Genomic DNA, 288358 nt, shown 5'->3' with positions numbered 1-288358 from the left:
CCAATTGTGTTGTACAAGCTGAAACCAGACAAATTGGCCCCATACCTGAGAGCCATGTACGAGGACTCGAGGCAAGCGTGCGTTTTGCTATTAGACCAGCGCACCACCACTATAGTTATGATTGACAAGGAAGGGAAGCCCAGGACTGAATGTGGTTCTTACCGACCGATATCCCTGCTAAACGCGGAGCCCAAGATCCTGGCTAAGCTCCTTGCTACTCGCCTCTTGACAGTGATTGGGACTCTGGTCCACCCGGACCAATCCGGTTTCATACCGCACCGTAACGCAGCATTGAACCTACGCAGGGTCCACGGGGTCTTGGGCAGGGCGGCTTCTATATTGGAACCAGCAGTTATAGTTTTTTTGGACGCAGCCATGGCCTTTGACACCATCGAATGGCCGTACCGGTGGGCGGTTATGGAGAAGCTGGGGTTTGGTCCCAAGTTCATTCAATGGGTGCAGTTACTATATTCCCAACCTATGGCCCAAGTGGTAGTTAATAAAAAAAAATCGCCCGCCTTCGGGCTGTGCAGAAGGTCCCGCCAAGGCTGCCCCTTGCCCCCATTGCTGTTTGCCCTAGCTTTGGAGCAGCTGGCAGCTTGGATACATCAAGATCTAATGATCAGGGGTATGTGCTGGTCTTCAGACTGGGAAGACCGGATTTCCTTTCATGTGGACGATATCCTTCTGTATTTGACCTCTCCTAGGAGATCCTTGATAGTGGTTTTGGATATCTTCACAATCTTTGGACGGTACTCCGGTTATTCCATAAACTGGAGCAAATCCCTCCTGTTCGTAGTGGCGAGCGAGCCTCCGATCCCGCCGCGTGGGTGCTCACTACAAACCTGTACCGAAGGGTTTACATATTTGGGAATCTTTCTTTCTTTGGATCCCTCTCTTCTGTATTCCCGTAACCTCCATCCCCCGCTAATCCAGCTGCACAAGGATATCGCCAGGTGGAAGACGCTTCCCCTCTTCCTGCTCGGTAAGGCCGCTCTTTTTAAAATTATGTCTCTACCCCGGTTCCTGTAAGCCCTTTAGAATTCTATTGATCCGATTCCTGTGTCATATTTCCTAGAGGTCGAAAGTCTCTAACGAGACTGACTATGGAACGGTAAACCTCGCATCGCTCTCGGCAAACTTTCCCTGAACTGGTATGGCGGAGGCATCCTCCTCCTGGATATCAAATTGTATTACTGGGCGTCTCACCTGTCCTCCAGTAACTATTGCACCTATGCCCAGCCTTCCGACCCGGGCTATAACATGGATAGGTGGCTCCTCCCTGGGGGAACCTTCAGTAGAGCCATTTACTCTAGGCCCCGGCGCTATCCCCTTATGGGCCCCACTAAGCACGCAGTACACCTCTGGCATACAGCTACCGCTCGCCCAGGCTGGGGACGGAAACTAGCGCTCGCAACGCCATTATGGGATTCTGAGCAACTGGGTGACCTGTGGAGGAGTAAGGGACTTGACAAATGGATCCTCATAGGTATTGCATGTATAAGGGATATGTGGGACAAATCTGATATTAGGTATTTTGCAGCACTGCAGCAACAAGATAACATGGCCGAATCAGAGTGTTTCGGATACACACAGGTTCGACATGCACTTTGCACACACTAACAGCCCGGGATCACACTGCCGGAATCATCCCCACTAGAGAATAGAGTGCTGGATGGGCATTTCCCTGATAGCACTATTTCCTAATATATAAAAAGTTGGTCCACAATCTCTCGAATCCTCTCCTGGCCCTCCGAGAGAAGTGGACTAGGGATGGCATAGAAATGGATAATGAGGAATGGCAGGAGGCAGTCTCCTCTCCCAGAGTCGTAGCAATACCAGCCCGCCTTCGCCTGGTCTGACTAAAACTTCTCCACCGTATTTATGTAATGGGCCCCAACTGGTACGAATAGGAAGGGTTGAGGAGGGTGCCTGCAGGCAGGGCTGTGGCCAGCAGGGGCCCTTCTTTCACATAGTTTGGGAAAGTGCACAGATTCAGCCCTACTGGCGCGACATCCATGACATCATCCATACGGTCCTGTCAGTGCAGCTCCGTGTGGAGGCCCGTCGGTGTCTCTTCATAATCTGGGTACCAACTGATTTGAATGTTTGCTTGACGCAGTGGGTAACACTGGGGATAATACTGGCCAAGAGGAATATTGCCCAGCGGTGGGAGGCTCAGGTCCCGCCTAGGGTACAGGATTGGGAAAAAGACTTGGACGGGGCAATGTTTCGAGAAAAGACTATATATGTAGCACGTGGATGTCCCAAAAAATGGTCTTGTGTGTGGGGCCCGTGGAACTCCTATTGTGGGGGAATATGTCAGCCTCCCTTGGCCCCTACACTGAATAATCCCCGTCGCCCTAGACCTTCCATCATGTATGATTGTATTTTGTGATATCACCTACTGTACCACTGATGCCTAACATATTGTTCTCTCGATACTGCCATGCTAATGCTGATGTTTGTTTTTTCTTAATAAAAAATGTTTTAAAAAAAACCTTTACCCTTATTCATTTTGTTCAGTCCATGTGTAATTGGCAATGTTGCAAATGTGTCATCAGAATCAGAATAATAATATTCTAATTTACCAGTTTTGTAAATTAAACTAGCTAATGCACCACATGTTATTCCATACATCAAAGGAAGGTGATGGTAAGTCACGCCCTCTGATACAGATGCAGGTAACCCCATACAGACGTAGCAGTCCCTTATATCCATGGTTTCTACATATTCATACAGAAGTTTAGAAAATGCATTCTTTGAAAAATCACTAATAGACTTATTTCTATTCACTTCAGTATTATCAACAATTCCCACATCATTCTTTAAATCATGAATCTACTCACTTTTACTATTATTTTGTGCAACATGTTCAAAATCTGGTCTAATAGGAATCACAATAGCTAAAATAAGCCATACTAACATTAAAAAACATGTACATATCATCCACATTCTACATCATTTACGAAAAATAGCACATTTTGATCTACTCATATCATTAGTAGACATTTTTAAACAACGTTTTTTTTACACAGCTCTTTCCACAATATAGCAAATGTCATCCAGTTCTTTTTCCTTTCTAATGTCTCTTTATTCTCTTGCACATGAAAAATATGTGTCCTTAAAAATCTTTCTTTTCTATGATATCAATTTCCTTTTAGAGTTTGAGACTTCTTTTATTTTGTCGTCTTTCAGTTTCCAGTTTAGCACAATTTGTCTTTATTCAATCTTTTCACTCACCTAGGGTGTCTTGGTTTTCTTGGCTACTTTCTACTTCCTCTATAGTAGGTAGCGATATATACATCCATTCAGGTGATTTATATTTTTGGTTTGGTCTCCTTACTCTTTTCGGCCTCTTTATTTTCTCTTATAAAATCCTTTTGGCTTGAACTTCAGTTCTCCTTTTGCTTTAGGCCAAGAGTCTCCTTTTCCTGGCTTTTTGTTTTCAGGCTCTATGACTCCACGTTCAACTCTCCAAGCTCTTTTTCTGGAGCTTCGCCTTAGCTTTGTTTCTTCTTCCCTGTCATCAGACTTGGTTTCAGACCTTTCTTCAATTCCTCTTATTCTGAACTTTATTATTTCCTATTCATCAACTGAATCTGTGTCTCCTTTTGTCAGTTCAGTTATTTTGCAAGGAACTTCTCCAGAGCTGGTACTTGGAATCTCATCCTTACCGTGAGTTTTTTCCTTTTCACCAGTTTCAAGATTTACGTTCCTGCCTTTAGAATGTTTTGTTTGTCCTTCAGAACTTTTACATTTACCAGTTTCCTTTAGTCCTTTGTCAGTGTCCAAACTGGTACTTGGGTTTTCCAGATGTCGACTTTCAGGTCGATCTTCAGGATCTGGAATTTCAACTATTTCATTCGCTCCTTCAGATGCTGAACTTGTGTCCGATTGTTCCAGATGTCGACTTATAGATCGAGCTTCAAGATGGATTTTGGTCTGTTTCACCTTTGGTGCCAGAGTCTGAACTACTATTTGTTTCTTCAAGATGCTGATTTTCAGGTTCGGGTACTCTGATGGTATGACTGGGATGAACCCATCTCTTTACTCCAGCGCACTTTACTGCTGTGGTGCTGACCAGGATAACTTGTCGTGGTCTATCCCAGCGCGGAACTAAACAGTTTCTTCTTCTGTGCACTTTTATCCAAACCCAGTCTCTGGGCTCTGGGACTCAAATCATGAGCTGGATGTTTTTCTTTTGTACTTGCATCAATCCCAACCTGGTGAAATACAGAAGTCACCACGTCAGACAGGTTCTTGCAGTAATCCAGTATGATATCATAATTTGTAGTCAATAGTTTGTCAACTGGTACAAATGCTTGCTTCATTACTCTTCCCATCAGTATTTCAAGAGGACTCAATCCTGTCTTTCTATCTGGTATGCTCCTTAAGGTCATTAGAACAAGTGGCAAAGCATCAGACCATTTCAGTCCTGTGGCCAAACACATTTTTCCCAGTCTGATTTTGATTGTTCCATTTGTTCAACTACTCTAGAAGCTTCTGGTCTGTAAGCACAATGTAATTTCTGATGAATGTCCCGTCCTTCACATATGAATTCCATCAATTCATTTTGAAAATTGCGCCCTCTATCTGACTCAATGGTCACTGGAAAGCCAAACCGTGGAATGATTTCTCTTAGCAGAAGTTTTGCAACAGTGATTTCATCATTTCTCTTTGTGGGGAAAGTCTCAACCCATTGTGAAAACAAACAAATGATCACAAGGACGTATCTTAATCTATTACATGGTGGCATTTCAATTAAATCTAACAGCATTCTAGTGAAAGGCCCTCCCTCCCATCCTATGGTTCCCAGGCTTACAACAGTTTTCCGTGGGGGGCATGGCTTAGCTAAATGGCCGGCTAGACGTGTCCTAGCCCAGTTCCTGCAGTAACGCTGTTAATCCTACATTATCCTGGCACAGGCGAATCGTTAAAAAAGGTGCTCCTGGGGTGTGACCCGCGCTGTTTTCGGAAGAACAGGTCTGTCGGCGGAGGCTGGGGACCCGGTGGCCTGTCCCAGTCCTGTTCGAGCAAACGGCGGGCAAATGGCGGCCGCCTCACCCTGAGGGCACTGGAGGACTGGAGACCGTTCGGGGTGGCAGAGCGCCTCCGCTGGAAGCCACTGAGCTGCTGAGGGGGACCGGGCAGGACACTCGCCAGTTCCGGAGGTGCTGCGGAGCGGCTGCGAGAGGTGCCACAGCGGACCCTGGAGTCTGACCCCCCGCGAGATCTGGAGGAAGAGGCCTCGTTACCTTCTCGCGCCGCGGGACGCTGCCTGGGAGGCCGGGACTGGGCCTGCAGAATTGGGGAGATCGACTGCAGCGCTTATCCCTCTCCGCCCCCCCCGGCCGGCGGAGAGAGGCCTCGATATTTTCCTGACCCCGGGGGGTCGAGTGCTGGCGAAGCGGTTCGGGGGAGGGCTTCAGCCCCCCAGCTGCCCTTCCGTGCTGCGTGGCCCCGCAGACGTGCGGGGGGACTGTTACGCTCTTCTGGCGGTCTGTGGAGTTGGCGGCAGACGGTGAGGGGCGGATAGCGGTAAGAGTGATAGGACCCTGGCGTGGGAGCTCTGAGTGGGACAGCTTACGGCAGCGCGGCCTACCTGCATTCCTGAGGGCCCTGAGTCACGCTGCAGCCTGCTGCTGGGAGAGCGGTCTCTGGGACTGGACTGCTTGGGGGTAGTTGTTTTCTCCAACCCCTCCTGCACCCCGATTGCGGCCCGCGAGGATTGCGGGCGCCCCGGCTGTGGGGAGGACCGGCGGAGATAAGAGGTGGTCCGGTGAGGCTGGCTGAGACCCCCCCCTGGTTAAGGGGGTGCGAAGACTGGTGGTTGTGGCCGGGTGGAGCACGGTGTCCTGCAGACTGGACGCTTGCAATTGAGGCATCACCCTTCCCCCCGCCTTGCCCTTTGGCGATGCGAGGGCTCGGGTGACCCCGCGGTGGTGCCTGCGTGCCCGGGGGCCGCCAGGACCAAAACCGACTTGGAGCCGGGCCTGCGAGTGCTCAAGGGATAGTCCAGCCGGACCCTGGGTCGTGGCGATTGGAGCCATACCGCAGCTTGTGGAGTGACAACGTCTGGTGCATAGGTCCCCCCTGGGTGGAGCCCGGTGGATCGCCCTCGGTGACCGCAGTATTATGAGAAAGGACCGACCAGCAACGAGGGGTGCTCTGGCAAACAAGATAGTTAAGTACACGGTCCCGGGCCCCTCGGCGACGGAGCGCCCAGGCATGGATCGGATTGTGGAGGCCCAGATGGAGGCGGTAGCCCGGGATAAAGCTGATATCCTTGCGGCGATACGCGACTCCAGGGTGGCACTGGAAACTAAGATGGATGGGATGGCGATGGACATCAACCACCTGCGCCTTGACCTTCGAAAGGTGGCAGACAGGGTCACCACCATGGAGGGGGATGTTGCTTTGTTACAGACTGAGGTCCGGCAGATGAAGGAAACGATTGCGGCCCTCCAGGATCATACCACCCGACCGGAGGAGTGGGCCGAGGATGCGGAAGGGCGGTCCCGAAGGAACAATCTCCTCTTTTTGGGTTTCCCGGAGCGTGAAGAGGGGCCGGTGGCGGACCTGTTACTTGAGGATTGGATCGGCAAGGTCTTCCCGAACCTGCGAGAACAAGATAGGAGTATAGAGGGAAAAGAAAACTAGGACGCCCTCCACTCAGTTAATCGCCAAAATACAAATGTCCTAGGGTTCAAGGCAGTTCTCGTCTAATGATCTACAGACATCTCTAGTTGTACATGAATTACAACAAACCTATCTTCTTACAAAGATTTAGAGTAGGGGATGTCTCAGTCTACTGCCATTATTAAAAAAAGGAAGAGCCCAACTCTGATCAACAAACTTAGACAGACACAAAACCCACATTCACCTAAAATGACAACAGAAAAAGGTGAGAAAGGCGAGATGGCACCTCACGGCCATACCACCAATGGGACCCCTGGCTGGTACTCACCAGGATGGCTACAATCAAAAGAGAGAGTAAGGGAGTTTGTTCACTCAAAAGTGGACTTGAGATCACTCCTATTCCCCTGGGAGGAACGGGTGTGCTTTTTAGGGAGCACACACCCCCTGTCCACCTGTTTTTCTGGTCCTGACGAATACCGGGCAATCGCCCTTAAGGTAGAAACATGTTGACCACTCAACACATATAGAGATCGCTTGGTCGTAACTTCCCTACCAGGATCTCGCCCTCATATTTTTTAAACATTGTTCAGTTGCTCTATAATTAAAACTATACTTTTGGGTACAACCAGGACAATTTTTAACATTTGATTTTTTCACACCCACAGTCACAACCCGCTCCACTGTAGTACAGGTGTCGTAGCACACCCTGGTGTCGCTAGGACGCCAGGGTGGACCCCGATGATGAAGCATGTCACCACTAGGCTGGTGAGTGAGGGGTTTTAAACAAAAGGATGAATATTCTCCTTTTTGCCAAAAAACCTGCCCTCCAGATACGTCTGTCCTTTATCTTCATAGGGGATACTCCTCTCTTTGTTCTGATATAACTCACCAGGATGGCCCTGTTATCATCATTGGTGCCATCAAGCCGTAACGGAAACGTGTCCTAAACCCAAAGAAAAGACAGTGATTCGAGTGCTGAGAAGACGCCGGACAGTTATTCGCCACCGCAACCGAAACGAAGGGAGACTGGACCCAGCTCACCTATGGGGGCTGTATTCCTTTTAAATTCCTCTTGGCTGGTATGAGAGGCAAGGCTAACTGAGGGCACGCAAAGCCCAGTGTCCTTTGCAGTGGCATTTAAATTGGTTTGCTATGAGGAAATTGCCTGATAGAAACCAAGGCAATGAAACATGTCGGCTGTAAGTAGGGTGTGAATCGATTGGTAGTATTCACATCCTTCTTTTTATTATTTATATGTGTACTGTATGCAACAAGAAAGGAACACTAGTAAAGTTTTTGTCCTGGTTGCACAGTGGATTATATGTTAAGTGTTAAAGTGTTGTACGTTTTGTTACATATAATTTGTGTTCACTGCACCACTCACTGTCTTTTCTTTGGGTTTATGACACGTTTCCGTTACGGCTTGATAGCACCAATGATGATAACAGGGCCATCCTGGTGAGTACCAGCCAGGGGTCCCATTGGTGGTGTGCCCGTGAGGTGCCATCTCGCCTTTCTCACCTTTTTCTGTTGTCATTTTAGGTGAATGTGGGTTTTGTGTCTGTCTAAGTTTGTTGATCAGAGTTGGGCTCCTCCTTTTTTTAATAATGGCAGTAGACTGAGACATCCCCTACTCTAAATCTTTGTAAGAAGACTTCCCGAACCTGCGCCTTTCTAAGCTGTTCGCAATCGAGAGGGCCCATAGGACCCTGGGTCCGCCTCCGAAACCGGTGTCTCCACCCAGGGCCATAATAGCCCGGTTCTTCAATTTTAGGGACAGGGATCTGATCCTACAACATATCCGCAGGACCAGCCCACCCAGGTTCGACAACCACGTCATCCATATCTTCCCGGACTACACAAGGAAGGTGCAGGACCTTCGAAACGACTTTCTTCAGGTCAAAAGACGGTTGCGGGCCCAGGATATTAAGTACAGCCTGCTGTTACCGGACAGGCTTCGAGTGCTGCATGGTGAGCGGACCCACTTCTTCGACAGCCCGTCGGCCGCGGAGGATTGGATGGACACGCTAGGCCTGGCGGGCCTGGACCACACGCAGGGCTGGCAAGAACAGCGACGGCGAAGTGCACGATGACGGAGCCGACGACGCGGTGCGGAGAGTCAACCCAGGGGAGATCGTACCACTGTGGAAAGTGAACGCATCACGGTGGGCCCGGATGGCACCCTGCAGACGGACCAGGTGACAATCCCAACTCAAAACCAGTTCTCCCCACTCTGCTTGGTGCAGGAAACCCAGTCGGACTCGGGGGCTGCAGCCAGCCCAATGGTCGAATCTGCGCAGGACGATTGACTGGTAACTCGGGTGGTCCGTATGTAACACAGGGGGTTCCTGGACACTGTGAGTATCTTACTACCTTAAACTTGGGGAATTGCTTCAGCCTGTTGACCTAGAGATCAGACTGTTCTCCGGAGTAATGGGAGTATCATGGTGAGGGGACGGGGGCGATATATCTGTTTCTTACAATGTTAGTACTATTGTGCCAAATTTACCTTAAGTGGCCGATTGTAGTGTGCCGCGGTAGCTGGCTGGGCCTTGGCCGGGCATGGCTGCACGGTACCAGGCAGTCGGCTGAACATTCAACTACGAGGGGAAGTGACTCTTTCGAACTATAACGTACTTTATTGTTGTGCTTGGTTTGTTGATACGCTAATTTCAAGTTGACGGGGGGTTTGAGGGGGGGTGTCACATTGGGGCGGGGGTCGTGGTCTCCTGACCGGCTTCCGATTGGGGGATGCGGTGCTACCGCCTGTGGGTGGGCGATGTTGAGGTTCCTTGTCTTGGTTTGGGGGGGGGGGTGCTGCCGGGTCCTTCTGTAACCTTGTTTTGAAATGTCTGGTTGGTTTACCCTGTTGGGGGTCACGTGCTCTGCAATGTCCAAATGGTCTACCTGCTGAAGGGGCATGTCGCACTGAGGTGGGGTTTCAAGGGCCTTCAGATGGGGGGTGCTAAGTCAGAAACAACGATACTATGTCAGGTGACGCATGTAAATATAAACTGATGACCTGGAATGTTAGGGGGCTCAATAATAGAACTAAGCGGATCAGGGTGGCCACTTATCTCCGCCGGTATGGTGTCAGCTTTGCTTTCCTCCAGGAAACGCACCTCTGGGGAGACTGTCTTAAGTATGTCCAGCGTCGTTGGCGTGGGCAGTTCTTTGCTACGTCCTACTCTGGGTTTGCCAGGGGGGCCCTAATATGGGTGACTCCAGGAGTTCCTTTTAAAGCTGTTCGCTCAAAGTTCGACCCAGAGGGATGGTTCGTAATAGTGGTGGGCACTTTGGATGGTCGCGATGTATGTTTGGTGAATTTGTATGCCCCAAATGTTGATGATGGAGAGTTCTTGAGTCGAATGCTGGGACATCTAGATATAGACCCTGAGACGGAGCTCCTTGTGGCAGGGGATTTTAACTGTGCTCTTGATGGAGATCTAGACAGGAGTCCCCCTAAGTTAGACGCGAAAACCAAAATGATAGAGGCGCTGACCCAGATGCTCCGTGGCTATGACCTGGTGGATGTCTGGAGGCATCGTAACCCTGTTAGCCGGGTGTACTCGTGCTACACGCCTGCTGCCAACACTCATAGTAGGCTGGATTATTTCTTTCTCCAGGGTGGAGTCACTGACCGGGTGGAAGAAACCCACTATTTGGCACGTTACCTGTCTGACCACTCTCCGCTCCTGCTTACATACTTGGTGGGTGGCCCTCGGCCCCGCATCCCGCTCTGGAGGCTCAATATTGAGGCTTTTGGTGATCCCACGTATAGGGAGGCTACTTTGCAAGGGCTCGAGGCGTATCTCGAGGTCAATTGGGGGTCAGCTAGTACGCAGGCGATTGAATGGGACGCCATGAAGGTGGTTATGCGGGGCACTTGCCTGTCCACGGAAGTAGGGGTCAAGCAGGTACTGGAACGGGAACTGCGCCAACACGAAGACAGGTTGGCGGAATTGGAAAGGGACTACCCCACTGACAAAGAACAACGGCCGGAATGGACAGCCACGCGACAACGTCTGGGGATACCTGGGCCTCCCTTGGCAAATTTAACAGGACAGCCAGTAGGAGGCGATGGTACACAGAGGGCGACAAGGCTGGGAGGTGACTGGTGCGTTTGATTAGGGCCGAAACCCAACCCCACCCGATTTTGGCGCTGCAAAACGAAACGGGCCAAACGGTGTACACCCAACAGGCGATTAACGAAGTGTTCCGGTCCCATTTACTCCGAACGTATTCGGAAGCGCGGCCCTTAGCGGATGTCGAGGACATAGACCGGTTTCTGGATGGCTTACAACTGCCCAGCATTGAGGCGGAGAGTCAGGAGGAACTGGGGGGCCCACTTCGGGAGGAAGAACTGCGTGCTGCTATCACCCATCTGTGAACGGCTAAGTCCCCCGGGATGGATGGACTCGCGGCCAAACTTTATAAAGAGTTCAGGGGCGTTTTGGTACCGAAACTCCTTGAAGTGGCTATGGAGGCCTATGATCAAGGCTTGCTCCCGGACTCCATGCGAGCAGCGACTATAGTTATGATTCCCAAGCCTGGGAAGGATCCCCTCCTTCCGGGATCCTACAGACCCATTTCCATGCTGAAAGTGGATTTGAAAATTATCAGCCAGGTGCTAGCCTCCAGACTCCTTCCCTACCTTCTTCGCCTGGTCAATTACGACCAATCGGAGTTTATTCCGGGCCGGAACACCTTGCGGAATGTCCGCCGCTTGGCCCACGTCATGCCAACTTTGGAGGGTCGGGCCGGGCAAAGCACTCTGGTATTTCTGGACATCGAACAAGCGTTCGATTCAATCCACTGGCCCTACCTATGGAGGGTGCTTTTAAAACTAGGCCTGGGGGAAGGGTTTGTGCGGTGGTTTCGACTACTGTATGCTCGACCGTTGGCCAGAATCCGCACGGATAGGTGCATCTCGGGGAAATATTGATATAGAGGGGAACCCGACAGGCTGCCCCCTCTCCCCCCTGCTCTTTGCCCTGGCAATGGAGCCACTGGCTTGCCATCTCCGTACGGTGCTCCAGGACCAGGGTATTCGAGTGGGGGGGGGTGGAGCATGTGGTGTCCCTGTATGCGGACGACGCTCTGATCTACCTAATATATGTAGAGAAACAGGAGTATGAACCCATCAACCTATTGGGATTGGGGTCTCAAGGAGTGTATACAAAACAATATCCCAATTGGTATCATTAAACACGTTAAAGAACAGTATTTGATAAGGATATCTATACAGTATTATCCTAAAGCAAACAAGGAGTCAGTTCTTTGGTTCATGATAGTGCTAGAGCAGCATCTTTTTATATTCAAAGAGAAACGAAGAGCAGGGGCAGATAAACTCAATTGGTTACAGCACTGTGTAAACGAATAAACATATAACAAATATCAACCCATAAGGTAGTACAAGGTGCACGAGTGCAGTGGGTTGTGACACTACGGCAGCGCAAGTGACAAAGAATACAGCCTGAACGGCGCAAGGTGCAAGGTGCAAATATATACAGTGAAGGTACACAATGGTTTCCGGTTCAATAATGGTTTCTTAGTTCAATATTCGTAAGGAGAACCACTGTGGATGGGCGCCTAGAGTCTAGCTGTTTGGTCGACGGCGTTTCGATCCGTACGAATAAGGATCATCTTCAGGACATGATGGGCTGGGTACAGTGCGTGGAACAAGGATAGTTGGACCAGTGTCGAAGGATTCACTAGGAGTCAAGCCTGTGGTGATCCTGATCCGGGTGGCACGTGGAGAACTGAAAATATATATGTATATATGTATATATATCTCTCAGGTTTCAAGGACGATTTAAAAGAGGGAGGTGTATGTGGAGCGAGCCAGAGCACTGGCGCTACTCACCAGCAGAATCCTGGAGTAACGGGTAGTCCAGGAGAGGCAAGGGCCCTCAGGTGGCGTGAAAACGTCCACTTCAGCGGTGAAATGAGATGAATCGAGTAGCAGCGCTCAGTCGCTATGGTGATCACCATAGCGACTGAGCGCTGCTACTCGATTCATCTCATTTCCCGATTCATTGACGATTTATTTCCTTGCCGTGGGATTCAGATGACAGCCTTAAGATAATTGATTTCCTCACTGAGAGATATATATACATATATACATATATATTTTCAGTTCTCCACGTGCCACCCGGATCAGGATCACCACAGGCTTGACTTCTAGTGAATCCTTCGACACTGGTCCAACTATCCTTGTTCCACGCACTGTACCCAGCCCATCAGGTCCTGAAGATGATCCTTATTCGTACGGATCGAAACGCCGTCGACCAAACAGCTAGACTCTAGGCGCCCATCCACAGTGGTTCTCCTTACGAATATTGAACTAAGAAACCATTATTGAACCGGAAACCATTGTGTACCTTCACTGTATATATTTGCACCTTGCACCTTGCGCCGTTCACGCTGTATTCTTTGTCACTTGTGCTGCCGTAGTGTCACAACCCACTGCACTCGTGCACCTTGTACTACCTTATGGGTTGATATTCGTTATATGTTTATTCGTTTACACAGTGCTGTAACCAATTGAGTTTATCTGCCCCTGCTCTTCGTTTCTCTTTGAATATAAAAAGATGCTGCTCTAGCACTATCAAGAACCAAAGAACTGACTCCTTGTTTGCTTTAGGATAATACTGTATAGATATCCTTATCAAATACTGTTCATTAACGTGTTTAATGATACCAATTGGGATATTGTTTTGTATACACTGATCTACCTAAGCCGGCCGACTCAATCATTACCGACCCTGATGGCCGCATTGGCAAGGTTTGCGACTGCCTCTGGCCTGGCTGTAAACAATACGAAATCCCAGTTGTACGCGATCGGAGAGCAGGTAGAATGGGAGGGGACCCTGCGTCCGGAGCTAAGACTCCCGTGGGTGGACGACTCACTCCGCTACTTGGGGATTTGGATCGATCGCAACTCGACCACTTTCTTCCAACACAACATGGGACGGATAATCCAGGGTCTAAAGGGAAGTATCACCTTCTGGAACACTCTTAAGCTTTCCCTGATGGGGAAGATTGCCCTAATGAAGATGGTGATCCTCCCACGCTGTCTGTACACTATGCAGGGGTCCTTCTATGAGATACCGCACCGGGTTTTTCGAGAACTGGACTCTCTCCTAGTCCTTTTACCATGGAATGGGAAGAGATGCAGAGTGAGTCTGGAGGTCCTAAAGCGTAGATGGGGCGCCGGAGGACTGAAGGTCCCCGATCTGGAGTTGTATTACTTTGCCCCACAACTGCAGCACGCAATTGCATGGCTGAGCGCAGAACCCTCATGGGAGAGGTCCCTGCTGGCAGGGACGTATGGGAATGGGCAACTGGGTGCACTGCTTTGGCAGGTGGGGAGACGGCGTGATCTCGCCCCCCCCACTGGTACGGTTTGCGGCCACGGTCTGGGATCTGGTGGTGCGACGCCTCATCCATACCAAGCCCTTTGCCCCTGACTTGGATCTCTGGCTGTTGCCGTCCTTTGCCCGGATTGCGGGGGTCATGTCACTGGACAAGTGGACGGAAGGAGGATGCCTCATGCTGGCTGATTTGTATCCAAATGACAAGTTTATCACCTATCGGGAGGCGGTTGCCACCTTTGAGCTTGCCCCGGGGCAGTTTCTTCAATATGCTAAAATAGCGGCGACAGCGCGGCAACTTTGGCCCACATTCCCGGATGCCCCGGCGCACACTCGTACTCTAGTCACAATGCTGGCAATGGCAGGAGGCCGAAAGTTCGTGACTCACCTATATCTAGCCCTGAGAGAGGATAAACAGCTGCAGCCCTTAGCGATAGAAGATAAATGGCAGCCGGCGTGTCCACAAGAGATCACCCCTCGTGACTGGGAAAAAATTCATGAAAGTGTGAGGAAGGTGTCAGTGAGCAACCGATTTAAACAGATCCAATATAATATCATACATATGGCCTACCTCTCCCCTAAGCGTCTCCAGACCATAGACAATACCAGGGATGCCCATTGCCCGAGGTGCCCTAACCCCATGGCGGACTTTATACATATGGTATAGACGTGCCCAGTCCTCCAACTCTATTGGGCGTCGATACTGGAGGTCATGGGGAAAGTGTCGGGTTGGGTAATAGATTAAGACCCGCGTCCCTGCCTCTTAGGCTTAATCCCCCGGGACCCCAAACGAAGGGTGAGCAGACGGTTTTTAATACTGGGCCTGGTTACGGCCCGACGCCGTATTGCAATCCACTGGTTGTCTCCTCAGGGTCCAATGATGGCAAAATGGAAGGCGGATCTGAGAGAATGGGCGCTGGCAGAGGAAGAGCACATAAGGCGCACGAGGAGGGACGGGAAGCTACCTGAGGTCCTCCAGGCTTGGGGAGCGATGTTTCAGGAGCTGGTGGGACTAGATACCACCTTGACACACACTAACTCAGAACTGGTAGACTCAGGCCAGGAAGAGGAGCAGCCCCAAGACGATGCGCCGCGTGCTGGCTCATTATGAGGTGCACTTGGCAGAGACCCTATGTTTAGTGTTTTGGAATCACTTTTTGACCATACAGGAAGAAACCAGACAGCATGGGAGGGGGGGTTATGGACTCGGCAGCGGGGAGGGGGGGTACGGTTGGGGAATACTGGGGGTGGGGTGGGGGTTGGGGGGTGAAGGGGTGGTGGGAGTTTTGATGGAGTTTTATCTGTGCTGAGAGACATGTAACTACACAGTAGCTGTGCAAGGGGCAGTCGGGGCCCGCAAGGTCCTTGTTCTTGATATACTGTTGACCGATTGCTAGCATTGTTAAGAGGATCTTTCTGTAACTAGAGCAATTATACTGTAATTTTGTACCTTGCTGGACTTACTGTACTGGAGATGAATAACGTCAAATTTAATAAATAAAGTAAAAAAAAAAAAAAATTCCGGCCTGGATTCCATTGTTGACATACTAGACGTCGTTGGCACAAACTTTCGGCAATCATCCTAAACTTTGGATTGTATCAAGTTTGTCTAAAAAGTCGGATCATAGCATCTCGACCAATATGAGCTTGACCATGGTACATTCGGGCCATGTTAGAGATCATGCTATCAGGCATTTCTGGTCTTTCATCTTTATACACCCAAATGTCGTCTTCTTCCTTTTGTCTGCAACCTGCTTTTATCATGTATCTTTTTCCTCATTACTTGCCTCTTCTTGCAACTGTCTCACTTCCTGCCAAGTCTCAACTATGTTAGTAAGCATTAAAGGACTTGAAACTTGTTCTTTTTTCTGATTGATAGAAGCTACATTTCTAGCACAGTACTGAACAATGGCATCAGCAAAGCTGTTGAAAAGAAAAACCAAAGGTGATGATGGACGGAGCGTTGACAATACAAACACTCACCCCCAGTCAACTGATCTGGGTTTAATCCATCACCGTTCTTTAGCTCACTCCTCCACCCCAGTTCAGACATGGCCATATGCAAATCAGTCTGACCCTGTGCCTCATGGGAACAGTCCAGCCCGAACTGCCATGCCATGTCTTCCCTGGACCGGAATCAAGCTTCCCAGGACCGGTTTCTGGCATTACACCCATCTTCAGCCGGGCTTGCTTGACTCCAGTGGCAAAGTGAGCAAGGGACTCACGTCTGAGCATACCCTGCCAACTTAGGGCGAACAAAGAAAAACCAAAGGTGATGATGGACGGAGCATTGACAATACAAACACTCACCCCCAGTCAACTGATCTGGTTTTAATCCATCACCGTTCTTTAGCTCACTCCGCCACCCCAGTTCAGACATGGCCATATGCAAATCAGTCTGACCCTGTTGCCTCATGGGAACAGTCCAGCCCGAACTGCCAAGCCATGTCTTCCCTGGACCGGAATCAAGCTTCTCAGGACCGGTTTCTGGCATTACAGCCGTCTTCAGCCGGGCTTGCTTGACTCCAGTTCAATTTCAATCTTTATTTCGTTGCATTGCAACATAAAAGATAACAATAAAATATACAGTTCATAATATACTATACAACAATGTAACATTCATTCTACGGGCTCCCTTCTACATTTCATCAATTTTAGCACGTTAGCTAGTATTTCATCGATAAAGCACATGATTTATACTCAGTTTGACACAGTATCAGATAAATATTAAAATGTTTTAAAAAAAGTAGAAAAGTTAAAAAAAACATTAAACATTAGATTGAATCTACAACCAGGGTTAAAATACAATGCATTGGCTTTGTTCATGGTTCCGGGGAGTCTAAGTAAAATTTTTCTTAATCTAGAAGGAAAGGGATAGTTTCTTTCTAACAAAGTAAGTGGACAATAGAAATTTGCTAATGCCGAACACGATAACTTGACTGGTGTCCGTGCTTAGGATTCTGCCAGCTTCCCTATGGGAAATAGAGCCAATGTTACGGCACAAGGGGACTATCCACTTTTTCCTAGCTTTATTATAACTAGGACAAAAAAACAATATGTGGAAAATGTCCTCCCTTTGGTTATTGGTGCACAGAGTACAATATTCTTTATCGGTCTTTCCCCATCTTTTCTCAGTTACTTTTATCCTCAACGTTCCATACCTGAATTTTAGATATAAAGATTTTGCCAGTGGAGGTTGAATTTCATCTAGAAATTGTTCGAATAGAGCCTCGTTTTTTGCCATAAGAAATTTTTCAGTAAGGGGGCCATGGGTTCTTGAGTACACAGATTCATAATTCACATATGACCAGAAGCTTAGTTTTACAATTTTTTTGGAATTTAGGTTTAGAGATTCAGGCTCGTTCCAAAAGTGTGATAATCCGAGCTTGGTAAGCCAGTTTTTTACATGCTTAAACCAGAAAATCTTATTATCTCTATCCAGCTCTAATACTTCCTTCAGCCCGTTTCTATAGTCAGATAATTCCAAGGTTGTCCATAATCTGACCCACATCAGCAATGGTCTCAGTACAGCTTGCTGATCAGTGTGTTTAATATTAAGGTCTAAGAATAGGGGTATCAGGGGAGTGTTGTTTGGGACTTTTAATAAACCCCTGAAAATTTGTTTTCCAGTATTTCAAAAGATTTTTTACATACTGGCCCCCAAATTTCTGCCCCATACAAGGAGGCAGATTGAACCTTGTATCTAAAGAGCTCTATCGCGGGAGTAACTGCTTTATTCACACTTTTATTATATCTCTGTGTTATTGGGAAGCAATTTTGTTTAAACACCAGTTTAGATTTTTCCAATTGTGGGCCCCATCCCATTGCAGAATCCATCAAGACCCCCAGGTAGGTAAAACTGTGCACGTAATCTAATCTTTGCCCATTTAACATTAGGTTCTTTTTAAAAGTTTTATGCGGGTTCAGTGCCATATATTTTGTTTTTTTTATATTAATTTCTAATCCTTTATTGATACAGTACTGTTGGAACCTGTCTAATAGGATCTGTAGTCCACGTGGCGTTTGTGATATTAAGATTGTATCATCCGCGAAGAGGAGGGACGCAACTCGTTCCCCTCCCAGTCGAGGAGAGTCATTATCGCAATTTTCCATGTAGGTTGCGATATCATTTACATAAAGGGAGAATAGAGTAGGGGCCAGGACGCAGCCCTGTCGCACTCCCCTTCTTATCGGAATCGGGTCTGTGAGTTCCCCATTTGGGCCCCATCTGACCTTGGCGTAATTCTCCCGATGCAATCCTATTACAAGTTTTAATAAATCGCCAGGCAGCCCTTGCCTATTCAGGGTTTCCCAAAGTAGATCTCATGGAATGAGATCAAATGCTGCTCGCAGGTCAACAAAGGTCACATACAAGTGACCTTTGCGGATGATGACATACTTCCAATACAAGCAGCATAATCTGAGTACTTGATCAATTGTACTTATTTTGCTTCGGAATCCCGCCTGATATTTGGATAAAATTGACTCCTCCTCCAACCATGAATTTATTCTATTTAGAATGTGTCTAGCATATATTTTTTGCGTGATATCTAAAAGACTAATGGGGCGGTAGTTTGCTGGATCACCACGATCCCCTTTTTTAAAAATGGTAATGATTTCTGCGCCATTCCAAGTATCTGGAATGTGTTCACTAGCCGTAACTATGTTAAATAAATGATTTAAATAGGGTGCCCAGACATCAATATTGTACAAATACAGGTCACCGGGGATTCTATCAAGCCCTGGCGCCTTCCCTTTCTTAATTGAGATAATTGCTGCCTCTGTTTCTTTTAAAGTAAACACTACCTGGTGAGTGTTAACTGATGGTGTAAGCGGGGGTACATCATTTGCAAAGTGAGCAAGGGACTCACGTCTGAGCATACCCTGCCAACTTAGGGCGAACAAAGAAAAACCAAAGGTGATGATGGACGGAGCGTTGACAATACAAACACTCACCCCCAGTCAACTGATCTGGGTTTAATCCATCACCGTTCTTTAGCTCACTCCGCCACCCCAGTTCAGACATGGCCATATGCAAATCAGTCTGACCCTGTGCCTCATGGGAACAGTCCAGCCCGAACTGCCAAGCCATGTCTTCCCTGGACCGGAATCAAGCTTCCCAGGACCGGTTTATGGCATTACAGCCGTCTTCAGCCGGGCTTGCTTGACTCCAGTGGCAAAGTGAGCAAGGGACTCACGTCTGAGCATACCCTGCCAACTTAGGGCGAACAAAGAAAAACCAAAGCTGTTACCTTCAGTGACACAGTCATCTCAATTATTGTGAGCTGCACACTTTACTACAGCAATCTTCTTAGGCAGCGGTATCGCCTCAAGTAACATTTTTACAAATTCAGCATTTCTGATAGGTGATTCTGCAGAGGTCATATATCCTCTTTGAGACCACAGTTGTCCATAGTCTTGAACAACCCCAAATCCATACTGACTATCAGTCACTATAGTAATTCGGACATCTTTTCCCAATTTGCATGCTCGAATCAAAGCAACCAGTGCAGCCACTTGAGAGGAACGTATTCCTTTTCAGACTAGATGCTTCCATGACATCTGCCACTGTACATACAGCATATGCAGCACTCAAAACACCTTCATCAGTTCTCAGACATGCACCATCCACACACATCACAAAATCAGATTCTTCCAAAGCTTCATCCATGATGTCAGGTCTTGCTTTTGTGAAGTTCTTAAGCACATTCAAACATTTATGATCAATGTAATTTTTGACTTCTACATCCAAGGTATCAGGTAACAAAGTGGAAGGATTTACATTTACACATCTTGTCACTCACATTATCTGCACTCAGAATTACTTTTTCATACCTGCTCAAACGACTACTTGTCATATATTGTGTTTTTGTCCCAGTGAGGAGAATTTCAACTGAGTGTGGTACATACACCTTCACTGGGTAATCCCATCACTATGCATTCACTTTGCTCCAAACTCACACTTGTAGCAGCAACTGCTTTCAAGCATCCAGGCAATGCTTTAGCCACTGGATCCAAAACTGCAAAGAAATAAGCAATTGGTCTTCTCATTCTTCCGTGTCTCTGAATCAGTACTGATAATGCACACCCTTCTCTTTCACTGCAATACCGTTCAAATTCTTTCTCCTAATCAGGCATGCCTAGTGCTGGTGCTTCACACAAACTAGTTTTCAACTGCTCAAATGCTTCCATCTCTTTTTCATTCAGCACTATAGGATCTTTCACATCTCCGTTTGTCAAGTGCTGTAAAGGTTTTGCAATTAATGCAAACCCACTTATCCACTGACGACGGTAACCAACCATTCCTAGAAACATTCTCATTTGCTTCTGTGTTTTTGGGGGTTTCATTCCTCTGATAATTCTGATTCCTTCTGAGGTCACTTATCTCATCCCTTTTCCAATCTTATGACCTAGATATTGTTCTTCTTGTTGGCAAAACTGTCATTTTGATGGAGATAATTTATGGCCTCCTTCTGCCAAATGATTCAGCAATGCAATGGTGTCAGAAACACGTGCATCTTTGGTCCTTGATGCCACTAATAGGTCATCAATATATTGGACCAAAGCAGACTTTCCAGGCATTTCTAGACTTTCAAATGATTTCTTCAACATTTGATTGAAAATGGAGGGACTCTCAGTATACCCTTGAGGAATTCGGCTCCATGCTAAAATACGCTGACCAAACCTGAACGGGAAAATTGGCTGACTGTCAGGATGTAATGGAACTGTAAAGAACGCATTACACAAATCAATGACTGTGTACCGGTTCATATTCACTGTATTGTTTAAAAACTAAAAGCCATCTTTTATAATAAGCATGTACAGATTATTTAGGTTCTTGTAGAGTTCTTTGACCCTGTCTTCAGGCAGGTCCCCCCCCCCCAGCCGCCACACGGTCCTCCTGTGTCGCGGCCCCGCCTGTGCTGTCGCCTTGCTCCCGCTGCTGATTGCTGCTACGTGAGTCCCCCTGCCCCTGCTCTTGTCCCTCGTTCACTTGTTGCCTTGCTGCATTCTGTTTTGGCGTATTTTGTACCCCCCTTTGTCTTCTGTGCCCCCTTGTTGCCTTGATGCATTCTGTTCTGGTGTATTTTGTACACCCTTTTTGCCTTCTGTGCCCCCCCTCACCCCGTATGGCCTCCGTGTCCTTTCCCCGTGTCCCTCTGTTCCTCCTCTCCCGCCGCTGCGTCCCTGCGGCCCTGCCGGCAATCCCATCTGCGCCCGTCCACGCCTGGACCGCGCCCAGCGCCAGAACCCCTGGCACTCGACGGAGCAAGGGAACTCGAATGAGATACGACTCCTCCGCTCTCAACGCACTCAACACCGGCCGACAACCCGCCTGCTACAGAGCGACCCCGAAGCGAACTCAGAGACCCTTCACCTGTCAAGCCTGCAAATTCACCTGCCTCCAAAGTTGCAGACCACCCACCGGACTTAACATCAACAACAACCACCTCAAGTGCATCCTCCTCAACACACGCTCCGTCCACAAACACGCCGTCGAACTCTGGGACCTCCTCGGCACAACAGCACCAGACATCGCCTTCCTCACAGAGACATGGATGAACGCTTCCTTGGCCCCACGACATCGCCATAGCCATCCCAGACGGCTACAAGATCACCCAGAAGGACCGCATCAACCAAACCGGAGGAGGAATCACCATCATCTACAGGGACACCATCAACATCAACATCACGACCAACGCCGAAGACACACTCCCCACTGCCGAACACCTACACTTCCAGATCCACACCGACCCCAAGACCATCCTCAGAGGAACTCTCATCTACAGACCCCTGGGCCCGCACACACAATTCTGCGAAACCATAGCCGACTTCATCAGCCCACACGCCATGGCCTCACCTGAATACATCCTCCTAGGGGACCCGAACTTCCACCTGGAGAAAAACAACAACAACAACACCACCATCCTGCTCGAAAACCTCGCCACCCCGGACTCATACAACTGGTGAACACCCCCACCCACCTCACTGGCCACACGCACGACCCCATCTTCTCTGCCAGCAACAACGTCTCCTTCAGCCACTCCACCGGACTACACTGGACCGACCACAGATGCATCCACTTCACCTTCAAAAAGAATACATCACACCACCGCACGCAACAAATCCCCTGTAGATGTTGGAACAAAATCACCACAGACCAGCACCTCTCATCACTAAGCCAGAACCCACCAGCCGACACCACTGACACCAACGATGCAGCCCACAACCTCGCACAGTGGATCACCCACTGCGCCAACGACCTGGCTCCACTGAAGAACCCCCCAGGAAAAACCGGCAACAGGAAAACCTCATGGTTCACAGACACCCTCAAAGACTCAAAGAAATTCTGCTGAACCCTTGAAAAAACCTGGAGCCACGAACGGACAACAGAAAACCTGACAGCCCTCAAGAATGCCACGCGCGAACACCACCAGCTGATCCGCACCACCAAAAGGGCATCGTTCAAAGAGCGGCTAGACAACAACACCCACAACAGCAAAGAACTCTTCAGCATCGTCAAAGAGCTCTCCAACCCCAGCGCCAGCAACAATGACATCACCCCATCAAAAGACCTCTGCAACTCCCTCGCCCCGTTCTTCCACCGCAAGATCGCAGATATACACGACAGCTTCAGACCCCAGACTCCACCTCCAGCCACCGAAGCATCGACCCCCACCACCACCATCAGCGCCTGGACCCCCATCAGCACGGAAGACACCACCCACGTCATGAACACTATCCACTCTGGCTCCCCCTCTGACCCTTGCCCCATCATATCTTCAACAAAGCCGACATCATCATCGCATCCCACCTCCGGAACGTCATAAACAACTCCTTCACGTCAGCCACCTTCCCTGAGAGCTGGAAGCATGCAGAAATCAACGCCCTTCTGAAGAAACCCACAGCGGACCCCAAAGACCTCAAGAACCTCCGCCCCATCTCTCGCCTTCCCGGCTAAAGTCATCGAGAAGACCGTCAATAAACAGCTGACAGCTTTCCTCGAGGCAAACAACTTGCTCAACCCGTCCCAGTCCGGATTTCGAGCCAACCACAGCACCGAGACCGCCCTCATCGCAGCCACCGAAGACATCAGGACCCTGATGGACAACAGAGAAACAACCGCCCTCATCCTCCTAGACCTCTCGGCAGCCTTTGACACCATATGCCACTGCACCCTAACAACCCGCCTCCTCAACACTGGAATCCAAGGAAAGGCCCTGGACTGGATCACCTTGTTCCTCTCCTACAGAACCCAGAGAGTCAGCCTCCCTCCCTTCCGCTCAGCGGCCACCGAGATCATCTGCGGAGTGCCCCAAGGCTCCTCGCTCAGCCCTTCCCTCTTCAATATCTACATGAGCCCCCTCGCCGCCATCGCACGCAAACACAACATCAATATCATCTCCTACGCCGACGACACCCAACTGATACTCTCCCTCACCAAAGACCCAGACACCGCCAACACCAACCTCCATGAAGGAATGAAAGACGTCGCAGAATGGATGAAGCTCAGTTGCCTGAAGCTGAACTCAGACAAAACGGAGATCCTCATCCTCGGACAATCCACATGCGCCTGGGACGACTCCTGGTGGTCCACAGCACTGGGCTCCGCGCCAACACCCACGGACCACGCACGCAACCTGGGATTCATCCTGGACTCCTCCCTCATGATGCCCAAGCAAGTCAACGCCATCTCGTCATCTTGCTTCAACACCCTGTGCATGCTCCGAGGAATCTTCCGATGGATCCCCACCAAAACCAGAAAAACCGTCACCCAGGCCCTCGTCACCAGCCGACTGGACTACAGAAACGCCCTATACTCAGGAACCACAGACAAACTTCAGGCACGACTTCAACGCATACAGAACGCCTCCGCACGACTCATCCTCGACATCCCTCGCCACAGCCACATATCCGCCCACCTGAGAAACCTGCACTGGCTCCCCATCTGCAAGAGGATCACGTTCAGTCTCCTCACCCACGCACACAAAGCGCTACACGACAAGGGCCGCGAATACCTCAACAACCGCCTCTCATTCTACATCCCCACCCGCCAGCTCCGCTCCGCCAGCCTCGCCCTCGCCACCGTCCCACGAATTCGCAGAACCACCACCGGAGGAAGATCCTTCTCCTACCTGGCAGCCAAAACATGGAACTCCGTCCTCGCGCACCTACGACTGACCCTAGACCATCTCACCTTCAGAAAACACCTCAAGACCTGGCTATTCGAGCAGTAGCGACACCCCCCTCCCTTCAGCGCCTTGAGACCCTCACGGGTGAGTAGTGCGCTCTATAAATGTATTGATTGATTGATTGATTATCGATTTTATAAAAAGAATGTACAGATTCTTTAGGTTCTTGTAGAGTTCTATCGATTTTTACCCAATCTGTTTCTTTTGGAGGAATTTTATTTTTTTTATTATATTTTCTCATTACCTCCGGACCTGGAGCACCTGTTTTAGCATCTCTTGGATATTTTCTTTAGGCCAATCAACAGTAATTTTACTTTCTGTCCATAAATCTGCAGGTACAACTATGTCAAATAATCCATCTAAATCTTCCCACAACGCTATTGAAACTTTCACAAACCTATCTACTTGTCTATACCATTCCAAAGGTATTTCTCGTAATTTCGGCAAATCATTTGTAAATGACAATACATCGTGTCTTGTCCATGGTACATGTACATAACCTCCTCCTGGTATTTTTCTCATGGGCAATTCAGTCACTACAGATTCCTTTTCTTTGACAGGGAATACTGAGGAGGTTTTATCACTGGTCTCTCCCTTCTTCTTTCTCCACTTGCTTCTCCATCGATCTACATCTCCCCATTTTCCAAGTAAGACAAATAATTAATTTATTTGGGTCAATCTTTCTGAGGTATTACAATTATCTATATCCTTTTCAGTAAAATCTACTATGTAGTGTTTCTGTAACATTTTTATTTTTGCAAATTCTATTCATACTTCGTTTGCTGTTTCTTCTAATTTATTGTGCAGATTTTTAGCTCTCCACGTTATACTTTTACACATAAACATGAGCTTGTCATCCTGATATGTTTTTAGTCTCTCAGTTCCAATAGTTCCAATAATCAATTCTTCCATATCTATTTTTAATCTAACCACCACTAAAAGTTTAGGTTCTAAATCTTTTTGCTGTATGGTTTTAACCCAATCATTTATTTCTTCTTCCATTGGCCCTATCAGAGTTTTCGTCAAATCTATTTTGTCTATACTTCTCTCTGGAGATTCAGGTGCTGTTTCTGCTCCCATAGGAATTCTATATATTGGGCTTTGATTTATAGTTAAATCGGGTGGTGTCGTTTTAATAGTATTTCTGGTTTCATTTAATTCTGGATAAACTTTTTCCTTTACTTTTTGCAAACTTGTATTCAATGGAATTGTTAATGAAGGCTCATTTATTCTTTGGTTTTCAAAAACGGGTATTATAGGACCTATAGTTACTGGTACAGTTACAGCTTCTATATTTCTAGTGAGTTCTTGAATTTTCTCAGCTAATTCATTTGTTGATCGCATTCATTCAGAAGTACTAGGATTTTCAACTAATGTTTGCTCTTGTTTCTCTGAATTACTTCTTATTTGAGAATATTGTTTTGGAGTTCCTGTCCATATAGTCTCCATTGGTGGTGCATTTGGTGTCACCACTGCAGAAATTGGCTGATACAGAGGGGGTCTTCTATTTAGAATCTCCTCCAGCACCTCATCTTCAGTGTCACTGATCCCACAACTTTTTTTTCTAATTCTACGTTTTTCCTCTTCTCTGTACTCTTTCTCCCTACAGTCTCATCAACTCTTCTCATTGGATCCATTCCATTCCACATATCAGCATTTCTTCATCTTCTCATTCTACTCTCATGAGTCGTTCCCCATAAACCCCTCAGACTACTTCGTCTCTCTTTTGCATTATCAAATTTCCCTCGTTATAACTCATGCATCTCGTCTTCCCATTCCAATTGTGTGGGTATAAGTTTTGGTTTAAGTCTCATCATTTTCTCTCTCAAATTGCGTAATACTGCTGTGCTAAATGAACCTACTTCTGGAAATGCCAATACTCCATCGTTTTTTATATACTTCACCCAATTCTCTAGCCAAATGTCAGTATGGTAGCCATATTTCGTCATCATGTATGATGCAGGTGTTTTTGGTGGAGGAAGTATTTTTCCCTCTCTAGTTACTATTTCCTTATCCTTTTTTTAACACGTTTTTAAGTTTCTTAAACCATGAAGGTTTCTCCCTTTCTTGTCCATAATAATAATCCATTTTCCACAGGTTTCTTGTTTCAAAACAACCGTACACTCTGTCTCAAACTGCTCTGATATGCTGACCTATCCCAGCGCGATTCACACTAATACACCAATCAGAATAGAACACGTCACAATCACTTTGACCTATGCTTGCGCAGTTCTTGCTAACGCACCAATCAGCACCCCAAACGTCTTAGTCACGTGGACCTATAACAGCGCGACTCTTGCTGATGTCAGCTCTGCTCCAGCTTCTGCTGACCCCTCCTTTACAAAATTTATCGGCACAATATTTTACACATCTTAAATCAGTTAATTACAACACAAAACATTTCCATTTTCTGTTTCACTAAAACCAAAGTGATAGTTTATTCAAACTCGCAAGAATTCTGTATTTCCAGTAGACAGCGCTTACCGCTTCTCTACCACAGAATTTAGTTTCGCCGATAAAGCAGCACTTCCCTCTACTTTACCCTTCTAACAAGCTTAGGTAACAAACCCGCTACTATCCCAGGACTAAGCTTTAGTCAGAGTACATTTGACTCCTGTTCTTAGAGCCAAGATTTTACAGCTGTCCTTTGCTATACATTCACCACTTTCGCACAGAAAATGTCACTAACAATAACACACGAAGATGTTACCACTTTGAAATCAGACAATGTAATGTGCGACTTTACTTGTCACACATTTCCTCTACCTGCAGATAGAGTAACTGTTAGAAATGGGGTTTCTGATTGGCTGAGCCTTGCGCCAAAGCCAGGCAGAAACCACCACTCTGGTCAGGGCAAGGAAGTCACCCGCCAAGATAACCCCTGCTCACCCCCTTGGTAGCTTGGCACGAGCAGTCAGGCTTATCTCGGAGGCAATGTGTAAAGCATTTGCGCACGCACCCACCAGCAACAACATCCCAGGCCCCCCACAAAAGGAACTCCACACAAGGTTATATATAAAAATATGCAAAACACAAAAGAGCAGAACAGGTCCAGATACTGTGTGCAACTACCACAGCTACTGTGAGGCAGTAAAGGTGGATGCGTGAAATAAGTTGTTGAAAACAGCTACTGTTGAATGACAGATGACTGAAAAACAATTTCCATCAGACCCCCCTGAAGGTGGAGTTCACATCACGTGGAAATTGCTGGTAATATCATACCAGATTCGACCAAAAAATGTCGGTATGGACAGATGTCAAAAGTATGCTTCATGATGTACATCTTGGAATACGAAAAGTGCAGTGCTCAAATAATAAAAGTGAGTAAAAGTGACTACCTAGACTCTAAACATTGTTTTAACAGAGATCTAAGTGTCAACGAATTAAAAACACGCCAGATGGTGAAAGATTAAACCCTGTGGCGCTGTGCAGTACGGTCGACATGTTTCAGCCTGTTGGACATTTAGCCCGGCTTTCTTCAGGACCTTAATTTAGAGTAGCTACTGCAACATCATGTGTTATATTTACGTGACGATTAACAAAAAATGTGTACTACTAAATAGTTACATCTGTATCAGAAAATTTTTAAGATACTTAAGTGTCCACTGGAGGGGAAGAGATGCGTCTTCTTCCTATCAAAAACATAAGCAGATGGACCATATGTAAAACAACACTAAAATACACACATACACCCTTATCTGCACACAGAGACCATATAGTCACACCTACAAGGATAATTTGCATCCTGCATACTAACAAGCATACTAGCTTAATCACCCCGAGGCATTTCCTCAAAGTGATACTGACCCAGCATTGTGTGGGTGACGACCTCACCTCACCCGGCAACCGCTCGGGAATGTGAGGCCCCGCTCTGTAGTGTAGAAAGAGAAGGACACGGTAAGCACAAAACTTTACAGTGACCAAGCCAATGGCTCTACACATAAAACTCAACACACGTGTGATAGTGCCCTCCTGACATGCCACTCATCCACAACTAAAAGACTATTGGTGGCGCCTAGATATTGCACAAGTTGTGATTTAAGTCATGTTACAGAACTGCCTGCTGACTCAACTTTATATCTCTACATGGCTTCTTTAATAATTGCAGAAGATAGATAGGCAGACAGACTTTTATCTCAGACCACATCACTAAGGCAGTGGGTAGGTGTAATGAGAACAGCCTTTGGGTGGCTATCTAGGCCACTCACAATCCCTCTGCTGTTAGGGGATATCCAGACAGATGAAAAACCTCCCAATCATGAAGTTTAGTGGTGATTCAGGATAATCCTGACTGCTTAAGGTTTTACTGCCTATCAAGAAAACATGCTGATCTAGCATCCTGCAGAAAGAACTAGCTGTAGAGAAGGGGAGACACCAGGTGACTCACCTATCCGTCGGTGCCTCCGGTATTTCAAATGAGCGGAAGTGGAGGTGAGCCGAAATCATTCCCTTCGTGTTTAGATAGTCACCGGTAATGGCGTAACGAGATCTCCATGGATAGAGGAATAGATGAAATCACGGAAGGCGACGCTGCTTCTGTTGCGCATGCGCGATGATAAGAAAACACTATTCTCTTGCGCATGTGCAGGCCTTCAATGACAAACGTCAGAGAAGATGCATAATGCCGCTTTTAGCATATGGGACAGGAAAATTCCCTGTCTGGTTATTCTAATTCCTGCGGAGAATAGAATTTAAAGTTTAGTATGGATTCGTCTCGACCCAATTTCCTCTGAAGAATAGTCTGCATGCCATTGTCGGAGACACTACTCCTCTAGCATGCTACCTGTGGAGCTTAACCAGGCAGGCACAACGAAGTTTAAGACTGTAAATTACTAAGAAAACTGAAGTATAGAGGATGTGGAGGGGTCTTAATAAAATTAAATACCCAAGCGCATGTCTCCCGTTCTGGAGAATAGTGATGTCAGTGAGATTAAGGGGTGTAACCCCATCGACTACATGGAGTTAAAGAGGATTATGACATCATAAAATATGGGAACATCTATACTAGATGGAGAATTCCATCAACCTAGGTCCAACAATACGCTATACAGTGGGATCTATTTATTAGAGTGACTGTTCAGCTTCTCTTAAAATAGAGAATAAACAAGGGGGTATCTCAAGCAGAAAAAAACCTGCAACTTAAAGGGGTGTGTGCGCCATCTCTAGTCACTCTATCATGAAGAAGTGACTGGACCCCAAGGGGAATTATTCTATACCCCAGTAATGAAAATGGATGATGTAGTCCTAGAGTGTAGATGAAGGCAGACAGGCGGGTGACACACACAATTGTGTTGAGTGAGCTAAAGGGTGCAAACTGAACTATGTTTGCATGAAATAGGACCCGCAACTAAAAAGTTGCACTTAATAATGAAAAACAAAACTGGTGTGCGGAGGGTCTAGGGGAATATTTAATGACCTGTCTGCTCACTCCCCTGTATCAATATGCAAAAGAGCAGAACAGGTCCAGATACTGTGTGCAACTACCACAGCTACTGTGAGGCAGTAAAGGTGGATGCGTGAAATAAGTTGTTGAAAACAGCTACTGTTGAATGACAGATGACTGAAAAACAATTTCCATCAGACCCCCCTGAAGGTGGAGTTCACATCACGTGGAAATTGCTGGTAATATCATACCAGATTCGACCAAAAAATGTCGGTATGGACAGATGTCAAAAGTATGCTTCATGATGTACATCTTGGAATACGAAAAGTGCAGTGCTCAAATAATAAAAGTGAGTAAAAGTGACTACCTAGACTCTAAACATTGTTTTAACAGAGATCTAAGTGTCAACGAATTAAAAACACGCCAGATGGTGAAAGATTAAACCCTGTGGCGCTGTGCAGTACGGTCGACATGTTTCAGCCTGTTGGACATTTAGCCCGGCTTTCTTCAGGACCTTAATTTAGAGTAGCTACTGCAACATCATGTGTTATATTTACGTGACGATTAACAAAAAATGTGTACTACTAAATAGTTACATCTGTATCATAAAATTTGTAAGATACTTAAGTGTCCACTGGAGGGGAAGAGATGCGTCTTCTTCCTATCAAAAACATAAGCAGATGGACCATATGTAAAACAACACTAAAATACACACATACACCCTTATCTGCACACAGAGACCATATAGTCACACCTACAAGGATAATTTGCATCCTGCATACTAACAAGCATACTAGCTTAATCACCCCGAGGCATTTCCTCAAAGTGATACTCACCCAGCATTGTGTGGGTGATGACCTCACCTCACCCGGCAACCGCTCGGGAATGTAAGGCCCCGCTCTGTAGTGTAGAAAGAGAAGGACACGGTAAGCACAAAACTTTACAGTGACCAAGCCAATGGCTCTACACATAAAACTCAACACACGTGTGATAGTGCCCTCCTGACATGCCACTCATCCACAACTAAAAGACTATTGGTGGCGCCTAGATATTGCACAAGTTGTGATTTAAGTCATGTTACAGAACTGCCTGCTGACTCAACTTTATATCTCTACATGGCTTCTTTAATAATTGCAGAAGATAGATAGGCAGACAGACTTTTATCTCAGACCACATCACTAAGGCAGTGGGTAGGTGTAATGAGAACAGCCTTTGGGTGGCTATCTAGGCCACTCACAATCCCTCGGCTGTTAGGGGATATCCAGACAGATGAAAAACCTCCCAATCATGAAGTTTAGTGGTGATTCAGGATAATCCTGACTGCTTAAGGTTTTACTGCCTATCAAGAAAACATGCTGATCTAGCATCCTGCAGAAAGAACTAGCTGTAGAGAAGGGGAGACACCAGGTGACTCACCTATCCGTCAGTGCCTCCGGTATTTCAAACGAGCGGAAGTGGAGGTGAGCCGAAATCATTCCCTTCCTGTTTAGATAGTCACCGGTAATGGCGTAACAAGACCTCCATGGATAGAGGAATAGATGAAATCACGGAAGGCGACGCTGCTTCTGTTGCGCATGCGCGATGATAAGAAAACACTATTCTCTTGCGCATGTGCAGGCCTTCAATGACAAACGCCAGAGAAGATGCATAATGCCGCTTTTAGCATATGGGACAGGAAAATTCCCTGTCTGGTTATTCTAATTCCTGCGGAGAATAGAATTTAAAGTTTAGTATGGATTCGTCTCGACCCAATTTCCTCTGAAGAATAGTCTGCATGCCATTGTCGGAGACACTACTCCTCTAGCATGCTACCTGTGGAGCTTAACCAGGCAGGCACAACGAAGTTTAAGACTGTAAATTACTAAGAAAACTGAAGTATAGAGGATGTGGAGGGGTCTTAAGAAAATAAAATACCCAAGCGCATGTCTCCCGTTCTGGAGAATAGTGATGTCAGTGAGATTAAGGGGTGTAACCCCATCGACTACATGGAGTTAAAGAGGATTATGACATCATAAAATATGGGAACATCTATACTAGATGGAGAATTCCATCAACCTAGGTCCAACAATACGCTATACAGTGGGATCTATTTATTAGAGTGACTGTTCAGCTTCTCTTAAAATAGAGAATAAACAAGGGGGTATCTCAAGCAGAAAAAAACCTGCAACTTAAAGGGGTGTGTGCGCCATCTCTAGTCACTCTATCATGAAGAAGTGACTGGACCCCAAGGGGAATTATTCTATACCCCAGTAATGAAAATGGATGATGTAGTCCTAGAGTGTAGATGAAGGCAGACAGGCGGGTGACACACACAATTGTGTTGAGTGAGCTAAAGGGTGCAAACTGAACTATGTTTGCATGAAATAGGACCCGCAACTAAAAAGTTGCACTTAATAATGAAAAACAAAACTGGTGTGCGGAGGGTCTAGGGGAATATTTAATGACCTGTCTGCTCACTCCCCTGTATCAATATGCAAAACACAAAAGAGCAGAACAGGTCCAGATACTGTGTGCAACTACCACAGCTACTGTGATGCAGTAAAGGTGGATGCGTGAAATAAGCTGTTGAAAACAGCTACTGTTGAATGACAGATGACTGAAAAACAATTTCCATCAGACCCCCCTGAAGGTGGAGTTCACATCACGTGGAAATTGCTGGTAATATCATACCAGATTCGACCAAAAAATGTCGGTATGGACAGATGTCAAAAGTATGCTTCATGATGTACATCTTGGAATACGAAAAGTGCAGTGCTCAAATAATAAAAGTGAGTAAAAGTGACTACCTAGACTCTAAACATTGTTTTAACAGAGATCTAAGTGTCAACGAATTAAAAACACGCCAGATGGTGAAAGATTAAACCCTGTGGCGCTGTGCAGTACGGTCGACATGTTTCAGCCTGTTGGACATTTAGCCCGGCTTTCTTCAGGACCTTAATTTAGAGTAGCTACTGCAACATCATGTGTTATATTTACGTGACGATTAACAAAAAATGTGTACTACTAAATAGTTACATCTGTATCATAAAATTTTTAAGATACTTAAGTGTCCACTGGAGGGGAAGAGATGCGTCTTCTTCCTATCAAAAACATAAGCAGATGGACCATATGTAAAACAACACTAAAATACACACATACACCCTTATCTGCACACAGAGACCATATAGTCACACCTACAAGGATAATTTGCATCCTGCATACTAACAAGCATACTAGCTTAATCACCCCGAGGCATTTCCTCAAAGTGATACTCACCCAGCATTGTGTGGGTGACGACCTCACCTCACCCGGCAACCGCTCGGGAATGTGAGGCCCCGCTCTGTAGTGTAGAAAGAGAAGGACACGGTAAGCACAAAACTTTACAGTGACCAAGCCAATGGCTCTACACATAAAACTCAACACACGTGTGATAGTGCCCTCCTGACATGCCACTCATCCACAACTAAAAGACTATTGGTGGCGCCTAGATATTGCACAAGTTGTGATTTAAGTCATGTTACAGAACTGCCTGCTGACTCAACTTTATATCTCTACATGGCTTCTTTAATAATTGCAGAAGATAGATAGGCAGACAGACTTTTATCTCAGACCACATCACTAAGGCAGTGGGTAGGTGTAATGAGAACAGCCTTTGGGTGGCTATCTAGGCCACTCACAATCCCTCGGCTGTTAGGGGATATCCAGACAGATGAAAAACCTCCCAATCATGAAGTTTAGTGGTGATTCAGGATAATCCTGACTGCTTAAGGTTTTACTGCCTATCAAGAAAACATGCTGATCTAGCATCCTGCAGAAAGAACTAGCTGTAGAGAAGGGGAGACACCAGGTGACTCACCTATCCGTCGGTGCCTCCGGTATTTCAAACGAGCGGAAGTGGAGGTGAGCCGAAATCATTCCCTTCCTGTTTAGATAGTCACCGGTAATGGCGTAACGAGACCTCCATGGATAGAGGAATAGATGAAATCACGGAAGGCGACGCTGCTTCTGTTGCGCATGCGCGATGATAAGAAAACACTATTCTCTTGCGCATGTGCAGGCCTTCAATGACAAACGTCAGAGAAGATGCATAATGCCGCTTTTAGCATATGGGACAGGAAAAATCCCTGTCTGGTTATTCTAATTCCTGCGGAGAATAGAATTTAAAGTTTAGTATGGATTCGTCTCGACCCAATTTCCTCTGAAGAATAGTCTGCATGCCATTGTCGGAGACACTACTCCTCTAGCATGCTACCTGTGGAGCTTAACCAGGCAGGCACAACGAAGTTTAAGACTGTAAATTACTAAGAAAACTGAAGTATAGAGGATGTGGAGGGGTCTTAATAAAATTAAATACCCAAGCGCATGTCTCCCGTTCTGGAGAATAGTGATGTCAGTGAGATTAAGGGGTGTAACCCCATCGACTACATGGAGTTAAAGAGGATTATGACATCATAAAATATGGGAACATCTATACTAGATGGAGAATTCCATCAACCTAGGTCCAACAATACGCTATACAGTGGGATCTATTTATTAGAGTGACTGTTCAGCTTCTCTTAAAATAGAGAATAAACAAGGGGGTATCTCAAGCAGAAAAAAACCTGCAACTTAAAGGGGTGTGTGCGCCATCTCTAGTCACTCTATCATGAAGAAGTGACTGGACCCCAAGGGGAATTATTCTATACCCCAGTAATGAAAATGGATGATGTAGTCCTAGAGTGTAGATGAAGGCAGACAGGCGGGTGACACACACAATTGTGTTGAGTGAGCTAAAGGGTGCAAACTGAACTATGTTTGCATGAAATAGGACCCGCAACTAAAAAGTTGCACTTAATAATGAAAAACAAAACTGGTGTGCGGAGGGTCTAGGGGAATATTTAATGACCTGTCTGCTCACTCCCCTGTATCAATATGCAAAACACAAAAGAGCAGAACAGGTCCAGATACTGTGTGCAACTACCACAGCTACTGTGAGGCAGTAAAGGTGGATGCGTGAAATAAGTTGTTGAAAACAGCTACTGTTGAATGACAGATGACTGAAAAACAATTTCCATCAGACCCCCCTGAAGGTGGAGTTCACATCACGTGGAAATTGCTGGTGATATCATACCAGATTCGACCAAAAAATGTCGGTATGGACAGATGTCAAAAGTATGCTTCATGATGTACATCTTGGAATACGAAAAGTGCAGTGCTCAAATAATAAAAGTGAGTAAAAGTGACTACCTAGACTCTAAACATTGTTTTAACAGAGATCTAAGTGTCAACGAATTAAAAACACGCCAGATGGTGAAAGATTAAACCCTGTGGCGCTGTGCAGTACGGTCGACATGTTTCAGCCTGTTGGACATTTAGCCCGGCTTTCTTCGGGACCTTAATTTAGAGTAGCTACTGCAACATCATGTGTTATATTTACGTGACGATTAACAAAAAATGTGTACTACTAAATAGTTACATCTGTATCATAAAATTTTTAAGATACTTAAGTGTCCACTGGAGGGGAAGAGATGCGTCTTCTTCCTATCAAAAACATAAGCAGATGGACCATATGTAAAACAACACTAAAATACACACATACACCCTTATCTGCACACAGAGACGATATAGTCACACCTACAAGGATAATTTGCATCCTGCATACTAACAAGCATACTAGCTTAATCACCCCGAGGCATTTCCTCAAAGTGATACTCACCCAGCATTGTGTGGGTGACGACCTCACCTCACCCGGCAACCGCTCGGGAATTTGAGGCCCCGCTCTGTAGTGTAGAAAGAGAAGGACACGGTAAGCACAAAACTTTACAGTGACCAAGCCAATGGCTCTACACATAAAACTCAACACACGTGTGATAGTGCCCTACTGACATGCCACTCATCCACAACTAAAAGACTATTGGTGGCGCCTAGATATTGCACAAGTTGTGATTTAAGTCATGTTACAGAACTGCCTGCTGACTCAACTTTATATCTCTACATGGCTTCCGCGTGGCTGCAATTCCCAGTGGCGCCAGTGGGGCTCTCCCTCACTCCCGGGAGCCACGCCTTCGCAATGCGCCATGTTTCACCTGGTCTTCACTCCTCAGGGACCGGGACTCTGAATGGGAGCCCGCGTGGCTCCGGACATGAAGTAGCGCTGACCCCGCCTCCCTCCTCGTCTTCCGGGTCGCATCAGGCAGCGGCCCGGCAACAGGTTCGCTCTCTCTCGGGTTGCAAATGCGGGGCTGTCCTCTGCTTGGGATCCCCGCTACGTCACACAATGAAGTCACTTCTTTTTCCGCCTGGCGGCCCCGCCCACAACCAGGCAGGCAGCGGACGGCGGCAATCTCAGCGCTCACACAAGGGGTAGGCACCCTCGGAATAAAAAAAAGAAATGTGGACACGGGGTGGGCACCCGCTTGGGATGCCAATAAGCGGGGCGCGCAACCGCAGAAATTATGAACCCTAAAACGAAGATGCAGGGTGGGCACCGGCGCACTGAAGGCCTCATGGGGGAATCCCGCGCGCCGGGATTCCCTCCCACCAGACACGCAGCACCGCACTGCACGGGCCCACGCACTCCTCCTCAGCTGGGCAAGGGAAAGGTAGCGCTTCCAGGCGCTAGAGACAGTCACAGCCCTGGGGCCCAGGCAAGGAGAAGCAAAAGGTCCTGGAGGTCAGGGAGGCAATGTAGGGCCCAGGGGCCAGCACACAGGGCACTCCAGCAAGGATACAGCCCCCATGGCGGTCCCTCCTGGGCCCCACCATTAGCAAGCACCCCTCTGTCAGGAATTAAAGAGTAGAAGGGTCCCAAAGAAATCCTCCAGCATCCGGGGCATCCAGGGGCTGGGCAGGGCCCAGGGAGGCACGCCTTCCCCTGGACCCCAGCAGCAGCACACCCCTGGTAGATTCAAGTCAAGAAACTAGAACATTTAACATGAGTTCACAGCCTCTTTTTATGCACCAAATCCCTTTGTCTCTAGGGTGCAGGGTGGGGAAAACCAGACGCAGCTGGTTCTGGAGCACTCTGTTGTGCTCAGCCCCTCTTCCCATTCACACGACAGGCTAGGGACATCAGTCGCACCACAGGGGGCGAAGCCAGCATTGTGGAGGGAAAGCCCAGCCCTATTCAGGTCCCAGGTGCAACCCCTCCCTTCCATCAACATGCAAATCTCCCCATTCAACACCGGGGCAGACCCATCCTGACTCCTGGAGCCAGGCACACCAGCCAGCTCCAGCCAATCACAAGCCAGACAGCCAAATCACACTAACTGCACAGACATGCCAACTTCTAGAAGTTGTACTTCTACACCAGACACATTAAATCCACACACATCATCGCACAGCATTTAATCTTACGAGTTCGCACATACCAAACTCGAGCCTGCACTCCCCACACATCAGGAACTACCATGGACACACATATTCCCCATGCATTCCTATGGGAGGGCAGGCCAATCTCACCCACGCACTCAGAGAGCGCACGCACTTTACACTGTGCCACAGTGCTAAAGTGTGCAAAGATCGGAAATCACTATAATGATGTAACATTAAAAGGCAAAAAGTTCAGGGGTGAACCTGCCAAAAGGGCCAAGTCCAACAGTAACCGACTTCCTACTTCCCGGAAGCTTCAAAATTCCGACTACACATAACCTAATACAACATCAACATAAAATGTTAGTCATAAATCTTGAACATATATTTTATGTACACTAAACTTGGCAAACTATACATTACTTATCCAAACTAACCTATAGCAATCAGACCTCTGCTACCAAGAAATCTGATCCAGCGCGACTCTCAAACAACCCTCCCAACTCATCCCACTTAACCCAGAAGCTGACTTGTTGTATTCATCAGTGGGGCCCATAGCACTGTGAGTCACACATTCACACACCACACTGCTCCTAGGATCAGTGAAAACCAGAAGGCGAGCTGCTGGATAGCAGAGCACCCCATTAACCAAAATCTAAATGTTATACATTATGTACATATGCATATATAAACGATTTCTCTAGGATTTTTAGGAAATAACATCAAGGCACCCCACTGTTTTGGTCGAAGGACCAGCTAGTAGAAGTTAGTTGATGGCAATTAAGACCAGCTCAATTACAATTTCCCATTAATCTTTATTTTCTACCTTGTCAAGACTGTTATTTAAACTAACACATAACTCATATACTTTTATAGAAAAACCTTTACCTACATTTTAGTCACGAAAGAAATAACATTTTAAATCAACATTTTAGCATTTATTAATATATTCAAGAAATAGAAATTTAGAAATTATATTACCAGACGTCCATAGACGGAAACAGGATTAAAACGACACAGGTTCCCAAGCTGACTGTCCTTCTAACCTCCTCGATGTCTATCTCCATCAGGACTCCGCATTCAATTCTTTGCCCCATCAAAATTTAAAGTCCAAAAATAATTCAAAGTCTTTCCGCACCAAAAATTGTTCAGTCTGACAGCATGTCGTGGTGCGCCATAAAGTTCAGGAACCAACTACTTTTTCTCTCTTTCGTACAGGCTCTTTTATACCCTTTTTCCCTAACTAACTAACTCAAAAATGAAACTTTTAGGGTCCATAATCATTTCCCATTGGTCCATTAGAGGGGTGGTGAAGATAACCTCATGTCCTCTATGTCCAAACCGGTTTTACATTTTCACTATGTCATCTTCGCATATTTCCACACGGTCAAAATTGTCCATTTTGCAATCTGACATCCTGTCCTTGTATCTTTTATACATCGTGTAGTTACAGCACACAGTTTTCCCAGGCTCATAAGTTCAAGCATCCTTTGGCACAAATCCGGTGTCCCAGGCCAAGCTGACCTTGACATTTTTTCACCGAGCACAGGCCGTTCAAGCATCTCTCGCACAGTCCCGCATGCGTAGAGCCATACTTCTCGAAGTCTCGCGTAACAGCCATTGTCGAACTAGGCTGCATGGGCCTCAATTGGAACTGATATCAAAACAAACACAACAGACGTTAGATTTAGAATTTTAGCCCTTCTGTTTACCTTCCACCCTTCTAATTTTCCCTGTTAGAGGTTACCTAGCCATAGCGACATATATGCGTCATTTACTTACCAATTTCTATTTGTTTTGCCACACATATACACAATAAAAGCACAATACATTCCTTTATTTAATTTTAAAATATTACTGCACTATATTAGTATGACTTCTTCACGTTATTATTACATTCGTTTTTGCGAATCAGCAAGTTGGTTTTCCCACGTGTACCTTTTTTCTGTGTATGCTTTTTGTTGATTTATTATCATGCTCCACACGGTTAATACATGTTATTGTTAAGGGATATTGACTTTACAAGGGTTACACAAAAGTTTTTGTCTTTCCCCTGCTCCATCACTAGATAACTGAAGGCTGCGCCCTCGCCCTCCTCTAACCTGTGCCTGAGTGGACTAGGCTTTCATTGTTCTGACCTTCACATGCTGACTTTAAAAGACTCAAGCAGTGAGGCATTGTGCACACCACAATCTACCTAGTGTGGTAATATCTTTAACCCGTTGTGTGCTTATGATGAGCTCAGCTCGTCATGAAACACGGTTGAGCTGCACTCATGACGAACTGAGCTCGTCACAGCCGTTGGAACGTTCACACGTGGGGATAATTTCCCCGCTGTGCTGAACGTTCCAAAACGAGTGTGGCTGTGACGAGCTCAGCTCGTCATGAGTGCAGCTCCACTGTGCCTCATGATGAGCTGAGCTTGTCACAAGCACAGCAGCGCCACGTGCGGCCCCCCTCCCTCCCGCACAGGGGGGGGAAAGACCCCGCAGTGAAGGGGTTAAAGAAGGCTGCAACTGACACAAAGGGATATATTTATGAAGGCCATGCAACACTTTTGCACCACTGTTGCTTCACTTTTCGTGACGTAGCGGCTGCGTAAACAATGTGCCACGTTGTGCCATATTTACAAAGTGACATCTATGTAGATGCATCAACTTGTAAAACCCTGCGCCACATTATACCTGCATCAGGTATAATGTATGCAGTGTGGCATTCCCCCACAAGAAAGCCTCATAGAAGTTTTGCAGAGAAATCTATAAGATTTCACTGCAACACTTCTAGGACTTCGAGGCAGGTGTAAGGGTGACGCAGTGCCATAGGCACAGGCCTACCCATGCATTGCTGGAGTTGCATCATGCTTGCGACACAACTCCAGCAATGTGTGACTCTTGCGCCAACAGATATGTCAGGATTCCTGACATATCTGTCTTTCCTTGCAACATGGAGTGCCGTACATTAAATACGGAGCATCCATCATGTCGCAAGGAGAGCACAGTGAAAACTGTTGCATTGCTGTTTTGTCACAGTGATGCAACCTTTTTCATAAATCAGGCCCAGAACTCCTTTCTAGAGAGACACTAGGACATCAGCATCCCAAGTAACCCATAGGCACTTCGTTCAAAGGTTTCATCATCACTAAGCAGCAGCTTGAACCCTTGAAGGAGACTTGATCGGATATGTAGCCAGTGCTGTAGGTTAACATTTGCTTCACACATCACACTTTTTCTCAAAAGTTTGAGCAGCTGATGCTACCCGTTGATGAATGGGACGAAGGATCTTACGTGGGAGAACAGCCTGGCCATGCAAATAGGTGGGGATTAGGTCAATTATGGGATGCTCTGTACCTCTCAAAGTAAGAGGGTGAAAAAAAGAATCTGAACTTCAAGGACTAGAACTTGCAGCAATGTGTCATTGTTTATTGTGCTGGTGACTATAAGTGCAAACCATGGTGTATGTGATTCAATTTGCAGAATAGTCTCGCTCTAGTTCCCTTTCTCCGGCTTGCTTCTTCAACTACTTCTTACTTACAATAGTTATAGATACGGCTTCCTATGGCCGTGCAAGTAGAAGATGATGTTATATGATGAAGAACCTAGCTATATTCACTATCCTGGGTCATTCGTCCTCCCATTTCATGCACAAAGATGCCTCAATGTGCACTGCTCCATTGCTCTCTACATATAAATAATGTTTTGCTTCTATTTTATTTTTAACACTTACGTAGCACACCTATCTGCGTTTGGGCATGTTACAGTGAAACATTATAAAGTAATAAGGTACATCATTCCATCCTGATCGACCGTGTCTCAACCTTGGGGATCAACCATCTTGCCAAGGATCTGCTTGCCTCATTTCTTACCAACCGCTCCCAAACAGTAAAGCTGGGCACTTTCTACTCGGCCATCTTTACTCTCCCTTGTGGGGTGCCCCAGGGATCATCGCTGAGTCCGACACTATTCAACATCTATGTGTCGGACTTGGCGAGGGTCATCAAAGCTCACGGGCTGAGTTTAACCACTTATGCTGACGACATCCAGCTGGTGTTGACTGTGCATAAGGATGGAGTAGCAGTTGCATCCAGATTCCAGGAGTGTATGCTAGACATCAGCTCCTGGATGTCAAGCAACTGTTTGAAATTAAACTCAGATAAAACTGAGGTTATGACCTTTGGCAACCTTTCTCCCGGATGGTCTTCCATCTGGTGGCAAACGAAATTGGTCCCCCACCAGAACCTGTTGCCAAGGTCAGAAACCTAGGAGTCATCTTCGACGACAGACTGTTATTTGATCACCATGTTAACACAGTGGTCTCTTCCTCTTTCTACATGTTTAGGAAAATTAGGAAGCTACTGCCTTACCTACCAGCATCAGCAGGAAAAACGCTCATTACCACCCTCATCTTCTCCAAGATGGATTATTGTAATGCTCTCTTCCTCAATGCTCAAATAAAGGTCCTGAACAAGCTTCAATCGATCCAAAACGTGGCAGCCAGAGTTCTACTTGACATCCCTAAACACAAATCCATTACCACGGCCATACGTCATCTTCATTGGCTGCGAGTCAGAAGTAGGATCAAATTTAAAGCGCTTTGTATCGCTTACAAAGCCATTCACAACAACTCTGTACCCCGATTCCTAAAGAACGCCTTTCATATCTACATCCCAGGCAGATCCCTCCGCTCATCCTCCACCTGCCTTCTATCAGTCCCAAGGACAAAAACAGCCTCTTGGGGAGACAGAGGTTTCCTAGTTGCCACTCCCAAGCTTTGGAATACCCTCCCTCTCGCCATCAAAACCAGTCCCACCCTCACAGTTTTTAGGAAACAACTTAAAACATGGCTTTTTAATCAATGATCAATCAATGACTCCTTCCAGTGTTTCCTTGTCTGAATTTACAATCCTATGCGCCGAGACACCTCAGGGTATTTGGGCGCAATACAAATCACCTAAACATAAACATAAACATCAAGATGTAGGAAGAGGAAGAACTTCATAGTTGTTTACAAATGGCTTGAACATTAACAAAAGAGCTTTAGAAGAGAGCATTGATCAGATCGGTGCTATACATTAAAGTAAGTATTGTCTGCAGACTTGGGGATTCGGTAGTTTCCAGAATAAAGTGATTGATGTCAAAGTTCTTAACTCTGGCGGAAGAGGGAACATCTTTTACCACAAAGTCTTTACCACGCAATTCCTTTACCACGCACCATTGACCATAAATGCCTTTACCATGCATATGCCTTTATGACCCTACCCTTACCACCCTGTATGACCAGAGTCGGACTTGCTTATAGGGCAATCAGTCAGTGCCCGATGGGCTGGACTGACAAGTCAGTGCTTGGGCCGGCTTTTTAGCAGTTTGTGGTTTGGTTATGGCCAGGTGGGGCAGTCTAACTGCTGATTTCCCTGATATTTTGACAATAATTGCTTACAGCAAACGCAAGTGCACACATCTAAATTGGCCTGGTTTGCAAATGTAGCCCACTTTTTTAGCTATTTACTTTGCTAATGGAGGCCACTTTTATTTTGGTGTCGGGCTTAAATTATAAATATATAGGCATGTGTGGGAAAGGCATAAAGGCATACGTGTGGTGAAGGCATGCACGGTAATGGCATATGTGCTGTAATGGCATATGCATTGTAAAGGCATGCAGGGAAAAGGATGTGTGGTAAAGGCATGTGTGGTAAACACATGAATTCTTAAGTCATAGAACCAGTAGGAGAGAGTTTCAGGCTGCAGCAGGCGCACCAATGAAGGAGAGTTGTGGATGAGTCCATCGTTCCAGTTGGATAATAACATAGGCTAGACAGTATCTTTTAGGAAGCTGGCTTTCTATATAGTGCACTAAAACAAAGTACACTGTGCAGAGAGGCCACTGGGTCCCCAATTGGTTTACCGAGGCAAAAGTAGATAATACTATCACTCTCTTTTGTGGTAATGTGGGTGAGCAGTTAGGCTTATCAGAGGGTAGTGCTAAGTAGTTGTACTCACAAAGGCAATAAATGAGACACACACTCAAAGAATAAATCAGAGACCAAATTTGAAAAATAACTCCTCTTTTTATATATGTTTTAAACTGAAGAATATATTTTAAAGGTAAGTACAGTTTTCGATAGAAATATTCACAGGTAAGTAAAACATTCAAACCTGCGCGCTCTTATGCACAATAAACTCCTATGGGAGGAAAAGTCAAAGATGCATAAATGTATGTACAGTCAGTTTCAGGGGTTCAGCTTCACGGTTCTGAGTTGTAGTGGGCCAAAGTCCCTAGAAATACCAGCATTTCTTTGAGAACAGCCCGGGTTCTACCGGGAGGAGGGTGCTGGTGAGGCTGGTAGTAGGCGTGCCTCAGTGAAAGGGGGCCAGCCAAAAATGGGCTGTATAGGGGGACTTGCAGACACATCAGAGGGCTTCCAAACAGGGGCTTGGGGCACAAGGGGTCTTGGAGCACAGGGGCACAGCTGGTTCATTGGGACACAGGTCGCCCAGCTCGGGTGCAGAGTGGTTCTGTTAGCTGGGCTGGATGCACAATGATGAACCTCAGGGTCAGGGACAAACAGCTGACAGTGGCAAAATCAAAGCAGCTTGGCCACTCTTGAAGTGGGTCTCAGTGATGCTGACATCCCTCGATGGCTGCTTGGTCCCAGTGCAGTGAGAATCTGTATTGGACTCTCACTATTAGTGTTTGGGGCAGGGCAACTGGTACCCAGGGGTTGGTGCTGCATGGCTCCAGTTAGTCCTGGTGTCTTCATACTTGGCAGGGACACAGATCTGACCTTCCAGAGCATGAGTACCTTCTCCTGGTCATCTGGGGCGTTGGTTGGGCCTGGGAGCTGCAAGGCAGTGGACCCCACTCTGCTTGTCGGTACCCGTGGACTGCAGGGGAGTAGCTCCTCAACTCCAAGGGAGACTGGTGGTGGTTTTCAAAGTGCTAGTAGGCTACCCAAGGCTTTGGTAGTTCTCCAGCTCACATACAATCACTCTATTGCGATTTTCAAGAGAGGTCTGTGGACGGCTGGGATTTGTGTAAAAGTAAAAAATTCTGTTGCAATTCTCTCCATGCAGCAACTCTTCTTCTTCCTTCTTTCTGTTGATCCATCGCTTCTGAGTTCTTGGGTTCAGGGATGCCACCTAAGTACTCAATTTCAGAGAGCTTAAGTGGGGGAGTGACAGGCAGTAGCCAATGGGCTTCCTACCTTATGGGTTCCTTCATCCTCTATATGACCACTTCCTGTGGGAAGTGGGCATAACCCTGACCCTAGAATGCTAATTCCATCCAAAACAACATGGAAGAATCTGAAAAGTGGGGTCCACATCACGTGGCCAGACCTAGGGGTGGTGCTGGCTGAATGTGGGTACACCTCCTAATCTTACTAATTTTACTGCCTCTTTTGCCGCCAAAAAGTGGGCTCAGGAAAGGTGGGTGGGAACCTCTGTTATCTGGAGAGGCCTGGGGTCACATAACAAAGGTGCTGGGCCTTGGAAGTATCACTCCCCACAATGCTCATTCTGCTTGGAGGAAGTGTGAACACCTCCACCCAGAGCAGACTTTATTCCTGGCGCCCGAGAGCGAAGGCTCTGACCTCAAGAGGTCAGAAAACTGTCTATGGTGACTGGCTAGTCTAGATCAGTCAGTCAACACCCGGTAGTTTTTCAGGGGGCACCTCATAGATGTCCTCTATGTGCATTTATTAATAAATCCAGCACTGGCATCAGTGTGGGTTTATTAAGATGAGGTGTTTGGTACCAAACACCTTGGGGTACAGTAAAGCCATCATGTAGCTCAGCAACTCGTAATGCTGAGTGTCCAGCTTCCCTGTGCACTGGTAATATCTGAGGGTTAACTTTGATATCACTGGGCAATATCCACTAATGCAGATGTGCCAACACATGTGTATAGTGCACCCTGCCATAGTGCTGTAAGACCTGCCTTAGGGGTGACTTATATATATCACATGTAGCGCTGGCAGGCATGGCACAATGAGAGGTGTGTTATGTCGACTCTTCGGTTTTCTCTGCACCAAGACATGCAGAATGTAATGGCATCCCTATGTCTCATCCCTACTTCTCATACCTCATCCACCATCCCTAGTCCTCATTCCTCATCCCTCAGTCTGAATAAAACACACTTTCAAGTTGCGAAACACACCTTTAAACTGATTGGTTTGCAGTAGCCAATCAGAGTTGAGAGAGAAAAGTACATTCTTTTGGTCTAGCCACTGGGGAAAACCAGCCTTCTCATTGCACACTGTGCAGTTTGTTTATAGTGAATCCAAGTCTGCACAGCATTTCATTATATTTAAGTGTTTTTCTATTTACACAGGCCTTTGCAGAAAGCTCTCATGTGTTGGGGAAGACAAGGTGGCTTGCGCCCTAAATCAACACTTGGAGACAGGGGTATACAGGTCATCAGAAACTTTGTCTGTTTTCAGTTTAATATTGTAACAAAGAAAATGCTTACAATCAACTCTTGGAGACAGGGTAATACAGGTCATCAGAAACCTTTTCTGTGTTTTAGTTTTATTTGTAACAAGGAAAATGTTTTAGTTTGAGGCTTTCTTTAGTTCTGAGAGGTGCATTTTTTACATTGCAGTTTGCCGATTTCTGGGGCTGGAATGGGATAGGAAACCAGGAAGAGCAAGGCCTGGACAGAGTTGTTAGATATGAAACTATAACCACAAAAAGTTTCCAGATGAACTGTATGCCTCTCTCCAAGTGTTGATTTCTAGCCCAGGGAGCGGGCTCTTGTCTTTCCCATACTGTCAGAGCTTTCCACAGAAGCGTGTATAAACAGAAAAACACCTACCTAAATACAATGAAAGGCTGTACAGCCTTAGGATCACTGGAAGCTAACATCAGTTGCATTTCCTCTCCTCTGTCCCCAACCAGCACGTACAATGATAAGGCTGTTTTTTTCAGTGGCTAGTCCAATAGAATGCAGCCTTCTCTATTAACTCTGATTGGCTGTTGCCAACCATGCAGTGTGAAGGGATGTTTCTCAACATTGAAGGTGTCTTGGTATGACTGAAGGATGAGGAATGAGAGGTAGAGATGATGGATGAGAAGTTAGTATGATGGATGAGAATTAAGGATGATGAATGAGAAGTAGGGGTGATGGATGAGAAGCACGAGTGATGGATCAGAAGAGGGATGAGAAGTAAGGATGATGGGTAAGAATTAGGGATTATAAATGAGAGGTAGGGATGAAAAGTAAGAATGATGGATGAGAAATAGGGATTATGGATGACAAGCAGGGATGAGAAGCAGGGACGAGGATAAGTAGGGATGATAGATGAGAAGTAGGGATGATGAATAAGATATTGGGATGATGGATAAGAAGTAAGAATGAGATGAGAAGCAGGGATGCTGGATGAGAAGTGAGGATGACGGATGAGAAGCAGGGATGGGACGTAGGGATGATAGATGAGAAGGAAGAATGATGGTAGAGAACTAGAGAAGAGAAATAGGGGTAATGGTTGAGAAGCAGGGATGAAGGATGAGAAGTAGGGATGATGGATGAAAAGTAGAGCTGAGAGGCAGGAATGATGGATGAGAAGAAGGGATGATGGATGAGCAGTAGGGATAATGGATGTGAAGCAGGTATGGTAAGTAGGGATGATGGATGGGTAGTACAGATGATGGATGAGAAGGAGAAATGATGGAAGAGAACCAGGGAAGAGGAATAGTGGTGTTGGTTGAAAAGTAGGGATGATGGATGAGAATCCGGGATGAGGAGTGAGGAACGAGGATGTCCTAAAAAGGATGCTGTACATCCTCATTCCTCATCCCTATTTCTCACCCATCAGCCATATTTCTCATTCATGATCCCTGCGTCTCATACCTACTTCTGACCCATCAGCCCTACTTCTTCTCCCTTATCCCTGCTTCTCATCCCCTCTTCTCATCCATCATCCCAACATCTCATCCATCATTCATGCTTCTCATCCATCATTCCTATTTCTCATCCATCATCCCTAATTCTCTTCCATCATCCTTACTTCTGATCCCTGCTTCTCATCCCTTCTTCTCATCCATTATTCTTACTTCTCATCCATCATTCTTACTTCTCATCCATAACCCCCTCCTTCTCACCAATCATCCTTATTTCTCATCCCTACAGGGATGAGGGATGAGAAGTAGGGATGATGGATAAGAAGCAAGGATGAGTAGTAGCGATTATGGTTGAGAAATAGGCATTAGAAGTAGGGATGAGAAGTGAGGAAAGAGGGTCTCCTAAAATGGATGCTATAGGAATACAGTATAACAGAAGCGACATTAGACTCAGATGCTCACCCTAGTGGATGATGGACACACTGTGGAATCAGTGCTAGAAGGTATTAGTAGGTGGGTACAGGACTTGAAGCAGGTCTATCTCAACGTGAATTTAAAATGATGCAGCTGTGTGAAAAAATAAGTAGGTGAACTCTAATAACATTGAGAAAAAACACATAGCAAACTTTAACAGAGCCAAACACACATATATGGATATCAAAGTAATGTAAGTAGAAAATTATACACAAAAAAAATTCAAAAAATTTATTTTTCAAAAGTTGATTCTGCTTTGGATATGTAATCATGATTCACTATTTGTCATTATACAATGTGGAGGATTTCTAAGCCTACAATCTAATAAAAATGCTCATTAAATAATAAATGTAAAATTAATTGGTTACGTTTGCAAATTCACGCGCTTCCAAGTGACTAAGCATAATGATAGATCCATCTTGTACACAATAGCGTTACCATTCCCAACTGACTTAATTATTTTTCATGGAGTTGGTCCTTATTAGAATTTCATGGACAAACTGAAAGGTTGAACGGATTGAACCGCTGCATTTATGTAACTGCAAGTATTCTTTATAGGAGGGGCAAAAACATCAGAAAGCTTTGAAACACAGACAGCGTTGCATATATTTCATGTCGTACAATACTTGTATCCTGATATTAAAGAGTTGGATGGAGCAATTTAAAATGGGAAAATCATACCCGAATTTACAAGCCAGAACATCCGGCCACTAAAATCATATGGTTGGGCTGCAAGTCTGACATCTTTCCAGATAAATACAAGGTTTTGGTTGATGAGTGTCAGTATTTAGCTAAAGCTGGGAGCACTCATTGTCCAATCAGGAGGTAATATTAACATAACAAGTAGCCCAGATAAAAGAACACCATCACCGACATTTATATGTGCTTCTTATTTTGGAGTGGAAAGGTCAGAATAAACGGTACAGGAATGGGTTCTCCTGTCAGACAGACATCCCAAGGGTTGGAGCGGTTGGCCTGGCTGCTAGATCAGGGCCTTAACTTGTGCAGAGTGCCAAACTGGATTCAGACAAGCATTCTGGGAGGGTGGATCTCGCTACTTAATTTGAATGGCACACTAGAAAGCAGACAGAGAGGAAAGTGCTATGGGGTTTCCAAGGCGCAAGCCCCTGGGGCTACTCCAAAGGCAGTAATGGTGGTATAGCCTTAATCCTGATTCACAACACCACCATGTCATGTAACCAAAACCAAAACCATACCCCAAAATCTGGACACCCCAAAATGTACCTTAATTGCTTCTCCACACAGTTTCATGAGGAAATGTGTACTCACGTTAATGCACCTCCCCAAACATCAATTAGCAAAGTAAAAAGCTCATTCAGAACTGGGGTCCACTCAATGCCTGAGCTCTAAATCAATGAAAAATTAAAGGGTTTTATTTAAAAAAATCAAAATAAGTAGTACCGAGTCAATGCCATGAAGGCTCTGAGAAGCAAAGTTATACAGAGCATATAAAATCAGAAAATATTCTAGGTCCCAAATGAGCAATAAAACCAGAAAGAATTCGGCCAGCTTCGCTAGTAGAATAGCAAAGTCTTCTGGTTCAAAATCAATGGGTTTTTGTATACAATTCTTGCATGACAAACTTCAGCAAAATCATCATGCTGTGATCAAAAGCATCATTTCTTTAGCAAATCAGAACACAAGAATATTACCCATCATTGCATACCTCATATAAGCACCCTCTATGCTAATGTCATTTGGAGATGTTCCAACAAATATGAAACACTAAGACTTTCTCTCAGTGAATTAACCCATTGAAGAAACAAATTAGATAAATACTTGTTGTAATCGTACATCCTCGCCATAGAAAGTTAATTGTGAGCAAAACAATACAGTAATGGAAATAAACTAATATGACCTCAGTTTGACTGTGTGCTACAGAGCCTGTGGGGAAAGGATTACGCGGGAGAAAGCAGGAGTGTTTTTTTACAGGGAAATGTACCTTTTATAGTCTTCAGCTCTCCCCTGACTGGCGCGGATGCTCCTGAATAGCTTACTCAAACAGCCAGCAAGGCATTATTCTCTGAATCAGCTTACCGCAGCCTCAATTTACACAGACCCCACTCAAGGTTTACAATTCCAATGATCCTTCGAAGCAATATTCAACTGATCCTTCCAAGTGCTATGCACTTGCTCAATGAATTTTTTCTGTCGGATGATGACCCATTTACTTTGCTGGGTTGCAATGCCTTTGAAGTTTTTGACAATTGGATTTGAGTTATACCCTTTGAGACTGAATTATTGCAAGTAGAATGTTATTTTCCATTGTCGCTGAGCACTTTTTTACTGTAATTCTATACTTTGACTATTTTCTGATAGGTAATGCCAATATAACATGCTTTGTTGAAAATTAACAAGTGGTTTCCTTGTCTTGTCCATTTTTGGATTATGATTGTTTGAATAATATAGCTCTTGTTCATTTAGTGATACTTAGACTAGTGATATTACTACGTTTCCCCTCTTGGAACCCTTGTTGCATATTTTTACAGGTAAATGTGGAATAACAAAAACCTAATAATAAACACACTTCTACACATCAAAAGAACATTGTTTTGATTGCCATCATACTAATTCACTCAGTATGTGTAAAATCAAGTGTGAAGAGGCATATTACATCATTATTAATGCACAAAATAAAAACCCGAAAAACTATTCCACACTATCTTTTCTCTTCCAAATGAAACCTTTGCAGATTTCACTCTAACAGTAAATATGGCAACCCAATCTTCCCCAAGGATTGGGTATAATTGATTGCAGATTTCACGACATTTGTGAGGTCAGCCCTGGGTTATCACGATGGACTGTGATTATGTATTTATTTAATTTCGTTTTTCCAGAGTTTTGGCTTGTGATATATTGCTGCTTCTGAGAGATGCCAAAAGCTCTAGAAGATTGCTTAGTCCATCACTTGAGTGAATCATCCTTCAACAAAGGAGAAATCAGATTATTCACAAAGAAGGTTTCAGCTTCAGTCTTCAACTCGAGCTGCATGTCAAGATTCCCTGTCTCTTCTTTGGGTGATCGAATCTGATATGAACAAGCAGATTTGCATTCCTTGATCTCACATAGGTAGGCGATGCAGCACTTTGCATCATGCAAATTGCTGGTGCAAACTCAAATACAAGCAGCAGTCAGGTAGATGGACCTTTAGTTCCAACCGAGGCTAACACAGCAGTCAATATATTTCAATGTTGGGAAGCATATTTGGCCCCACAAGAATGACAGAGTTTTATATTTGCAAACAATGAAGGTTTATTAAAGAAGTAGCAAAGTTACACATTCAAATAATCAACTCGGTTGTAAATCGTAGGTTTAACATAATAATTTACAAAAATATACATAAGGCAGATCAAAAATACTTTGGATTATGTTAGTAAATCACATTTTACCTCAAAGAGTCATCGCCCTCAAAATCATAGTTCCCTCCAACCTATATCAGACAACACACAAAGATATAGGAGGGTATCATTTTAGATAAAACAGGCCTATTGGCTTTATTAAGGGTTCCCCATATTATCAGATCAAAACACATGTTAAAACCCCCACAACTTAAAATGCAATAATCAATAATAACCATGTAATAATAATATAATAATAATAATAATCTTTATTTGGATAAAAAGATATATCCTTAAAAGAGCGCAACCATAATTCAGACAACAGTACACATTATTAAGAAAAAAGCAAACCAATAAAACAACAATGGTTAAAAAAGAATCTTCCAAATAGCGTTGGGCGGGTTCTTGTTGCATGTGGGTGATTAAAAAGCGCAGTCAGCGTAGATTTAAACGAGACATTAAAACAGAAGAGGAATGAGATACCTTCAATTAGCAATGTTGGGCTTATAAAAGCAATCAGATGTTCTGCAAATAGATACAAGTTATGACAAAATAAAATCATATGCAACTCAGCAGCAACACATCAATAGCAGCAGGTTGTGGTAGAATGCGGTCGAAAAAAAAAACGGGTTTAGCAGCTTGAAAATAAAGTGCAATATAATTTAAACTCTTGCTTAAATGGAGGAAACATGCATAAAAGTACGGTATGCAGAGCGTATGTAGGTTGTGAGGCCTATATTTAGAGCTGTGTTTTCAGGATTTAGTGCTGCAATGATTGCCTGTCTACAGGACCGAATACCCAACCTGTTCCACTCCGTTTTCAATTTGCGTCTGCGCTGTGGCATAAGGGCGGGGCAGAGGCAGACCACGTGCTCCAAGGTTTCAGCCATCTTGCCGCACCCTCTACACAATTAAACTTCCGACGTACGACGCCAAGAGGGCAGGTCTTTTAAAAATTGCCAGTCACCCAGTCTAATAGCCATATAGCTAAGTTTTAAATAGAGGGAGTAAGTAAGTGTAGGACAGGTAGATAGCAGGAGATAACCGCCCATAAGACTTCATAACTGCCCATGCATGTCTGCGTTTGGCAAAATGGGCTTTGTCAATGATAACAGAGCTCGTTCTGACACATCTCTTAATGCTGGTTTCAAATGCTGTTGTGCTAGGGTTGAGGGCCCATAGGTCGCCTGCTGACATTTCGCGGATAGAGTCCTTGAAAAGGCGACCGTACAAGCCCCCTGAGTTTTTCTCGGAGATGTCTAGCCAAACCAGTGACTCTAGTGAGCTGTGTGTGCTTGTCTAAGTTTATGGCAGAGGTTTAAATACGAGCCGATGTTAGAGACTTCATAATTTAGTAAGCCCAGTTCTAGTCTGATCTGGGCAGCAGATGCATTTTTTGGCAAATGGAGGACTTTTTTGATAAATTTTAGTCACATGTTGGTTTAGGTTGGTGTTTAAATTACCTTTAAAAATCTCAATGCCATATGACAGGGACGGCCCCATTTTTGCTCTCATGACCTCCAATAAAGGTGATAAACTTGGGCCAGCCAGATTTTTTGAGAGCTTAAGGAGGGTCACCTGTAGGATCATGACTTTTGCTGATATCTCGCTACGCTGTTTGCCAAAGTTACCCCTAGAGTCGAAGTTAACCCCTAATTACTTGTAGGTGGCACCTATCGCAAGGCTCGCATTGTTGTACAACCAGCCAGTGTCGCCTTTAAGTTTTCTTCCAAAAATGACCACTTGGGTTTTCTTTAGGTTAACCTCTAATTTGTTCGCGGTGGTGTAGTTATATAATTTATCCAAGAGCCTTTGCAACCCCACCCGTGTTAGACTAAAGAGAACCAGGTCGTCGGCATACAGGAGATTACTTATTGGCGAACCACCCATCTTGGGTGGATGGCTGTTTATTTCATTTAGAGCAACCGACAAGTCTGCTATGAACAGATTAAAAAGAAGAGGGGCCAGCACAGATCCCTGTTTGACACCTCTAGTTGTCATGATTTTCTGAGAGAGATGTGTGCCGGACCCCAACTTCACTTGAACCCATGTGCCTGAGTGTAATTGATTGATTGCCTCCAAAGGTTTGTCCGGGATCCCCCATTTTGTTTAACTTTTCCAAAGGGCTTCCCTGGGAACCCGGTCGAAAGCGGCTTTAAAATCAATGAAACAACAAAAAACAGCCATGGGTGTAAAACATGCTTTGTCAACAATTGTGGACAATGTCAATACGTTAGTCAGAGTGCCAGATTTGGCTGTGAAACCGGTTTGATTCATTGGAATCAGGTTACTCTGTTCCGCCCATGATCTCAGCTCCATCAAAAGAATGCCTGCGTAATGCTTGGCCTCAATGTCTAAGAGAGCAATTAATCTGTAATTATTTGGGGAAGCGTGAGAGCCTGATTTGTAGATTGGATGGATTATTGCGCCGCGCCAAGAATCCGGAACATTTGAAGTTCTTAATGCAAGTTGAAGAGGTTAGTTAGGTAACCCGACCAGAGAACTATGTTTGATTTAAAAAGGTTCTGTGGTAGCCCATTTGGGCCCGGGGCTCCGTCTGATCTTGCTTTTAACAGTACTTTAGTAACCGTTTCTTGGGTGATCTGCATGACATCGCTGCGGGGGTCTAAACAGCCAATGGACCTACTCCAGCTCTCACTCTGGCATATTTCCATCTGGTCAGGAGCGCATGTATGTAGAGACACTGTACCCTCTGGGGACCTAATGTTAAAATCTAGATTGTGGCGTAAACATTATCGGCGCCATCTTGTCTCTTTTCGGATCCATGCGTGCGCGTAAGCAGCAGCCATTTTGAATGCCATGACCCCTCTGCCTACTGCCGATAGCCAGCGCGTCTCACCCCCTCACACCCCGGCTTCGCAAGCACACACCCCCCCCCTTCGACAGCCCCCGGTCTCTCCTGCTTGGCCCTAAACGCACCTCCAGCGCGACCCTGCCTCCGAGCCACATCCCGGGCAGAACCCCCCCACACCCTTTCATCTCATTCATAAAACAGGCCCTTTGATAACCTCTTCCTCCTTGCCCGATTGTTCGGCCCGACCCCAGGCCATCACTTAGCCCAACAGATGCGGTTTATTGCCTCTACAGTAGGACCTCGCCTCACTTCAAAGAAGCGGGGATTAATCAATGCCCTCACACCCCTAGATCCGATCGATTACCCGCATTTCTGTTCCCAGCGGAATACCCAGCTGCGTGATAGCCATCATGCTGAGATTAGGGGTGGGGACTCCTACTGTAGATATGTGTGGGAGCGGACCTGAACCGGGATTCCAAAGACGCCTTTCTCCGTACTTCAAAGAATTACTAAGAATGTGTTGCATGTAATAAAGTAATAAACCAGTGTATAAGAGGCCAGGCCTCAGAGATGTTGGGAGAGCACCTCGAGAAGATACCCTGTTGTCTGATTTGACGTGTTCCGTTCCATCGGAAATAAACTCCTGTTTCCTGCCTTCCAATCTCCAGCGCCTGCCTCTTTATTTGGTAAATCGTGAGTTGGGTGAGAAGCGGCTAACGCCGGGCAACCTAGAAAAGGGGTAAAACGACCTGATCTGCCTGAACCCTTTTTCATCAATTGGCGTCCCAAACGTGGGGCCCATCAGCGACACGTGGATCCAGTGGGAGAGGTCCCGACGACGGAGTGAACGACTGCAACGATCGGGAAGAGCTCCTGCCCGATAGACCCTCGTCTGGCAGCCGATCATCCGAACTTCACTGGTTCCGAGCAGACCTCTCTCGAGTGATCTACGGTCCTGACTGGGAACCATCAGGAGTGCCACAGCAATTACGGAGAATAGAGGACGATCGGGCGCTGGAAGCGGAAGACGAGAAACTGTCCATACGGTCCGGGTAAGGTCGTGTAACACGACAAACTCGGAAATATTTGATTGTTTGATTGGAAAATACCAGTATTGCTCTCCGAATTGTTGGTTCTCTTGGAGATTCTCTGTCTGCAAACTGAGAGGGATAAAAGTATTCTCTCTTCCTTTGCAGGCAGTGAAGGGTAGGTAACGCAGGCTTTTGCCCCCGTTGTAATCCGTCGTGCCTATCTTTTCTCCCCCACTGATTGATTGTTTGCCCGAACATTGTTTGTTCGAGGATTGTTTTTCTCGAGAATTCTCTGTCTACAAACGGGGAAGGGTAAAAGTATTATGTCCTCCTTTACAGATAGTGAAGAATAGGTAACGCAGGCTTTTGCCCCCATTGTAACCCGTCGTGCCTATTTCTTTCTCGCCACTGATTGTTTGATTGAACGAACATTAATTGTTCGATATTGGTTCTCTCTTTGGGTATTCCCTATTTGCGAATACTGCAGAATAGAAATACTCTGTCCAGTCTTCACAAAGTAGTGAAGGATAGGTAGTGCAGACTTTTGTCCCCGTTGTAACCCGTCATGCCTATCTTCTCCCCATTGGTCAGTAGTTGGTTCAGCCCGGACCGCTTATTAGAGGTGGATCATCCGGCTCCTCTGGAGGGCACCCCTAATAAGGATATGTTTTTAAAATATGGACTAGTCGCCGTAGCTTATAGTAAGTTATGGAATAAATATACTAAAAAGGATCAGGAAAGTCAGTGGCCACTTCCTCTTCCACGGCGATTGAATTGCGGCGGGACATAATCATCGCTGGTATATGGATATATTTTGTCCATTTTTACAAAAAACAAGCAGACAAAAAACAAGCTGAGGAAACTTGCAAAAAACAAATTGAAGACATCAACAAAGACAATGGGGAATTCAAAGAGTCTATACTAACCACAAAAATCGCGAAATTTAAAAAAGATCTAGATAAATTCGCGACGGACAAAATATATCCATATACCAGCGATGATTATGTCCCGCCGTAATTCAATCAGAGAGGTGGAAGATAGGGGTCTAATTATTCAACATCTTCTAGTGAAGACGATCAGACCATGGATGATAACACGACCTATGGAGCCCAAAGTGGCAGACCTTCCAATCGCCGTGGAAGAGGAAGAGGTCTTAGAAGAGGCAATAACTTCGCACAAGGATACAATCCATGGTGGTAACCAACACCATTCGGGTTCCCGCCAGGAAACTATCCACCAAACCAGTTTGCTCCTTATCCACTATACACACAAATGATGCCACCACAACCTTTTTTAGGGTTTGGCCCCAACAATCAAAGAGGCAGAAGAAGAGGTCAAAAGAACAGAGTGAACTGGAACTCACCATTGTCCACAACAACGACAGGCCAATCGTCAGGAACGGCATCGACAAATAATTGCCAATCTGAGTTCATATGAGCCTAATGAAACAGAGTTACAAATCCTAAAGAGAGGGTTGGGGTTTGTACCCACATTTAAAGGAGAAGCTTTTCAAACACGATTGGAATTAGCAGCCTTTTTTAGAAAAATACGTCTCAATGCCTTTTTTAAGGACAAAGATCCAGGTGACAATAACAATACCAATACTGGTTTACGTCCGAAATCCACATTCAATCCTCCGTTGCATTTGACTCCAGCACGAATTGTGGCTTTTGAAGAAGCAGTGCTTTATGAATTTGACACTATTAAAACCAGTAATCAGAATCAGTTTCAGAATCTCTCCAGGATGGAGAAAGCAGCCCTCAACAATTTGGCAACCAACCATGATCTGGTCATAAAACCCGCAGACAAGGGTGGTGCAGTTGTTCTTTTGAATAAAGATACATATAGAGAAGAATGTCTGCGCCAACTAAATGATCCTAAATCATATCAAAAATTAACCTTGGACCCGACAAAACGGTTGATCAAGGAGATTTCAGCCAAAGTAGAAGAGGCTAAGGCTAATAAATGGATTACCGACCATGAGGCTCAGTATCTAATTGTGACCACTCCTATCACTCCTTATTTTTACGTTGTGCCCAAAATACACAAAGCCACTAGACCACCTCCAGGACGACCGATTGTGTCAGGCATCGGCTCAGTTTTAGAACCGCTTTCTACTTTCGTTGATTCATTCCTTCGACCAATGGTGCAATTAATGCCCACTTTTATCCAGGACACCAAGCAATTTCTTACAGAGATTGAGGACCTTCAATTTGATGAAGAACAAGACTGGCTGGTGTCGTTCGACGTGGAATCCTTGTATACATGTATCCCACAAGAACAGACTTTGAACACCATCAAATCAATGCTGCAAAACCAGGACTGGAACAGCATTACACCGATCAATTTCGTGATGTTCTGTGCCAGGAAGGTGCTTAAAGAAAATGTCTTTAAGTTTGAGGAACAGCTGTACCTACAGATCTCTGGCACTTGCATGGGGAGTGTTTGTGCCCCCAGCTTGGCTAACCTATATGTCCATAAAGTCGAGCAAGAGACTATACTAACATCTACTAATCCATTTGTCCATCATCTGTGTACCTGGAAGAGGTACATAGATGATATCTTTGTCATCTGGCGGGGCAATGAAGACACCATCAAACTATTTCATGAATGGCTGAACCAGCAGGATGATTTTCTAAGATTCACATTGGAATGCTCAAGATCAAGTCTTCCATTTTTAGATCTGCTGATTAAACCTAGCAATGGTGGACTAGTAACTGAGTTATACAAAAAACCAACCTTGTGTAACTCTCTCTTACCTTTTCATAGTTACCACCCTAGAGCTCTTCGCGAAAATTTACCTTTCGGTCAATTTTTACGTATCAGACGTAATTGTACAGGAATGGCAGAATATGATAAACATGCAAGGGCTCTGTCACTTGATCTAAAAGAGAAAAAATACCCTACATACCTAATCCGGAATGCTAAGAAAAGAGCAGCCAATAACAATAGAGATGCATTGTTGGAGAAAAGTATTCCTAAGGAAACCAACAAGCGCATCACGTTTGTTAATATGTTCTCCAGCTTTTCTAATTCAGTGAAGAAGAGTATCAATAAACACTGGAGTATCTTGAATTTGACAAATAATACACTTCCACGCCCTTTGTTCGCTTATAAACGTAGTCCTAATCTACGCGATAAGTTGGTCCATACTCGTCCTCTCAACATGAAGCCCAATCAGCCACAGAGCACACTTTGGAATCTACCACCGGTAGTGGGCCATTTCCCATGTGGTTCTTGCTCTGTGTGCCCACAGACAGAAAAAACGCTAGAGATTGACATAGGTACATCCAGACCGTGGATAATACAAAAACACACGAACTGTAACAGTGACCACCTAATCTACTTGGTCTGGTGTCCATGTTTACTCAGGTATGTGGGTATGACCACTAGAAGGGTTAAGATCCGCATCCAAGAACATATGAGCACCATTAGATGTGGGAAACGCTCTACCAAATTGACAAATCACTTTTTAGATAAAGGACACCGGGACACTGACTTACATTGGGTGGTTCTGGATAAACCTTGGATACCCCCCAGTTGACAGACTCTACTAACTTTTTACTGCGAAGAGAGCAAAAATGGGTGTACAATCTGAAAACTGATACCACAGGTTTGAATGATGATATACCATGGGTGGCTCTATAAGTATGTGACATTCTTACAACTGTAGGCTTCCTTTACTCTATTGAGAAGTATATTTCTCAACGAGCAAGCAGGACACACCTCTCCTTTAAATAATACTAAAAGTACATGATAACCATATAGAGAGATAGTTGCCACACCTTCGAGCAATTGGCAACCATGGCCCAGGGTGTTACGCAGTTACATAGTAGACATTTATCAACATTGTGTAGTCTCTAGTTTTACTGGACTCTGGATGGATTGATCTATACCTTCCAGCACTATCATATATAATACAAGTAACTGTCTATCGATGTAGTACATCTGGTATTTTCCAACACATTGTCTAGTAATTACGTATTAATGTATAGTCCCTTGTAATACAGTCATTACAATCCTTTTGGGCTATTTCACGCAGACATAATTTACATAATTACATAATTACATTCATTTCCTCTTGAGTATTTGCACAGCTCTCTCTGCCACGTCGTCTCTTCTTCCTGTTTACTGGTCCTCTATGTTGTACTACAACTCGGCCCAGATACTATGAAACGATTCTGCTGTGTCCCGAATACACTTCACCTGTGTTTCGGGCCTTAAGCATATGTTTAACGATATACTAGCGTTCCTCCACGCATGCGCTATTACTATCAGCATACTTGCCTCAGAGTTTACCTAGGCACATGCGCGGGACTCAGATACTAGGTTTTAGACGCAAGCGCGTTAACCAGTATACAGTTTACATCTAGGTATCGCCAATACGCATGCGCAGCACTTTGTCACCTTTTTCTAGCGCATGCGCGCTTTGAACACTGGCGATTTGATTAGATGCCTACTAGTAACCAGGACCCCGCGTTCGCAGCTGCGTGTGATCACACACACGCTATTTAAACAGGGAGTCTTCCTGCCGATCGGTACCTCCCTGGGCTAGCTCTACCAGAGCAACGAGGTACCGACGGACAGGTAAGACTTCTGGGCACACACAAAAAAACGTATACTAGGAGATATGACTGAGGGTATAGGTTACTCTTTAGTAACCTGGTGGTTTTATTTATTTAATTCCTTTCCAGTAACTTTTCTCCCTTAGTACTCTTCACTTGATGGGTCAGTGTGCCAATCCCTCTTGAGTGTTGTGTACTCCTTTTTCTTATGGTTGAGCCTATTTTTGGAAAATGTATGGTGTACCAGTTTGGACACTACTGGTTTTTGCAGCTAAAAACATAGATACTTGAATATCTATATTTTCTTCCCCATAGCGCGGGGCCTCCTCCCAGAGCAGCTCGCCAGGTAGAGGTGAGGCAGGATTTCCTACTAGTGAGGGTAAGTCCTTATGAGTGTAAATCTAAAATCCTCAGTACACCATTAAATTAATGATATATTATCTAAGGAACATATGTAATCCTGAATAAATGTGTTTATGTTTTTCTTTTGTTTCTCTTTGCTTTGCTACTTACCTTGCAGATACCTGGGTATGACCTGATCATCTAAATAAAGACAGGAATACCGGTGGAGTATATATAAAAATTCAAAAATTCAATTTATTTCATTCTTTGTCACTTATAACTAGCAGCAGCAGTATCACATTTCCAACTGGTCCAGAAGAAAGCCGATGATACCTTTGGATCAATAGGCTGAAACATGTTGACCACCTAGTGACAGTGGTTCTACCTCTATACCACTGTGCTGTTACTTTTTTAATCCTGTCAAGTGGAACACATTAATAAAGTTTGCAGTGTATCCCCTTAGATAGTTTTAATATTCACCTTTTTGACACAGCGCTGCTATCCTCACTACACCTACTTGCTCACATATGGGATTACTATCCCTTTGACCAATAAAACATCTCTGAGCTCCTCCTTTAAGATCCCGGAGTAGTAGCTCCCAGTGTTGACTAGGATTTCAACACTGGTAAGGGGGACCCATATGATGAAGCATGTCACCCTCGGGTGAGTGAGGGTTCTTATCCTTAAGGGATGTCTCCCCAGTCAGGTGTGTAGCTTCACAATGATTATTCAGTCCCTGGTAGAGGCAGGAGTGGTAGAGGAAGTAGTCAGCAATATTTGCAACAGCCCCATCCTACCCATTGTGAAGAAGCAGGGCGAGGGAGATGAGAAAGCGTACCGCTTCATCATCGACCTTCGAGTAGTTGTACCCCAGTACCCTGTAGTCTCAGATATCGCCACCATTCTGACCCTGATTCCTTCCACAGCCACCTCCTTCACTGTAATTGACCTCAAAAACGCTTTCTTCTCCATCCCCATCCACCCGGACAGCCGCTACCTTTTCGGCTTCACGTTAAAATCCCGCTCATATAGATTTTGTAGAGCTCCCCAAGGCTACACAGAAAGTCCCAGCATCTATAGCCAGGCCCTCAAGAGACAGCTGGGCGCCGTTCAGCTACCGGAGGGAGTGGTGTTGATACAGTACATCGATGACATCCTTTTGCCGGCTGACACCACTCCACTTGCAGTCACAGCCACCCTCCAACTCCTGCACTTCCTCGCGGAAAATGGCCACAAGGTCTCCAAAAAGAAGTTGCAATTCTGCCAACCCCAGGTCACCTACCTAGGCCACCTCTTGTCCAAAGACGGGAGAAAGCTTACACCCGATCGGATTCAGGCCATTCTGGGAACCCCCGTCCCAAAGACCCAGAAACAAGTCCGCTCCCTGGTAGGCCTCACCTCCTTCTGCCGGCAGTGGTTGCCAAATTTCAGCCTCATTGTAAAGCCGCTACTTTCCCTACTAGCCAAAGATGTCCCCTTCCCACTCCCTTGGACCCCCGAATGCCAATCGTCCTTCAAAGAACTTCGAGACGCCCTTTGTTCTGCACCGGTCCTAAGAACCCCCGATTACACAAAGCCCTTCTCTCTCTACACTCACGAAAGGGAGGGGTGCGCTTTGTCTGTCCTGACTCAAACCATTGGCCCCAAGCAACGACCATGTGCCTATTTCTCTGCCACCCTTGACCCCGTAGCGAGAGCCTTGCCTGCCTGCCTTCGAGCCGTAGCTGCCGCTGCTGTCTCTATCCGACAAAGTGAGGGGATCGTACTCTCGAATTCCCTCACGGTATTAGTGCCCCATGCTGTTGACACCCTCTTGAACCAGACTAAGACGCAACACCTGACCAGCGCACGACTGACCGGTACGAACTAACCCTGCTTGCACCCCACATCACGCTGAAAAGATGCACCACACTGAACCCAGCCACCTTGTTGCCCCTGCCCGAAAACGACCCGAACGTCCCCCCTATACATGACTGTGTGACCCTCACAGATGAACAGACTAGGAGTAGAGTTGACCTCCGAGACACCGCCTTCACGGACCCTGATGGAGAGCTATGGGTAGACGGTTCTTGCATAAAACTCCCCGACGGCACCACCTCAGCTGCCTATGCAGTTACCACAGCCCAAACCGTAGTTGAAACTGCCCGCATCGCGCAGCGATCCGCACAGGCGGCAGAGCTGATTGCCCTCACACGAGCATGTATTATAGCGACAGGGACTACTGCAAACATTTACACGGACAGCCAGTACGCCTTCGGAGTGGTTCACCACTTTGGACTCTTATGGAGGGAGAGGGGATTCCTGATGTCCCACGGCACGCCCATCCTCCACGGAGATTTAGTCTCCGCCCTGATTGAAGCAGTTCTCCTTCCCAAACGATTAGCGGTAATCAAATGTCAGGCACACAAGAAGGTGACAGACTTAGTCGGACAGGGAAACGCGCTGGCCGACATCACTGCCCGAACCACAGCTGAGAATAGGACAACGACACGTATGTATGTGACCAGGTCACAAGCAGAAAAATGGACTGACGCTAGGGAAACGATTAGGGACATCCAGATGGCCAGCTCACCACACGAATTGACTGAATGGGCACGGGTGGGATTGAAAGACGAGGAAGGCTGCTGGCGGACAAAGGACACCAACAAATGGTTGCTACCCAATTCATACTTGATCCCCATACTGACTATGGCACACTCCCCCGCACACATAGGATCTGCCCCCATGATCGAACTCATCTCCAGGGTCTGGCACAACGACAAGATTCCCGACTCAGCCAGACACCTGGTCCAGCAATGCCTTATCTGTTTGCAACACAACCCTGGGAAAGGAACTGTGGTACCCCGGGGAGGGTTTGGGGTCCCCGACCATCCTTTTGAGGTCCTCCAGATGGACTACATCCAACTAGAAAGATGCCAAAGCCTAAAGTATGTATTAGTCATTGTGTGTGCTTTCAGCAAATGGGTAGAAGCCTATCCAACCCGTGATAACACTGCCATGACCACTGCCAAGGTACTGCTGAAAGAGTTTTTCCCTCGCTACGGTCTTTGTCGAATTCTATGGAGCGACAACGGCCCCCACTTCATAGCTGATGTTATCCAACTAATCTTGAAAGGGTTGGGTGTAAAACAGAGGTTTCATGTAGTTTTTCACCCCCAATCTGCTGGCTTAGTTGAGCGACACAACGCCACACTGAAACTAAAACTGTCAAAGATAGTGGCCACCACAGGACTTAAATGGCCAGATGCCCTCCCACTGGCATTGCTATCGATGCGCTCCACTAAGCACCATTTGACCCCCTACGAGGTTGTATTTGGGCGACCGATGAACCTCTGGACTGCCCCTAAACCGACCTCAATTCACGACGTCCCGGACGTCCTACTGTCTGATTACTTGTGCAAATTGACTAAAACATTGTCTGTCATTCATCAGCAGGTGCAGCAGGCCATCCCCGATGCTTCCAGGGGTCCGGGTCACGATATCCAACCGGGAGATTATGTGCTGATCCGGAATTTCCAACGGACAAAGAGTCTGGAACCCCGGTGGACGGGCCCCTGGCAAGTACTGATTACCACCCGAACGGCTCTTCGAGTGGAGGGGAAGCGACACTGGCTGCACGCACACCACTGTAAGAAGGTCTCCTCGACCCTGACCACAACAGAAAGCGTCAGCACCCAAGAAGAACTGCTGAACAAATACCGGCCATCATTGAACTGTTATCCTGATATCGAGGCACTCGAACTTGCAAAATTCTCTGATCCCACTGTACCATCCAGGGAAGGGTATTTCCTGCGTCGAAAGGAGGGAGCTTCGGCTAAGTAGACCACAGACTAAGTTGAATCTCAGAACGGCAGCCTAAACACAACCAAGGGTTACCCGAAGAGAGGCTAAACGAAGTCAGCGGTTCTGCCCACTACCGAGCACCTTGAAGATGATGGAAGCGCCAGATAAGAAGACGACGGAATCAACAGGAAATACCCGTTATCGAAATCCAAAGACTGACAGTATACACAAATCGAAGACAATTGTTCTTTTCATTGTCCTCCTCTTTTGCCTCCTCCTCATGACTTCCTTCTGGATCATGGAAGAGAGCGCACCCGCTCATCAGATATTGCTGACCACTGCACAGCCAACTACTACGAAGGAACATCACCTGATCTCCCTTTCGCCTCAGCTCCGAGAAAGGCGTAAGGAGTTCTGGAACAATTCCTTCGTGCAACTGTTGCACCAACACAACCTTGCCGCCAACGCCACAAACTGCTGGATCTGCGGGTTGCTCCCGCATGCCACCGGACACTCCATCCCTTTCATCCCTTCCCCTTTCTCAGTTCACGGTTCTTGCCTTGCCTGGTTGACCCTCTTGCAAGAGAGCTACAGGGACAATGCCACTTCTGGTCAAACTGTGTCGCACTTCTACCACGGGTTCTGGCTGAACAAAACCGGAAGGACTTCTGCTCCCTTTTGTCCTTTGACCTCTGGCTCCTCCTTCCAGATGGACATCCCTGCCAAGGAGCGAGTCGAAATGCAGGTGTTCCATAATCCAGCCAGATCCACCTTCTCCTACTTACGGAAACGAACTGCTGCCACTCTGACGGTGGCTCTGTCTGTTATCAATGTCACGGGCCTCGTGTGCCTCGAAGGCTTGGGAACACAGCCGGTGGGTCACAGTTCCTGCCACATCACCAGAACATTGGACGCCATCGATCCCCCCTCCTTTGTTGCTTCTCCGAATATGTACTTTGTTTGCGACACCAAAGCTTACACTTGGCTTCCAAAAAGTTGGGGGGGTACCTGCTACATCGCCTTCGTCCTCCCTCCAACGTACGTGGCCCCAGCAAACCACCACAGACAGAAGCGTGCAAAAGACATTGAACAAGCCGACTCCACTGGAGCACAGTTCCTGGATGCAGTGAAGGGACTGGTTCCTCTGTGGGGCCCAATGGCAAACAGCCGCGCCATCCGCCACCTGACCCAGGCAGTAGAAACGACCATGAACATCACGGCTGGCATCCTCACTAACAATACAGCCGAACTTCAGGCAGTGCGCCTGGTGGCTCTTCAGAACCGCCTTGTTCTAGATGTGGTTCTAGCTGACCGAGGAGGAGCATGCCGCATCATTGGGTCCAGCTGTTGCACCTACGTGCCAGATAACTCGCCCTCAGTCTACAAAGCAATCGAACACCTCCACAGACTTTCCTCAGAGGTTCACCAGGAACAGGAAGGATGGTCGCTTGGAAGCTGGTTTTGGGGCACTTTGAAGGACTGGGGATGGAGGTTATTCACATTTATATTGATACCGGTCGTGATACTGTGTGGGTGTTGCCTAGGTATTCAATGTTTGCCACCTCTGTGTTCGCTCATTGCTAACTGCATGTGCCCTAAGACTTCGGACTTCAAAACTGAACACATGAAAGCATTGTATGACCTCGAAATAAGAAATATAATGGGGATTGACGTAAATTGACAAGCTGGCTAGATATGTTGAAAAGGGAGGACTGTTCAAATCTAGATCGTGGCGTAAACATTATCGGCGCCATCTTGTCTCCTTTCGGATCCATGCGTGCGCGTAAGCAGCAGCCATTTTGAATGCCATGACCCCTCTGCCTACTGCCGATAGCCAGCGCGTCTCACCCCCTCACACCCTGGCTTCGCAAGCACACACCCCCCCCTTCGACAGCCCCCGGTCTCTCCTGCTTGGCCCTAAACGCACCTCCAGCGCGACCCTGCCTCCGAGCCACATCCCGCGCTGAACCCCCCCACACCCTTTCATCTCATTCATAAAACAGGCCCTTTGATAACCTCTTCCTCCTTGCCCGATTGTTCGGCCCGACCCCAGGCCATCACTTAGCCCAACAGATGCGGTTTATTGCCTCTACAGTAGGACCTCGCCTCACTTCAAAGGAGCGGGGATTAATCAATGCCCTCACACCCCTAGATCCGATCGATTACCCGCATTTCTGTTCCCAGCGGAATACCCAGCTGCGCGATAGCCATCATGCTGAGATTAGGGGTGGGGACTCCTACTGTAGATATGTGTGGGAGCGGACCTGAACCGGGGATTCCAAAGACGCCTTTCTCCGTACTTCAAAGCATTACTAAGAATTTGTTGCATGTAATAAAGTAATAAATCAGTGTATAAGATGCAAGGCCTCAGAGATGTTGGGAGAGCACCTCGAGAAGATACCCTGTTGTCTGATTTGACGTGTTCCGTTCCGTCAGAAATAAACTCCTGTTTCCTGCCTTCCAATCTCCAGCGCCTGCCTCTTTATTTGGTAAATCGTGAGTTGGGTGAGAAGCGGCTAACGCCGGGCAACCTAGAAAAGGGGTAAAACGACCTGATCTGCCTGAACCCTTTTTCATCACTAAAGTGGTCTATAAGAAAGAAGGACCACTCAGCTTCTTGAATGTTTACTGACCCAGGGCTAAGTGAGCTGGAGTTGTGACGGTTGATTAAAGCCCAGAATTTTCTTGCCTTTTGGTTTTTACTCTCCCATATAAATTTGCACCAGAATTGACTTTGACGGAGTCGTTTGTCTTTTTGTGTGGCCTGCCTAAATGATTTTTGGGCAGTTTTGTACACATTTAGGTGCTCGTTGTTTCCTGGGGATTTCGTAAGAGCCCGCAAAGCGTTATTTCTGGATTTCTTCAGCACCCTCAATTGGTGTGAGATTGAGAACTGGCGAGTGGAAGATGCCTTGTTTAGATGCTGTTTGGCTGGAAAAAGAGTTATCAGTTGTGAACAAAGCGTCGACCATGCAACAGTTGGTGGAAGCACCGGGTCAATTCCGCCTGTTATGAGAGCCACACTTGCCTTCATAACATTAGGGTTATGTCTTCACTCCATCTTAAGCGCTTCAAGTTTTCAGTGTACGCTCCTGTACATGTTGTTAAGGCTGGTTTATGGTACTCTGGCTTTACATGGAGGGTGACAGTCTGGGGGCGGTGGTCGCTTTCCGTTCGAGGTAGAATAGTGAAGTCGCTCAGATGTTTGAGCAGGGCTAAATTACAGATGGTGTAATATAAGTAAGATTGTTTGCGACCATTTGTCCAGGTCCATTTTGGTGGAGTATCATTCGTTGATCTGCCTTCATTACCAGAAATCCAGCACTATAATGTTGCAGCACGCACTGTTCTCCCAGACCACAGTAGGCTTGTTTTGGTGGACTGGACTGTGCCTCTGCCACGGTGAATATGAATGGAAAAAGCCTTTTGTGGTCTGCTGTGTTGCCCTGAAAGAGGTTGGTGTTAAAGTCCCCTGAGACTATGCAATCAGAATAAGGTTTATCTGCGGCCAGGTCACACACAATTTTCATTAAGCGCGTTAGATGGACCTTTTTTTAAACGCGTACTCAGGTTAATGTAGATGTTAAGGAGTAGAAGTGGACGTTGTTTGCTCCATGAGTCGATTTTGACGCCGAGTAGCCAGTCTTCGCCAAAGTTTAATGGCGTGATCGGGCCTTTTAAGTTGTTTGAGACATAGATCGACAGGCCCCCTTTAAGGTGCCCATAGGGGCAGTCTCGAATTGCTGGTTTCCAGAATTCAATGAAGCCGGTCACAGGCCAATGTCCAGTTGCCCATGTTTCTTGGAGAGCAATTACTGTGTGCCCAAATATGAAGGAGTGCGTCTCTGGGTTGATAATTTTATGTTGGAGACCACTAATGTTCCATGAGCACAATGTGAAGGGAGGATCTGGCTCGGGGTTTGGGGGATTTGCAGGTGGGAGTGCTTGAGAACTTGATTTGCACAGGGCCTTACAGTTTGAGGGTGCAAGAGATGATTCGCTTGGTCAATCTTTTTTCCTACAAGCCAGGGCACCTGGAAGCCATCCCCAGTCTTGGATTATGTCGGAGTTAAGGTCTGCACTCATGGAGTTTGTAGTCATTTCTGTTGTGTCTAAGGCATTTTTTTAAATTGAGTATGGCCTGGATTTGACCCCAGTTCTGTGGGATTCAGCTTTTAGCAGGGTGACTGGCTGGTTTAATAGCGCTGTGGGGTAACCCGGGGTGGTGAAGGGGTAGATTTTGATGCCCCATTCCCGAAAGGTAACTTTGTGTTCTAAAAATGCTCGAGCCCAGGTGTTGGACCTAAATGACACCAGAGTTACCTCAGAGGGTTGTGTGCCTCTTGGTGGGAGAAATTCAATAGACTCTATATCGTCCGATGTAAGGGCCTCAAAACACGGGGAACCATTCGCAAGTTTTATTATATTTGATCTGTTGAGTGTATCATGCCTACCTTTTGATTTGTATTCAGGGGCAAATAGTAATTTGGAGCCCTTTAGGTTGCATTTAACACCGTTGCTGCTTGTGCTTAGGTTGGGCTGAGTTAATTTGTCAGTAGAGGAGCCTGCGGATCAACCCAGTTGGAGTTTGGAGGGATTTCGTGGGCGTAACCTCTGCCTGAATATTTGTAGATAGATTTGATTTCATAGTATAGATTACTTTTGTAAAGTTTAGACCAGTATTTGTTAATCCCAACAAGGGTGGACTTGAGGGAAAAACCGGTTGAGGTTGTGTTGTCGTGACTATGGACATTGATGTGATTGGTGCATTGGATGCAATCCTCAGATTTTCAGTGGCAGGCTGAGGCTCCAGTGTCGCTGCATCAACAGATGTGATATTAGAGTCGTGACTACAGAGAGAAATCCGTTGGCAGGCACCTGAAGTTGAGTCTGCCTTAGGTAGACTTTGGCTGGGGGTTGTTAACGTTGGTGGCGATTGTGGAGCACTTATAACTTTTTTATTGGCTACATTTGCAAACAACAGACATAGTTTGGGGGGGCGACTGTTGGGTTTGATCTTAATTTGGTTCTTTGTTTGCGCTGATGTTTGCGCTCTCTCTTGCTGCGGGGAAGCTGGGGAGCTGGGGGTTTTTCGGGGTTGGGGCCGGCGACAGCGGCAGGGTTGACAGCGTGAGTACTGATAGAGTGTGTTTGCCCGCTTGCTGATAGAGCTTTTGAGGCCGGGGATGCTGTCGGCCCTGCTGGAGTGTGGGGACCTTTTAGGTGGTCAGGGACGTCTTGATGGACAGTCTGAATTGTTAAGGATTCTTGTTTCCCACTCGACTCCATCCCAATTACAGGTGTGGGCGAGGGGTTGGGTAATTCTATGTTCGAAATTGTGAGTTTTGGGGTAACTGGTGGGGACATTCGGATGAACTACCTCCCTTCAATTGCTTAACCTCGCTTATGACGGTGGATAAGAAGGCTGGCAGCGAGGAGAGGGAATCAATGATGGGCGAGCAGCAACAGACCCACTGTACTAATTTTGAAGATGATTGTGCTCCTATAATTAAATTGTTCAGTTTGTCCAATTTGTTATCGATCCCAGCTGTGAAGAGTGCTAAGGTGTTCAATAGGTCAACCTGCGTATCTGATTTGTCTGCATGATAATTTAAAGCAGTGACTGTGGATTGAAGGGTTTGAAGTAGTTGTGACCAGACACTCGCTATTATGGGGCCTTCTTGGTGTGCCTCTGTTTTTGGAGTGGGATTGGGTGAATTTTGAGGGTTTTTAAAGAAAAAGGACAGATCCTCTAGCAGTTGGTCAATTGGATCGGTTTTTTGTAGCGATTTTAGTGAGGTTATTGTTACTGCTGATGGTGAGTGTAGACGTTGTTTGGAATTAGTTAGATCTGGACTCCCCTCTGAAGGACTTTGGGTGTGTAATAAGGGGGGACTAAATATGTCGAAGTTGGGTACAGATTCCCTTTGTGTGTGAATTTGTGGGAAAGTTAAATGGGAGTGAGACACTGGGGTAACCTCCCTGTGCACGACGGAATTTTGAGGTAGAGGTGTCGAAGGGTTCTCCGATTGTAGTGGATGCAGGACTTGGGGGCTTAGGTTATGAGATAGACTCACTGAGGGTAATTGGCTGGGGTGACCTCTTGGTTATACATGTCATGGAAGGGTGGAGGCTGACTTAAGGAAAATTGATAGCTTGATAGGGGGATTTGGGTAACCCTCGCAGGGCCCTACGGGGCGGTGTTCTGATCGGCGGAAACAGACCCAAAGAAGTATACATCCGGGGCTAGGGCAGGCTTGTTGATGGAAGTTGGCAATGTTTGTGGCAAGAGTGTGCTTAGCTCTGCAGATGGGTCAGCGTCGCAGGGCTTAGTTGCCTCTGAGGGTTGGGAGGAAGAGGCGAAGTTGGCACCGCCCGGAGCTTTTTTGAAGTAGTCCAAAAGGGTGAAGGATTTTAAACCGATCAAAGATGGAGTACCATTGGTGTACGTACTCCTATTGTTCGTGTATTGCCGTCCATTTAATGGTGATTTAGAGACCTTCTGAGTGTCCGTCACAGTCGGTGAACTCGTGTGGTTGTCCGGTAAGCACTCCACATCAGTTGTCAACTGTTTGTGTTTCTTCCATTTTAGTGAAGAGGGGACTTTTCTTATTTTCCCAGATCTCATAGCTTCTGTTGTTGGGCGGGGCTATTCAAAGCCAGTAAGTTTGGGAACTAGGACAGATGGACCTTCTTCAGGACGCTCTCTGTGTTGCCGACTATACTGTACTTGGGTTCAAAGAGGCGCAGAGAGGTTGTGCAGGCTCTTGTCAGGGGTCGTGTCAAGGGTCGTGTAGGGCCAGAATAATTCTGGAGCAAGGTTGCTAGTCTTGTCTAATCTTGTCTTATCTTGTCTTGTGGTGTCATAGACTACACGATCAATGGCCAGTGCTGCGCGCGTGGGCAACCCCCACACACTTAGTCCCTACTCAACCCCTCGCCCTAGACCACCTGTCTACCGGCCTCAACTGCACCAGTTGCCTGAGGTCTGTACTTTTACTCCTAGGCACCCCCCCCAAATGCGGCACCACTGCTGCCCAAGTGGGGGCGCACAAAAAAGGGGGGGCCATCACGGCATCAGTTGCAATCAGGGCAGTGGGACCGGCAGTGGTAGCAACGGGCAGAGATGGTTGGAGGGGGCGGGGGGAGCAGAACCAAAGCTTTGGAGGGCCTTACAAACGCACGCCCTAAACGGCTGAGCTGCCGGAGGCGGTGGGAGGCCGGAGAGCAGGGCTGGACGGTGCGGGGGTGCGTGGCTGCCGGGACCGAGACCTGAGGCCTGAGGTGCGGCCACTAAGGGCACTTTGAGGGCGACCCTGCTGGGGACCCACACCAAGCCGAGACCTGGGTGAGGCTGAAGGAGAAGTGGTCCGGGAGCAGACTAGGGCAGATTAGCGGCAGGATTAACAGGAGGGCTCAAATGCACCCCCAGGGGGGAGCAGGGTCTTAGTTATTGAGAGTAGCTACGTCGGAGCTTCGCTTCGCTTCGCTTCGCTTCGCTTCGCTTCGCTTCTCTGTTGTATTTCAACAAAGCACACAAAGCTGACACCACAGCTTGCCCCTTGGCGACTTACTTGGCCTTGTCTTCCCTGTCTCGCCGTGTCCCTGTCCGCTTCCCCCACGGGACACAGCACCTCGCAGCACCTCGCAGCGACAGGTCGCAACCGGGCCACGGCACTAGCACTAGCCCGTAGCGGCCCCGTGCGATCTCAGGCAGCCGCAGCAAACACCACACGCCGCTCAGCGGCTCACCTGACTCCTCCCATCAGCCGTGACTGCGCCAGCGCGTTCTGCACGTTCAGGTCCGCCTTCCGTCAGCGGTGATTCACAGCCAACATCGTTGCGATGTGTAAATGCAGTTATTAATGCCAATAAATCATATCAACTTTGATCAGTAATCACTGTCAACATTATTCAAAAAGCATTTTAAAACAAACATATCATATGCCTGTGTTACATCCAGATCACATGAAATGCATTTATTAAACCAGTACCTAGAGGGCGCTTCCCTCGATATATCTTTTTTATACAATTTTAGGCTACATAGATTGCAGCCCTAGAACCAGACCCTACAGTGATCTGCATTCCCAGCTGGGGAACAAAGACTCCAGCCTTTGGAATGCTTAAAACAATAAGGAAAAGTCTCACCTGACAATGCATTTGAGATCTGGGAGACATAGGATCAATGTTTTCATTTTCTTGGGGAGAGCTGTGTCACTCCTGCAGCCCCAACTCTCTCTTTTACTCCTCGTGGCGATCATGTTAATTTTGGGGCATCCACAGTCCAGGATAATAGGCAAATTGAGAAGCCCAGCAGGGAATTATGGGGAGCCCCTCTGGAGATGTGAATATTGAATGAGCGGTTTTCCTGCTGTGTCGGGGAGAGACATTTCTTTGTGCTATCTGGAATGGACTTGTGTTGTGTGCTTCCTTTTTCTTTTGGATGCCATGTCCCACACAGGTACCCCGCATGCCAAGATGATGGGGACAGCTCGGGGAACCCACCTTCGACTGCCCCTGCTAGCTTTTGCCCAGCCAGCAGTCTCTTGTGCTGCTGCTAAGGGAGCCAGCAGCTCGTCTACGCTGACTGCTGCTGCAGAGGTTGGGCAGGTGTTTGGATGCCCGGGACTCCGGAGCGCTGAAGGGGATCCTATGCAAGCCCCCCTCACAGGGCTTATTAATTACTAAAAAGCCCTTGCGTCGAACCCCAGGCCCTTGCCTATCCTGGACGTGTTTTTTAAAAATACGTCAGAGCCCCTCGCGCTCTGTTACTTGGAAGAGCAAAGGTTGCCGACCATCAAAATGCCATAACTTGGGCCTGTTGGGTCAATCTAGATGATCTTGGGCTTATTTAGTTCTGGTAGTGAGCTCTAGCTACCAGGAACAGTTTAGGCAGACCTCCTCACCTCCAAAGTGGTGTAGTCTACAGTGATCTGGTTCCACTGGCCTCCTTGTTTTAGCTTTCCTCCTGGTCTTTGTCTCTGGGCACAGAAGTCCAGATCTATCCCTCAACTAGTCCTCAGGGGCTACAAGGCAGTCAGCCTCACTGACCCTTGGAGAGACCACTGGCCCTGAGGTCAACTGGGGGCAGGGCCCTTAGTCTTTTTGGGTTTCAGGGGTTTTGCCCTTCCAGTTGTCCATGATTGTTGCAGTCCCATGATCCAGAAGCAAAAGCACCAACAGCCCTTTTGCTCCTTTTTGCAATAGTATTTAAAAGGGGGTTGAAGGTTCTAGAAGCCAGGCCCCCTGGCCAATCCTAGGGTGCTGCATCACCTTTCCACCCAACCTTCCTGCACAACATGCTGGGACAGTTCAAGATGTCATCCAGGGGGGTCCCTAGTCACATGTGCTTTTGGGGTTTCAGCTCTACCCAATGATGACAGCACTACCAGGGCTTTTCCCATCAAAACGTCCAAGATGAGCCCCAGGAAGCAGGAAGCTCCAGTTGTCTGTGCTTCCTGCTTTGTTTGGTGGGCCTGGGCTGTCCCCAACCCTGGTACAGTGTAACATGTAATTAATAGACAAAGATTTACACTCCAACCCCTTCCTCCTCAGGAGCAATGGGAAGCACTCTTAATGCTCCTTTTCTGTAGGGAGACTTTTGTTCCTGGTGCTGGAGAGCAGATTAATTAACTTGGGCCAGCAGCATCACAAAAGGCCTAAAATCTCATACTAAGCTGAACCAGAGAAAATATGACAATTCTGGATAACCAATAAGATGCAAATATATGGTCTTGGGACCTGCGAATATGAACTGGGCATATCTTTTCCACCACAGTATCAAACCTTATGGAACATTGTAGGTCTAAGGGAAAAGAAACTGCACTCTAAGGCAATTTTATCCCTATGAATATAATAAATGGTTACTACAGACAAAACTGTAAATCATGCTGAGTTTACATATAAGTGCCCACTAATTCTATAAGGCCTATCCCAGGTCAGCATCCAACCCTACAGAGTCCCCCTGCAACAGGCTATCTGTGTGCAGTTACAAGGCTGCACACAAAGATAGTATCACACATGAAGCGCACAGACGTGTGCAAACACGTATGCACATGTGTTCACGTGTAACCAGCCAAGAGCCCCATTACCCTAGCTGCATTTCAGTGACCTTATCTTAAAAGGCAAATGCTGGCAGTAAACATGCACGGTCCATCTGCCATGTGATTACCGTGGGTGAGACACATGAGTTGAGAATCACCAACAGTAAAAAGTTCAAAACTGAGTGATCCAAAAAAATGAGAAAATCTGGGAGTATTAAATGGGTGTAACCCATTTTGCAAAATACATAATTTAACATCTGCGGGTACAGCCCTTCTCCTGTAACAATAAGAAAAAAGTACACAAAAAGAAAAGAATATGGCAACTGCACATCTGGCAGTTTAAATTGAGGCCTACATTAGCTATAGTTAAATTGAACATGAATATCACATTGTAAAAACCTTTGAGTGTAGCAAATTAATTCTAATGCATGTGCAAAACATTTAATCATCAAAAATGTCTTCCATAGCTGGGGATATTCTCACAAGAATCCTTGTTATTACCCACATCAATATGTAGTTGTAAATCTTCTGTATGCAGTTGGCATTTCAGTTAGCATTGAGAGGTCAACTGGGTCAGTGGGCTTATCGATATGGGTTTATTTATATAATTTGTTGACGGGACAAGGCAGAATTCTGAGGGAACCCGTAGGAAATAGTTTCACTGTTAACAAAGATGTTACAAACTTGGTCTGTTGATTTTGAATTCATAAAAATATTTAGCACCATTGAAGGGCCATTCCTAGCGTCCTGGCCCTTTTCTCTAGTTGCTTCAGCATAGTTTTGTGGACCACAATAGCATAAACTGGAGAAAAATCATGAATGAGTATTTCTGAGCAACCCACATCCAATCTGGATAGTAGGTCTTCACTGACAAATGTGACAGTGGTTTTCTTTCTACTCCACTGTCTGAAGCAGATTGGGCATCAATCACATAATCAAGATAGATTCTATGAATGAAACCTCTCTTTCCATGATCTTTCTAATGAAAGGGAAAATAAAGCTATGTCTAGACTTCAGAGGTTCCAGTGGTTTGGCCAAAGGTTTCTTCAATAATTGAGTGAGTATTTGCTATTTTGCTAAAGGTGAACCACTCATGGCTATTTTGTCAGAGTATCTTGCTTTCTTAAGTTATAGAAAAGTCCAGATTCTGGCAAATTTTGATGTAAGAAGTAACTCAAAATGCCATTTCCGCTACACTGTGCTAGTGGACAAAGGTGATCCTGTACAGAAAAGCGTCTAGCCTGAGATGGAAATTGTCAGGGTAAGCGTCACCTCCATGCACAAAATGCTCTCAACAGTTCCAGTCTTCTAGATTCCACAGTTGTGAGCATGGGGAGAAAGCAGGAGCTACACATGCAGTTCTAGCATGAGATACCTATACTCAACACATACTTATAGAGATTCATGATAAGAATAGTAATGTAAATACTACTCCCACCATTACAAAGGAAACATTTATCTGATACTTTAAGAAGTTCTATACTTCAGAGTTGAACATTTAAAGAAATTAAGTTCATTTCCACATCAATCTCAGTTGCGAAAAAGTGAGCTGATTGTTCCTGTTACACTAGACAAGCTCTCAATAGCTGTTGACAATGCACCCACAGGTAAAGCTATGTTCACTGACGCTCTAAAGGACAGGCCTACAAATAGCTAGGAGCTGAATTCCCTCCATCCAAACCTTCCCCCACCCACCCTCCCTTTAAAGGTAGTTTTGGACGTTATGATAGGAGCTTCAATTTCAATAATATGTTTTCAAAAAGATACAACACATTTACTACCAGCCTTGTATAGACCCATCTCATTGATGTGTTCTGATTTTAAAATCTATGCCCATTTAGTCACTAATGAGACAGCCAGTCATTGCTTCTCTGGTCTCTTTTTGTCAGTATGTGTTCATCCATGAAAGAGATTCCACCGGCCATGCACATTTGGCTGCTACAATAATAGATCGAGAACAGCAGGGACAGCAATCACTGGCATTTGTTGCATTAAATGGACAATAAGCCTTTGACCAGGTAGAAAGGTTTATTTGTCTGGTAAATGGTGCATTTCTGTGAATTCCCCAACCAGTGTAATGGCTAAATCCAAGCTCTTTACCAGATGCCACGGGCTACTGTGTATATCAATTACCATTATTCTGCCCCGACTTAAATCACTCAGGGTATCTGAAAAGGTTTTCCACTCTCTCAAATTCATTATGGTCTTTATATGGATACATTTCTGTTATTGCTACAAAGGTCTACTGATAGCTTGCTAGTATGCTGTCATGTGGCAAATCTAAACAATATACACCAACAATAAACTTGGTCACCACTTCAGACACATCAAGTGCAATGCCTCTGACAGAAGCAATTGCTTCAGAATTTGGCCCATTTTCGGGTTACAAATTAAACAGCAAAACACATTATATTCTCATTGGCAATCTTGTAGCTCTTGAATGAAGACGATGAGTAGTTTTCTGAATACATTACAGGGCACCAAAATGTCTTTGATATAAAGGAAAAGGAAGGAGGGAAGCAGGAATATCTATAAGTTAATCCTGTAGACGGTTCTAGGAAAAGGTCTGAATTGTGAATTGTCTGAATTGCGAGGGGATTTGAGCCCACAAAACAGTTTCAGCTTCAGTGGTAGCTACCATGGAATGGAGGTGTGGAAAACCTTATGGGTAATACATGTCGTCTTGCAGAGTGCTCTGGCTTCAATTGGGAGCCATTGGAGTGTTCACAACACTAGTGCAACATGGTCACATTTTGTAGGTCCAGAGATGAAGCATGCCACTGCATGTAACTCTGCCTTCAAATAGGCACCTTTAGGACTAATGGTCAGAAAATAATTAATATAGTCAATCTTTGACAATACAAACGATTGAGCAAAAGTCTAGAGGTCTTGTACTGAGATAAATTGGTGAATACCCCTAAAGAAGAGGCAGTGGAAATGCACACTCCTTGTGTAGAACCACTAACCTTATATCCAAACGTGTAGCTGCAGAGATGACATTGAGACCTCCAATCACTTGGCTCTACAGTAGCACCATTCTAAATAGAAGTGAACCACACTAGTGGCATTAAGAGGGAAAGGAGAATCGGGTGGAGAAAGAAAAGACAACCGATGAGTTGAGATCTTTGCTCACCTGTGTCTTTCCAAATGTAACACCCTCAACAGGTTTTCGGAAGTGGAATGGGCTTTCCAGATTTATTCAAAATATTCTGATTTTGATCAACAAGTGAAAGAAACAGTGGTCACTAAGCATTAGATATACATACAATATTGAGAGAAACATAATAGTTCCCAGTGTTTGTACAATTGACAATGAACTATTAATAGTATTGAAAGGTTTTGGTTTTTTTTTAAACAACAAAGGGAGGGAATGTACCCCTGCTGGGGTAGTTCCAGAACAAGTGTTGAAAAGGACAAACAGACAAACAAAGTAGGTGTGACCAGTAATTATATACAGAATAAGGGTTAATTATTTTAGAAACAAAAGCACTTCTGCACCAAAAAGGAAAGTTTAAACAGAGTCTAGTGGGTCAGAGTGTAGGTCGATGGCATTTCAATCACTTTAACAATCTGGGATCATCACCAGGATATGTAATTTGCCTGAGTCCTAACGTAATAGTTCAATCAGAATTAATGCCTGCTGAGGTAAAGAGGAATGGAGGAAAAATATTAAAATACATATTTTAAGAATATTATTCGTATCAGTTCTTGAAGTGTTAAATCATAGCAGTTTACAGGGCAAGCAGATCTGCGGACTATGTGAAGCATGTCTTATATTCATCATCTCTGTATTTTTGCACAACTATTGTTTGTTTGTGGTGTATTACTTAGCGTTCTCTGGCTTTGACCATTGTTTTTTTACTTGTTCCATCTTGAGACCCTGTGCGGTAGAGCCTGTATTGTTCTCCTTTTAATGCTCCACCACAACACCATACTTATTCACATTGAGTACCTGAGAACATATTATCAAGGAATGGCTTTAAAATTATCGCCGCTTTAGCGGCAGGAAACTGCTGCTGAAACGGCGATAATGGGCTTGATAATATGCCGTAGAGAATTCCAATAGAAGCCCATGTTCTGGTGTTAACATGGGCTTCTATTGGAATTCTCCTCGGCATATTATCAAGCCCATTATTGCCATTTTAGCAGCAGTTTCCTGCTGCTAAAGCGGCAATAATTTTAAAGCCATTCCTTGATATATGCCCCCTGGTTTCTTCTTGTTTCCTGTAAATCACTAAGTCGAGTTGATAGTGATACGTAGGTTATATAGATCCATTAGCCAAGCAGTGTTTGTTTACCCCTTAAAGATATTTGTTCAGCTAGAGAAAAAAACACAATCTCGCAAAATCCCAAGGCTAGCTTCTAAAGCGCCCTGGCTTTTGTACTTTACTTTCATTTCCAAGAAGAAAAATGTTTTATCACTAAAAATAAACAGCGGCACCTCTCGCCGCCTCCGGGGAGCTCAATCCGCTCCCGCGCAGGCTGCAGCCGCCGGCAGGATCGGGCAGACACAGGACGAGGGGCAGAGCGAGGCTGCGGAGGAGAAAATGTCAGTCCTACTCAGACAAAAGCAATCTCCCTCCTCGCGGAGAAACAACAGCAAAAAAAGATCGTCTCCGCGCGCGAATATCGGGGTGCTGCTTCTTAATGCAGCGCGAGCAGAACCCCCCCTGGAAATCCAAGATGGGAGCGCCTGACATGCACATTACGGCCGGCTCACTGTCCGCTGCGGGGGTGTTCTGAAAGAGGTTCTGTGGAGGGGGGTTGAGTTATGTAACCTCGCTGGACTACATTATGCAGTAGGGTTAATCATACAGCAAGGAAAGGCAATCTTTGCAGCATTATTTACATCTAAAAAACTGCACATTCCATATTTATGTCTCTCTCTCTCACTAAGAGGTACTTTAGGATTCAAGCCTCGGAACATCAAAAAAAGGAGATGCAACAGAATTCAGATTCTTAGAATCTACATTTGCCTAATTGAGATGCATGATTTTGGGAACATTGTGGATGATGTTAAAATGAATTTGGGTTAATTGTGAAAAAAACACAGGTCAAACAAAGAAGGAATCATTCTACCCAGACTGTTTGTATTACATTTACATATTTAAGGCTTTTATTTTTTCTGCTGTATATCAAAGCCTTTTTTCCCTAGTGTTGCAATCAAGGATGTAGTCTCGTAGGTTATAAAAGATGAAGGTTTATTCTGACTGTGTTACAGTCAGTTCCAGTTAACTGGTGAGATGGTAAGATATTTACCCCATTGGAAGGAGCATCCTGCTTAGTGCCACTCATTCCATCTCACACTCACACAAACAGGCACTCATGAACATTCTATTACATCACATACACACTGGCTGAGCAGCAGAGGACTAAGAGATAACAGGATACAACACCTAGTCTATCAAACGGGGATGTTTACACTCGCGTGGCAAAGTTCTTGCATCTTTCAATGGGTGATTACAACAAACAACTGAAGGTGTCCAGCGAATTTAAGTGGTATAAAACCCACTATTTGAATCCATTTTTTTAAAAAGATTCTTGCGGGGGGAATCCCCCCGCACCCTCCTTTTGCAGGTCGGGCTCGCTCGCTTCGCTCGCTTCTTACACCACAGTATCGTTTTTCGCCTCACCACTTTCAAAATCCACCAGCCGCCCCTGTCCATTACATGTACTTTACAGGCTTTGACTATTGAGTCAACATTGGACAATAGTTGGACACCATTAATAGATGGAGGATTAAGTATAGGCCTCCCCTTTTGGATTGCAGTGGGTACAATTTGGTTGTCCTTCTCTTGAATACAATCAATATTCTAGAGTCACTTATCTTAGGTCTTCCTCTCACAGGTACTCCCATGCAATTCAGCTATGCTGGGTCTCTATAGATCCATTGAGCAATTCATATCCAGTTAAGCTGTCGTTGTTAAAAACTTATAGATAGCATGGAGACACACGTGCACTAATTTGTGCGCTATTACAAATCACGTCTTCACAGTGACAAAAAACTTGTTTTCCGCATGGTCTGTGGGCAATCTTGTATACAGCATGCTACTGTACGAGTATTGTCTATGTATCACAATTCCCTCACTACTGTGTCGACCTACCTGACAATTTATAAAGGGACCACTTCCATAGGCAATAGATGAATGACCTCCTCGAGGCTTATGAATATGAGACTGGCTTCACATGCTCTGCAGTTCTGCATGGCCTTTAAACTGCTATGATTTAATACATTAAGTACTTGATACGAATAATTTCCTTAAAATATTTAATTTTTCTCTTTTTCCTCAATTCCTCATTACCTCAACAGGTGTCCTTGAATGAGACTCAAATGAGTGAAATGTTGTTATTCATATATTTGAGTATTATATGCTACCAAACTTTTTTGCTCATTACAGTGTCCTGTATGACTGTCAAATTGATGTCAATGATGATGATACTAGATTTTTAAGGGATCGAAACGCCGTCGACCTACACTCTGACCCACTAGACTCTGTAAAAACCTTTCGTTTCAGTGCAGAAATGCTTTTGTTTCTGAAATAAGTGACCCTTATTCTATATATAATTACTGGTCACACCTTCTTTCTATACCTGTATGTTGATAGTTTTGTCCGGCGGAGGTACATTCCAAACTTTTTTTTAAAATGTATTTTTAATACTAAAAAATTTAATTGTCAGTTGAACAAACATAACTATTACGTTTCTATGAATATTGTATGTGGGCCTCATTTATAAAAAGTGATGCATCACTGTGTGAAAACAGCGATTCGTCACTTTTCATTACACCGACCCTGCGACATGCTGGATGCGTCATATTTACAGTGTGACGCATCATGTCGCACAAAGTTACAGATATGTCAGTATTTCTGACGTATCTGTAGGTGCAAAAATGACACATGGCTGGAGTGTGTCACAAAAGTGACGCAACTCCAGCAATGGGTCTTTTGAAATGGGCAAGTCCCATTTCAAAAGTGCCTGTGTCAGTCCTATGCTTCCTGTGATGCAGGCGTAAGATATTGACGCATTTGCGTCCTAGAAGTGGTGCAGTGAAATCTCATAGATTTCACTGCGTCACTTCTACGATGCTTACTTGCTTCGGAACGCCTCCCCTGCATACATCATACCTGGAGCAGGTATAATATGGTGCAGGGGTTTACAAAGTGACGCATGTTCCTAAATGCTTCACTTTGTAAATATGACACAACATGGCGCATTTTTTACGCTGCTGGTGCGTCATAAAAAGTGACACACCGGTGGCGCAAAAGTGACACAAAGGCTCATTAATAAGCCCCTGTACGTGTATCTAATGCTCAGGGACCATTGTTCTTCTCACTACGTAATACCCTTGGTCGCTAACGTTATCAAGTGGTTTAAAAAATGTACATGTGCATATTAGTACTATTTAAGTCAGACAATGCGCACCAAGATTGTGGAATTGCTGACTTCAAAACTTCCTTTTTCTTAATTTAAGGTGAAATGACTTTTAATAATGTGCAGTGCTAGGTTTTGCCAAGGGTTCCCAGGTTCAGTCAGTTGTTCACTATCACAAGTTAGTCCGTCTGTTGCAAAAACATCTGTGTGATCCTTTTATAGTTCAGCTCCGTGTTTTGTGTTGAACTGCATACAGGTATGTCAATCCTATGATGCTCAATTGTTTTGCTCAGTTTCTTTGGGATTTGGATCTTGAGCGCCAGTTTTAACACAAGTGTTAGTTCAGTAGGCTTGCATAAACTGTAGTCTTGCAGTTTATGAGATATCACAGCACTTCAGGATGTTCCAGAGCAGCAGGCAGTAGGCACCAACTGTGAATCCAGGATGAATGGTTTGTCGGTTCGAGGAAGTAAATCGTATGGAAGAGATGTGGCTGATACTTTTGAGATAAAATTTCCGGTATAAAAGCCTTCCCCTCCAATCTACATTTTTTAGATCAGAAGACTTGGAACACTACTTTCTAGGTGACTTCCGACAAGAATTCACAAAAATACAAATAACTGGTACTACCCACTGGCCAGGATGGAAGTGCAACCGGCGCGGAGATCAGTTTTGTGCTCTTAGGCCATGTCTTGAAACCGTATTTATTGGTTTCAAATGGATATCTTTCACCATTTTCACTTCACAGCTTACAAGGGATATTTTGCCTCAAGACAGTTAGACCTACAATTGCGCCAGGCCATTTAAATTAGGCAATGTTGTGAGTCACGCACTCTCACTGTGAGAGAATATCGATAAGTATGCAGTTTTTCCCACTGCTCCTTTATACAAGTAATTCTGTGCACAAAATTTGCACTTTCAATGATATGGATAGGTGGACCACGTCCCATTATTTGATACTATCATGACGTTTGGAGTTTCCCGCTGTACACCAACTTGTGTGAATACATCAGGCATGAGATGTTGCAACATGAAGTTTAACAGACTTTGGGTGTCATAGATAGACATGGAACTTTAGGTCTTCACAATATTGTACATCTCTGATAAATCCTTGTACCTACACATTGCAAGTGTTTGTCATTCAATTGTTTTTCCAGCCCTGAGGAAGTTGTGGGTGTACATCACCCGACCGAAGAAACACGTGTTGACCGGACCATCGAAGAAGAGAATAAAAGCACAAGCAAACTAATATTGTTATGAGCATCTATACTGCATACCATTAATTATTACTTGCATATGTGTGCCCTGGCATTGAGTTGTTCTAAGGCAGATCCCTTGGGATCATACTTGGGGGATTGAGGTGGTTTCCCACTCCCCGGAGCACCATATTAATTATCATTAGAGGTAAAACAATCGTCAAGAGTGAGCGCTAACACCACTTAGTGCCATAACACCCATCCTGTAGTTACTATCATTATAGTGTTGATTGAGTTATTGAGTAGCTCTCTAAAAGGTTTGATGTGAATATTAAAAAGAGATGGGGCAATTATGGAGTCGTGTTAAATCCCCTGCATCAAAGTAACTGAACTGGAAAAGCAATTGCCAATTTTAATCTGCTGACACCAATTAATCACAAAAGAAGGCTGTGGCTGCCAGCATGACTTCTGGGTGGTGAGTCGGGAGGGGCTGAAGGGGTGAACGGGGTGCGAGATTGTGCAATGTAAACCAAAAAAATAAATTATACTCCTACTTTGCCGCCGGGTCCCGTGCTTTTCCCCGCGCAGTCTGTAATGCAGCCGGCATGGAGAACAGGAAAAGTGCGCTTGACTGGTTTGGGCGACCCGAGGGGGAAAACCAAACAGTCATTGCGCACTTAGGAGTGGGCAAACCACTCCTTCCGTGCCCTGCTCTGTGAGAAGAGCAGACGCCCGCACCCCCCCCACCCCCCCCACCCCCCCCTGGCCGTAAAAGAAACAAAATGATAATAACAAAGTTATTATCATTTTACATTTCCTTTCCTGTACACTGCTCAAAAGCAGTGAGGCGATGCTCCTTCGCCATAGCGGAGTGCCACTGTAAGAACGGAAGCATTTGAGGAATATTCCATCAACATCCAAGTCTTATATGACAATCCCAATAAATGTGAAATGGTTCACTGTTTCAAATGCAATATATACATCAAAAAGAACATGTCCACACCTGTGCCGTTCTGCCGCCGCCCGATTTGCCTGCCGTCAGCCAGTGAGCCCGTGAGCTGCGAGAGAGCCCCGTCCACCCTGAATCGCGGAACGCGAGCAGCATGTTGTGCTGCTCTTTGCTACGCCGCGCCAAAACCCACTGGGAAACAGCGACCTAAGGCCCCTTTATAAATCAAGTTAGGAGCCAGGAGAGCAGCCCCCAGACGTGGGTGAATAGCGGCACCATATTACCGCGAACAGGTTGCAGGGAACCACTGAAGGTGCCACAGTAAAAACCTCCAAAAGCCCCAGCAAATAAGGGGCTGGTCAAAGGAGTAAGGAGAACCGGGCACTGCATAACTAAAATCCGGGGGGGGGGGGGCAGGGCACATAAAGACTGTAAAAAAGCTGGTGGCAGACCAGAGGAACCCTCGCCCCCCTTCCCCCTTTTCCCCCCTCCAGAAGACAGGAGGTAAGGGGGTGATCTTCAAGATATAAAATACAGGAGTACAACGTAAACAGGCGGACACGGCAGTACAAAGGCACAACCGAGGTAAGTGGACGTGGAATTGCAGTAACTGAGTTGTTAAATGAAATTGCTCAGGGGGTCAGCAAAAGTGGTGTAATCGGAACAAGGAAATTTTCAAAGTAAAAGTACACTCGTTATAGTTCCGGGCTAGAGTAATGGCACCAAAAAGGAAGCAAAAAAGTTGTAAAGCAAACACGGAGCTCAGCCCTGGGATAAGGGAACTCTCTAGATAATCAAGAACCCAAGAAGAAAGCCAGGTGAGCCAGATGAACCAGGCCAGTGCTATGGAAAATATGAGAGTGGTACCTCAAAAGAGGAAGAAAAAAGTGACAGAGCTAGAAAGTAAAGAATGCCTGTCAGCCTCAAAATCTGTAAAAGATTTTGTAGATAAATACTGCAAAAAAGCAGACCCATCCAGGAGAGACCTTGAAACAGAAGTAACCCAGGATGGGAATGGCTCTGTAGAAATTGTAGAAGAGCTACTGGAGGTATCACTACTGCTAAACCAGTCGATCCCTGGTCAAAATGAACCACTGGCAGTGCCGCATCTTTCCTCATCCCCTAAATTATTCTCACAACTGATACAGACACAAGTGACCCCAAGCCAAATGGGAAGCATTATGGAAATGTCGAGGAATGATTGGGGTGAAGAAACAAGTACACCAGCCCAACGGTCAAATGAACTTCAACGTTAGACACAGAGAAGTGTAAGAGCAGAAGACCCAGAGAAGGACAGCGAACAGGACTTAGATATCTCTGCCATATCCTCCTCTTCAATGATGGACTTATTGTTGATGCTTCAGAAAACCCTACAGGGGATACTAGAAGCTACAGTGTTAAACAATGGGGTCTTAAAAAACGCCAAAAACATATCTGCCACATTTGATGAGACCAATAGAAGACCAACAGCCCCTAGAACAGAAAGTGAGCAAAGTACAGAAAAGGAGTGTAGAAAGAATAGAAACCGCTAATACAGTATATATTTCAAAACGCCCAGTGCTGATAAGAAGAATAGGAGATAACTTTAGATATAGCACAAGGTATAACTGCAGACAATATAGAAGAGGGATAGACAGCAAAAGGGAAACTAAAGTAGAAACAAAAGAAAACCAACGGGAAAAAGAGTTCAAGACTAAGACAAGTCCTGCATCCACACAGGTATTCAATAAGTCAGCAAGACCAGAGGGTAAGAGGGTAGCTCCAAAGTACCAAGAAAAGAAAATGTTTAACAAGGGGCTAAGTAAAAAGCAATTAGAAATAAATCCCCAAATAAAACCAGTAATTGAGGGATGTAATAGATTTGCTCAGAAGAACAGCAATTTAGGAAAAGTAGCCCCACGATCAGGTCAAATAGGAGAAAAAAGCCACCCAGGGATGGATAGAAGGAAAGTTAACAGACAGCAAGGTGTAACAAACCAGCTGACTGGCACCGTGATAGGAAGTAATAAATAGTTGTACTTTGAGCCAGTCCAACCAGGAAAAAAGGGGAAGAAATCATGGAAGATACAACCCTTAAATAGGTCCCAAATTCTATTCTCATTTTCGAAATGCCCAAGCCTGAGAGGAATAGGCACAAAAGATCTGAGACAAGTGGGTTTTCTAGAGAATATAAACGGGGAAGAAATCACAAGAGTTTTAGTCTACTCAGATCTGGTAAAACTGGCAATTTGGAAAGCAGAAGCTGAGATAGAACAAGAAGGGATACGGTTAGTTGTAGAGAGTGTCGTGCAGGTTTTGGGAGGTGACAGATGAGGATTATGGAGAATAATGAAGAAGGGGGAGGTATGCTAAATATAGTAGTAAATACTCCAGTGACTGATAAATCATGGGATAACTGGAGTCAAAGTAGCAGCCGAGCAGGGCCCTCCCAGTGGTATGAAGAATGTTTGGGGGAAGATGGAGGTCTATGTGAGGTAGAATAGGACGAGGGGGTGTCGCATAGCCTACATTTCTTATCCTGGAACATAAATGGCCTGGGTAATAGAGCAAAACAGGAATGTATAAACGAACTAGGGAAGAATATAGGAATTCTGTGTGTACAGGAAACTTGGCTATGCGACGAAACCCCAACATTTGATGGCTTTCTCCAGCTCCACCGCCCGGCCAGGAAACAGCGGTTCGGACGCCCGGCGGGGGGGATTTTGACCTTGGTGTCAACGAAAATAGCAAAGAATGTGATCCTGCTAAATGTAAAATGTAAATGGATTTTGGTGTGTAGAGTTTCCCTGATGACCTTAGATAAAAAGTATGAAAATATAATCATTATAAATGTGTACATGCAACGGGAGATATGAGTATGAAAGTGAGCTGGAGATTTTTTTAAACGATATAGACTTTCTATGCGGAAAGTATGAGTTGGAAATATTTGCCATAATGGGGGATTTTAACCATAAACTGAACCCAAAGATGGTAGACCTCTGGTTTAGGGACATACAGGACGCTTATGAGATAAAGAAGGCAACCTTTCCAGATTGTGAATCCCAAAGACGGGATGAAATGCTGGGAAATTACCTAGGGATGAAGGGTCTGTTCTGTTTGAATAGTAGATTGGAATCAGATTGCCCAGCAAAGAAAACATTTAAAAAGGGCACACAAAACTGCCCATTTGATTATATGTTCATGTTTGCATGGAATTTTCCTCTTATAACCGAATTCAAGATACTCGAATTAGAAGAGAGTGATCATAATCCTTTGCAGTTGATGATCCAGGGAGGCAGGCAGAATCGTGTGAGAAAGTTATCGCACAACATATTGAATACCCCAAAAGAGTGACCACCAGATTATCAGAAGAGTACATAGAAAAACTAGGAAAACTCCAACAGAAGATACCCTTGGGGGAGATAGAGGCCAGAAACCTGGATTGGTTTGAGGGAAAAATAGAGCAAGTGGTGCAATGTCTCCGAATTGAATTAAAAAAAGCTAAAATATATGAACATATAATCCCGGCAATACGGCCAAAATGGTTTTCTGCAGACTGCCAGAAGAAAAAAAGAGAAATTAGGAAAGTAGCAAGAATGATTAGAAGGAAAAAAGATCAGAAGAGTCAAAGGCACCTGGAAAAATTAAAAAGAGAATATAAAAGGTTACTTGCAAACGCTAAAAGAACGTATAAGGATAAATGCTGGGAAAATCTACTGCAAACTATCGAATCAAAAAATCTAAGACAATTTTGGAAACTAGTAAAAACAGCAGCAGACCACCAAGTAGGGGTAATGAATTGCGTGGTAGGTGAGGCAGCCTGGGAGAAGTACTTGAGGAAATTGTACGGCCCACAGAGAGATCTAGCAGAAGGAAGGCCTGCACCATGGCAAGGGCTAGTAGCAGACATAAAACCAGATTTTACAGAATTAAATGTAAAGAATAAAATAGCTAACCTAATGCTAACACGAGCTGCAGGTCCAGACAACCTTCCAGCAATAATAATAAAAACAGAGGTGAAGTGGTGGGCGAAATTCTTATCTCAAATGTTCATGGCAATCCTAGAAGGAGGGAAAATACCAAAGAATTGGAAGGGTTCAGTAATAAGGCCAGTACACAAAAAAGGGGACGTGAATGCACCACAAAATTATAGATTAATCAACCTACTAGACATAGGGGAAAAAGTGTTTTCAAAAATAATTTTAAATAGATTAAAGAATTGGGTAGAGGAGTTCGCAATAGTACCAACTGAACAGGGGGGCTTCAAGGAAGGCCATTCTACGGCCGACCATTGTTTTGCCCTGTGGGCCGTGGCACGCAAGTCAATGGAACAAAATGGTAAGTTGTGCTGCTGTTTCGTAGACTTCCGAGCCGCGTTCGATTCAGTTGATCGGAACTGCCTCTGGGAAACCCTAGAAAATAAAAAGGTCCCTGCTGGTTTGTTGAGGATAATAAAAGAGCTGCACAGCGGCAACTGGGCCCACGTAATTAGGGACACAGAGGGGTCACTAACTTCAAAACTAGCAATAGAGAATGGCCTCAGACAGGGCTATGTGTTAGCCCCCCTGCTTTTTGCCATATTTCTGGCAGACTTACCAGCGACTCTCGAGGTTGAAAGAAGTGCGAGCCCGAGAATGGCTGGTAAGAAAATATCTTGCCTGCTGTATGCAGATGATTTGGTGATTTTAGATCATACAGAAACTGGCCTACAAAGAAAACTAAATGTTTTTAGAGATTATTGTAAGAAGAAATGTGTAACTGTAAATATGGAGAAAACTAAGATTTAAGTTTTTTGGAAGAAAAGAGACTAGCTTCAGTTGGGTGTTAGGAGATCTCAAATTGGAAGTGGTGAATGAATATCGTTACCTGGAGTGTGGTTTGACAAGTGGTTAAAATGGAGTTCCCACTTAGAAGCTCAGAAAGCAAAGGCCTTTACCTCGATCTGTGGCCTAAAGAAATTAAATCGAGATTATAGTGATATGTCGCACAGACCGGTGCTGAAGGCCTTTAATGCAATGATTCCCCCGCAAATATTATATGGAGCGGAGGTCCTTTACCTTAGCGGGAAACAAGGTTGGGACGTAGAGGAAGGAAGGTGCCTGAAAACACTGTTGAAATTACCACCCTCATCAATGATACAAGCAATAAGAACAGAGATAGACACAACTGCTTGGAGCATACAGGTACAAATGATTTTAGTTCGATTTTGGAAGCGGTTGGACATAGATATATACCAGAAGGTGTCCCAATGGTGTAAGAAAGAGATCCTACTAAGTAGCCTTAAATGGTCTAAAGATGGTAGAAAGAAAATATCACAGGTTTGTGAAAATTTAAAGGTGAAAATATCCCATGATTCCCTCAAGGTAGAATTCACTAAAAGTGAACTCACGAAATATGGGCAAGAAACATCAAGAATAGCAGATAAGGTATACCTAGAGAAGAACAAATCGGTGGAGCACATGAAGGCATCATGGCAAAAAGAAAATTGGTTCCCTTACTTGGATATGTTACCAAATTATTGGTATAGACAGGATATTTTAAGACTGAGAGTAGGAATAAACCCCTGGCTAGTAAATGAAGAACTAAAAAGAAAAATGCTACACTGGGAGGGTTATTGTAAATGTAGTCTGGGTACCAAAGGAGATATATTGCACAATCTGTTAGACTGTTTAATATTGCTAGAACAGCGTAAACGTTGTCTCCACCCGTTATTTCTAAAATATGACATAAGGCAACGGAACAAAGCAGTAGATTTGCTAACAGAAATGCCAAACCTTGACATAGCGGTAGCAGTGGGGAACTATATAAAAGAAATTAAATGTTTCCTTAGGGAGAATTAGCTGAATATGCAATGATTTTAAATAATTTTAACCTGTATTAGTTATTGTAAAGAATATTTTATTACATAAATTTAAAATGAGATGTGATCCATTGGACGAGATTTGAATTTTGTACCACTCATTGAATACGTATTCCCTTTTTTACCTATGAGTATGTACAATAGTGATTTTTTTAATGTAAACATTGGTTTTCCATCTGTTTAAAGACTAAGGGCTAAATAAACATGGTTTTGACAATGACAATGACAAAACAGTGAGAATGGACAGAGTGAAGAATGCAAAGGGAGTTGTCAACTACCTGCAGCACGGCTACTTTAGTATTGCAGTTCTGTCTAAAATCCAATTGAAATTCATCGAAATCCTCATTGTCAGAGACAAGTTGTGCGAGATGCGGGAAAAAAACATTAAATTGTTTTAGCAAGTCAAAAGAATGGTTTGAGACAGGGTGAAAACTGTTGTGATCCCCAGCATCTGCAGAAAGTTTCTTCAGTAGAGAAATAACTTGGCTGAATTTCAGACACACTCCTTTTGCAAGAGAGAGATTCCCCAATTTTGTATATGAAGGAAGAAACAAGTAGACCAGGTCCTTGGATAAAACTCAGCAAAATACATCAATAAATTGGCTATACGGTCTAATTGGTGCAGTGATTTGTAAATTGTCATCTTCCAATATTATGTGATAGTGAAGCCAGTTCACCTTTAGATAGTAATTTTATGTTCATCTGTGAGTCCAGAAGATGAGGCACCCATAGCCTGATAGTTCAAGAACTTAGTAAAGTATTCTGATTTAGCAGAAGGGTCGCCGGCTTTCATGGAGGAGAGCAGAATATCTGTCATCCTATACTTGTTTTGGTTGATTCTTGTCAATATTAATGAGAGGTTTGATGTGAGTAACCTTATCATTGAAAATAATTCTCTTGTAGAATCTTTCACCCACCCCAGGGGAGTCAAAATTACAGAGGGAGTCTTTTGTTTCTACTTGTTCTCCAAAATCATTAGCAATTTTCTTTCTTCCACTATAGGTGGTTGTACCCACCTGGCCAGAAAAACCTTATGGTTTTGCAGTAAACCATTGAAAAACATGAATCACCCACCAAGGATTTGCAGGTTGTCATGCACTCTAAAGTACAAGCATCAGTATAGCCAATAGTCTTCGTATTCGAGAGGTATTCGTTTTGCCAATGTTTTTCTAGCAATGTTGTACAGCAACACAGTGCAGCATGGCTGGAGAGCTGGGCGCATTATAAACCTTTTTTTCTTATTTTTCGCTGGAGGAAGTGTGGACATAAGGGAACATGGAGGAATGCAACACAGAGGGCAAGTGGGGGGAAATAACATTACCACACAGCCAACAGTGTCCCCCTGAAAATGTTCTTTTGTTATGCCAGTGGGGGAAAATAAGGACAACGGAGGGAGGGCGGACAGGGGGAGGGACAACACAGATAAGGAGGGCGGGAGAGTGGAAAATGTATGACGCAGCCAGCGGTATCCACGTCATAGCGCCTTTATAGTTATACCAGGTGTAGGAGACATCACGGACAATGGAGGAAGGACAGATTGGTGGAAGGCAGCACAGAGATCATAAAGAGGGAGAAGAAATGAGTGCACCACTGTCTGCGCCATAACGTTTTTTTTTTGCTATGGCAGGTGGGAGCAGGGAAACATGGACAAAGGGGAGAGAGGATAGGCGCAGGGCAACATGGACAACATGAGGTAGAGTGACAGAGACACAATGGGCCTGATTCACAAAAGTAAACTTAGACCAAAAGTCTAAGTTTAGATCTAAAGTCTAACTTTACTACTACTAAAGTTAGATTTTTGGTCTAAATTTCAGTAGTAGTAAAGTTAGACTTTAGGTCTAACCTTAGACTTCAGGTCTAATCTTAGACTTTTGGTCTAAGTTTACTTTTGTGACTCAGGCCCTTACGACCTGATTCACAAAGGTAAACTTTGAACCTGAAGTCTAAGGGCCCGATTCACAAAGGTAAGCTTGGACCTTAAGTCTATGTTTAGACCTGATATTTTAGTTTGCACCTATAGTCTAAGTTTAGAACTGAAGTCTAAGTTTAGACCTAAAGTCTAAGTGGATCATTAGGATGGCAGGCAGACTTGAGTTCGCCTGCCATCCTAGCTGTAACGGGACCGCCCGCCTGGAAGGCGGTAGTCCCGCACTCCAAATCAGGATGCCACCGAGGTGGCCGCATCCAGCGTTTTAACATTGCAGACGGTACTACTGGCTGCAGCACCGCCGCGGTATTGGAAAATGCATGTTGTGCATTTCCATGCACAACGTGGCAGGCACCACTCAGTGCCTGCCACCTTGTGCATGTAAAAGTAGTGAGGTACCATGGATACCCCCCAGAGCAGCGACACCCCCCCCAAATAGGGGGCCCGCTACAGGCCCCAAACCTAATCCCTGCCAGCCTTTCCATAGTGGCATCGCCACCATGGAAAGGCGCTTGGCCACACACATCCTAATATGGCGGACGGTGCCTGCTAGGCACTGCCACCATATTAATGACCCTGCTCCACCTGCCAGGCAATCGGCGCGATTGTCACTGGTGGAAAAGCGGCGGATGGACATTGCGTCTGCCGCGATACCTACCGCCATCCTAATATGGCGGTGGGTAAATCCCAATCTGATGGCGGACAATCGCCACCGCCGGCCTGGCAGTGGCGATCATACTGCCATCATAATGAGCACCTAAGTCTAGACCTGAAGTTTAACTTTAGACCAAATTCTAACTATAGACTTGAAGTCTAACTTTTGACCTGAATTCTAAACTTAGACTTCAGGTCTAAACTTCGACTTTAGGTCTAAATTTAAATTTCAGATGTAAACGTCTGGCCTGATTCACAAAGGTAAACTGAGACGAAAAACCAACTTTACGACTTTCAGTATTCACAAAGGGCATTTACGAGTAGTAAATTTAGACTTTTTTCTCACTCAACCTTCAATCAAAATTCTAAGGACTTTTAGTCTCAGTTAAACTTAAGACTAAAACTTAAGTATGACTGAGAAAAAAGTCTAACTTTACTACTTGTAAATTCCCTTTGTGAATACCTCAAGTCGTGAAGTTAGACTTTCGTCTCAGTTTACGTATGTGAATCAGGCACTTAGACTTTAGGTCTAAGTATGACTTTAGGTTTAAACGTAGGGCCTTATTACGATCCGACCGCCATCATTGTGGGATGCTAACCACCCGACTAGAAGTCAGCAGTTCCACCTGACATATCGCGATGCGACCGCCCTGTAGGCGGTCCCACCGACATTGGAATGAGACCCTAGACTTTATGTCTAAAGTTAGACTTAGATATAAAGTTAGATTTTAGGTATAAAGTTAGACTTCAGGTCTAAAATTAGACTTCAGGTCTAAACTTAGACTTTAGGAATGAACTTAGACTGCAGGTCTAAGTTTACCTTTGTGAATCTGGCCCTTAGAGGAGTGGTGATTGCAAGGCTCCACGGGCAACAGGTGGAGGGTGGGGCAAGTCAATTTGGTTAATGGGAGGGCAGCTGGGGCAAGCCAACATGGACAGGGAAAGAACATGGAGGGTGAGAAGGAGTCAATTAAAAAAGACGTACCCTGTGGAGTGCTTAAACACAAGGAAAAAAGTAGCACCTAAAAATATAACCAGTGGAAGACCATTATTAATAAGTCTATGCTCCAGGGGAGAGACAAACACACAGAGGGGGTCAAGGGAGTGAGTGATGAACAGGTATTTACAATAAACAACTACAAGTTGCCAGTACTGCCATCTATTCAACAAAATTAAAGTAGACCAAGACAGAATCAAACTGGCCCTTCTAAACCACTTTTTCAGTTTGAATAAATCAATTTATTTTTCAAAATACGGTCAGAATCATTTCAATTCAAAAGAACTTTTACAATAACCAAGACAACGGGCATTGCAAGAGTCCCCGCACAAGACCTATAATCATAAAAACCCATTCATATCCATATCTTCATACATTTACAACAACATTCTCTTCCTCAGACACACAAGTGGCATATCATTCATACCAGTGTTGCAACTCATTCACACATTCCAACAGACACCATATAAACAATCATTAGAAACCCACCCTGGGGAACCAGCAACTAAGTATTATCACAGTATAAATCACTTTCTTCTATTCTATACACTATATTTTATGAATTTACAAATTTTCTACAGTAGGCCATCTCAAACTACAATGATACAAAAATACTTGGAATGGCAATTTTTTGCTAGATAGGCCTAACAGAACACGTGGTCGACGCGTTTCGAGTTCCCATCACAAGGAGCTCTCCTCAGGACCAGATAACTTCTTCTCAGTCATTCGGCATATTCTCATCGGGATGCTGACACATAAACCTAGTGGTCTTCTTGGCGCGAAACGCCTCAAAGAGGACGCTCTGTTTTTCTTTTTTGCGCATTATCTAATAAATGGTTTTCTGTGTGAATCCAATGAACGTGATGGTTTCTCAAATCCTTTTGTCAATCGAAAATTCTTAATTCCTCTGTACGCCGGTTGCTCTTTTCCCTCGGTGTGCTTGTGTGAATCTGAGCAATCAGTGTTCTGAAAAGTACACAATATTCTTGAATCATTTCAAAATTGTCCAAGCAACTAGTGCTGTTGCCCAGATTCATTAAGCCTTTTCACTGTCAATTTGCTCCTCCTTGCATGGCTTTGTAACATGCGCTGTGTTACATTACATTTCGTATAGTAGGTGTTCCCTGGGTGTAGCATAGGTGTTCCTATGCATCCATCCATGGAATTTGATTCAATCCCACATTTGCTACAATCAGTCAACCTGAGATTGCACCAAAATAGTACGCCATCCCAACCATGGCGTTGCATGAAGAAATATATTTATTTATCCTTATTACTTTCTCTTCCAATGCGTGAAGCATTGTGCATCAAGCACAGAAAGAGGAAATTGCGCTTTAGGTTTGTTTTCCTCTCCGCACAAAAACAATTCTGCCCACGAAAAGGGCACCATATCTTAGTACATATGGCCCTGTTCAGATCTCTCCCATTCATGCAGCGCAGCACAGTAATTTTGCTTGCTGCCCTGTGATGCATGAGCTTTTATTAAGCATGCCCCTTTGTGTGTTGTATAAAAAGAACACAAGAAAATCTGGCAATATAATTATGAGCTTGTTATATCAGCGGATTCTACATGCCCTAAATCCAAAGAGATAGTTTAGAAGGTTGCACATTTTCTGCATGAAACTGCAAGCCACAGGTTTTGCTATGAGGAAGATAGCATAGTAGGGTAATGCATTGTTAATTGTATGTGTAAGGTTCCCACAAGGAATCAGAATTACTGTGGGAAGCACACACACTCTTGAGCTATCAAGGGATGCAGTTACGGCCGGCATCACTTGTGGGTGGGGGAGCGGGGGGTCGCGCTGGATGGTGGTCACGCAGGGAGCGGGGGTGATTAAAAAATAAATGTAAATTTACCTTTGCCTCCGGTCCTGCGTTGCGCCTCCTCTATCTGCTCCTCACAGGAAGCAGGCAGCCTTCCTCTCCTCCCCTAAGCCAATCACAATGCTGCAATGGCAGCTTTGTGATTGGCTGAGACGCCGACCACACAGGCGTCTATGGGGAGGCTGTTTTCTCCTTGCAGGCTGCATGCAGCCTACATGGAGAAAACACGAGCGTGCGCATGACTCGTTTGGTCAGCCCTGGGTCGACTAAACAGTCGGACCCACAACAGTGGGCAAGGCACTCCTCCCCTGCCAGGAGCAGGACAGCCCACCCCCACCCCCAACCAAACCCTTCTGTTTTCTCCCTGTGCGAGAAGCAACAACATAAAATGGTATTTAGAATACTATTTTACGTTTCTGCTTCTTGCACTGCGAGAAAGCAGTGAGGCGACGCTCCTCCGCCCACGTGGAGGAGCCGCCTCTGAAGGGAGGTGCAGGAAACTCGAAGTCAGGGTCTTTTCTGTGTCTGGACAAGATATCCACTGGTTTCTTTAGTCTGCATTCGCTCTTGCTTGTGAGACGTATAATTTACAGGAGAGGACTTAGAGCGTGCTTGTTGCTTTCCATTTGTTGCCTTTGGTGTCACTCTTCTTTGCTGCCTCCTAATTGGCCAGCGCATGCCAAGTGTCACTTCCTTTCCTTTATGTGGAGCATGGACCAAGCACAGATTGATCTAATTTAACTAGTGCCTGTCTGTTGCTGGTGCTGTGATTGGGGAACCATTTCTTGAACCTCCCTCATATTGCATCATCCTGCTCTGCATAAGCTTCTGTTCAACATGGCTTAAAAACAAAAATGTCTTCTTCTGTACTGCTAGCAGCTGAAGTGTGTGCATACTACCCTGTTTGTTTTCATTACTTCAAAGGATTCACATCCCCTGTTTAAGCAATATAGAAATACTGAATACAATTGTAGCACTGACTGACACCTGTTTATGATGGTTTATTTGTCTAGTTTCTTTCTCTCTTGTGTATTTTCATGTACTTTACTTTTAGAGCACTTACACAAAATCTAAACAGTAATGTGGTGAAGTTTGGGATGTTTTGAAATGTAACTTTCATAGATTTAGGAGTGTATGTACGTGAACACCGTACAGTTCTGTCTGTGAGAGCCAGAGCAATGTCCTCCTCAGTTGTGCACACGTACAATATCAAACTGCAGTGTCATCCCAAATCCAAGGGCACCCACAAGCGTAGTACTGTTGGGACACGTCAGTCTGACCCCTTAAGTCTTACATGGAAAGCTCGTGTACTGCTTTACTTGCACCCAATAGTATTTCCCCACACAGGGCTGCTGCAAACATTTGTAGTGGGGCTGCTTGAACAGGATATGTGGTCAGAGGGAGGTTGGAAACAAAACTTTACTCTCGAGCTCCTAAAGTAGATTCAGAGGGTGCGAAATACGCTTTACGTGGTTTGGAAGACCACCAGCTGTCTGTCAGTGCGTGGCTTTCTATGTTGGGTGCTTTTCACACCAAGCAGACTGAGACTACCTGCGTTCTTCTAGTGTTGATTTGGTACCAGTGTAAGCTGATGGGTTGAGAAAATTGCATCTTTAATCCTCGAATGGCTCGTCTTGAAAGTCTTCTGAGACCTGTGAGGGGAGTTGAGCCTCTACGCCCATGCAATTCTTCACCTCTTTCCTGACTCTGTCAACAGGACTTCCACATTTTAGACTGGCGTAAAGTTGGCAGGTACAAATGACACTGAGTGCCCACATGCACAAGGAAAATGAATAAGAGCAAAGTGTGTATTGTGTTTTTTATGTCTGGCATTAGCCAATACCATTTAATTTTACTATATATATATATGTATATATTCATAAGGGTATTCAGCCAGCATTCCTTCATCCCTTGGACTGTTATTGTCTTCTGCCCGCTACAGCATATAGCTTGGGGCAATGAGACAGCCTTTGGTTAACTTCACCATAAGTGAAGGCATTCTGCTCTTTCACACGAAGCATATCTGCACACAAAGCAGTCCCTTCAGTGCCAGCGCTATTTTTAAAAAACTTTCAGCATTGTTCCATTAGCAGCCACACTGCTGTACAATGGCTAGAAAAACAATGACAAAGCTAATAGCTCTGGTAGGTGCTAACTATTGCTTGGCCAATGCTAGTTGCAACAAAATTTCACATGGCAGGTGAATAAAAAATACAGATTTTACCTGATTCGCTTTTTGGTGATTTATTTTTTTCACCCATCCCTAATTAGGAGACTCCCTCAAATCACAAACATGCCAACAGACCCGTTCAGGCAGAAGACTCCCGTTAATTTCTAAGCCAAAAATGGCTTTATTTAAGCTGTTTCCCACCTAAAATGGACTATACCTCAATAAAAGTCGATGAGGGAAATGCATTCTACCCGATTTTATGTGCAAAATCTCCCTCCCACTTTACATGTCTGAAATGTTGGCATATATGCCATCCTCACAAAAGCAGTGACAGCCCTGGGTAGGGCCGAGATGTGCGCTCAGCTATTGAGACAATATAGAAGACGGAGGCCGCATGGGCTTAAACTCCCGCGCTGGCGCCACATGCCACAAAAACTGAGCTGCGTTTGAGTCTTCCCGCCTCTGTGCGCCTGGCCAGCTCCCGCTCCTCTGATCTCCGCCGGATCCCTATTTTCTCTAGTTTCTCTCTGCAGAACTCCGATCAAACACAATTTCTTTCAACTCTCTCCTGGCTGCCAGGTCCTCTTAGCATCCTGGCGCGGCCATCCATCGCCCCTACTGGCTGTGACAGATCCCCTCTGACGGGAGGGGCGGAGCGGGCCTGAGAGTGGCAGGGCTGTCTGCCCCAATCTGGGACGCAGGACTAGAGCTCTAGCAGCTGCCGTTTAGGGTCCTGGGGGACTTGTCATGGACATCAGCCTGTCATCTCCCCAACCCTTCACTGACAGACTGAGGGGATGGGCGGCGAGGTGAAGGCTTCAAGACATGCTCCCATCTCTCCATGTGTCCGGGCCTATTGACGTCCAAGGGCGTCTCTTTCCAACGTCGATCCGACACTGATGTCTTCCCGGCACACCTCGCTGGACCTCAGGGATGGACTGACAGCGAATCCAAAATGTATTCATTCAAGGAGTACAGAACATGCAGGCCAGGCACAGTGCAAGTTTCAGTCACGTACCGTAGAAGTACATGCAAGCTGCAATCACACACTTTACAAGTACAGCAGGGCCAGGCACAGTGCAAGCTTCAATCACACACTGCAAGTACAGCACGGCCAGGCATAGTGCAAGCTTCCGTCACACACTTTAGAAGTATAGCACGGCCAGGCATAGTGCAAGCTTCAGACAGTCACACACTGTAGAAGTACAGCACGGCCAGGCACAGTGCAAGCTTCGGACACACACTGTAAAAGTACATCACGGCCAAGGACAGTGCAAGCTTCAATCACACACTGTAGAAGCACAGAACGGCCAGGTAAAGTGCAAGTTTCACCCAATGGTACAATTCCACCTTAAAGCAACAACATCTGGAGCTGCGCCGACTGGAGCGCAGATGGCGGCGCCATTATCTTGGCCCCGACAGGGAAGCATATGTGTCTGCGCGCAAAGCCTACAAAGTTGCAATCACCACTACCAAAGCCACCTTCATCTCTAACAGGATTCTAACAGCTCCTATTTAAAGTTCTTGGCGAACTGACATCGGACGCCAGGACACTTCCAAATCCGCCTTCTTCCTTAGAATCTTGTACCGCTTTAAACTCTTTTTTCATCGATAAAATCACCACCATTAAGAATTCCATTCCCTACTCACTTTCTTCTGCTACATCAGTCCCATCTCCTGCTAATACATCCACTTTCTCTCAGTTTCCCGTGCTCGACCCGGAATCTCTTGCTAAACTGTCCACTCGTGTGAAATCTGGATCCCCCAAGGACTGCTGCCCCCCCTTCGTGCTTCGCGATATTTGTCACACCCTTACCCATTGTATCCTTCCCTTACTTAATTCCTCCCTTAACTTGGGCATAGTCCCTAGTTCATTCAAAGAGGCCGTACTGGTGCCTCTTTTAAAAAAGCCTGGCGCCGATCCAGCAGCCCTGGCTAATTACCGCCCCATTTCCCTCCTGCCCTTCCTATCTAAAATCCTTGAGGCTCATGTTACGACCTGCCTCTCACATTTCATCGAGGAGTCCAACTACCTGGCGCCTAACCAGGCCGGGTTCAGACCAGCCCACTCCACCGAGGCCGTGATCCTCGCTGTGCTGGACAATCTTAGACGCAACGATGACAGAGGACAACCCCAGGCATTAGTTTTACTCGATCTATCGGCGGCTTTCGACACGGTGGACCATAACATCTTAATCCACCGTGTCGAATCCGCCGGAGTATGTGGGGTTGCTCTGTCTTGGATCAAATCCTTTCTAGAGGAGAGGTCCCAGGCAGTTAGCATGGGTCCTTTTCGCGCCACCAGTGTCTCTTCACCCTGTGGAGTCCCTCAAGGATCCTCTCTGTCTCCCCTTCTTTTTAATTTGTACCTTCAACCCCTCCTTCACTCCTTAGGTAAGTGGGATATCACCGTGTTTAATTACGCGGATGATTTACAAATTATTTTTCACCTCACCTCTCCCGACGCTGCCATCAATTTTCAGACTGCCATGACACACATCCAGCTTTGGATGAACCAAAACCAACTGAAGCTCAATCCGGGCAAGACTGAGCTCCTCCTCCCGGGGAGAAGTGCCCCTTTTTGGGGTCCTCAGTACTGGCCGACTGAGCTCGGAACACCTCCCTCTCCTGCTGGATGTGTCAAGAGCCTCGGAGTCTTGATTGATTCCGGGCTCACTCTCAAGGCACAGGTGAGCGCAGTAACATCTTCCTGTATGTTCCAGCTCTACAGGATACGGAAAGTCGCTCACCTCCTATCACCTGAAGCCTTGCTGCAAGTCCTAATAGCCCTGGTGATGTCCCGGTTGGACTTCTCAAATTCAATCTACCACGGTCTCCCTAAATCTCTGTTGTCTAGGTTGCAGAACGTCCAAAACCAGGCTGCTCGGCTGGTCTTTAAAATCCCTAAATGGCAGTCGGCCCAACCTTTATTACGCCACCTTCATTGGTTACCAGTGAACGAAAGAATTACTTTCAAGGTTCACTGTCTGGTCTTCAAAGCTCTCACTGGTCCTGCCCCTGCTTTTCTCAAGTCTTTAATCACTTCCTATTGCCCCCCTCGTACCTTGAGGTCCACTCACCTCCTGCTCCTCGTCGTCCCCCGCTTCAAACTCTCCAGATCGGGTGGCCGCAGCTTTTCTTGTCTAGCCCCCAAGCTATGGAACTCCCTCCCTCTCTCACTCAAGTCATCTTGTTCCCTTCTTTCTTTTAGGAAATCCTTAAAAACTCTACTCTTCCCCCACTGATTTTTCTTTTTCCCCTGCCTTTTCCTTCTCTTTTCTAAATCCGATTAGCGCCAGGAAACCTATGGTGACAGTGCGCTCAAGAAATTTGTTATAACATAACATAACATAACACTGAAGAGGTACAGCCAGGCCAGGCCAGGCACACTGCAAGCTTCAGTCACACACTGCAAGTACAGCACGGCCAGGCACAGTGCAAGCTTCAGTCGCACACTGTAGAAGTACAGCACGGCCAGGCACAGTGCAAGCTTCGGACACACACAGTAAAAGTACATCACGGCCAAGGACAGTGCAAGCTTCAATCACACACTGTAGAAGCACAGAACGGCCAGGTAAAGTGCAAGTTTCACCCATACACTGAAGAGGTACAGCCAGGCCAGGCCAGGCACACTGCAAGCTTCAGTCAAACACTGTAGAAGTACAGCACGGCCAGATAAAGTGCAAGCTTCAGTCTCATACTTTACAAGTACAACACAGCCAGGCACAGTGCAAGATTCAGTCACACACTGTAGAAATACAGCATGGCCAGGCACAGTGCAAGCTTCAGTCACACACTTTACAAGTACAACACGGCCAGGCACAGTGCAAGCTTCAGTCACACACTGTAGAAATACAGCATGGCCAGGCACAGTGTAAGCTTCAGTCACGCACTGTAGAAGTACAGCACGGCCAAGCACAGTGCAAGCTTCAGTCACACACTGTAGAAGTACAGAACGGCCAGGCACAGTGCAAGCTTCGGACACACACTGTAGAAGTACAACACGGCCAAGCACAGCGCAAGCTTCAGTCGCACACTGTAGAAGTACAGCACGGCCAGACACAGTGCAAGCTTCGGACACACCCTGTAGAAGTACATCACGGCCAAGCACAGTGCAAGCTTCAGTCACACACTGTAGAAGTACAGCACGGCCAGGCACAGTACAAGCTTTGGACACACACTGTAGAAGTACAGCACGGCCAAGCAAAGTGCAAGCTTCAATCACACACTGTAGAAGTACATCACGGCCAAGCACAGTGCAAGCTTCAGTCACACACTGTAGAAGTACAGCACGGCCAGGCACAGTGCAAGCTTCGGACACACACTGTAGAAGTACATCACGGCCAAGCACAGTGCAAGCTTCAATCACACACTGTAGAAGTACAGCACGGCCAAGCACAGCGCAAGCTTCAATCACACACTGTAGAAGCACATCACGGCCAAGCACAGTGCAAGCTTCAGTCACACACTGTAGAAGTACAGCACGGCCAAGCACAGTGCAAGCTTCGGACACACACTGTAGAAGTACATCACGGCCAAGCACAGTGCAAGCTTCAATCACACACTGTAGAAGCACAGAACGGCCAGGTAAAGTGCAAGTTTCACCCATACACTGAAGAGGTACAGCCTGGCCAGGCCAGGCACACTGCAAGCTTCAGTCAAACACTGTAGAAGTACAGCACGGCCAGATAAAGTGCAAGCTTCAGTCACACACTTTACAAGTACAACACAGCCAGGCACAGTGCAAGCTTCAGTCACACACTTTACAAGTACAACACGGCCAGGCACAGTGCAAGCTTCGAACACACACTGTAGAAGTACAGCACGGCCAGGCACAGTGCAAGCTTCGGACACACACTGTAGAAGTACAGCACGGCCAAGCACAGCGCAAGCTTCAGTCACACACTGTGGAAGTACAGCACGTCCAGGCACAGTGCAAGCTTCAGTCACACACTGTAGAAGTACAGCACGGCCAGGCACAGTGCAAGCTTCGGACACACACTGTAGAAGTACATCACGGCCAAGCACAGTGCAAGCTTCAGTCACACACTGTAGAAGTACAGCACGGCCAGGCACAGTGCAAGCTTCGGACACACACTGTAGAAGTACATCTCGGCCAAGCACAGTGCAAGCTTCAATCACACACTGTAGAAGTACAGCACGGCCAAGTACAGTGCAAGCTTCAGTCACACACTGTAGAAGTACAGCACGGCCAGGCACAGTGCAAGCTTCGGACACACACTGTAGAAGTACATCACGGCCAAGCACAGTGCAAGCTTCAATCACACACTGTAGAAGCACAGAACGGCCAGGTAAAGTGCAAGTTTCACCCATACACTGAAGAGGTACAGCCTGGCCAGTCCAGGCACACTGCAAGCTTCAGTCAAACACTGTAGAAGTACAGCACAGCCAGATAAAATGTAAGCTTCAGTCACACACTTTACAAGTACAACACAGCCAGGCACAGTGCAAGCTTCAGTCACACACTTTACAAGTACAGCACGGCCAGGCACAGTGCAAGCTTCAGTCACACACTGTAGAAATACAGCATGGCCAGGCACAGTGTAAGCTTCAGTCACGCACTGTAGAAGTAGAGCACGGCCAAGCACAGTGCAAGCTTCAGTCACACACTGTAGAAGTACAGCACGGCCAAGCACAGCACAAGCTTCAGTCACACACTATAGAAGTACAGCACGGCCAAGCACAGTGCAAGCTTCAAACACACACTGTAAACGTACAGCACGGCCAGGAAAAGTGCAAGCTTCAGTCACACACTGTAGAAGTACAGCACGTCCAGGCACAGTGCAAGCTTCAGTCACACACTGTGGAAGTACAGCACGGCCAGGAACAGTGCAAGCTTCGGTCACACACTGTAGAAGTACATCACGGCCAAGCACAGTGCAAGCTTCAGTCACACACTTTACAAGTACAACACGGTCAGGCACAGTGCAAGCTTCAGTCACACACTGTAGAAATACAGCACGGCCAGGCACAGTGTAAGCTTCAGTCATGCACTGTAGAAGTACAGCACGGCCAGGCACAGTGCAAGCTTCAGTCACACACTTTACAAGTACAACACGGCCAGGCACAGTGCAAGCTTCAGTCACACACTGTAGAAATACAGCACAGCCAGGCAGAGTGTAAGCTTCAGTCACGCACTGTAGAAGTACAGCATGGCAGGCACAGTGCAAGCTTCAGTCACACACTGTAGAAGTACAGCACGTCCAGGTACAGTGCAAGCTTCAGTCACACACTGTAGAAGTACAGCACGTCCAGGCACAGTGCAAGCTTCAGTCACACACTGTAGAAGTACAGCATGGCAGGCACAGTGCAAGCTTCAATCACACACTGTAGAAGTACTGCACGTCCAGGTACAGTGCAAGCTTCAGTCACACACTGTAGAAGTACAGCACGTCCAGGCACAGTGCAAGCTTCAGTCACACACTGTAGAAGTACAGCACGGTCAGGCACAGTGCAAGCTTCAGTCACACACTGTAGAAGTACAGCACAGCCAAGCACAGTGCAAGCTTCAGTCACACACTATAGAAGTACAGCACAACCAAGCACAGTGCAAGCTTCAGTCACACACTGTAGAAGTACAGCACAGCCAAGCACAGTGCAAGCTTCAGTCACACACTGTAGAAATACAGCACGTCCAGGCACAGTGCAAGCTTCAGTCACACACTGTAGAAGTACAGCACGGCCAAGCACTGTGCAAGCTTCAGTCACACACTGTAGAAGTACAGCACGTCCAGGTACAGTGCAAGCTTCAGCCACACACTGTAGAAGTACAGCACGTCCAGGCACAGTGCACGCTTCGGACACACACTGTAGAAGTACAGCACGTTCAGGTAACAGTGGAAGTTTCACCCATACACTGAAGTGGTACAGCCTAGCCAGGCACACTGCAAGCTTCAGTCACACACTTTAGCAGTACTGCACGGCCAGGCACAGTGCACGATTCACTTGCACACTGGCAAAGTACAGCACAGGCATACACAGAGCAAGCTATAGTCACACACTGAAAAGGTACAGCAAGGCTGTCACATTGCAATCTCCTCTCACACACAGGAGTTCAGTGGAATCTTCAGTCACACACTGAAGATGTACAGAATTGACAGGCATAGTGGAAACTTCGCTTACATCCTGACAAACTACAGCACAGGTGGACAAAGTGCACGTTTCAGCCCCTGCATGGTGAGGCACAATGCAAGCTTTGCTTACACACTGACAAAGTACAGCACATATGGACACAATGCACGTTTCAGCCCCTGCACGGTGAGGCACAATGCAAGCTTTGCTTACACACTGACAAATTACAGTGCAGTGCAGGCGAACACAGTGCAAGCTACAGTCACACTGAAGAAGTACAGCACAGATTAACACAGTGCAAGTTTTACCCACACACCAAGTTATACAGCAAGCAAGGCAGAATGCAATCTTCACATACACCGAAGAGGTGGTAGCAGGGCGTTAAGTGGTCCCGGTCTTGCTGGTACTAAGCACCAGCAGTTCTAAAAAACAAACTGGCACATGCATCAATATTGCATTTTGCGATTCCTTAATTGCGAAAAATAAGGAATCGCAATTAAGGAATTGCAAACTGCAATGCATCAAGAAATTGCTGAAAAAATAGCGATTTCTTAAAATTCCTTAATTGCGATTCTCTAATTAAGAATCGCAATTAAGGAATACCTCCCCATCCATTCCTATGGGCCTAGAGGCCCATAGGAATGAATGGCAAGACATTCTTATTTTGCAATTCACCATTATAAATTCGCAAATTAAGAATGCAATTTCAAGGGTGCAGGGGTGTCCAAAGGACACCCTGTTGCACCCCTGAAATCTGCTTAGTAGTACATTTTGCACACTCACATGCCCCAAGAGCATGTGTGTGTGTAAAATGGAACTTTGAAAAATGCACTTTAGTGCATTTTTCAAAGTTTTCGCAAATTACCATGAAGGTCAACTTCATGGTAATTTGCTCCTCTTATTTGCGAATTCGCAAATTTTAAAAGTTTGATGCATTGCATTTAAGGAATCTCAATTTGAGATTCCTTAAATGCAATCGCAATTTAAGAAAGCGCAATTTTGCGATTTCTCAAATTGCGAAAATTACAAAAATGATAATGCATCTCAAAAACGGGAATTGCATTCGCAAACGGCCGAATTTTGCGATTCGCACCATTTGCGAATGCAATTTCCTTTGATGCATGTTCCCAAAAGTGCTGAGACAGGTCCCTATCGGGGTCTCCATTTTTACCCTCACTATCAGGGTGAATCAAATAATCCTAGGTCTGCAGCAGTGCCACCCTTGAATGCATTTGATGCAACTTCAAAGAGACTCGTTATAGTACTTTCAGAGTCTCATCATTTCAGAAGGGAAGCATTTCCAATGCTATATACATCGGAGCCATAGTTCTTGCTAATTTATCGTATGCAACTAGCAACCATTGGCAAAACCATTAGACCTGACTTGTTTTATGTGTAATGTTACTTGTTGCATTATTTATATCTAGATGCAATGATAGAAATAGCAAAATACCAGTCTGGTGGCACACTATACTAAGCACAGACCTTTAGCTTAGGTGTTTTAAACCATGCCCTTAATTACAATGGACACGCCCATTTGAGATACCCCCCATTTTTTTCATCCCACTTAGAGCCCTTGGTAGTAGTACAGTGCACGCTTCAGTCACAAACTCAAGAAGTATAGCAGAGACGGGCTCAGTGTAACACACACTCTCACTCTCTCTCTCTCTACACCGCAGGGGCCACAAGTGCAAGCTCCTCTCGCACACTGAAGTGAAGCAAGACCAGGCACATTGCAAGCCTCGCCCACACACTGAAGAGGACATCATGGCTGGCACAGTGGCATCTTCTCTTACACACTCCAGAGGTATTGTGCAGGGAGCAGCAGTGCTAGCTCCCCTCATACACTGAAGAGGTACAGCACGGTCAGAAGCAGAGTAGGCTTCACTAACACAGAAGAGGTACAACACAGTCACAAGCAGTGTACGTTGTGCTGTCACACTGTAGAGAAACAGCACAGGGAGCAGCAGTTTTAGATGCACTCACACAGCGAAGAGGTGCAGTGCAGGCTTCGGCAGTTCAAGTTACCCTTGAATAGCAAACAACAGAGACAGGAGACATGCAATCTTGAACCTATTTCACACACTGACAGCAGACCGAGCACAGGAAACAGTGCAAGCTCTCCTCACGCACAAGACAAAAGTACAGCACAACCAGGGGAAATGCAAGCTTCTCTCAGACACAGGAAAGAAACAGCACATACAGGGTACAACAACATGAAAGCATAGACCAGGTACCGAAGAGGCTACGACTTCACAAATTTCCCACAAACCAGGAAAACACACCACACAGGCAGCAGCAGTACAAGCGTCCCTTACAAATAGAACAGGTACAGCATACAGAGGGGTACAGCAGGCTTTTTTTTATCTCACACAAATAGAGACAGCACAGAGCAGCAGTGCAAGGTTCCCCCGCTCTTACGCAGACAAAAAACAAGCACACTTCACCACCTTACCCTGTATAGCAGGCCAGCAGCAGTTTGTGTGAAAACAGTAGCTGGTACTATGCATGTAGAACATATAAAAGATAAGCCTGAACAGTGTAAGCCTTCTGTAAGTACAAACCACATGCAGGAGAGATGGCAGTAATGCAAACTTGCCATAAATAGTGCTTAACGCCAGGACACCCCAGGGTAACCGTGTGCTCTATAAGTGCGATTAACATAACATAACATGCACATCAAGAAGTAGAAACTGTAATAGCCTTTCACATAAACAGAAGAGGCACTACAACACGGACATGGGGGCTCATTTAAAAGCCCTTTGCACCGCGGAAGCATCACTTTTTGTGACACTCCGGTGGCGCAAATCAGAAAAAAATATCTATGAGGCCTCGCAAAGCCACTATGTGTGGCTTAGAATGGCCTCATAAAATGAAGTAAGGCAAGGAAGAGCAAATCGCTACTTTGTCTTACTCTGTACTCGGGAGGCGTTCCATGGGAGTTGCTGTGGGTTTTTGTCACGCAACACCCATGGATTTTGACATTTCCCCAGATTCACGAGAGCATGTAAACCTGGGGAAGCCGCAAAACCGTACGCCTTCCGACGAGAGGCGTAAAAAGGAGAAATAATTGTATTTCTCCTTGTTTCCTCTTTCTATGTGTGCTGCAGATTGCAGCACACATAGAAAGAGGAAAATGCCTCTTAGGATTGTTTCTGTGCAGGAAGGTGCTCCTTGCACAAAAATAATCTGGCCAACAACACAGGCACCCATGCACCATAGTGCAAGGGTGCCTGCATCGGCGCCAGCACAGGGGGGAAAAACAGGAATGCACCATATCGCATAAATATGGTGCATTCCTGTCCTTTCACTTTGGCTTAGGGCAGCACGGCAAGCTGACTTGCTACGCTGCTCTAAAAATATCCCCACAAATGTAGGGCATGGTGCGCTAGCAGAGATGTGCAAAACGTTATATAGTTCTCTCACCCATGTAGTTCGCCCTCACAATCACAACCTCATTCCCAATTTGAGACTGAATTGCATTTCTTTCACGCAGGCCATAGGTATTTTAATACAAAAAAGTAATGTAAGGCACTGACAGTTTTAAATAATTTTATGAACAGAGAGAAAACATTAGACCATGGTTACATTAAATTATAATTTGGAAGATTTCACATACAAGCTTTACACTTTTGAACATAAAATATTTACGGCCCAAAGTACTTTGGGGCCTATTTACGGACCCTTTCCACCGCCAGAGCGTCACTTTGTGATGCACCAGCACCACAAACCACATCATATTTATGAGGTCACACATAGCCACTATGCATGGCTTAAAATGGCCTCATAGCTATGGAGTAAAGCAAGGCAGCGCAAATCGCTGCAATACCTTCCTTTGCGCTCAGGAGGCTTTCCATTGGTGCTGCAGTCGGATCTCCCAACCAACATCCATGGATTTTGACTCTTCCCCAGATTTACGAGAGCATGTAAACCTGGCGTAAGCATCACTGGGAGAAAAAACTTAATTTTCCCTCGTCCCACATTTATGGGAATTTGGCATAGTGCAGCACAGCAATGCAGCTTGCTGAGCTGCCCTACGCCAAAGTGAAATGGCAGAAATCGAGCGTATTTATGCAATACAGTACATTCCTGTCCTTTCCCCCTGTGCTGGTACAGTTTCTACAGCCAAGTGCCAACGCAGGTACTTTTGCATCGTGGTGTAAGTGTGCCTGTGTTGTCAGCACAATTGTTTTTGTGCAGGAATGGGCACCTTCCTACACAGAAACAATCCTAAGACATTTTCCTCTTTCTATGTGTGCTGAAGCATGCACCACACAAAGAGGAAAAAATTAGGAGAAATAAAGTTATTTCTCCTCATTACACCTCACCTCGGGCAGTGTAAGGTTTTGCCGCTCCCCAGGTTTACATGTGCTCCAAATCCATGGGTGTTGCATAACCTTGCCTTACTCCATATGTTCATGTTCAGACTGGCCATTACCGCAGATTTATCAAGACCTGGTTAAGCATACACGGAGTGTAGCGGGAGCGGATACTACAGACTCTCTGTGCTACAGGTGGTACACCCTCAATACGGTTGTTATACATTATATACGGGAGAGAACTTTGAAGTGCAAAATGTTCTACTACTCTGTTTAGCCTTGAGAAAGTCCTTTTGAACGAAACACGTGTCGCCTGCCTGTTTCGGATGTTACAGAAATCGTGTTTGATAAGAAATAAAGGATACACAAAGGAAAATAGAGACCATCTTATGGACTTCCTTTTCCATACTTGGGTGGCTAAAGCCAGTTGTACAGATGTTGACTTCTTTTTGTGCCTCGGCATTTGTGCATCTTGTATATAAACCTCAAGTGGGATGTTTTTCCAACTTGAGAGTAGATTTAGCCTTCTAATGGCAGAGGGAGGCATTATGCTTAGAGAGCACTATAGCATACCAAATTCCAGAGAAATTACTTACCGACAGACGAAGGGGGTAGATGTGCACATGGAAAGTGACATTTCTGCTTTGTTCTTTTTTGTGTAATGATCCTTACTCCATATCTATGAGGCAATTCAAAGTCACGCATAGTGGCTTTGCATGATCGCATATATATGATTTTTTGTTTTGCGCAGCCAAAGCGTTACAAAAAGTGATGCTGCAGGGGTGCAAGGGTCTCGTAAATATGCCCCCTAATGTTTTTCCTTTTTATATGTGTGATGCATTATGCAGCACACGTAGAAAGAGGAAAACGCCTGTTAGGATTGCTTCTTTGCAGGAAGGTGCCCCTTCCTGCACCAAAAGAATCCTGCGGAGAACACAGGCACCCTTGCACCATGGTGCAAGGGTCCTGCGTTGGTGCTAATCTGCCAAAATGGCGCCAACACAGGGAGACAGGACAGGAATGCACTGCATTGCAAAAATACGGTGCATTCCTACCTTTTCACTTTGCCATAGGAGAGTGCAACAAGACTTATTATGTACATCAATTCGAATTTTTGCCATATGATTGTCTCAAAGTTCATAACTTTAATCACAAACATTTCAAAAAGTTCTTGGAGGAGGCAGTGCTGGAACTGGAACAACAATGACAGTGGAAATCCTTAAATTCGGGGCCAAGGAGTGGCAGAGAAAAGGGGGTGGCATTACAAAGGAAAGCGCTTGAAAAGCAGAGTCTGACAGTCAACTTGTATATTTATTTATTTATTTTAAATATTTGTATTGATTTGAAACATAAAACATACATCACATGTCAAATAATATTCACATAGGCACCATATTTATAACATCCACATGGTCAATAAAATCAATAATGATTTGCATTTATATTTTGATCTCAGATCTGCCCCCTTGACTCATTTCCTTATCAGCAGTTGGCGAAGTACACAGTTTACCTCGTTACACGTTCCATTTTCTCCATTTTCTATCTCATTTCTTAGGATAGCCCCGGTATTTAAACACATCTTTCTCAGCTATCATACATTTATCGACTTCTGCGCCCAACTTTTTGGTGATGGCTCCTCTCCCACCCCCCACTTCATTGCATTAGCCTGCTTGACTAGTGTGTTCCCAATGTAGTCATTTGTTGTTCCACCTCTGTTAGGTCTGTTGCCTCCGAAATATTAAGAAGCCCTCGGTGTGGCGGGAGGCTGATTTCTTTATCTAGCACCCTCTGCATGTGTCTTGTGGCTCTTTTCCATGCAATTTGTTTTCAGGGACATTCCCAGTTAATGGGGTAAAAGGTTGCCTCCAGGTTGCAACAATGGAGACATATCGATTCTGTCTGTGCCCAATTTTTGCTAGAGTGACCCCAGTGAGGTATGTTCTGTGAAGGACTTTTAATTGGATCAAGCAGAGCCTTAGCGGAATGGCTGCTTCTTTCGGGGACATTGTTGCTGTTTGCCAGTTGTCATCCTCAATCTGTCCAATATCAGTTTGCCATATCACTTTGCCACCTTTCCAGCAGAGTGTAAAACCAATCAGGCAGTTTATTACATAATGTATTGTATGTTAACGATACAGCTTTTTCTGATATAGGCTCTGATAGCAATTGATCTTCTAGAGTGGAGGACTCCGGGAGAATGGCAAAGTCAGAAAGGGCTCCTATCAGGGCATGACGGCTCTGAGTTAGTTTATATTTAGTCCTGAGTTCCGTGAAGGTTAACATTTTACGCTTCTTCACTAAGGGGCCAATGGACGATCATGGTGGTGACATAGCCAACCCAGTTCTTAGGTAGCCCCACCCTGCCCATTTGATATTTATCCAGCAGATATGCTGGGACCACCGGCGAACGATATATCCAATGGTTCACCACTATCAATTGAGAGGCCCAATAGTATATAGGACGTCCGATACCACCATCGTACCAACCCTTAGTCAATTTTTGTATAACTATACGAGGCACCCTCCCATCCCAGAGCAGAGCTCTAACTTCACTGTCAATAACCCTAAAGTATGAGTCGGGGACCATGTGTGGACAGTTTTGAAGAATATACAAAAACCGGGGGAGCGCCAGCATCTTAAAAAGGGCAGCTTGAAAGCAACCTCCAATGCTTGACATCATTGCGAAGTCTCTCCAGTAGAACAGCCAGGTTGTTATCATAAAAGGTCTGAGGGTCTGGATTTATTAAAACTCCCTGATATCTAAATCCTACTGTAGCCATCTCCACCTCACATCCCTTAGGGAGTTTCGGTATTGAACCATGAATTGCAAAGAGCACCGACTTACTTCAGTTTATTGAGTAGCCAGAATGTTTTCCAAAGTTTGTAAATATATTTAGGATTCTATGCACCTATACATAGGGGGATGCAGGTTACAACAGGACATCATCTGAGTACAGAGATATTCTGTCTTTGTGACCTTCTCCCTATTTCAGTCCTCTGACGAGTGGATCCTTCCTCACCCAGGAGGCCAAAGGCTCAAGAATTAGTGAAAAAATCAGGGGAGACAGGGGGCAACCCTGTCTGGTGCCTCTCTTCAAGGAGAACATTTGAGACACACGGTTGTTGACCCTTACCTGCCATTTTAAATCAGTATAGAGTTCCAAAATTTTGGGCTAAACCCCAGCTGCCAAAGCACCTCAAAGAGGTTTGGCCACTCTATAGAATCAAATGCCATTTTGGAGTCCAGTGACAATACTACTGCGTCTTCTGCTATGACGTGTTTGCGACCAAGGCCATTATGGTGTCGACGGATATTTAATGCCGTGTTTCAGCCAGGCACAAAGCCAGTTTGGTCGGCATGGCCTAATGATGGAAGCTTCGTGATCAGGCGAGTCACAAGGAGCTTCACTAACATTTTCACCTCCACATTTAGAAGCAAGATAGGTCCGTAGGAACCACAGTGGTCCCCTGGCTTCCCTGATTTACGGATAACCACAATGGAGGCCAGTCATTGGTCATCCGGCAGGACCCCCCTATGGTAGGTTTTGTTGTACATTTCTCGCAGATGGGGCGCGACATGTAGAGCCGTCAGGTTAAGGAATTAAATGGGAACCCCGTTGGGCCCCATCGCTTTGCCAGATTGTATATTATTTATTGCCAGGTGCATTTCATCATTCGAGAGATCCTCCTCTACTGCTGCTCTATCCTCCAAGGACAGGGCAGGTAGCTGGATGTCGGCTAGCAATTGCTGGGAGTCGTCCGCTGTGGCCGCAGTTGAGGAGGTATAGACCTCTTCCAAATGGTCCGCGAATGCATCAGCAACCTCTTGCGGATGTGAGATCAGTTGCTGATTGACAAGTGTCAATATAGGCACCCACCGCTCATCCTGCTCCCTTCTCTCCAATCACGCCAGCAGTTTGCCAGCTCTATCACCCATCTCATAGAGCCTATTCCATGTAACTAGAATAGTGGCTTGTTCCCACTCTCCAGTCAGAGTTTTATATTCTGCTTGTTTATGGTCCAAGCGATGGGCTGTATTTTCATTAGGGGGCAGTGTGTGGTTGAGTTCAAGCTGTTGGAGATCATTCTCCAACTGTGTTAGTTGCTGCTGCTGTTTATTTTCAGATAGCCCCTCCCCCCAGTTAAGAGTACCTGACCACAGCCCCTAGCCCTCCCCCACCAGCAATTTAATTATTTTTATTTGAGACATAAGTTACATGGGGAGACCCCTGACACGTCTTTTGGTCGTTGTCCAATGGACAAATGTTCACAGTCATTCAACTGTGGGGAATGCACACTTGGATCGGATAAGCCCCTCCACAATAGCGATGAGGCCATATCTAGGTCTACTTAAGGCAATACCCAACCCCCTCAGAGTCTCTTATCTGTGGTCTATGAAGTCCACTGCTTATACCAGAGCCCTCCCTCATTCAGCTGCAAGATGTTGAGTCTGTTTCCGTACTGATTGAGTTGTTCTGTGACCGCCGAAGACGGGCCAATTTGTTATGCCTTGGTCCCCACTGTCGTTCTTTCTGGGGTTTCTCCACACGCCGCCAACCGTCTATCCAGTCCCATGCCTCCTCCGGTATAGAGAAGAACCACGCCTTGCCGCCATCTTCAACTTGGAACTTCGCTGGAAACATCATAGCATATTTCACCTCCTTATCTCGCAACGTTTATTTAATCGCTAAAAAAGTGCGACGTTGAGTTTGGACTTTCGTAGTAAAGTCAGGGAAAAATGAAACAACAGTATTGTCCAACTTGATTGGCGGGTTAGCCCGGGCCGCTTGAAGTAAGACATCGCAGTCCCTTAAACTGAAGATTCTAGCTATTATCGGATGAGGGGGAGCACCTGGTGTTGACCTCCCCCCTGAAACTCGATGAGCCCACTCCACGGTGAAATAGTTTGACAGTCTCTTGGGTTGGAGATGTTTTAATATGAACTGTTCTACGTACAGGTCAGTTGCAGTACCTAGCACGCGTTTCGTGACCCCCAGGATGCACACATTATTTTGCTGCACCCTGCCTTCGTAGTCGTCGAGCTGCAGTTCCATTTTTGCTTGCTTGTCTTGCAATTGGAGGATATGCTGATTCAGCATGGCAGTCTCTTTATGGAGTTCTGTGGTTGTACTTTTTTTTTTAATTGCAGCAAAGAAATTGGCAACAACGACTTATGTAACTGTAAATCTGTTCTGTATTAGTTAATTGGTAAAAAGATGCTGGATTTTAAAATATCTCACAGAGTAATACACCTACTGCAGAGATGTGTGTGTGCCCAGCAGTTTTGAAGGGATTTCTAATAGCGGTGGGATACCGCGGTCATGGTTAACACAGTTCTGAGTTTTTTCCAGTCACAGTTTTGTCTCATAGAATTGCTAAGGGTCAAATGTACAAAAGCATTTTTGGCTTCAGAAACAGTCCAATTTGCAGAATCAGGCCATTTCTGACTGCAAAAATGCTTTTTCATTTGTTGAAAACAACAATTGTGATTTGGTAACATGCTACCAAATCGCAATTTGTTTTTTAGTGATTCAGTATCAGAACACCTTACGGGTGTGGTAACAATTCGCAAAACGGAAGAGATCACCACAGGACCCCTTCCCTTTTGTGAATGTTGAAAAAAAATCCACTGCCTACTCCTAAACACTGAAACTTAGACATTTCACTTTATCTTTTGAAAATGGGCTGCATTTAAAAAAAAAAAAAGATTTCTTTATAAAAAAGTAATCACTTTCCTTGTGATAGCTGTAATTCCTAATGGTACGCAAACTGTGACCTACCTCATTAATATTCATGAGGAAGGTTTATTTGTAACCTCATTGGGGATCATTAAATGAAACTCAATGAGTTTCATACATTAGGAATAACAATTTCCTAATTGTAAATTGCAAAAATCGCAATTAGGCAATCACTATTCCTTAAATTTGTACATACGGCCCAAAGAGGGTTAACATTCCTGCAGATCGTGTAGCATACAGATCACAGATTGGTATTTTATTTAGAGAGGTAAGTGCACTCCTGTTTTTGAAACTGGGATCATTTTATTATTTCCAATTCATAAAAGTTTGCAATACATCTAATATAGTGAACTACTTATTGAAATCAAGGAGCTGCATGCAAACTGTTAGTCATAAACTTAGATCCTTACAGTTTTATTTCCTAATCTGTTGTTATTCTAAGGTTGCAAATAAGGGTTCATTTGAAAAATATTAAAGTCTTATTAGTACAGACAACCACAATCACTGCGTTAGGTTTTTTATATCCTGACTTTTTGTTTCTACCAACCGTTCACTCTTAAAATAAAATGTCCACATGTATTGGATTATTACACTTCATAAGTTATAACCCTGATCATCTTTTAGTACATTTTCTGTATATTGATTAACAAATGTATATGATTTACTGTGCCTCTGTGTGTGCGTTTAAGGACTCTGACACCCTACACTGGGAAGAGCAGCGATATAAAAGAATTCAATAAAAAAAAAAATAGGTCTCATGTAAATAGATGTTTCCGTGGGGGGCGGAGCTTGCCAGCGCCGATGGCGGACGTTTGATTTCTCGGCTCCGCGTCATCACATACACTATCCTGCATTTATTCTTTCTTCACGGGCCTTTCGGGGCAAGAACCACCTCATCTGCCGTCTGCAGGACTCCGGTGTCCGGTGCGGGCACAATTAAATACGCCTGATCTGCGTGGAGCTGCCGACGTGGGGCCGAGACTGCCGGCGGACAGGGCCGCGGATCCCCGGCCTCGAGTTGCACACACGCCAGCTGGCGTGACTCGACGTGCAGATACGCTGCGGGGCTCTGATCCTGCGGGCACCGGAGATCTGCCGCTACTTGGGAGGCGGCCTTGAGGTCCTGAGGAGAAGCGCGCTGTGCTGGTACCGGCCTTCCTTGCCACCGCATCCGGACTGGGAACACGGCGCGGGGGCCCAGAGGGGGTTCGTTCTGAGGTGAGCGGAGGCTTTCTGTGGCGCCCCAGTTCGGTCGCCTCCCCCTCCACTCCCCCCCTCTCCCCCAGCGTGTGCTGGCGCAGCGCAATTTTGGGCGCCGCCCCCTCTCCCCCCCCCCCCCCCACAGGAGGTCGGGGCGCGGACGGGGACTGACTGCTACCCTTGAGTTACTGTCCGCAGTGCCATCGATGCCATTGAGGCCACAACGTGCCTGACTGAAGGGTCCTTCGCCAGTGGCGGTGGGGTGCACCGGTGGACCTTTCTGCCTACGGGGAGTGCGGCCTAGACTCTACGGAGTTGTATTGAGACCGGCTTGGAGTGCGCAACACTACGCGGCACGGACGGAGTTGCCGAGACACCGAGCCTTGACGCGGACACATGAGGGGGATTGAGACTGGGAGGACCTACTGTGATCCACCTACTCCTGCCTGTAGCGGAATAATGCTGGGGAGGGGTGAAAGGAGTGACGCCAGTCCTGTTGCCGGTTGCGTGGTGCCTTCGTGATCTCGGGGGGACCGGTGCCTGACCTCAACATGGGCAAAGAGGACAAGACCCAAAGTAAACTCCTCTTTGAGAGCCGGCGTGCTAAATCCTCTGAGACCCAAGACATGGACGCTGCACCCCCGCCCCGAGGCGCTGAAGGCACGATCTACTCGGACATTAAGGCCCTGCTAGTCACTATGGAGAAGGGCCTGCAAGACAGTATGGCGTCCATAGGCACTAAGATCGATGCCCTCACCTATCGGATGGACCGCATGGCAGAGCTTGTGGACAAGCACGCGGAGCGCCTGGACATGTTGGAGCGGCGCCTGACGGAAGTAGAAGAAGCCCAAACTGAGCTGGACAAAGACCGCAAACAGATTGGCAAGCTCCTGCAAGTGATACAAGACAAGTCGGAGGATTTGGAGGCCTGCTCGCGACGCTCTAACATACGAATGACTGGAATTGTGGAGAAGACGCAAACTGGGAAAATGGAACTCTTTGTTGAGAAACTCCTCACCTCGCTGCTGGGAGCTGACGCCTTCTCGTCAATGTTCATCGTAGAGAGAGCACACCGCTCACTGGGCCCTCGACCCCGCCCGGGGTTTCCCCCGAGACCAATCATCGCAAAATTGTTGAATTACAGAGATAGGGACACGGCCCTGCGGATTGCCCGAGAAAAGAAGACCCTACACTACGAAGGCTCAGAAATCTCCTTATATCCGGACTTCACAGCAAAGGTGCAAGAAGAGCGCAAACATTTTGCCCCCTACAAGAAGCAACTGTGCAATCTCGGTCTGGACTAGGCCATGCTGTACCCAGCGAAGTTAAGAATCAACAGGCAAGGCCATTCCCATTTCTTCACGAGGGAACTCCAAAAAACCTTGAAGGTATGGTCTAGGGAACGTCGGGGAGACCCTAGCAGCCAGAGGGATGGAGAGTGCAGCAGCAGCCAAGTGGAAGAACAAGAATGAGAGCGGAGGGCAGCATGATGTACGGACTCTTAAATGAGACTCTGTTTTTGATATGACACCCCGGACCGGACCTGGAGTCCGGAATTGATAGGGACACCTCTCTCACTCCTGTTTTAGGATTGAACTTGCGCGTACAGTTCACCCACGAGACCACGGATCCACCGGCTGATGGGTGAGAACATTCCGAGCTATATAGTTTTAGACTACCAGTGTACAAACATGTTGGTAATTACGTTTATGCATACCGCTCCTTGGCGGATGGGTACGAGTTTAGACCTTGTACACATTATAAAGACAGCATACGGATGTTGAATCGTATCTGAGGTGTTTAACAGTGTTATGCTGGTTCATGTTGAGATAGGAATGTATGGCGATGGCGCTAGGGGTGGTCAAATAGTTAGAACTTTCTAAAGTTACTGCCTGTTTTTCTGGCAACCTCGGCCCTAGCGCTGTGTGCACCTGCAGCTCCCTTGGGAGCTAGTTTACGTACTCAGGGAATTTAGAATGGGGCGGGGTGTTGACATGCTAAGCCACGTTGGGGTTGGTCTGCTGTGGGGGGGGGGGTGGGAGTGTGTTGGGATGGGTAAGTTCGGTCCTTCAGGGTTACGTTATTCTTGGGAATCTGACCAATCTGACTTTACACTCTGTAAATGTGATGTGCATTGACGTAAGCTTGCTCCATTTATGTCCAATGATATTGTGCTATGGCTGACTCCGCCACAGATAGCGGGACATCACACACACCTAGACTAAAGGCACTTACTTGGAATGTTCGTGGCCTAAATGACCACCGCAAAGTCAGGAAAGTCCTCAGTTATCTACAGCGCCAACATATAGACATTGCCCTACTCCAGGAGACGCATCTCCCAACACACAGTCACATGCTCAGATGCAGGGGGCTTGCGGGTAATATCTCCGTAGCGGGGTTCACCTCCAGCTCCAGAGGGGTTTTGACATGGGTGAACCCTAGGTCCAAATTGCAGATACAAACCCTGGAGACAGATGCTGAAGGCAGATTTGTTATATCTAGATGCCACGGCCTTGCCATAGACTTCACTGTAGTCAACACCTATGTCCCCAACTTTGATTCACCGGAATTCTATAAGACTCTTGCTGCCAAGACCAAACGTTTTGACCAGAGAAACATGCTGCTGTGGGTGGGGAGACTTCAACCTAAACATGGACCCGACTCTAGATAGATCGTCCGGTCCTGCTCGCAGACCTACGGCTGCTGCCCTGGAGTTGCAGAGTGCAATGATTTGCCTGGGCTTGGGGGACGTATGGCGTTCTCGCAATCCTCAGCAAGGTGGGTACACGCACTATTCAGCATATCACAATGTCCATACCAGGATAGACTACTGGCTTGCACCCTCTTCTCACTTTGACCGAATTAGAGACTGCAGAGTGTTGCCCAGGACACTGTCCGATCACTCGCCAGTGCTGCTGGAACTACGCATTCCAGGTAAATCCATACCGCCATTTACATAGAGGTTTCCACCCAATTCTCTCTTGGACCGGGTGTTTAGGGGAGAGCTGGCTGAGGCCATAGAAGTATTCTTTGAAACTAACACTGGCTCGGTGGATAGCTTCCAGGTGGTCTGGGAGGCTTTCAAGGTCTATATCCGAGGGGTTGCGATGTCGAAACACTCGGGCATACTCAAGGCCATTCGGCAGAGACTGGCGGACCTCGAGGAACAACTAGGCAAGCTGGAGCGTAGACAGTGCGACCTGGTGGACACCACAGTGGGAGAAGAGAATAAGACCTTGCTTGCAGAATATCATGAAGAAGCAGACAGGGAGGTTAGACACATGGGCAAATATGGAACTGCCAGGGTGTATGGCGAAGGGGAGCGGCCGAGTACGGTTCTGGCCAATCTTATGAAGGGTGCAAAGCGTCGACAGCACATAACGGTGGTGAATTCTGCCGCTGGAGAACGGCTCACAGACGAGAGGGACATAGCTGATGTCTTCAAAGGCTACTATTCAGATCTGTACTCCTCCAAGTGCGGTGATCTGAAAGATGAAATTAATGACTATCTAGCCCACATTGACATCCCCACATTGACCAACTCAGACAGGGAATTCCTCATGCATCCTATTGAAAAGGAAGAAATCCTTGAAGCGCTGGCCAGCATGAGGTCGGGCAACGCTCCGGGAGTGGACGGACTTACGGCGGGATTCTACAAAGCCTTTAAGACTCAACTACTCCCGCACCTGTCGGCCCTCTTCGACGACATATGCGTGGAAGGCAGCATGCCACACTCTATGAGGGAGGCACTCCTGGTTACAATACTGAAGCCGGGAAAGCCACATGATGAGTGCAGCTCATATAGACCCCTGTGACTCCTGAATGTCGATACCAAACTGTTCGCCGAGGTCTTGGCCACCGGTTTAGCGCTCCTTGCTGATCGTTTGGTAGCCCCGGAGCAGGCAGGATTTATCCCTGGTAGGAACCTAGTCTACAATATACGTACGGTCCTGGGCACGATTCAGCATGTGCGTCAAGATAGGAAAGCACTGGCTGTATTTCTAGATATGGAAAAAGCCTTTGACTCGGTGGAGTGGCCTTTCATTCGTATGGTACTGCAGCGTATGGGTCTAGGGCAGCCGTTCCTGCAGATGATGGGGGCACTATATCACGATCCGCGGGCTCGGCCACGCATGGGAGCCCCTTCTATATGCCCTGGTGGCTGAATCACTGGCGTGCGCTCTGCGAGAATACCACGGAAATGAGGGCATAGGATTCCCGGGCTATAAGATCATAGTGTCGATGTACGCAGACGACACCCTGCTGTATGTACGTGACCCCGATAACAACCTATCATCGGTGCTCAGGGAGGTGGTTCATTTTGGGGCACTCTCTGGCTTGAAGGTCAATAGGACCAAATCGCTGGCTTTTTCACTGACACCGATCACTCAGCCAACACTAATGGAATATCCGCTCCAGTGGACCACAGATACAGTTCGATATCTGGGGATTCAGTTACACATGGATGCGGAAATCCTCTTTAGAGCTAACTATGGTACTGCTGTCAGTAAGCTAGAAGACGACGTAATAACCTGGAGTAAACTTCCTTTGTCCTTAATGGGACGCATATCACTAATGAAAATGGTAGTGCTCCCCATATTTTTGTTTCTGTTCATGACCATCCTGATGGTTCTCCCCAAATCATTCTTTGCACGGCTGCAGCAGCAGATGACCAAGCTGGCCTGGGCGGGCGGACAACCACGTGTCCGGTGGACGACACTTACTATGCCATATTCTATGGGAGGGGCTCGGAGCCCCGGATTTAGAGGTATATTACCGTGTAGCTCAAGCGTCACATCTACACACTTGGCTACATGGGGACCGGAACATACCGCATGTCCGCATGGAGACTCTCTTTGCTAGCCCTAACTCACTCCCACATACGATCTTCCAATCGCTTTATCGCAGAACAGGCCTATTGGAATCATGCATGGCATAGTCTCTTACAGATGCAAAACGGCGTGCTGCTATACTCGCCGGAGATGCCAGTAGACTGGGACAGATGGTTGCCCCCGCTTAAGGAAAAGGGAGTAGTTATTGCCTTACAACAACTGAACATAAAAACGGTGGGTGACCTATTCATTGATGTGGTTGCAAAGACATGGGAACAAGCCCTGGGGACCCGTGACATGCCCCCACTCCTGACACGATTCCAGTACTACAGGATGCACCGCGCTCTCAGTGACCTGATGGGCGGAGACATGGCAGAGCCCCCTGAGCTCACATATGTCCTTAAAACTGCTTCTCCCCGGAAACTGTTGCCCAATCTATACAAACTAACGCAAGCGAACACACAACAAACATACACTAAGGCGCGATTAGCATGGCAGACTGATTTAGACACTGTAATGGACGATGACACATGGCGATATTGCTGTACTATCACTAAGAAAGTATCACTCAATGGCAGACATAGACTGGTTCACTTCAAATTCCTAAATCGGGTGTATTACACCCCAGCTAGACTCTGCCGATATGGCCTGAGGGATTCTGCTCGTTGCGAGAGGTGCAACGCCCCAGATGCAGACTTCCTGCACCTCGCTTTGCAGTGCCCTGGCGTCTGGGATTTTTTGGGGAAAATATTCGCTGATATTAGCGAGCTGACGGAGGTTCTCATCACACCTGACCCCCTGGTGGCTCTATTAGGATACACCAAGAAGCTGCCAAGGGCGATCAGACGTCTGGTAGACATGGGCTTGCTCGTGGCCCGCCGGGTGCTGGCTTGCTGCTGGATGAGAGGCCCATTGCCCACTCCTAAGCACTGGGGGCGCGACATGCTCTATTGCTGCACTCAATCTGAAAATTATAGTGAACTACAGCCCCCCACTAGCAGACCTAAGAACTTCTGGGGCCTGTACCAAATTTACTTGGGGAACAGAGAGGGAACCGAAGGGGCCGCAGAGTGATAGTGCACTGTGCGGTATAAAGTCGAATGTGACTGGGGCTGGGGCTGAAAGTGTTGCCTTTGTATTGCTATTGCGGACTGTGCAAAATGTCCCTCAACAGAAGAATAATTTTCAATTATGGTGAAACGCCGCCTGCCCTGCTATGGGTTGTTGGCTAAATGGCTGTGTATATACTAATCAGAAGGATGCAACGATACCGTGCACGCAGAGGAAGTCAGCAATGTCAGATGGGGGGATACTGAGCGGGACTGTTATTTTATCTTGATGTTCTCAATGTAAACGCAATAAAGAAAGTAAAAAAAAAAAAGATGTTTCTGTACTTACTCATTCAGACAAGTACAGTTTCATTCTTACAGCGCAAGCACATCTCTTACATAGGGTGTTTAACAAAGTTAAAAACCTGCCTCTAGTAGCTTCTCTTAAGTACTTGTGAAGTGGTCACAAGCTGTGCACCTTTGTTTCCTTCCATTGCGTTGGAGTTTAGGTGTTAGGCTCCGAGTCAAGATGATGCTTCAAAAAGACGGTTGATGGCCCTTTAATTCAGGTCGTTGTGCCCATCTGGAAGTCAATCAATCAATCAATCAGGAGTTTGTTAAAGCGCAACTACTCACCCGTAAGGGTCTCAAGGCGCTAGGGGTGGGGGGGGGGGTGCAGGTTCCATTCCATCAAGGAGGGGGTCTGTCAAAGAGCCAGGTTTTCAGGTTTCTTGCGAAGATGGGGAGCGATGTTGTCTGTCTGAGGTGGAGCGGAAGGGCGTCCATGCTTTGGCCGCGAGGAAGGAGAAGGAGCGGCCTCCCGATCTGGTCTTTCTGGTGCGGGGGACCACGGCGTAGGAGAGCTGGGCTGATCTTAGGGTCCTTCTGGGGGCGTGGAATTTGAGCCGGCTGTTCAGGTATGCTGGTCCAGGGCCGTGGAGGGCCTGGTGTGCGTGGGTGAGCATCTTAAAGGTGATTCTCGCCTCGACGGGGAACCAGTGGAGTGTGCGCAGGTGCTGGGAGATGTGGCAGTGTTTTGGCAGGTTGAGGGCCAGTCTTGCGGCGGCGTTCCGGATGTTCTGTAGCTTGCGGATGAGGTTTTTGTTTATTCTGGCGTAGAGTGCGTTGCCGTAGTCGAGTCTGCTGGTGACCAGGGCGTGAGTGACTGTCTTTTGGTGTTCGAGGGGGATCCATTTGAAGGTCTTACGAAGGAGGCGGAGGGTGTGGAAGCAGGAAGATGAGACAGAGCTGATCTGGCGGTCCATTTTGAGCTCGGAGTCCAGGATGATTCCCAGGTTGCGTGCGTGGTCTGTGGGGGTTGGCGGGTTTCCGAGGGCGGTGGGCCACCAGGTGTTGCTCCAGGCATCGGGGTTTGGGCCCATGATGAGTACTTCTGTTTTGTTGGTGTTTAGTTGTAGGCAGCTGTTTTTCATCCATTTGGCGACAGCTTCCATGCCTTCTCTAAAGTTTCGTCTGGCGGTGTTGGGCTCGTTGGATAGGGAGAGGATGAGCTGGGTGTTGTCTGCGTATGACACAATGTTGAGTACGTAGGTTCTGACGATGGGGGCAAGTGGAGCCATGTAGACGTTGAAGAGCGTCGGGCTGAGGGAGGAGCCCTGGGGGACTCCGCAGGTGGTAGGTGTGGGGTCTGAGAGGAAAGGGGGGAGTCTGACCCGTTGCGTCCTGCCGGAGAGGAAGGAGCAGATCCAGTCGAGGGCCTTGTCCTGGATTCCTGCGTCGTAGAGTCTGCGTATTAGGGTGCGGTGGGAGACTGTGTAGAACGCCGCTGATAGGTCTAGGAGGATGAGGGCTACTGTTTCTCCTTTGTCCAGTAGGGTGCGGATGTTGTCTGTTGCGGCAAGGAGGGCGGTTTCCGTACTGTGGTGTTTTCTGAAGCCGGATTGGGAGGAGTCGAGGATGTTGTGTTCTTCAATGAATGTGGCGAGTTGGCTGTTGATGGCTTTCTCGATGACTTTCACTGGGAAAGGGAGCAGGGAGATGGGTCTGTAGTTTTTGAGGTCGGTGGGGTCCGCTGAGGGTTTCTTTAGGAGGGAAAATCAAAAAGCTCCCTGCCTTCTTCCTGTTGCTGCTCCAAACGCAATGCAGACAACATGTGAGCACTGCTCTGGTCCAGAAGAAACTGCTGGAACTGGTATCTTGTGGGATCCCTGACTTGACAGTAGTAGGGGATGTATCTAAGCCACTTTCCAAAACACTGGTTCTAGCCAGTTTGATCTACCGACCCAGTCCAGCAGCATGATAGCGTTTGAATTTAACTAATTTTATTTTCGCCCACATATTCTGAGTTTATAAGCCAAGTTGGAAGTAGTCCTTCTTGATGGATGCCAGCACTTCCATGTGTGTTTCAGAATGCTAAAATGGCATAGTTGTTTTTTAAACATAAGATGATGGTGAATGGTCGCACTCCTATTGTCAACTAAGGATGTGAGTCCAGGTAAAACTGTGAGTAGGTGCAATCAGTAAAACCTCCTGAGTTTAAGGGTGTGAATAAATTCTGTTGAAGCGTTGTCCCAACAGTGGGCAACGTCAATTGATTGTACTCTGGAAAAAAGCTTTCAATAAAGTTCTTTCAATTCAAAATAAGATTCGTAGATTCAAATGTGTTCTTCTTATTCTTCCTTTATTAATGATTGATTCTTCATTATTCAGATTATTTCAGTCATAATCATAATCTTGTATGCCCAATGCATTTCGGGGCTTGCCCTTCATTAGGGGACTTTACATTTCTATGAGAAGTAGAATACACAGCCAATTAAGTAAATGACCTTCAAATGGATAATAACTAAAAACTTTTCATATGGTCCAACAGTGGCATTCGTGACTAATACATATTCTTAATGTTACTGGTGTCGGTGACTGAAGTGATATTTACACAGGTACAACGCTGTGAGCGGATAGTGAACGGAGGGTGAATGAAGTGACTACGGGGTGAGAAATCAGGTCGGGGTTAAGTGATAGGGTCGGGGTTAAGTGATACACGTTCTAAGCACGAGTTGGGGCGTGAGAGACGTGAAAAAGGAACGTTCCGGGACAGCGTGCGAGTCAACATGCTGGTCGAGGGACTGCCAGAAAGACTTGTGAATACTTACGTGCTATCACAATGTAGATGTGTGATACCGAGAATTTAGATTTTTCACAGCCTGCTGGGCAGAAAATCTGGATTTTATTAAGGACACGAAGGCTAATATTATGCAAATCTCCTTTATTACCACAGCTCAGTAGCAACAATAGAATGTAGAACATCAATGAACATTCTGAGTAAGAGTAAAGTCCCTTAGAAACCATCTCCCATCCTTCTTTGTTCAAAAACTGCGAAGAAAGATCAACGTGAGATAAACTTGAGGATCCAAAAACTTGAAGATCCAAATTCCACAGTTAAAATGCAGAATCACGTTATTCTGAAAGAAAAAAGTAAACATCATACATTTATTCTAAATGGGAGGGTTTAATAAAGAGGTGGGATAATATTAGCCTCCGTGTCCTTAATAAAATCCAGATTTTCTGCCCAGCGGGCTGTGAAAAATGTAAATTTTAAGGCACGACACGGAGGCCATATTATGCAAGTTTAAAGTGCATTAAGAACATTATCAATCACATTAGGTATTGGTTTGAAATAACATGCTCTAAACATACTATCATTTGACCAATCTGCAGCTCTAAGGATGTCTTGTAATCCTCCTCCTAAACAGAAAGCCTTTTGAGGCTGAGGCACCTCCTAATGAATGAGCACCAAAGATGGATATATCAATACCACTTTCATGCATAACATTTTTAACCCATCGAGCAAGGGTTGGGGAAGAGACCCCTTTATGAGGAGATCTATAAGAAATTAAGAGTTGTGATTCATTCATTCTTAAATGTTTCGTTCTTTTTTCATACTCTTTTAAACAATTAACTACACAGAGTCTATTATTCGTAGAGAGAAAGGGATAGAAAATAGTAGAGGACAGAGTCTTAGTTCTTTTCTTTAGGTAAAAGCAAACTCCTTCAGGTTGAAAAGCCCTACTTGAAATGTCTAAAGCCTTAACGTCTGAAGTTCTTCGAAAAGATACCAGACATAATAAAACAGTAATTTTAAAAGAGATGCGTTTGAGTGAAAGAGAAGTATTATCTCCCCATGAAGATAAAGTCCCAAGTACAAGAGTAACGTCCCACAGTGTGGTATATTTTGGGCCAGGAGGGTTTAGAACCCTCATGCTTCTCATTATCTTTTTAGTTAGAAGATTTTGTCCAACTGATAACCCATTAATTAAGGAATGACCGGCTGAAATCGCCGATCTATAAACATTAACAGTTCTGTAAGACAGACCTGAAGTAAAGAGATCTGAAAGATAATTGATAACATTGACTAGATCAGTTGAAACGGGATCGTAACACCGTTGAATGCACCAGCGAACCCATTTGTTCCATGCCAGTCTATTTGCGTTTCTTGTTCCAGGCGACCACGACTCAGAAATGAGTCTGAAAGCATTTGACGAAAGTCCAGGGACTCTCCATTGTCTCCTGAAATCTTCCATGTCGTCAGAGTTAAAAGGCCCTGCTCTACAAGGGGGTGTGTATGACCCTCTGGATCTAGAAGGATTTCCTTGAAAGAAGGAATTAAGATTGGAAAATCTATGCTCATTTCAAGAATAATTGGAAACCACGCTTGGGATCTCCAAAGAGGGGCTATCACGACCATGCTCTGATTGTAACGTCGGGCATGGAGGAGAAGTCGAGGGAGCATTGAAAAGGGAGGAAAAGCATAAGGTGCTAGGTTTGTCCAGTCTTGTAAAAAGGCATCTACTTCTGTGGCCTGAGGGTCTGGTCTCCAACTGAAGAAGTCTTTCAGATGGGTGTTTATACGGTCTGCAAACAGATCTGTTGTGAATGGGCCCCAGATCGATTGGATGGATAGGAATACATCTCTGTTCAGTCTCCAATTGCTGGAGTCCCTGAAATTCCTGGAGTACCAATCTGCAACTTCCTTCTTCAGTCCGGGAATATGTTCCGCAATAACTGAAATACCTTTGTTCAAACAGTAGTACCATAGGCCCTTCGCTAAGTCTGTCAAATCTTTGGAATGGGGACCGCCCAGTTTGCTGACATAGCGAACTGCTGACACATTGTCCATTCGTAAAGTTACACAACATTTCATTGAGTCTTGAGTGAAACAACGAACCGCAAATGAGCCTGCTAGTAACTCTAAGCAGTTGATATGCAATTATTTTTCTTGTTGGGTCCAACAGCCCCCTGTTGACGAGTTTCCACATCTGGCACCCCAGCCTTCTAAACTCGCATCTGATTCTATTATTAAATCTGGTAGTTCTCCGAAAATGGCTCTTCCATTCCATGCCTCTAGATTCTTGAGCCACCAAAGTAGTTCTGTTTTGGATTCTTGGTCTAGGGAAATTATTTGGGAATACGATCCGTTGGATCTCAAGTGTCTTGACTTGAGTCATTGTAATGCCCGATAATGAAGGGGTCCTGGAAATATTGCTTGAATTGTGGAGGAAAGAAGGCCCAGGATTTTCGCCAGGTATCTTAGGGGAAAGACTTTCATATGAAGTGTTTTCCTCAATTCTTTCCTCACTTTGTCGCTGGGAAGACGGAGTTCTGTTTTCACAGTGTCTACCAAAAAGCCTAGGAATTGGGTTTGCTGAGAAGGAATTATACATGATTTTTTTAGATTTATAACAAAACCCAGGTGTTGTAAGAGGCGTATTGCAAGATCCGTATGGAGTGAGACAGTCTTTTTTGATTGGGCCATTAAGAGGATATCGTCTAAATAAATAATCATCCTCACTCCCCTTTGTCTCAACCAAGTCGCGATGGGGCGAAGTACCTTGGTGAAGCACCAGGGGGAGGAGGAGAGGCTGAAAGGAAGGCTGCAAAACTGATAGAGATGGCCTTCCCATGTAAATTGGAGAAACCTTTGATGGGGTTTCCAGATAGGAATTGTCAGGTATGCGTCTTTTAGATCGAGTCTTGTTAACCAGTCTCCTTTTCTTAGAACATCTCTCAGGAGGTGAATTCCCTCCATTTTGAAGTGTTGATAAACCACCCATTGGTTTAGTTCTTTCAAGTTTATTACAGGTCTTTGTTCTTTGTTTTTCTTTTCTACTAGGAAAATGTTGCTCAGGAAACCCACAGTAAAACTCTCTATTATTGCGCCTTTTTTCAAGAGTTCCTGGACTTCTTGAGAAACTAATACCTTGTCCTTGCCACAGAAGGTGATCTCTCTTGGTGTCTTTGTCTGAAAGGGAGTGTCTATAAAATCTATTTTGTAACCCTTTACGGTATTGAGTACCCAGGGGTCTTTGGTCACTAGGTTCCAATTCCCAGCAAACTGGAGTAGTCTCCCTCCCACTTTTGGAGGGGTATCTGAAGGGTCTGACAAGACTCTTACCTGTAGAGAAGGAGCGTTGTCTTCTCTCGCCCCTGAAGTTTCTGCCACGGGGTCTTTGCCTTTGAGGGTAGAATTGTCCAAAGTTGCTGGAGTTATTGGTATTAAATCTGCCTCCTCCACAAGACATGAAGGGTCTTGAATTTGAGTTTTCTCGGCCGGGAAAATGACCCGCATTCTCCCGGCCCGTGTAAAAACACGATCTTGGAAAACTCTTTTTATATCTTTTTGTGACTTTTGAATAGAGCTAAATGCTCCGACATATCTTGCCATTTCTTTAATAAAATCTTCCCCAAAGAGGAAGCCTTGAGTATTTTGGCCCCCATCGTTGTTTGCTAACTCAATTAGTTTGGGGTCGATCTTGAACAAGATCCCTTTTCTTCTTTCAATGGAAAGAGCAGCATTGGCATTACCAATTAGACATATAGCCCTCTGGACCCACTCTCTCAATTCTTTAGGGTCGACCTGTTGGTCCTGAAGATATGCTGTTTCCGCCATCTCAAAGATTTTTGTCATTGGGCCAATTGAGTCGAGTAGGCGGTCTTGGCAGGATCTAAGGCCTTTGTCTAGTCCTTTTCTAGGATCACGAGAGGTATTTGAGATGAATGCTACCACCTTAGGATCAAGTTCAGGTGTAGTTGTTATTTTGTTAGGTAGGGAAGGTCTGGGACATTCAGATCTAAGTCTTGTCCTGACCTCCTGTGGGATCTCTTTTCGTAGCCAGAATGAGAGGTATTCTCCCACATGTTGGGAGGGAGCCCACTCGGGGGACAGAGGGTGTTTAATTAAGAGTGGGTCGAACATAGGGTCTCCAAAGGGGTCTATTAGGGCTATGTTTTTGTCTAGGACCTTAGGTGTCCCATCAGAGCTCCCTGTTCCCCTATTTTGTGTCTCATCTTCATCAGTATTAAAATCAGACGAATAGGATAGATCTATTTCTTGGTCTGAATTTTCATCGGAATCAATGTTAATAGGGGGCTCTGGGCCTTCATCTTGCCCAAATGGGGTGCCCGAGGCACCATTCTTGTCACCACCCCGTGGGCGTGAGAGGGCGGAGGTTGTCTTAGGTTTCTTAGAATCTCTGCATTCTTTACCTCCAATTGCCCGCTTTCTGGGAGCCTTAGCTGCTCCTGATTGATTTCCGCTAGTAGAAGGGCGGGGGGATTGTAATGCCTCAAGTTTCTTATTAATATTTTCGTCAATGGAGACAAGGACCTTTTCAAAGGCCTTGTTGACTAGTTTTTCAAGTTGTCCCTCGAAGTTAGGGATAGGGTCTGACATGTTGGGGTAGAGTGAAAAGTATATTAAGGGTTAAATCTCGATTTAATATAGAATCGAGGTATAATGAGGTAAAGCTAAGCATGAGCGGATTTTGCGTATTGGCAATCCGCGGATCTGCGGATTTGCGGATTTGCGGATTGCGACAATACGCAAAATCCGCGGATCCTAACGTTTTTTTTTTTTGCGTGTTCGCACGGGTTTCTGCAAGTTCGCGAGGGTTTTATTGTACAAAACGCTCGCGAACGTGCAGAAACCCGTGCGAACACAATGTGCCTACTCATGGCCAAACGGACGGGGCTTCCATGCGAGTGCACATGCCTCTTGTGTGTATAAAAGGTCAGAGGCCGATCAGAGCAGCAGATGAAGATACAGAGACTCCTGGTCACAGGAACAGCACAGGGATTGTGCTGCACATGCCTCTTGTGTGTATAAAAGGTCAGAGGCCGATCAGAGCAGCAGATGAAGATACAGAGACTCCAGGTCACAGGAACAGCACAGGGATTGTGCTCGTGAAAGTCAAGGATGCAAAGGCCTCTATCCAGCATCACAGCTGACTTTCAATAAAGAAGGCACATTGCCCAGCCTCGACTACGCTCTCGATTGTTTCTGGGCTGATGAATGAGTCACTGCATTTAAACTTCAACTAGTTCCAGCGACCATGTGTATGTTTACAATGGCGCCAGCAAGCTGCCAGCGCCGTTGTAAAATAGTAACAAAGTTAGCTTGCACAGGAAGCACTTAGATAAAATAAAGCAGCACCTGCTTCGTTTTATCTAGTGGTTCCTGTGCAAGCTAACTTTGTAACTATTTTACAACGGCGCTGGCAGCTTGCTGGCGCCATTACATGAGTGGGTGGGGGTTCAACTTTTGAACCCGTTACATCCGCGGATTTTTCGGATTTTTGGGAAAATACGTAAAATACACGGATTGCATATTCACCAAAAATCCGAAAAATCCGCGGACGTAACGGATTTGCCGCCCATGCTTAGGTAAAGCTCGTTGAAAATATATGAGGCACTCTAGACTAAAAAACGCTGTTGATCTTTGAAAGCCGAGGCTGTCTGTGGGGTTAAACTGTCACTGGATCGAGGTAGTGATCGATCCCAACCTCCTAAAATGGCCGTTTAATAGGCATTCAATGTCGACTTCCCAATCGCCTAAGATGGCCGCCACGCACGCATTACGCGTGCGTCGGGCGTTGCCAAGGGCAATTTTTCTAATCCGGCCCCTCTCGAGCAATTGTTGCGAGGGGGCCGGAACATTGCGATAAATTTAGGGACGCACCGTCTTCACGGTGTAGTCCCGGTGAGGATCAGGCGTGTTCCGAGGGCGGGGAGACTCGCAAGGGTGAGTCAGTTGAAACGCGATTCCGCTTGCGAGCGCGCGTGTATTTAAAGAATAATGGGCGACGAAACCGGTCCAAAATAGAACCGGAGGGGGTCTAACTATTATAATGATACCGATCACCAAAGGGAAAGGGCTAAAAGGTTACAGGCACACCACAAACGGGGAAGGAAATTTAAAACACGAAATGTGTAAAATATCAATAGAATATGCGCTGAGTTACAGGGAAAGTAGTTCCTGTTGTAATAGTTACCATATACGGTAAATATAGTATAAAACAAGAGGTAAATAGTAAAGTAAGTTAGAGAGTAAGGAGGAGTTACTTATCTGTCTGAGCAGCAGCAACAAAGAAGGATGGGAGATGGTTTCTAAGGGACTTTACTCTTACTCAGAATGTTCATTGATGTTCTACATTCTATTGTTGCTCCTGAGCTGTGATAATAAAGGAGATTTGCATAATATGGCCTCCGTGTCGTGCCATAAAATTCACTAGCACAGTCACTAGGATGTGGTGTCTGGAAACGAGTACAGAAACGGTAAAATAAATGAACGGGGAATATCGGGTAAACTTCTAGCATCACTGTTACCATAACGTGACTGAAATTAACTTAAATGCATCGGGTGAGTTCGCTTTGGATTCTGAATCGACATACTCAACTGTGAATGAAAAATACATCCACGTGTTATTTAAAAGACGGATGTTGTGGTGTTTATAGAAATCACAATGTTCCCATTGATCTCAACCACTCAATGCGAGTGCAGTAAACTTACGATTCTGGAGGTGGTAGCGATTCAGGAGGTGGTGGCGTTTCTTCGTCAGGGTCCGCCATGTTATGCGGAAGTACGAAGCCATGAATATATCGTCACGTGGGGATATCCTATGATAGTCATAAAAAAGGGACTACGACGGTGATGTAAGGAATTGTAAAAAAGATCCGCGGGCGATCCCGCACTATAAACATAAATCAAGGGAGCGAAATATGGAAAAAAAATTACCCGTGTACAATGAGAGTTTTAAAACAACATGAATGGGAAACCGTGTGTAATGTGATATTCGTGAGCGCGCGGTTGATGCAAGAAAAATAAACCGACATCTGGTGTGGTTATAATGCCACTGCGTACATATTCAATAGAAAGTAAATGACATGCCTACGTTAATGCAATTTAACAATAAATAAACAAATGAATAAATGAGTGAGTAACTGTATGTGTCCTATAATGCAAATTAACAATAAATGAACAAATGAATAAGAGAGTGAATAACTGTATGTGTCCTACAGTGGATACTTCTGAACACATCTGAGAAAATTACCCATGAAAGTGGGATAAGCTATCACTGTCGGTGTGTCTCATTTTCTATACAGATGATGCTGTCAACAAATACAAATTCCATACGTGAGTTCATCTAAGAAAACAGTAAATTCATCAAAGAAAACAGTGTAAGGCCACACGTGCATTCAAACCCTTTGGTTGGATGGTATTAAGATGATTGATCCAGTATATTTCCCTGCGCAATAAATGTTGAGTGTTGTCTCTTCCAGGAAGTGGTTTGACCAGTTCCAAAACAAGAAAACGTAACTGACTGAGGTTATGATTATGGGTGTTACAATGATTTGCCAACGGGGATTTGGAATTTTTTTTACGTACGTTACTCTTGTGCTCGATGAATCGTGTTTTTATTTTTCTCTCCGTTTTGCCCACATAGACCTTTAATCATATATACAAGGTTGCTGCTGTCACAGGTGGCTGTCACTTTTAATTTGATCCCACAGAAATAACAGCAAAATTGTAAAGTGGTCTTATTTTCCCTTCAATGTGTACACTGAGTTAGCATTACTCTGCCCCCCCTGACATTCAAACTGAATCACTGACTAAATATCGAAGGTCACAATATCGACCTACAAAAATATCACCAAAACACACAAGATGATGGACGGAATGTTGCACAATGGCAATACATTCACACCCAGTCACAGATCTGGGTTTAATCCATCGTTATTTTGCTCACCAAGACACCCCAGTTCAGACATGGCTAAATGCAAATCAGTCTTGACCCTGTGCCTCATGGGAACAGTCCAGACCGAACTGCCAAGCCATGTCTTCCTTGGACCGGAATCAAGCATCCTAGGACCGGTTTCTGGCTATCAGTCGTCTTCAGCCAGGATAGCTTGACTCCAGTGGCTTAGTGAGCACAGGACCCACATCTGGGCATACCCTTCCCACATAGGGTGAACAGCAAAGCACACAAGATGATGGACGGAATGTTGCACAATGGCAAAACATTCACCCCCAGTCACTGATCTGGGTTTAATCCATCGTTATTTTGCTCACAAAGCCACCCCAGTTCAGTCATGGCCATATGCAAATCAGTCTTGACCCTGTGCCTCATGGGAACAGTCCAGCCCGAACTGCCAAGCCATGTCTTCCCTGGACCGAAATCAAGCATCCTAGGACCGGTTTCTGGCTAGCAGCAGTCTTCAGCCAGGATAGCTTGAATCCAGTGGCTTAGTGAGCACAGAACCCGTCTGGGCATATATATGTAACAAATTAAAAATATATATATTTTAAATCTTTAAAAAAATACGTATACAGTACATTAGCTAAAAAAATATACAAAATATTAGATATTGAAGGAAACAAAATTACTATTCCAACTACAGTAACTGCAACAGTACGAAAAGTGTTGGCTAGCGGAGGGGTAAAAATTACTATTCCAACTACAGTGAGTGCAACAGTAGGGAAAGTGTTGGATAGCATAGGGGTAAACTTACTATTCTCACTCCAGTGAGTGCAACAGTATGGAAAGTGTTGGATAGCGTAGGGGTTAAAATTACTATTCCCACTCTAGTGAGTGCAGCAGTAGGAAAAGTGTTGGATAGTGAATGGGTAAAAATTACTATTCCCACTCCAGTGAGTGCAACAGTAGGGAAAGTGTTGGATAGCGGAGGGGTAAACATTACTATTCCCACTCCAGTGAGTGCAAAAGTAGGGAAAGTGTTGAATAGCGGAGGGGTACAAATTAATATTCCCACTCCAGTGAGTGCAACAGTAGGGACAGTGTTGGATAGCATAGGGGTAAGAAATACTATTTCCACTCCAGTGAGTGCAACAGTAGGGAAAGTGTTGGATAGCAGAGGGGTAAACATTACTATTCCCACTCCAGTGAGAACAACAGTTGGGAAAATGTAGGATCGCATAGGGGTTAAATTAACATACTAATAATTTCTTTTTTTTAAATAAATAACATATTCATAATTATTCAACAAAATAATGATCATTAAATACCTATTAATTTAAATTAATATTTACTTAATACCATTAAATGACTTCCCACCCTATTCCCCTATAAACACACAACGCACTACACATAAACAAATAATACAATTAATGTAATTATCAATAAATGAATTAATGAAAATTAATTAGCAATTAATAATTAACAATAAATTAATTCACAATAATAAATAAAAAATAGTAATAAATACAGTATCATTAAAATAATTTGTAATTAACCAATTAAAAAAATGTAGTACCAATTAATAATTAATTAACAATAAATTAATATTCAATAACAATTAATAAACACATATTAGCTAATTAATTATATTTAAATTACTTCCTACCCTATTCCCCTATAAACCCACAACCCGTTCTGATATTAAACGCAAAATTTCCTTTAAAGAAATTACTATTTTCTAAACATTTAATACATATATTTAAAAATAATTTAAAAACTTTTAAAAAACGTTAAACATACATATAAAATATATACTAAAATACATAACACTAAAAAAATCTATATTATTTACAAGTATATTTTTTCTAAAGATATTATTCACTTCGATATTACTTACTTCGATATTAAAAAAATCGATATTACTTACCTTAAAGTCGATATTCTGGTCAATGATATTCTTGACTTCGATATTCTGTCCCTACGATATTAAAAACTCGATATTAGTGTAGGTCGATATTTTAAATTCGATATTTTGACTGCGCACCATTTAAACTACCTCTGGTAGGAGAAAGACTGGAGCAGTTAGCCTACTTTGAAGGTACCCCCACCAAAGAAAGCATAAATACATCATATCACCCGGTGTTAAAAATATATCTCTGCAACAGGGGAATAGAGCATTTTTTAACAGTATAAATTATTAGAGTTTAGGCTCCGTTTCTGTTTGTGCTCTAAACAGCTTGCAATAACAAAAATAATATATTACAATATGCAGATTTCACAACTCTGGGTTAGGGTACGCTAGACTTAAGAGTGCATCGGACTGATATTGATTCAAGCGCTTAACTTTCACTTGCCACAAGAGCTTCTCAATGGTTATCCATGACCCAGTAAAACAACAATTACTTCAAGGAAACAGCCTTCTACCATACACCCCTGAGAAATGATTTGGACCACATAGATCTCCCCAAAAATGCCAGCCAGGATCAACCTGCTTTTATTTACCCAAGATATCAACTTATGGGCGAAAGCCTTTTCAGATCTGTCCAGGTTAATTTATTGACAAGATATCCCCAGGGGCCTGAGGTCAATTGCCTGAGATGTCCCATGAATCTGGTAAAATAATGATCCAGTTTAGTAACAAATGTGTGGGAAATAGCGTTTACTTCACATGCTTTACATCGCATGCCATTACAACGCAGTTGTGACAATGACTGTGTTGTTGCATGCGAACCATTACATCGCAAGTCGTTACAACGACTTGCTGAAGGGGGCAGAAGGTGTTGGAATCACAATCCAACACCTTTCCTGCGGTTGCACAAACTGGAGTAGGAATAGTAAATTATACCATTCCTAAGTCCAGCGCGCCCCCTACAGCAAGTCGTTGGAATGACTTGCGATGTAATGGTTCGCGATGTAACAACGCGGACGTTGTAAGGACCGCGTTGTAATGGCATGCGATGTAAAGCATGCGTAGTAACAACATGTGTACCTTGTTTTAAAGATCTTAACACACACTATAGAAATATGAAATCAGGAAAAATGAACAGGCAAAATTGGCATGAGCAGAGGGATTGGAACTACCAATTCAAGTCAGATTATTTAATTCCAAGCAAACTAGGGCAGCTAGAATCCAGCCTTCACAAAATTCAATTAAATAATCTCCTCCTACCCAAGCCACCAACCCAAGGAACACACTGAAAAACCATAGCTCTGAAGGCATTCCATGGTCACCCCAAACACAGACCCCATCAGTTGGGGTAATTCCCACCACAAGGAGTTCATTTGACTCCATAGAAAATCAAACACAGTACACTCATATTTACACAGATTCATAGCCCCATTACACCCAATTTACTCATTCAAGACCAATCAATCCTGATTGCAAAAAGCGTGGGATCATAAATGATCAACTGTTCAGCCAGTGACCAAGCATGCACTTCATGATATGATGGAAGATGAGGAATGTGGTATGCTAGGAGTGACTGAAACTAGGTTAACTTCTGACACAGTTACCATCCTCAATACATTGCTGACACTGAGGCTAAAAATCCTAATGAAGAATAGACATAAGATGCTCAGAGATTTCGGGCTTTAATTGCAAGCCTTTTGAATAGATGACAGTGCAGAAATTCCCATGCCCTATTTATTTATTCGAAGGTTGTATATAGCGCGAACAAAAATCTTGCGGGTATCAGAGCGCTTTACATGTCAGATGTTTGAAACAAGTATAAGTCTAGTGAAGTACACATATAGGTGATTCAGATATACGGTGCTCAATAATACTTACTAGTAATTAAAATAACAGTCATAAGTATGTAGTTCACGAGAATTTAGGCGAGAATTGCGTTCACTTCTTTTTTGAAGGAGCCATTGGAAGGGTTCAGCCTTATTTCTGTGGGCAAAGCATTCCAGATCCTGGGAGCTAATCCCAAGAATGTCCTGTCGTAAGTCTTTTTCATGGCAAATCATTGTGGTTTCAGTCGAAGATTCTTGGCGCTTCTGAATGCTCTGTATCCAGCGGAGAGTACCAGTTTCTGAGCTAGGTAGCTCGGAGAGTTGTGAATGTAAGGCCTTGAGCATCATACATGCGATTTTCAGGTGAATTCTAGCTTCAAACGGTAGCCAGTTGAGTGCTCTAAGGTCTGGAGAGATGTGCAATGTTCTTTTTGACAAAAGTCAGAGGGAATTTCCCTGGACTCACTATATGGAGAATAGTTCTTATATTATGTATGACTCTTTTACTGTAACACAAGCATATTAAGCACAAAGAAATTTTCTCACTAACTAGAGTGTAGTATGTATACGTTCTTTATTTAAAAATCAAATTCCTCACTCAGTCCTTAACATAAGGAGCCCATAAACAAGTTAAAATTTCAGAAAACCTTTCCTTTTCTGAAAAACGAAGAGTGTATTCCTATCTTAATCATAAAGAGATATTTCATAAACATTCATCAATACAATGCACTTATTACAGTATACATAAACAACAAATATTACAGGTTAAAAACACATTGCTTAATTAAAAACAGACAAAACAGAAACCCCTCTTTTCAGTGGAACAATCGATATTGGTCCCAGATGGTCAGATCCAATAGCCTTATTTACATATATGAGTATTCCAATGTCCAAGATTGGTGAATTTATGGAAGCCACTCAGCTTGGCTTGGATTCTATAAACAGAATGCGTCGACGCGTTTCGGTGTTTTAGCCTTTGATGTGGTTACACCTTCCTCAGGACATAAATGAGTGGGGTCATCATCACCACATTTGGTGGGATCCTTCTCTGTATTGCGATTCGATTTATCAGGGTCCTTGATCATGGGATAAGTCCTATTTATAACATCAGCGGGGGCTCGTCAATCGATTATCTCCCCTAACGAAAAAGAAAAATGTTTTTGTTTCCTTTAGGGCACTTATATCACTGGTTTAAATCGTATTTATTTAAACACAAGACTTTATCATAGGGTCTCACTGGTTCCCTCAGTGCTTCTTTGTAATCATGTATGGTTTGTCACCAGATTCCGTGGATCCTGTATCCGTTGCAGTCACCCCAGTGATATCTTAGGTTTGCGTTGTACGATAGGTCAGCAAGGATTTCTTTGAACTGGATGTGTTCTCTGAGTATTTCGCCTCTTGCTTCACCGTGGGTTCGTCTCGTTCTGAGACGCGCCTCTCAGCACTCCAACCTCGGCAGCTGACCATGCCCCAGAGGGGGGTGTTTGGGGGGGGGGGGTGAATGCACATGATATCTAATCACCCCTAAGTCAATAGTGCCAGCACGCACTCACTCCCTCCTGGAAGCACCGACCATGTAAGGAGCGCCCCCCGCAGGCCTTGATCTCGCGCCCTCAGCGCGTCACCAGGCAGTAGTTTTCCGTTTGTTAGTAGGGGGGACTGGGTGTAATGCCCACAGCCCCCACTCACCGCAGTTACATGAGCGCTCCAGCGCTGTCTCAGTTATCGTGCTCACACACGCCAGCTCAAGCCGGGCTGATAGCATCCGCCATTTTGTCCGGCAGGAGCCAGCACCATTGCTCAGCAAAGCACACAGGGCAGTGCTCGCTTCCAACAAAATCTCCGCTCCCCTGAACGGGAGTCGCCACCACGCCCGCACCTCGGATCTCTTCAGGAGCAGTGGGAGCTCCGCTCAGTCCGCCAGTCCTAGCGGGGTAGCCACACAGCCCATTTGACTCCGCCCTTCCTGCTCTCCTGCCGCCAGTCGTCCAGGAACCTTGTCGGAAGACATCAGCACACAGCAGGTCTCAGGAGGAGTCTCAACCCGATCCGCAGGTACCGGAAAGGTTCCGCCGCCTCAGGGTAGTTGACCTATCTCCGCAGGTCCGGAATTCTGCAGGATAATTAGCTGTATGTCTTCTAGCTCACGTCCTCCATGCCCTGCAGTTGACCACGCCCCGAGATCTATTTTGTAGGAAAGAGGTAAACACGGTAAGCACAGATCCAGATTATCCCATTCTGTGTTTCAGGAGCTCTAGCAAGTTGTCGTGTTTGACTGTGTCAAATGCTGATGACAGGTCGAGTAAGATTGGTAAACAGGCTTCGTTTTAGTCCAGAATTTTTAGAGCGTCGTCAATTATGTGAGTCATAGCTGATTCAGTACTGTGACCTGCACAGAAGCCAGATTGGTATTAGTTAAGTAGGTCGAATTGTTCAGTGTGGTTGTTAAGCTGCATGTGAACACATTTTTCCAGGAGCTTGACTAGATTGGGGATGTTGGATATCGGGCGATAGTCATTAAAGTCTGATGGGTCAGCTGTTGGTTTCTTTAGGATCAGGAATACCTGACCTGAATTCAGGATTTCAGGGATGGTTCCTTGAAGGAGGGAGGTATTTATAATCTTGGTCCAGAGAGGCAGTAAATTGAATGAATTCTTTTAAGGTGTTAGCAGAAAGCGGGTCTGTCAAGTGGTTGGAGGGATTCAAGGCGGTTAGCGTCTTTAGTATAGTATCTTCACTGTAAGTGTTGAAGTAGGACGAAGTTGAGTTATTTTTAAGGTTGATTTTGTGGAGCATTTGACTGGGGATCCTGTCAGGGGCAGTGAGGAGTTCTTTTGCATGTCTGTTAGGGATAAAAGGTCATTGAGTAAGTCGGTTTTTATGGATTCTGAATTTCGTAGTGAAAAAGGAGGCAAATTCCTCACAGTTAGGTAGCGAGACAGGGATAGCCTTGGGGTGGGTGGGTGCACTGTTGGGTCGGGCTTTGATTAGATCTAATAGTTTTTTGGGATGGTTCTTGGCTTGGTCTAGTTGATTACTGAAGAAGTCGATTTTAGATCTTCTGATCTTTCTAAAGTAGGAGTTTCTGGTTTTTCTTAGTAACTTGAGGAGGTCAGCTGAAGGTGCGGATCTCCACCATCGTTCAATTACTCTAAGTGAACATCTGTTTTCATTTAGCCTATCATCATACCAGGGTTTTGAGTCTTTTGTGGTAGTTCTTTTCAATTGTACAGGGGCTATTTCATGTAGTAGTCTGTTCCTGGAGTGGAAGTAGTGGTTGGTCACACCTTGTACATCTGCTAGGTCTTCTTGTTGTGTTCGATTTTAGATTCCGTATGCATTTCCCGATTCAATTCACATTGCCCTTATATAGGCATAGAAATCCAGTCCTTATTTAGGCATAGCCCATGCTACAAAAATACAGGCATGGCTACTTACATCCATTCATCAACATCACAACGACTTCTTGGAAAACTAGACCCTTAAGCCGTTAGGGACTTCCCCTTGCCTGGATATGGATTTTTCCAAGAACTTATTTATTATGCATGAACATCTATTCCTTAGGGGTTCATTCATGCCGTTCATATGCCCGACTTTTACGTCAATACTGGCATTCCTAAACACCTTCAAGGTATAAATATACTACCACTTGCCATGGCAAAGCACGTTGTGGTTTGGTGCAATTCGGCTACCTACTTGCACGACGCAGCTCGCTACAGCAATTGCTGAAGGAAGCCAACTCCCCAGCTGACGCACTGACTAGAAGCTGTCATCCTCCTGCCGAGAATCCAGCTCCAGTGTTTCTGACTCCCTTTGCGGGGTGTTGGGAAATTGAGTCGCGGGAAAGAGATACCAACCTCTCTCATTCTAAGGTATGGAGCTGATTAGAACCTAGAGAAACCTTTGCCAATTCTTGGCAAAACTAAACCTATGCTAAACCAGCACCTACTTCTTGACTCGTACTAGACCTAGGTTAGGTACACTGGGGTAGGCGTATTTTAGAAGCACCAGTTGAGCATTTTAGCCTGTGAGATTTATGTATGTATTTTTATATATGTCATAGCAACAGACAATGCTATTACAGTATTATTTTATATTACTGTTTGCGCTGTACGCATTATACTTCGCATTCTGTCTAACAATTGTAGCAGTTCATATCTCTTGCATGAGAAAGAAGTCTGTTCCATAAACGCTTTTTATTGAAACGCCCATCTCACTATTTCTGTGCAACTCTGTAGAAATGAAGCATGCATGATTGACTGAGTAAAATAGTTATCTATTGTTTCCACAACTCTGAAGATATTATTTCAACTCTAAGAGAATCAAAGTTGTCATGTTTATGCGGTTATCAGAGACTAATCCTTTCTTGTTTATTCAAGAAAGTTTCTAGGGGCCTCTGAGTTAGCTGGGTCACACTATTAAGTTTAATGTACTCGATAGACCTCAGTCCTATGTCAAATCTATAGTGTATATTATTCCAATGAGCAGAGCCTACTAGGGATATAGGAACTACATTACATTCTGGGGGACATAGTATATTTGGAATAGAGGATGCTAGTAGGTTGGCGTCGATGTTTTTCAGATTTCTCTTCCAGACCTTTGTTCTAGGGGGTTGTGTAGAAAGTCGTTTAACTGATTCCATGACTTGGAATGTGATGATGTGATGGTCAGACTAATCACAGGGGAGGATCAAGTCAAGCTGAGTGGAGTCAACTTTGGAGATTACTAGGTCGCGGGTTGTGCCTTTGTCATGTGTGTGGGGCTGTTACAGATTTGGTTAGGATTGAGGTCTGAGAGGAAAGCTTTGAGGCTGTTGACCCCTAGGTCGTTCTGGTCATCCCAGTGAAGATTGAAGTCACCCAGGAATATTTGCATACTTTGTTGGCCGTAATTTGTAGCTAGAATATCCATGAGGTGTTCTATGAATGTGAGGTTATCTCCTGGAGGGTGGTAAAATGTGTGCAACGAACATATTTGTTTGTTATAACTAGAGATGTTTAAGTGAAGGTATTCACAGGAGGATGGTGTAGGGGCATTGGCGTTGGTCACTGTTCGATTGCTCTGATGTCTACAAGCGATCCCACCACCCAACATATCAATTCTGTATAGTCTGGCGATGTCATATTTAGGGGGTACTAGTATGTCCAAGATGGGTGTAGATGATTCATTCAGCCATGTCTCCGTCAAGATTAGAATGTCTGGTTCGTTAGCGAGTAGAAGGTCAGCTATATCGGCTGCATATCTAGATGCGGATCTGCAGTTTAGGAGTATACATTTTAGTCCTGTCTTTTTAGGTAATATGGTGGGTTCTAGTGTCAGAGGGATTCGCGTGAGGTTGTTTTCAACTATGCCTCTGGGATTGTGTCTTGTATCTCTGTGTGTGTTGATAGGGATAGTCTGGATTAAGGAATCTATATATAAATTATCTGGGTGCATAGAGTTATGTGGGAGGTAAGATGGTTCGTAACAGCGGAGTAGGGAACCTAAATCTTTAGGTGATAAGGGGTTTTTCATCCTGCTAGGGCATGATAAGGCATTGGGGTAGGGCACTGTACTCCATCTTGGGGGCTCTTGATTTTGGGAGTATAAGTGTAGTTGTTGGCTGCTATTAGAATTTTTGCTGTGTGGGTATGTTCTGGATTCATGTTTATGGCACACGATATTGGGTTGCTGCAGAATCAAATCATGTCAAGTTTGGATGTCAGCTTTGACTTGTTGAAGGGATAAAAATATCTCAGCTAGTCTAGGGTCTGGAGTGAGAGTTGCCATATTTGATGGATGGACTGTGGGTGAAGGAGGAAAGGTTATGCCTTGTGTGCAATTTGAGGGGGAGACGTACTTAGGATCATTGTGTGAGCTCTTTCTGTGTGTTTGTCAATGGGGAGGGGGAGTGTTGAGGCTTGGTATGAAGGGGTCTGGATATGGGCTGTGTAGGGGATTGTGGTGGTATAAGTGGGGATAGAAGGGACGGTTGGTACGTCGGGATTATGGAAGGTAGGGGTATATGTGTGGTTGGGACCTTGTGCCTATTATTGTTGTTGGGGGAGGAGTAAGAATGGGGGAGATGAGTGATGCTATGAAGATGTGTGATGGATTGGCTAAGTGGTGTGAATGGGGCGCTGGGAGTAATGGTGCGGGGAGATGGTGGGGAAGGTAATGCAGGGAGGAGAGAGATAGTGTGTGTGGTGGTGGTGTTAGGGTGTGAAAATGGCTTAGGGTGGTACATGTGGTTGGCCTGGGTGTTAGTTGGGTCTGGGGTGGGTGTATGTGAAGGGGGGGACCACTGGGTATTAAGACTTATTTGGGAATCAAATTGGGAGTTGGTAATTGAGCTGTGGTTGGCTGGTGAGGGGAGGTGTGTTCTTATAACTTTTTCCTTGATGAACAGAAAAATGTTATCTAGAAGGTTTCGGTTGCGGTCAGATGATTGCATTAGGATGATCCCATTATGATATATAGTGAGTGTAGCTGCTGCTTTATAGCATGGGGATGGTAGGATAAATAGTGGGAGTCCGTATGCTGTTTTCCTCAAGTTGGCGACCTTAAAAAGAGTGGGAAAGGCTTTTCTTCATTGAGCTCTTCTTTTAGTATAGAAAATGATGTCATTAGTAATGTGCCCTGTGTTCATTGAGAAGTAGGGATCAGAGATTGGGGTTTCCGGGTGGGATTTTAGAATGTTGTGTTTAAATCCTTTAGCTGCTTTTTTTGTAAGGTTGGGGGTAGTTAATGGAGTAGGTGTGGCTGACAGTTTGCTCCATTGTGAGGGCTAAAGCTTGTAAGAGGAGGACAGTCAGGGTTGTGTGCCTGCGGTGGGTTGTACTTTGGGGTAGAGGTGGCATTAGGTCAGATGGGTGGGACTCTCGCCTTAGTCAATGTTGAGTTAGGAGATGAGCCTGTTGACTGTGATCTTTGGGTGACCACCCATTTCGAATGTATCAGTCCAAGATGGCTGTCCTGTTTTGCTGACTAGACCTACACTTACCAAGTAGTCCACTTTCGCTTTCCATTAAGGGCCCTCTTGAGGTGAAGTCCTTTTTCTCTGTTAATCTGAAAAGTGGAGATAGGTCCTTTTTTTATTTTCTAGGTACACTTTTTCAGCAGTATCATCATTTACTGCAAACTAGGATCTAACCCCCTCTTCATCGAGGACCTTACAGAACTGATTTTGAAAACCCAGGCACTTTTAGGCTTTCGTGAAACACCCTGCTCGCGGCAGGTTTAAATCTTCAGTGGATATCATCCTGAATAACAAACAGGCTTCAGAAGATATAACTTACTTATAACCTCTGAGCCTTACTCACCACATACCTACTCCCACTCATACAGCTGCCCATACATCAGAGCTATATTCCACCTTCAACTTTCCCCTTTCGCATTTAATGGTTTAAACGTACTCCTTGATTGATCATTCCATTTTCACTTGTAGAGATCTAATTAAACAAGAAGAAAACCCCATCCCAGAGTTCCATACATTCCACAATTACAGAAGAGTTTCAAAATGACCAGATTTCACAAAACTTTCAACTATCTCAACAAAGATCACATTCAAACTGATAATAATCCAGACGTCCTTCTTGAATCTCATTATTTATTTATTCATATTGTATCAGAAATAGTTATTTACAAAACTATGATCTTTAATTTTGCTTACAATTTGAATAAACAAAACACTAATGAATTATATAAATTCATCATATGAGGCAATATGAAATCAAAACCCATGGGCCTAAACTCTCAACATTCATCAAAACAAAATTAATTTATGGACTCCAGCTTCAAATGGGCTCCCCATAGTAAATAGAATTATTTAGCGCCAGAACCCAAGGTTTATCAATGCTTCTTTATAAAACCCACCATGACAAATTTAAATCTGCCAGCAGATGCCACTGATGCATCTGTGCTTCAAAACAATAAGGGGCATATATATCAAGCTATGTTGAGGTCGCAAACACAGCAAATCGCAAAAAAACAGTGTTTGCAATCGCAAAATGGCCGCCTCCTATGTATAACAGAGTTTCGCATTGGAAAATAGGTATTTGCTAAAATAGCGAATACCTATTTAGTGAGGCTCACAATCTGTGATTTTTTTTGCTAATTCGCAAATGCTGACATGCATTTTGCGAGAATCGCAAAAAGTCATGTCGCACATAGCGATTTTACAAATCTTTTTATTTAAAAAAATCACAAATTGCGATTATTCAGAATTCGCAAATTTGCCCCTGAGTTTGAACACCAACTCAAACCAGGTGGCAACCAGGTGCAACCTATTTAAACAGGCCCACAATGCCACATGGACTTCCACAATGGATATGTGATAGCCAAGAGGATGCAGATTCAAGCAGCAGCACTGTGAAGGAGGAACGGGTCTTCAGAGTGCGCATCACTCTGTTCCAGCAAACAGAGGAAGAGATACATGAGAAGTACAGGCTGGACTCAGCTACTATACTAGACTTGATTGCTGAGCTAAAATCTATGCTTGAACACCCAACCCGCAGGACCCAAACCATTCCACCACATGTGCAGGTCCTGTGTTCACTGCACTTACTGGCATCAGGGATCTACCAGGGGGTGATAGCGACAGCAGAAGGGGTCTCCCAGAGTTGCCTTTTGCGCTTCTTCCATGCATTCTAGGGATGTAATGGTACAGAGGCTACATCATCACATCATATTCCCCGCCACACAACAATCATTGCAGCAAACCAAACAGGACTTCTACCAGATTGCCCAATTTCCCCATGTCATTGGCTGTATAGATGGAACCCATGTAGCCTTCTCACCCCCCTCAAACAATGAGTATGTATTCAGAAACCGCAAATCATACCATTCAATCAACATACAGGCCATCTGCAACGCTAAACATATCATAACTGATATAGTAGCAAAATATCCAGGCAGTACACACCATTCCTTTTAGACACAGTGGGATATACACACCTCTCACTGGAGGCGAATTTGATGAGGGATACCTGCTAGGTAAATGCATGTCAAGCACTCTTATATACAGTTAAGAGCTGAAGTGAGATGACAGTGATTCAATGTATGTCTTTCATCCTGTAGGTGATAGTGCATATGTAGTGCGTGAATTCATCCTCACACCAGACCTCAATCTGGCTAATCCAAGAGAGCGAAGATACAATCGCGCACACAAGTCAACGCGCTATGTAATCGAACGACATGTGGTATACTGAAGATCAGGTTCTGCTGCCTGCATAAAAGGAGCATTACAATATGGCCCAGGGACCTGCTGCAACAATGTGGCTACTTGTACCATACTGCACAACATTGCAACAAGACAAGGCATATAGGTGGATCTCACAGATACAGATTCAGATGTGGATGAGGTACCAGGTCCATATTGTAGAACAGCAGGTAGTGTAGGGGCAGCTGAGGGCCAACAGCGATGTGAAAAAATAACACACAACTATTTCTAGGTGAGTAATGATGACACGAAGCAAATATTAATTACCTTAGCGTCAGGTAAATTGCATTCACACAGCCTACAAACACACTTTATGTGTAGGACTTGCTATTGCACATGTCAAGTACACAGGGCATGAGTATTTACAAATGTCCATATGCCTTGGGTTACTTCACCCATTAGCATTAAGCTGTGGCAGCTCAGTTACTTTCTTCCATGCATGTCCTGCAGTTGCACCCTCAGGAAGCTGACTGCTCTCCTTTGAGGCATCTGATAGTGTTCCCTGCCTCACACTACATCGTCTGGGTTCTGTAATTGGTGGAGTGATGCTGCTTCTCCTGGAGAGCTCTTCACTGTTCCCTGCCCCCAGGAGAACTGTGCCACCTAGGTAAGCTGCCTGCAGCTGGTCAACTGCATTGGTGACCTGCACCAAACCTTTGGCAACATCCTGGATGTACTGTGCCATTTCTACCTGCATCGACATTGTGCATTGGGACACTACCGATATGGCATTTGACAAACGATTGATCACCTTACTATATATATCCAGAGGGGTGAACAGACATTGTTTTTCCGTTCGTCTGGATGCATGGTCCCTAGGCATAGTGACACAGAGTTCTTTGATTGCTCCAGTCATTTCCTTAATGCTGTCTGCACATGCCTTATTTCCCTCTTCAACTTTGTTATTGAGCTCTATGATGCCCTCCTTCATGACTCTAAGATTATAATTAACAGACACCAGCTGCCTGTGTATTGATTTCATGCTTTTGGCTTGCAGGCGCTGGACATTCACCATTGTGCCTTCCAGGCCGGAAAATACGGAAGGATCATCTCCTGCGTCTGTGCTAGTTTGTGCCCTTGGCCTGTGTCTGCTGCTACTGTCGTCCCTACGGTGCATAGGGGGCTGATCATGTTCCTGCCGTGCATGCTCTACTTGCTCTGGATGTGCCTCATCCTCTATGACTTCAGGTTCTCCCTCCAACACCGGGAGTGGAGGCACAGTGTGACTGCGTCTTCTTGGGACAGATTTTGGCAGTGTTGTCTGATCTGTGTCCTCTCTCCCTGCCTGCTCCTGTGCCTGTGCCACCTCCTCGTCTTAGGTGATGTCAGGTTCAACTGTAAATGCAAAGGCACTACTTGTTGTGTGTCCTGCTTTCCATTGTTCACTGAATACATTAGGTTGCATTTTGGTTACCTAAGTGCTTTGTGACATTTTTGGCTTTACTATTTTGTGTCACATTGCTGTGTGTCATTGCTCAACTGTGTTTTGTGTGTGACTACATCTCCCATGATGCATTGCTGGGTGGGCTGGAATATGTGGAATGGAGTTGCATTGTTACTTCTTACTTGGAGCATTCCTGAGTGTGTTATTGAGTTGGTAATGTGTCAGGACTGATTTAGCATGCTTCTTACGCTGTCTTGTGTTGGGCGTTTCGGAGCTGTCAATGTCAGAACCCTGCTGATGCTTTCAGGCTGTCTGGGTGGACTCCACCAACTCCTCAAGGGGTGTGGATTCAGGCTCTGTGGATGTACCCCCACCAGTTATATTTGCCTCCGCAAGCCTGGTGGCAACCTTGTCCTTAGACCATGAGCGCATGTCATACCAGCGCTTGCGAAGGTCACCAATGGAGCGCTGTGTGACACTTATGGTATTCACCTTTGCCTGTATGTCCAGCCACATTTTCATCTTTTGAGACTCAGGGACATGCAGGGATTTCTTGCCAAAAAGCACTTCATGATTTTTCACCATCTCCTGAATTAGTACCTCCTGCTCCTTCTCACTGAATTTGTGTTTCCTTTTCCTGCCAGCTGCCTCCTTCTCCTGTGGATCTATTGTGTATTGGTGTTGTAACAGTTCAGAGTGGTGTGCTTCTCCTCCCAGCCTCTGACACAGCCTCAGGCAATCGGGAACAGCATGGGCAGTCACACTTCCTGGGTGTGATGACATCAAGCTGCACCTGAATAACAGATTTGCAAAACTGCAATTTCTTAATTGCAAATTCGCTATTAAGTAATCGTTATTTTTGGAAATGGCTATTTGTATGTTGCAATTTTTAAGAAATCGCAATTTGTTTGCAATTAATTAGTTACATCGCATTTTGCGATTCTCAAATAGCGATTCGCTAAAAATCGATATTTGAGAATCGCTTACTCATTTTTTGATACATATGTCCCTAAATGCCTTATACTTTCTGTACGTCTTGTACATGCGCAGACGTTAGATTTGAAGAAATCATCTCCACCAGCATAGTGAGTCACTTCCACAAGGCTGCCCATTAATAAAAGTGGAAATTAGGAAGTGCCTATCCTACTCAGGTCAAGGCCAGCTGAAGGAAACAAATTGCAAGTCTCAGCTTTTTGTTAGAAAAGATGGATGATGAAATATTGGAGTCTAAAAGGCAGAGACACATACAAATGTAGGGCCAGAAACACATTGTTATATCCATGCCGACAGTTTCCAGAGAGAGACAGAGATTGTAAGTGTTCAGGAGATGACGGTGCACTCGTAGCACAGTCAGGCAAGATTTTTTTGATACCGCACTTAGGGGCATATTTATGGAAATTGTGGTGCAGGCAGCTGCATTACAGGGAAAGGGCAGGAATGCATCGTATTTATCCACTACAGGGCATATCTGTCATTTTCCCCTGATCTGGTGCCATTTCTGCAACCTATCGCCAATGCAGGCACCATTGCACCATGGTGGGAAGGGTGCCTGTATTGTAGGTAGGATTGTTTTAGAGCAGTAAGGGGCACCTTCCTGCACAAAACAATCCATAGAGTCGTTTTCCTGTTTCTATGTGTGTTGCAGAACAGCCGCGGCCCGTGGAGGGAGTTTCGGTGGGGCAGAGAGGCGGGGTGGGGGGTGCTAAAAACCAGAGTATGGATAATTGAAGGTAAGTAAACAATGTATTAAATAAAACGAATTTCGTAGCGCGCCCTGCATCGCTAAATGTGATGCAGGGTGTGCTACGAAATTCGTTTTATTTATTAAATTGTTTACTTACCTTCAATTATCCATACTCCAGTTTTTAGCACCCCCCCCACTCTGTTCCTCCCCCGCCCCGCCTCTCTGCCTCACCGAAACTCCCTCCACGGGCCGTGCCTGCTGCAGAATGCCGAATGCAGCACACATGGATAGAGGAAAAAATGATATTTCTCCTTGTGACGCCTCACCTGGGGAGATGTATCTTTTTGGCGGATTCCCAGGTTTACCAGGTTTGGTTAATCTGGGAATGCGTCGAAAACCATCGTATTAGCATGGGAACACCCCTACAAAACCTATGGAATGCCTCCCTTATTCAGAGTAATGTAAAGCAGTGATTTGCGCAGTGTTGCATTACTTCATAATTATAAAGCCATTCAAAGCTACGCAAAGTGGCTTTGTGTAGCTTCATAAATAAGACTTGGCGCTTTGGGTCATGCATGTTCCACGTTGCGCGGAAGAAGCATGATGGAAGACCCTCGTAAATATGCCCCTTAGTGCGCAGTTCATCATCACCATGGGGGGAGTTCTGTGAACCGCATTATTAGGCAAGGGCAAAGGTTTAAAACTTGGGTGACTTCTTAAGGTGCCATGGGGGTTTGTTGAGTACATTCTGTCCGAGGTTCCCAATCTAAGATAACGTACAGTCTTTTACTGTGATGACAGTTCCTGTTTGAATCATATATAAGGAGGCACTGAAGTGCCCTTTGGGGGAGGGGATGCTGAGTGGTTTCTCGTGAAGAGAGTTGAATGGGGTACACACACAGAGCTATAGATCAAACTACTGGTGCCACATACAAGGTCCAATGAAAGTTTACAGATGTTTGAAGCTTTACAAACTGGGTATCGGAAACAGAAACTACATTTGATGGAGTCTTAAAAGCAGATACAAGATGATTTGTATGAAAAGGGTGTGGCATTTCCATGGCTAAGTGAAAACAAATGAAATTGTAGAATAACATATCTTTTGCTGAGACCTAGGGCAGGGCTTATTTCACTAGATTTTAGGGACACAGGCCAGTCCGTCAAAAAAAACATTGAAAATGAGAACTGTCTTCATAAATCAGGTATGAATGGAAACATTCCCTAACACCGCTCCTTCCCCTAGGAGCAGAACCCTTGACCTTGAGCAAGGGAGAGAAAGGCAGAAAAAAGAGAAAGGATGAGAAAAAATATAGGAAAGTAGCAGAGGTGAGCGGACGAGGCAAAAAGTATAGGTTTACGGAATAAAAAGCCATGGGGTGAAATCTAGACTAAACAGCCTTGGCATTCAGCATTCAAGGCATTCAACAGGGCCACGGTAGACCTCACATGAAAATTTTGGCCTCTGGCAGTAATTTCTCAGCAATTTAAGCATTGCAGGAGAGCACTACTCTTTGGCTCTAAGCAGTATTATACCACTACAACACATACCAGTACAACACATTACAATTACAATGACGTTTTAACAATGAAGTTATCACTGCAACTTGGTAAGATATAAGGAGGTAAGTCAAAACGCATTGTAATTAAGTCTGGGGGGTGACCTCTGCTCTACTCGCGGAGTTTGCTGAGTTTTCCGCACTTCGCGTTACGTTGATTTTCCACACTCGTGCTAGTCAACTTGATGTTGACAGTCACGAACGAGTAAAAATCTTACCGGGAATTGGATTTACCTCGCTTTCGTACGTCAAGTTGGTGAGTGCAAGAGGAAAATCCACCTCCCGGTAAGATTTTTACTCGCCTGTGATTGTCAACATGAAGTTGACTAGCACGAGTGTGGAAAATCAACCTCCCGGTGAGATTTCTCAATGTGGGAGGTCAGATTTCTTATTGCGAGCGGTCGTGTATGCTCGTGATCGCTCGCGTTGAACGTCTGTTCCCGTTGAGAAAGCTGCTGCTCGAGTAAAAATCTACTCGAGTGGCAGAAAGGAAGCAGCGCCTGCTTGCGCTGTGCATGGTGCCGTTCGCGCTGATTGCACAGTGCGGACAAGCACCTGGACTGAAAATCACCGCAAAATGCATTTATCTAACGCACTCCCCTAATCGCCGAGCTCCGTGCACTGTGGCTGAGTTTTTCCGCCCAGGCCTAATTGCAATTACAATTTTTTTTTAAGAAATGCAGATTTAGGGAAGGGTAGTGTAGAGTTCAGTAATGGGTTGTGTTTAAGCGTACTTTGGGATTTTCATGCTTCAAGAGTGGCAAGAAAACAGGGGTAGTAATGAGTTTTTGTTAGGTTTTAGGGATGGGTAGAGTAGAGGGGTTGTAATACGTTTTGGGGATTTAGGTCTAGGTAGTGTTATTAGTACTGGATTTTAGGTCTCAGGGATAGGTAGTGTATAAGGGTGGTAATTGTTTTTTAGGTTTTAGGAATGATAGCGCTAAAGGGTAGTACGGTGTTTTTAAGATTTAGGTATGTGTAGTATTAAGGGGCTGTAATGAGTTTTAGGGATCAGGGATGCGTGGTGCATAGGGCTGCTAAGGCGATTATAGCTCTCATGGATGTGGTCCATATGGGGAGTGGAAATATTTTAGGGCTCAGGAATGGTTAGTGTAAAGGGGTAGTGAGAAGTTTTTCCTGCTTAGGGATGGATAGTGCTTAGGGGTTTTAGGAAAGTGAAATAATATTGGGGGTCAACAAGTGTCCACCTCCAAGAATAAGACTACCCATTGCTAGGTATTACACAAGTTTAATAAAATAATCCTGGGCCTAATCACTGGTAATGCGACACGAAGCAGTCAGGCTTGAATCAAAGGGAATCTGTAAACTATTTAGCAGTGCCTGCTAAGTAGAAAAACTCACACAAAACACAATAAAACTCCACCGCCAATTTTAAAATAAGAATACAAATGTTATGAGTAAAATAGGACCAACATTACTTTTTTTTGAAGAATTGGTAAAGCTTTAGGAGAAAATAGTTCAAAGTAGCGCAACATGCCAATGATAGTCAATGGGAACGGTAGAATAGGATCCAGGTGACATTTGAGGCAGACCAAGAGCCCTGGTCAGATACACGAAGGGGATTGGTTCAAGTGAAAATCAGCAAATCCCACTTCAGAAAGTCGGGTTTTTGAAGAAAAGTGTTAACATTTCTTTTAAGTCCCAACCCAGAAAGTGACAAATACCTCTAGTAGCTTGTAGTGTCTTGTAGCCCCACAGGATGCCAGCCAAATGACCCTTGGAGTCTGCTTCTTAGTGCTGGGTACAATCACATCTAGCCCTTCTTGGACACCTCTCAGGCCACAGACCTCAGGTCCAATCCTCTTCTGTGCTTCCACATATCACAAAAGTGCTTGGAGGAGGGTTCCTGGGGACATTAACGCCTGGCACCAGTTAGTGGGTGGAGGTGGCACCTCCTTGGGCCCCCCTAACCTATGGGGGAAAAAGTTATTTGGGGCAATGCTGCCCACGTTTTCAGTTGCTCCTGTTTGACTTGCTGCCAACAATGCCACAGTGCCCTTCACTCTGACATTCAAGATTGGGAAAGCATTCTGTCCTTGTGCAGAGACTGTTTGCCCACCCAGAGGTGTGGTATAGTTTTTTGGCAGTCCCCTGCTCTGTGTTTACTCAAACCAGTTCTGGGGGTAGCTTTCCCCTCACTGGGTTTGGTGCTAGCCTGACAAGGAGAACGAAAGCTGAGGAATTTCCAGGTGTCACCTATATTTACTTGTAATATAGAATGCCCCTTTGAGGTAAATTAAGTTCCTGAGGCCACGCCAATTGGTTTTCCTGTATGGGGAATAAATTACTTCTCTACTTCCAGGCTCTTATCTCTTCTCTGGGAGCAGCTTTCTCTCCGCTTTCACCCCTTTCACACCTAATTCAGGCCAATTACCAGCTGGAGAGTTGCTGGAAAACTAATGCAAATTATCCTCCTGCAGCTTCTTTGACTTCTTTGAATGGCACAGGTATAGATTAAAGTAAATAATCTATACTTTGAGTTTTCCTATGTGGCGGCTACATCCTGACTAGTGACAATGTCGAGTTACCATCTCTAATGTCACACATGCTCCACTCTTAAATATTAAACACCCTACCTTTTGGATAGCAAGGGGTTCTTAGGGTTGAATTAATATTTTAAATTCAGTTTGTCTACCTGTCAAAAGGGTGACATTAATAGATCTAGGCAGCAGGATTTAAGCTGCTGCTCTCAGGCTACAAAGGGTGGACCAGAAGCCGTGTTTTCACTGACAATGTAGTGGATGGCACAAAAGGTGGGTCAGTCAACAAGTGCCATTTAACTTTCCATGCCATGGGTGAATTTGGGAGAGAGGGCACAGAACAGACTTCTGACATGTATCTGTGTATAAAAGGCTGCTTTTAATGAAGCAGGTGCACATTCCACATTAAGCAGCCCTATGCAACCATGGCTTACAAACTAACATTGCCTCCATATACATTGGATATTTACCTATCCCTCCTCTAACCCCGCACTACATCCCATCTTCTCCAGCAAAAAACTGAAACTCATACCTCATTCCTAAACTCCTTAAATCCTATACCTTATCAAACTGATTACCCTGTGGTCCCTCAACTTCTTCTCCTCTGCAACATTTCAACTTACCCCACCTCCCCACCCCCTAGTTTTCAGACTGTCCCCACAACTATCAATACAACCATTTAAACTCAGCAAACCTCCTGTCAAACCGCCACACCTGTCATGTCGTGAGGCAGAGGACGTGGGTCCTGTAGTGTCGTAGTGCCTGACCCTGTATTCAGACAGGACAGGCAACTAGACAGGAAACAGGAACAGGAAAGGGTTGTCTGGTCTGTAGGGCAGTTAAGTACTGGTAGGCAATAAAGAGGCAGTGATCCAGTACAGCTCCGACTCCCGTGTCGTTATTCCAGGGGTAAAGCGCGACACTGGCGACGAGGGTGGGATGTAAGTATCCCCACACAGTCCCGCAACCCAGCCGGAGGCAGCCGGCCCGACCAGCGAGTCCGCAGTCGTCGTCGTGCGAGAACGCGAAAGAAGCGCGAAATTCAAATTCGGCGCCGAGACTGCCGGAGCCAGAACATCAGCCGTCAACACTCACGGCACCGAAGCAAGAGCAAGAGCCGAGCGTGCACAAGAGGCGCATGATGCGCGTGTCCACGCGGCGGCTGATCAGCATAGCGGAGGCATTGCCCACTTACCTGTGTGCCCCCAGAGGGTGACCCGACACCTGAGAGCCTGCAGGGGTCCCGACGCGACGCTCAAAAAAGAGCGCGAAAAAGAGAAAGCGAGGACCGGACTCGAGACTGCCTGCCGACAGCACCAGAGGAGCCTGGGGTGAGTCCTGAGCATTTGCGCTCCCACATAATGAGCCAAAATAAATAAATCAGAGACTTTAAACCCAGCACTTACACGAAGAAATCTCAAGTAAATACAAGCAGTCTGTCTCGAGCGGCGGCCATCTTGGAGTCAGGCGCCAGCCATAGACCCCCATTAAAATATATGTGTCGGCCATGTTAGAGTCAGGCAGTCGTGGAATCTGCTAACCAGTGTGAGAAAATACAACTCTTGAAGTTAACAGAAAACACAAGCAAAGACTAGAGGTCTAACAAAGAAACAAGCACAGGCAAGTGCAAGAAGGAAGAAAATACAACTCTTGAAGTTAACAGACAACACAAGCAAAGCCTAGAGGCCTAACGAAGAAACAAGCACAGGCAAGTGCAAGAAGAAAAATAAGCGAAAATACAATCCTTGAAGTCGACAGAAAACATAAGCGAAAGTAGGAGGCCTAACATGGAAACATGCACAGGCAAGTGCAAGAAGGAAACAAACAAGATGCAAGTGACGAAATAAGACTGACACACACAACAAACAAGTAAATAAAGCAAGACTGCGTAGAGACAAGAGATAGAAGAGTGAACAAACACAAGTGACCGTGAGTCAACAATCAGTGGCGAAGACTAGGGGAAACCACAACGTGCATTGGCAAGTACAAGAGAACAAGCCCTAATGAGCACACACGACCAGTGCAAGCAAACACGAACGACCAAACACAACAACCACGAACAAAGGATCATACCGCCAACGACCAAGTGGCGACCAAGCTGATCTCAAGAAATCAAGTCCGTTTACCTGAAGACTGTATACTACACCATCATGCCCATGAGGAAAGACACACATAAACCCAATCCCTGCATTAGAGTATCTCCTCCAGTGACACAGACCAGCGCTCACTGTTTAGGTCCTGAATGGTCCAAGTGGCTGGAGTCGGTGGACGAATTCCTCACAACGATTGGTGAATGGAGGGATAGCAGACGTCGACGACTACTGCTTCAGCTGGTGGGTCACGAAGGCCGACGTTTAATCAAAACATTCCTAGCAAAAGACACAGAGACATATAGGGGACTCAGAGAGACGCTGCTCGCTTATTTCTACGCGAAGGAAGACGTGGATCATGCACGCATTGCTTTCAACGCAGCACGGCAGGAACCATTAGAACCCCTGCCAAGCTTCATTACCCGACTGCAACGTCTAGTGACATATTGTCACTTCGACACCTTCACAAATGAAGATGCAATCCGACTGCGGGTGATTGAAGGCTGTTCAAAACCCGACACCAAGCGCAAGATCATCCAAGGGCGGTTCTCGCTAAAAGAGATCATCAGGAGAGCTGAAATTGGAGAGCGGGTCACAGCGAGGGAAGCGCCCAAAGAATTCCATCAAGAAGCAGGAAACAAAAGGAGAAGAAAGGAGACATTCCCCATGTCCGCGAGGGAAGCTCAGGAGTCAAACAAAACCCGAGAGAGGGAGAGCGAAAGCGGACTAGAAGCAAGATACCGTGAGAGACAAAGTGACAGGGAAGCAGGAATCAAAAAGAGAAGAAAGGAGACACTCCCCATGTCCACGAGGAAAGCCCAGGAGTCAAACAAGACCCGAGAGAGGGAGGGCGAAAGCGGACTAAAAGTAAGACATCACGAAAGACAAAGTGACAGGGAACTAGAAGTAAGACATCACGAAAGACAAAGTGACAGGGAACCCCCTGAGTCACCAACACAAAGGACAATAGATAAGGGTGTACGAAAGACGGGGACAACCAGGAATCGTGACAGGGAACTAGAAGTAAGACATCACGAAAGACAAAGTGACAGGGAACCCCCTGAGTCACCAACACAAAGGACAATAGATAAGGGTGTACGAAAGAAGGGGACAACCAGGAATCGTGACAACCGGTTTGACATAACGCCGAGAAGTCACTCACCACACTACTCTGGAGACATATCAAGCAGTGACACAGACCACACAGAGGAGGCCGAAGACAGTCTACTCAATGGTCTTAACGAAAATTACAAACACCGGCAAGGGGACAAGTCACGTCATATTCGGAAACCAACATATTACTCCAGAGAACCATCAAGCAGAGACACAGACTGCACAGAGGAGACCGACGACAGTCGACTCAACAATTATGAAGAAAGGACCAAACACCGGCGAGGGGATAAGCCACGTCATCCCCAGACAGAGAAGAGTCAAATACTCCAAGACCAAACCTAGGAAGCACATACGTGGCTAGCAAGCAGCCCCGCCATAGCAATAACTCAAAAGACACTTCAAAAGATGCACCCAGAGGAGCGTCCCCTCAACAGCGTCGACTCCAGGAGTGCGTCGTCGACCGACTCAGAAAGCATGTCCGGACGATCACTTAATCCAACAGAGCCCTGGTACCGACAACGGTCACGGTGTCCACCACTTGAAAATACAGTGGAAGCAAAGGCCGCCTTCCTTGTCCAAAGCAACACACCTCAGGCCAACAACCTGCAATGTCCGAACTCCCCACAAGACAACATGCCATGTCACCCCCAGGAACACCATGACGTGAAGAGCACACCGTCACCATTGAAGGGGTCAGCAAGGCTTACGCAAAAAGGACACAGAAGAAGCACAGATGCAGGTGACTGTACCCGCTGGGCGGAAAAGGACCTACCAGTCATCATACCCAGAGGGGCCAACACGTGGGGGAAGAGAGGTCATCATCATCAGTCAGAAGAAAAACGTGCATCTGTGTTGTCTGAGATGCCTGTTCAAGGACAGGAGGACAGTGTTGTCCTTGACCGAATAAAACAACGAGACATAGAAGTGCATGCAGGCGCTCGGAAGAAAACTAAAACAATGGACACACGTGCAGGCGATCAATTGCCGCTCAAACAAGAACTACAAAAGAATACGAACAGCCGACCTCTAGCGGAGCCATTGACAGCCGCATCACAGGAAGCGATACTCCCGTCAAGGCAGCCGGAAAGACACAATGAAGTGTCTCCAACAGACTGCACCCCGCTGACACCTGAGAAACAGACCGAGTTTGAGCTTGTGATGGAGGTGGGTCTCTCAACCCAAACAGGCGGGCCACCGCCCTGTACAACTGATCAAGATATCAGAGAAATCTTGGGAATCAATTTTGTTTGTTAAAAAGGGGGGAGATGTCATGTCGTGAGGCAGAGGACGTGGGTCCTGTAGTGTCGTAGTGCCTGACCCTGTATTCAGACAGGACAGGCAACTAGACAGGAAACAGGAACAGGAAAGGGTTGTCTGGTCTGTAGGGCAGTTAAGTACTGGTAGGCAATAAAGAGGCAGTGATCCAGTACAGCTCCGACTCCCGTGTCGTTATTCCAGGGGTAAAGCGCGACAACACCTGCCTCATCAGTGACAAACCAATAACACATGAAAAGTGAGACCACAACTAACACCCCCTTACCCCTGTAGTAGAGGGAGGGACTCGAAAGCTGTCCCTGTCTATCTGATCAGCCACCGTGCTGTTCTACTACCAAAATGGTGGCTGGTGGCCCCTGCTAAACCTGAAATTGCCATGCAGTCCCTCAACTTATTGTGCTCTGCAAAATGTCAACTTACCCCACCTCCCTACACCCCCACTTTCACATTCCCCCACCTAACTGTTTTATGGTCAACCTATGGCCATCTAGCCAGCAACCCTAAAATTTGGTGAGCCAGAATTGGAGGAAGATCCTTTAATTATCTGGGATCAAGAGCCTGGAACAAATTCCCTCTGGAACTGCATGCTATCTCTGAGCCTCCGTTTTCAGGAAGAGTTTAAAAACCTGGTTTTCACAGCAAGTGGCTTAAAACGTTCATCTTTTAGTCTGCTGGTTACCTTACTCTCTAGCGCGGGGACACTCCCAGGAGTATGCATGTGCTCTGAAAATGCCTTCTCATTTCATTTCAACTGCCAATCCAACCATTTTAACTGTGCAAACCTCCTGTCAAACTTCCACTCAGAAAAACCCTCTTGGGTGTTTATCTGCCCCCCTCAAGATGTTGCTACTCAGCATACCCATACCTCTGTGCCTGCGCCAATGACTCCTGCAACTGTAAGAGATACAAATCCATCTCAAATATTGACAAATGTACCCGTCCCCTCTGAAAAATATTGTCACCACATATTTGAAGCCACCGTGTACTATTCTACCTATGGCTCTCTCCCTGCAAATGTTTCTGATCTGTCTGTTAACCTTTCTCCAGGCCTTGTCAATCACCGCAGCTTAATAGTTCCATGACTAACCCTCCCGGGGATGAGGTCCAGCCACATTATAAATGTAAACTTCCATTGCAGCTACCTTTCCTGCAAATCCAGCATTATTGCCTTTATCAGTGCCAAACCTTTTATTTGTACCAGCCCAGGTAATTTTCCCCAAGTAAATCAGTAGAACATGCGGGCAGCCTTCTGAGCTAAGCTTTGTATGTTGTAGGGGCGGCAGCTCTTTCTATACCATACCTCCTTTACCAACCCACTTGAGCAGAAACCGTATCTCGTCGAAACTCAATTAAGCCCCATGTCTCCTTGCCACTGCCTGCACGTAAACACAATTTTTTTTTGTTACAAAGTTTTATATAGGGCAAACTTCACCCAAAGGTATTGGGTATCAGAGCGCTTTACAGTAGTACCAGTTGCGTTACATGAGGACACATTCATTTTTGGTGGGCACGGGAAAAGTGATTTGCCCAGAATCACAGGATGTTGCGCGTCCTTGCCGAGACTCAAACCCAGGTCCCCAGATTTGAGGTTGACCACCCTAGCCGTTAGGTCAACTCCCTTTCCCACTTACTAAAAGAGTGATCAATGATCCATATTGCCAATTTTTCCCTGCTCGGACCCTGAACAACACCTAAAAGGATCCCGCAACAATGTATGCTAACCCATTATCCATAGGGCATCTTATCAACACCGATGTACTGTATGTAACAGTATGACAACCATTGTCCCAGCTACATCATCTCACTGACCGTCTTTCCCTGTCCATGCGCCTCTGTTGCTATGCCTATCTGTAAAGAATGTGTCCCATACTACCCAGCATAAAGTGTCAGTTGCGCCAAAGCCTTACGCATCACTGTCAGCAACTGAAAAGCTTAAAGCCATCACCTGGGTGCCGTCGATTTGTTGAAATGCTTGACCTGCAAGCCACTGGACATCATCAGTCTCTCTCCTTGCCCAGATTTCTACCCTCCTACCGCTCGACCTTTGATCAGTCTTAGACTTTGCAAATTAATCACCACCCCCATCCACCCTGTCAATATTCCCCGTTGCCAGGCCCAACTTGCCCTTTCCTCCTAATAGTTCTGAAACCTGGAAAGCCCCATTTAAAATAAATCCACAAAATGACCAAAGGATGTGCAAGTATTGTGACTGGGAATATAGGCGCACACAGCCGCAGTGAATCCCAAGTTCTTTATCAGGTAACATGGCCCAGATCAAAGGCTGCCTTTGCTGTTCTGCCGAAAATGAATCACTTGGCCATGTCTTCTTTGGCTGCCTTGCATATGCCGTCCCCAGACAAAAATGACTAATTCCGATTTGTAAACAGGTTGGAACCCGCGATCATGGGGCAGCTTTGGCATACTAAAATCATACATGAGACCATTATTCGTGTGTGCAACAGCAAAGTTCCTGGGTCTTATGTGGGGAATTAGAAGAAAGGCCTAGAAACCTACTCCATCATCCCCTTAACCGGCCCTTAGTGTGGCACATCCCCACTAATTTCTGCTGGTGGGGCAATCCATTCCAACCCTTATGGACTGCAGCCAACTGAGCAAATACGTGGCCTAGAATGTTATGTTTCCTTATGCAACTAGAAGTACCTTTGCAATAGCTCAATGTACAATCCTTAGTGTTGCAGTTTTTAAACAAGTTTGTCAGGTGCTAGCTACGCTAGCAACGCTTTAGCAGGGTAATCTGTTCCGATTTTAAAGTGGCATTATTCGAATTTTGATTTTACCGGCATTTCTCACTGCACCTGAGATTCGCTCTGCTCTCCCGCACTTGCACCCTGGTAGTAGCCCCGGTCCACCACGGCTTGTGCCGGTTGAGTGGAGGGTGTTTCCCGACCAGTTGCTCGGCCCCCTGCAGGTGACTCACTAATGGAGGCGGGCACCTTTCCTGCAAACTTCTATTTAGTTAGTATTCCTGCTCAGATGCGCAGCAGACGCACGTCGAAGGCGTGCCTAAGACAAGCCCATCTGCGCCCAATCATTGGATTGGATCAATAGATCGCTCCAGTTGTTAGTAATTCCCAAATCTTGGACACATGCCAATGTTGTTCCCTTACTAAAAAAGCCAGCACTGGATGCATCTTTGCCAATTTTAATGAATCCCATGTTAATATTATCCTGACCAAGTATTTGGAAATTAATGAAATTTTGGATAGGTCACAAAACGGGTTCCGGCCTAAGCATAGTACGGAAGTTACAGAGCAGTTGAGGACATCGCTGGACGTGGGCATCACCTCAGTACTGATCTTACTCGACACAGTCTCCCATGAGATTTTCCTCCAGCGACTCGGGGAGATCGGGCCTGTGGTAAGGCCCGGGCGTGGTTTGTGTTTTTTCTATCTCATCGTTCCTTTCAGATCCACGCCCCTCCCTACCTGTCCAGTACCTATCCCCTCAGCAGTGGTGTCCCCCAACGTTCTGCTCTGAGCCCCACATTGTTTAAGTTGTACGTCCCCCTCTGGCCCTCTTGGCCAATGCCCGGAAGACCAATATGATATCATAGTCGGAAGACGCACAATTGATATTCACTTTCACCAATAACCCAGCTCAAGACCAACTGAATTTCCGTGAACATGTCTTGTCCATCTCATACTGGATGTGTTGAACTGAATTTTCGTAGTGCCTGCAGGACTCCATTTTGTGTTGCCATGCTCTCGGCAACTTGGTGAAGAATTGCTTTTCATGTCCCTGCTGAAGCTTGCTTTACCCTCCTTCCTCCTTATGGTCGAGCCAATTCCGAGAAATCGCCCGTGTGCCTCGCCCCAGCTGTGCCAGAGAATCGGCTACTTCCTGACCATTGTTGGTAAATCCGGCCAGTCACGAACCAACTGCCCCGTGACCACAACGAGAAAGGGGAAGCATGAAACAATGCCTCATGATCACGCCGAATGAAGCAAGGTAGCACGAGGCCATGGCACTTGATCACGCTGGTTAGGCAAGATAGCACAAGGCTGAGGACATTGTGTATACAGGGACGGATGTCCCCCGGCACGATCACACCATGCGAGGCTGGCGGAGAACCTGTCAAAAGAGGAACTTAAAAGCAGAACTTGTATTGTGTAAATGGGCGTGGCTAGCGCTATAAATATGTGTAATGCTGTGGAGTAAAGCAGAAGTCTCCGTAGAATTGTCTTTGTACCATTCTGGGACCTCTGTCCTTAGCTCGATCTAATAAATTACTTGCTTCCCTCCACGGCTTGTTTTCCTGGTCTCTTTGTATGATTGAAGCAAGAAGGACCCGTAGATTTAAGGCGTTTCCCTGCGCCACTGGCTTTGACTTCTCTAGTGGGGGTGGTCTCCAAAAAGCCGGTTCTACAGATGGCGGATAATTATCTTCAACTTAACTCCCCAAAAACGGAGGTGCTTCTGGTAGGCCGGGCTACCCATAAATGGGACTACCAATGGTGGCCTGCTGCACTGGGCACTCCTCCCCAACCGAAAAGCGCAGTTAAGAATCTGGTGGTCCTGATGGACAACTCCCTCTCTTTCGAGCTTCACGTCATAAAAGTGGCAGGTACATACTTTGGCCACCTACGTGGTCTGAAACCCATCCTGGTCTTTTTTTACACTTCCCCCCGACAAGTGATTATTCAACCGGTGGTTCCGTCACGTCTCGATTACTGCAATGGACTGTTACTTGGCATAAAGAAAACTGTCACAAAGAGACTTCAAAGGGCACAGAATGTGGCTGCCCGCATTCTTTTTGCCCTTCCTTATACTGCCATACCTCCCATCTCCTGTACCGTCTAGACTAGCTGCCAATCGAACAGAGAATTCCGTTCAAAACTCTCTGCACTAAGATCTTACACGGCCAGGGCTCCCAGATACTGCAGGGTCTCTGTGCACAATATGTCCCAGCGCATGCACGGCGCTCTGCAGACCTGCATCGGCCTGCACTCCTAGCGTACGCAGGAGCAGAGCTGGTGGGCGCTCTTTTAGGTACTTGGTCCCAGCCCTATGGTACTCTATTCCACTCACGGCGCGCAGCACACAGGATCACTGGGCATTTAGAAATCAGATCAAAACCTGGTTGTTTTCATCCATCTAGCGCACGTTGTGTGTGCATGCTGCGCTCTTGTTCCCTGGGCTTTTCGAAACAGACTATATTTGGCTATCTTTCCATCTGGCAAGCACCACTTTCCCTGGTTCCCCGTCCGGGCACCCAGAAGTCAAGATATTAGGTTGTGGTTTCAATAGTTCTTTATTGACTGTCCATTACTCCAATTTTGCCCATTGCATTTGAAGAATACCAATGGTGCCAACACGTGTTTCATCTGTTGCTGACACTTAACAGCAGACTTCATCAGCAGCTTTGGCTGGTGCAGGTAAGCGCAGTGGTGCGGGGCTGGAGGGTGTCGACAGATGACAGAATAGGGCAAATTAAATAAATAACTCACATTCCGTCGTCTGTCAAAATTCCCCCCTCCACAGTGTCCCATCCCGCTGCACTTAACTACAACAGACGCTGCTGTTCATCAGGCCCATGTACATAGGAATAATCATATTCTTATTTCAGTAGGAGCATCTAAAATATTTTAGAACCCGCCACCAGGGTCAGTGACCCTAAAGGCACCAAGTGTGCTTAAAATACAGGGGTATATTATCAAGGGGTTTTATCTCCGCTTTTTTGGCTTTAAAAGCCAAGAAAGCGGAGATAAAATTATCTCCCTATTACCAAGCTGTCGCTAACACCAGTTAGCGACAGCTAATAGGAGATAGCGACCATCATGGGCCCCACTTTGCATGTCAGTGATATTTATCACTAATGATATGCAAAGTGGGCGTGCCAAGATGTTAGCGACTGGAAACAGTTGCTAACATCGCTATCTCCTATTACCAACTTTTGGAGATATTTGCGCTAAGGGCGAATATCTCCAAAAGCTAACACCTGCCCTGAGCAGTTCTTAGCCATGTTATCCAATGGGAGGTGGATAACATGGCTAAGAGCATTTGCTCGATAATGCATGAATATCGCTGACTTTTCAGCGATATTCATGCATTGCGGGCGTTTTTTATCGCATTTGCGATAAACCTTGCTAATAGCAAGGTTTATCTGCGATAAAAATCGCCGATGTGCGGCGATAATTTTTGTCTCTAAACAAGTTAGAGACAAAAATTATCGCTAGTTGTTGATAATATACCCCACAGTTTGTATATTTTGTTGTGACCATCTTTTCCTGAATTGTCGTTGCTAAATGGTGATACAGATTTGGTGATGCCAAGTGAGAAAGACTTGTCAAGTCAAGTCAAATGGTCTTTATTCGGATATAAGATATCCATAAAAGTACAATCATCACTGCCAATAGAACATAAAATATACAATCATCAAAATAAGAATTACAATAGGTATATTAAAAAAAGGGTAGGACATGTCAAGTCTTGCAATCAATAAATAGCATAAAACCAATGTGCAAAGCATAGCAATAAAGTGCAAATGGAATACTATGTAAACATGCAACAAGCACGGAGTCTAGTAGCGTCGTTGCGCAAAAATCTCAAATTGTAAACTATGAACTCAGTGCAAATAAGCAATAGTAAACTTCCAACTAAGTGCAAAATAGGCTATCACATATTTGGTAGATCCAATTAAAAAGGTGATTACGGGTATATAACATGTTTTAAGGAGTGTTCATGGAAGCTCGTGAACGTACCGCCGCTTGCAAAAATGAGCTTACTCGAAAAATCATGTCATCGCATCCTAGCCGCAGTATTTCTTGGTACGCCATGGCATCAGTAATCACATTTGCCTTAAAATAGGGGATTAAATATTGTTTGGTGTATCTCACATAAAATTTGCAAAAGAACAAGAGATGTAACAATGTTTGTTTGCAACCAATGCCGCATGGACAACATATCTCCTCCAAGTTATTATTAAAAACCAATCGGGAAACAGAGTAAGTGTTTTATACTGTTATCCCTGAGGCGGAAAAGCAAACTCCTATTCCATCTCCCAATGTTTTTCCTCCGATTGTCCTATGGCATATAATAATAATTGCTTGATGACACCATGATTGGAATATATCTAATAATTGACGGTTTGCAAAACTCGATATTTCCTCTTTCTTTACGGTATAGGTCGTACAGTGCCCCTCTCACTGTTTTTAGATTTATACCGTCTGCAGCTAAGGGATGATGAAAGGTATGTTCTAGCTGCACACTGGCTAGGCTATTTTGTACTGCACTAAGCCAAGTTATGCTTTTACCCCTGTCACATATAAGGCAATCTGTAATGATTTCTTGAGTTAAAATTGCGGCAGGATTTTGCCATATCTTTAGCCAAAATAATGCTGGTAGGGATTTAATAAAGTCCTCCACATAATGTAAATTTTATTCTTTATGACATATGTAGGTAAGTGATGAAATTTGTGCCCCTAGTACCTTTCTACAAAATCTGTTTTCCTCCATTTGAATCCCGTTACAATTTACATGCCCCCATACTTCGGCGCCGTAAGTCGCCTTGGGCAGACATTGGGTTTTATAGATCTGTAATAGGGGTATCACCACCTCTACCTTTTTGGGCTGTCGCAGGCTAATAATAGAATTAAGTTTGTTTCTACCTTGAGCTACATGCGGTTGCCATGATCCTGATTCTGAAAGGACTAAACCCAGGTAAGGGAAAGTGCTGGTGCTTTTTAGATAATCATTTCCCGACATTATGTGCTTATTACGGTGCTTTTTTGGCCCACAGGACATTATATAGGATTTTTTAAAATTAGTACAGACTCCCAGATCTGCCATAAAGGATACAAAGCCTGAGATTAAAGTGCGTAATGCTTTTGGTGTGCGGCCCATATGGACCGCATCGTCCGCATATAAAAGTACGGGGTAAAGTTGATCAATGATTTTAAGCACGTCACATGTTAATTCAGACAGGGAAATATTTCATTCATTTATATAGAGGATAACAAGCAAGGGGGCTAGAACACACCCTTGTCCAACCCCTCTGCCAATTAAAATATCCCTGGAGAACTCTCCTTCATTATTAATCCTTACCCGTGCTTTCAGGTCTCTGTGCAAATATGCCTAAAAGTGAACAAGTGCAACATCCAACCCATAATTTAAAAGAATCTCCCATAAACGTGATCGGTTAACAAAATCAAAGGCTGAAGTTAAATCCATAACACCCAAATATAAAGGAACTTTTTTCGCAACAGTATATTTTCCCAATATAAGACTCAGATTTAGGCACTGTTCAACAGTTCCACACTGCTCCTAAAACCCAACTAACAACAATTTAAAATTCGCTTATCCTCTGCCCAGGTCCTAATCTTATTACAAACAACCCTGCCCAAGATCTTCAAGGTGTTGTCTATCAAGGATATTGGGCGATAGCAACTAGGGTTGGATCTATCGCCTTTCTTAAAAATGGGCACAATTATACTCGTTGACCAAGTTTTTGGGGTTGGAGTATTTGTCAAGTTATTAAAAACATTACATAAAAGAGGGGACCAAAAATCGGGTTCATATTTAATAAGATCTATTGACAAAGCATCAGAACCTGGTGCTTTATTCCCTGCGCTTTGATGTATTGCGTCTTCAACTTCAGCTAATGATATAGCCACATTAGTAGCTAGGGGATAACTATAATGGTTGTTGTGGGGGCATTATATATTCTTGAGAAATGCTTCTCCCATGCTTTACTGAGTATATTGCAGTTTAGGGGAGTAATGTTAGATCCCACAGACTGCATTGATTTAACCTCTTTCCAAAACCCAGTTACGTCTTTGGGAGCGGCGGCGCAGGCAAGGGAGTCCCACCGTTCCTTTAGTACCTCCTCTGCGTGTAATTTGGTTGCTTTCTTATAACGCTCTATCTGTAATCTAACTAGTGTCATGTCCCTTGGTTCTCCAGCTAATGCTTCGCGAAGAGTCCTATTGACCCGGGAACAAGTGCCATCAAACCATCCAGGGTTCTTGCCCTGGTTCATGACAGGTTTAGAGATCTCATGTTTGATTCCAGCACATAGCCCGGGAAAAGCCTGGACTATCTCTGTTCCTGAGCATGTATCAGACAAACACATCTCCACTAATAACGGATAGGATTTTATGGTACGGGCAAGTTAGGCTTTATTATCTATGCCCTTCCAAATCACTTTCAGTTTGTCGGTCGATGCTACCAGGTTGTTTGCCCTATTTCTTTTCGTTTCATAAATTTATTAAAAAAATCTAATAGTTGTTAAAATTGGATAGTGGTCGCTGTAACTAGTGCCTAATACTTCAGCCTTGACTAAACTATTCTCAAAGGAGGAAGAAATAAAAACATAATCTATGGTAGAGGAATAACCACGACCTTTATAGGTAGGCAATGGCCCTTTGTCTGACTCACATCCAACCTTGCCCATTACATTAACTAAATCCCGAGTGGATAGATAATTGTGCAATTCCTCCCCTCTTCTGCACGGAATTATCCGGACAGGTGTGACAGCAGGTTTATCTATTCTGTTGTGCAAATGGGCATTAAAATCCCCCCCCCCCAGACAAATTCCATCCAATTTGCCATACCTCTCCTCGTCTACCAAATTGTCAATAAATTCAAATAAATTGATAAAATTCTTATTGGGCAGTGATATAAAATCATTGTTATAAAAGTTTATTAGACATAACATGATCCCCTGCGTATAAATCAAGGCCTGGAAATTCCCATCATTTGTCTCCAAAGGTTTTATATTACTGGCCGCAGTGATCTTTATCCATATAGATAATCCCCCACTTGGTCGGCCAAATTCAGGGCTGGGTACAATGTTATTATAACAGGCAAACCCCTCAAGTAACGAGCCACTAGTGCACCATGTCTCTTGGAACATTAAGATGTCAAATTTACTAACCAAATTGATCCACTCCGCTAAGGTCAATTTAGCTTTTAAACCTGCGATGTTCCAGCTAAGTATATTTAGGTTTTGATCTAAGGGTCGTGGAGCAATAGTCACGGGAAAAATTACGGAAGGTTCTACCAAGCAAATTTCTTGGGGGATGTCGATGGGCCTAGGTTCAACAATAGCCAAACAGTCCGACAATGGTCCCGCTGACCCCTCTAAAATATTCAAGGGTTTGTTTAGTGGTCAGTCCTGCCTCTCCAGTTCAGATAAAACGGTGAACCTGTTATATGTAGACTATAACAGAATGGCTGAATTACATCCTCTCTGTGGGGGTCTGTAAAAGAAGCCCAATGGTACTAGGATAATGTTTGTAGGGTTACTAAAATGGTCAGTAGGAACTTTCAATAACTAATTCACCAGGGAAGGGTACCTTAAATTCACGACTATACAGTCGCCCATGATGTTTTTTTAGTAGAAGGTCCTACCCATCCCACCCTTCGCACCATCAGAATATCGTTGGCAATCTCCCACCCCACCCTCTTATACTTGCACAACCAGTCAATACATTTATTTTTAAGCTGGTCCCAAGACTCATTTTGATCATCTCTAAGTGGAGGTACACCAGCTAAAATTATGGCATAGGGGAATGCTTCTGGTGGTAGATGGAGAACAGCCTCAACGTGTTTTTTAACCTGTGCGGCAATAATAGGCTTATTATTTGGATCTGAGGCTGGTTTTGCGAGGGCCGGCACGGGCAGTGCAGGCGGGGCTACTATGGGGGGTAAGTAATCGGTAGGGGCCTGTTCTCAACAGGTGCGTTTAGCAGAGGCGACATGCTAACCAAAATACTAGGCGTGGAATTAGATGGCAAGCTATTTGTTTTCCCATTACATTTATCACATGCATAATTTATACCAGAAGATATACAAGTACCATTCCCCCCTGCAATTCCTTTATTAATTGTTTCCATGTTCTTTAAAAGCCGTTGACCCCTGGCTTGTTCAATGATCGTAGCCCCTTTTCTTTTGACCTCCTCTTTCTTCAGCAGACTTTCCAGTCTATCCAGGCGTTTAAAAATAGCATTAAATTGTTTATCCATTATAACTTTCAAACGATTAAAAGTAGAATCCACTATGGTATCAATTAAGTTTTTGTTAGACCTTCCTTGTATGCCATTTCCCGGTGCTGTGTCAGTTTGTGTACAAGCAGAGAGGTGAACAACCTTTGCTATGGTCAGATCTACAGTACTGTTGTTTGGTTGCGCGGTAGGGCTAACTGACAACCCACTGGATCCAGCTGCTCCTCGTGACCACAAACTCATTGGGGTGGGTTGAGATTTATTGCGGGGGGGCTGTTTCCTCTTACTGACAGACAGTTTGCAGGACCTCTCTTCCTTTTCTCCCCCACATTCTTTGTAGTTACAGCTACAGATGTAATGCTATTTACAACTTGAGGCCCCTGCTGAGAGTCAGGAATGTCTATTACATCTTCGTTAATCACGGGGCACTCAGGTAGCTTTCCACAATGGGTAGGTTTATTTATTATTGTAATGGGTGATAATGGAGGAGGCGCGAAAAAGCCACCCTCCTCTAGATCATCAGACATGATTTGGTGAGATGTTAATTGACCCATGGAAAGTCTCCTCTCAGTATTTTCAATCTCCATGTTAACTATATTAACCGCATTTTCCAGCATGTTTTCGAAGGAGGATGTGATAATAGTGATGCTCTTGGGGACTGAGCTAATAATGGAGGCTGTACGTTTTCCCATTGTACTTGTTGTTCACTCACCTCACTCAACAGCTTGGGAGGGGGGCCCAGCCCAGCCTCTGCCTGCCTCTGACGGCCACAGATGGCCCGCCCTTTGCCTGGGCTTCACCCGGCTCGTCCCGCGACACGGAGGGCTGCAGCGGCTAAATACGCCTCCTGGCGCTGCTGCCGTGTGGATTGAGTGTGCCGCCACTGAGGCTGCCAGGGATTGTTGTCCAGGGGCGGCGGCTGCGCTGGTGTTGGTGTCCGGTGACTCCTGACGGTGGTGACGGCAAGGTGGCGGCAAGGTAGGTCCTCCGTAATGCACCCCCTCCTTCTGGCAAGCTCCCCCGCTCCACCGAGGGCTGCGGCGGCTAAATACGCCTCCTGGCGCTGCTGCCACGTGGATTGAGCGTGCTGCCGCTGAGGCTGCCGGGGATTGTAGTCCCGGGGCGGTGGCTGCGCTGGTGTCGGCGTCCAGTGACTCCTGGCGGTGGTGGCGGCAAGGTAGGTCCTCCGCATTGCACCCCCTCCTGCTGGCAAGCTCCCTCGCTCCACCGAGGGCTGCGGCGGCTAAATACGCCTCCTGGTAATGCTGCCGCATGGATTGAGCGCTCCGCCGCTGAGGCTGCCGGGGATGATAGTAGTCCTGGGGTGGCGGCTGCGCTGGTGTCGGCGTCCGGTGACTCCTGGTGGTGGTGGCGGCAAGCTGGCGGCACGGTAGGTCCTCAGCAATGCACCCCCTCCTGCTGGCAAGCCTTGTAGTGCGGAATCAGAAAAGCAGATATGGAAGTTTGTCACAAGTTAGCGTTGTGTGTTCCTGTTAGTAATGTCCCCTAATTTAATGCACAGTAGGTGTTACCAGCTCAGTTGTTGGCCTTTAATTTCTTTCTTAATGGCAAAGGCAATGGGCAAAATTGGATTGATGGAAACCAAATAAACAACTATTGAAACCACAACCTCATATCTTGACTTTGTGTGCCCGGAGAAAGCCCTAATTGATCCACATCATGACCCTTGTAAACAGCCTCACTTCCCAGTCAACCCTGCCAGTGGCGTAACGAAACGTGAGGGCACCCCCCTGCAAAGCACATGGAGGGCCCCCGCTTCCCCCGGCAGCACAGTCCACCATCTACCACTTTGCCCTACCACCCAGAAATCTAGCATATTTTGATTTGAAACCTCCAATATTTAAATGAAATGCCTCTATATTGTCTTTCTCTAAGTTCTATTGATAAAGTGGGAAACACTCTTAACAATCAAGCTATGCCATTTGCAACAATACTGTCAAAAGCAGATTATTTAACTGAGGCAGCAATCAGAACAATGCCAAGGAGTGATCCTATTGTCTCAGGAACTGCTTATGGCTGAAGAACAAAGAACAACTATGAAGGGTCTGAAATAGAATTGACAATACCTTGAAACTTTAAAAGACTAACCCAAACTTGCAATTCCATAAAAACTCGACTGACAATATACATGATAAGTACCGTATTTTCCGGCGTATAAGACGACCCGGCGTATAAGACGACCCCCTACTTTTCTTGATAAAATGTAGGTTTCGTGCTATACTCGCCGTATAAGACTACCCCCACTTCCAACGCAGTGCACAGTGCCACCATCGCCATTATCCACATTAGTATTGTTACGTACTCATATGCATGGTGGTTTGCCATTATCCACATTAGGGTAGTTTTGTTACTCATATGCATGGTGGTTTGCGGTGGAAATTACTTCTGTTCATTAGCATAGCCTGTGGTGGAGCCAGATGATTTCCCCTGTGTCTCGAGAACAATAAATAGGGTGGATATGCTGCTGGATGCATTAAGGAAAATTTGATTTATTTGGCAGATTACCGCTACCGTAACTGTAATTTATTTCCCTTTTTCAGATCCGCTTTCAGTGGGTTTGCTTTTGATACTTCCACAGTGCCACCATCGCCTACGTAACGTTAGTTCTTGTGTTTGAGTGCCCTCCTATACCGTACCTCTACTTGCACACATGTAACTTTTTCCTCCTGTAATGCCCATTTCCTATTGAGAAGCGGTCTGACACCTTCGGGTGAAGTCCGCGCTAGGTAAAAACACATGAAAACATACCTTCAAATTTTGTACCCGCCGTATAAGACGACCCCCGACTTTCCAGAACATTTTAAGGGGTTAAAAAGTCGTCTTATACGCCGGAAAATACGGTACACAAGCTATAACTCAGTATTCTGCGAAAGTCAAGACAAATAGACTGGTGAATTATCTGCATGTCACACCCTAGCGACTGTCAATGGTTGAGCATGATTATAATGTGAACTGAGGAAGCAATTTCAATCATAATGTCTTTATTAGTGAGCACTGCAAAACAGGCAGGCAAACAAGGCTGAGGAAGAAAACTGTTTGGATGCTTCAGAACATTGATGCAGATGTTTGTTTTAATTTTTCATTTCTGTAGTGTAAACAATGCTAAATACAAGATTTAAGGTAAACGTATTACAGACAAGTGCAAGCTACACCATAAATAACACTGCATGTAGAATAAAAACAAACCATATCAGCAAGTACCTAATGACAATCTATACAAACTGTAGTTGGTAAAGCAAAAGAAAAAATGCAAATACTTTCAAAGTGCAAAATAAAGCAATCACCAGTCCAGCAATATACAAAAATCAACCATGTTTCGTAAAACAATCCAACTTTCTTCTTGCATCAAGGTGAAAATACTTTCCAAGTGCATGGTAAAAACAAGTCCACAGCTTCCCTCACAAGGACTGACCAGAACCACCAGACTGGGCCTTACTTCATAACAAACAGAGGCCTCAGACCTCTGTGTCAACACTGGCGGTATTTACAATTTACTAAGAGTATAGACACGCCTCCTAAATTACAGATTCACCATTGCCTCCAAATGGCTCTATCGTCACGTGTGACACCGCCAGCCAGGCCTGGATTTTAAGCCAACAGTGCCTTGCATTCTGGGAGTTGTGCTGTGACCATCTAAGTAAGGGGTTAAACATTCCAGCATGCAAAGTGTTGTTGGATAAAAGCTAAGAATGGACACGACATGGTGCCAATGGCACTTGGCAGCAATGTTTTATACAAGCAAAAGGGGATGTTTAATTTCCTCAAAACAAGCTGCAGAAGTCTGGTGTCATATAGCAAACATGTTGTGCGCAGATGGAAGGCAAAGCTCCAATAAACGATCGCCCAGACTGTGACACCTTTTATTTTTGTATTTATTTTAGCGATTTCTACAGCGCCTGGTGACCCAGGGGTATCCCCGCGCTATGTAACTTGAACATATTGAGAGGGGAGGTAGCCGAGGGGTGTTATTTGGGAAACAAATGGGTCTTGAGTTTTTTGCGGAACGCAAGGAAGTTGGATTCCAGTCTGAGGGCGCGAGGGAGTGCGTTCCAGCCTTTGACACCTTCCAGAAGTTTTTTCTTCAGAAAGTCCAGGATATCATCATGGACATTACTAGAACCCCGGCTGAACCCCTACCTAGATCCACTTACCTAGACCTGAGCAGGAATCTGAACAGCATTCCACACTTCGATGAAGTGAGTCTGGCGGCAATAGCTCACCAGATCAAATCAGGTTCCAGAATGGACCCTTGTCCCCCGAGAATATTTCAAATGGCCTTGCCAGGCTTGGAAAAGCAGCTGCTGGATCTACTAAATGAGTCATTAGATTAAGTGTACCTGCCAGTGAATCTGAAGGTAGCTAGGGTTATCCCCCTCCTGAAAAAAGTAGGGGCGGATACAAAAGCCTTGAAAAACTACAGGCCTATCTCCGAACTCCCTTTCCTGGCAAAGATCCTGGAAAAGCAGGTTCTGAACACTTCGGCCGGCTACTTGGAGGAACATGGACTTCTCCATCTCAGACAGGCAGGCTTTAGATCACAGCACAGCACTGAACTGGTGATGGCCTCCGTTGTTGACGATCTGAGAATCAGGGCCGACAATAAACAGCCTTGCGCCCTGATTCTCTTAGATCTGTCAGCAGCATTCGACACGGTCAGCCATGTCATCTTGCTGAACAGGGTATCGAAACTAGGAATAATGGAGCAAGCATTTAACTGGCTTCAATCCTTTTTAACTGGCCGTACTCAGAGAGTGCAAATGGGATCATCTTTTCGTCGCCAGCTCTGTGACCTGCGGCATACCCCAGGGATCGGCACTGTCCCCTTTTCTATTCAATATTTATCCACAACCATTGGTGGAAGAACTAACGCATAGAAACTGTCAAGTTTTTAACTATGCGGATGATACTCAATTGTTAGTCCAACTTGATAACACCAGTCAGGCGCAAGACTCAGTAAAAAATCTTCTTAGATTTACGGTTAACTGGATGGCAAATAATCTCCTGAAAGTTAATCCGGACAAAACTGAGGTGCTCATGTAAATGTAAATGTAGGTACCTACTCCGGGGAAAGTAGTAAAAAGTTTAGGACTAAAAATTGATGCAGATTTGTCCATGGCCCCCCAAGTCTCCGCGGTGGTGAGCTCCTGTATAGGCCTACTTAGGCAACTTCGGAAACTTGTTCCTATTCTCTCTGTTCCGACACTGCAATCCATTGTGTCCGCCACAGTCATCTCACGGCAGGACTATGGAAATGCTCTTTATTTGGGCCTCCCTCGGAAGCGCCTTAGGAAATTACAGGTGGTTCAGAATGATGCGGCCAGGCTGATTTCCTCCCTGCCGAGGAGAACACGAGCAACGCCCCTTCTACAGAAATTGCACTGGCTGCCTATCGAACATTGAGTACAATTTAAGTGTCTCTGTATAGCCCATAAAGCCATCTATGGAGAGGCCCCCAAATATATTAAAGACCGTCTGAGTAAGTACATCCCGGGCAGAGCCTTGCGCTCCTCCAAAGCCTGTAAACTAACCCCACTGAGATTTAATCTTAAATCAAAGGGTGGGAGAGCTCTGTCGGTCCTCCTTCCTCAAATCTGGAACGAGTTACCTGCAACCTTGCAAGGGGAACCAGTGCTTTTGCCCTTTAGAAAGACGTTAAAGACCCACCTGTTCAAAAAGACAATATCTCTACTTTAAAATCGTCAGTGTGGTCGCGGGGGGTCTGCCGGTGGCTGTTTGTTGTGTTTCTTTTTCCTTAAAAGAGCTTAGAAACTAGTGGTGTTTTGCGCTATACAAAACTATAGTAACATAACATAACATAACAAGAACACAGAAACGTGCTGTGTTTAGCCCCGTTCTATGGACCTGAGGTGTCATTGAGAGACCCAGTGGTAAAAGCCCACAGTTGTCTCTAATGCATGTTAGTGCCAGGCCGTGGTCGAAGTGGGGGAAAAAAGGAGGGGAACTGTGGGAGGAAAATCAGAGGGGGGGAATAACCAATGGATTGGGTCAGTGAGCGGAGTTAGAGGTGTGGCGGAAAGAGAAAAATATCCCAATTTGTAATATTTGTTTCCCATTTCACTAACCGGTTACAGCTTATTACAATTTCTAATTTAACCAATAGATACACATGTTTATTTAAGGTTAAATATGTGTTATTGACATTTAAATACATCCACAAAGTGGGATACGTTTCCTATCACAGAATGTCCCAAATATCCTTAAAAGTGGAATCGCAAGCCATTTGTCTCCCAGTCATGGGGTTTCTGTAATCCGCACTTCTCCTCCCTTTTTCCACAAGAGCAGTTCAAACATGAATGGCAAAATATCCTAGTTTGCTAATGTTTTCCACATAACTATGGCTTTGCCATATTTGCCACTTAATACATCATCTGCTGCATGATCTGACGATTTTAACTAATAAATTGTTTAAAGCTCAAACACATCAAACGTTACAAAAAGATGTGACTTGTGATGCTGTGAAGTGGAGAGCCCTTTGCAAAGGTAGACTGGTCACCTTTCTCATTGCTGCAGTTGTATGTTTCACTTGTAATAATAAGGACAAATCTTTGCAGAGACTGTTAGCATGAGTAAAAATTTACAGCACCACTAATACCAGTGTAGGGTGTCAGAGCACTTTACATCACACATATTACGCAGAGACAATCATTCATATGTGTGTAAATCACTGTGTAGGAAATGTTACATATGACAAAGGACTACAATGTGTAGGAGTCACATGACAACCATACTAGTAGGCAGCATAGTTTAATAGTGATTGGTTTGTAGAAAACACAAACTCACAATTAAATACATAATATCATGGTTCGGGGTTCTCTTTAATAATCACAATTGATTTCTATCCAAATGAATCCTTTTTTGTAACATTAGGATAATCGAAGACTGGAGAAAAAAACACAACGCTCTTAATGTATACCTTGAAGTTTGCATGCAGCTCTTACATGACAGTTAATAGGTCACTGTTCTATGTTAGGATTTTAACTTATTAACTGCAAGTAACAATAGGGTCTCTCTGACAAAAGCAGTAACCCACTGACCTATTCCCATTATGTGCACTTTGTGATCTGCATGGCACATGTTCTTAGCAGCATGCACATTACACCTCTGGCATTTCTTTTCATGAGTCAAACCTTCCACTGGACAAAACATCATCTCTCTCTACCAAGAACATTAATCACTGGAGTTATCAAGACATTTTTATTGTTGCCCAAAAATGTTGGGGGCCAGGAAGGAGGCAGCAGGTGCTTTTAAAACCATATTATACTTACACACATGACACCCCCACCTGTAGTTAGCACCCAGTGCGGGCGCACTGCCCTAGAGCCATCATGCTCAAGGGTCCTGTGACCTCAGTGACAGAGTCACTGCCACTCTATGGTGTGCTGCTTCATAGGTCTGTCCCCAAGACTGGACGTGAACTTCATGGATAGTGGTGGTCATGCCTTCAAGGTTAATCCACACTTGCCACCGCTAGGATCCACCTGCTGGTGCTCAGACAGCAGGACTTTTAAGATCTTGCTGTGCCTTCTAAGGTGTAGCACAGGAATGTGCTCCCTCACGAGAGTGGTCTGGGAGCCTGGTCATTAAGGCTGAACCTGGTTCACCATACTGCCCCACTTAGAGAAACTTGTTCTACACTGACCTGCTATAAAGACCTGGATGTGACTCAATTCTAATTACTCACTAGACAAGAGCAATATGCTGCCTAAAAAAAATTAACGATTCAGAAAAGGGGGTGGTGATGAACAGAGTGTCTGAATTAAGCAGACCACTCTTACCCAGTCCAAAGATCAGGGCTTGATCCATCACCGTTATTTAGCTCACTGCCCCATCCCAGCTCAGAACCTGGCTATATGCAAATTAGTCTGTCCCTGGCCCAGTGCATCATGGGAACAGGGCAGACCAAACTACCAAGCCAATTCTTCACCAGAAAGGAGACAAGCTTCCGGGGACCGGTTTCTGCCATTCCAGGCGTCGTCGGCCCGGCTTGCTTGAATCCTGATGGAGCAGTGAGCAAGGGACTCATGTCTGAGTATACCCTTCCACGCTTATGGTGGACAAAATGATTCAGAAAAGGGGGTGGTGATGAACAGAGTGTCTGAATTAAGCAGACCACTCTTACCCAGTCCAAAGATCAGGGTTTGATCCATCCCCGTTATTTAGCTCACTGGCCCATCCCAGCTCAGAACCTGGCTATATGCAAATTAGTCTGTCCCTGGCCCAGTGCATCATGGGAACAGGGCAGACCAAACTACCAAGCCAATTCTTCACCAGAAAAAATTAACATCCTAGAAAAAGCAAACACTCATAGGGAATGCAAGATTAAGTAATGCATGTGAAATGTAAGCAGGAACGCCATGGTTACCTTTTTCCTTTTACACTCATTATTCTGAAATCAGTAACAGCCTGATTCATGAAGCTAAATTGCACTCGCAAAGGGCAAGATTCTCAGAATCTTGCCTTTTGCGAGTGCAATTTTGGCATTTGGGATTCACAATCCCAAATGCAAAAATCGCTAATGAAGAATTTGCTAATATGCGAGGATTAGCATTTAAGGAATCTCTATTAGAGATTCCTTAAATGCTATTCATGACACTTTCAAAAATTGCGATTTTGCAAATTTGGGCCGCTATTTACCGAGAGGTCAGACCTCTCGGTAAATAGCAAAACTTAGAAAAATGCTTTTAAAAGCATTTTTCTAAGTTGCATGTTGCACACACACATGTCCTTTGGACATGTGTGTGCGCAACACCTGTTCAAATGTGCATTTTAGGGGTGCTACAGGGTGTCCTTTGGACACCCCTGGCACCCTTAAAATCGCTATCTTATTTGCGAGTAGCAAATTGCTACTCGCAAATAAGGGATACTCCCCATTCATTCCTATGGGCCTTTTGGCCCATAGGAATGAATGGGGAGTTATTCCTTTTTTTGCGAGTAGCAAATTTCTACTCGCAAATAGAGAACATGTAGGAATCGCTATTTATTTAGCAATTCCTACATGAATACCGTTTTGCGTGTCCTCAATAGCGAGTCGCTATGATTCGCTATTAGGGCCACGCAAAACGGCCCGTACATGAATCAGGCTGATAGTGCTTTTACATAAAAAGGTAAGGCTATGAATACGGGCCCAGAAGGGACCCGTTTCAGTGCACATTGCTTATATCCTTTCAAAACATAGGCAGTATGGTTTAAAAAGACCACATTCGTAAACACACAGTCGCTGTACACATTTGATTTCCAATTCACCCATCAAGCAGGCATTTCAGTACCTCCAGGCAAGGTGCACTTTCCCACCCAAGGAAAACAATGTTGTTCAAAGAGAGAGGAGAAAACAAAAGTATCACTTCACTGGCAAACACTCTAAAGTGGTGCTAATGTGTTTAGGTGTAAATATATAAATCTGGCCACCTTGCAACCACTTTGTCTAGCTTTAATTATTTATTTGTCACATTTGGACTATTTTATTTCTCTCCACCCCGAGGCTGCACTTAGAAAGACAACGTTTTCAGCAAAAATGTTTTTCTTTCTTGGATCCATTTCACAGGAGAGCAAATAAAGGAAAGTAGGAAAGAGAGGGTAATACCCATTTCTTGAAGTTTCAGTTTTCACTAACTGAGGGGTGAGACAGAAAGAGAGGGAAGTGGGGGTACAAAGGGGGGGGCAGCTGCCAGCGTCAGGAAAAATGGACACTGTCCTTGTCTTCTCTGGGCATGAAGGAAAAGACAGAGTAATTTTCCTTCTCTGCCCGTTCCGCCCGCCCACAAAAAGCTGAGGCTTAACTATGAGCCTTGGCAATTTCTGACATCCGGGAGCCAGTATATATCATCGCAGATGGTGTATGGGCAGTATATAGCATCAGGGACAGAGTATGAGACAGTATATAGCATTGGGGGCGGTGTATGGACAGTATATAGCATCTGGGACAGAGTATGAGACAGTATATAGCATTGGGGATGGTGTATGGACAATATATAGCATCGGGGACAGAGTATGAGACAGTATATAGCATTGGGGACGGTGTATGGGACAGTACATAGCATCGGGACGGTGCATGGGACAGTATGTAGCATCGGGACAGTGAATGGGACAGTATAAAGCATCGGGTGGTGTATGGGACAGTATATAGCAATGGGGACGTTGTATGGGACAGTATATAGCATCGGGGATGGTGTATGGGACAGTATATAGCATCAGGGATGGTGCATGGGACAGTATGTAGCATCGGAGACAGTGTATGGGACAGTATGTAGCATCAGGGACAGTAAATAAATTTAGTTGTTGCAGATTCCTTGTTGAATTGCAGGGAAGGGTTAATCGACAAAGGGGGGGCTCTTGTAGGGCGGTCAGGGGGGGCACTGGGATTATTTGCACTGAACCGCTGGTCTTGTCTGGTTTGCATGTAGGATTGACGCATAACGCATCTCTGCGTTCGCCCAATAGATCAAAGGGTTGGTGAGCTTTGGCGGGGCCTTTCTTTCACCCATCTCTGCACTGTCCAGGAGGTTTGAGGGGACACACATGAAAGGTCAACACCACTGAGGCCTGGGATGCACACAGAACTGGGCTTCTTTAAGCTGACAATCAGTTTCTGTTGAGACCAAAGTCAGATCAACCCTCGTGCACTGTTCAGTGTCTTTCACAGGCTCGCCCTGAAGCACGGAGGACTTTGCTGTGTCATCACTCTGTTGTAGAATGTGACGTATACACAGAAGCCCGTTTATGAAGCGTGAATCCAGCTTTGTGAATGTGCATATATGTAAATGAAACCTGATGAATTATGCATCAAATATAAACTCTCAATCATGAGCACTAGCACGAGGAGATGGATGGTATGGTCTCGTTTGTAATATAATATATGATATAGTATACACGGATTTCAAGTTCAACCTCTTGATTATACATTCTGCTCTAAACCTGTGCCATGGCACCGGAGATGCCCACACAGGCATCCGGGTCCAACCCTCACCAGGCACCACTCCTCTGGACACTGAGTTTAGTCTGTGCCAGGCGGACAGGAGCTGCTCTAAACCGGTGTCAGGCAGACAGAAGCTGCTCTAAACCTGTGCCATGGCACTGCCGATGCCCACACTGGCATCCGGGTCCACCCCTCACCGGGCACCACTGCTCTGGGCACCGAGTGAAGTGGCGGTCATGAGCTGCTCTAAACATGTGCCATGGCACTGCCGATGCCCACACAGGCATCGGGTCCAACCCTCACCAGGCACCAAGTGAAGCCTGTGCCAGGCTTGCATCAGCTGCTCTAAACCTGTGCCATGGCGGACATAAGCTGCTCTAAACCAGTGCCATGGCACTGGAGATGCCCACACAGGCGTCCTGGTCTCACCCTCACCAGGCACACTACTATGGGCACCGAGTGAAGCCTGGGCCAGGCTGTCATCAGCTGCTCCAGACCAGCGCCATGGCAATACCGTGCCGCCCTAGGCGCAGTCCCGACTGCAACCGCTTCAATGTCTCTCCAACACCGCGGAGGGTGTTGCTATTGCTTCCAAGTGTGCTCTCCAAGCCCCCACCTCCGAGCTGGGCCGGTACACATACCCCCTCCCCCCAGAAGAATGTTTGAAATAAGAAAGTAGGGGAATGGACTCTATGAAATTAGAAAAGTAGGGTCACGCCGTGCCATGCCGATCCTGCCCACTTCGACCACTCGTGCCAGGAGTTTGCCTCCGGCGTTTCACTGCTTTATAATGATGTGTTAGTACTGTAGTCGCATGTGCGCTGTTTGCAGTGCCAGGTTCCATCTGTGCACATCTTGTTTTTGAGGCTGTATAATGTTGTGTTTGAACACAGGATGAACTGTTTAGTAATACGTTTGTTGCACACACCAGGGCAGGTTGTATGTTAGTACACCCCATTCACAGGTTATTTTTAGAGCCACTTTTGTACAACACAAGGCGGGTTGCCCCCTCTGACATACTCACTCACCTTTAGGCCTGGCCTGCAGCTTCGGAGGCGAGCGGGCAGCAGAAGATAAGGCGACTGGGCGAGGCTAGCCACCAGGCAGGGGCTAGTACTCTAGTATGAAAAGGGGGGGCCCTCGGCCCCCCCGCACGCATGGCGGCGCGGCGACCGCCTCACCCCCTCTCCCCGCGGGTCCTTCGACGGTGGGGGCGTGCCCTGGGGGCGCGGCCCACCGCCGATTGGCCGGCGCCTCTCCTGACCCGGAATCAATGGACTGGTTCCGGGTCGGGGGGGGCGGGCGTGAGGAGGGGCCACCCGGCCCCTCGGGAATAAGAAGTAGGGAGCGCCCAGGAGACTCCCTTGTCCCTGGACGCTCCCTCGCTGAACGTTGTGCCCCGCGTTCGGGGCTTCTTTGTTTAATAATCGTTTTGGTTTTATATTTTACAGGTTTTTGTCTGGGAGCAGGCGCGGGAACCATCGGAGCCCCGCGAAGGATCAGCAGCGTCGGAAGGCAGGGAGCGGCCTCGTGAAGGCGGAGAGCGTCTGTGGCCGTTTTCTTGATCGACTTCGTCAATCGGCCTCGTGGGAGTCAGGCGCGGAGCATTTCTTCGCCGGTTTACAGTTACCGGGTTACCAAGGAGTTTTGGTGCGGCGGTCCGTTTCCCAGGGCCCGCGAGGTATTGTGTGGGGGCGGCAATATCCGGTACCAAAACAAAGGCGGAGGTTGCCCGGGAGAAAACGCGGGAAGGACCGGCAGTGATAGACTGTTGTCCCCTAGATGCCAGAGGAGCATCGGTTTATGGCTTCGTGAGGGGGTGAATTTTGGCGCGAAGGTTAAGACGGCAAAACAGGGACGTTAGGCGGATCTAGCTCGGGCGAAGCGAAGCAGGGTCGACCAGGGCAGCACCTGGATGGGAGACCCTTAGTGAGAGGCTATAATTATAGGAAAGGAATTGTTTTCACGGCTTTTACAACGTTAGTGATCGTGTAAATATTGTGCATGAAGTGACACAAAGTATATAATAGTATGCTAAAACAAAGGGACATTTTCCTACAAGGTTTTTGGTTTAATCTTTAAGTGATTGTTTGTGAATGACATTTCCTACAAGGTTTTTGGTTTAATCTTTAAGTGATTGTTTGTGAATGACATTGCAGAAAGGAGCATCCAGCTAACTGTGTTTCACGCTACACTGCTGTGTTTTCTTTATAGTTCATTGTACTGGGGGTGGCACAAAGTGTGCTATCATATGAAAGCAAGGTGACAATTTTGAATTGTTTTTACCAATGTATTGTTGTTATTCTACTTAGTAGACAGTCCTTGTGAATAAGGGCAGGGACGGGTGCAGAATTCTCCTGGCATTGGAAGGAGTGTTATTTATATGTCACGTGTACACGGTGATAACATTATTGTCTAATTTCAGGCAAATTAACGACATTATTGGGGCCATTCGCTAACGGACAGGACGTGAGAGCATCCAGCACGCAAAGGGTGTGGACCGGAGCCGCGGACCGTTATCGCAGGCGGGGACAAAGGACTGGTCGGTAAGAGGGGTACGGGGGGCTAGCATTCATAGCTCCTGGTGGCCGCCGGGTGGGTCTACATTAGGTTTACTCACCCCCTTACATAAGCGGACAAGCCGCTAGTGTTGCGGTCGCCGTTGCATGGTGCTGAAAGCCCCCTGGTGACCCTCCATCTGAAAGGTACACACAGCTGACCTGTTGGGAATTAAGTAGGCAGCGGGTGTTTTTTGGGGGGTTAGCATCATGCCAGGTCCAAGGGGTGGAAAAAGGGGGTCCAACATGGAGGCTATGATGCGGGCTATGATGCGGGAGATGAGTGACATTAAACAACAGCTAGGACAAATTAAGGAGCGGGAAGCCCGGTTGGAGGATAGAGATGGCGAGGCACCGGGCCCGTCCGGGAGACCGGTCCGCAAGAGGGTGGCACCAGTGCCAAGAGGGGAATTTGTCACCCCGCAAGGGAAACCTAGGTCCAAAAGACCCAAGGAGGCGGTACCCACCCCAGGCCCAGGGGATACGTTACCCGCCGCACCGCCCGCGGTGGTCCCACACCCGCATGTGCCTACACCCATTGCCCCTGTGGTGCCGGTGCCGGCAGGTCAACCAGTAGATGCTGGGGCTGCTTCCGCACCGGTGCCCACAATCCCGGGTACAGGCGGGCCGCACCCGACGCCCGCTCTGCCAGCTGTGCCAGGACCACTGGGCATAACCCCAGTGGTACCTGTTGTCCCGGGGGGTAACGTAGATTCAATGCCACCCGAATTGTTATCTCAGTTAACGGCCATGATGCCATGGCTCCAAAAAGGAGGAGCCTTCCCGAATTCTGCAGACCATGCGGCAGAGGCGGCAAGGTTCGTAGAAAAAATCAGATCGGCACCGATCGCCGACAGTGTTGCATTGCCAATTTCTTCTCCCCTTGCAGGTCCAAGTGTTCCCCAGCTGGACGGAGTACAAGGGCAGCCGCCCCCGGTGCCCGCGCTTGGTAAGGAAGTGGCATTGCCGCTCTTGGGGGACGGTGTAGTACCTTCCAGGAGCGAAAATCTAGCTCAACATGTGTCTTTAGCTGTTAAAGAAATGATTTGGGCTGATAAATACGTGTACATTTATTCTTTATTATTGGATAATAGGGAAATGGAGCAGGCGAAAGCACTGAAAGAGTGGATGCTCCCAAGTGAATGGAGGGCGCAGTGTACTAGATTCAGGGTTGAGGAGAATCTCAATAATTGGATGCAAGCATGGGCCGTTTTCACTGCAGTTAAGGCGGAGCGTCCTCCAGATCTGCAGGCTGCATTGGCTTGCTACTCGAGCAGGATTGTGGGGTGGAGTCAGCAGTATTCTGGGGAAGCATGGAAGGGTTATGATGTAAATTTTAGGAAGGCATTGGAATTCAATAGAGCATTACCATGGGACTCGGTAGATTCCATGGCCTGGCACAAACAGTTCTCTGACACTGCACCTCCCCCTCAGTTCGGTGCGGGCAGGGTGTTCACTAGACCGCAGCAGCCCTTTCGGCCCCCCCAAACGAGTGAAGTACCTGGGAAATTTAGGGCAGGTGGGCCAGAGAAGAAAGGAGTGTGCTGGGATTTTAATAAGCGTACCTGCACAAGGGCCGCGTGTAAGTTTAGGCATGCATGTGCCTCCTGTGGGCACCCCTCTCATCCAGAATCTACCTGTAGGTCCAAGCAAGGTAACACGGGACAGAGGGGTAGGGGAAAGCCACTATAAGTCAGACACGTCACGCCCCCCCACTCCAGTGGATGTGGTGGCAATGATTCCATTCTTGAACAGATACCCTGACCACAAAGCGGCCACCCTACTCCAGGAAGGTTTTTCTAAAGGTTTTAGGATCCCGGCCGGGGGATACACAGGCAGTCCGCATTGTAGAAATCAATTATCAGTCACACACAATCCGGCTGTTGTGGCCGCCAAAATTGACAAGGAGCTTTCCTTAGGCAGGATATCTGGCCCTTTTTCTGCAGTGCCAGTACACAACTTTGTGTGTTCCCCACTGGGAGTTGTCCCCAAGAAAGAGAAGGGGCAATTCAGATTGATTCATAACCTATCAGCGCCAAAGGGGGCCTCACTGAATGATGCCATCGACGAAGGTATCTGTAGTGTTAAGTACGCCTCTTTTGATCAGGCTGTGTCCTTATTACAGGCCACTGGACCCGGGGCACTGATGGCGAAATCAGACATAGAGTCCGCCTTCCGCCTCCTCCCAGTCCACCCGGCAGACCAACATCTTTTAGGTTTCACCTTTAGGGATAGGTTCTACATGGACAAATGCATGCCTATGGGTTGTTCTATTTCTTGCGCCTACTTTGAGATGTTTAGTTCATTTCTTGAATGGGCCATGAGACAGGTGACAGGCCATCAAAGGGTCATGCATTACTTAGATGATTTCCTCTTCCTCGGTACAGCGGGTTCTCAGGAGTGCGCACTGGCATTGCAGGAATTTTGCGTGCTCATGCGGGCTTTTGGGGTCCCGCTTGCGCCTGGGAAGACGGTGGGCCCGACCACCTGCTTGGAATTTCTGGGCATCGAGATTGACTCGATGGAGAAATGTTTTAGACTACCTAAGGACAAGGTGCGCAAATTCAAGACGTCGCTACAGTTATGCCTCCGGAAGGAGAAGGTCACTTTGCAGCAATTACAGGAGGTGGTAGGGCAACTGAATTTCGCACTAAGAATCATCCCAATGGCTCGCCCCTTCTCTCGCTCCATCGCGCACGCGATGCAGGGGCTGAGGGAAAAGCACCACCGCACGCGCCTATCGTCTGAAATTCGCCAGGATATGCTTATTTGGATGGCATTCCTGGAGGATTTTAACGGTAGGGTGGTCTGGCCCGGCCCGCTCACTACATCAGCGGAGTTAGGACTATGGACCGATGCGGCCGGTAGCGTGGGCTTTGGTGCCATCCTAGGGAATAGGTGGGTCGCTCAACAATGGCCAGAAGAATGGAACACATGGGGTTTGCTCGGCAACATTGGCTTCCTGGAACTTTTTCCAATATGGGTGGCACTGATGGTTTGGCCCGAACACCTATGTAACCAATCAGTGGTGTTTTGGTCAGATAACATGACAGTGGTGGAATGTATCAATCAGCAGGGGGCACGGTGTCCTTTCATACTTCGTTTGATCAAAGAAATTGTTCTGCGTTGCCTTAAACTGAATGCTAATTTTAGAGCCAAACATGTCCCTGGTGTTTTAAACAATGCTGCTGACGCCCTTTCTCGCTTCAAAATGCAGGTTTTCAGGGAACATCTCCCCACAGCAGACCCCTCGCCAGCACACTTCCCAGCAGTACTTTGGCAGATTGGTGCCCCAGATTACAAGACCTCGTGGTCGCTAGCCTAGCCCCCAGGACCAAGACGGCTTACGAAGGGGCGTTTCTGTCTTATTGTTCTTTTTTGGGGCCACAGTGGGAAGTGCTTTGGGCGAAGGAGGATGGGTTTGCAGCCTATTTAGAATGGTTGCACAAAGAGGGGCGCTCAGTAGCAGCGGCAACCAGACATAGGGCAGCAGTGTCATTCTTCGCTCAAGCTAGGGGCTTCCGGGATCCCACCAATACCTTTATGATACGCAAGGCTTTAAGGGGATGGCGCCGTATTCAGGGACACCAGAAGGATAAGAGGAAGCCCATGGGGTTGGCCCGGCTAACAGCCTTACTGGGCACGCTGGAGTTTGTTTGTAACTCAGAGTGGGAAGTGCTTCTTTTTAGGGCGGCATTCTCCCTGGCATTTTATGGGGCACTTAGAATTAGTGAACTTGTGGCAGGATCTAAGGCTGACATACTAGGTGGCTTGCAGAAGGCTGGGGTGACGATAAGGGGTGACACCATGTGGGTGATTATCCAGAAATCAAAGACCGATCAAGAAGCTAGGGGTCACACCATAGTTCTGCAACGGGCCCCCGCCAACCCGTGCTGCCCGGTGAGGCACGTGGGATCACTCATGGGGTTATTGGTCGGTTCAGCAGGCAGGGCGTTGCTCTGTCACGCCGACGGGAGCCCCTTAACCAGGTATCAATTCAGGAGAGTGTTCGAATTAGGGGTTACGAAAGCGGGTCTTGATCCTAGAGATTTTGGATCTCATTCCTTCAGGATTGGGGCAGCAACTGAGGCGGTGGCGGGGGGCCTCCCAGTGGAAAGAGTGAAGACAATTGGGAGGTGGTCGTCAGACTGCTATAAACGTTATGTTCGGATTGACATGCTATGATTACCTGTCACTCACGCTTGGTCTCTTTCCGCTCTCTTACAGTTTCTCAGACCTGTTACGCAGGGGAGGAATTTGTCGTCGGGCACCGCCAATATTCATCGGCACGGAGCGGCGACCAGGAAACAACAAAGAACAATGTCTGGATTGTTGGTCATTCATATGTGAAGCGAGCGGAATGTGTCTTCCTGTCAGGTGTCAAGAAGGAAAGGGCGGCACAACTAGGGTTGAATATCACGTTCTTTGGCAGAGGTGGGTTGTGTCTTCACGAGTTTAGGGGATTCTTCCAAGGGCTGTTAGCACGCCAGCGGGCTCCACCGTCAGTGGTGATACTTCACCTTGGGGAGAACGATTTGGCAACACTGGGCAGGCGCACCTTGATTGAGGAGATTATCTCAACAGCGGGTTGGATAGCTAGGACCTGCCCCGGGTGCACGCTAGTATGGTCTCAACTAATACCTCGACTTCAGTGGCGGGGGGGCGATTCAGTCAGGGCGTTGAACCACTCGGTAAAGAGGATCAACACACGGCTGGATAGGTTGTTCCGAACTCCCGTGTTACAGTCAATACCTCATGGGTGCATCTGGGGTCAAAAGTATTACTTGAAAGACGGGGTTCATCTGACAGAAGAGGGTAATGTCCTATGGGCTGACAATATCTGGGCTTGGCTGGAGGGCTGGGGTAGGAGGATGTGTCCTTAGATAGGGGCTAGAGGGGGAGGCCAGATCGTCGGTTAACAATACTGGCCTGTGGCGGTAAGGTCATTATCGGTGAGCACATATTTGAGGTCTGAGGGGGCGGGCATCATCCTATGGAGGTTCCCGCCCAGGGGGAAGAGCCTGCGGGCCACTCCCAGTACTCCAGGGGCAAGGTAATATGCAAAGGAGCGCGGGTAGGAGTAGTTCACGCTTTCCTTAGGCTGGTAGCCACCCCGCGCGCGTGGACTCATGACGCCACCGGCGCAGAGTAAGGGCCCTCCTTTAGTGGGTAAATGGAGTTTGGGGCGTAGACCGGGCAATTCCCGGGGTAACACTGCGCATGCGCACTTCTAAGGGGAAGGCGCAGCTTGTAGGACCTGACACCGGTAGTGACCCTGCCATATGGCCAGAAATGTACAAAAATCAAGATAGGATGTTTAGTTAAGCTAGGAACAACTTGTATTAGAGTTTTGTTAAGGTCAGGCTCTCAAACTTGTTGATAACGATTGTATAACTGAATGTCCTGCTGATTTTTGTATTTCATCGTTGATTATGCAATTAAAACCCTTTTTTAATTTCATACTTTAATAAATACGGCCGGGCGACTAGCGCCCGCCTTCCAAAGAGTAAACACGTCTCGTGTCCACGTTCCTTGGTGTTGGGTGCCGGATTGGGGGGGAGGCGGCAGCTAGTCGCTGACCATGTGAAAAGGGGGGGCCCTCGGCCCCCCCGCACGCATGGCGGCGCGGCGACCGCCTCACCCCCTCTCCCCGCGGGTCCTTCGACGGTGGGGGCGTGCCCTGGGGGCGCGGCCCACCGCCGATTGGCCGGCGCCTCTCCTGACCCGGAATCAATGGACTGGTTCCGGGTCGGGGGGGGCGGGCGTGAGGAGGGGCCACCCGGCCCCTCGGGAATAAGAAGTAGGGAGCGCCCAGGAGACTCCCTTGTCCCTGGACGCTCCCTCGCTGAACGTTGTGCCCCGCGTTCGGGGCTTCTTTGTTTCCCACCCACCATCCCTTGGTACAAAGCTTAAGCAGCGTTATGTCCGGTCTAATGGTAAGTTTCATAGGTATAGACCGCGGGAGAGAGTAGGTTGTTGTGGTATTTTGTGATCTGTTGTCAGGACCTTTTTCCCTTTGTAGAAAAATGATGTTTGAAGTGAACTATATTTGAAGATATGTGTCGTTAGGCCTTTTTTCCCTTTGTAGATATACGTAGATATTGTGATTATGAGCAACATGCGTGAACTGAATTGTAATTTTATGCCATGTGTCGTTAGGGCTTTTTTCCCCTTTAGCTATGCGTGGATACTGTTATTTATTAGCCAGTGTAGTTGTCCTTTAGACTTTTTTCCATAGGTCGTCGTATTTATTAGGTATGGGGCATGCGGTAAGGTCATTATCGGTGAGCACATATTTGAGGTCTGAGGGGGCGGGCATCATCCTATGGAGGTTCCCGCCCAGGGGGAGGAGCCTGCGGGCCACTCCCAGTACTCCAGGGGCAAGGTAATATGCAAAGGAGCGCGGGTAGGAGTAGTTCACGCTTTCCTTAGGCTGGTAGCCACCCCGCGCGCGTGGACTCATGACGCCACCGGCGCAGAGTAAGGGCCCTCCTTTAGTGGGTAAATGGAGTTTGGGGCGTAGACCGGGCAATTCCCGGGGTAACACTGCGCATGCGCACTTCTAAGGGGAAGGCGCAGCTTGTAGGACCTGACACCGGTAGTGACCCTGCCATATGGCCAGAAATGTACAAAAATCAAGATAGGATGTTTAGTTAAGCTAGGAACAACTTGTATTAGAGTTTTGTTAAGGTCAGGCTCTCAAACTTGTTGATAACGATTGTATAACTGAATGTCCTGCTGATTTTTGTATTTCATCGTTGATTATGCAATTAAAACCCTTTTTTAATTTCATACTTTAATAAATACGGCCGGGCGACTAGCGCCCGCCTTCCAAAGAGTAAACACGTCTCGTGTCCACGTTCCTTGGTGTTGGGTGCCGGATTGGGGGGGAGGCGGCAGCTAGTCGCTGACCATGTAAATAAAGTATCCTGGCACGGCGGCCGCAACCTTCTTAGTTAGTACTAATACACGTCACGCGCATTTTGTTATTACAATGCGCATGACAATGGCAGGCATTAGTCACCAGCCCCGCCCCCATCATGAAGACCAAGGCACTGCGCAGACGCATAGACAACAACTGTGTGCCGCCACGCCCACGCACCATTTAATTATGAAGAGCCGGCCCGGGCGTACTGTGCACCAACTATTTGATTCATTTATAAAAAGCCTCAGGCAGGCCGGCAGGGCGAGCACACGGCACCAGAATTAATGAAGAGAGGCTTATGAGGCCGTCACTGTGGTGTGCGCGCACAGTTTAATTTATGGGGAGTTGGGGAGGCCGGGCGAGCAGGAGCCAAGCACCATTTTATTTGCGAAGACTGACGAGGCTTGCTTACAGGTGCAGCCATCTCCCTCCGCTGTGAGTGAGGGGGCCCCTGGAGTGTGAGGGCCCCCTGCACTGCGGGGGCTGTTGGGGCCTGTGTTACGCCCCTGAAACCTGCACAGCCCATGAAGAGCATCAATCACCCTGTGCAGCAGCCCTGCAGTTAGTAGTTTATGTGTCCTTCCCCTGTGTTACTGTTCTCTAGCCCACCCTTCCAGAATTTTACTCCCCAGTTACCCTGCTGATGGCGTGTATATCCTGATCAGTTTTCCCATAAAGGCAATGCCAGCTAATTTTCCTGCTACGGTAACTTTGGATCACCCTTTGTCAATCATGCCCAAAATAAAGCTCACAACATCTTCGCTCCTCTTCCAACCTTCCTCTGGCCCCCTCTTACGCACTTCTAATGCCAAGAACGCCTACCAGACTAGTGCATATGTAGATGCCTGTACCAATAAACCTGTAACCAACTGATTCACCCTCATCTTCCTACTTCCCACAATTCCACTGACATCGGAGTCCTCTCTTCTGCTCCTGCAGCTAGCCCACAGAATCTCTTCCACTTTGAAGGAGATAAAACATCTGCAATATTGTTGTCCATTCCGGAGTCATTTCTTGCTCTGAACACAATATCATGCTGTAAATAACCAAGCACAAACTCGCTCAACAACTTCAGAACTCTGACATCCCAAACAGATTGTCTATTTAAAATGTCAACCACCGCCTTGTTATCTACATTGAACATTACCTTCTTGTTGCAGATACATTCGCCCCACAGTGCCAGGGCAACCACCAATGGGAACAATTCCAGAACCGCAATACCTCTATACTTCTGATCTCACTGCTCCATGTTGCTGGCCACCCTTCTGCACATCACTTACCCTACCAGTAGAGGCCAAAACCAATGCCCCTGCTGCATCAGAATTTTTTTTTTTTAAAAAGAGGAGTGAGGCCCTATGGACAGAAGTGGGGAAGGGCCCAAATATACTTTACAAAAAGAGAAACCCACACTTCACAGTATTTCAAGAAGTCTTATTCTAGTTCTCTCGACAAACAAAACTTAATATGTTTATCTTGACGTTTAATTATGCCTTTTATTCATACTTTTTTTAAGAAAGAAAGATACAATTTTTTGACAAGAAAAGACAATATCCTTCACGTACATAACCAAACAATCTTGCTGTCTTAATTGTACAAAAACATATATACAAAAAGTGAAAACATACAATTATTACAAATCATTGCATTTTACAAGACATTACATTCAAAAAGAAAGGAACAGGTGAGAGATGTCAAAGTTTTTTTCAAATAACATCATCAAAGTACTGAAAATTAAGTGCAGTTCATTCCTAATGGAATAAATATCAACAGTGTTTTCAAAGAATAAAGCTTAATCCCCTTTATCAAAAAGCGTTTTCAAAGGACTTAATCCCATTTGCCGACGCGTTTCGAGTGTGGGTTCCTTGTCCCCAAACTCTCATCAGGGCCAACTCAATCCTTTTCTCAACCTTTATCCTAGTAACAAAAAAGACAATAACAATTTGTACATACTTATTAAAATAGCTTCCCTCAACCTTCCCACGCTCTATGTTATGTACAAGCTTAGCAAGCAAGTGCCGTACCTCAAAGCTGTAGAGGTAAAGGTCACTCTTCGAGCTTATGAATGGAGCTGTGTGCACGGTTCTGCAACGAGAATCGTTGTTTGTTTATTAACTTAAAGTATTCTGCGTTCATTTCTCTTTAAGAGAAATGAACAGCATCAGAAAAAATGTGCATGGTCCATTCCATCTCTTCTCTCTAGCCTCTCAGTGAAATGCCATTGAAACCCACCAAAATCTTTTGGCAAATCCACAAATCCTCTTTCACTAAAGCTATCAGCCTCACCATATGACGCAGCAGTGTCAGCCCCAACAATGCCAAGCCAAACCGCCTACAGAAAGTCCTACCTGCTCTGATCAGTCAGCAAGCAGAATATAAATGCCCGAATAACAACACCTGCAACACCTGCACTTCCTTCACCAAGACCTTTTTCCTCACCAACATCCTGCCAACTCAATCATTAGTCTTTTCTTGTAAACTGGCAGCCTTGCCTCAAAGTGTACTAAATCAACTTCAATGGCCAGGAATGTCAACGCCGTCAGAGTCCCCACTGTCTTGTCCTCTGCTAAATGGACCCCCAGATAGGCCATTAGCTCTGTAAATCCAACCAGCATCTGCCATCCACCCTGATGAAAAAGAAGTCATCCAAATAGTGCACCACCGACCTTGCCCCAGTCACAAACGTGAATAACCACTATAGGAAGGAGCTGAACTTTTCAAACAATGCGCTTGAAATGTTGCAGCCCATCGACAGAGCTTTGTCCACGTACCTCTGTCTCTCAAAATGCACCAGAAGCAGCCAAATGGGTGACACCATGAGATCAATCAATCAATCAATCAATCAATCAGCATACTGGTAAAGTGCGCTACTTACCCGTAAGGGTCCCAAGGCGATGAGGGGAGGGGCGGGGATGATGCTACTGCTCGAAGAGACAGGTCTTGAGGAGCCTTCTGAAGGCGAGAAGGTTTTGGGTCTGCCGTATGTGGGTAGGGAGGGTGTTCCAGGTCTTGGCGGCGAGGTAGGAGAAGGATATGCCGCCGGAGGTCGTTCGTTGGATGCGGAGGACAGCTGCGAGGGCAAGGCTGGTGGAGCGGAGCTGGCGGGTGGGGGTGTGGAAGCTGAGTCTGCTGTTCAAGTAGGCTGGTCCGGCGTTGTGGAGTGCTTTGTGTGCGTGGGTGAGGAGCTTGCAGGTGATCCTCTTGTCGACGAGGAGCCAGTGTAGGTCTCTCAGGTGGGGGTCATGTGGCTGCGGCGAGGGACGTTAAGATTGTCCAGAAGACACTCATCAAGGGCTCCACCATCTGCCCTTCTTGGACCTTTAGCGTGGACTGGTGTAACCCCATTGAAAACCAAATTTAAACTTCTACGGTTACTCTTGCACTTTGTCCTGCTTGTCATTACACTGCAACTAGAACTCCAATCTGTCCATCTTAACTGGCCTAGGAGCCCTTACCTGCAATTCCATGTGTCTTGACCACTCCAGCCCTGAGGTTTGTTGCTGCCAATACCCCATTGTGGCCCTTGTGCTGAGTGAGTGGGTGCTTACCAGCGCAGTAGAAGCATTCATGCCTGTAGTTACAAACTTCCCCTTTGCAGAAGCCCCAGTATATGCCCAGCATGCACCTTCGTGCAGCCCCTGTCCTCTCCTCATGCCTCCACTTCTCCTGGGGAGGGATGGTCTTGAAAGGACCATTAAAAAACAAGAAGACAACTAGCCATGAAAACCGTTCTGGTCTGGCCAGACCAATGGTATATAGCCATAAATCAAGATACAGCTCCCTCAGCTTCCCCTCAGCCACCCATGCCTCGGAGTGCTTCATCATAATGCACCCAAGAATACTCGCTAAAAGTAATCTGTGCTTTCCTAATAATGTCCATGTCATTAAACAAAACCATACACCATTCAGGGTACTTTTCACAATACACACTGGCGTAGGTAAACAATTTTGCAGTCCAATTCTCAATGATGACCAGAAACCGAGGCCTCTTGGCAAATTCGTATTCCTCTTCTTTTGACTGCTTTTTTGCCCTGATCTTCTTATACAGCAACTGAACACCCACAATGTATTTGTCCTTCCAAACTGTCCTAAGTGACTTCCATTAAATGCGCCCCTAAGAGTTTTGTAATCACAATATCGCAGTTTCTTTATCTTCAACTTCTTACTATCTTTTATGTTGGACCCCTTACCACACCATCCTTTGTGTCCTTGTCCTGTTCACCTTTCAAGCCTTCCTCCTCTGACCCTTCCTTACACTTCCCCCCAGTGGCACCACCCTACGTCTGATTTGCTCCTACGTCTGTACTCACCTTGCCAGTTTCTCTGGCCGAATCCGTCCCCGCACCCCTGTCTATGACATACGTATGATATCCTCCTTGTCACTCCTCACTCCCCTGGATTCCATGCTGACAGCAGCCTTTTTTGGCTTACCTGAATTCAATATCGGGGCTCGCGTCAAAGCATGTTGTCTCATCACATCTCAGTAGCCCACCACCACCTCCTTACGTGCCTTCGCCAGCTAACTTCTCTCCGTCACCAGCCCCTGTTGATCTCTCTTTGGCTCCTGCAAATACATCCACCTCGGCCCGTTGCTCACTCATACCCCATGACCCTTGCAGTACTTGTAGCCCCAGGGGGCCTTCACCCCGCTTTCTGACACCTGTAGTTCCCGATTTTACAAGTCTTCTTCATTGTAATCTAACACCAGCTGGTCACCCCAATTTCCCACCATTCCCTGCAAGCCACTTGGACCTGCCACTTCCCCATCGTCCACCACACTATCCTACCACTCGCAATCAGTATATCAACCACTGCCTCTTCTCGAGGACTCACCAGACTATCTCTCTGCTGATAACGAGGAGGCCGCACAAGACTTACCTCAGTTCAAACCTTCACAGTCCCACGCTTATGTCACACTGGATCCTACTGTTCCTTCACCTTGGAGTCCATGAGACACTATGGACTCTCCCAAATCTGCTCTGGTCTTGTTAGTTCATGCTTGAAAACCCAAGGGTGTTAGCCGTTACCACTGTTGCTGACGCTGACTGCTCTTCCTCTACCACCCAAACCCATCTGTCCCCCTTCTGCTCTCCTGAGAGGGTGCCCCCTCTCCCCTCCCAAACTGTTTTTTTCAACTCCCTACTCCCCATTGCCCCACTTCTCTTCTCACCGACCTGGCGGCCCACTGCACTTTTGCCCCTTTCTTCCACTAGTAAATTCTGGCAGGCTATTTACTTTTGCCTGCAACGTAATCCTGATCCTGCAGGCTGATGGGCTCTTCCAAAACCCCACTCCCTCTCGCCTCGTCGCTCCATTCCAACATGGCAGTGACCAATTGTAAAGAGCGGAGGAGGCAAAATAAGCTTAAATGCTTATTTATTCTTAAAGTATTAAAAGACCCACTAGTGCTCAAGCCTTGGTGTCTGGCCAGATCAACTCCAACCGCTTCTCTGGTCCAGAACCTAGGTTCTCAAGCAAACACATTCTACATTACATAGCAAAAATTCCGTATGAAGAAACAGAACTACAATACACAATACTAAGAAACTAAAGACTACAAAAAAAAAGAGCAGAAAGATATTACCACATGTATCTTTTTCAACAAAATAAAATAAGCAAAACAAAACAAATTTAGTGTAAAACATAATCATCCAATTTTTTTGGCAATTTCACATTTCTCTTATGCAGTAATGGAACATCTTGTACAGAAGAACTCATAGAAATATTATCTGCATGAACAGTAGAATCATGAACAGAAGAATTCATACATGCATTACCAGAATGAAAACGATCCCCAGAATTGTCATTAGGAAGAAAAGATTTCCCAGATGATAATGAATCACCAGAAAAATCATTGAACAAAGCACCCTCACCATCTTCCTTTTTTCCCAAAAAACGCTTCTGGCCAGGTTTAAGAGCAATCACTGAACTTTTGCTCCACCACCCTTTGCCTTTGAGTAATACGGTAGACTTAGTAACTCCCTCAACTTGAAAAGGTGCAGTAAACTTAGACAAACCTTTAGGCGTAAATGAAGGTTTAACAATTCTCACCCAATCACCAATAACAATGTTTTTATCTTTACAATTATGAGAGACATCATGGTAAGATTTCCCAGAGGCACAAGCAATGGCTATGTTGTTCCTGTCTTTAACAAGAGAGTTTTCAAAACTATTCTCCAAACTCTTTTCCTTACACATGAGAGGCATAAACAACGACCTTGCCTGTCTGCCTCTCATCAAAAGATAAGGAGGAACTCCTGTACAAGAGTTAGGAGTCAAATGATAACTCCTTATTTTCCCTTTAAGAAATTCAAACACATCCAGATTGCTTTCCAAAGCAGCTTGAATACCCTCTTTAAAAAATCTGTTAGCTCTCTCAACTTGACCATTAGAACGAGGACTATAAAGAGGAGCCCTTATTGCAGACACACCAAATGTCCTCAAAAACATCTGCATCTTATTGGAAATAACTTGAACAACATTGTCCGACATAATGGAAACAGGTGCCCCTTCAATCCTGAAAATGTTATCTAAAAAACACAAGACCTCATCCGTAGTAGGATGCTCCACGAATGAATAGTACAACCATTTAGAAAAATCGTCAATCAAAACAATTAAAAATCTTTTTTCTCTGCCAAGACACTCAAAAGGACCTGAAAAATCAATAGAAAGCCTTTCCCAAGGACCCATTGGACTATCACCAATAGACAGCGGTTCAGTAACAACATTCCAGTGTTTATCAGAATTAATGCATACCGAACAATTATCAATAAACCTTTCCACAGATGCATCCAAACCAGGCCACCAATAATGGCATTTAAGTAACTTCTTTGTACCTGAAACACCTGGATGTCCCGAGTGTGCTAAGTGAACTATCTTATCTCTAAGACCAGCTGGTGGGATAAACAAATCCTGTCTCAATAAAATTCCATTTTCAATAGACAGTTCTTCAGCAACCTGAGCATAACTTCTCAGAGGTAATTCCAAATTTTTCACAGAAGGCCATCCATTGACAACATAAGATTTAACCTTGGCCAACACACAGTCTTTAGTTGCATGATCATTCCATTCCTTCTCATCAATACCAAATTTACAAGATTCCACAGAATCTATTGAAGCCACCACACACTCATGTTGATCCAGGACTTCATCACAAGCATCATTGACTGGAGGTAACCTAGACAAACAGTCTGCAGTAAAAATTTTACCTCCAGGTATATGCTGAATTACAAAATTAAACTCTTACAGCCTAGCAATTAGCCTAACCAATCTAGATGAGACCTTACCACTTCTCACACCATCCATCATGTAAACAAGGGGTTTATGGTCTGTCACCAAAACAAAAGGTCTTCCCCACAAAAAACTCTTACACTTTTCCACAGCCCATACACAGGCATGAGCCTCCTTCTCAATTGTACTATAGTGAACTTCAGCTCCTCTAATACCCCTAGAGATAAAAGAAATAACCATTTCCTTACCATCAACAATCTGCGTGAAAACTGCACCCAATTCAATGGTACTTGCATCTATAGTAACAAATGATTTCCCTTCAGGATCAAAAGTGTTGAGTCCAGGTGCTTTAGCTATGAGCTTAATTACATTTCCAAAAGCCAAATCATGAACATTCGTCCACACAAATTTTGAACCTTTCTTGAGAAGTTGTCTGAGTGGTTCTACAACCAAAGCATAGCCTTTGACAAACTTGGCATAATACTCACTTAAACCAAGAAATGAGCGTAAAGTATCCTTATCCTGTGGCTTACTAGCATTTTCCAAACTGCTAATGATATCTTGTTTAGGAAAAATGCGTTCAGGTGTGATCTTGTGACCTAAATAGTTAATTTCATTGACTAAAAATGTACACTTATCTTTGCTAACAGTCATACCTTTGTTGTTCAAAGTGTTTAAAACTCTTTCCAGAATTGTATTATGTTCATTCATAGTCTTGGCAAAAATCAAAATATCGTCTTGAATAGACTGAACACCCTTCAAACTGTGAAATACATTTTCAATCAACTTCTGAAAAACACTGGCAGCTGATGCCAGGCCAAATGGCATCCTTAAAAACCTATACAATCCAAACGGAGTAATAAAGGCCGTTAAGTCCTTTGAATCTTCCTTTGAATCTTCCTCAAGAGTTACCTAATGATAGGCAGATTTAAGGTTGATAATAGAAAAGAAATTTGCACCATTAACAACTGCCAACATTTCCTGAATTCTAGGCAAAGGATAAGTTTCAATCATATTATTTTTATCAAGTGAACGAAGATCCACACATAATCTGATATCTTTTTTTTTAAGAGCGATAACAATCGCCGAAACCCACTCAGAGCTGTCAGTAGGTTCTATGATACCCTGGGAACACAGATCATCCAGATGTACTTTAAGTTTATCCCTTACTCCCAAAGGTACCATCCGCACCTTATGTTGCACAGGCAAAGCTCCTTTTTAAGCTTAATCCTGTGTGAAAATAATCCCTTGACCTCTCCCACAACATCTTCAAAAACCTTCTCATGCTTGTGAAGAATGGAAGACGAAGAATTCTCTACTGTAATATTAATAATGGGCATATCTCTTAATTGAATTGGATGGTCAGAACCTGGACACAAATTCACTCCCAATTTACCTAAATCAAACCATCCCACAATATTTTTCCCATCAATTGCCACATATATATTTAGTAAATATTTTGCGAGTTTCAAATTTAAGATGATCCTCAAAGAAGCCTAACATTTTATTATCAAAATTGCCAAAAGCTTTAGGATTAATATCAGAATCTTTAAGTTTGACACCATGCCAATTTTCTTTAAAGAACACATCAGACAAAATGGTCACTGGTGATCCCGAATCAGCCATAGCTTCAAAAGCAACATTCCCAACATGAACAGTCCCTAATGGAGCTTTAAAAGGAAGAGTGACACTATTAATATAATCATTAAATGCATCATCATAAATAGTAATGACTAAATTTTGCATCTCAGTACAATGATGAATTTTGCCACACTTGGTACATTTTCTTTTAAGAGCAGCGCAATCAAAAGAATTTGCTAAATGTCACTTAGAACCACATCTAAAACAACTTAGATTAGACTCCTTACCAGTTTTAAAATTATTCTTACTGCGAGTTTGTACCGAACAAATGGGAGATGTACTTGAACCTTTAACCTCATTCGCAATAATTTTTGAAGATTCAATTGATCTTTCAATACCTTTGGCCAAATCTATTACCTCCACTAAGCTAGGATTACGGCATGCTAACAGCCTTTCTTGAACCTTTTTTGAAACACAATTAAATACAAATTGATCCCTGATGGCAAAATCAACAAAGGCTCCATAGTCACAATTGGCAGCTAAAACTCTTAAAGCTGCCACATAGTCTTCCACAGACTCATCCGCTGCTTTTTTCCTCTTGTGAAAAGCATGTCTTTCAATCATGACGTTTGGCTAATCTTCAAACTGCTTCTCAAGTCTGGCCACAGCCTCTCTAAACACATTCCAACCTTCACTTTCACCGCTTGGTGCTACAATAGGCACAAGATTCTTAAAAATCTCTATTGCAGCAGTCCCCAAAAAACTGAAAAGAATAGCTTTCTTTCTTTCTGCTGAAAACTTTGTAGCATCAATGGCAACAATATAATTTTCAAAAGTTTCTAGCCATTTTTTCCAACGCAAATTAGGAATCTCAAGGAATATAGAAGGTTAATTACATATTTGAGAAGAAGCCATATTGAAGAATTTAAAAACAATTTAGAATAAAAGATGCCGTAAAATAGTGTAAAACAGTGTATTATTAAATATGAAAATTCTCAACCTCAAAAATTGTCTGTGTGCAAATCACAGTTGAATAAATGATGTAATATGCACTTTAAAATAAGTAAGTGTGCACATCACTGCAGAAGATATTAAGCATAACTTGCTTAAACTCCAGGAATGAATGAACTTGCACTCAATATTAATAAGTGTGCAAATCACAGTAGAAACAAATTTAATCTCTTAAAATCTTTTAAACAATGTAGGTACTTCAAAGTGTCCAAATCACTGTATTCGCTTTGCACTGCTACTTCAAAGTGTGCGAATCACTGTATTCGCGATGCACTGCCGACCCTTTCTTTTTCCCTTTAAATGCGCACCAAACAGCTTATTACACGAATACATCCAAAATGGCTGCTACGTTGCGTTCTGCTTGAAACGTGATGAAATCACGATGCGATGCGTTCCACAAGTCACTGCGTTTCAGCCCGACGTGTTGGCAACAGTGACCACGTGATTATGTCTTAGAAGCACTTCAAGCAGCGCGTGATGATACAGGCACGAACAGCTTCCAACTGATGCTAGGGACGCGATCAGCCTCGTTTCTTAAATTAATTTAACTTAACAGTACCTTGAATTCCAGCCACAAACACCATCAATGAAATCCTCAAACGATGAAAAATGAGACAGTCGATCACGCAGTAAGTTCTTCACAAATATTTTCCAAAGTTCAAGTTTGAGGTCGCTCAGTCCACACAGCGGGTCATTAAATTAATTAAATTACCCTTGTCGCCATTGTAAAGAGCGGAGGAGGCAAAATAAGCTTAAATACTTATCTATTCTGAAAGTATTAAAAGACCCACTGGTGCTCAAGCCTTGGTGTCTGGCCAGATCAACTCCAACCGCTTCTCTGGTCCAGAACCTTGGTTCTCAAGCAAACACATTCTACATCACATAGCAAACATTCCATATGAAGTAACAGAACTACAATACACAATTCTAAGAAACTAAAGACTACAATAAAAAGATAAGAAAGATATTACCACACCAATGTAGAGGCTGGCCCACTTCTTTGGCCCCCGACGTGACTTGCCGACTAATCCTTACCCCTGTGCTCAGCCATCCTCTTCCAAGGCCTTCTCCGAGGTATGTGACCAACCGCCTGCCTCATGGTGTGGAGCTAGGCATGCATTGGCATTCTCTGCAGCGTTTCAGATACCAGCGCCTGCTGCATGGTCTGGCCGCTCCACCGGCTCTTTAGGCTGCAAACCAGGTCAGGTAGGCCTGCCTCGCTCTGACCGCGATCTCTCTGCCTGCCCTTCAGCTTTGTTATTTTAGAGCGTGGGGGCGAGCAAGCATTTTTTTACCGCTTGCTACCACGCGTTTTGCGGCTTTCCTTGCTGGCCTGACCCGACTGCAACATTTCCCGGGCATCCTGACTGAAAAGGTCACCCCCTCCTCACCTCCCGCAACACCATAATGGCCTCTTGGATTCTACCTTCCACCCAAAAACCATACCCACTTCACACCAACCTGGCCATTTCTTGCTGTTACTATCTTAATGACCCTTCTCTATTGGGCATCAGTCAGACCTGATGTGCTGGTCTGACAGGCATGGCCAGCTTTAGCACTCGTGGTGTCCAGTGCGTCAATCTTTTTTGGCCCTTGCACCCCCAATTACCTCTTTCTCCATGCATTTCTTCACTACTACCCTTCAACAGGCCCCCTTATTTCTTCATGGCCTCTCTCTCACTTACATTTCATTTGTCTTATAGCACACTCATACCAGTGTAGGGTAACAAAGCACTCAGACCACACATACACACACACATTATACAGAGACAAAGAACCATACGTGTATAAATCAGTCTATAGGCAATATTAGATAAGACAATGAGATTCACAATGTGTACGGTACGAATCACATATCATCCATACTAGTAGGCAGGAGTGTTTGGTCTGGAGAAACACAAACTCAGGATTTAGGCGGTACCACAGTGGTTGAGGTTGGCTTTACAAATAGAAATGTATTTCTATCCAAGCAAATTTTTTTTTATCAACATTAGGATAATGAAAGACAGGAGGGAAAACATAACAATCTAATCTATACTATGTAGTTTTAATGCAGGCTGCACCGGTCGCAAGACCCTAAAGTCGACCTTGCTGACAGGTCAGTATCTAGGTTTTTGGGATGTTTGTGGGATTGGTTTATGATCTACAGAGCCATTTTCTACTGTTGTTAATTTCCCTTATATTGAAACAAACATTGCCTTCAGCAAGCTCAAATCCATTAAGTCTTTCATACCACACAAAACACGTATACAGCATGTCTTTACAAGTTTGTGCCAGTTTGCTTACATGGGTCACTTTTTCATCTATCTAATTCATCAATGGGGGCTCAGGCATTTTAGTGCCTGAGCCTATTTTCTGCCCCATTCCGACCGTGCTTCTGGACTTGACAGCCAGCGTTTCTGTGCAAACTTCACATTCACCAAATCAACATTGGTGACCCTCATTGGCACTGGCCTTAATTTGGGGTGGGCGGAATAAAAACTCCACGAGATTCCATGGAGTTCCGCGAGCGGGGGAACTCTAGTCCATCGTGCTGATTTTTAGCGCCCTAAAATAAGCATAAACAACACCATGTGCCACACCAGAGGGTACTGCTTATTTCTGCTATTCAAATAGATTTTCTAGCGGCAAATTTCTCAATGCAAGCGGTAGCGACCTGCAGTGAGCACTCGTTTTGAGAAATCTCTCCAGAAGGCTGTCTAGTGCTTGTTTTTTCTTGTTCTTGCGCGCCGACCTAACGTTGGTGAGCTGCATGCAAGAAAAGTTCCACCACTTAATGTTTACCAGAGTTTTGCCAAACTTCACAATCCAAGCAGAGTGCAGGGGGGTAAAACTCTGTTAACTCCGCCAGTGGAGCTGAGTTTACCACCCACCTCTAGCCTTGACTTTTTAGAATTGAGAAGACATCTAGGGCTAGATGTAGGTAATCCGAAAATAGCGATTCTAAAATACCGAATTTTACAGATTCGGTATATCAGAATCGGTATTTGGGATGTAGATAATAATTCGGTAAAAAATACCGAATCAGTAAGATTCGGTATTTACCGAATCGGAAATTACTGATTCGGTATTTGCCATTCATTCCTATGGGCCTGGAGGCCCATAGGAATGAATGTCATTTACCGAATCGGTAATTACCGATTTGGTAAAAATCGAAAAAGTCAAAGTGGCAGGGTATCACTTTGACACCCTGTTGCACCCCTGATTAGTGCTTGTGTGCCATGTGGCACACATACATGCCCTAAGGGCATGTATGTCTGTCACATGGCACAGGTGTAAATGCAAATATTTGCATTTACATAGGAATTCGTTATTTACCACCAACAAATAGTTGGTGGTAAATAACGAATCCTTAAAGCCCTGTAGCACTGTTTACAGTGCTACCTACATTTCAAAATACAGATTCGGTAAATTTACCGATTCGGTAAATTTACCGATTTGGTAGAATTACTGATTCAGTAAAATTACCGAATCTGTATTTTTTAATGCCCTACATCTCAGTATCCAAATACCGGTCGGCAACAGCCAAAAATTGGTATTTTCGGCCATTACCGACCGGTATTTGGATACCTACATCTGACCCCTAATGCCTTGAGAAGGAAAAGGTACCCGCGACAGAGATTGATACATGCACAGATGCTAACAGTAAATGATGAGTCCCGGTCCTGATCAGAGTGTCCATTTCTCTAGCTTGGTCTTTAATGCTGCTCTATGATCCACGTCTTTGTCGTGTCTTTACTTGTATTAATCCATTCCATAAACTGACTCTCGATATTTACCACTCCTTCCTATGCTTCACCTGAGCCTCCAATTAACACGTTTCATTTATTTACCTCCTTGAGTTGGAGCAACACATTTTTTGGACTAATCTTTCTTTACTGTATTTGTAACCCTCTGATTTTAATGTAATGAACTTGCCCCACCATACCTTTTTGGGTATCACCAATACAGCACACGCCCTGGGCTGTTAAACATATTGTTTAGTATTCAGTGGGCTTACAACCCATGTACAGCATACCATTGATTGTTTTTGGTGTCACTATCAATTGCAATCTTTCGAGTGCTTGGATCCCGCAGGCTTCCCTTCCTTTCTTGTGTAAGCTTTTCCATGGAGGATGGGCCAAGTACATCTGTTCTTCTTCGACTTTGCTCTTCCTTGTCATTTTTGCAACACACTATTTTTTTTATAAACGTTTTAGTAATAATCCTGGTTGTACAAAGTGCTTTCCTACTTTGATTCTGGAATATGGCTTCTTATTTAGGTTGCTGTCACCCTTTCTACCTTCTCTATTTACTCTTTACTAATATTGATACACCACCCAGGCACATTAAATTATGCTCTGTAATTCCAAAATAAGGGTGACAAATGCGACCGCCATCTTGCCTGCTGCAGCCTAGAGCTTCACCGAACGCCGGAGGCTGCCACTCGCCCTCGCGGATCCCGCTGGTGATTACCCTGACTTGTGGGAGGCGTCTGGACCCGTGTGGGTGCCCAGCGCAGCCGGGGTGATGGCGCATTGGCGGTTACCCCAGCGCCCCTGCCTGCAGTGACCGCCATCTTGGGGCTCTCTACCGCTCCGGACGCGGTTGGATAGGATCACCGCAGAATAGGTCCTCTAGGACTACGACCCTCCCCCGCATCGACTGGTGAGTCCGGGTGTCCAGCAGAGTACTGAGGGGGCATCTCTGTTGTGCCTCGGCTTGGATTTGGCGTCCCCCCGTCTGGTGAGACTGCAGTTGGGCGCAGCCCTTCATTTCTTTCTGCTTGCCCCACAAGGCTGATGTGCTAGGCTCTGGCGGCGCTGGTGCCCTGGGACGGTGAGGAGTGGAGGCGGGGCATGTGGAATGTGTGGACCTGATCGGGGGGTATCTGCAGGGACCACCGTTACGTCCCGTCCACTGTGGATTATTGCCTGCTGGTTGCCCGCTTTGAATCGAACATGGGGGCTTAGTTGGGATCTGCCTCAGTGGCCTATCAGTGACTACCCCTGTGAATTGCTGCAAGTAACCCTGGGGGATCGGCTGAAACTGGGAACGAGCGGCACCTTCTAGCTACGCCTCTCATGGCAAATATGCTTTGGCTTTCCGGGGCCACGCCTAAATGGGCTGGGAAGTTGCCACCTTGCCGGCCTACCTTGCTGCTAAGCTGTGTACCCTGGCATATGGAACACGGGCTGCAGGGATCTGCCATCCATGACCTCCGCGCGTGAGGTGGTCTCTGATCAACCCTTCCCTCCTATCGCCCCTGGAGGTCTGTGATACCCAGGACGGGCCTACTTTTTCACTCTTCGCTGCCTATTGTACCTGGCCCTATGGCTCACCATGCTGCATTGGACGCTGTGGCCCTGAGTCTTCCCTTACCCTTGGGGCCTCGTTGACTCACCTGCTCTGCACCCAAAACGTGGCCCATGGTGGCTTTGGCCCCTATGACTCTGCCAATCCAGGACTGATCGCTCTGGAGGCAGGGAACCGGCTGAAATACTGTGTCCTGCAGCAACACCTGTCCCCCCTCGTTCTACATTGACTGTGGGACCTCATTCACTGTGTCCTGTGTCTTGCTGCCCCTTGAGTTTAACTGGGTGCAGTTGGTGCCCTCGCTTGCCTTTGCTCAGCCTCTCACACAACTCTGAAACCTCACCTGGCATCAAAGAGTACTAGGCCTCGACGGGAGATAACACGCACTAAATCGGTGAAGGACTCAGTGGCACCCCCAAAGGACAACCCTGTTGCTGGGCTTTGGAACAAGCCAGGCACTGCCGCTTCTGGAGAGATGGCATCACAGACGGGAGGAGATTTGGCACCTGTCAATCAGTCTTTATGGCTAACTTTATGGCGGAGCTCAAAACTGAAATTGGCTCCTTGCGCACAGAGGTTCACTCCTGTGTCCGGGAACTCAGAAAGGAGGTCACAAAAATTGGGGAGAAGGTGGATAGCCTCAAAAAGACCCTGCACGCACGAACCGAGGATAAAGAACAACTCTGGCATCGCATGGCCATCCTGGAAGAGCAACATATTCGACCTACAACGAAAACAGGAACATTTGGAAAATCGGGGCCACCGGAATAAACTCCACATCCGGGGGGTTGCTACCGGGGCCGAGGGGATGGATATTATTACGTTTGTGGCGCAGCTTCTCCATGAAATCTGGGGTGACGAAGATGCCTCTCCGCCGACCTTGGAAAGAGTGCACCGAGTGTTGGGCTCTTCCAATCAAGCAGGTCTTCTCTTTGACATACTAACCCGGTTCCACTTCTTTACTGAAAAGGAGGCATTTCTTAAACCGGCGTTTTCCAAACCGGAGCCCAGCTATAAAGGTGCCAACATACAGATCTTCCAAGACCTTGCACCCACTACGCTTCGACAGCGCTGAGATTTTAAACCAGTGACCGACAAGCTGAGAAGTCTGAACATCCAATATCAATGGGGCAACCCTTTGCGCTCATCTTTCAGTGGGAGTCTAAACACCGGATGGTGCGATCCTTTAGCGAAGCGGCACAACTTCTCCATCTCTACTCTACACCGCCATCCAGCCCTACACGTCTACCCCCCTTAAATCGGGCTCCAGCGAAGCCCCCCTGGTCCAGAATACGTCGCATTCGACACATATCACACTTTGGGGAGCAATCGTCCTCGCAAGCTAAGCAAGACATTATTCAGCAATTTCGCTCCATGGAGGGGGACCGTTCCGCAGATAGCTCCCAACCTTCTACACCCTGACCTACCGGACCCACACCTTCACCGGAACCAGTTTGCATTGTAACTTGCACGCGTCTTGCCCTCCAAGTTGACATCATCCTAGTTCCATATGCACAGTGCTGGCGGTGCTGGACTGTCTACCCGGATGATACATCCTAAGGCTGGATACCCACTCCCCCCCCCCGCTCCTGGGAGAGTGACTTCTCCGGGACCACCTGTGCCTTCGGGCCTCAATTGTCTGTAGACTGGAACAGGACACTGTAGCCCTCTTGGCCAATGTTGCTATTTTTTTACTTTGCTTTCACACTGTCTATTTCCTCTTTCCCTCTCTCTTATCTCTTTTCCTTCCCTACGGCGGGTGGGGGTGCTTCTTATGACTACTCTTTCCTCCCATGGGGGGGGGCCCCGTTCCTCTTCATCGCTGTGCCGTTCCGCTCCGTACTGCGGCGGACACGTTTGCCCGGGACTTTAACCCCACCATGGCTACTAAACCCTACTTCAAGGGGCTCAACTCTCCTAATAAACTCCACCAGATATGGCGCTACCTCCTGCAACAGAACCCAGATATAATCCTCCTGCAGGAGACCCACCTGGTAAAAGCCGGTGTCCCCCACATGGCTCACCCCTGATACCCTCTTCAATTCTGGGCCTCGGCCCCTTCTAAAACAGCTGGAGTTATGATACTCTGTAGACCTATTATACGGCAGGGGGAATCCAAATTATTTCGCAGCCAAGATGGGTGCTTTCTTAAGGTAGGGGTTAGGATCGGACACTCGACTGTTACTCTGTGCAATATATACAAACCTAATCAGGCGCAAGACTTCTATCTCCAGACACTCTTGAGAGATCATGTACCACAGGTGGACCCTTCACTTATCGTAGGGGGTGATTTCAACATGGTGTGGGATGCTGCTATGGATCCCAGCGATGGCTTCTTTCAATGGTCAGGGGCTATGTCCTCCACCGTAAAGAGCCAAACTTTGGATCTTGGCCTACTGGACATTTGGGGCTACCACTCTCTGTCGAAGGGCGTGACTACTCCTACTACTCACACGTGCACCGTTCCTATTCACGTATAGACCACCTTTTTATCTCCCATACCCTGATTGGCGAGGCGATATTAGCCTCCATGTCTGATATTTCCGTCTCTGACCATGCTCATATCGAACTTCTTATGCGAGGCAGGTCTACACGTGCTCACCAAGCACCCCGCTGGCGCCTACCCACGCATATCCTCCGAGACCCTGTTGATGTAGCGGAACTGCGTGCTGCCATGGGGACGTATTTTGAAACTAATGCCATTCCCAAAACTCCCTTTCCTGTAATATGGGACGCCTTCCAGGCTACAATTTGCAACCATATCACATCTATTTTGATTGCACGGGCGCGAGAGGCGCGCCTTCTAGAGAATAATCTTTTCTGCGATATAAAGGCCCTTGAAAAACTGGACCAGCAGCGCCCTTTAATCTCCCATAAAAGACACCTGGTGATTCTTCAAGGTCAACTGTGCACCCTTCGAACCAATAGGGCTGAACGGGCCCTCTTAGCACTGAAACAACGCTACTATGAAGGGGGGGACAAGGTGGGCACAGTTCTGGCTAGGCGCCTGCGGGCTCGGGCTCCCAAGGCATACATAGCTAACATCCAGTGTGAGGATGGAACCTGTGCTACTACGGAAGCGGCCAAACGCACCGCTTTCCGTACATATTACTCGTCGCTTTATACCAAAGCCACACCAGCTCCAGGTCACCTCTATATTTCACCAATGTTGCACCCGTTTTTTTTCTTTTCCCTGTTCTTCTTGGTTGAAAGACCCTCACAATTGAGCTTTACTACTGTACCTGCTTTACTACACGGCCGGCCCATCATGGGTTGTAGGCGACTTGCTGTGTACCATCTATATTGGCAAAACCCACCTGCATCTTGCATGCCTAGCCAAACTACGCTGCCGGCCCTTCACAGGGTTGTAGGCGACAGGCTGTGTAAATGAGGAAAATCCTTCTGGTTCTTTTTTAAACTAAAGAAAGATTTATATCAAAATAAAAGATGCACTTTGATTTTTAACAATGCTATCAAAAGATGCGCTTTTATTTTACATTGGCTTGTCTTGCTTTCAAAAGTTTTTTTTACAATTAATCAATTCATGGCACTGCATATATTTGCATGTCTTGAATGTTTTACAGCTTCTTAATTATGTTGCTTTTCCTGTATCTGGTGTCTCTATTGACACTTTATTTATTTACACAGCTGTACTTCTGTAAACCCACTGGTGTAATGAAACATGTGGGAGCCCCCCTGCAAGGTACGTATATAGGCCCCCTCCGGATTCAACCAGGAGCTTTCCGGCCACAGTACTGGGCTGTGGGGGCCCCCTGGAGCTTGGGGGCTGCGGGAGACTGTTTTACGCCAGTCTACACTAGTCTACACCACTCTAATCTACTCCACCCCCTCCACTCTATACCACTCCACTATATGCCAACCCATTTTATGCCACTCCTCTCTACACTAATCTGCTCTACCTCACTCCACTCTACGTCACTTCATCTTACACTATTCCAATCTATGCCACTTCAGTCTACGCCATTCTACACAAAAGCCACTCACTTTATTCCACTCCATTCCACTCTATGTCACTCCACGCATCCTACTACAATTTACTCTACTCTACTCCACTCCACTTTACCCCTCTCTATTCTATGCCACTCTCTGCAACAATAGACAACTCTACATCACTCCATTCTATATCACTCCATTCTCTGCCACTCCCCTCCATGTCATTACACTCTATGCCACTCTGCAACCATTCACTTTACACCACTGCACACCACTTCACTCTATGTCACTCCATTTTACACCACTCCCCTTGATGCCAGTCCACTCTATTCCACTCTACTCCACCCCACACTACTCCACTCCAGGTCACTATATGCCATGCCACTCGACTCTAGGCCACGCTATGGCACTCTATGCCACTCCATGTCACTTCACTCCAGTCTACTCTACTTCACTTCACTCTACTCTTCGCCACACTGCGCTACTCCATGCCACTTAATACCACTCTACTCTACTCCACCCCATGTACTCCTTCCCTCTCTACTCCACTCCACCCCACTCTATGACACTCTACTCTATGCCACTTTACTCTACACCACTCCATTTTACTCTGTGCCACTCTATGCTACTCCACTCTATGCACTCCACTCTAAGTCACTCCACTCTATGCCACTCCACTTTATGCCACTCCACTCTATGCCACTCCATTCTAAGTCACTATACTCTATGATGTTCTACACTCTATGCAACTCTATTGTACGCCACTCCACACCATTCTATTCCACTCCACTCTATTCTACGCCCCTCTACCCTATGCTACTCTACTTTACTGTATGTCACTCGGTGCCACTCCACTCTACTCAATGCTTCTCTATGTCACTCCATCCCACTCTATGCTCTGCACCACTTTGCTCTATGCCACACTACTCTATGCCACTCAACTCCACAATACAACCCTTTAAGCCACTTCACTTTACTCTACGTACCCTACTCTATGCCACTCCACTGTATGCCAATCCGCTCTATGCACCTAAATCCCGTGCTACTCCACTCTATGGCAGTCATTTCTAAGCCACTCCACTCTATCACTCCAATCTATGTACTCTACACCAATTCACCCCACTTTCCGCCACTCTATTGCATGGCAGTTCACTTTACCTCACTCTACGTCATGCTACTCTACTCAGCGCTTCTCCATACAACTCTACACCACTGTATGCCATTCTACTCCACTCCATACGACTCTACTCCATGCCACTCTACGCCACTCCACGCCACTCTAATCAATGATACTTTACTCTATTGTAATCCACGCCACTCTATGGTCTCTACTCTATTCCACTCTACTTCACGTCACTACACTCCATTGCACTTTATGACAGTCAATGGCACTCTAGGCCACTTTACTCTATGCCACTCTCCTCTATGCCATTCACCTTTATGTCACTGTACGCTCCTCTCTATACCACTGTATTCTACTCCACTTTACTCCATTGTATGTCACTCTACTCTATACCACTCTACTGTACTCTACAGCTTTGTCCTTCTGGCCAATCCACTTCATTGACCACCACTCAACGCCACTTCCTTTTAGACCACTCTAGTCTTCAACATTCCATTCTACGCTAGTCTACTCCACTCCATGACACTACATGCCACTCTCCTCTATACCACTCCATGCCACTTCACTCCACACAATGCTACTCTATGGCACTCTGTTGTATACCACTCCACTCTACGCCACTCTACTCTATGCCACTCTACTCTACAACACTCTATGCCACTCTGCTCTATACCACTCTACTCTACACCATTCCATTCCACTTTATGACACTCCATGTCACTCTGTGCCACTCTTTGCTATACTCAACTTCTCTCTACTCCACTCCTCTATAAGCCACTGTATGCCACTCCAAACTACTGTACTCCACTCTACTCTATACCACTCCACTTTACTCAAAGCCATTGTACCATATGCCACTCCACTCTACACCACTCTAATTTATGCAACTCCACACTACTCTACACCACGGCATGCCACTCTATGCCACTCCACTCTACTCTACACTTTTCTTTGTCACTTCACCCCACTCCATGTCACGTTCCTCCGCTCCATTCTACTCTACACCTCTCTAATCTGTGCCACTCCATTCCACTCTATAACACTTTACACAACTCCACTTCACTCTACTTCCTTAACTCTATGCCATTCTACACTACACCAATCCAATCTATGACACTCTACCATATGCCACTTTACTCTATGCCACTCTACAGCACTCATCTCTATGCCACTCCACTCTACCACTCTACTCTATGCCACTCTACTCCACTCTAAGCTACTCTACTTTAAGCCACCATATGCCACTCTGTTCTATGACGCTTCACTCTTTGTTGCTCTATGCCACCACTACACCACTCCATGCCATTCTACTCCACTTCACTCTATGCCACTTGTCTTAACAGCACTCCAGTCTACATCTCTGTACACTATACCACTACTCTACGCCGCTCTAATCTACACTACTCTACTCTATGCCATTCCACTCTGTGCTACTCCATACCACTATACTCCATGACACTCCACACCACTCTACCATATGCCACTCTGCTCTACACCACTCTACTCTATGCCACTGTACGTCACTCCACTCCACTTAACTCTATGTCACTTTACTCAATTCTTTATCAGTCTAATCTATGTCACCTCACTCCACACAATGCCACTCCACAGCACTCTACACCCCTCCACTTAATGACACTGTACTCTACACCTCTCAACTCCATTCTTCTCTACTCCACACCATGCAACTCCACTCTGTGCCACTCTACTCTATGCCACTCCATAATACTCTAATCCACGCAATACCTCTCTACAGCACTCTACACTACTCCACTGTATGCCACTCTACTCTGCTCCACTCAACTGCATTCAAGCCCCTCCTCTCAACTCTATACAACTCTGTTCTCTGTCACTGTATGCCACTCTTCTCTACACAACTCCATGCCACTCTACTCTTCATAACATTTCTCTATGCTATCCACTCTATATCACTCAACCATATGCCACTCTAATCTATGTCACTATAAACCATTCCACTCTAGCACTCTACTCTAGGGCACTCTACCCTATGTCACTCTATTTTATGCCTCTTAACTCCATTCCACTCTGCGCCACTCTACGTGATGCCAGTCCACAGTATGCCACTATACACTATGTCATTATGCTCTATACCACTCTACACTACTAATCTATATGCCACTCCACTTCACCACTCTACTCTATGCTACTCAACTCTATGCCCCTCCACTCAACAGAATTCCATTCTGCTGCACTTCATGCCACTCAACTCGACACTTCACTCGACTGTACACCACTCTACTCCCCTTTACTCTGTCACTCTACTCTACACCACTCTACGCCTCTCCACTCTATGCCAGTCTACTCTATACCACTCCATTCCACTCAATGCCTATCAACACCATTCTACACCACTCTACTCCACTCCACAGAGCACTATGCCACTCTATGTCACTCCACAAGACTCTATACCCCTCTGTTCTATGCCACTCCACTCCATTCTATATCACTCCACTCTAACACTCTACTCAAAGCCACTCTACTCTGTGCCACTCTATTCTACACCACTCCACTCTGGGCCACTCCATCCTATGTTGCTCCACTCTAAGTCACTCTATGTTACCCATCTCTACACCTCTTCACTCCACTTTACACCACTCCAGTCCACAAGCCTGTATCCCACTCCACTATAAACCACTATGCTTTAAGCCCCTCCACTCCATGCCACTCTACTTTATGCATCTTCACACCAGTCCACTCCATATTATGCCACTTTGTGGCACACAACATCATTCAACTTTACGCCATTCTACTCTATGCCACTCTGCACCACTCCTCTCTTCTCTACTACTCCATGCCACTCTACTCTACACCACTTTACTTTACTTACTCCATTTTACTCTAGTCCATGTCCCTCTTTACCCCACTCTATGCCACGCTTTGCCACTATACTCCTTGCATTCTACTCTATGTTGCTCTATTCTATAAAACTCTACTCTGCACCAATGTACTACACTCTAGAACACTCCATTCTATGCCACTCCACTCCATTCCAGGCCATGTTATGCCACTCCACTGCACCATACATACTTTACAGCACTCTACACCACTCTACTCTACACCACCCTACTCTAGGCCACCCTATTCTATGCCACTCTACTCAATGCCACACCACTCTGCTCAACATCACCTAGTTTTACACTGCTCTCCTCAACTCATTTCAACCCTACCCTACACCACTCTATGCCACACTACTCTACACTACTCTACTCTGTGCCACTCTACGCCACCCCATTGAACTCTCTGCTTCTCTATGCCATTCTACTCCACTCGACCCCACTCTACTCCACTCCTTTCTACACCACTCTACGCCATTCCACGCCACTCTACACACCACTCTACTCTACACAACTCCACTCTACTCTACACAACTCTACTATATGCCACTCTACTCATTGCCACTCCACTCTACTTCATGCAAAATCCACGCCACTCTATGCCACTCTACTCCATGTCACTCTATGCACTCTACTCTATGCCCCTTTGCACCACTCTGCTCTATGAAACTCCACTCCACTGTATGCCACTCAACGCCACTCGACGTCACTCTACCCCATTCCACTCCACTGTTCTCTGCTGCATGCCACTCAACTCAATGCCACTTCGCTCTACTGTATGCCAATCCATGCTATTCTATGCCAGTCTACTCCTCATCACTCTATTGCACTCTATTCAACACCACTTTTCACTACTCTACTCTATGACACTTTACTGTACACCCCTCTACTCTATGCTATTTCACTCCACCTTATACCACTTTACTCTACGCCACTCTGTTTTATGCCACTCCACTTTAAGCCACTCTATGTTTTGCCACTCTACTCTACCCCACTGCATTCCACTCTATGACACTCAACACCACTCTCCTCTAGGCTACTCCTTTCTAAGCCTCTCCACTCTATGTCAATGTACTGTACACCACTCTACTCCATGTCACTCCACTCTATATCACCCCATGCCACTCTACTGTACGCCACTCTACCCTACACCACCCTCTGCAACTCCACCTCACTCTATGCCACTCTACTCTACACCACTCTACTCTACGCCACTCCACGGTACGCCACTCAACTCTATGCTATTCCACTCCACTTTATACCACTTTACTCTACGCCACCCTGTTCTTTGCCACTCCACTCTAAGTCACTCTACGTCATGCCACTCCACTCGACACCACTCCATTTCACTTGATGCAACTAAAGTCCACTCTCATCTAAGCTGCTCCTTTCTATGCCTCTCCACTCTATGCAAATCTACTGTACTCCACTCTACGTCACTCCATACCACTCTACGCCACTCTACACAACTCCACTGTATCCTTTACCACTCTCTGCCACTCCACCTCACTCTATGCCACTCTACTCTTTGCCACTCAACACCACTCTACTTTATGGCACTCTATTCTATGCCACTCTATTCTGCTCCACACCACTCTACACCAGTTCACTCTACGCTCTCTACTCTATGTCACTCCACGTCACTCTACTCTCCTCTACATCACTCTATGGCACTCCACCCTACCATTCTACTCTATGCCACTCTACACCACTCCACCCTACTCTATGCCACTCTTACCTATGCCACTCCACTCTATTCTACACCACTCCACTCTAATCTATGTCACTCTACTCTACACCACTCCACACTACTCTATGCCACTCCACACCACTATACTCTATGCTACTATGTGCCACTCCACTGTACTCTATGTGATTCCACTCTCTGCATTCTACTCTATTCCACTGTGCTTAGTGCCACTCCACTTTACCCCACTCCACTCTACAGCTCTACTCTATGCCACTCTACAGTTTGCCACCCTACTGTATGACATGCTACGCCACTACACACCACTCTACTCTACACAACCCTACCCGTTCTTCTCTATGCCACTCTCCTTTACGACATTCTACTAGATGCTACGCCCCTAACTTTTAGCCATGCTGAACAACAGCCACGCTGCTGTACAACATGGCTAAAAAACATAGGCAATGCCCATAGCTCTGACACAGCCAGACCTATTGGCTTAGACAATGCTTAATTTATTTGGTAACAGTACTGTAGTTTGCTCCAAACCACAGGCAGGTTGACAGGAGGGAAGTTAACAACAGCAACAAAAATATGCATCCCACTGCTGCGCTCAGCCCTCTGCTTCAGTTAGTGCAGTGCTGCTACATTTCTCGCATGGTGCTGCCGACACAGAGAATTCTGGGAATTGGGCGCATCCTGGCAGACTCTTGTTGGACAATGGAAATCCTGTGAAAAATGCTGTTCCCAGAATTCCACTGAGGTACACACGTGGACCTGGCTGCCTACTCCTCAGCTTCATCCTTACAAAAGCAGGCTTTAAGCAAGTGGACCACAAGTATCCCATGAGGCATTTGACCCATCAGAGATCAGAGGGCATAAAATACACTGACTCTGGCTCCGCACGCATCTGCCGTAGGTGAACTATTAATTTGATGCTAATTCAAGCAAAAATATTGGCAACATCTGGACAATGCAGCATTTTCTCCCTTCGAAACATAAACTTAAAACAAGAAATACAAGAATGCATCACTAGAAAGTACTTTAGGCTCTATAGCTCTCCAAACAACCCATTATTCATTATTGAAGCAAATCTAGGCTGAACGGCCGTGTTAAAAACCAGAGACCAGCCTCTGTCCCCTAGAGCATTTCAAGACACGAACACATAGTTGGTATTTTGGGAAAGGTAGCAACCCTAAACAGCGGGTCAGTGGCTTTACTTCCATGCCTCTGCCAGTCACACGTATGGAGGAGCCTAGGTGACTGACTGAACTTAGGGGGGGAAGGCAGGAGAAATAAAGCTAGGGCTCGACCCCGTTTGAACCCATTTTGATGATGTTTAATTAATAGCGGCCCCCCAACAGATGCTGTTAGGCTCGGTGGGTGAAACAAGGCAGGCTTAAGCATCATTCATGCTACATAGCTGCCAAGTCTGCAGATTGCTTATATGTGACATTTCCCGGTCTTCAAAGTGCTTATTTCTGACATTTCAATGACCTATGAGTGACTTTGAGTAACATTTTATAGCGAGTAGAACAAAGAAAATGATTTTCATGTAATGAGCTTAATGTCATAAATTACTGCTTTTGCATTGAGTAGTGGCCTAGAAATTGCATTAAAACAGCTGCAACACGCATGAAGTGTAACTTTATTAACCTATTTCTTTTTCTAACATGACACCAACCACCTTACAGCAGTCGTACCCAAGGTCCCCATTACAAGCAGATAGGAAAATGAAAGGGATTTTCACCACCACCAGAGCTACTGATACCATGCTAAACGAATAGTGCAAAAAAAAAAAAATCCCTTGAACAAGAGACACTCGTGTTCTCCTGTTCCTGATGTGCGGTCAACATAAATGTTTACCACAAATGGCATGTAAATCCACAAAGTGGAATAATAGCATAGTTTGCGGAATTTTGTGTTGTAAGCGTTACACAAAACTCCCATAATTACGCATATGGCGCCAAAAAATTACATTTGGCCTAGGGGTAATATTAGTACATGGAATTCTAATGTTGCTGTCAATTTTAACTAAATCAGTATCCCTCAAGTGAAGTGATGAGAAGCACAATCTGTGTTGGACTAACATGACTGGCATGTGTGAAGAATGTGTTCTTTTGCAAAAACACCGTGACAACGATTTGACAATCTAGCATTATGGTTCCCCTTTAAAGTTGTAATAATACATATAGCTATTGTGTCAATCAACTACTCTATCTTTAACACGAAGCAGTAACTTTTCTATATTTATTGAAGGAACTATCCACCTCTAAAAATATACCAGCATGTTATCTGTAACGTCAGCAGAGAGGAAAGATGAGCAATGAATTATCTAAAAGAGACGCTGTTATGAGACCCCTAAAGCTTTCAGCAACGATCCGGAGAATTCCAGGTGCCGTATTACGCATTGTCATTGTTTGCGCCCAGCGTACAAAATGACAATGTGCCCCATTATGGTGAATACGGTGGTGCCCCATTATGGTGAATACGCTGCCCCCCAGGGCAGCCGCGAACTCGCGCTGCCCTTTTGATGGGGATTAGACTGCACCCTCCTGCAAGAGAATGTTTAGAGGGTCCATAGGACCCCCTTTCTCCCTTCCAGAGTACTGCACTCAGGGGGCACACTCACAGTACGCCACCTGAAAGCTTCTTTACCCCTGCGCCCACGTCGGTAATCTACCTCGGCCACAGAGGCAAAGGAATCCCCTCATTTGCATAGGGCACGCCCCTATGCAAATGAGGGTGCGCATCCTGATGGTAGCGATGGTGCTTTCCGTGCACCAGCGCTATCGGTATTAATGAAGGGGACACACAAGTATCTGCGCCCTCTTCTGTAATACCTAAATGCCCTGGGGGATCGCAAAGCAGGCGCAAACACCCGTTGCGCCACAAGGGCACTTATTGTAATACGGCCTCAAGTCTACTAACTACTCTTCCTCTACATCACCTTCGCCCCAATGGGTGCCCCATTCATCCACCAAGCTCCCCAACCCACAGGCTTCAACTGCACTACTACACAAGAGGCCTATTGATGAAACTAATCTGAAACCTTTCCTATCCCTCATCCTCTCTCCACCAGCATTACACCATACATTAGCCCGCAACTTCCCGTCACCTCCCATAGTACTTTCCTCCTTACCTATGAGGAATCCATGCTGCATATTAACATTCCCTCCTCTGAAGGATCTCATTTACTATCTACCCCTAGACCATCTGCCCATACTTTAAACCCTCCCTCCATTAGGGATAAGCTGGCAGACCTCAAGCATGATCTTCAACTAGTTAAAGATGGCCTTCGAACCTATTAAACACTTCTCTATGAAGATGTAGAAGCTTTGGAATCTCAATATGACATCTGAGACTAATCAACCCAGCATTAACCCTGGGCAGAGCCGACGGAGCGGAACTACGCTGAGGTCAACGGAGTTGGGACCCAACTTTGTGGAACTCCACTCCGCTCCACCGCCTGCCTCCACTCACTGGTAAGAAATTAAATAAAATGACATTAAAGGGAAAATATTAAAGACTTACCTTGACTGCGGCTTCCCCGGGCTGCGGCAGCCCGGGGATGCCGCAGTCAGGTAAGTCTTTATTATTTTCCAATTAATGTATTTTTATTTAGTTCTTACTAAGGGGTTTGGAGGCAGGGGCTGGTCAACTCCACTCCGACGCAGCGTGTGCGGATAGTTGCCTACTCTGCGTTCTCTGCGGAACACGGAATAGGCAAATCTCTGCATACCCGAGGGCGGAGCGGAGCGAACCTCTCTGCCAGCGGTTACCCAGCATTCTCGCAATGCTTAAACACAATCGGAGCAGAATTCATCCATGTAAAACCTGTTGAGTCTGCACTGGAAATCACAGCCACATCTTAATTACCACTCCAGGCTCCATATGATTACTGACCATTTATCTGATGCTGACATTCACTCCTATTCACTATCCTATAAGGCCTCTAGTAATGACTCATCACCCGCACAATACAATATCCAAACTATTCCCTCCAACCCATTTAGAGAAGCCAGTGCCAATCACACAACTATGAACAAGGATAATTTACCTGTCTCCACATCACTCCTACAAGCAGTAGTAACTAAATCTAACATCAAATTGGTGTTTCTTAACTGCGGTTCAGCTGTAAGGCACGCTGAAGATATTACAACCTCACACTTATGCAGGAACTGGGCCTCCTAATCTTAACTGAAACTTGGCTCAATGATACCCACTTACCTATTTCGGACATTTTAGTTCCTCCAAATATGACATCATCAGACTGAATAGACCTGTTAACGTTGGGGGCGGCATAACAGCATCTTTCACTCCACTCTCATCCTGAGACAAACACAAACTGCTCCGATGTGCACCTGTGAACACCTAGGCATCGAAATCTGGAACAATTACAAAATAGTTTATAAACTCCACTCGCTCTATCACCCCTCCCAGGTGATAATCTTCCTTTTATCAAACAAATAATGGAGACCATATCCCCTAACTCTGACCAACACCCTAATCATATCTTCCTTGTTGATTTCAACTTACACTGGAACGACTCAAATGATCCCTTGCTGTGTACCTTCAAGGCTTTCCTCCCAGACCTAAACCTCACCCAGTCCTGCAACTGACCTACCCACAACATGGGCTCCACCCTTGATTTCATTATAGCTAAAGATAACGATATACAACTGGATGGCATATCACCTTGTGACTAGTCAGCTCATTACCTAATCTCTTTTTTCATCTTGAAATGGGTGCTGATTAAACAAGGACAACCATGTAAGACCAGAAAATGGAGTTGAGATCTGAGGAACATCAATGTAAATGATCTAACCTACATTAGTAATAACCTACTTCCTCTGCCCCCTAATATAACACATCTGGATGACCTTACTGAACATTACATCCACTCCATGACAGATATGTTTACTCAATTGCTCCAAAGTAACTCAAAAGGATTCCCAGCAAACATTCCAATCCCTGGCATTATTGCTCTCTCAGGGCCCGATTCACAGAACCAACTTAAGACAAAATCCTAAACTTACTACCATTTTGGTATTCACAGAAGGCACTTACTCATTTTGGTATTCACAGAAGGCACTTACTCATTTTGGTATTCACAGAAGTTAGGAGTCCTAACTTTAGGACTCTTAAATGCCTTCTGTGAATTCCGAAAGTCTTAAAGTTAGGATTGTTCTCAATTTAGTAGTAGTAAAGTTAGGACTCCTAACTTTAGGACTCCTAAATGCTTTCTGTGAATGCCGAAAGTCTTAAAATTTGGGGTTTTCTCAGCAACACACATTGTTGATGACGCCTTGAGACTGCTTGACCAGAAGAAACTTTGCCTACTTATTCTTCTTGACCTTTCCTCCTCATTTGTCACGGTCTAGCATGACAGCATGATTGAGCTCCTTGAAAATAGGATGGGGTTATCGGGTCCAGTTGTAACTTGGTTTGCCTCGTTCCTACATAAGAGAATACAAAAAATCAAAGTCAACAATTCCCTTTCTAACAGTATGGTGGTCTCAATTGGAGTGCCCCATGGAGGGTCTCACTCAAATTCTGAACCGCTCAAAAATACAATAGCTCATGTACGCTGATGATACTCAGTTGTACTTGAAAATGACTTCCCCGGATGATGCCAAAACTCTTAACTGTGATCTACTGAAAACTCGACATTGGTTAACTCACAATCACCTTATGCTGAATACACTCAAGATGGAATTACTCTTGATTGCCCCTCCATAATCACTCTGCCCCCATTTAAGATTGGCTCAAACAACTAACTGCTCTCAACTGCACTCCAAGTGTTGTTTACTCCACTGAATCATTAGGATTAGGCATAACTATGGACAAACACCTGAATAAGCAAGAAAACGTCAGTACCACAACTAGAGGAGCCAATCACCAACTCAATACATTTAGGAAAATCAAACCGTTCATCCATCCTGATGACATGCAGCTAGCAGTCTAATCCCTAGTTATCTCCCGTTTGGATGGAATTGTGACCCTGGCAGGGCTACCCCAAGCTAGACTGGCCCGTTAAAGGCTACTCTGAACTCTGCTGCCATGCTCATCACAGGAGCAAGAAAACATGATCACATCACCCCAGATCTAATTCAACTCAATTAGCTCTCAATCGAAGCAAGGATTTGATTCAAGATAGCCTACTTGACGCACAAAGCGCTCCATTATAACACTCTTGTTTACCTGGCAAAGACACTCGAACTATATGGTTTGTATGAGACCCTAAGAAGCTCTAATACTTTACTGTTTAAACCACAAAAATAAAAAAAAAGAGAACTTATTACGGTGCCTTATCGGGTCTTGCTCCGAGAATATGGAACGCTCTTCCTCCCGAAATCAGAGCTAACCCTTCGACTGCCTCATCCAAAATAGAAGAAAAAGGGTTGCTCCTGAATAGCTACAAGAGACTTGAAGTCATCCAAACTTACATTTATTTCCTGTTTACAGCTCTGGTCTATCATTCAACTATGCACTGCTTTGCTTCTTTATATCTAATATGATATTGGCTGTTCTTTTTTTCGCATTGTGTTTGTTAAAATTCTTATATGGTTAGTATTTTTCACTTTTACCTGCTTATCTTGGCTGCTTCTATGTACAGCGCTCTGATACCCTGACGCGTCATGTTCACACTTTATAAAACTTTTCAAATAAATAAATCAAGATCGCATGTTTCCCATGACCAAGCATAACACACTCGCAACTTATTTTAAAAAAATGTAAATATGGCCTTCATAAAGGCGGTAGAATGGGAGGCAATAAAAACAGTGGTCAGGGGACATTTCATACATGCTCTCATTGGTGCACGCGGTCACCAAGTAAGGATCTAGACTAACTTGAGGGGGTTCTACGGGGGCTAGAAGATACTGTCATCCCAGATATTACCGCTCAAGCCCAACTGCAGGAGGAGAGGGAACATCACGCTCATTTACTCGAGTCCTGGATGTGGCTATCTTGCCAAACTCTATGCACCAACCCTGCTAGTTTCTCTTCCTAAGCCAGAGAGAACCCTGATAGATGTAGCCTCTTAGAGGCCCCTGGCCATGATGGAATGCAATTTTAAAATACTGAGTTATATCCTCGCAAAGTGATTACTAGCATGTTTGCCACAACTGGTTGCATTGGATTATTGAAGAGGCTCTCCAGTAATGGCCTTACTCTGCCTGCCTGGTCGTAGACCTTGAGAAGGTACCTGATATGCTGGACTGGTTTCTATATGTTCATAGTCCTCCAACAAGTGGGTCTGAGGGATAGGATGCTGTGTGTGATGATGCTGCTCTACAGAGATCTGGTGGCCAGGGTAAAGTTTGGTCAGATGATATCGGCTCCATTCCTGGTGGCTCGGGGTATGTGCCAGGGCTGTCCATTGTCACCACTGCACTTTGCTCTTGTTATGGAACATCTGGCAGTGTGGCTGTGCCACTCTAGGAGGACCTAGTGTATTCCCTTTCAAAGTAAAGTGGACATGGTGTCATTGTACACCGATGACACACTCATATACATCTGAGATATCAGAGTGGGAGGTAAATGCTGTGGCGCAAGAACTGAACAACTTTAAGACAGCCTCTGGCCTAGGGGATAACAGGTTGAAATCCTGCCTATAACCACTGCATCAGTAGTGTCCAGTTCTCCCAGTTATGGTGGATAAATCACAGGAATAAGTGGAAGTCCCAAACATTCAGATACCTGGGTAGTAACATTTGCCACTCCACTTCTGATCTCTTTGAGGGCAACCTAAGGACGTCTATGTCCACTCTCTGACCACAAAACACATTCTGGAAGTATCTCCCTCTTACGGTTCAGGGTCGGGTAGCACTGTCCAAAATGGTGATGCTCCTGAAATGACTCCATCACATTGCAAACCTTCCCATCTCCATTTCTCAGAATGTTACAGTACTAGGTAGAATGCTGGGCGACATAATGTGTTGTGCCAGCCATTGAGGGTTTACCATGTCCAAGCTGCAATTGCCCACAGACACAGGTGGCCCGAGGGCCCCAATATTTGAGAATTACTACCTTGTAGCCCAACTCTAATGGGCAGCTCACTGTCTGACGGGATTTAACCTGAAGGAAGTATCGTCTGTGATCAGCCACGATATGCTGTACACAATGTGAAACTTTTTCTGCCCACACCATCACTGCCCACAACCTCAAACACCCTCCTCTGAGCAGCATACGCCAGCCATCAGAGTGCATTGCGGGCATCGCCGAGGGTACTGTCTTGTGCACCAAAGATCCCATTGCGGATCTTGCCAGCACTCCAGGCAGCGGTTGGTAAAGAGGGAGCAGAGTTGTGGGAATTGATGGGCTTGGATGTATTGGGTGATTTATTCAAAGAAGGCAACCTAATCCCCTTTGAGTGTCAGTGCAAACAGTCCTCCAGAGAGGGCAGTTTTTGACACACAAGCACCCTGACCTCGAATTAGAATGCCTTTTAACTATAGGCAGTGGAGGGAGGCTCATCACAAGAGCCATAACAGATAGAACCGCGGACCCCCATGCTGACTTGAGGCAGGATGTGGGAGTGAGACTTAGGACATCTGTTGACTTCTTAAAAGTGCCAAAATGCACTCCTATATCCATGCAAGTTCTCCTTGAATGTCCGATTTCATTACATTCATCATAACATCGTCCATAGGGCCTGTTTGACACTGAACAGAGTTAACCCTACGGCGTCACCCGCCTGCCCTTGTTGCCAAGCTCCCCAGGCCGATAGTCTACAAATTATTATTTTCTTTATTTGGTTAAAATATAGCCATAAGAGATAAATGGGGCCTCATTTATGAAAAGTGACGCATCGCTGTGTGAAAACAGCGATGCATCACTTTTCATTGCACCCTCCTTGCGACACCAATGATGCGTCATATTTACAGTATGACGCATCATTGCGCAAGGTGTTACAGATACGTCAGTATTTCTGACGTATCTGTATGGCGCAAAAGTGACGCATTGATGGAGTGTGTCACAAAAGTGACGCAACTCCAGCAATGTGTCCTTTCAAAGGGCCTCCGTCAGTCTTACGCCTGCTGTGAGGCAGGCATAACAAATTGACGCATATGCGTCCTATAAGTAGCGCAGTTAAATCTTATAGATTTCACTGCGTCACTTCTATGACCTTTTCTTGTGTCAGAATGCCCCCCTGCATACATTATACCTGGGGCAGGTATAATGTAGCACAGGGGTTTCCAAAGTGACGCATCTGATGGAGCAAGGATTCGCACGTAAAGTGACTTGCTTGAACTCATGAACCTCGTATAACGTTAATTAACTAATCAATATATCTTTCGTATTAATTTGCCCCTTTTCCGAAATTTTTTGGGTGTCCGAGAGAAGCTTGCTTATGTTTTACTAATCCTAATACGCTTGCAACCTAAAATGGCTGCTGCTAAGCGGGAATTTCTACTGCGCATGCGTCGGTCATACCCATGTGACGTGACGTACTCGCAGCTCTGGAGGGAATCTGTTCCCATCTGCGCACTAGAACTAAGATGGCTGCTTTGTGTTCTCACATGCGAGAAGCTTGCATTGCTGCTTTAGCTAAGCTATTTGTTCTGCTTAATCATAATGCTATAGTTTATTATACATTAATGGGTATAGAGTAGAAGTTCATGGTATACAGTGTACTCATTTATTCTGTGTTCTAAAACTGTTTCCTTTTACCTTTCATGAATCAAGGCCAAATGCAGCTCCATTCAAAATGCGCCTGGGAAGACAACCCTCACCTAGTCGAAGAAGCTGAACTGTACTAAAATATTAACACCAGACAACATGACCACCCTCAAGCTCGCCACTCGAAAACACCACCAGCTGATCCACACCACCAAGAAAACCGCATTCAAGTAACGACTAGACAGCAACGCCTACAACAGCAAGGAACTCTTCAACATCTCTCGAACCCTAGCGCCGGAAACAACAACATCACCCCATCGCAAGACCTCTGCAACTTGCTCGCCTCGTTCTTCCACAGCAAGATCACAGATATACACAACAGTTTCAGCACACAGCCGACGCACCCTACGACCACACCAACGCCCCCCACCACCACCCTCCGCGCCTGGACCCCGATCAACACCGAAGACACCATCCGCACAATGAACTCCATCCACGCCGGATCACCAACCGACCCCTGCCCTCACCACGTCTTCAACAAGGCCGACTCCATCATTGCACCCCATCTCCGGGACATCATCAACACCTCCTTCGACACCGCCACCTTCCCAGAGAGCTGGAAGCACGTCGAACTCAGTGCCCTACTGAAGAAACCATCAGCGGACCCCACCGACCTCAAAAACTACCGCCCCATCTCGCTCCTTCCGTTTCCTGCCAAAGTCATCGAGAAGACCGTCAACAGACAGCTGGCCGCCTTCCTCGAGACGAATGGATCCCTCGACCACTCGCAGTCCGGTTTCAGAGCCAACCACAGCACCGAGACCACCCTCATCGCAGCCACAAACGACATCCGGGCCCTGCTCGACAACGGGGAAACAACGGCACTCATTCTCCTGGACCTCTCCGCGGCGTTCGACACGGTCTGCCACCGCACCCTAGTGCAACGCCTCAGCAACATCAGAATCCAGGAGAAGGCACTGGAGTGGATCATCTCCTTCCTCGCCGGAAGAACCCAGAGAGTCCACCTCCCCTGTTCAGATCAGAGGCCACCGAAGTCATCTGTGGCGTACCACAAGGATCATCGCTCAGCCCCACGCTGTTCAACATCTACATGAGCCGCCTCGCGGCCATCACACGCCAACACAACCTCAACATCATTTCCTACGCCAACGACACCCAGCTGATCCTTTCCCTCACCAACGACCCAGCAACCACCTGAACCAACCTACACGAAGGGATGAAAGACGTAGCCGAGTGGATGATGAACAGCCGCCTGAAACTGAACTCAGATAAGACGGAAGTCCTCATCCTGGGATCATCACCCTCCGCCTGGGACGACTCCTGGTGGCCCCCTGCTCTGGGCAGCGCACCCAAACCAACGGACCACGCACGCAAGCTGGGCTTCATCCTGGACTCCTCCCTCTCGATGACCAGACAAGTCAACGCCGTCTCCTCGTCTTGCTTCAATATCCTACGCATGCTACGGAAGATCTTCCGGTGGATCCCCACCAAAACCAGGAAGATGGTCACCCAGGCGCTCGTCACCAGCCGACTGGACTACGGGAACTCCCTCTACACCGGAACCACAGCCAAATTTCAGGAAAGACTCCAGCGCATTCAGAACGCCTCAGCACGACTCATCCTGGACATCCCCCGACACGGCCACATCTCCGGACACCTGAGAAAACCTGCACTGACTCCCCGTCAGCAAGAGAATCACATTCCGACTCCTCACCCACGCACACAAATCTCTTCACAACCAAGGCCCCAGATACCTCAACGACCACCTGACCTTCTACACTCCAACCCGCCAGCTACGATCGACCAGCCACGCCCTCGCTGCCGTTCCCCGCATCCGAAGAGCCAAAATGGGAGGAAGATCCTTCTCCTACCTGGCGGCCAAGACGTGGAACTCCCTCCCCATCCACCTCCGCCTGACCCAAGACCACCTCTCCTTCAGGAAGCAACTCAAGACCTGGCTGTTCGAGCAGGAGCGGACCCCCCCCCAGCGCCTTGAGACCCTCTGGGTGAGTAACGCGCTATACAAATGCCTTGATTGATTGATTGATTGACAAAGTTAAATTCACCATTGTTATGTATAAAACATATGTCATGAGAACCTGAAATTCAAGGGGCGTATACGAAATGAAAATGAGGAGCCTGAGAAAGTTCAACATTTAGGTGGTGTGATGACCTGTCCTCCTCCCTTGTCCAATCGAAATTGGGGATCCTTACACTTGCAACATTGGGGGGTGGGACACTGACCTGGAAAAGAGTATAACTAGTATAGGTTTAGCTAAATAAATTGTCTAACTTGTCCGAATAGCTGACCTGTCACTGACCCAACGCACTCAATAGCTGATCGAGAACAGAGGCGCTGCGGAGCACTCTGTCGGGAGACTCGCTGACCCAATCGGGGTACTGGGACCTTAAGTGCTTGGCGAAGCACTTTGCTGGGGAAATTGATAACTCAATCGGGGTTTTTGACTGATAGCTGCAGAGAGGGAGTAGCGCAGGCGTTGCGACTGTACTGCAGGTGCTGGTCCCAACTTTCGGTGGTCCTTACTGATCCTAATCTGATCTACCCTGTCCTGGTTTCCATACTGCACCTGCTGGCCTACTGGCAACTGCATTCTTCGGGGTTTCTTCTGTCCTTAACTGACCCGTGGCCAGGGTTGGTCTTCACACCGTTCTAGGTAAATATAAATCTGTGGAGAAAACAAATAGTAAACTTGCGTTTTCTTGCCTTTCCTGAAACTGCTAAAGTCTTATATTCTAGCGGTTTATTAGCATGTTCCATTTCTTCCCTTCCTTTAAGTCAATTGCTAAATACTGTTCATGAAAATTAGATGTTCCCTTTTGTTACCTTCCGTTAGCCGAACTAAAGTGATTACTCTGAATTATTAGCCTGTTCCATTTTCTTACCTTCCCTATAGCTCCATGATTATTTCAATTTCGTCTTAATAAAATTAGGTTCCTTTTCCTCACTCACCCGTTAAAGAGATTAAACTGTGATCTCTAGCATGTTCCTTATTTTTCCCCGTCCTTTAGAAAATACCATCTCCAAGTCTGATTTCTGATTTATTTCAGTATGTTCCCTGTTCTTACCTTCCCAATAGACTTTTAAATGGTTGGCATAATATATCTTTTACATAATTACACGCTCTTCATGATTCTGATTATTGATAGTTTGCTTGCTGTAAACCTTTGGCTCACAACCCTTGATGAAGATTAGATAAAGGTTTTCAAAACTTCTCGAGTCTGTGGTTATTATAAATGAGTGCAAATATTATGGTATATTTTGACTGTTCTGCCTATCTTTACAACTAACTCCCTGATCCATGGTGGTCAGAGGTACCAGTGACTAGGATTGGTAAGTCAATGGTATAGGAATCAAATCAATAGTATTAAATTCACTGGTAGTAGAGTTAGGTTACCTGAGTAAATATGGAAAATTGAATTATGGGCCCAGTAGTTCACGTGATAAAATTATAGTCGGGTGACCTGCGCGCTCTATCACATCTACCTAGATGCGTCATTTTGTAAATTTGGTGCTACAAGGCACATTTTTTACGCTGCTGGTGCGTCACAAAAAGTGATGCACCAGCGCCGTAAAAGTGACGCACGGCCTCATAAATGAGGGCCATACTTTCTATTGAAAAACATAACCCTAAATATAATACAGTGAAAAAAGTTAGAAAGTATAAAAGAAACATAAATATGTATATAAAAGTAAGTATCAAAAAGAAACATCAGTGTAGACATAGTATAAAGACCAGCCAACATTTAAGCCTTTGCAACACAAAGTGCATTACAATTTTCGGCATAAAATAAAACCTCAAATATTCCAGGCAGTGCAATCAATCAATCAATCAATCAATCACTGCATTTGTAAAGTGCGCTACATACCCGTGAGGGTCCCAAGGCGCTGGGGGTGGGTGAGGGGGTGGCTGCTACCGATCAAAGAGCCAGGTCTTGAGGAGTCTTCTGAAGGTCAGAAGGTCCTGGGTCTGTCGTAGGCTGGTAGGGAGAGCGTTTCAGGTCTTGGCGGCGAGGTAGGAGAAGGATCTGCACAAACCTGAACTGGGTACGCTATGCTCCACAACTCAAGAGGGTTGAGCGTCACCACCGAGAAAAAAGCTGGAATGGTACACCATAATTTGTTCTACCTATCAGGCCATATCTGAGACCCATTTAGAAATTAGATCTTTGCCTCCCGTAGTTAAATGACACTGCTCATAAAATTGCACAGGCAAGTTTATACGTCCTTGAGCATCATGAGCTGTAACATAGCCAATCTCATTAAATATTATGGCACTTTTGCGCCACCGGAACGTCACTTTTTTGACGTTCTGGTGGCGCAATGTGCCACTGGCATATGTAAAAGGCTAAGTAAAGCCACATTACGCGGCTTTTCATGACCTTATAAATATGTGCCCCTTTCACGCAGAAACTGCGTGAAAGATGCGTTCCATGTGTGTTGCTTAGGGCGTTCCCAGCAACATCCATGGCTTTTTGACACTGCCCCAGATTTATGAGAAATAGTAAGGCAGTGAGGCAGCGCCAACAACCTACGCCTCCCCAGGGGAGGTGTACCATGGGAGGTGTAAGGGAGTCACAACGAGGAGAAATATCTTTCTTTCTCCTTGTTTTTCCTCTTTCTATGTGTGCTGCACTCTGCAGCACACATAGAAGAGGAAAAAGGCTCTTGTGATTCCTTTTATCTCTTCCTGCACAAAAACAATCATCTCTGCAACACAGGCACCATTGCACCATGGTGCAAAGGTGCTTGCGTGCACGGCAACCCATTGTGCACCAGCGCAGGGGAAAAGGACAGAAATGAGTAGTATCAAATAGATACGGCGCATTCCTGCCCTTTTCTTTTGCCGTAGGCAAGGCCTGCTACGCTGCCCTACAGTAAAAAAAACATAAAACTTTTTTTAGGCCAAATAAAAAAACGGACAAAACAATGCAATTGTCTGTGCTGATATTTTTTCACACTCACATGGACCCAATGAACCATGAGCAGACCAGCCCTTAGGAAAGCTGATTAATTATACCAAAAGTTTCAACCTAAACCTTGTCAATAATTGACGGTGATAAGTGTTCATCACCAAAATCGGTTATCATTCAGTTGAAGGTACAGTTGTTATTAAACGCTAGGCATGGGCGTCAGGTTTCTGCAGTTCATGATCTTTCCTCAGAGCAACAGCAGGAATGGCAAAACTATTTTTATGCCACTCGTAGTCTGCTTTAATTATATTTTCAGGGTATGAAAATAAGTCTGGGTGACCCAAAATAGTGAGTTTGGATTTTATATATCTGAGCCATGAGATCACTCTTACATTATCCAGGGTAAGACAGTCCCTAAAGATCGCTCTATTCAGGGTTGCCTCTGTCTTATTCCATACAGATTTCCACCATAGAAGTGGTCTTGAAAGCCATGATATCTGAAATATATTTTAGACCGAATTCTTAATGGGTGACAAAAGTTGAAGTACTTTGCGGAACAGCCAGTAAAAGGAGCCTTTCTGTAAAATGATGGTTCGCATACTAGGTAGCATTAGGACTGGCTCCAGCAGGAGTAAATGCCCACAGCAGGGGCACATTGACGTGTGAGATGTCAGCATCTGAGAGTCAGCTGCCTTCCAGAAGTAGTAATCAAAGATGACAAAAGGCAGGCCCATACTAGAAACGTCCTCACCTTGAGCAAAAGAAACTGCAGTGCCACCCTTCACACCTATCATTCATCAAATGGCAGAGCTCAAAGAGAACTAATCAGCAGTCCTTTTGCTAATAAAGTCCTCATTGAATTTGTAAAGATACTCTGTCTCCAGCCTCCTCACATCAGTGGCTTGGTCTCCACCATGCAGCTACAGGCAGGCAGGTATTATGCTTTGACGGTCTGGATAAGCCATCTTCATCTTCGATCTTGTGCCATGCGACAACCGAGGCATCCAAACTGGCTCCCATTTGCCTCGGTGCTCAGACACCCTCATACACACACAGATGAACAGAATCCTAATAACATCAGTGTGTCTCAGGCACACACATTCCACATGCACACAGGCTATTAGAAGAAGTGACAACAAATGAAACTATCTAATCATGGTAAGTACAATAGAAGTTAGATCATTCGATTAAATCAAGGGACGGTGATTTTAAGACCAAGTTATGTTATGTTATAAGCTGTTTTGTAACGCGCTCAATTACTACCGGAGTATCCTGGCGTGGTGTACCGCTGGGGAACCCGTTCTGGCTTTCCCTGTGGGATGGTCCCTACTGGGAGTCCCCAAGGTGAAGCCAGGCATCCCCGGCGTTGATGGGGCCGTTGTGGAGATTAGGCAAGCTAATGCCCAGAGTTGCCGAGTGGGACCCCTGGTTAGAGTAGGCACCGAGGCGAGAATTATCGAGTCCGCTGACCCTGGTCCACGACCCTGCCGCGTCGGGAATTGAACCCTGGTCCCGGGCCGACTCCTGCTTCCAGGTCTGCCGCCTCTAACCAGTGAGCCACACCACTCCACAAGTTACCAAGTGTATACTGTATTGGTAACGAAAAGTCTCACCAAAGCAACAAGAACAGTCCAAATGCCCGAATGGGAAGATCACAAAGAGATAAATGGATGAGTATCAAATGAAGTTCACACCAAGGGTTCTAAAAAATAAAGAATAATAAAAATGTATTTAAACAACAAAAAATGGACATAAAGTATAAATAATTGGCTCCAGTAGAGTGACATAACCAATTAGATAGTTTGATTTGTTGTCACTTCTTCGTCTGTTAGATCCATTGGGAAAATACCCGTTGGTGCTATTATGCTCAGGAGTTACACATTTACAGTTCATATATTTTTTTATATATGTATGTTCTATCTTTATTTCGATTCAGGAGCCTCTAGTCTACATCATCAATCATCATCTTTATGAACTGACAATACATGCGCCGCATCTGTCAACCTCATTAGGTCAGTCCCTCTCTTGATATATTATTTATTATTCTTTATGGTGGATGTCGCTATTTTACAGTTCTTATTTCATTTTCACAATGGGTGTTGCATATATTCACATTTCTTGTACTTCTACATTTTTGTTTTACTTTTCAGTCACTTGTTCACTCCGGCTCTCTTTTTCTTATTCCTCTAATTCTTTATTAGATTAACGTTTACATCTTTTCTTGGATTCCTTTACTGGGCACATTCACTCTGCCTTTCTGGTGTTTCACCGTTTATTTATCACTATGTGATTATTTATATTTGTTTGTTTAGGCCCCTCTATTCTCTGTTTTGTAATTACTCAATGTTTACAATTTTGTAATCTCTTGTATATATCTGCTTTTACAGCCTTGAAAACGTCCTTGTACTGATTCATAATACTGAAGAAACACGTGTCGGCTGTCGTTTTATCAATTGGAAAATCACTTTTATGATTCAATAAAGAAAAAGATGACACAAAATATGAACTTTATTCATCTATTCGCCCTGTTCTTTACGAGAAGCTGCTGATTCTATTTGGATTCCTTTTTGTTTAGACTATAAATTGTATTAGTCGTGTTTGTATTCACATTATAGTATTGTGCTCTCCTGACCAATTTCTCTACGGGTCCTGCACATTACATGGTCAAGGACAGGCCTAGCCTTTGTGCTTGCTCAAGATTAGAGAGTTAAAGAAATTTGGAAAAATAATTCAGAATACCAGTATTATAGGTACACCAGTATTATAGGTAGTCAGGCACTCAGGGCAGACAGACATGCCCATATACCATGCTCTTTCATGCTCCAAAAATGCCAGTTAACTAATCAAGACAACTATGTGTGGGATAACCCAATTTTGTCCAGCTTTTGGACAGGCATGAAGCAATTTATTAAGGGTGCTATGGACAGGGTCATCTCGAACACCCTGACTGCAAGTTCATTAGGATTATTTCTCATAACTAAAGTTAATAGGACAACAAGTAGATTTATACACCTGGCGCTTGTCCTGGCCAAGCAACACAACTTTATGTGTTGGAAATATACAGCTGGCCCCACTTCTTGAAATGGTACCACAAAGATAAAAAGTGGGCAGAATGCAAGGAAATTGTGCTAAAAATGAGACCTTCAATTACGTAAGAAAAGGCACGAGGCAGCCTGATGCTGTCTAAGCCTCGGGTAGTATGATGGAAAAGCTAGTTCTTGATGGAACTGGGACTATACTCTAAATTGCTAGCAGCTAATGTATAATGGTATCAATAACATTCAATATTGTGATTGACAGTGCTAAGCTTTCCTATATTCCTCTGGTCTATGTTTATTTGAAACTTTTGTTGTTTGATCTGATATTGTGCATGCCTACCAACCTCGTTTGCCTCCACCGAGTGGGGGTGGTGAGGCAGGAAGAGGTTGATGGAATGGATACAAGAAATTAAAAAAACTTACCTTCTCTTCACCGCAGCCTTGCCACACGCCTCTCCTCCGTCCTCTTCATTGTGCACTCGAAGCATCCTCCGGAAGTAGACTCTCCCAGCCAATCACGAAGCCGCATGAGCAGTGTCATGATTGTTCTGAGTGTCCTGTTTGAACGCCCAGGCAGTGCCTAGAGAGGCTGGGCACATCCACAGGGCTGTGCATCACAGACCAATGGAGAACATGCCAAGTTGTTCAACACAGCCCAATGGAGAACATGCCAAGTGTGCATGACGGTTTGGCCGGCCCTGGAGGGCCAGCCAAACAGTCATGTGCACTTAAGGAGTGCAAAAAACCCTTCTCACTCTGCCAAGCTCCGCCCAGCCTGACCTGGCTCAGTCACTCACAGAAAAATAAAATGGTAATAACGTCTCGATATTACCATACCATTTAATTTTCTTACTTGTGCTGCTGATATAGCAGTGGGCAGGTCAATGTGATTAATGACGATTATTCCATGATTATTCAGTTGTCAAATAATGTCTGTATATTATTTAAAGAAATGTGCGATTTATTAATACTTTTTTTTTTAATAAACATAACTACTGATGCCTTGATCAAACCCTTCAAGGACATCCAGAATGAGATACTGCAACTGACTATTAGTGCAGAGAAAGGGGTTTTCTCAGTCAAAATGAGCTTTGTTCTAGACACTCCTTCACTTCTAGACACTTCTACACTTCTTTGCCTCGCACTGCATATTGATACCCTGGGAGTACTCTCTACTCCTAATTAAGGGTGGGCGTAGTTCGCGAAGTAGCGCTACGCGAAGCTACGCGAAGTGCACTTCGCACTACGCGAACTTCACGTAGCACTACGCGAGCTGCGTAGTAGCATGTTCGCACTGTGCAAGATGCATTTTCAATGATTGCACAGTGCGGACAAGCATCCGGCACTGTGCAAGCATTGAAAACGGCATCTTGCACAGTGCGAGCTGTAGTTTTCTGCTGCTCGAGGAGATTATTACTCGAGCGGCAGCTTTCTCAACGCGAACAGGTAGTTTCTCATTGAGAGCGGTCGCGAGCATGCGCAACCACTCACAATGAGAAACCTGACCTCCTCGCGTTGAGAATCTCGCCGGGATGTCATTTTGCTTGCTCGCGGTCGCGAACATGACGTTCAGGACCGCAAACAAGCAAAAAATGAGCGCTGCACTACGCTACGCTGCACTACGCATGTTCGCACTGTGCTACGTGCCGCTCGCGTAGTGCGAAGTTGCAAAAACTTCGCAAACTCCGCGAGCGGAGCGTAGTGCTTCGCCCAGGGTTACTCCTAATGTGGCTTTGTTCTGGTCACATAAGGAAATTGATTATTTCTTAAAATATTCTGTAGAAATACCCAGATCTACGTAAGAGGTATAAGCGACCTTATTCATCAAATACAAGATTTTAACTTTGACAAAAAATTAGACTTGGTCAGTGTGGATATTTCACCTCTCTAAACAAATATTTCTTAAGAGAAAATATTACTGTAATGGGATGTCTATAGAACGGGCAGCAAGTTGAATACAAGTGGCACCTGGGTGTCACTGCTTCGAGTGGTCCTGAACAGGAACTTCTTTGAGTCCGAAGTTGATTTTGATGGCAGATTGCTTTTTTCCAAACTTTGCCATACTATGTGTAGACAAGCTTCATCGAAAGTAACATACATTTTTTATTAAAAGCATCCTTATGTGGCTAGCAAACATCTGTGGAAAAAGTACATAGATGATGTTCATTTGATTTGACGAGGTGACTGAGATGTTGGAGGCATTCTTTCAAAGTGAATTGAGATTTAAAGTTTAACCAGAGCTACATTTTTTTTAGGGTCGATCCTGCGCTGTATACGGAAAAAGGCTTGAAGTCCACCCGCTGTTTACCATTTTTTGGCTTGCATGGCACTCTTCTTTACAACCTCATAATTTGTCAAGGCAGGTCTAACATAATTTTCGTTCCTCTCAGTGGAGCAGGGACCAAGGACTGATTCATTCAACTTAATATGTGCCCGTCCGCTGTTCCCAATGTGATTGAGGTACTATTTTGTTCTGTTTCATTTTTGATTTCCTGCAAACAGGAGGAGTGTGACAAGCAAAAACGTGCCCAGCAGGACAAACAAAAATTGCAAAGATTCATTTTCTATAGTTAAGTTTATTTTATTTTGCCAAGTCTTCTTTTCTCAGTTTGCACTCATGTTATTTTCGTTTTTGCTCATGGGTACTGTTCTCAAAAGATGAGGATTATTTTATTACAAAACGTTGCGTAATTTCTGAAATGATGCTTTAACACATAATCATGCAGGACATCCCAACCTACCCAACTCTAAACTGCCACACCTCACACCACACCCATTTGCATCACTCAATCCAATCCACCTCAGTCCAATCCAATCCACCCCACTCCAATCCAAACCACTCACCCCAATCCTATCCACCACACTCCAATCCTCCCAACCCACCACACTCCAAACTGCTCCACTCCAATTCATCCCACTCAAATCCAAAACAATCTGACCCACTCCAATCCAAAACAGCCTATCCCACTCCAATCTGCCCCACTCCCATCCAAAGCAATCTACCCCACTCCAATATGCCACACTCCAATCCAAAACAATGTGCCCACTCCAATCCAAAACAATCTACCCCACTCTAGTCAGCTTCAATTCAAACCAATCTGCCCCACTCCAATCTGCACCACTCCAGCCCGCCCCACTCCAATCCACTCCAATCTGCTCCACTCCAATCTGCCCCACTCCAATCCAATCCAAAACAATCCACACCACTGCAAACTGCCCAACTCCAATTCAATCCAATCCACCCCACCCCACCCCAATTCAATCCAGCCAAGTTCAATCTACCCCACCCCAATCCACCCCAACCCAATGCAATCCACATCAATACAATCCACCCCAATCCAGTTCACCCCATCCCAATACAATCCACCTTAATCCAATCCACCCCACTCAATCCAATCCATCCTAAGTAATCCAACTCGCTCCAATCCAACCTACCCCACTGCAATCCAATCTACTTCACTGTAATCCACCCCACCCCACTCCAATCTACCCCAACCAGTGCACCCACTCCAATCTACCCCACTCCACTCAATCCAACCAACTCTACCCCAATCCAATCCACCCCAATCTACTAAAATCCAATCCACCCCAACCCACTCCACCCTATTTCATCTCACTCCACTCCACTCTAAAACATTCTTCTGTATGGAACTCTACTCAACGACACTGCACTCTATTAAACTGCAGTCTACGACACTGTCTGCCACTAAACCACTGACCTCTACTAAACTCTATTCCCCCTATTCCACTCTATGACACTCTACTCCAACAAATACAGTATACAACATTTTACTCCTCCCACTCCACTCAGGACACTCCACATCACTACCTTTTAGCCATGCTGAATGTTATATTTTGATTTCTTATAATGCATCCCTCCCTGGTTAACCATTCCCTGCTGTCGAGCCAGTATGAATGTGATGTGTATGTGGAATGTTACAATGTTTGATGAGGGAGTGGAATGCTGGAGTTCCTGGTGGAGTGGAGAAAGAGACAATTGGAGTGTGTGGACTGAGCAGCAAGGCCGCTGCTCCTGGTGGGGCTCAACTAATGAACTACAATCCTGTTACTACCATCCTGCAACTAAGCTAATAAACCTCTTACCTACAACCTACGTCATGGCTACCTCTGGACTTCTTTTGGAATACATCACTGAACTGCAGCCACACTGGTGTGCAACATGGCAAAAACACATTGCCAAAGTCAATAGCTCTTGTATAGGCGAGACTTATTGGCTTAGCCAATGCTTGTCTTGGATTTACAATTTACTATAAGAACCCTCAATTCTAATTTGGTAATTGGTGACTCCTTTCGTTGACTCCCACAACTGGAGGACATTCGACCATTATTTGGTCTTTTTCACCAAGAAAAAGGCAAGTAAGTTAACTTTGTTTAGCCTTTCATTCCTGGGATATCATTTGTGAGGGCCATCAAACTGGATCTTGCAACCCATTTCATTAATCTGCGCCTGTCTGTGAGCAAGTATGGACCCCCGCGTGTTACACTATCTCTGTGAGAGCCACATATTTGGAGGAGACTGTTTTAATTGTCCTTTGCTGCTTTATCGGGCGATAGAAAAGACCAGCTATCCGTTTTACACAGGCTTCCCTAAATTGGAGAATGGCTATATTCTAGTAACATTATAATATATACCGTTTTCCTATTCCAGTGTCAGTTTCCTTTTACAACACGTTTTCTTACTTCATTCTTTAGACATTCTTTTGCTTTTCAGTAACAATAGCTGGGCAATCGCATGGCTACAATATTATTCTTGTCGTGTTTTACATTTGATGCTTTTAGCATGTTGTAATTTCGCTTTCCAACCTTTTGCAAAAAAGATTCATTGTATGTACTCATATTTATTATAGGTCACAGGACCATTAGCCAAGCGACAAACCAAAACTATTCTCCATTGACTGGCACTCCCATTGTGAATAGCTGGCCTCAGGTTTCCTATTTAGGATTTTTGTCATTTCTATTGATTCAATTGCATTTGTTCAATTTGTTCAATTTTATGGAAAAAACGTTGTGTCCCCGTGTGACTCACACACGAATTAATCGTCGCAACACCATGGACAAATGTTGCCATAAGACCAGGAATACTTAGCTAGGTTGGTCGGGTAGACCGTGATCATCTCTTCTAACACATTCGGTTTGCCTCAGCCTTGCACCGTTTTCTATACACATTTTAACTTTTTCTATTATTGCTGTGTGATCACTTGTAGCACTGAGCACTTTGTATTTACCTTATGCAGAATTCGTCTAATTTGGTGAAAGATATATACATAAACTCTTGTTTAAAAGAAAATAAAGAACAGTGTCGTCTGCACTGCTCAATCAAGTGACCTCTGAGCGGGCACACAAGCAATCGGGCATATTTTCAGCTTTGTTGGGCCTGTGGCATAGCTCCAGTCCTCTGGAATCGCAAGCCCGGGATCTATATCTGTGCCTGCTAACTCCATTAGAAAAACAAACAACCAGTGTCACAATGTAAACATAGGCATGCACAGATGCACACAGATTATTTATGCCTCTTCTCTATGCAACCTGCCATTCCATTTCTGTAGACTTCTTTAAAATTCCCCCCTTTAGGGTGTCATGCACTATGCAGCAAGTTACATACTGACATGGCACAAACATTCTTCTGCACACAAAATTTTGACCTATTGGCTCTAACACTGCTTATTTTTTCTCTTTTTTTTAGCAACGAGCATCAGTCACAGCTAAAGCTATTCCTAGTTAAACCTCAAAAGTTAAAATACGTAAAGCAAACTGCAGCTGAGCTGAACTTCATAATCTGTGCATTGACAGCCTGAAAACAGAGAGCAAGCTCCGTGACAATTTACGCAGCCTTATTATCGTATTTATCTGTTTTATTGCTTCTATTGAGTAGCAAGACGTCTTCGGAAATAGTTTTGTTTGTTAATGCCAAAATAAGCTAGTAACATTAACATATAAATAGGTTACTTTATTTTCTTACCTTCAACTTTAGACCACTGAAACAATAAACATGCATTCTGTTATCCACATGGTCTATTGAATTGTACTAATTAACCGCTTGAAGGGCAGCTATTCATAATCATTTGTCCTTTTCCTGTAACATCAGATACAAAAGGAGCTATTTCGTGTTGCTGAATGGGTTGGGAACCCTGAACTAAGCTCTCAGCATCCCCAATAGACCAAGTTGTATGATTCTGTACAACCCTCTTACTTCAATATGTCACGTTATCCTCGAGTATTGTGCTTTTTGAACGCATAAAAATGATCCAGATCCCTTATTTTCTATAGGAGGGCAGTGCATTCCCAGTAGTTGACCATGTGCTGTGCTGGACTCACTCCAGCTCTGAGATGGAAAACAATTACTACTGCTCTGGTTTCATTTTGGTATAGTAACTTAAGAAATTCAGTTTCTGAATAGCATTGGGGTTAATCTTGTGGGTGGGTGCAATTACCTCCCTAAACTCCTTCATACCCCTCCATGTATGCCTTCTTACTCCTTCCTTAACCCTACTTGTCAGTAAGTACACCCCATTCTTGAACCACTCCCCCAGTTCCTCCCATATTTGCTACTAAGCAATAAATGTAATGTGTGCGAGGATCTCCCCATTGACAAGACAAGAGAGGTTGAGATTTACATTTGTAGGTTTGTGAATAGTATCTTGTAGTAGTTTAGTAGTACTACTAAACTACTACAAGATGCAGTTTATGAATAGAGCCCTACATTTCTAACTCTCTAACTCCACTCTCTACCTCACACGTTTCTCTTCACCTCCCTGCACTGTTTCCATCTTCTGTCTTTTTATTTTGAATCTTAAGCACTCTCTCCTGCTCTCTCTACCTCACTAATCTCTACCTTTACCTCAACTGGCTTTCTATCTCATCACTCTCTACCTCACATATCTTACTGCCTCATTTTTCTGTATCTCATATGTCTGTTACTACCTCATCTTTTTATATGCCCCTTCCCCCTATTACTACATAACCTCTCATTTGACCTTACTGTTGGAAAATAGCCCTCTCTGAAGGGTCACCCCTATTTTTTTGCCTTCTTCCTCTTCTTCTTGTTTGTGTTGGCCCTAGGACTCTGAGCACTGTACCACTGCTGACCAGTGCTAAAGTGCATGTGCTTCTCCTCTAAACATTGTTACATTTGATATAGCCACAAATGGGTTATTTAATGTATCTATAAGTCCCTGATAGAGTGCTCTATCTGTGCCCAGGGCATGTAAATTGAATGTTACTAGTGAGCCTGCAGCACTGATTATGCCACCCACACAAGAAGCCCTTTAAACATGTCTGAGGCCTGCCACTGACTGTGAGTGCAGTTTGCTGCCAATTCAACTTAGCATTAAAAAACCCTTTGCTAAGCCTTAATCTCCCCTTTCCTTATACGTACGTCTCCCCTAAGGTAGGCCCTAGGTAGCCTATATGGCAGGGTGCTGTGTAAGTAAAAAGTAGGACATATACTTTTAGATTTTGCATGAACTGGTAGAGGAAAAAAACAAATGTGTTTATCACTACTGTGAAGCCTACTCCTGTCAAAAGTTAAAATTGAGAAATCCTTTATACATTTTTAAGCTGTAATTCCTGATTAGAAAGGAGTAGTTTTGTATAGCTTGGTAGTTTATATTTATGGGATGGTAATGATAAACCCTCTTCACAAGTAAAGTTGCATTTAACATTACTATTTTAGAAATGCCACGTTTGGAAAGTGAGCATTTGTCTGCTCTTAAAGTATTGTGTGCCTGCAGCCTGTCATCAGTACACACTTGGGGTGGGTGACGCTTGACTTCATGCATTCCCTCTAGACAGCCACACACAAAGGAAGGTTTGGTGTGTCTGAGTGCCCATCTACATGTTGATGGCGCATTCTGGGCTGGAAAGGAGGGAGGAGCTGACACTTAAACCTGAATAGGCAGTATCCTGTCCCCACACAAAGGGTTAATTACCCCCCTGTAGTGAGTCTGGAGTCAGGGCTGGAAAGAAAGCTCCTCTGTGAACATCAAAGACTCTTCATTGAAGTTACCCCCACTTAGAAAGACAAAACTAAGTATAAGTACTAGGTCTCAGCCCCACTAGATCAGACACTTCTGGACTTGTAAAGAACCATCTTTTAGAATAACTGCTGTGCTGCTGCAAGGGCTGACAGTCAGCTGTAAAGCTGATCTGGAAGACCTGCTTCTCTGCTATGCTGAGGGACAGCTGGATTCCGACCCCACAACCAAAGTGATCTCCAAGGGCTTGTTGGCTTGAGGTGTTTGAGACTCAGGGCTATCAAAGTCTCTACCCCAGCTCCTATGACTGGTTCACTGAAAGTGGACATAAATACTTGCACCAGAGAAATCGATGCATCCCCAGTCTGCTTGGAGCAGAACCGGCTCATTGACCATGTTGCGGTAGTAGAATCAGTGCATCGCACTCAGAACCAACGCATCACATCCAGAACCAGACACATTGGAACGGCGCATTGCCGCAGCAAGTGTGGAGAGATCAACGCATCCCTTTGACTGCGAGGAGAAATGGCGCATTGCATCAGAACCAATGCCTCTTGGCTTCCCCACTTTGTCTCTGGAAATGGCGCATCACCACCATCGCAGGATCGAAACCGACCCATCGGTCAATTGTGCCCCTCATCTTGCTGTTGTGACCAGGATCAAGGTATTCTGTTCACTGGGCCAATGTGGCTCCTGCACCAGCCTGCGCACCCTCATGGTCAGCCTAAATTGTTGACTTTGTCCTGGTCCAGTGCGATCAGATGACCGCCATAGGCGTTTATTGCTTCTAAGCACTAGAAACACTTTTCTTCTTTTAAAATTCATATCTCAACTTCTACTTTTGGATTTTTGTCGCTTTTAATATTAAAATAAAATATTAAAATTATTGTCTATGTTTCTTAACCATTGAAGAGGCTTTTTCCGGTGTTTTCATTGTGTTACTGTTTGTTCTATTACACAAATACTTTACACATTGCTTCTTTAGATTAACCTGACTGCTCTGTGCCAAGCTACAAGAGGGTGAACACAGGAAAAATATTAGTGTGCATCTGACTTACCCTGATTAGGATTGTGGTTTCTGCATGGACAGGGTGCATACCTCTGCCAACCCGAAACCGTATGTCTAATATTTACCCATTGTTCATTAGCTCACTTCTCTATCTTCCTTCTCTCTTTCTACCTCTTTTACCTTAAACTCACCTCCCACACTAATCTCCTACTTCTTATCTTTATAATTACCTTCTTACTCTCGGCCCTTTCTCTTTGTGTCTCCTTCTCCATTTCAACTCATTCCCCCACTTCTGTTTCATTACATCTCTCCACCTCACCTATCTCTACCTCTCTGTTCATCTTACAACTCTCTCTACTTCACCTTAGCTCTCTACCTCGGTATTAGCTTCACATATTTTTCTACATAACCTATATCTCTGCGCCAAATCTCTCTTTATGCAGTCCCTTTGTTTTCTCTGCTTCACTATTCTTTAGCTAACCTGCCATACTATACCTCTGAGTTTGACCCTCTCTTCCATTCATACCTCTATTAATTTTGGAGGTAGATGTATCTCTATACACTATACCAAAATGAAGTATAGTATGCAGAGAGTCCAGTGGATCCCCAGGGGCTTTACAAAGGCTAGAGTAGATAATACTAATGTCCTCTTTTGTGGTAGTGCGGGCGAGCATTTAGGCTTATCAGAGGGTAGTGTCAAGCATTTTTTGTAAATATAGTGGCAATAAATAAGACACACACTCAATGAATACATGCAAGACCAAGTTATAAAAACAATACTGGGTTATATTTTTTTGGAGAACCACAGAAATTCATCTCAGGTAAATACGTTTTACAATAGAAATACTTTTCAATGTAAATTGTATTGTATTGTATGGCATATTTATGTTGCGCAAAAACTGTCACCCAGAGGGTATCCTGGCGCTTTTGACTTATGACCAACCATACGCGATGTTACACTACTACAGTCTTTACACTTTCCTGGGAAAGAGGTATGTTTTTAATCCTTTTTTAAAGGAGGAAAGATCCCCCATATTTCTCAGAGGCAGGGGTAAAGAATTCCACAGTTTAACTGCGATAAATCTAAAGGAGCGTCCGCCCATCCGAGTCCACAAAATTTTAGGGATTACTACCAGACAGGCTGACGAGGAACGAAGAGATCTGGTAGGAGTATACCAGGAAAACATCGCCTGCAGCGGAAACGGCCCCTTACCATGAAGGGCCCTAAATACTAGACATAATGCTTTAAAATCAATGCGCTGGAGGATTGGCAACCAGTGAAGGTCCATGTGCGCCAAGGAGGAGGAATCAGAACGCCGTCGGGAAAGAGCCAGCTTAGCAGCCATGTTCTGTACTCGCTGCAATTTACCCACAAGGGTAACTGGTGCACCCAGAAGTAGCGCGTTGCAGTAATCAAGCCTGCTTAAGATGATACTACGCACTAACTCTGGTCGGGCATGAGCCGGGAGCAAGGGAAGGATCTTCCGCAATGTTTGGAGCAGCATCATACAAGAAGCCCCAGTTTTGTTCACAAACATGTCTAACTGTAAGTTAGATCCAAACATCACGCCCAGATTTCAAACAGAATCTGCCGCCAAAACAGTGCCCCGAGAGGAAGAAGGCCAAAAACCCAGCGGCAGAGGCCGAGGGGTGCGATCCATCGAACAGTGCAGTACCTCAGTTTTTGAGCTGTTATATTGCAAGGAGTTTTGACTCAACCAATCCGCGGTAGCTGTCATACAGCGGTGGAAGGTCTCCTGAGACACAGCATCCCTACCCTCAAAAGAGAAGATAAGTTGCGTGTCATCGGCGTAGTTGATGACCGCAATGCCGAAGGACTTAATCAGCCTGACCGGGGGACGGAGGTATAGATTAAATAAAATGGGGCTAATGGCCGACCCTTGGGGTATGCCCTGCCCCACTTTTTTCATGTCAGATCGATAGGGCGGCAAGGCTACCACCTGGTGTCTATTACCGAGATATGAGACCAACCAGTCCAGAGCAAGGCCGGACACCCCAATTTCCTCCAGTCTCCTGACCAGAATGGCATGGCTGACCGTATCGCACGCGGCCGACATGTCGAACAGCACTAAAAAGGCTGCTCGGCCAAGGTCGACACGCGAACGAAGGTCATCCAAATTGGTCACCAGTGCGGACTCAGTACCGTGAGCTGGCCTAAAGCCAAACTGAGCTACGTCCAGGCAGATGTTGGTCTCTATGAAGCTGGACAGATGTTTAGTGGCCAGCTTCTCCAAGATCTTAATTGGGAAAGGAAGCAATGAAATGGGCCTGTAGTTCGCTGGACAAGTAGGATCCAGCGTATCCTTCTTCAAAAGCGGCGATACCACGGCCAACTTCCAACAGTCCGGAACCTGAGCGGTACTGAGGGACTGACAACAGATGGCATGAAGGGGGGGAAGAGCTCCTTATGGAACAGTTTCCAAAATGTATGTGGTAACGGGTCAAAGGGAGAGCCCGAAGAGACCCCGTCGGCCAATGAGCAGAAATCCTCAAAGGACGGGAGGGGGAAACTGTTCAGCCGAGCTTGCCTTCCATCCACCTCCAGGGTCCTGGGGGTGATTACCAGTACAGAATTAGGCGTAGACTAGGGATCAGAGATGGACGAAGTACCCAGGTTGCTCAAGATGGAAGCAATCTTGACCTCGAAGGCCCTTGCCAGAGAGTCACATAAAGATTGAGAAGCCGGAATGTCATTAGTAGCACAGGCAGGGCGAGAAACATCCTTAACGATCCTAAACAAGGCCTGAGATTTGTTCGCTGCTAACAATATCGTCTCCTTGAGAAATATGGCCTTGGCACATTTAATTTGCGCTTTATAGACCGACAATGCCTGTTTAAAGAGAGCTCTATCTGACTCAAGGTACTGTTTCCTCCAGGCACGCTCCGCCCGTCTACACTGGAGTTTCAGCTGGAGAAGCTCCTTAGAAAACCAAGGCATGGCATGTTTAGCCCTGTCCCTGGTTTTCCGCACAAGGGCCAGCTCAGCCAATGAGTCAGAGATTTGCTGGCTAAGGATCTCGTAACTCTCCTCCACGCTGCCTCCTAAAGGAAAACCCTCTGAAAGCAGAGTTGGCAGGCTCGACTTGTGATGTATTCCTATAGGTTCTGTATCGATCCCCCTATTCCTGACCCTATTCTGGTTAACAAGTTAACTAGCAGCCATCCCATGATGCAGAAACCGTTATCTGATTACGCCAGACCACGGCACAGGAGCGCGTTATCTGATTAGGTCATAACGCTTGCCATCTAATTAGGCAAAGCAATATTCCTCCAGCCCCTGATAACGCATACGGAGTCCTCAAAACAAATCAAACCTATGACAACCTGGGAAAAACCCTGCGGCCATTGTTTTGATTTCCCCGAGAACTTCAGTAAAAGAATGTGCTAACGACCAGCTCGTATGACATCCTTATTGACGTATCTATGTCCATCCTTACGTCAATCTCGGCACCTTACAGGTATAAATATTACCGATATTGCCATAAGCAAACACACGCGGTGGTGACGAGATCGGAGCAGCGAGACTTGCCGAAGCCCAGCAGAGAGCGAAGCCCACTGGCGCTGCCCCGCCTTCCTGACGCGCTGAGAACGAGACGCTGCTTTCTCCTGCCGAGAAATTCAGCTCCGGCGCTTCCGAGCAGCCCTCGCAGGCAGCTTGGAATATCGAGACCTCAGACGAGAGATACTATCCCTCAACCATCCTGGATCTCAGGTACAGAGCTGAATAACCCCTTACAGAGAATTCTTGAGTCAGTCACTTGGCAAAACAAACTTAACTTAAACTGCTACTTTCTATCCCCGCCCACGTATTAGGCTTAGGTCAGGTACACTGGGGTAGGCGTAGTTAGAAGCACCACTTGAGTACTATTAGTCAAATGTATATGTGTATGTATATATTCTGTCCATTTTAAATAACGTATGGCTTAGAAACCATATCAATGTTTTTACAGTATTATTTTATAATTCTGCTTTTATTGTATGCACTTTACTTAACCATAAGTATTGCAATAATATCGATTCATTTCTCTTGTACGAGAAAAGAGACTGATCAATAAATAACATCTTTTATTGAACACGCCCGTCTCTTCCTTTTCTCTACAATCTGGTGAAACTAAGAATGCACGTACTGACTGAGTAAAATAAGTTGTCTTTTGTTTTCACACGACTCTAGAGATATACTCTTGATTAGGGGAGAGCAAAGTTGTCATGTTCTATGGTTGTCAGAAACTAAATCCCTTCTTGTCTATCCAGGGAGGTTCAACTCCTCCTTGTCTATTCGAGAAAGTTTCTAGTGAACTCTGAGCTAGCTGGCAAACCCAAAACTTTAAGTCTAATATGGACAGTAGAAGACCTAGTTAACGTCTGGTCTAGGTCTATACTATTGGAGGTATTATTCCAATGCGCAGAGCCTATTGGGATAATAGGAACTACACTACATGGCGCCCAACGTGTTTGGATAGGCGATAAAACTAACGCAAGACTTTAGAGTAACTCAGTCGTGCTCTTTCACTCAGACCCCTTTTTCCCATAATACTCCAAAGACGTCTGGAGTGAGTGAGAGGTAAAATCCGCCAAACCTCGCAGGAGGGAACTCCTATGTATGGTTCTTGGTTCAATCAACGTTGAAGGATACACTGTTCCAAAATATTGTGCATCTAATCTTTGTTTCCATAAGGAACCTGATCTGTAAACAAACAGAATAACCTTCCTGACAGTAAAATGCCAGAAAGTGATGATGAAAGAGAGAGAGCTAGATTAGCAGCTGAACTAATAGAAGCTGATAATACTATGCAAGAAGCAGACCCGGATATAAAACTCATCCCGGTCAACATAAGAAGATCTATAACGTTAAAACTTATAGACAATGGACTGACACCAAGAGGTGGTACAGTCATATTCGTAATTGAGGCACACGAATATCGGCAGACAGAGGTATTCTATTCATGGATACACTTTCCAGCAGCAAATGCTGTAACAAAGGAGTTCCACTATTATAAAATAGAGGAACCACCGGATACCTACACTCCTTTCGAGGAAGTGGAAGTACCACTCAAATTCCAAGAGCACCTGCTCTTGTTTAATGGCGCCCTAAAACATAATAATCACATCACCAGGCTCGGTCCACTAGGTAGACCAGGAGCAACGTGGCCGGTCCTAGCCGGATACACACCACATCCAGACATCGAATGGATGTCTGCAGCAGATGTTTTAGTACAACTAAAACAATTAATTAAAATATATAGACAACTGGTCCAATATGTAATGCGGACTTCAACCATCCAACCTGTAGTTAAAATTCCACAGCTGACCCCACATCAGGGGAACACAAATACAATTACACCACAGAACATACAGTCCTGCCTAGGTAAAGTACCAGCTAAACGGGAACAAATACCATTCTGGTTAGCACAAAAAATCACCCAAATAGAGGCGGTGTTTCCAGACACCACCCCTGTGGATAAACACAGGATTCTGACTATCTGTCTTCCAATGGGAATCGCACCACACGTGGAGGACTGTGACACTTGGGGTACAGTCTTTGCTTCCATTTACACAAAAACACATGGTGTACCATCCATGTCGGTAATACCAGATGTGCTAAAACAAATTCAAGACGAATACGGTCCAGAACCCGCTTTAACTCTCGGTATGAAATTACTAAAAGACTTCAAGCAGGTCTCGGCAATATTACTAGCCAACATAAAAGGGGAAGCAGCGAATGTGGCGATCCGCCAGAGGTTAAAAGAGACAGATATAGCAGACCAACCAGCTGAAATTGCCAGAATTATAGAAAAATCCTATGAAGAACTAGGTAGAGATAGTTTGGGTGGAATACCAGTGAAGCCCCAACTAATTGAAAGTCCTGAAAAAATATTTATTAAAAATAATCTAAACAGTCAAAAGAAGAACTGGGATGGAAACAAAAAATCCAATCCAAAAGAAAAGAGATTCCAGTCCAGAGGAAGGTCTCCTCGGCGGAGAGAAAGATCTCCGGACCAAGGACCCAAGCCTCCCCAAAGGGAGCCCTCTGTGAAAAAATACAACCTTAGAAATAGGGATAACATAAAGAAACCGGATAGATATCAAGATTTTGATACACGTCCCTCTCAATCTTTTCAGACTTCCTCGCAGAAATCGGAAAGAAGAGGACGATCGGAACCCAGGGAAGGGCACGTCAAGTCCAAAGACAAGGAACCTGCTCATCCAAATAAAAAATTACAGTTTCCAAAGAAGAAGGTAGCCAGTATTAAAGTATTCAACAATGCCGAGAATACTGAGGACACAGCTGAAAAACGGAGAGTGGGCTCAGACAATGCTAGACAGTGCAGCAGAAGTGAGCATAGCACGCAAAGTCCTTATAAATCATCTGGAGACAGTGGACACGAATGAATACATTCAGGTGGAAACTGCAGACACCAGAGTTAGCAAACCTCACAAAATATATGAAATAACTTTACGTATAGAAGGGGATAAGACTAGGAAAATAAGGGGCCTTTTTTGGGATAATCTCTCCAAGGGCTATGACATCCTTCTAGCTGAAAAAGATTGGCCACCAGAGTTCGTCAGGGAGTGCCCACATGGCGAAGAAATAATTATGCCTGCCTTCTCAAATCATATTCCAATTCATAAAAAATATACACTTGCAAGAAAGTGGGCAGTAGCTCAAGCTCCTGCTTTATATAAAAATCATATGGGATGGGATGAGGACTCTCCTCCTCACAAAATCCAGTTAAAATCACAACCTACTGCACAAAGGCAGTATCCAATCAAGCAAGAAGCTAAAAAACAGGTAAAAGAAATTCTAGATCAACTAGAATACCAGGGGGTGATTGAAACTTGCACCTCACAAATGAACAACCCTTTGTTTCCTGTCTCCAAACCAGACAATTCATATCGTCTAGTTTTGGATTACAGACACCTTAACTCATGTTGCAAAACTTTTGCAGTACAAAACTCGCATAGTGCTGCACTAATGAATAACATAGTGCGCAAAAAATACAAAACAACATTAGACATCTCTAATGGATTCTTTTGTCAAAATATAGCACCAGAGAGCAGATACTTATCAGCGTTCTCAATAAATGGCGCTCAAAAAGAATTCTGTCGGTTACCCCAGGGGTACAAGAACAGCCCAGGAGTATTCTCAGCGAGGGTAACAGAGTTACTACAAACCTATGATGACGAAGCATTATCGTATGTCGACGACATATACCTAACAGACGATGACTTGGATACTCACTTGAAGAGAGTGAACACCATAATACTTGGGTTCGCAGCAGAGGGTTACAAATTCAACTTTAAAAAATCTAGAATTGCCCATCTAACAGTCCTGTTCTTAGGATATGAATTATCAAGTGAAGGCAAAAGCCTGGCTGACAATTTCCTAGAGAAATGTGCCGTACTCCAAGCACCTAGAACACTAAAAAACCTACAGTCAATTCTAGGCTTCCTAAATTTCGGAAGAACATACATTGCAAATTACGCAGAAAGGGTCAAACCCCTTTATGATCTAATAAAACCAGATTTTAAAAAAAACTAATTGGATTCAAAAACACACAGAAATTCTGAGATCCTTACAAACAGATATGTTAATTAAAACAAAATTAGAAACACGTGATAACACACGCAACCTTGTGATTCGAGTAATCCCAGGAAGATGCGGATTCACATACCTGACCTCTAATGAGGGAGAAAAGGTACCAATTGCATTCAAATCGCACTTGTACACAGAAGCTGAAAAGAAATTCAGCATTAAAGAAAACATTGTTCATGCAGTTCAGACCGCAATAGCTAGAGAAAAAGATAAAGCTGACGGTAGACACATCACAGTCAGAACAGCAGAATCAGCCTTTGAGGCATTAACAACCCCGTGTAATTTACCAACAACAGCATTGAATCCGGAATGGATACAATGGGTGAATTCCATTACAATGGACAAAGTAAAATACTACTTTGATCCAGAACTAGAGGAACTAAAATATCTAGAATATGAAAGAATATTCCCTCTGCCAATCGACATTCTGCCATTACGACAGTACGCTTGTGTAATCTATACAGACGGACATGCTCAACCATCCGTTTGGGGAGAACAAGCACACAACCCCACATGTGAGATTACAAAAGAAGTGTGGCGCGGAGGTATATTAAGACCTCTATTAACAAAAACACACTCAGTAGAAACTAATTCGGAACAACAGACTGAAATAATAGCATTGAAAATGGAGCTAGATAATGCAGATCGCGAATTCCCGACACTCATAGTGTCCGATTCGTATTACTGCGTCAAATCATATAACAGCGATTTACAGAAATGGATTCAAAACGGTTACAAAGATGACACAGGTGCAACAATAAAGCAAAAACTGCTTTGGGAACAAATAGTTCTGTTAAAGAAAGAACTACCAAAGACTCACGTGATACACTCACTGAGTCATCAGCGTGATGGCGTTCACGTTGCAGGGAATTCATTGGCTGAGAAAGCCACAGCGGTAGCAACTAAATCGGCTTCCGTAGCTAGAAAAAAGCGTGCAGTAAAATACATTGACGGTGAAACAATGCTGGCGGTGAAAACGTCATCAAAAGGCGACTGCTCAGCGTTACCGATCAGTTACCCACTCAAATATACATACATAATCGATGCGAACTCCGTTCCTTTTGCTCGAATCCCTGGAGTGGGGGATAGAGTAATTCCAAACAAGGACAGGAGAACTTTGTTAATAGCAGACGCACATATGGGCGAGGGTCTCAGACACCTCAAACTAAAAGATTCTCTGGAAGAACTACAATCAGTGTACTGGTGGCCAGGCATGAGCCTGCATCATCACATTTTTGTAAAAAAATGCCCGGGCTGCAACAGAGATCGCAGCCGCGAGAGGAACGGGGTAATACCATGGCGTTTCACTCAATAAGGGTTAAACAATAATCAGTGAAACAAGTGTAAATAATGCGTCCCATTAACAAATAAAGACTAGTTTCCACTTATAAATGTAGACCCCAGCACTCGGCTGACGTCGGGACTGTTATACAAAGATTTGCGAGTCTAAATGGCATATACGCTAGGAGCATGCTACGTTTGACCAATGTTTTCACTTTAGCCCTCAAGCTTGTGGGAAAGCACGGCCAAATGAGCATAGCGAAGCGGGATTCTTCTCACTTCCTTCCTGAGGGATACGGGATGGTGTAAAGAAAAAACCAAGGCATAAAGCAATCTATAACAGCAAAGGTATTAGGTTCGGGAGCTGGGTGGGTCAAACATCTAATAAGTGTCCAACGTAGTCTAAACAACTTGCCAAGAAATTCTCTGAGGGGATTCAGTCCGTACGAATTACTGTTTGGGACTAGGATGCTAGTCTTAGATCTTGACAGTCAGACTTCAGTGGTGAAAGAAAAAAGCTTTGATATCAAAGATCGTTTGGCTATTTTACAGGACTTAAACGAAACAAGAAAAGACCTGAGCAACATAAAGTTGAAACAGCAGCCAACAACCACTGAAGAACCACCACCTGTCCCAGCAAGACCTGTCTGGATTCCAAAAATCGGGGATCTAGTCAGAGAAAAGATCACGGTAAAGAAGGAATTTGGGCCTTCTTACAGAAAAGCAGTTCCTGTCTTGTCCATCAACGGGACAAGATCAGTTGTATTACCGCCACTTGCTGGTAAAAAGGAGAACCGAGTTGTATCCATCGACCTGGTAAAACCACAATCATGTGGCCAATAACAAACAGTAGGCCAAGTGGACTCCCGATAAGTAGTAGAACACCAAGGTTTGCTACAAGTACAGAGGTGCTAACTAAAAGGCTAATCACATTCGAAACGCCTACAGAACAACAACAAGGACTATGCAACAATGCAATGGAACTCACACCTCTGAAAACCCAAATAAAAACATTTAGTAGAGACACACCAACCTACAATGAAGTAACAAATGAATATGCTGAAGCTGCAAGAAACAGTAATCCTGAAGCAATTGGAACAATAGACAGAACGGCATCCGGCTACTTCATCAACTTTGATGATTATTCTGAAGATCTAAGTGAATCAAAGACACAGCCATCAACAAAAACTTTTAAAGATAAAGCTAAGGAACTTTTGAATCAGCTGAATTTTGGGTGTCCTTTGGTGTATTTATCCTGATACTTTGGCTCATCATGATACTATGTTTGGGACGCTTCATTGAGGGAAAATATGCTAAAATGGACACAGCAAGCCAGAAAATCAACTTGATCCTCAAGCCACACACGTCTTCACACGTCAAGAAAAGAGAACTTTCTTCAGTCAATTTCACAGCCAATCCCATACCGGGTGGGGTAGCATGGGACAATACTGACTATGAAATTTATGGTCCGGTTGAAATCCTCAAATATCCACACCAAATCAAGATCTCGTTAAGTGACTTTGTAAAACCAAACTCATTTGCGGATGATTGGGACTTTGAAAGTATTAATGACATGATGTCTGACCTAGTGATGTCTGCTAAATTTACCAAACATTATTATTTGCAGGGTTCATCTAATTATGATGGTATGTACTGCTACAACCACTATGGTAACCATTTTTTACATAAATCAGCACAACCTAGAAATGTTTTAAATTATAATCAATGGGAACATTGTGCAACCCCTCCAAAAGGAAGCTCAAGAACCGTTTATGACAAATATTCATATTTTTCAGGGTTCAACACAAGTAATGCTGACAAATTTTATTTCAAATTGTCAAATAAGACAGGAACAAAAACCATGCTTACAAACACGAAATTGATATATTCGGACTCATTTTTTGAACAAATGAATACATTTGGTTTTGATTATTGGGACAAAAATGTTGAAGTAAAAAGTGTTTGGGGTACAAAAGAATGGCAAGTACAAGGTATAGAATCATTGTTTAGAGCCAGTATGATCCCAGAACAAATTATATTCTTGAATGAAAGTATTCAACAAACTACCTGTCTTGGATTAGCCAAAATCAAAGACTTAAATAAACCGTCTATTCCAAAACCAACAATGAACAGCAATAACTCTGCGGATGAAGAGATAGACGTAAACTATGTATTAAACCAAAACAGAACAAATCCTGATTGGAAACAATGGTTAATCTGGCCCACAGATACTAATAACTGTCAAGACAGATTCCTGAACAAAACACAGGGGTTCACATTGACCAGGCCAGACCCTAGATATTCCCAAAGACAACACCCAGGGATAATCACCACCTACAGTGTGGGCAAACTCTGCCTTCAATGGCTAAAAACTTCCACACTGACAGAAATTAAGCAACACCTAACTTTACTTACTGATGGTGCTGACTTGCGTGATTTCATTATGGGACCTCGCAAACAGCGTCAAAAACTCTTCATAGCAGCCTCCATATATGCAGCTTACAACGAGGCCTGGAAGATAACTCAAATTGAGACAGCAGAAAGTATACGGGAAATTGACCGTATTAATTTGGAAAAATCGCTTTCTGTAGTGGACAATGGGTTAATGACTCTGTCCTCCAGAATCTTTTCATTGGACAGCATTGTGTCATCAGCAATCGACATAATATCGCAAGACTTACTGTTGTTACAACACGGTCAGTCTCAATTGCGTGCTATTGTACAGCTTGGCTGGACGTTACAAAATCTGCGTTCAGGCTATGTGCCTTGGCGTTTAATCAACACAACGTCACTATTCAATATCTTTAACCTTACTGATAAACAGATCAGTATAGCACAGAAGGGTGCTGATTATACAATCCTGAGCATTGAGAAACTCGAGAGATTACCATTGACAATGTCAGAACGACCTGTCATTGAATGGATAATACATGGGATAATTAATATTCCGATATCTACTTTCAGGTTTCAATACTGCCAAAAATATATACAGGCTGGCATGTACGAAAAATTGGGAAAAGGGTACATTAAGACAACATGGAACTTGCCCTATTCACATGCATGTGTCAGTAATAAAGGACAGAAAGTGTTTCTTAGTGGCAATAATTGTGCAATGTCACTAAGCGGTACACTTCTGTGTAATGGAATTAGTTTGCATGGAGCCTGTGAAGGGAACTCAAATAACCTTTCATGTCACCAGCTAGGCGCACCTGCAACAGAGATAGAACCATTCTTTAAAAGACTCTATAACGGGAGTTACATTCTAATTGTGGATCGCAGATGTTGTAGTCTACTGCCCGGGGTTCCTTATCTCGTTAGTACGACTGCGAAGGTCATGTGCTGTGGACGCTTATTGTTCCCCAGCTCCTTTCCAGACAGGGAGGCAAGGGCATGGCCTAACTTGAAAATTACTTCTATTCGAGTTGATACTTTAAGCAGAATGAAAACAGTGCTTCTTCAGACGCCGACCAGGCTCACGTCATCACAAGAAACGTATGATCTCCTAGTCGCAAGGACGACTGCAGAGATTCACTCATTGTTATCAACTAATTCCCCGATACATTTCGCAGAAATCCTGAATGAAATCTTAAATATTTCTGATACCAGTGGAGTCTCAAATGTATTTAAGACAGTATTTTCGATGGCATTAACACCATTCAAAGCCATACTGGGTATTTTTCCAGACTTCGTCCATTCGATTTTTGGAGGAGTTCCCCTCATTTTGGGAATAAATTGCAGGAATCCTATTCTTAGTCCTTATATTTCGTTATGGCAAACCATGTCACAGACAAAACACCCGCGACAAGGGAAGAAACAATCCGAGCCATTGGATACCGGGACCGGATATCAAAAATCCTGGGACTAACCCGGCTTAGAGACCTGAACATGACTTGGTTTCTTTCATTTCGGCCGATATGGCAAAGATGTGTTTTACCTGTATTAAGGTGCATGCTGTGCGGAGAAGAATGCGTGTTGGACACCTGTCTGACGCTACAATCGGATGCGCCAATGGATGCAGAAACTTTGTTGGGTCCGGTAAAGGCTCATGCATTGTGCTGCCCTCAACGGCTGCCAATCCTGATGACGGCATTCGTGGAAACTTCGCCACTACGATTAAGGGGTAGTGAAGATCAAGATGAAAGCAGCATCGATCAGGTACAACCTTCTGTCAGCAATACTACTCAAAACGTCAATGGAGACAATCATGCACATGAATGCATGGTTACATCCTTTTCCGAGTTAGTGGAACTCTCACAGGAAGCTGTTGACAGCTTTTTCAGCAGTCTCAATGATATGATGTTCTCACCAGAGCAGAAATAAGGACTCTTGAACAAGCTAGCACACGGCGTTCCCGACACCTTGAATTTGGCCTTCAACTTTAATAATAAAGTAGCAAGATCAACTTTCCCTCCAGTCCACGGACAGCAATTTTTTTAGCAGCCCCAAAATATTTTTTTTATTTAAATTTTACGGGACACTTTTCTTCTGCTTAAAGTAAAAACTATTCTTAGAGAACTAATTTCTGTTTTTAGAAACTTCATAGACATTAGCTGCCCGCTGGTATGTTCATAAATATTTTTTTCTCTTGAACTGTGATGAAGTGGTCTCGAACTTTTCTTCTGTATTAAGAGCCATTTCATGTGTAATTCTCATATTCGATTACTAATAATGTATACATGCGTGATTAATTTAGCATTAGTCTACTGCTTAAGTGCATATAGTACATATGGCTATTTTATTTTTCCCGTACATTACATAATTTCGAAATGCATTATATGTATTTTGGGGTGGTAAGGTATACACGATACTCTACAGTAAGTTTTACTATGCCTCGATTCGTAAATATGGCCATAGTTAGCGTGGAGTGGGTGTGATGTATTCCTATAGGTTCTGTATCGATCCCCCTATTCCTGACCCTATTCTGGTTAACAAGTTAACTAGCAGCCATCCCATGATGCAGAAACCGTTATCTGATTACGCCAGACCACGGCACAGGAGCGCGTTATCTGATTAGGTCATAACGCTTGCCATCTAATTAGGCAAAGCAATATTCCTCCAGCCCCTGATAAGGCATACGGAGTCCTCAAAACAAATCAAACCTATGACAACCTGGGAAAAACCCTGCGGCCATTGTTTTGATGTCCCCGAGAACTTCAGTAAAAGAATGTGCTAACGACCAGCTCGTATGACATCCTTATTGACGTATCTATGTCCATCCTTACGTCAATCTCGGCACCTTACAGGTATAAATATTACCGATATTGCCTTAAGCAAACACACGCGGTGGTGACGAGATCGGAGCAGCGAGACTTGCCGAAGCCCAGCAGAGAGCGAAGCCCACTGGCGCTGCCCCGCCTTCCTGACGCGCTGAGAATGAGACGCTGCTTTCTCCTGCCGAGAAATCCAGCTCCGGCGCTTCCGAGCAGCCCTCGCAGGCAGCTTGGAATATCGAGACCTCAGACGAGAGATACTATCCCTCAACCATCCTAGATCTCAGGTACAGAGCTGAATAACCCCTTACAGAGAGTTCTTGAGTCAGTCACTTGGCAAAACAAACTTAACTTAAACTGCTACTTTCTATCCCCTCCCACGTATTAGGCTTAGGTCAGGTACACTGGGGTAGGCGTAGTTAGAAGCACCAGTTGAGTACTATTAGTCAAATGTATATGTGTATGTATATATTCTGTCCATTTTAAATAACGTATGGCTTAAAAACCATATCAATGTTTTTACAGTATTATTTTATAATTCTGCTTTTATTGTATGCACTTTACTTAACCATAAGTATTGCAATAATATCGATTAATTTCTCTTGTACGAGAAAAGAGACTGATCAATAAATAACATCTTTTATTGAACACGCCCGTCTCTTCCTTTTCTCTACAATCTGGTGAAACTAAGAATGCACGTACTGACTGAGTAAAATAAGTTGTCTTTTGTTTTCACACGACTCTAGAGATATACTCTTGATTAGGGGAGAGCAAAGTTGTCATGTTCTATGGTTGTCAGAAACTAAATCCCTTCTTGTCTATCCAGGGAGGTTCAACTCCTCCTTGTCTATTCGAGAAAGTTTCTAGTGAACTCTGAGCTAGCTGGCAAACCCAAAACTTTAAGTCTAGTATCGACAGTAGAAGACCTAGTTAACGTCTGGTCTAGGTCTATACTATTGGAGGTATTATTCCAATGCGCAGAGCCTATTGGGATAATAGGAACTACACTACAGACTGTTTCAGGAGCCTTGACCATTGCCTACCAAACTTAGTAGTAGCTCCTGTACTGACACTCTTTGATATATCGACAGGGAGTAGAAGAGAGAAGTGGACAAGAGCATGGTCCGTCCAGCATTGAGGAATGATGTTCCGTACAGTCACCCGACTAGCATCTGCAAAGATCAAGTCCAGGGCGTGACAGTAGCGGACACTGTAATTTTCAAACTTTGCAATGTTAACCAATGGGAGGAAGAAAACATTCAGCATACAAATAGGTAATATCGACTTACAAGACCAGTCTTTGGGAGTTAAATCAGTATTGGGCAAGGTTGCGTTCAGCGCCAACAGTACACCACCAGTGACACATGGGCGGCCGGTTGCAGGGTGCAAGTTTGAGGTCAAGCGCCCAATACAAATCAATGGGGAACTAGGCAATTGTACAATGACAGCCTTCTTAACCTTGTTAGATAATTGATGGATGTTTGTATTTTCTTACACAGGTTTTTAACAGGTCATTTGCAAATTGTTAAATGTAAGAGAGTCAAGTGTTTGGTCTTGAGAAAATGGAGATATAATTTATCCTTCGAAACATGTCGACACCAAGTTAACTACACAATCCGTGAACAAGGGAAGTGGTAAAACGAGTATAAGCTATAAAATACCAGGTTCCACGCTCTAGACATTGTTATATCACGGAAGTGTAAAATTCAAATGACATATTGTGCTTGTCTGTGTTAGATACTCTTGCTCTTTTTTAGTTTTAACTTTTATTATTTCATGTTATTATATTGCATTAAGGACTGCTGCTTATGACCATTGTAAGAGTTCATGTTAATCAATGTTCTGTCCTTTTTTATTCATGTTCTGTATTAATAATAAATCAATTTGTAGATTTTTATCAGCTCTTTTTTGTATTCTGTATCTGCTGACTATATATGTCTTTATCTTCCTAAGCTTGGACGAGAGAGTGTGAAAAGTGAGGAGTTAGATTTGATATGATGTATGGATTGATTGATGTCTGGATAAGTTAGCCTTGTCCAAAGGATATTGTCTTTTATTCACTGTACAGAGCCCTATTCCTTTGGTCTAAAGGGGCCCCTTTTTTCCGACTAGACTTAGACAATTGAACTGGGGCTGCTTACAGGTAAGTAGCAGCGGGTTGGGGGACCAGGCTCTGGAGGTTGAGGCAATCTCTGGACAGGGTCCATGGCAGCACTAAGACTATACCACCAGTGGCACAGGTGCAGCCAGTTGCGGGGTGCCAACACAGTGTTGGGTGCCCAATGTAAAGCAATGGAAAAAGGCCAAATCTGAAAAGGGCTTCAGGCTCAGGTCAGGAGGCCGGTTGGAGCAAACCAACAGTCGGAGAGTTAAGTTGCAATGCTTGGTGACGTCGAGGCACCTTTGGTCTTTTTCACCAAGGGCCAGGGCGGACAGGTGCAGGGGTGTCTTTTGGAGTGGGTAATGGTTTACCAGAGCAAATCGCAATTGAGGGGGTCTCTGTTCAGAGGCTACAGGCAACAACGAGGAGTCTGGGAGGGGTCAGCTCACGATGGACTCGGGCTCTAGAGCTTTGGGGAACCTTGCTGGGACCGGTTAGCCACTTGGACTCGGGGCCGGAGGCGTCGGGTGGAGAGGTGGAACAGGGGGCAGGCTTTGAGGTTTTGCAGGTCACAGAGTCTTTACTTTGAAGATAGTTGCTTTTTGAACAAGTCTGCTGTTTCAGGAGATCTTGGTCTTTGTTGAAAGCAAACACTGGGGGCTAAGCATGTACAAAGCTGACACCTACAATTTTTCACACCCTTATTTTTTTTACCTTTACCACGCTCTAACATCGCTTTCTTTGCACCTTGCCTCTCTCTATACCTCCACCATTTTAGAACTCTACCACTCTCTGTCTATCTTCATTTCCTTCTTGCCTCTAACTTTATTTTCCTCACTTTAAAATCTTTCCAATATTGTGCCCTACCTCCTACTCTTTGTACCTTGCTATATCTTTTTTCTGACTATCTCGCATTTCTGCTTTTACCTTAAAACCATCTTAACCCCACCTATCTCTCTACCTCATTTCTATCTCCCGTCGTTCTTGCCCTCATCTCTTTCATAAATAAATTACATTCTCCCAATCATTCAATCCGAAGGGTTCCCAGTGAACCGATGAACATCGGAGAACTTTATAACTTCACATTGGGTATAAAGCGCTATATAAATAACACACCCAAACTATCCAGAAATGTCCTAAGTGCTTGTGAGGGACATGGAAAGTCCTAAATAACCCTTATTTTACAGAACAGTACTGTATGGCTGGTGGATGCAGGCAGCTTTTTGGCTGTTTTGGTCTGCCTTTGTTACTGAAAGATTTGGAATGTAAATTATTATTTTTGGGACATCACAAGAGCTTGAGTTAGCTGAAAATGAGTGAAATGATTGGAATTTTCTAGAACAAGAGCCCCAAACTACATTTTATGCGTGGGGCCCCTAAAATCCCGAAAATGTCACTGCTCTCTCTTATTGTCCCTCCCCTCTACCTCAGTCTCTCCCCACTCCTTCTAAGGCTCTCTTTCTCTTGCAGTGTCTGCTGCTATACCCTTTGGGGAGCAGGAAGTAGTGGCACCACTGACCTTCAAAAATCATTCTCTGGTGGATCCAGCCCCACTGAAAAAATGCTCAATGGGATAAAAGGATACATTGGAAGTTCTGCCATGACTTCATCTCAGATGTCTGGCACAAGCATTATTTCGGACAGTACATTTTCAAACAGTTAAGTGCATTGCAGTTATGGTATAATTATTATTATTGTTGTTGTTTTTTGGTTGTTGTTGCTGGTATAGAGTTATTGTTATGCTATTATTGTATTAGTGTTGGGATGTGCTGCAATTTGTTATATTATACTGTGCTTGAGTATGATCTGATGTTCCTCGCTGACCTCTTGTGCTGACTTGCGCTCTCATGTGATGTGCTGTTCTAATATGATGTCCTGTGCTGTGTTGTTCTTTGGGGTGCTGGACTTTGATTTTGTGTTTTTTGGTGTTATGTGATGGTCTGTGCCCTGATGTGCTCGCATGCTCTTATTCTAGAACTTTAAGTATGGTTAAAAGTTGCTTTAAATGACTGCACACAGAATAGCAATAAAATATTGATTTATAATGCTAGCCTCCGTGTCTTTCATCTTTTAAGTTGGGGTGTCGGCCAGTGGCTGACACCTGCAATACCTTCTCAGTGTGTGTGTCGGCAATTGTCTGACACTGGGGAGGTATATAAAGGCCCTTTTGGTGCTCTGCACCAGAATGAGTCCTTTACATATTTTTTTTACAGCATGATACTCAGTAGGAGCTTTCTAAGCAGCCTGAATTTGTTTTTTTTTTACTGCCATGACAATTGGCGTGTAGGGTGTGCTGACATCATTGCGGTAAAACTGAAGGTAAGACGAGTCGTTGGGCTTGTTTTACTTTTATGGAATCCGTGCGTTTTTATTACCACAAGTCGAGTAATGCTGGGTGGTTGGAATTTTGTGGGTTCCTGCGGATTCTGGAAAATCCCATCACAGAAATGTAAGGAAAATGTGTGATGTCAGGCAAAGTTTGAGGTTTGCATGGCATTGTGGGAAAAAAAGCTTAATGGGATCCACAAAAGGCACACCACCCAGGACTACCATAGTTGACAGGTTTCCAAAAATGTGCAGCTTTGCTAGGTTTCCCCAGCTGCCCCTTAAATTAGCGCCTAAAATTCACAGCTCCGTACTTTGCAAAAAAAGGGTCAGTTTTGAGTAGAAAAATTTGATATATTCATGTTTTGCTTTGGGCTATTTCCGGTCGGAGCACTAGGCCTACCCACACAAGTCAGTTTATCAGACGACTTAGGGGAAATATGGGTGGAAGAAGGTTTGTGGCTCACCACAGATTGTAGAACGTTCCATCATAGACATGTGAGGAAAATGTGCTTTTTTAATCAAAGTTTGAGGTTTGCAAGGGAATCTGGGAAAAACAACCTGGCGAGACCCAGATACGTCACCCCACCCTGCATTCCCCCAGGTATCTAGTTTTTCAAAATTGTGCGGGTTTGCTAGGTTTTCCTAGGTGCGCCCAGAGTTAGAGCATAACATCCAAACATACCCACTTTGCAAAAAACGGGTCCGTTTTGAGTGGAAAAATGTGATATATCCAAGTTGCATTTCGAGTCATTTCTTGTTGCTGGCACTAGGCCTACTGACACAAGTGAGGTACCATTTGTATCAGAAGACTTAAGGGAATGTTGCACGCAAGGAAATTTGTGGCTCCCTGCAGATTCCAGTACTTTCCATCACGGAAATGTGAGGAAAATGAGTTTTTTAGTCAAGGTTTGAGGTTTACAAGGGATTCTGGGTTAAACAACCCGGTCAGAGCCACACAAGTCACCCCATCCTGGATTTCCCTAGGTGTCTATGTTTTTAAAAATGTACAGGTTTGCTAGGTTTTCATAGGTGCTGGCTGAGCTATGGCCCAAAATCCACAGACACCCACTTTGCAACAAACTGGTCAGTTTTGAGTGGAAAAATATGATGTGTCCATGTTGCGTACTGGGCGCTTCTTGTCGAAGGCACTTGACCTACCCACACATATGAGGTACCATTTTTTGAGCAGAAGACATGGAAGTATACAATAGTATGATAGTTATTTCCAATTGGATTTCGCTGCATTTGTGCCTTCCAAATGTAAACCAGTGTGTAAGAAAGAATTAACTTTGAAAAATACCCTCCAAATCATATGCTTGTGCAGGTACCCACACATTCAGAGATGCACAGCTAACCACTGCTCCTAAACTCCATATCTTGTGCCCATTTCAGAAATACATAGGTTACCTTGATACCTATTTTTCACTCTACATATTTTACCACATGGATGGGCCTGTACACAATGAAAAATCAGTGTACGGTGCAGCTCAGTATATATATCTCCACAACCAGAGGCGTTTAGCAAAGGTAATGGTATATCAGCCATCATGACAAAAAGTTACAGATAAAAACATTGTCACAAATGGATTGATTTTACTACTTGTCTTCAATATTTCTTTACTTTAACCGTTAGTTTCTTTGGCAAAACCTTGAGGGTTCTACACCTATGACCTCTTGCTGAATTTGGAATTCTGTCTACTTTTCAGAAATATATAGCTTTTCCTGGATCACCCATGGGCTTTACTCTGGTTTCCACCACAATCTGGGAGTAGGTTAAAAGCACAAAAAATAAAAAATTGGCTACTTCTTTAAAAAATGACAAAACTGTGGTAATAAATTCAGGTTTTATGATTCAGCTCTGCATGTTCCTGAAAGCTGGGAAGATTGTGACTTTATCACAACAAATTGTGGATAGATGCTAAGATAAATGTTTGCCTAAAACTCAAAATGTAGCTATATTTTTGATTTTTTCTCTGCACCCTGCAGGGGAATTTACAAACCCTGGGTATCTTTAGAATCCCTAGGATGCCGGAAAAAAGGCGCAAATTTGGCGTGGATACCTTATGTGGACAAAATGTTATGGCAGTCTATGTACGAAGTACCAAATAGTCAAAATAGGTCTCAGCACTGGGGAGTGTGGGGGATTACCAGCAGTTAAAGTGTTAATAATATCCAGATTCTTGCTATCACAAACATTTGGAGAATCTACATTGCTCTGAATATTTGAAATGTTCCATAGATTGGCAGATTGTTAACCAGGTAAGAGATGGCGATGCTGAGACTGTGAGAGACAAAATATAGATGGTGAAGCCTTTATAAAAAAAAAATCATGAAAATCTAAATGATAGAAGCAAGAATGAAAAAAGCACAGCAGGTCTGGCTTTAATGTACTATGATATCCAAACAGACACATGCAGAAATGCGCACAGACTTTTTGTGCAATGACTTTATGTAACCTACCTCTTTCTGTGTCTTCTATGTCTGTTGGTTTGGATTATTTTTGTTATAGTCTAGATGGGGTACAGGAGAACTGGCCTTTTGCCGGAGCAGAATGACAAACCGGGTAGAGCTGTTAGACTTTCACTGACAAGTTGGCCCACGTAAAAATAGGAGAACTTGTGGCCTGAGATGGTGGAGGATGAAAGTATTCTGGATGTGTAAAAATCGAGTGAAGTGTTTCAGGCAGATCTAGGCTATTAAAGGATGGGCTGATAGGTTTAAGGTAGATTATCAGGGCTAGAATATTGGGATATCTTCCATGAAATGTTGGGGCATGCCAACCAGAGATCAAGCTGGCCAGCCAAATACCCTTCCTTCTTGTTGCCTCAGTGACTGAGGATGATACACAAAACTTACTAGCCATGTGGCATCTTCAGGAGGGTACAGAAAAGAGCAATTAACATCTGCCGATTAACAATTTGGTCTGTAGCTATCTACATTTGAAGGTCGGTGAGGATGCAGCCAGCCAGATTGATTTTCTCCGAATAATGAGCACTGCAGCTGGCATGACTGGCAGTGAGGTGCTGTCCAAATGGTTTGAACTGTGAGCAAACACTGATTTTTCACTGTGAAGACCCTCAATTGACTTAACCTTCAGGAATTTACGTTGCTTTATGGACACCGATAAGCCTGCTCCTTGTCGCCTTGTCTGGAACCACTTCAGAAAATGTTTTGTTTTTCTTCTACCTGCCTGATGTAATATCTGTGAGGAGAATACATGTAGCTCAAAGAGAACTGAGAGGAGCTGCACAGGTGACTACAAACCAATCCCTACAATCCACACCTGCGATATATGGACCCTGCTGTAGCAGCCAAAATATGAATTGAAATGACCCTCAGGAGAGGTGGCTTTCTCTAGGGCGCAACCTCCTATTCACAACTTATGTTGCCTGTGTTCCCATCCTTGCTCTGGCTAGGCACCCTCTCGCCTCCATCCAAATTAATGCGGCGGAAGAGAGACGGTGGCAGGGTCTCAATTCCGCTTAGCTTGCTGTAGGAAACACGAAAGTGCCTTGCTCCATTCCAAGTACTGATGCATGTAAGAACTGTGATTTAGCCTGCATAATCTTTTTAAAAATCATTGTTGAAATTACAAACGATTTTTTAGCTTGTGTTACTAATTTTAAAACAACACTTACTTATTGTAAATCACACGCATTGCATTACCGCCTAAACCTGTTGCCTGGTGCGATTTTTATCTTCGCCCACACCCTGATTACAAGGGGGAGGGAACACTTAATGTAAACTTAGAAGCCTGTGCTCGTCATCACCCCTGCCCGCCCCAGTCCAACGCGGTAGCCAGTACCGTTGCGCGGAGGGCGGGGCAGGGAGAGCCAGTGACTTCCTGCGGGGACACTCACAGAGCGGTCAGCGCTCTAGTGGATGCTGCTTGAGGGCCTATTTAGCCATTGCCCCCTAGACGCGCGCAGCATCGCCGAAGCAACGCCGAAGACCAGCCAAAGAGCTGCCCGTCTGCGCCCGTCCGCGACATTACGCGGCGAAGGGGCGAGAGACCGGCCATTATGAACCCCTACTGTACAGGTACCACACTTATTACATATTCCGCGGTTACACTCAGACAGCTACAACCTGCGAGGACATGTGATACTCGTCTAGCGTGTAATCTGCTCGAGGGTTGCTTCTCGTGCTTACAATGCCATTATCAATCAGATGGGGCTATAAATAGCATATACAACAAGGCACCTACACTAACCTCTTCCATAGAACTTAAATGCCTTCTTTTAAATGTAAGATCCCTCCCCAAACACCAATTGCAGATTTGGGACCTGATTTCCACCCAGCAGCCCGATATATGTTTCCTTACGGAAACATGGATGAAACCCCACACGACTCCAGCGATCACATTAGGGGTCCCAGTAGGCTACAGGATCGTACATGTGGATCGCCCAGTCAAAACTGGGGGTAGACTAGCTATTATTTTCAAAGACATCTACAAGGTTGCAATTTTAGAACATAAACTCACATCTCTTTTGGAAATCATTTGCTTTAAAATCAACTTAGCAAATATTATTTCATGGAAAGGGGCATTGGTATATCGCCCTCCAGGCTCTAATCCAGACTTTGCTCTATCCCTCCTAGAACTACTGGCCCAACATATTAGGGCAAAGGAAGACTTTCTCCTACTGGGGGATTTCAATATACACATGGACAATTCTTCACTCCCAGAAACAACTCAACTAATAGCTGACCTATCCAATCTGGGACTGAAAGTAATAAATAGTGGTGTTACACACACGGGTGGTCACACCCTGGACATAATATTCTCCAACTGCACCAAAATTAGATGCCTACCCGCTAAAGAAATCTATTGGACAGACCACTTCTTGATTGAGTTCTTCTTGCCTGGCCCCTTTAAACGACTGCATAGATCACCACCCCGCCAATCTTTCGTCGCCAATGGCACATAATATCTGCTGAAAAGCTGCAGGAATGTTGGCAAGAACCAATATTTACAGATGCAGATTCAGCCGAATTGGCATTGGACAAATTCAATACTTCTCTTAAAATAGCTATCGACACCTTGGCCCCTTTAAAACTCCACAAGCAGTACCCCTCTACCAAACAAGAAAAATGGTATACCTTAGATCTCAGGAAAGAAAAACAGAAATGTAGGCGGTTAGAAAAAACATGGAGGAGGTCGAAAAACGAAAAGGAGAGGGAACTTTTTCTAAAGGCCCAGGCAATATATTACAAGAATATAAAGATAGCAAGGAAAAATAATATCTTGTCACAACTTGCAGAGGCTGGCAACCGCCCGAGGGAATTATTCAAAATCCTGCAAACTTTCGTAAAACCCACAGCGGGGGAAAGCCCTGATGATGCCTCACAAGAACTTTGTGATGAGATCTCTATGTTCTTTGAGGACAAAATCAATCTCATCTATAATAAAATCTTAGCATCACAAGACACAGGAACTATGGCCCCCTCTGCTAATGGCTTGCCCATACAGAACAAACACTCTTTTCTTATTATCCCACCAGTTAGTGATTCAGACCTCTCACTCCTTGTTAACAACGTGAAAACTGGCTCTCCCAATGACTTCCTCCCTGCAAAAATGGTGGCCCCTTTGATCTCCATTCTGGCTCCATCCATCCAGTCAGTAATGAATCTCTCACTGGCCAAGGGGCAAGTTCCAAAGGAATGGAAGATTGCGGTGGTAAACCCGATTAGGAAAAAAGCGGCCTCCCCCTGGACAGATCTTTCTAACCTCCGGCCCATCTCCCTCCTCCCCTACATCGGTAAGCTGACGGAGAAGCACGTGAACACCCATCTTTCCAACTTTATCGAGGCAGCGGAAGGCCTGGACCCTTCTCAATCAGGGTTCAGGCCAAATCACAGCACCGAATCGGCCCTTCTAGCAGTGACCAACAACATCAGGATGACACTAGATGAAGGGGGGTCCATGATTCTGGTGCTGTTAGATTTATCCGCCGCCTTCGATACGGTGTCTCACAAAGTGCTTCTCTGTCGTCTGAGGGATGTAGGGCTGGGAGGTGCAGCTCTGTCCTGGATGGAAAGTTTCCTTTCCTGCCGCTCTCAAGAAGTCAGGCTGGGCTCCCATAAATCCATCTCCAGGGAGCTCACCAGGGGGGTGCCACAGGGCTCATGCCTAAGCCCCACATTGTTTAATGTGTATGTGGCCCCCCTGGCCGACTTAGTGAGGTCCTATGGGTTTACCCCGGTATCCTACGCCGACGATACCCAACTTCTGTTCCCTTTTAAAACCTTCACACCTGATCTGCTAAAATCTTTTGCAGAAGGCATGAGGGTTGTCTCAAGATGGATGGCTGAGAACTGGCTACAATGCAATGTGGGAAAAACGGAGGTCTTATTGTTTGGAGAGGCGGTGACTCTGTGGTCTGATGAGTGGTGGCCTGTAGAACTGGGTCCAGCTCCCATTCCAAAGCAGACTGTGAAAAACTTGGGAGTATTATTTGACCAGGCGCTGACATTTAAACATCACGTCAACCAAGTCGCCGGCACTTGCTTCAGGGCTATTGGTTTGCTGAAAAGGGTGTTCCCCTATCTACCCGACAACCATAGGAAGACACTAGTCCAGGCACTAGTGATCAGTAGATTGGACTACTGCAATGGCCTTCTTTTGTCAACTAATGAAGGCCAAATGAACAAACTGCAAGTAGTCCAAAATACGGCAGCGAGGTTAGTCCTTAATGCTCCATCTAGGACTCCCTCCCCACCCTTACTGGCGCAACTCCATTGGCTGCCAGTGCGGCAACGCACTAAGTTTAAAATTCTGTGCACCATTCATAAATGCCTGATAGGTAAGGGCCCCAAATATCTTACAACTGCCTTTCAACCCTATGTCCCAGCCCGCTCTCTACGATCCAGTAGTCTTCACTTACTACAGGTCCCTAAAATAAAAAGGTCCCGTCAGGGAGGGCGTGCTCTGGCACACACTGGACCCGCTCTCTGGAACTCTCTTCCCCCTACATTAAAAAGCATCACAAACCATCTAGCATTCCGCAAAACTCTTAAAACCTACCTTTTCACCAGTGGCTAATCTCCCCCCTGCCTTGGTACTACTGGAAAGTCCTGGTACACCTGTATTTTTCCTTCAAATAGCAAAAGCGCGGAGATACCCCTTCGGGGGTTTATTCAGGCGCTATATAAGCACATAAAATAAAATAAATAAATAAATGGTCCATGGGGTCACTCCAATCTTGGGTTTGGGTGCTGGAAAATGGTTCTTTGAGCTGCTCCATGAGTCCCTAATCCTGCCAAACTGAGCAGAGTCCACGCCAACCCCGGTGCTCTCGATACGAGCACATCGTATTTGACTCCAAGATCTGGTTTAAGAATTTAAATCATAGATTATACATTTCTTTCTTTGTGTTGGTGCCAACCTACCCATTTTCATCCCCTTAAACCAGTACAATTGACGCTGTGTGGCCAGGACCTACAGGTCTAAGCTATTTGTTCACAAAGAATGAAGACTTTGTTACCTGCGACACAGGGAGGGAGTTGGACCCCCTGTTTTTTACATACTTTAGCCATGTTCATGAGTGCAGAGCAGGGTCCTTACCCTATGGCTATATAGAGACTTGAGGCTACCACCATTATCTCAAATCTATTGTATTATAATTCTGTGGTCCTCTTGAAGCTGTATTTCTTTTTTTTTTAAGTTTGATTTTATTGAAGATTAAATAAGAAAGGGGGAGGGTAGAAGAGAAGAAACAGTAAGAAGGATATGTCAATAATTACAATTGAGGGAAAATACATTAGCTAATTACAATAAAATCTCACATAAGGCAGGTAAATGAGCATGAAAATATCAATAGCAAAAATGGGTACGAACATCAAATACACTTTATGATAATATTGAGATTACAGATAAAAGCAAAAGGAAAGGGAAATTCAAGGTGGTTTACGGACCTCACCAGCCTCAGGTTCCATGGATGAGGTTGTCGGGGCATTGGAGGATAGGTAAGTTACCAAAGGAAGCCAAATAAGATCTCGCTTAATTGCCAGGGAAATGGGGGAAACAAAATTGGTATCTAATCTGTGATGGAAACAAACAGCGTTCCACCAAGAACGATAGGACACGTTCGCAGCTTGTTGCCAGTTAGACGTGATAGAATGCAGGGCGACCGCTATTAAGATATCAAGGAGTTGGTAGTGATTGGCGGACTGAGGAAGGTCAGGTGAGATAGAGCCAAGAAAAATAAGGGCATGGGAGAAGGGAACCTGAAAATGGAAAATCTTTTGGATTTGGGCCCACACAGAGTGCCAGAACCTGGAAATATGCGGACAATCAAAGAGCATGTGTTTTAAATCTGCTGAGGGATAAGGGCAAGACCAACAGGTAGAGGGTGTCTCTGGTGAAAAACGGGAAAGGGAGAGAGGAGTGAATAAAATTCTATTATAAATAAAGTATAAAGTTTGGGTATTATTAGCAGCTCTAGAGGTACTATGAAGTTTGGACCAGATTTTCTCCCAGAGAAGAACCGACCATTGTTGAGAAAGATCGGATTCCCAAGCAAGCTCAATTTTAGATTTCTCTCGAGTAGCCATGTAGCGGAAAGAATTACAAAGGCAAGAAGCAGAGGGGGTAGAATCAATTAAGGAGGAAGTGGCTTTGTGCTCTAAAGGAATATTGTTGGAAAGCGGCAATGACTGAAGATAAGAGGTAAGATCAGGGAGAAGTGAATCGTATTGTGTACGGGTACTGGAGGGTAATAAGAAAGAGGACTTAAGTTCAGAGAAGGATAGGGGGATATTATGAGACAGCAATTGAGAGATCCAACACAATCCTCGAGAATGCCAGACCTTCCAATAAATAGTACGATTGCGAATTTTAAGATGAGGATTAAACCAGATAGGTTGTTCATGAAGAGAGGCGTGGGAGGGATATGAAGAAGATAGAAAGGGAAGAAGAAGAGCACGACAATGAGATATAATAGGAGTTTGAAGGCGAGCAGGATAGGACTTGAAGGATAAAAGTTCTCGGAAGTTGAAGGGAAAAATGAAGGAAGATTCCAAAGGTAACCATAGGGGAGGATAAAAGGGAATATCAGTTGAAAGCCAACGGATGGACTGTTTCAGAACAAAAGCTCGATGATATTCTCTAAAGTCGGGAAAACGAATACCGGACTGAGCTTTATCTTTCGGCAAAGAAGCAATGGCTATCCTAGAGCGTTGACCCTGCCACAAAAATTTTAAAAGCAGAGAGTCAATTTTTTTGAAATAAGAAACCGGAATATGCAGTGGAAGCATAGAGAGGGTATAAAGAAGAAAAGGAGAAAGCATCGTCTTTATGGAATTAAGGCGACCCCACCATGATAGAAAGAGCGGGTGCCAACGAGTAATGGCCGAGTCCAATTTCTGAGAAATATAAGTAAAATTCAGTATAAGAGTGTCGGGTAGATGTGGCGCGAATAAAACACCCAGATATTTGATTTTAGATGGTTGCCAGGAAAAACCAGAGTGAGCGTAATGATGTTGTTGACATAGAGGATTCAAAGGAAGTACTTCACATTTATCGACGTTTAGTCGATAGCCAGAAACCGCAGAAAAAGAGGAGACTTGTTGTAAGAAGGGAGGTAAAGAGGATAGGAGATCAGAGCAATAAAAGAGGATATCATCCGCATAAACCAACAGTTTAACTTGAGTGGAACCGAAGGGAAACCCAGAAATCCTGTCATCCTGACGAATCTTGGTAAGAAAGGGTTCTAGAGCTAAAACAAATAGTAAAGGGGAAAGTGGGCATCCTTGACGCACACCTCTATGTAGAGAAAAATAGTCAGAGGTCATTCCGTTAACGAAAATGGAAGCTTGAGGATTAGAATAGAGTAAGGAGATAATAGAAATACATTTAAAAGGGACGCCAAACCATTGAAGAGCCTGAAACATCAAATCCCACCCAATCCTATCAAAAGCCTTCTCCGTGTCCAAGGAGATAGCTGCGAGAGGAAGATCTAACTTCGAAGCTCTGCTAATAATAGTAAGAAAGACTTGCGAGTTGTCTGAAGAAAGACGGCCCTTTACAAAACCGGATTGTTCGGGGCCTATTAAATCTGGCAAGAGGGGATCCAAACGCAGAGCTAGAATATTTGCTAGTATTTTATAGTCCGTGTTGACCAGAGAGATCGGGCGATAGTTCTTGCAAAGAGAGTGATCTTTATCTTCTTTGGGAATTAAACAAATTAAAGCTTGCTGAAAGGATCCGGTCGAAGTCCCTGCAGCAAGGAAGGATTGAAATAAGAGTAGGAGTTTAGGAAGAAGGAGGGAGGCAAAATGACTATAGAATTCGATGGTGAAGCCGTCAGGGCAAGGGGCTTTCCCATGTCGTAGTTTAGATACAGCAAGAGATATCTCTGAGAGAGATAAGTCAAGATCCAAAGAGTCGAAATTAACATGGGATATAGAAGGAGAAGGAAGGTAATGGAAATAGGAAAGAAGATCTACAGGTGTGGGAACCAGTTCAGGAGTATAGAGATTATCATAAAACTTGACGAATTCAGAGAGAATATCCTTGTCTTTGAAACAAGATTCACCTGAGGAAGTTTTTATAGATTCAATCTTTGTGCGTTCCTTTCTTATTTTTAAATAATTAGTTAGAAGCTTCCCCATCTTATTTTTGCCACCATAGTACCGGGAATTGCATTTTGATAGAAGATTAGAAACTGCTTCCGTTGTAAATCTATTGAAAGAGATTTTTGCCTCGAGAAGTTTTTTAAGAGAGGAGTCCGAGTTAGTGGAGTGGTAAACGAGTTCTAGTTGTTTAATTTCGTTTAGGATTTGAGCTGACTTAGCTTCTCTGAGTTTTTTCCGTCTAGCCACAAAATTGATAATAACACCTCTAGAAGCTGCTTTGAATGAGTCCCAAACCATGACAAAAGAAGATTCAGGAGTGTGATTAAGAAGGAAAAATTCATTGGCAAAAGTAGAACTCAGAGCAAAAATTGGGATCCTGGAGCAAGGCATTGTTGAATCTCCATCTGCCTGAGTGAGGCGAGAATGGTAGGAGGTCAAAGTCCACAAGGACCGGGGCGTGGTCAGAGAGAAGAATGGAGCCTATTTCAGAACGGATGGCATGCTGGGATAGGGATTTACTAAGGAAAATATGATCGATACGAGATTGGGATTGGTGTGGGGGTGAGAAGAAACTATACTCTCGGAGGTCAGGGTTGCATAGTCTCCAGATATCTACCAAAGCATTATGCTGAGAAGTTTTGACAAACTGGGAAGGCATCTTGGAGGGGATAAATCTGACCTTGGCATGACGGTCGAGGAAGGGGTCCATAATGTGGTTACAGTCCCCACCAAACAAAATGTAATCCGCAGATATAGAAGCTAATTTGTCAGAAATAGAGGGCCAAAAGGATTTATCAGTTCCAGTAGGGACATAAACATTAAAAAGAACAAGGGGGATATTATCAACAAGCAAGTTAACAATGACCCAACGGCCATAAACATCACATTCATGAGAAACTGAAGCAATATGTAACTTCTTGTGTAACAAAATCACAACACCATTTTTCTTATCAACAGTGGGGGAACAGAAAACATGACCCAACCAACATCTTTTAGGTTTTAAAACTTCAGCCTCCGAGAGATGAGATTCCTGGAGGAGGGCAACATCAGATTTAAGTCTTGCCAGGTGAGATAAAACCCTCTGTCTTTTAATGGGATTATTTAATCCCTTAACATTCCATGTTGTAACTCTGAATGAAGCAGTACATAAAAGCAACTAACGATAACAGGCTCGTTACATGCAAGAATAATGGAATAGTTGATAGAATGGAGAAAAGGAGAAGTGTAGAAGGAGTAGAATAGGAAAAATATAAAGAAGACAGGAGAAATAGAGAGTGAAATGAGAAGGAACATTGATGCAGAAAGAGAAGGGAAGGAAAGAAAGAAGACAGAGAAGAATGAAAAAGAGAGAGAAACAAAAAAGATCAAGAAGACAGTACATGTCCAAAACGGACGACTGAGAGACATACTTACGAAACGGAAAAACGCAAACGAGGACGGGGTGGTGGCGCCAAGAGGAAGACGACAACGAGAACAGCAAGAGCGGGCACCATACCTTTATTACACAAGTCCAGTAGGCAGTACACAGAGACATTGGGAAATGTCGGGGATGGAAAAAAGAGGGAGCCATCTGTAAATAAGAGAAAAGGGGTAAATGCATGTGACGTGCAAAAGAGAAGAAAAGGAATAAGTTAAACAATGGCAAAGAAGCAAGGGAAAAATGACAACACTAAGAAAAGAGTACAACTAGAGATCAAATTCAACAACATTGAAGGATCTTCAGCATATTCCGCATCTGCAAAGAGAGTCAAACCGGTCTGGAGACATCCATAACTTCAGGACTATGTTGAGGGATGAACGCTTGCAGGACAGCAGGATCCTCATAAGTGGTAGTTTTGTCTTTATAGGTAACCTCGAAAAGGCACGGGTGAAGAAGACCATAACGAGCATTGAGGGCTCTAAGTTGCGGACGCAAGTCCAAGAACCTTTTCCGTCTGTTTGCAGTGGCCTTGGAGACATCCTGAGATAAATACAGCCGATGACCTTCCCATAAGATTTGTTTCTTTAGCTTAGCGGCTGAAAGAACTTGCAAAAGGTCAGTGTACTGAAGGAACAACATGATGACACCTCTGGGTTTAACAGAAACTTAAGGACCAAGACGGTGGGCTCTCTGAATGTTGATGGATGCTAAAGCAGGAGCGTCTAGAATCTTTGAGAGAAAAGACTGAAAGAACACTGTAGGGTTGGACCCTTCTGTAAGTTCAGGAAGACCATACAAACGAAGGTTGTTCCTACGATTTCTGTTTTCCAAGTCCTCTGTCTGTCTCTTAAGAAGAAGGACTTCCGCTTCCAAAGCAGGGAGACGTGAGCAGGAGGATTAAAGAGACTCTGTAGATTGTTCCTGGATGAGGACACGAGAGTCCATGGATGACCATTTGTCTTACATGGCTTTCATATTTTTAGTGGTGGCTTCCATGAAGGGTTTGAGAGCTCTCAATTCGTCCAAAATAAGGTCCATGGATGAAGAAGTGGAGGCATTACCTGGAGAAGGCGGGTCCTTTTTGAGACGCTTGGTGGAAGCTAAGATGGAAGATATTTTGCCGCCATTTTGGGGTTTGGGAATAGCACCATGCGAAGTGTCAGACTTGGACATTGTGCCCTCTTCCATGTCCTGAAATGTGGAGTCAGAATCTGAGCCAGCAGGTAGTTTATTGACCTTAGACAGTTTTAAGTTGCGGAGCTTCCCCATAAAGGGCTCAAGGAAAGCGGTGAAAAAAAGAAGTGATTGAACACACTTGAGAAGTACAGCTGCAGTCAAGGAGGAGAAACCTGAAAAACGCACTTGATGAGGAGTGCGAAAATGTAGTTAATACTCCGATATGCGCAGGAACAAGCTCATAAAATCCCACTTCTGAGGAAAAGACATTTTGGGTTAAACAGTAGATACAGGATATATATAAATGAGCGTGCAACACTGAGTAACCACATCCAGTGCCAGAAAAACAGAGCCAGTTTAAGCATTAGAGGCCAAAAAGTCAAAAGGCTGAGGAGGCATATTGAAGAAAGCAGTATGCAGGAGCATGGAGACAGGAGTTATATATCAAAGACAAACCTGATTGCAAATGAGATGCGAGAAATGAAGGAGCAGTGGTGGAGAATAAGAGCCAGTGTAGACTGCATCCCTCCTTTTTAACACTCTTCAGGAACGTAGAAAACACAGTTTGCATCATAGGAGCACATTGCAGAGTGAGAAGCGTGTGAGGCACTCAAAAGCATTCAAAATGGCGGCCGAGAGGAGTAAGTCTAAATTGCGCCAGAAATAAAAGCAGACAAAGCATCCAGCAAAAGCAGCTCAAGTGCTGGACTCACCGCTTGACATAATAATATCACCGCTGTGTAGAGGAGACTCAAGGGAAGGCATGAGAGAGGCGAAAACAGCTCCGTGGTGAAAGTGCGCAGCTAGCACAAAATGGCGGCCAGGGTCGATTCGCCCGAATCGCGGCGAGCAGAATCGCCGAAAGCACCGGAAAGTCAACAAATATGAGGGGCTGGGCTCACCTCACGTTCCCATCACCGGCGCTGTTCCTGAATCGTCAAAGCGTCCCGTGTAACAGCCTGAAATCACAAAATAGCAGAGGTCGGCGCCGAAGCTCCGGGTCTACGCCGCCATCCCCGCTGATGCTCAAGCCACGCCCCTGTATTTCTTTTTAAGTAGAAACACTACCAGATCAAAACAACTGTGGTATACTGTTGTTGACTAAATCTTTACACTTGCTCATCTGTGGTAAGAGTTGCCTATTTAAGTATGCAATAGTAGGTGATTCTGGGGCCTAACTTTCAGTTTCAAACCAAGTGATTTCATTGTGGGAAGTAGGAAACACATGCAGTCTCAACTTTGATACTGTTGGGTGATCCCAACAGCTTGGGTTTCAGGAAATCTGGAAAAAAGACAAACTGGTGGGATTGTTTGGATTCATGTGGAGTATATATGGTTGCTGTTGATTGCAGTTTGTACGGTGATCTCGCCAGAGGCAATATAGTTTGTGAGCATTGACCTTTTATACGGAACACGACTGTTAGTTACACGACTTTACCCATGGCGGACCGAAGGAGAGCATAGTCAATTTTGTTTCACCTGAAGTACTGTTAGCATGTGGTTCATTTGGAAACAGTGGGTGTATAGGACTGGGTGTATGTCCATGTGGGAGCATTACAGTTAATCAAGCCTATGCAAAGCCACACATGGTTAGCCATCTCAAGCCCCATAGGTTGCACTCCTCGGCCCATTACTATGTCTGGCTTGACAGTGCAGCTGTCTGCTAGGCCTATCTTTACCAATTCACTATGCGTAGTGTCACCTGTGGGTCCACCCACAAGAGTATTTCTTATTTCATGCTATTTGTTGCATCACTGATCCATAATGCTTGAAGGACTATTTACATGTCAATGTACACTGGATTATCTCACGTTAAATTCTATATCTCATAGATGTACTGTATACAGAAAGAAATCACGTTTGTATTATTTTTTTCATTGCAGCAGGCTTTTTTTTATATTTTAGAAAGGTCTCAAAATACAAGTCAGACCTACTGGCTTTGCCAGTCCTAGTTTGTTGGGAAATGTGTGTTTCTTTGGGTATGCTTTGCTGATTTTTCTTGTTCTATTTTTGATGTGGCAGGCCAGGAATTGGAATTAAGATGTAAAATTGTATTGACACTAGTAAGATAGATCAACCTGTAATGTCGGTTTAACAGACAACTTATTGTTTAGTTTTGTTGTGGATGTTAATGACGGCACATGATGGTTGGCCCTGCTCATGGGTGGATGGGTAGACTGGGGGTGGTTTTTAGGCGGCCATCGAGCTCATAACCAGTCCAGCACCAATATGGCTGCATTACTGAAGGAGGACCAGTAGCTCCAGGAAGCAAAAAAGCACTGGTAGGTTTAGGATGTGGAAAGTGGTTAGGGAGCCTGTTGTTGGACTGGTGTTGGGTTCCCTTCCCTACTGATACACTGCCTGGAGCTGGAATAGTAATTCATACTATTCCAAAGTTCAGTGCCCTCCTAAGGCAAGTCATTGTAGCATCTTGCATGGTAAAAGAATCCATGGTAACGTCACAGTTGGGGTAGTGACTGCAGAGTGAAGGCATGCAGGGGGAAATGCATGCACTCCATCATATATCCAGTTGAAAACATAGGAGAGGTAGAAAGGAATAGATTTTTCGATCTTTTAGAATACTCTTTACTATAGATCAGGGATCTCCAACCTTTTGTAGGTAAAAACTACCTATGTGCAGCGAAAATCATTGTGAGCTACTATTATTAGTGTTGAACTAGTGACCACACCAGACAAGATTACATTACTGACCACCATGTGCAAAATTTCAAGCAGTGATGTGACCACCTAAGTGCATCAGTAGGGCTGCCAGCAGTATTAGAAAAAAGACTTTGTAGGTTTGGAATGCCTTTATGTAGGTGCACAGCAACGCTACTTACAGGTAGCTGCAGAGCTACCAGTAGCTTACAATCTACTCGTTGGAGAAGCCTGGTGTAGATGATATGGTTATAATAAGGTGGTGCAGAATTGTTTGTAAGGGCAGAAATTCACGTTTAAACAACCTTATACAAACTAAACACACAGCTATCATCCATTTTGTCATCAAGCTGTCAGGGCTGCCTGGCATACAGTCAGGTGTCGGAGAAGGGTGGGCTGGAATTAGGGTGAAGATATATCTGCTGGTATGAGATAGATTTGCACGGCTCAGTGGGGTGTCACTTTCTGTGAACCAAGAGACAAATGGCTTTTTCATTGTGCTGCTAGAAAGGCCTCGGCTACCGCGAGAAATGTGATGGATGATCCCAATTAGATTTTCTCTGCTCTGGTTTTAATGTAATGTTTTATTAATGGCGCCAATCAGAGAACAGGAAAAACAACCCGTTCCTGGGCCCGCCTCTCCAGTTCTCGACTTTCTCGTTAGGGGCAGGTGTTCCTTCAATGAACCGGTGCCACAGGGTACAGGGGAGAGGGAAGTTAGGGTAAGAATGGTGCTCGGGAAGGGTGGTATCCCCAAAACCATTTCATAGAGCTAGGAAGGTCCGCCTTCACAGTTTGGCAATCCCAAAGTTCCACGTACTCGAGAACACACACCACTTTCAATGTGGTGGCCGCCATCTTGCTTGCACAAATAGGAAAGAGCTCTGAATGGTTGCACGCCGTTAAGATGTGTTCTCTCCTCACCTCAGGTGAGCCACAACATTTACCTTCTATGAACACATTGTCTTAGAAATATATATTTATCCAAATCAGGCAATGATAAATGATTCACGTATAGCATTATATTGCAGGTCCCACACGACCTAATAAAAATATTATTGACAATTGCGACAAGCACCAAAGCTGTCGTGACATTGACTACGGTCCTGGACTCCACTCTGCTTACTGTGAACTTACCCAATTGACATTTCAAATTCATCTTGGTCAAGCACGGTTCCTGTATGCTACTGAATGTGGCCTCTGCCACCTAGAGCACACCAGTACACCTGATAATCTCATCTGTCAGCTCAGTTACAATTCGGGACTTTCTTGAATGCTACCTTTCAACCCTTGTAAATGTGTATTAAAGCAAACAGTGCTTCCTCCAAGACCCAGAATAATTACCAGAACACCAGCATACTTTCTAAATGGTATGTGTTAAATGTATAACTCTTTGTACTTATGGACTGAAAAAGGTGCTCTCTAAAGTTATTTGAGGGCATCCTCTGCAAAGTACACCATGTGAAAAGAACGAACATGTTCAAGAACTGTCAATACACCGATTTTGTATCTCGTTCTAACTACAACAAGAATGGAGCTGTTTAAGGACTGTCAGTATATAGATATTATTGTTTCATATCTCCTCAATCTAAGACACATCTATCCAATAATGATTGACATTGTATTAGACAAGCACATGACTAGAAGAACATGAGATATAGGAAAATTGTCATCAAATAATTGTTATCTTTCTGACATTCACACAAAAAATACAACACGTGATGATATATATATCTGTGATCACTGGTGTAACGAAACTTGGGGGGGGGGGCCCTGCAAGGTACCGCGGAGGTGACCCCTCCGTGAATCTTTGATGCAATGTCAATTCTCGGACTGTCATTACTTTGCAATGCATTCCACCCTTGAGATTCACTTTTCGTTTCCTTTTATTTCTTTCTTCATGTTTTTAACCACAGCCCTGATGCAGCAACTTTCATGAACCAGGTTTTGGTATCTGAGAAAGTTGCTAAATCCATGATTTCTCTTAATATTGCCTACATTTGAAACATCACTGGACACAGAAATTAATTTTTACTAGTAAAGGAAGGTCCCTTTTAATAACGTTCCTGTGGCAATAAGGGCTTCGCCTTAACACTATACTTAGCCTGAAAGGGGCGGGCAGTGGGTGTTGTGGTGGGTTTTCTTCCGCAACATCCATTGATTTTGTTGCTGCCCCATATTTACAAGGGTGGCGTAAATATGTGGCAGCACCAAAATTAAGACCAGGGAAAACCTTTCCTTACCCTGGCGAAACGAGGAGAAATGCTTTATTTCTCCTCATTTATGTGTTTTCTATGTGTGCTGCATTGTGTAGCACACATAGAAACAGCAAAACATCATTGATTGTTTATGTTCAGGAAGGTGTCCATTCCAGCACATAAACAATCATTAAAGAAATGACGATTTGCAACTTGTATGAGTGCTGCACAAAGCAGCATATATAGATGTTACAAAATTTCTTTCAGATTGTTTATTTGCAGGAAGATACACTTTCCTGCACATAAACTTTCCTTCCCCTCAACACAGGCACCCTTGCACTGTCGTGCAAGGGTGCCTGTGTTGGGGCTAGGCTGTTAAATTTAGCGCCAGCGCAGGGAGAAACACAGGGCTGCACCGTAGTCTTGTAAATACGGTGCGGCCCTGCGTTTTAGAAGTGGCGGAGCGCTGCGTTAACGCAATAAGGCTAATGCCGCACTCGGTCACTTCTTATGTAAACATGCCCCTGCGTTTACTGGTGTACTTACAGTAGTTTGGGCCAGTTCATAGATGGGTTTTAAGCTTATTACTTCTGGTACAGAAATAAACTTCCATCAGGAGAGGGGCTTTCACTTCTTCATCTCCCTGAATAAAATCCATAGGAGTCCAGACTTACAGAGTCAAGAATCATATCCCTACACCTCAGAACATGCAGTACCCTAACAACAATGTGCATCTACTCTGTCACATAACTAGGAGCTACACTGCTGGCACAGTGCTATCAGCTGTACCCTCTTTTGGAGGTATTCACAATCGAGATTAATCGGAATATTCACAAAATCCCTACAAAGAGAATATTTTATAGTCGCTGCAATCTATGCATGTGCAAAAATGGATATTATAAGAGAAATACTCTGAACATCAGTTACGTTGCCAGCGTCTGTGGTAACCTGGATTACTTTAAACAAAACTTGCCACATGTGGTTTGTTGAAACCTGTCAATTCCTCAAAGTGTTGGTATTTCAGTCTGTGCCTTTCTGGCAGATGCACAGGTTTTAGCATGGTTTACTAGCACCAACCACATACTAATCTACCATATTTAACAGGGTAAGGAGCCCCGTGTTCCTCAACTGTTTTATTTCTTAGAACAATGACAGCTCTTGTAATCCAAACATTGTCTTTTTTTTTTAGGGTAGAAGTGAACTGTAATTAAAAAAAACTGTCATCAATTCTATCTTAGAGGTACTCAAGAATTAAGGTTTTTCATCATGAGCACACATTGATTAATATAATTCTGTCCCAGCTTAATTTAGTCCTATGTGCTGGATCATCTCTCAGAGTCCTATCTACTATCTATCAATGCTACTTAAAATGTGAGCCTAGTGGTTCACCGGTTATCCTACTGAGTGATATGCAGGTCCACATCTAACCTCAACAATACTACGTAAGAGATTGGTCCTCCCAAATTAGGTTAGAAATCCAGGAACTTGGAACCCCTCTCACAAACCACCTAACACCAAGGCTCTTCGGGAGACCTAGGGGCATATTATCAAGGGGCTTTATCTCCGCTTTTTTGGCTTTAAAAGCCAAGAAAGCAGAGATAAAATTATCTCCCTATTACCAAGCTGTCGCTAACACCAGTTAGCGACAGCTAATAGGAGATAGTGACCATCTTGGGCCCCGCTATTTATCACTAATGACATGCAAAGTGGGCGTGCCAAGATGTTAGCGACTGAAAACAGTCGCTAACATTGCTATCTCCTATTACCAACTTTTGGAGATATTCGCGCTAAGCGCGAATATCTCCAAAAGCTAACACTTGCCCAGGAGCAGTTCTTAGCCATGTTATCCAATGGGAGGTGGATAACATGGCTAAGAGCATTTGCTCGATAATGCATGAATATCGCTGACTTTTCAGCGATATTCATGCATTGCGGCCGTTTTTTATCGCATTTGCGATAAACCTTGATAATAGCAAGGTTTATCTGCGATAAAAATCGCCGATGTGCGGCAATAATTTTTGTCTCTAAACAAGTTAGAGACAAAAATGATCTCTATTGGTTGGTAATATGCCCCCTGGTGTGTAGCTCCTTCTAAGCTTCAGTTTAATTGCAATCTCCTAACATTAATTGGGCTGAGTGCCTCCCACAGCAATCATTGAATTATTGCCACCTTCACAGTAGTGACAAATAGGAAAGCCCTGCACACCCTTGAGAAACAAGTATTGGCAAAGGCAATAGGTCTCGCCTATATGAGGTAATGGATTTGCCAAAGTTATAAAAAAAGCTCTATAACACGATCAACACTGGCTGCTTTATAGTGCTTATTTGGTATCGCTGGCAATAGGGACGGTGAGAAGACGGGCAACATGGATGGAGGTGAAAGCAACACGCAGAGCGGAGGGAGTGGGGGAAATCGCTATGACGCGCTTAGCAGAGTCAGAGTAATAGCACTCTTTTGTTTTTTATGGCAAAAGGGGTCCAACATGGGCATTGGAGGGATGGGTCACGGTAAAATGGACAATAGAAGGAAGGAGGACAGTTGGGGCTTGTCAGGTCAATACTGACAACAAACGGACGTAGGGAGGGAGGCTGAGAGCAAGCCAACACAGACAAAGAACAGAGGGAGGGAGAGATGGGGCAAGCCAACATGGTCAACAAATGGAAGGAGGGCGGGAACAAGCCACGACGGACAACAGAAGAAGGGAGGGAGGGTGGGATCAAGCAGATGGACAGTGGAGAAAACAGAGGGAGGAAAAGTTCACTAGAGTGTCAGCTGAAAAAGACGAACTCTTACATCCAAAGAAAAGGTTAGCACCTAAAAAAAGGAGAAGTAAAAAGACATGAGTAATGTGTTCATCTCCAAGTTCGGGTTAAGCACACGTTGAGGAGGGAAGCCTACTGTGGCCGACCTATGAGAAGCAAGCAAATTAGAGTAATAGAAAATCTTACCATTGGTCTTCAATGGACGGTCGCTAAGCCAACTGATGGAAAAAACAAAAGGTTTCAAAGAGAATGTACTTGCACTGTCTAGGTGAGACCTTAAAGGGGCAGTGTGGCAAACACTCTTCCTGGGAGTGAAGATTGTTCCCAGGGACAGTGTTGCTCTTTTTACCTTGGTGATGCACTGTTTCCCTCTCTCTCACCACTGGTTCAGCGGCACCTTAATCAGGCCCGCCAGGATTTCGCGATATGCAAAATAATTGCGAAATCGGCAGTTTTGTAAAAGACAGTGCTTTTTACAAAAGTGCCCGTGACATTTGATGAATGCAACTCTCCTTGTCTGGCTCACACTCTTAGGGGATGCAAGCTCCTCAGTGCTCATACGCACACCGACAGACGCCCCCTCCTGCCTGCATTGCTTTATGCTTTATGTTGCACAATTCGTGTGAACTGTCATATTGTTTCCTCACACTGAGTGTGTGTCTGCTATGCATTTTGCTGGGGGGTGGAGGACTATCTTTAGTCCTCCTTCGGCCATGGGGATCTCTCCCTATGGAGCCAGGGCTGCCTGTAAATAGAAGCCTGTGGGACTTGTCAATAATTGCAGCCCACAAGTATAAAGACACTGTGCCCTGCCAGCAGTGTGTGCCAGGGACTAGCCTTGTGTTCACCTCCCCATGCAGAGAAACCTGATTGGAGGCTCTCTGCCCCTGACATGAGCCGATTTTAGCAATTATTCGCCCGGCTGCACAAGCCCTTATCAGAGGCAGCATTGTATAAACCGTATTGTGATTATTATGAGGGTATTTTCTTGTTTTCTCCCAGACAGCGTGTAGTTCCAAATTGAGAACAACCCAGCCCCCCAATTAATAACGAGCACAGCTGGGGGGTTGGGGTGTGTGTGTGTGTGTGTGTGTGTGTGTGTGCGTGTGTGTGTGTGTGTGTGTGTGTGTGCGTGTGCGCGTGTGTGTGTGTGTGCGTGTGTGTGTGTGGTGTGTGTGTGTGTGTGTGTGTGTGTGTGTGTATATATACACATATATGCACACAACTCAGGATTCCTTGCTCCTGTGTTTAGAGATAGATAGATGGGGGATGAGGGGGTCAAGACCAATTGATCAAAGTGGGCCAAATACATTTCAACAAATATTTCTGGAATAATGAAAGTGACCACAATTAGAGAATTGCTATCACCATATGTATAATCTCTATGCACATTACCTGTACGGAAGGGTGAGTTTATCTAGAGGGACAATACATCATGAAGAAGTTTCTAAGTTCCACCTCTAAAATGATGTTGAGCCTCTGCACAGAAGAAGGAATGTTAGAATATAAAGGTCTTTAATTTACATTCAAACCTATCAAGATTAGATATTTCTAGGACCACTGGAATCATGCCTCGGACGCGTAATTATCAATAGTGCAGCAGGGGCAGTGGCACCAGGGCCCAGTAGGTCAGAGGGACTATGACCTCACTATCAAACTAGAGGGGGGACATTTAACTACAAAAATGTAAACAAAAAAATGATCGCAACAGCCTACTGCTCTTCAGCAGTAATCATCCCAAATCACTCAAGGAAAACCTGCCATTTGGCCAGTTCCTGAGAGTAAGGAGAAATTGTAGCTCAGTGGATGATTACAAGACTGAATCTGCTGCCCTTTCACAAAACCTCACTGACAGAGACTACCCTCTGAGAAGCATCACCCTTTCCAGAAAGAGAGCGTGCAATAACAATAGGGAAAGCCTGCTAGAGCACAAAATCAAAAATAACACAGAGAACCTCACCTGTGTAACGACCTACACACCAGTATCCAACCAGCTAACCAAAGTGCTGAAAAAACATTAGAACATACTTAACACAGGATCGCTACAACTTGACCAACCACGTTTTGCATTTAAGTGTTCAAGAAACCTTAAAGATACGCTCATCAACACTAGACCTGAGCCAAACGTCACTAACAGACAGGGAACACTGTGGCATTTGCCAGCAGTCACAGTCCACTATCCCTGTGGTTCATGTACTGCATGTGCGTTCACCTCGATCCAGAAGAACATCACATTGAATAACACCTTTGTGTGAGAGATGCGTACCCACACACATTGCAACACTGCCAACTGCATATTTACTCACATGCCCATGCAACCTCTACTATGTGGGCATGACCACACGACCTATCAAATTGCATGTCTCTGAACATCATAGTAATTTTCTCTGCCACAAGACAAACACCACGATGTGTGCCCACTACGTGGAAAAAATGCATCCACCAGATTCCCTCAAGTGGGTAATCTTAGAAGCCTCCCCAACATATCAAAGAGAAACCTCTTTACCAGAGAACAAAGATGGATACACCATCTATCTACACACTGTAATGGGCTAAATGAGGACATACCCTGGAACGCCTTACAAACATAGCCACACAGTCCTTCGATTGGGAAGGGTACAATGCACAATGAGTTAGCCACCCACCGACTACACCAGCATGCTATCCTTATGCCTTGCATACACATTCTGAGGGGTGAATGTGTGACATTGATCCACACTCTGTCCATCATTGTTGTGTTTGCAGTTACCGCTCTAAGTGTACTGGGGATGCTCAGACGTGAGTCCCAGTTACTCCACACCACTGGAATCAAGCTAGCCGGGCTGATGAGAGGTGTTACCTCGAAACCGGGCCAGTCCTCAGATGCTTGGTTCCGTTCTGGGAAGGACATGGCTTTTGTAGTTCGGACTGGACTGTTCCCATGGGGCACAGGGTCAGCGCTGATTTGCATATCGCCATTGTCTAACCCAGGGTGGTGTGGAGTGGAAAAACGATGGATTTGGGCCCAGATCTTTGGACTGGGGTGAATGTGTGACATTGATCCACATTCTGTCCATCATTGTTGTGTTTGCATACACATTCTGGCACCTTGGAGTACTCCTTCCCCGTACTCATGAACCATTTGCTACCATTCAGGCCGTTTACAACACTATTCCAAAATGGCCACCGTATTTTACCTACAGTGGCTAATGCCTGTTTTTATATAAACGGCGACACACTAGAGAATACAATTAGAGGGGGCAACAGGTTTGGACAAACTTGTAAATGACTCACTGATTTAGAAAACAATGCTCCGCAGGCACGAGATCTAGCTTACACCTATTTCCCCATCACAAACATTCAACAAACACCACTCTATATTGGCCGCCGGCCCCGGACTGGTAAAGCTGTTTGGGTGTAACGTGATTAGTCAGACAACGACCACAATGATGTCCTAATCGCAAGTCAATGGTGACACAGACACCTCCCGGACCCGGTGGATTGGGCAGGTCAAGGAGCACATGCACAACACGTGAATCGTGAGTAATATGTCACCATAGCCAGCGACTACACTCGTGCTGCACTTGCCTCATGGAAAGTTGTCCGCGATTACCCTGCGGGTTTGTTTTTTCACTTTCCCGCCCTCGGCGATTATCTCGCCCTCCGCATACCTCCCTCACAGCATGAGTCTACCTGCTTTATGCCCCAGAGGTATGTTTACAGGAAGCCGCTGCCTACCTTCTCCCGGCCGCACCTGAAAACTAAATGCTGGCAAAGCCATATCTTGCCACGCTAGTACAAGCCACCGTCACTGCCCAGTCAGATAACCTCCTTCCTTGAGCACCTCTAAGCAACCGTCTGCCTACACCCAAGCGGCACCCACTAACTAGATGCAGGCGTAATCACATTCCTCTACGCCCTTGGAAGCCACACTTATCTTTAACACATCAATACCGTCTGCATACTTGCGACGGTACCTTAATTTTGTCCTGACAGGACTGGGGCCACTGCACTCATACGGACCACCTACTGTCTCCAGCAATGGTGGTCACACCCGCACCTGTTTAACAATTAGCGGGTTCCTCCACTTTACCAGCCTATTTTTCCTACTGCGTATTTGCCAACACCAATTTGGCTCGTTGTTTTACCAAAAGCCATCCCCACCACTTAGCAACATAGTACCTACACAAATGATTGGGTAGGGAGAAACATATACGACTACTATTTCATCACGGTAGTTAATCACAAGGAGGGACGAGGGATCAAAATCTCCGTTTCATTCCCCATAATAAGTTATAGATTCATCAATAGAGAAACGGATACTAGTTACACCTTATGACCATTGGTGCAAGGAACAAAGATCAGAGTAGCCTAAAAAAACTCTATGTTATGGTTGGAAGGAGGTGCGGTATATCTGGTTCATCCGCCCCACATTAGAGTTATGGCAGTTATCATTGGCTACTCCGAAGTGGTAAATTTGCCAGCCTCAACCCGAGGCGCCTCTGGTCTAGGGTGCAGCATCCAGAGAAATTGAGTGAAAAAAGTGTAAAAGTAAATTGTGCAAAAAAAGAAATTAATCGTTAAAAAATGGTAAACAACCCGGAGGTTTTTTAATGAAGGTTGGTTTTACCACTCGCTTAAAAATAAGTGATACTCCTTGTGGACCAAGTTACTAGGACCAGTAGTATAATCAAAAGGCTACGTCGACATGTTTCAGCTCCTTGGGCCCGGATGGGTCTATGGAGCTTTCGTCAGGACTAACAAACATAAAAATTCGTACTTACACAATTCGTGTAGTGGTTTTTCGGCTTTAGATACACTTATTTAGGTTTATGTAATTTTAGGAAATTCTCCTTCACAATCTGAAATGAAAAAAAATAAAGTACAACAAATGCACACACCTTTTTCTAATGCATTGCAATTAGGATTGGTTAAGTAACATTTTCCTTCTACCAATACAACATGACCAAGGAAGGCAGTGAACAGTGGAGAGTTAAGTTGCTAGTGCTGAGTCTTGCTAAGGGGTAGTAGTCGTTTAGCCCCTGTTTTGATACTTGTAATGGGCATAAGTTTGTTTTTTAACAACTGTTTACTCATATGATTCTTAGTATAGTGGCCCGCTAGTCATTGCTTCACGTTGGTAGGTGAAACATCAAGGGGAAGAAAGCGTGAGTGTATACAACAGGGAGCATGCTACACTTTCGCTTTTTCATGAGCGCTATTGTTCGGACATAGAGGTTGCCAATATCACCACGTTATAAATTTCTGAGACGCTAGGCAGTTCATGTAAACTCGCATGGATTTGCACACTTAAAGATACGTTATTCACCCATTCTGATGCAAATCTAATTACGAGGTCTTTAAAGGTTGCCAATACCACCACGTTACAAATTTCTGAGACGCTAGGCAGTTTATGTAAATTCGCATAGATTTGCACAATTAAAGATACGTTATTCACCCGTTCTAACGTAAATGTTTTTTACGAGGTCTTTTAAAGGAACAAGGTGGAGCAAGACGCAGCGCTGTCTTAGAAAAGGAGAAAGATCGTTTTTAGCCTACCTTGTATTCAAGAAGTGCTCTGCTACATCGGGGTGTCCCTTTTAGGATTTAGGAGCCCAGAGCTGTTGTAAAGAGGACTCCATTAGTCGGTAACTAATCAAGCATCTTACCGGTGTTTCAGGATAGCAAGGAGACCGGCGCCATTACCCGCGTGTTGCTAGGATTCCTGCCTTATGCTGACTCTGCCCCGGGGTGTGGCCTCGACTTGAAACTCAGATATTTAAAGGGCCCTGGTGGGCGGAAAAGACGTGTTTTTTTTTTTTTTAAGCATCTCGTCTTTTGCACGTAACTTTATTAGTCTGTCTGTGGCATTAAGACTTAAGGCAGGTTGTTTCCTGTTGATATTAGGGACAGAAGGTATTCTATGCAAGCCAAATGGGAAGAAATCAATGCACATGGTTTTTATGTGAGTCAAAAGAAGAAAACATGAAACACGGAAAGGCTAAGTGGTTATGCTCAGTTCTGCCCATGTAGTTAGTTGGCAAATCGATGCCAGGAAATGGCATCGTTCAATCCGTGTTCACATGTTTTAAGGCGGTCCACCGACCTTTGTTCTTTTTCGAACAACAGACGTTCACAGTTATTACTTTTATCGGTGAGCATTTCGATTACTGTCCAATGAAGCTCATCGCAAGAGTGACCTATCTCTACAAAGTGAGCACATAGTTTTGTGGTGTTCTTTTTTAATCTGATGTTGCTCTTATGCTCACCAATTCTTAATTTGATTTTTCGACAAGTCATCCCAATATATTTCTTGTTACATGGGCAGCTGACCATGTACATGACGTGTGAGGAGTTACAGTTCGTATGTTGTTGTTGTGTCCAAATCAATCTCTCCGTCAGTTGCAGTTTTTTTCGATATTGTAGTGGTTTTGCAGGCTACACAGGAGCCACAAGGGTAGTGTCCAGTTACAGGTGTCATTGTCACATCCCGCGTGGTTGATTGTTGCTGTATCTTCACTGGACGGGTATGGACTAAGACATCCTTGATGTTCTTCGTTCTGCGATTTGCAAACCTTGGCTCGGGCAATTGAAGAAACCAGTGTTTAGGATATGCCAGTTCTTATTTATCATTTTGTTGACCTCATATGTAGATGGACAGAAGGTCGTCACACATGTTGTCAGGTCTTGTATGGGTACCTTTGGATAACTTTGTAAGAGGCACTCCCTTGGTTGGCTGCTCGCTCTTTTTTTACAGTACTTTATTGTTTTTACATTGTAATTCCTTTTTAGCAGCTTCTGACTAAGATCTTGTGCTTGGATCAGGTAATCTTCATTCTTACTGCAGTTGCGTTTCAGCCTCAGAAACTGGCTGAATGGAAGATTGTCTCTGAGTGGCTTGGGGTGGTAGCTCTGATATGACAGCAGACTATTTTTGGCAGTCGGTTTTGTAAAGGTTTTGGTCTGTAGGATATTGTTCTCCACAAAAATTGTAAGGTCCAAAAAATCCAAGCTGTTGTTACTGGAGGTGCATGTAAATTTTAACCAAGGGTCAAGCTGGTTAAGCCAGTGCATAAACTGATCCAAGTCATCTTTAGTGTTCCAGATCAAGATAATGTCATCTATATACCTCTTCCAGTAAAGGATACTGGAAGAGAAGATGTTGGTTGCATTCTGTATGTGTTGACTCTCAAAATGGCTCACATACAGGCCCGCCACCGATGGGGCGAAGGCACTGCCCATCGATATGCCATGGGTCTGAAGGTATAGATCTTCCTCATAGGCAAAAAAGTTCTCTTTTAATGCTAATTTACAGCACTCGAGAATGAAGTGCCTAGGCGTGTTGTAATGCCAGTCTTCAAGGTACAGAATATCTTCCAAGACTTGTAGGGTATCGTCTTGTGGCAGGCTGGTAAATAGTGATTCCACATCTAAGCCCACTAGGAGCATTGTGTCCGGGTCAAATGGTTCAGCTTTGATCTGCACCAGTAGATCTCGAGTGTCTTTTAGATATGATGGCGTTCGCTGGACTAGAGGTTTCAGGAATTCGTCCGCAAATTTCGAGAGCGGCTCAAGTACCGACCCTATTCCAGACACAATTGGCCTCCCCGGAGGAGGGGACCTGTTTTTGTGGGTTTTTGGAAGTGAGTAGAAATAGGGTATTTTAGGCTTTGGAATGATCAGGTATTCTGCTTCTTTTTTTGTTATCCACCTTTTGATCTCTGCTTCGTAGACCATGATGGAGATTATGTTTTGTAGTCTTTCTGTAGGGTCTGTGGTCAGTTTCTGGTAGAATCTCGTATCAGCAAACAAAGAGTATTGTACAGAGTTCCCCAGTGGGAGCTAGTGGTTTAGCTCGGTCAATCTTCTCTCTCAATAGTTATGACGGGACAAGTGCATGGTGTAGACCCTTTTCAGAATATAAGGCTGGCTGTCCTGACTTCGGTTCACCGTGGGATGGGTAGGTGCTGAGATGCCTGCCTTCAGCGACTTTTGAGGAACCCCTCACTCGCTGCTGGCCCCACCTGGACAGCTCGTGAGGCCTTCAGGAGCAACCACAAAGGTTCCCAGGAGGTCCCTCGCCTGGAACCATTTCTGTACGATACCACTCAGGTCGTATATGGGGGTCTTCTTAGTTTAGAGGATCCCAGCAATCATATGAGCACTAAGGTCCTGACGAATTGCCCTTATGGCAAGAAACATGTCGACCATATTCACATGAAGGGTTGAATAAGGACTGGTCCCATTGTTCATCACTCCTTAATACCCCTTATTCTTATTTTTAATAAAGCAGCGAGCCTGATCATTAAAATACCTCCCAATGGACTCGACTGACTTTTTTTAGACACACACACCCCCATGCTCACTATTGTACTCCTTAGGCCCCTCACACACACACACCCGTTGGCTCGGAATAAAAGATCTCCACCAAAGTGCAGCCCCCCATGCTGCCCGACGGGCATTGCACCGCCAGCCTGCCGTAGGAGCAGGATACCGATGATGACGCTGGACGGCCACCGATTGGGACAACAGGTGTTGTCCTGTCGGTAACCTGTGTGAGGTATCCTTATATTCTGAAAAGGGTCTACACCATGCACTTGTCCCGTCATAACTATTGAGAGAGAAGATTGACCGAGCTAAACCACTAGCTCCCACTGGGGAACTCTGTACAATACTCTTTGTTTGCTGCTGCTTAGGACGAGTACATTGGACCCCATTAAAAACCGTCCACTTTTATTCCCCTTGTTTGATACCCAGAATCTCGTATCAGACAAGAGGGCAAGGCATTGATCGTTGTAGCCGTTTTTGCTTAGAATTACTATGCCCCCCCCCCCCTTGTCGGCAGGTTTAATCACTATTTCCTCATTCTGCCTCAAGGAATCCAGAGCTACACGCTCCTTTTTGGTGAGATTCTGGAAAGTTTTTTTGTTCTTGTCTATTAGATCCACGCCTTTCATTAGAGATTGTTCAAAAGTGTGGAGTTCTGGAGGGACACTGGCGTATGGTGGGTTGAACGTTGATTTTCTACGTAACGCAGTGTCACCTTCTGGCTGACTCATGATATTGTTGTGAAAAAATGCCTTCAGTTTAAGAGTCCTACAAAACTCTGCCAACTCGCTTTTTAATTTGAAAGTATCAAGTCGAGGTGTTGGCACAAAGCCTAATCCTTTGTTTAGAATTCCTATTTGGTCTTCAGTCAATTGTATCTCAGAGAGGTTCACTATGAGGGATTGGTCTTGCTGGTTGATGGTTGTGTTGCTGCCATGCTTCTGGTCTGGACGTTTCTCTGTTGGTCTTGCCATCTTAATGACTTTTTCCGGCCTCTTGATTGATTTTGGCCCCTGGATAAAAAAGACGGCTCTTGTGGGTGTCCATTCGGGTTTACTGTCATTTGTTGTTCACCCGGCTGTGGCATCCGTTGCATGCCATGGTTAAAGGGATCCATCCACCCTCCGTATTGTGGGACAAAAGGTGGATAGAAGGGCATGTTGAAGCCTGGGTAGAACGGTCTCTGCCATCTATTCCCCCTTCTCGGGCGCTGATTCCTGTAATTGTTGCGTCCTCTCCTTGGGATGTAGTCATCTACACTTGTGACAGAGTTATTGGAAGAATTATTCCCTGGTGATTCATTGTCAGAGCCAGTCTCTGGAGCAGTATATTCATCCGTTGTATAGGGGTGCATTTTTTCTTGGCTGAATTTCTTCAAATCTTTCCCAAGTTTCTGCAACTTGCTCTGCATAATGAATTCCCGGGTTTCATCCATTTCTTTATTTATTTCTTCCAATCTTTTCTTATGGACAGAGGGATTGATACCCTTCTTTAATTCGTTCTCACAGTCTTCAATTTCCTTAAGTAGGGCATCCGATAATCTTTTAGCTGTCTTTATAATCAGAATAAGGTAGTCTAAAGTGCATTTCCATGAGATGGACGACCAGTCCTTCCGGAAAGCCAGGTCATGTAGGAAAATTCTTGGTGCATTATTGACCCACAGGCCCATAGGAGCTGTTTTAAACCTAAGATACTCCGTCATTATAATTCCATGTATGGCGGTGCGGACTTGTTCTCTTTTTTTGTCAGTCAAATTGTCCCAGTCGTTGGTTTGTGCTAGGACTTCTGATAGTTCTGTGTTTTGTAACAAAGGTTGGGCTGCCAGTATCTCATCTATATCATTAGCGTCAAAACTCAATCCAGGATTGCCTTCCATTGTGGACACGTGATGATTTTTATATATTCAGATATATATAAAGAAATCCCGCAGCTGCACGCTGCTTATACAGTAGTTAATCACAAGGAGGGACGAGGGATCAAAATCTCCGTTTCATTCCCGGTAATAAGTTATAGATTCATCAATAGAGAAACGGATACTAGTTACACCTTATGACCATTGGTGCAAATCTCCGTTTCATTCCCCGTAATAAGTTATAGATTCATCAATAGAGAAACGGATACTAGTTACACCTTATGACCATTGGTGCAAGGAACAAAGATCAGAGTAGCCTCAAAAAACTC

This window comes from Lissotriton helveticus, chromosome 3_1, assembly GCF_964261635.1.
Source record: "Lissotriton helveticus chromosome 3_1, aLisHel1.1, whole genome shotgun sequence".
NCBI classification, from domain to species: domain Eukaryota; kingdom Metazoa; phylum Chordata; class Amphibia; order Caudata; family Salamandridae; genus Lissotriton; species Lissotriton helveticus.
This window is presented reverse-complemented; position numbering follows the sequence as displayed.